General features: G+C 42.4%; 14 protein-coding genes across 21 annotated transcripts; 10 read left to right on the top strand and 4 right to left on the bottom strand.

The window, feature by feature from the left end:
- Positions 1–3,136: 3,136 nt before the first annotated feature.
- Positions 3,137–12,816, top strand: nradd (neurotrophin receptor associated death domain). Its single transcript, XM_084357413.1, has 6 exons — positions 3,137–3,578; positions 8,177–8,309; positions 8,486–8,839; positions 10,309–10,510; positions 10,640–10,782; positions 10,937–12,816. Exons 1-6 carry the CDS (start codon positions 3,540–3,542, stop codon positions 11,248–11,250), a joined length of 1,185 nt encoding a protein of 394 aa, XP_084213539.1. The 5' UTR covers positions 3,137–3,539; the 3' UTR covers positions 11,251–12,816.
- A 1,769-nt stretch (positions 12,817–14,585) lies between these two features.
- Positions 14,586–34,666, bottom strand: setd2 (SET domain containing 2, histone lysine methyltransferase). Of its 3 annotated transcripts, none has more exons than XM_084357044.1 (22): positions 34,235–34,666; positions 32,677–32,798; positions 30,088–30,109; positions 25,858–29,918; positions 25,623–25,754; positions 25,372–25,500; positions 24,963–25,086; positions 24,783–24,860; positions 24,592–24,689; positions 24,278–24,410; positions 23,867–24,001; positions 23,646–23,774; positions 22,463–23,521; positions 22,281–22,329; positions 21,861–22,206; positions 21,036–21,768; positions 20,196–20,321; positions 19,054–19,190; positions 18,617–18,728; positions 17,277–17,351; positions 17,031–17,132; positions 14,586–16,398 (listed from the first exon to the last, which is right to left on the bottom strand). In XM_084357044.1, the coding sequence occupies exons 2-22, from the start codon at positions 32,703–32,705 to the stop codon at positions 16,237–16,239; spliced, it is 7,971 nt and encodes a 2,656-aa protein (XP_084213170.1). In that variant the 5' UTR covers positions 32,706–32,798; positions 34,235–34,666; the 3' UTR covers positions 14,586–16,236. The 3 variants fall into 3 exon arrangements, with proteins under 3 accessions (XP_084213170.1, XP_084213171.1, XP_084213169.1); XM_084357045.1 differs by lacking the exon at positions 32,677–32,798 and having other exon boundaries at positions 21,036–21,383; positions 21,492–21,768; XM_084357043.1 differs by lacking the exon at positions 32,677–32,798.
- Positions 33,743–41,128, top strand: rbm12bb (RNA binding motif protein 12Bb). 2 transcript variants are annotated; one of them, XM_084357047.1, is made up of 2 exons: positions 33,743–33,805; positions 38,785–41,128. In XM_084357047.1, exon 2 carries the CDS (start codon positions 38,807–38,809, stop codon positions 40,730–40,732), a length of 1,926 nt encoding a protein of 641 aa, XP_084213173.1. In that variant the 5' UTR covers positions 33,743–33,805; positions 38,785–38,806; the 3' UTR covers positions 40,733–41,128. The 2 variants fall into 2 exon arrangements, with proteins under 2 accessions (XP_084213173.1, XP_084213172.1); XM_084357046.1 differs by lacking the exon at positions 33,743–33,805 and adding an exon at positions 35,314–35,413 and having other exon boundaries at positions 38,785–41,127.
- A 730-nt stretch (positions 41,129–41,858) lies between these two features.
- On the top strand, positions 41,859–45,123 carry gra (granulito). Of its 3 annotated transcripts, none has more exons than XM_084356700.1 (7): positions 41,859–41,967; positions 42,949–43,031; positions 43,151–43,209; positions 44,015–44,072; positions 44,157–44,263; positions 44,375–44,417; positions 44,621–45,123. In XM_084356700.1, coding segments are annotated over exons 2-7 (351 nt in total). In that variant the 5' UTR covers positions 41,859–41,967; position 42,949; the 3' UTR covers positions 44,623–45,123. The 3 variants fall into 3 exon arrangements, with proteins under 3 accessions (XP_084212826.1, XP_084212825.1, XP_084212824.1); XM_084356699.1 differs by lacking the exon at positions 41,859–41,967 and adding an exon at positions 42,025–42,101; XM_084356698.1 differs by lacking the exon at positions 41,859–41,967 and adding an exon at positions 42,246–42,400.
- Positions 45,124–45,875: 752 nt separating this feature from the next.
- On the top strand, positions 45,876–50,375 carry LOC311259494 (uridine phosphorylase 1-like). The gene is made up of 8 exons (XM_084356697.1): positions 45,876–46,351; positions 46,519–46,590; positions 47,905–48,016; positions 48,116–48,274; positions 48,414–48,528; positions 49,130–49,339; positions 49,423–49,569; positions 49,658–50,375. The coding sequence occupies exons 2-8, from the start codon at positions 46,550–46,552 to the stop codon at positions 49,807–49,809; spliced, it is 936 nt and encodes a 311-aa protein (XP_084212823.1). The 5' UTR covers positions 45,876–46,351; positions 46,519–46,549; the 3' UTR covers positions 49,810–50,375.
- Positions 50,376–53,096: 2,721 nt separating this feature from the next.
- LOC311259721 (uridine phosphorylase 1-like) lies at positions 53,097–55,906 on the top strand. Its single transcript, XM_084357010.1, has 7 exons — positions 53,097–53,166; positions 53,484–53,595; positions 53,695–53,853; positions 53,992–54,106; positions 54,855–55,064; positions 55,149–55,295; positions 55,383–55,906. Exons 2-7 carry the CDS (start codon positions 53,518–53,520, stop codon positions 55,532–55,534), a joined length of 861 nt encoding a protein of 286 aa, XP_084213136.1. The 5' UTR covers positions 53,097–53,166; positions 53,484–53,517; the 3' UTR covers positions 55,535–55,906.
- A 1,402-nt stretch (positions 55,907–57,308) lies between these two features.
- stmn2a (stathmin 2a) lies at positions 57,309–62,414 on the top strand. Its single transcript, XM_084358062.1, has 5 exons — positions 57,309–57,448; positions 59,875–59,970; positions 60,142–60,314; positions 60,732–60,923; positions 61,033–62,414. Exons 1-5 carry the CDS (start codon positions 57,430–57,432, stop codon positions 61,090–61,092), a joined length of 540 nt encoding a protein of 179 aa, XP_084214188.1. The 5' UTR covers positions 57,309–57,429; the 3' UTR covers positions 61,093–62,414.
- A 1,572-nt stretch (positions 62,415–63,986) lies between these two features.
- On the bottom strand, positions 63,987–66,164 carry LOC311259513 (hairy/enhancer-of-split related with YRPW motif protein 1-like). Its single transcript, XM_084356733.1, has 5 exons — positions 65,994–66,164; positions 65,736–65,808; positions 65,556–65,639; positions 65,342–65,423; positions 63,987–65,170 (listed from the first exon to the last, which is right to left on the bottom strand). Exons 1-5 carry the CDS (start codon positions 66,077–66,079, stop codon positions 64,563–64,565), a joined length of 933 nt encoding a protein of 310 aa, XP_084212859.1. The 5' UTR covers positions 66,080–66,164; the 3' UTR covers positions 63,987–64,562.
- A 13,173-nt stretch (positions 66,165–79,337) lies between these two features.
- On the top strand, positions 79,338–80,244 carry fabp4b (fatty acid binding protein 4b). The gene is made up of 4 exons (XM_084357007.1): positions 79,338–79,508; positions 79,636–79,811; positions 79,888–79,989; positions 80,083–80,244. Exons 1-4 carry the CDS (start codon positions 79,436–79,438, stop codon positions 80,134–80,136), a joined length of 405 nt encoding a protein of 134 aa, XP_084213133.1. The 5' UTR covers positions 79,338–79,435; the 3' UTR covers positions 80,137–80,244.
- Positions 80,245–81,907: 1,663 nt separating this feature from the next.
- On the top strand, positions 81,908–87,177 carry LOC311259271 (protein FAM8A1-like). Its single transcript, XM_084356311.1, has 5 exons — positions 81,908–82,400; positions 85,157–85,277; positions 85,638–85,761; positions 85,912–86,051; positions 86,159–87,177. The coding sequence occupies exons 1-5, from the start codon at positions 81,935–81,937 to the stop codon at positions 86,301–86,303; spliced, it is 996 nt and encodes a 331-aa protein (XP_084212437.1). The 5' UTR covers positions 81,908–81,934; the 3' UTR covers positions 86,304–87,177.
- Positions 87,178–96,434: 9,257 nt separating this feature from the next.
- Positions 96,435–112,183, top strand: LOC311260184 (ataxin-1-like). Of its 3 annotated transcripts, XM_084357727.1 has the most exons (4): positions 96,435–96,451; positions 99,908–100,043; positions 104,865–106,931; positions 108,422–112,183. In XM_084357727.1, the coding sequence occupies exons 3-4, from the start codon at positions 105,129–105,131 to the stop codon at positions 109,097–109,099; spliced, it is 2,481 nt and encodes an 826-aa protein (XP_084213853.1). In that variant the 5' UTR covers positions 96,435–96,451; positions 99,908–100,043; positions 104,865–105,128; the 3' UTR covers positions 109,100–112,183. The 3 variants fall into 3 exon arrangements, with proteins under 3 accessions (XP_084213853.1, XP_084213852.1, XP_084213854.1); XM_084357726.1 differs by lacking the exons at positions 96,435–96,451; positions 99,908–100,043 and adding an exon at positions 100,726–101,100; XM_084357728.1 differs by lacking the exons at positions 96,435–96,451; positions 99,908–100,043 and adding an exon at positions 101,881–102,214.
- Positions 112,184–116,970: 4,787 nt separating this feature from the next.
- itga8 (integrin, alpha 8) lies at positions 116,971–158,416 on the bottom strand. Its single transcript, XM_084357761.1, has 30 exons — positions 158,032–158,416; positions 157,607–157,737; positions 154,197–154,297; positions 153,923–154,046; positions 151,850–151,911; positions 151,380–151,425; positions 149,435–149,560; positions 149,244–149,288; positions 147,851–147,894; positions 145,866–145,922; positions 145,620–145,672; positions 145,329–145,534; positions 142,182–142,379; positions 137,624–137,669; positions 137,382–137,489; positions 132,444–132,499; positions 131,850–132,007; positions 131,618–131,749; positions 130,207–130,274; positions 129,562–129,709; positions 128,833–128,919; positions 125,424–125,503; positions 124,846–124,926; positions 122,333–122,438; positions 121,073–121,231; positions 119,350–119,466; positions 119,139–119,252; positions 118,672–118,773; positions 118,433–118,555; positions 116,971–118,332 (listed from the first exon to the last, which is right to left on the bottom strand). The coding sequence occupies exons 1-30, from the start codon at positions 158,211–158,213 to the stop codon at positions 118,243–118,245; spliced, it is 3,150 nt and encodes a 1,049-aa protein (XP_084213887.1). The 5' UTR covers positions 158,214–158,416; the 3' UTR covers positions 116,971–118,242.
- A 3,604-nt stretch (positions 158,417–162,020) lies between these two features.
- On the bottom strand, positions 162,021–184,320 carry mindy3 (MINDY lysine 48 deubiquitinase 3). The gene is made up of 16 exons (XM_084356471.1): positions 184,218–184,320; positions 183,449–183,783; positions 182,993–183,072; positions 182,499–182,559; positions 181,578–181,790; positions 181,232–181,283; positions 180,344–180,458; positions 179,993–180,066; positions 179,748–179,827; positions 179,460–179,530; positions 178,472–178,552; positions 169,503–169,575; positions 167,036–167,108; positions 164,892–164,979; positions 163,993–164,064; positions 162,021–162,944 (listed from the first exon to the last, which is right to left on the bottom strand). Exons 2-16 carry the CDS (start codon positions 183,540–183,542, stop codon positions 162,795–162,797), a joined length of 1,377 nt encoding a protein of 458 aa, XP_084212597.1. The 5' UTR covers positions 183,543–183,783; positions 184,218–184,320; the 3' UTR covers positions 162,021–162,794.
- A 90-nt stretch (positions 184,321–184,410) lies between these two features.
- On the top strand, positions 184,411–210,510 carry LOC311259359 (uncharacterized protein). The gene is made up of 11 exons (XM_084356472.1): positions 184,411–184,906; positions 185,059–185,168; positions 185,299–185,445; positions 185,571–185,723; positions 187,616–187,725; positions 187,854–187,977; positions 189,141–189,233; positions 189,897–189,965; positions 196,552–196,605; positions 201,657–201,809; positions 210,152–210,510. The coding sequence occupies exons 1-11, from the start codon at positions 184,840–184,842 to the stop codon at positions 210,323–210,325; spliced, it is 1,254 nt and encodes a 417-aa protein (XP_084212598.1). The 5' UTR covers positions 184,411–184,839; the 3' UTR covers positions 210,326–210,510.
- Positions 210,511–217,423: the final 6,913 nt, after the last annotated feature.

Genomic DNA, 217,423 nt, shown 5'->3' with positions numbered 1-217,423 from the left:
TGGGCCGAACATCCTGTCAGCCTCCCCGTAAACACCTCCGGGGGTACAATTCAAGAAGGGGTGGGGAGGGGTGAGGCGGGTGATAAAACCGACCTGTAGACCCCTCAGTCAAATACAAACCACAAAACAGTGAATAAGGGAAGTGGGGAAGGAGGGTGAGGAGTGATGCAGTCGCTCTGATGTGGGCTCATTGACAATGGTGGGAGGGGTTGACACCTTGGCAGTATCTCCCGCTGACCTCTCCAGACCTGAGGGGATGGATGTCGTGAAATGCTGCAATTTTTGGTGTTGTTGAAGTTGTTCCTGCCAAGAACCGCAACAACCCTCGAACAGGCCAATGACCTCAGCCCTCCCCCCTCCACTCCCTCTTCTCCTCCCCCTCTGGTTAGTTTCTCCTCAGGCTTGTGGACAAAATCATGTCTTTTTTTAATTTTTTTTATAGCTCCCTTATCGTTCCCACCCATGTATGACCACAGAGGGACTCAGCCCACTGATAAAGAGTCTGTGCCCCTGCAGCAAGACAAGTAGACAAGTAAAGAGTGAAAGAAGTGACGGAGGACTGTTTATTTTTCTGATTACTGATAAGCCTGGGTTTATTTTATTACTTATTTGATGTTTGCTTCAATGCGCTGTAAAAAGTCTTCTTCTTAATGAGTAGTTTTTGTTCTAGAAACCGTTTTTTTTTCTTTAAACAAGCAATAACAACCAATTAAAGTCCACTTGGTGTAAATATTTTCTAAAGATCTCAAAGCAAGACAGAATGAAGCAAATAGCTGCACTGGAAATAATGAAAATAACACTTGATTCTGATAAAAAAAAACAAGCTGGTTTGTGTTGGAAACATGCTGATAGAAGCCATTTAAAGACCCAATAACTCAAAAACTACTTGGCCAGATGAATATTTTTACAGTTTGCTGGAGCAGACATCAAATAAATAATAAAATAAACAATACAATCTCCATGAAATAAAACAAATTGTTATTCTCTCACAGCCAGAGTTTTTCTTCCACTTGGTTTAAAGAACAAAAAAAAAGCCTTTTACAACTCAACGCTGAACAAAAATCACTTGGTGAGTTTGAGAGTTGTTGCACTCATTTTTAAATCAAAATCAAGAAGCCTTTATTTTATCCGTCTGTGTGGATGAATGAGAGAAAGGAGAAGACTGAAGTGCAGCCTGAAGTTTAATCAGAGCAGGAACATCCCCTCCGTCTCCTCTCGTCCCTCGGCAGGCTTTGAAGTGCAAGTAGTATTGTGTCTGAGAGATCTCTCCATTTGTTTTCCTCTGAAGTCTCCGGGCCCCCCTGCGATGCATTCACTAGAATTTACAAGGTGTGTAATTTACCCTGCGTTGGTTTTCTAATCTTTTGAATAGCTGAGATCAAACATGTGCTGCAGCTTCAGAGCATCTTGTTTGATTCACGTGCTCTCTTTTGTTTCTGATAACAACTGATCACAGCTCTACGTAAGTGGCCCTGTAGGGTTGTAAAATGGTGTCATGTCGCAGACCTCCAGAGGGTTTTTATCCTGGGAAACAAATCTGTGGTTTTTTTAATCACAATTTATTTGTTGGTTATATTTTGTTTTAATAATCTGAATCTGCAATGTAACTAAAGCATCAAAATAAATGCATTGGAGAGTAAAACATATGATATTTGCCTCTGAAACGTAGTGGAGTAAAAGTATAAAGGTGAATAAAACAGAATAACTGAAGTAAAGTCTAAGTACTTTGCACTTAAGCACAGTACTTGAGTAAATGAACTTACTTAAATGTTACCAGTGGGGGAAGGAGTACTGTATCTGTACTCAAGTACAAGTACAGATAGATTAGATTACTACTGGTATTAAAATAATACTTAAGTAAAAGTATTCCTCTGAAACACTACTCAGAATATCAGTTACTTTTTACCAGTTGATGTTTACTCAGTGCTCAATTATAATTTTAAAGATAACCAAGTAGATTACATAGTGAAAGTAAAATTACAGACTTGAAAAAGTACTCTAGAAGTACAAGAACCCCTGAAAGATGACTTAATTACAACAATTTCAGTAACTGTAATTAGTTACTTCAACCCTTGCCTTGAATGTTACTGCCAGCACCCATTATTCCATATTGTCTGGGATCCAATGTGTTAAGTATTAAATAGATAGATAAATAAGACATACTGAAACAAATAATCCCATGAATGAGAGACAAAATATTATTGTGAAAAGAAAGGGTTTGAAATAGCATTTTATAATTAAAAATATACAGGCTACGTCACTATTTTATGGTTCTTTTATATATTTTGCCGCGCTGGAGTAAAAGTCCTTAAGTAAAAGTAGGAAAAAAATCCTCTCATATTGAAAAGTTTGTTTAAGTAAAGGTACATAAAGTATCAGGAGCAAAATGTAGAGCAGCAATTCAGTAAAATGGCCAGTGTGAGTGTTATTCAGTTATATGTTATATAACTGAATTATTATCACTGATGTATTAATGTGTAAGTAATATTTTAACTATTATATATAAAAAAAACTGTAATGATGCAACATACTTGTGTAAATCAGGGCTCCAGGTTGCGCCTGATGTTCACCAGGTCAGATTAAAACAAAATTAGCCAATCAAAATATTTTTAACAAACACCGGCTGGGTGTGTAGACAGTTTGACCTTCGAACAAATATATTCCTGTTTACAATCATTTACATAATTTGCTAAGAAATGAGATTAAAAGTGCAAGTACTTGTCATTAGTGACTAATTACAATTTCATGTCAGTAAAGTAACTCGATCTAGCACTAAGTTATATCACACCACTGGTATTTGGTCTGTATTCATTCATGTAGGCTACTTTTAATTTCATGTTCATCCATTTAATCAATATTGGACACTTTGGGCTTCCATACATTAGTGCTTGGTAATACATTAAATCTGTCAGCTTGTGTTTTGTGAGCACACGTGTGATGATTTCTGCAGGTATGAGGGTCTATCAATCATTATCACGCACATACAAGTGACCCTTCGCCTTTTATTACACTCTTGTTTCCAGCCCCGCGTCGCAGGGATGCAGCCAATCAGGAGGCCGCTTTGAAAGCTGAGGAGATGGGAGGAGAAAAGGCCCAGGAGAGCTCGCCGGAGCGTTTTTTTTCGCCCTGCCTCATCTGTTGCAAAGCTGCAGGAGAGAAGTGGCCAGTCTACGCATCCTGCCGGCCGAAACAGAAGAAACTTTGTGCGAAGTCAAGACAGAAGCAGCGGGGAATGCGTTGAGAGAGGGAAATGCGTCCGCCGAGCTGCTCCTGGGACAGTCTATGGATTACACAGGCTGCGTTTTAAAGTCGCTTTCTCATGCGTAAAAAACAAAAAACCCATCTGATTACCGGACTGTGCCGAACTTTTCCTGCCAAGGAAGTTTGTCTTTTTTTAAGCAGGCTCGTGTAGATTTAGAAGAACTGAGAGTTTTGAAGGTACATTTTCATGCAGATTGAAAACGAACCCAAAGTTCTGACTCTGATTTTTGAGACGCACCAATCCGTCCGCTCGGGGGATTTCTTGGAGACTTGGAGACATGAGACTGTTTGTCATCTGCGCGCTTCTGCTGTTCAAAGTAAGCAACGCTTAATTACTGCTTTACTCACACAGAGGCACCATGTTTCCGCTTCTCAGACGCCTCCATAATGTGCTGCTGTGTTCCTCCACACTCTTTATCACCATAACATCACAAAAGTGGCCATTTTAAACTCAAGCCACCGAGTTCACTTTTACACCATTGTTCCCAGAGGGGATCTGATTTTACACCACAGAGTCATATTTCATTAAGGCTGTGTCACATGGCCCCTGTTGGTGAATATGGTTGTCAGGCTGTAGCTGGTGAGTAACAGTGGAATAAGTGTGGGGGAGACTTCTGATTAAGTCTTCTTTTACAGCCTCTCATGACAAAAGTGGAGTCTTAACTACTTACTTTGCCATAAAACTGTTTTTTTCCCCTCTCAAGCCTGACTTACTGTACACCTACACACACACACACACACACACACACACACTCATGGTTGCAGAACATCCTGGAAATATGTGGAGAAACATCACAGTTTCACCAAGATTATCCCACCTCACGCGTGATAAATGATGTCTTTTATGAACAAATGATAGCTTCAGTGGGGTTTGATAGCATGTTATTACAACAGGATCAGCGTGAAAAGAAGGGAAAGCCTCCACAGTTGCAGACAATAATTTGACACTCATCTCCCTCAAGAAGCCCATGGGGCTTGTAGTCCTGTCTGGACACGCTCGTCTGAGTCAGAAGAACTTGTGTTAGATCAAAGCGTTCAGATAAAGCGTCAGCTCTTAAAAAGATGAGTATCTCTTCCCTATTATGAAGGGTGCAAGATCTCCTTTTGAAATCTGTTAGTGTTTTCTCTCCTGCTTCTGCTTTTAAGGGGCTCTGTGTGTCTTTGGAGGAGAATTGTAATATTAAGAATATTAAAGAGGTAATAATACAAACTCGGACATATTTATTGTTTCCATAACTGAATAAACAAGCTGTTCTCAGAGGAAAATAAGGTCCCCTGAACACTATTTGAAGCTAGAAAGGTGGCAGGGTCCACCACATATAAACAAAGTAAAGTCCTTTAAGGTCAGTTTGTTTATTGAGTTTGTTAAGTTAATAAATACCTTTCTCTTTCGCTCCGTTTTCTTGGACTCATGTTGCCTGTAGTTTACTGTACTCTGCCGTATTTGTTGCAGTTACTGGTGAAAATGTGGCGTAGCTTTCCGTGTTGCTGAGTCTGGATATCCGGAGCAAAGCAATTATCATTATTTTCTCCCAGTTTGTGGTGTGTGTGTGTGTGTGTGTGTGCGTGAGTGAGGTGAGTGGGGGTGGGGGGATGGTTTAGTTTGTTACCACAGTCATCTGAATTTCCATCGTGTAGTTAAGCAGATTTCGTTAGAGGGCAGACCTCAGGATCATTTAGAAACTCGAACCACTTCTCAACGCTTTGGGGAGAGTTGAGAATCTGCAGATTAATAGTTGACGGATCAGTGTGAGCTGTCTCGTTTGATTTAGGATCATAGTTTTGGGGGGAGCTCGACGCTGGAAAAAAGAGAAACCCGCGTCCTTTAATTTGTCCCTGATGCTCCCTGTATACTGATGACAGTAATCAGTGGAGATGGGATGTGCAGCTCCACGGCAACTTTCCCTCAGCTGGGGCTGTCTCTGCTGAAAGACTGGTGTCTGTTGCTGTCACAGCCAGGCTGTGAAGGCTCATGGGTCATTGTCTTCACGGGGAGAGCGAGAGGGAGCATCCTTTTGTGTGTTTATTTTCACGCAGATTAGATTAACTGTGGAAACTCCAGCCAACGAGCTTCAAAAGTGCTCTCACTTCAAAGGGGCACAGAAAATGTTTCATGGCTGAAATGTGTGTGAGTGTGTGTGTGCAAGTGTGTATGTGTGTGTGTGATCCGCGTTGACTGAGTGACTCCGGCAGCCGTGGAGTTGAGAGCCCCATTGAAAGCACTTCTCCTCGGTGGTCCGTCTGTTCTCACTGGGGAATCCCTTCAGATTGCAGCTTCTTACCTAAATGGAAAAAGCAACTGCAGTCCCCGTCCCTTCAGACTTTCTGCCCCCGAGGCTACAGATAAGAGACTGAATGCTCTCTGGTGCATGCACGCTGAATTTAGTCATTGAAAGTATGATATTGTAGGAACACCAGGAAATACAGTAAGATGGTAAAAGGTTTCACCATGATCGATCGTGGCTGACAATTAAATTAATAGATTGAAAGGGGCACTATGTAGTTTTGGAGAAGAAATTCAAACTCTAATTTTTTCCATAACTGAATGAACAAGCTGTTTTCAGAGGAAAATAAGGTCCCCAGAACATTGTTTGAAGCTAGAAAGGTGGCAGGGTCCGCCACGTATAAACAAAGTAAAACAGTATGAAATTGTGTTGTCCTTTAAGGTCAGTTTGTTTATTCACTTTATTCCATCATGAATACAAAGAGAGTTTGTTTATTTAGTTTGTTCAGGCGTAAAAAATCAGTCAATGTAGACCTTTCTCTTCAGAGTCAAGTAAAAGAAAGTCGATTTTATATGGCAATAAATTACAACTAACGATATGATGAACAACTACTGAGGCATAAACACTTTTTTTAATAAGGAGATTACGCTTGGGGCGTAACATAAATACTACCAGGATTACATTTTTAAAATAAAGAATGATATACTAGTCTGTAACTATGCAAACGCGTACACGTGACGTACACTTCACGAGTCTCACACAACTTAATCTTAACACAGTCTTATTGATATTTCTTTTCTCTTGTCTTTATTTGCATGTTTGGCATTGAGGTAATCCAAAAGTAATCAAGTTACATGACTTTAATATTGTGATTGGATTACAATGCTGACAGCATTTTTTTTTACAGGTTATTATTGGAAAACATTTTTAAAGTACCCCTCCCAACCCTGCTAATTTTCTCAAATTATGATTTTAATTTGAAATCACACAGTGTAAACATGAATTCTTTACAGTATTAAGTGTCATAAATATGAATTGTATCCTGCAATATTTTCTCAGACCAATAAACCAATAAGGTGGTATCCATATATAGTCCTATTTCATGCTGTATATACAGTAGATAATGATTTACTCATTCCTCCACTGAGTAGATCACTGTTCCCTCTCGTCTCCAGTGGGCATGGGCTAAATATTTTATTGTACACTGGGCACTAGTGAGTGAAGTGCCAAGCCTTTTGGCAGTTCCTGCTCTGAGCCGAGTCAGCCCTCCAGGAAGACTTACAGGCCAGACTCACACTGTGAAATGGCAGAAATCAAAAAAAAGAAAAAAAGAAAGCACTGTCACCAAATATTTACCAAAGTTGAGAGGTTAGCAGAGGAGCTCCATGCATCACATGGAGGGCCGGCCAGAGTGTTACCAGGAAGCCTTTGTGCTATAAGCTATTACAGTCCAGGCTCGGTCACAGTCTGCCAACTCCAAACATCCTACTGGTTCCTGCATGCTGGATCCTACCACCCCGTTACCCTAATACCTCTGATCTGGGCTCTGCGGCTGGTGCTCAGATATCATCAGGCTCCTCTGTGAGCGCCGCAGTTAAACTGGCTGTTGTTTTTGGAACGAGGCGAGCCCTGATTCAAAGCTGTTCCTCCCGCAGTATCAGCATGGAACATTTCAGTGTTCTGCGACTGGGGGCATGGATTGGTGTGTGTGTGTGTGTGTGTGTGTGTGTGTTTGCAGTGAGCCTTTCAGTGGAGGCTCTACAGGTTCACACACGTCGCATGTGTTTCTTGGCAGACTTCAGAGACAAAGAGAGACATCAGTGGGTTGTTTAGCTGTTACTTTTCTCCTTTGCAGGAGGTTAGTTGTTAGACATCTGTTTAGTCTTGTCAGCCCTCGGGCGGAGGAGGCCAATCACCATTAAATGTGCGCATGTTTAAGATGCCGTCGTTCAGAGCCTGGAGAAGGGGAGTCAGTGAAATACTGACCTTCACAGACACACCTGCAGGGCTTGGCGACTTCAAAGGGCCCCACTCACCCAAACAGACACTTGCATGCTGGGCAGCCTTGGTCAACTGACACCCTTGCCCGGGGCTGGAGCTGTCTCCTTTATATACCTCCCCCGCTTTTTCCGATGTCAAGAAATACACCCACACACAGGCTGTATCCACACGCACTGATACACATTGTCATTCACACCCATTTTGGAGCGAGTGGGAGTGCAGAAGCTCGTTTTACCTCTTCCTTCCTACTTTTCGGAGTGTTTTCCTTCACCCCTTTGTGTCTTATTCTTTCTACCGGTCTAAAGCCATATGATTAAAGCCAGCCCCTCCTGTCAGGCACCAACCCCGCTGCACAAGCCGTCAGGAATGTCCGATCTATCCCTCATGTCATAACTCAAGCTGGGCTCTCCATTACCCACTTGCAGATAAGGACTCAGAGCACTTTAAGGGCGAAAACTGAGGCAGATAGAAAGATAAAAGGGCCATTTTCAGTTCAGCCAGTTCCTCGCTTCTTTAATCACACAGGGGTGGGATGTGTGTGATTTCCTTCCCACATGTGGTGTAATGCAGAAAGCTCTTTGGACAAAGAAAAACCTCATCTTTCGTTTTCTTGACGGTTGATTTGAAACGGCCTTTATGGAAAGTATTTGTTTGGTAATCTTTTTTCCTGTGTCATTTATTTACTGTAGGTCACTCTTGGAGATGCCTGTGCCAGCGGCCAGTTCACTGAATCGGGGCAATGTTGCAGTCTGTGTCCTGCGGGCTATGGAGTGGAGGTTGAGTGTGGGAAAGAGGATACCAAGTGCACACCATGCCCACAGGGTGAGTAATTATAATCTACTGTTACTCCACTGAAGTAGAATACGTTCTACCTGCCTTATCATTAACTCTGTCATCTGCGGAGGAGGCTGGAAGATTTAAAATGCCACTGCATCTCATCTTTGCCACTGATATTTGTGAGAGAAGCTCCAGACTGACACTGATTTTTGATTTCCCAGGAAAATTTTCCTCATCCGAAGACCTCAGCGCTTGTCTCCCCTGTGGCAAGTGCCCACACAGTGTCCCTATGTTGAACTCTTGCTCCGCCACTCAAGACACACAGTGTGAATGCGACAATGGCTACTACTTTTTTAGCATCCACGGCCTGTGTGCGCCTTGCTCCAAATGTAATCATGGCCACGGTGCTATCCGGGATTGTGGCATACAGGGAGACACACTGTGCCAGAGGTGTGGCCCGGGGACATTTTCTGAGGAGCTGAGGACTACCAAACCCTGCCAGACCTGCACCCAGTGCTCTGACAGTGAGGTGGAGATCCGAGCCTGCATGCCGAACTCTGACACGCTCTGCATGGGTGAGTAGTAAGGAAGAGAAAATACGTTGGACTTTTAAAGGTGCAATGTGTACGATATGGCCAGTGAAACAGTGATGACGGCATGTCATATTGTCTTGCAGAGATAGCTAGCCCCGGCCTGTACTGTCTCGTAATACCCCTTTGTACCTGAAGAGGCGATGCTATGCTTCACAAGCTCTCTAAGCATTTTCAGCCTAATAAGTAAAATAAGATCTCAAAATGTCAAGGAAGGAAATATTCTTGTACCTATTTTCCTTATTAAATAGAAAACAAGAGAAAAGTTTCTCTCTTTTATTGAACGAAGACCATCTGAATTGTCATGTTAACTTGTTTTAAAACACACTTAAAATAAAACTCACCAGACATCTCTACACGTGCTGCAGTGTTTGCTCCCGACCCGGCTGTGTTTGCTGTGAGGTTGTTGAGCCCGGTTCTGTTGCCCATGGCGTAAACACCAACTCTCCCTGGTGCCAGTCCAGGCAGACTGTGGCAGCTCACAGGGCCACAAGCTGCATGGCTAACTGAGCTATCTAGCCAGCGGCAGCTAGTAGCTACAGCCCATTACACCTTTGAAGGACAAGTCTAGGGATATTCTTGTATTTGTCTTATTGTTATCAAAGCCCAGAAAATAACAACTATAAATTAGGAACATTGTCGAACTGTCGTGCTGCAGAAATGCCCTGACCTACAAATCTTGTTCTCTGGATGTAAGAAAACATGTTTGTTTGGTACAGACCCCAACAAATGTCACATCGTCATGATTTACGTAGTTTTTTCAGTGAAAATGAAAATGTTTTTTTTCCTACCACATCCTTCGGCCAGCCTTTTTATATTAAAGCTCTAACACAGGGAAAGGCAGCAACAGTAAAAGATGAAAGAACGAGCTTAAGGCGGGAGGTCAGGCAGTGGGAGGGTCCCTGAGACTACAGCGACATGTGGTCAACACCTGCATCCACACCTCATCTGAACACTCTGTAACACTCTGAGCTGGGAAACATGAGTAGTGAAAAAAGAGCCCACTGAAGTGCTGTAATCCAATTGGTGTAAGTTTGACAGGTCTTCAGGTTAACTGCCCACAAGAACCTTAAAGGCCAAGAGAGGTTGCTGACCCTGACAACAAGTCTGCTTGCTCCCAAATGACTTCATTCTCTCTCCAGGAGTAAGGTCATCTGTACATACTCTGGTTCCATGTGTCATGACCCGTTGACCCCAGAGAGGTCAGCGTAGTACCTTGTAGTGTTTGATCCTAAAATAGGCAGACCACAGGAGGGAGAACATGGCTGGAAACAGGGGCAATGAGAGGTTTTCAAACCCCAGGGGAGCTGGATGACTGAGGGTATCATTACATCAGGCGTGCAGGCTTCTGTGGAGTGATTTCTTTATGCAGCCCAAATGTGTTTCTGATGTACGTATGTGCAGAAGCGTCGATACTGCCCCTGAAACATCCCTCCCCCTCTCATTCTCAATAGATAAGCAGCTGCACATTTTATCTCGTCCCGCTGTGGATGGACCTGGAGGTGTTGAGGAGGTGACGAAGGCAGACGAGTCCAGTCCTCCCCCCGGAACGAAGTTTACCCCACAGGATGAGGGTGGCAACAACAATATTCTGGTCTACGTGTCAGTTCTGGCTGCCGTGGTGCTGGGTCTGCTTCTTTATGTGGCTTATAAGTGGTGAGTTTTCACTCGGGATGCGTCCTAGTCCTTAAATGGATGTAATAATGATTATAACATTTGCCCTGGGATGAAAAATAGCTTAGTGTGGGTAGCTTAACTGACATTGTTTTCCTCTGCTGTGCTCAGCTGGCGATCATGTAAACAGAAGAGGGCTCTGTCGAAAGCCCGTGCGGCTGAGTTGGGAACATCTCCAGAGGGAGAAAAGCTCCAAAGCGACAGCGGTGTTTTTCTGGACTCTCACAGCCTTCAGGACAACCAGCCCAGCAAAGGTGTGGTAGACAAAGACTCTTTGTAACTAAATGAAAGTTTCAGAAGCTTGAAGATATCTCTTCAACACAATACAAGTGCATAGACGTCATGATGTAAACTGTTTTTGGTAGAAATAGCGAAACAGTGAGCTAATTTTGTCCGTGTCTTTTAAAGGTACCAAGAGGGACAGCAAGCAGGACAATCGCCTGTACGTCAACCTACCCCCCCACAGACAGGAAGAAGTGGAGCGCCTCCTGCAGGAAGGAGGGGGCCGGGGGTGGAGGCAGCTGGGCGCAGCACTGGGCTATGAGCCCGAACAGCTGGACCTGTTTGGGCGTGGAGAGGCCCCCGCTCACACGCTCCTCTCTAACTGGGCCCAGAAAGAAGGCTCCACTCTGGGACTGCTGTGTTCTGCACTGGCTCGCATCGAGAGGCCCGACGTGGTGACAGCTCTTAACTGCCCCGCGCAGGGTGTCTCTGTGGTCTGACGGCAACTTAAACACACGTATGACACTAAAAGACTCAAGTGAAGAACTCTGATTTGAATGACAAGGGAGGCACTCTGATATCAACACCTCTGTCACTGTCGGAGGCTGCCACTGATGGTTCTGATTGATTTGTTGGACACTTCAGTTTTTACTAAGAGAACAAATTATTCTTATAAGATTTTATGTCACCATTTGATTTTACATGGATCAAGCTGCATGAAAGTCTCCTGCGATGTGTCTGTTATTGCGACAGAACGACTCACCAGGTACCAGCGGAAACTAACAGACTCACCTTACAGTATGTCACAACCTCTCACTGCCACTTCTGAGGGAACGTTTTTCAATTCTTGCAAAGCTTCAGTGCTTTGCTCAGTGGACACTTGCGGAAACCTGGTCAGATTGGATTAGACCTAAAATGACTTCCAACATACCAATAGGTACATTTACAATGTTGTTTACATGCACACAAATCCTGGCTAGGGTGAGTATTTGATTAGTGGCAGGAGACAGAATTATGTGTTTACACGTGTTGCACAAGTGTGATTATCCTAAAACCACTGTTTACATGTTATTTGGACAGTAATCAGATTTATCCCAAACCCCCTCTATAAAGCGTCAGCCTTCCACTTACTATTGTAAACAAATATGGACGGCTTAGATCATCAAGTTTGTAGTCTGGCTAGCCTTGTTTTATGATTCGCAGCTTCCGCAACCGCTTTGGTATGGCAGTTGATTTTTGCCAAAAGGAGACGGTTTCTTCCAACAACACTGCTGTTTCCAACATGAAGCGACTTTCCCGAAAAAGAAAACTCCATCCAATAATTTTCAAAGACAAATGATCAGAAATCGAGAGTTAAATCTCGCCAATGATGCTTGCTTGCTATTTTCTTTCTAAGAACACTCAATCTAATGTGAAGATTGGATCTGCTCACTAGATTGTTTTTAAAATGAGTTGTTTTGTTCTGTTGTCCCCCCCCCCCCAATCTTCTTTTCCTGCTGCAGTCACTAAGTAGCCTTGGTATTTATTTACACTGAGGATATATTATGCACCAGTGATGTTTCATATCTTATCAGAAGACACAAAAATGAAGCATTCTGCGAAATATAAAAACACCTTTTCTTAGCTCTTCCTAATAATCATCTATGATTGTAAATACCTTAAATATTGCTTTGTTTTAATGAGATCATGGCTTGAAGTGAGATCATTTATGAACTGTGAAGTATGAAGAAACACAGCTCCATTTTTGTCATCTCGATTTCTCATATTAGACACAGAAAAAAAAAATATCCATAGACACTTTTACCATCAACACTCGTGTCCCAATTTGCCATCTTGCCTTTGTATTTATTTCATCACCCTTTTCAAGTCTATACCTAAATAAAATCTATGAGAACCATGGGCATCTGCGGTGTGCTAGTGACACATACTGTATGTGATGGCCTGTGATGGTTTGATATTTTTTTAACGCCAGCCATGTATGGCTTTGTGTATATATTTCCAAATGGTATGCCTTAATGTGTTTTTGTAAGAGTTTTATTCATTTAATAAATAACTTTGATAAGTCAGCGCTCTTTTATTGTAACAGGACTCTAAATCTGCATCATAAGTACATCGTCATACATATCTTAATACTCACTAAGATCACTATTTTGAAACTCGAAGCCCACCTTCAGGTACAGAGGTTTCTTGTTGGGTACGTTCCAGGAGTTGTTCAATCAATATATGTATATATAACATAATTTAATAACACCAAGTGCCTGAAACTGATGAGCTGAGACAGCTAAAGGATTGAAATGGACAGCTAGGTTAACAATAATAGCTAGCTGATGATAGCTAATGGTGAGATAGCTAAAAGTAATGGATAAACCGTTAACAGTTAAGTTAATAGTTACCTTAAAGTAATGGTTGAAGTTAGTTTCAACTAATGTATGGCAAAGTTGCTATCTAAAAGTAAGGCTAATGGCTAAATAAATAAGAAAATAAGTTAAAATAATAACCTCAGAGTTAACTAAACATATAGGAAGAATGGTGAAATAAGTTAGCAAAAGTAGCCCAGTTAAATAGTTGGCTTATACTAATGGATTGTGACTCACATTAATGGATAAATGTGATATATAAAGGTAATGCTAATGGCTAACAGTTAAAATAGTTACTTTGAAAAGGTAGCAAAAAGTAGGCTAATGAGTTAGCTGTGAACTAATGGGCGGTAAACTAACTCATACTTGGATAAATTGGATTAATAGCTTAAGATGTTAGTTAAAAGTACTGAATGGTGTAAAAAGTAGTGCATAGCTAGATAGCTGAATTAGCTAAATGGAATGAATGGCATAATAATTTTAAAATATAGGTAAAACATTCAACATGCCTCAGTAGTTTGATGCATATTTTCAGGTGTCATACTTGCCATACACCCTAAACAATTAGCAACTTAGCATGAAATCTGGCATTGCTTATGTAATTTGGATGCTATACGCCTTTGTATTGTATTGTATGTATATATTATACATAACCAGTTTATATTTCACCTGATGAATTTTTTTTCCTCAAACATGGAAAAAGTAGACCTGTCTGTCACTTACAGTAAAATATAAAACCCACTTGACGGATTACATAGTGAGGAAGTTTGGACATATTTGGAATATGCTATGCCTTATCAAGGGATTTAGTGTATAAGAACATTTCCTATCCAAAACCCTGAGGGAAATCAGTTAAGAGGTATTTAATAATTTGAGGGTGAAATGAAAATAATACCTCCATCCAAAATATTCTGGAGCAAAGTTTCCTCTTTCTCTCTGAGGCACAATCTCCTGCTCCCCCTCTGCTCCGCACTGAACTCAAATCTGTTAATGATCTCTTTGCATTCAGTTCTAAGTGGGAGCAGGCATCTTGCATGGCCTAGGGCAGTGTTACATGCCGTCACACACTCCAGACGGGACTGCTTAACTGCGGTCTGGAGCACACAGGCATGGGGCTGCGGAATGTGCATACACTGGGAGGGGGGTTGGGACAGAGGAGAGAGGGGAAGCACAGCAGCGCCTCTCTCCACTCATCATGGCTCTCCATATTTAGAGCACACAGAACGTCTCTAATGAAGGCAGTCGATCACTTTGATTCCCTTCACTGGGGCCAAACATCTGGCTTGACGCTGTGCGTCTGCTCTAGTGGCATTCATGCCATGTGCACCACTTATTAAGGGAGGGAGCCAATCTAAAATGGGACTGGGTGTGCACTCAGCAGTTAATCATGTAACGGAGGTCACTCACATTTGCTTGGATCTGTTCGAGTCTGTTTAACTGACACCCAAGTGAGCCCAATTCAATTGCACAGCAGTATATAATTTTACAAAAAAGTTTATTATCTTTTAAAATGTTTGTACACTCGGTATGACAATGTGCTTACACAATACTTACAGTAGAGTAGGGTGGAACTTACTTTGTACATAAAAAAATAAAAAACAATCAAAAAAAAAGAGAAAGAAAACGCATGAAAATCTCCCCGGCCACTGAAATAAAATAGAGGGTTGTGAGTCAGCGGGGTCCTAAGTTTGACAGACTGATGTGGGAACTGCATCAGGAGAGCTGAGCTGGTGAGGATGGGTGGGCTCACTGTGCTCCCCGACCCTACTCTCCTGCATACAGCTTAGGTAATTTTACACATTATTTACACTTTCAAACGTGAAATGATAGTCCTTTTACAAAGTGTCTGTTTATTTAAACATTCCCAAAACTATTATTCAATATATTCACATATAAAGCAATGTACATATGTGGATCTTTGTTTAATGCAATTTAATAGGCTTCAACAAACTATGCTAATGAACCTACCATGACAACTGTAAAAATCTTGGAAATGAATGAGCAACAGTTTGTGGAACAAGGCCAACCGAAGTGTCTCGAACGTCTCACTAAGACATATTAATGATAAAAAGAACCAGAACACACAAGATGTTTAGAAACGGTTAAAACTGCAATGCTACGACCTTCATGTTCAGCATTACTCAGGTTAGACGAAGAAACAGGGCAGGAGAAATTGCTGGACAGGAAATGAGGAAAAATTGATACACATCTAAACAGCACATCAAACATAGCATTCAAACCCTGCTCCCGGTTATTATACATAAATTGATAAAAGACACGGAAATATTCATCACTAACCCAATGGCCAACCTGCTGGTTATAGGCTGATCCCTAAGTGTATTGTGAGTAAAAAGCTCATCCGGTGAGGGCACATTACTTGAAGGAGACATGGAAAATGTAGGAATTTCCATAAGGATGCCACGCTGACCTCAGCCTACTTCATGCATTCATAAAACAACAGAGGCTCCAAAGTCTTGTGGTTGAGAAGGCAGGGTTTGAGGAGTGGAAGCTTGGACCTCCACAGCTCAGTTAAAAGCAGCACCAGATACAGAGTCAGTGGCAGGGGGGGTGGGGGGGTTGAAGCGTGCACAAGAAAAAGAAAGTGTGGGAGAAAAAAGGACTGTTTAGTCGTTTAGTCATTGATCCATTTTTAACAGTGGAAAGTAACAAACAAACTTTGATAAACATGATACCAAAAGTTGATTCCGTAGAGTAATCCTCATTCAGGGCTAGAAGAGTTTAAAAAGTGGAATTGAGGTGATCATCTCGGGAACATTTAAGAGCAACAAATGGAAAAAAAACAAAACAAAAATGCTTAAAATCAAACAGTCAGTGAAAACATTAGTCTCTGTAGCACCCCTCAGTGTCATCCATCGTGAACACTGCACCCACTTGCACCTGGAGTTTCGGGTCGTTCAGCGACACTCGAGTCTCCGACAGTCACTAGAACGGGGCTCCTCAGCGATCCCTGGGGCCTGGAGACCTTCTTGGGCAGCAGTGCAATTTTTAGTCATAAATACGCGTCATAAACTACTTCACGGTTCAGGCTGGCCAGTACGTACATGAAGGAGTGAATGGAAAGGCAGATCTGTGCTTCTCCTGTGTCAGCGCACAGTGTGGCCTCTGAGGCTAGTACACCTCTGTGTCCTCCTTGGGCCTGTACACGGAGCCAAACCTCTGCATGTACTTCTTGATGTACTCCTTTGTCTTGTGCTTCACGTTCTCGTTACACTCGAGGTCCTCGGGATTGGTGCAAGCTTTCAACTCCTTATTCATGACTCCGTGAGTTAGCTAGAAAGAGATGAGAAAAGAGTTAGACTTATTTCTTGTCACCACACAACAGTAAATTATATAATTACAATGTATACCTAAGCTGTGGTCAAGTGGTTGGATGGTTAATTCTCTTTTAGTGACTTTGCGCTTTATAATTTTAGACAATAAAACGCAATCTCTAAATGAGTGAAGCCAGACTCGTCTTTCTGCTTATTGTGCCCATGTCCTCAGAGTCCTGGTATGTCCAAGTTGCGCTGAGTGCAAACCACTCCCTATATATACAATCCATGGACCTACCAGGAAACATGGAAAAACAGAATGCTGCCCTTTGAAGAAACGCTGGTTGAAAAGAGCTTTTGGAAAGGAATGAGTAAAACAAAAGGGAGGGAGATAATAGTTTACATGTACAATGTGTTCTTAGTCTCGTCCAGAGGCACAATACAAAAACATTTGGCTCGAGAAATCGTGGGAGCTCAACTATTTAGCTCTGGTTTGAGGGAAACTTTGAAAACGTTTCCTTTCAAGTGAAAAGCTGACCAATGCTTTCTTTGTGCTCTGACCACACCGAGGCCAAGGAAAGGTTTAAAGCTTCTCAGCATTAATGGAAGTTCTAACTGCTCGTGTCAAACATCTTCTTTGTTTAATCTTACCTTTCGAGCCAGGTGTTTGAAGTCTTCTGTGTTGCTGATGCGTCCAAGTTTGCAGTCTGGCTTCCGATAAGGATTTAGACATTGCACTATGAACTGGGACATCTGAGTAGTACACACAGACAAAGACTTGTTAGAATATTGTTGTAGAATAAGTTAAAACAAACCCAAATTTGGAGGAATAGCTAGCTCCACATAGATGACGGCAAATTGAATCATGCAACAGTGTTTAGAGAGACTCTGACTCACCTCTTTGCGAAATGTCTCTTTACTCTTTTTAGCCAATTCACTGGAAGTGTCAGCTTCAGCGGTCTTTGTGGAGAACTTTAACGTCATAAAAGAGATGGATGTTACCATTAAAATGCATGTTTGCAAACAAATACAATTAGTTTCACATGAAACACTTGGCTTTTCAAGTAGAACTTGTCACGAACTGACTTCCTTCCAATTCTACTTCTTTCATCTGCTTGTCAGACTTTTTCTCAGCTGTAATAGAAGACAGGTCGTCCATGTGTAACTTTTGAAGTCAGGCAGAGAGAAAAAAATCTACCTTAAATCTAAAGTGAGACCCACCTGTGCTTCAGTTCAATCAAACATGGCAACTGCCTGCAAAACAGTAGCTATCAAGGTCAGTGGGGCATCAAACAGCACCTGCTCACTAGCTACTTGACACAAAGCAGGGATATCCTGCCAGGATGCTGCCTGTTCGGCCTCGGCCTTCAACAACAAAGGCAAGCAGGCAGCAGCTGATTGCCTATACCCACAACAAACTGGTGAGCATCAAAAGCGAGCACGAAGGATTCACACACACACACACGTAGTGCCAGGGTATGGAATCCAGAGACGGTGAAATCTGACTCTTTACAAGTGCAGAGCATGTGCCGTTGTTTCAAGCGCTGGATGCGGACACCACCACTGTCTAAACACATACTGGGAAATGGTCCATGACCCTGTCGCTGTTCTTGGCGGGAAAAGCTGCATGAAAAACTTAGATCTCTCCACCTTTTTTCAACTCCGATACATCTTTTTAAAAAGAGACAAAAGGGACACTGGCGTAGTTGGACTATAATACAAGAAACCGCAAATAAATGAATGCCGGGTCAACCAGATGGTTCCTATTATCCTCAAAGTCGGGATAAAAATGAAGAGGGAAAACAAACGAGGCAGAGGAAGAAGAGATGAGCAGAGCCACCCCTCCCCTCATGGCCTTGAGGCTAAGGGACAGACAGCTGAGCAGGGGGTGGGCTGAGTGGATTGTCTCTCCATATCTTTGCGTCCGTGTAGATTCTGATGAAGCCATTTTACGGGGAGGAGTCACAAGACTCAATGAATGCGGTGTCTTGCTGAGCTTTTTTTTTTTTCCTCTTGAGACACAGCTGAAAGCAATCACTCGTGCAGCATCTTCAATTACCTCAAGGAACAAACACTGTAATCACGCTTTGCATCCAAGCACAAACTTTCTGGGAACCAAAATGAAAAAGTGAAGAGGACACTTCCTCATTGTCAAATTAAGAAACCTCCAAAAAAACACAACTCTAACGCACACCTACATAACACACTTTGAAAATGGTCGCTGCTAAAAATCTCACCTTGGAAGGATTCTCATCATAGGTGGGTGTTCCCAGGTCCATCTCTGATTCATGGTCCACACTAGTGTTGTCACTACTTCCTTCCCAGGTTGGAGGATCCCACTGTGTTTGCCTAATGCAAAGACGGAAGCAATGTCAGATACATGCAGGGGGTTTGTAGATGCACATACACACACAGTTCACATGAAATTGGAGAAAGAGTTTTCCCAATGTCCAGATTTAAAAGTGATGTCCCTATTTGAAAAAGGCAACTGGCACTACTTTTTGTTCAAGATACAATGGTCAGCACACCTTTTTGACAGGTTAAATGCCATCTCAACAGAGTTATACAATTTGCACCTGAGCAGTAGAAGACGCTAAAACGGTGTCTCATGGTTCAACTCATCATTTCTTGCTGTTAATGTAAGTGAAGAATGATAACACACAGCAGTACCAACCTTGTGGCAATATGGTAGTAGTAGATCTTGCCTTCAGGGTCCCGGGCCACTTTCCAGTTGGGAGGTAGGACAATAGTTTTGGGTTTGGGGGGAGAGGGAGGAGGCAGGTCTATCACATTGTTGGGTACAATCATTTCCTGAAGAGGAGATTAAATAGAAAGTAAGTGGAAGTTGTAAATCACGAGGCTTCACTTTAAAGTACCTAGCATTTCCTGGAGTGGGGAAAGAATCTTCTGATTCACTTAAGCTACATTTTGATGGCAACTGCAGTTATAAGTCATACATGATTACATTTAGAGTCTCATTTACAAATGGAGCCCATGGAGCCATTTCCTTTATTTGTGCTAACATTAGTCACATCTTAAAAGGCACTTCATCATGATGTGAGACAGATCTTGGACCCACATAACTGCAGCGCTCAAGAGTTGCATCATTTAGATGTATACTACCCCCTTGTGGCCACACTGAGACAGAGGGTTATCTCATAATCACAAAGAGTAATAGCATAATTAAGATTTCTTAGAGTCTCAAAGATCCCATAAAGTGGAGACTCAAACTGCCCAATAAACTGTTGACGACAATGAATGCTGTTCAAGAATATAACTCCTGCCAGTGACATGATTACAAATGCATACCTGTAAAAAGGAGGGAGATTTTCTGGGACACAAGCAAAAACAAGTGGAGTGAAAGTGTTTATCTTCTTCTTGGGACCTGTTTCATCCACGTTAAGCAGCAAATGGAGCGGTACGAGGGCTTAAGCGAGTGCAGGGATGAGTGACTCGTGCCAGGCAGGGTCGTATGTGCACGCTCACCTCTGCCTCTGGGATGGGTTGCTAGGTATGACAGGGCAAACTCCCCATTTGATTAGATTCATGAGGGAAAATTTTACCAATTCAGAGCACAGCAGGAGAAAGGGTGACTCCCGAGTGTTGGCAGGTATGCAAATATTAAAGTAATCCTAATCCTCCTTTTAGACATAACTTATCTGTCAATGTGTTTTGTCTTGCCCCATCATCCTGTTTCAATTTAAGACATCCTTTTATGAAAAGCTTTAAGCTCTGTTATTTATTTTCCGGGGATTATGTGCAGTCGTCTCTCTACTCCACATGGTTTAGGAACTAAAGTAATTGTGCATGCATTACCTGTTGGACAGTTTGAGATGTGACAATGGTAGTGACTGTGCCTCCCTGCTGCACCACCACTCCCTGCTGATGACCAGGATACACTGGCTGGCCATGCAGGTAGCTGGCTGAGGGTTCAGTGTATGCCTTCAGACACACAGAGTACAATCAGATCAGACATTTACTCCAGATGTCAGAAATGGATTACCACTCTTTTAGTATGTGCTGTATAATGTCGTAGTGTTCAATAATGAGTTAATACACATGATGGATAAAAATTTGTAGTCGCTGTGTAGTACTTATTTGTAGTGCTTTTTATCCATCTAGATTGTCTTCCTGAGTGTTGCCAAGTTTTCGAGTTATCGGCCTCAGAGATGTCTGCCTTCTCTTATGTATAATGAAACTAGATGGCACTCCATTTGTGGTGCTCAAAGTGCAAAAAACTACATGTAAAGAACTCAAGATCAATGCCTGACAATAAATCGTGACCTGGTTACTCAAGATAATCTACAGACCTTAATGTGATCAGTTTCATGTAGAAGCTATTTTTCTTCTAGCAAATACCCGTCAACCATATCACTACGTAGAAGGATGAAAGGCTAGCTAATATTACGGCTCAGCCTAGGAGGACGCCATTAATCAATTAATTAACATCCCTGGCGATCTTGAGCACGAGCCTCTTATCTGTGAGTAGACACAGTTTACTTTTTTTAAATTTTGGGGTAACCTGGCCCTTTAACGTCAAAGTTTATTCCACATTAATGGCAAAAATGTATTAATTTATGTTCTAGAGAGCAATTAGAAAATCTAAGCACAATAACATCACCAGAGGATATCAAAAGCAAGGCAATAGCATCCTACCTGTATAACTGGAGTGTTGGCCTGAGGGTAGGCGGTGGGGATGCTGTAGATGGTTTGGCATGGCTGGCCCTGGTAATAGATAGCCGTCTGTGTCTGAGCCTGTGCTGGGGCTGTGGCGTACTGCTGTGCAGGCTGCGTCTGCACAGTCACTGCCTGCTGAGTAGTGGGATCCCAGAGAGTGGTGTAGCTCTGCTGGCCCTGTACCTGAGGGGCGGTTTGGGCCGGCACAGAGAGGACAGCTACTCCTGCATCCTGGGTGGCTACGGTTGGCTGCGCATACTGCTGAGGGTTGCCAGTGGTGAGGTTGGTGGTGGTGATGTGCTGAGAGAGATTAGAGACTGGAGTGGCCTGAGAAGTGGAGGATGGAGAGGTCAGTCCCATGTCTGAGATAAGACGCTGGGGAGGAGTCTGTTCATAGGCCAGGGTGGGCTCAACCGAAGGGGTGGGTAGCAGTACCTTGCCAGCATTGGGGTTGGAGGGATCCACAAAGGTCTGGATGGGATATCCAGGAGGGTAGGTGATGAAGCCAGGGCTGGAGGCATAAGCCAGAGCCGGGTCATAAGCCATAGTTTGAAGCTGCTGCTGCTGCTGCTGTTGAAGCTGTTGTTGTTTCTGGGCTTCCCGCTGAGCGACCTCCTGCTCGAACAGCTTTCTCCGCTCCTCTGTGGACAGCTTGTTGCGCTCCTTGGTGCCACCTCCCCTTGGAGTCTTGTTGGTGTTCGATGAGTCAAACCTTGAAAAGCCAGAAAACAAGACATAGACATAGATTACACTGTGCTTGGAGGATACTCCATAATGATGCTCCAATCACAAGACTTTGCTTACCGTTCCTCGGTGCGTCGTGTGCTCCTCTCGTAGGATGAGGGTGGCGAAGAGGAGCGTCTCCTCCGTCTCTCTGTGCTGCGTGGAGTTTTGTCAGAGACTCGGTCCCGGTCCCGGTCCCGGTCTCGGTCACGGTCTCTCTCTCTTTCTCTTTCTCTATCTCTTTCTCTGTCTCTATCCCTGTCTCTGTCTCTGTCCCTGTCCCAGTCTCGATCCCTGTCTCGTTCCCTGTCTCTGTCATAATCTCTGTCTCTGTCGCGTTCCCTCTCTTTTTCTCGCTCCCTTTCACGTTCTCGGCTACCAGAGGGGGTGCGTGGCGTCAAGGCTGTGTCTCGATCTCGGCTGCGATCTATGAGAAAATCTTATTAGCCAAAATCATACAGGAACATTCTCTGCTAATAATCAGTATTGGACTAAACTTACCATTGGCTTCCTTTTCCACCTGACTCTTCTTTGGTATTCTGTACACCTCCTAAAAGGACAAACACAACTTTGACTTCCAACCTCGGAAAACAACAGCATGCAAACAGATTACAAACAGAAACAGGACATTACTTGACAGTTTTTATGCATATGCCTTTAAAAATGACTCTCTTTGAGCTTACCTTCAGATCCTTCCAACTTTCCAGAAGCCTGGCGGCCATGCCACTTATATCCAAAGCACTGAGTTGGGGCTCCTGACTCCTCTCACTCTCCACATCTGAGACACCTTCCTCTTCATCCTGAGATGGAGTTCCTATCACTGATGGGTCCACAGGGGTCGCTATGACCTCAGAGGGCATACTGGCCTCTGGGGTCTCAGAGCTGGGGGCATCATCAGCAGTAGATTCACCAGGCTGAGCCTCACTGACAGGAGGTTTCTCAGCCTCTTGTGTCTCTGCCTGGACTTCCATATTCTCTGAAGGCTGCTCAGATGAAAGATCAGCATCATCTGTTTGGATGGACTGACTCTCTGCCTCAAGAACATTCACAGTAGGCTGGTTTCCTTCAAGTTCAGCCGTTTCTGTCGCTGCCTGACTGCTCTGCTCCTCCCCACTCTCCTGTTCTTCACTGGACTCTTTTGGCCCCTCAGGTTCATCTGTCTGACCCTCACTCGTGTGCTCTTGCATCTCGATATCCTGCTCCAATTTCGGTTCTGTTTCTTCTTTTACCTCCTCAGTTTGAGGCTGGAGTTGACTGCTTGAATTCAACTCAATCTCTTCCTGTTTCTCCTCCTTCACCGACTCTTCCGTTGTTACTTTCGTTGGATCTGCTTCTTCAGACACTGGGTCGGCCTTCAACGGTTTGCCATCAGGAAGTCCGGCTTGTGAGGATTCCTCTTCCTCCTCATCATCGTCCTCCTCCTCTTCCTCTTTCCCATCTGATGCTTTGCTGGCGTCAGAGAGTGCGCTGTCCAGACTGTTTTCACTGATGATCTTAAGGCGGCGGTACACAGCAGGTTTGGATGTGTCACCATCCAATTCTGGTCCCATTTTGGTGGAGGAACCATCAGGAGTGTTGAGGGGTGTTTGAGCACGAGAGGTGTTCTCACTGGAGTAGCCATCCATCTCAGCAGGCTGAGGGAGAAGTTTTGTCTGGGCCCATCGCTGAATGAAGGTTAGCACTCTGCTCTCCTCCAACATGTTTTTAGTAGAGATAGGCAGCACAGCTAAGGTCTTCATAATCTGTAAACGGAATAATAGATCATAAGCGATCAAATAGCAAATGGCAGTGTATATGACTGCAGGCTCTAGTTAATTCAATTGAATGTTATGAATGTTTTAAGGCAAAGTCAGTAACATAAGTCACCTCTAACTGCAGTTTGGTGTTATTGGCACTGTTGCCTTTAGCTTCAGAAAGCTCCACCATGAAGATCCACAGCAAAGACAATCCATGATGGTCTAGGAACTGCTTCAGGCAGGATGGATTTTGAGTATCCTGGGCAACACAAAAATATCATGTTACATATTGCAAATGATAATGTGCAAATGTCAAGAACATAAACAAGGCATCAACCGCTCAGGTCATACTTGTATGAGTTTGAGGCAGATGAGTTTTTGCTCCATGGTTTCCACTCGGACCATCAGTCTGCAGAGAGACACCACCTGTTTCTCATCATACAGGCCTTCTCCATTCTCCAGTAATGCCTCCAGCTCCTCATCAACCTGAGGAAGGACAAAAGGATTTCATCATCAAATATAACACATCTGTTTTGGAGATATTGGCACAGAGACATTTTAGCCTGCTGCATATAATCCAGAGCTGACGTCACTATGGCAAAAAAAAACCAAACAATGGTTGTAGCTTGCGAATTTAAGCTGATCCATTAAGTTATTGTGGTTGTGGCCCTCTTGTAGAAGTGTAACCACATCAACATTACTGCCAGCCAGGTGTAAAAACAATATAAAGGCACACTTTTAAATATGACTGAAGTAACTGACCGTGGTGAGAGCACTCTTTCGACTGCGGTCTTTCTTCATCTTCCCTCCAGCTGCCCGAACACTAACTCTGTTCTCCCCACCCAAGAAGCCTCTGCAGCTGGGTGCTCCACAGAAGCACTTCTGTGCTTCTTTGCTGTAGAAAAAGATCAGACAAAGGTGAAATCACCAAGGGTAAACCATCAGTTGGGTTGCAGTTTTTGACAAACTGAGAATGAGACTCAAAAATCAACCATCTTACTTTGGAATGACATGCAACAAAAGCATAAACACCACAAAATACAAGTGTGGGAAAAAAATAACTTGAGAAACAGTACCCATATCTCTGGAACTGGTAATCAAAGGTCAGTTCTGTTCCTGCAGTGACAGCCTTGGTGGTGAAGAACCCAACTCTAAGCTGGCCATTTACAGTCCACTAGATTTGGATAAAAATCATCATCAGGTAAGACAGCTTTCAGTAAGTAAATCTGAAAGAGTTTCAGTAGAGTGCTTTCTATAGCCACTTTACCTTCTGGGTCTCACAGTTGGGCTCGCAGCTATGGTTCATAAACCGAGAGCAATTACCCTTCAGCGTTGCATCGATGATCTGAGGAGACATAATGCAGTGTAATTCTGCTACTTTATCTGAATCGTTAAACCAGATGATTAAATATTAACATTAATTGCGATGTGTCATATTATCACTTACCTCATTATTCTTTAGAGACATGAAGTAGTAGTGGATGTTCTTATTGCGAGCATATTCTTTCACCCTTGTTTTGAACTCTTTGTGGTCCAATACCTCCCCGCAGTACTCCAGTACAAAGGTGTTTCTGAGATTGCAATAAAAAGAAACATTGACAATCATCATCTCTCTTTCCAAACTTAATATTTAAGAACATTAGTTAATAGCCACAAATGGCACATATTTTGTTTTGGAATGGAATTACTTTTTCAAAAACAACAACAAATGGACACCTTTACTATGCAGCCTAATGCAATCCAGTAGAGGAGGTAGCATGCACCACAACATCAACTACTAACTTTGCAAATCTTTGAATGTTAAATGCTAGAAAAACATCTGAAAGTGTTGTATTGAAAGCTTTTAAGAGGCTTACGAAGCCAAGTCTTTAGCTGCCCGTAGCCCCCAGCCCTTGTCTTCTGTGAGGATAACATCGAAGTCTGCATGTTGTTTCATTTGAAAGCGTCGATTGGAGCAGTAGACTCCATTCAGGCACCGTGAAGAGCTGAAAGGAAAAATTCAAAACGTTTTTTTTTATATTCCCGGGTTTTCCTAAGAAAAATGTGTAATTTCAAAATGTTGATTTCTTATACGTTGTCACAGCTATATCTGTATTAATTGACTTACCACTCAATCATCAGCAGCCGGTTTAAACAGTCTTCCCCGCATGCTAACACTCCCCTTGACCGCTCCTCTCTGGGCAGCACTGGGCACTCGCATTGCATTCTCTTGATATCTCGGTGAGATTTGCTCTTCTTTCTGAAAAACAAAACAAAACAAAAAACAATTGAAAACCGTTTAAGATCAATCTTTGTACAATCTTAATATTTAGTTTTGGTAATCCGGCTAGACAACACCTTACCTCTCGGTCAGATAGTGGTTCTCCTCAATCAAGTCAAAGTATGGGGGCATCTTCTTAGCCTTGGAGAACTCTTTCCATTTATTGGAGTCGTGGAAGTCTTGCAGTGTGAGTGATGGACGGTGCACCTCAGCTTTGACATGACTTTCTTTAGGGACATCGGGATCTGCTTGTCGCTCTCTCTTGCCTGCAGGCCCGGCTTCTGCCTCATTGTCGGAATCTGACTCAATCTCCGGACGCCTTTTCTTTGGAGGGCCCCGGCCTCTGTGGGGTCTAAAATGGTCTTCTTTAGGGGGGTCGGGCACAACGGAGCCTCTGCTGTTGCTGCTTATTTCATAACCTTGTACAAAGCTTGATGACCCAGGAGTGATAGGTCCGATGCATTCAACAGCTGTTTTACTGAGATTAGATGATTTATCCCCACTGTAGTCCTCATGGTCATTGGTTAGGGAGTCAGGATGGATTTCACCTGCAGGATCCTGATAATGCTCATGCACGTGGAGGTAGGTTTTTCTGCTAGTCTGCATGTTAGGGGATTGGTGGTTCCAGGAGGCACTACCCTGCATGTGCTCTTGTTCCTGGGGAGAGGTTCCTGTCAGTTTAGTGTTCAGTAACTGTGGCCCGTGACTGCTATCAGGCTGCTGGTATGTACTACTGGGCAGTTCCGCTTGTGAAAAATCCCAACCCAGGCTGAAAACATTCTTGTCATTGATATTGTCAGCACCGGAGAAATCCCCATGTTGGTAATGAGAAAATATCCTTTCACCTCTGCTGTTTACACTATGCTGCTTCTGCCCTTGCTCACACTGTCTGGAGTTATCAAGGCTGTGGGCAGGATCTGTGGCACTTCCATGGGCACTGATATGACCAGCCATGTAAGGCTGGGCACTGATGGAGCTGGAGCTCTCTGAGTGACTGGTGCTATCGATCATATTACTCTGGGACTGACACAACATACTTGATGAATCATTCACACCACCACATGGACCGCTGGTCTCCAGAGTGGAAGAACTCCCCTGCCTTTGTTTTGGGACTTCACTGATATTAACGTCAGCTGCTAAATTAGCATTCTGCAGTTCAGAACTATTAATTGGAGTGCATGACGAAGCTCCCGTGTCCCGTGGATCCATTGTTAGGGAAGAATTCTTTGGCACCACCACCACAGAGTGCAGTCGTTTTATAGCCTCGCCACAATCGGAGTCATACTCCGAGTTGTCACTATCACTAGCCTCACTCTGACCTCCAAATGCATCCTGATTTAGTGCACTTCTCTTACTTAATTTGCTCTTATGAACATTGTCCTTGGATTTTTCTTCATGATCATCGCCATTCCAGCTCTGCATTTTTGCAGATTTGTCGACCTGTGATGTATCATTTATGTGCAGAGGCTCATCTGTGTTTGTTTTTTGAGAAACACTCAGTTTTAAGTCACAATGGTTAATGCTGGTGCTTTCACGTAAAGGCTCACTTTGGTCTTTGTGTCTGTCGGTCATAGATGTGCTGGCTGAGCCGACTTCCTGCTTAGAGATCTCAATCTGCTTCACCAGTCTGGAATGTGTTTCAGCCTCCTGCTGAATAGTATCTTTAACGTCGGAGTCTTGTAGGCAATTTTCTATAGAAAACTCAATTTTTTTGACAGAGATCACTTTTTTAACAGTAGGTTTACTCTCTGCACAAAGTGTCCTTTGTGAATTATCACTCTCTGAGGTGTCCTGCCCAACAATGTCCCACCTGGACTTTCTGGTAGAACTGCAGTTCTTTTTAACAGCATCCACATTTTGCTGTTCAAGTGTTAGCTGACTCTCAGATTCAAGACATGATAGATCAGATTTGAGCGGCACAAGTGTGCCGCACTGCGTGTCGACTGGCCAAACCACATTCGGCTCAACAATCTCTGGTTTAGTGTTCTGCTGGACATCATATGTAACAGGTTTCTCTGTTGTATCAAGTAAGGACGTTGGCTCTGGTGAGCAGTCAACAACTTTCTTGTCCGGGCTGCACATTATACTATCGTTACTACTGCATGAATTTAAGACAGCTGCATCTGAGTTCACATGTGGTCGGTTATTAGAAGAAAGGCTATCCTTCTCATTGGTCAAGTTTTCCAGGGTGGCATTTACATGCTCTAGGCTTTCACTTGAGGTTAAAGCTGAGGCATTTTCATTCTCAGTTTCAAGACCTGAATTTGTTTCTTTTCTCTTGCATGAAGATTCTTGCAAACTCTCATCAGTGTACGAGACCATCTCCTTAAAAGCCTGATTACCATGTTCGTTTCCACCTTGATGGGAATCGGGTTTTTCTTTTTCACTCTGAGAACAAAATTCCGTGGTGTTTGCAGATGGTGGTGCTTTGCCAGGGCTGTGAAATATGTCATTTGATTGTCTATCATGTCCGCTGGTTTTCACAGAAGATTTAGGAGGGGTCATCTGCTTTGTGTCCGACCCACTGGTTTTCTTTTGAGAGTTTTTACAGTTCTCCTCAGAGCCAGAGCTTTTGTCAGAGGCCTGGGATTTCCCTTTATGATCAGCCTCAGAGTCACTAGAGCTGCTTTTTGGGCGTTTTTCGTTTGTCTGAGAGTGGGTATGTGTACTGGAAGAAGAGGATTTGCTATTGGTCTCTGACTTGTGATGGGAGCTAGATTTACGGTAACTGGAGTCCAGATCAGGAGAGCACTTGCGCTGGGAATCAGAGTCTGATAATCGCTTTGAAGTCCTTTCAGACTTTGATGACTGTGTTCTTTTATCCAACTCTGAGGAGTGGGGCGAATCCGCAGATTTGGAGGAGGCTTTCTCAGATTTTGAATAGGAAGATGATTTTGACTCTTTATATAAGCTTGAATGAGCAGACGATCTGCTAGAGTCACTTGTCCTTGTCCTCGTCTTCCTGTGGTCGTCCTCAGAGTCAGAACTGTCCCGAGTTCTGTCAGTGCGAGAACGAGAACGTCTTCTTTCTCTGCGTGGAGAACTCCTGTGTGATCTCCGATCAGATTCATGATAGTAAGACCTTTCGGAGCGTGATCCTCTGTCACCTCGGGATCTCTCTGATCTGGAGTGAGATGAACTTGTTCGAGACCCTCTTGATCTAGACCTTGATCTAGACCTGGTCCTTCTGCGATCTTTGTCTGATCGAGATGAGCGTGATGATGTGTGTCTACAATCACGGTCCGTTTTGGAGTAACTAGAAGACCTTTCATGATTCTCTGACCGCTTAGAGGAACCTTTTTCCTTTTCCTCAACATGTGAACCAGAGGAAGACTTTTTTACTTCTTTACTTCTGATGTCAGTGTTTGTTTTACTTTTGGAGTCAACTGATTTGCGACTGGAAGACATCTGGACTGAATCACCATCAGATTCTGACCCAAGGGGAGCACTATTAGATTGAGACCTGGTTTTCCTTTTGTATACCGTACTGTCCTGCTCAGCGCTGCTGGAACTCTCTCCATCCTTTCCTGAGGAAGCAGCGGGCTTCTTGAGGCTAGGGGTTACCCTCGTTTCAGAGGCTTCGCTTTGAGCATTCTCAGAGGGGCTTACACTGACGGCATTCTGAGGCTGGGGTGTTGGGAATTCAGTTACACACTTACTTGCTGATGTCTGCAGAACCTGCGATTCAGGGGAGTGCGGCTCCTCTGGTACAACAGATGTTGGTGTCTCTTCAGTCACAGAGACACTGAGAATTTGCTTCTTGAAATGCATCTTTGCTAAGTCCATTTTCTGTTTAGTAGCTGAGGTGACAGGTGTTTGAGGATGTGCCTCTGCTTTTGATGTTGGCACGGGTGTCTGCTTTTGCTCAGTTTTGCCATCCGTATTCTGTCCTCCTTTGTCTGGGGTCGACGGTGACAAGGGTGAGGGAGGTTCAGCGACAGACTTGTCGGGGTTGGAGGGGATGAAGAACGGGCTCTGCAGTGGCTTCTTGGTCGGTGCGAAGCTGAAGGACACTTTCTGACGACCCTGATCCTCAAGGTTGACCTTCATCTTGGTACCTTTAGGCAGGAGATGGTTGGATAGCATGACTCTGGGAGACAGGCTCTTGATTAGGGCTGCCTTGGAAAGGCCCTCTACCTTTACCTACATTAAGAGACCAGAAATAAAGCTTTAACCTGGGTTTCTTAAAAATTGTGAAAACAGACATAGGGGTTGTTTCATAACAACAGCTAGTAAAATGCTCAGAAATAACATGGATGGCAACAAAAAGCAAATGTTTACACTCTTGTAACTTTGTTAAGGTGATACTTACCGAGGCACCACTTCCCTCCTCTCTGTGGTTACATAAGAGCATCACAGGAACATAGAAAAAGAGAATAAAGACAGAAATAAATGTACACAGTTCATGCAGCATTACATGCAACATATTTAGGATCATCAGTACAAGAAAGTAAAATTCTCAGGGTGAATTTTCAGGATGTGAACATGTCGGTGACCATATTGTGTATGAGCCTATAACTGTTAATGATATTGAAGCATCTGTGACCCAATCTACAACAGTGTTAGGCATACTCTTTCCACTGCCAGCTCCCTGCAACTCTGTTTTCCCTAACCGTCCTAGAGGGTGTTATACTATTAAAGAGCATGCTTGAGATTTGTCTCCAAGTTTTTGAATTTTATCTGAATCACATCATCTTTACAATTTTTGTTATTTACAAATAGTGGAGAGTGACAGGAAATGAGGGGAATGACTAAGATGTGAAATAACTCCTATGATAGATTCCAACTCAGGGCAGCCATATTATATTATGTCTCAATGCTACATGCTCAACTTGGGGCTGTGACAAACAGTGAGAGGGAATAATAGATTTGATAGAAAGGTCAATGAAAGGAAGTACTCCTGGGGCTGTTTATTTGCCAATTGACTGTACATTTACAGGATTTCCTGAAACCTGTAACGGAGGACTAACCATGAGAATAGCTGAAGGAAGACAGTGGGTGGTCATAGTAACTTACAAACATAAAAATGTGTTATTTATCTAAACAGCACTTTAGTAAGGTTGTGAAAATAAATCTGTATTTTCCAACTAAATGTATCAACATTATGGTGTTTCTTGCTTTAAAAAAAACAGTACATTAATATCCAGCATGATATAATTGTCTTGAAAAGTCTTTTTCTTCACTTGAAGGTAAATGCTTCACTGCTTTTTTCTCGGAGACATGGCAGCAAAACAAAAGAGGAAGTGCACTCAATGTTTGCATATTTATGTAATACCAACACAAAACAAAGTTGACCAAATGACAAAACATTTTGATTTTTCTCTTTCAAACAATTTCTGAAGACTAAAGCAACTAACATGGACACTGGTTTGGGTAGAAGCACTTTTTCATAGCTCAGTTTAAAATAAAGTAACTCATCAGAAGACATACTGAATATCTTAAAAACTTGTATTAAATTTAACCTAAGCTGGATGTTTGGATGTTGACTCCAGTGGAGAAATGTCCCCTCTTCAACCATTTTGAAGCTGGATTATCATTCTTTAATGAACCAACTCAAGCTCTCAGTGCCTTGCTCAACAGCAACAGCAGGAGCATGACTTTGATGTAGAAAAAAACTGGGGCACCCATATGCATCCCATGAAAACGTGAAAAGGGCATGCAAACTAAACACAAGATGGACAGGATGGTTGTTCAACTCTGTGACCTGTCTCTTATTGTCAGAGTCACCATGCAGAGAAAGACAATTTTGTGATTTTGTGATAAACATTATTTAATCAATTTCATTCAATATTTTTCCTTACACTTAACTTAAGTAAGCAGATCTTAAGTCGAGCCAAGCAAGAACAAAACCCCAAAAATCAAACTGTTAATAAAATCTGGAGTTTATTTATACGATCTGTGAAGGTCCCTTAAACAAGGGTGGAAATATCTCGACCAACTAATAACCTAACCGACTCAGATTATATGGCTTGATTGTCGACATTGCTGGGACTAGCAACTGGTGATGCAACGTTAAAAAAACCAGCTGATGCAACAAATCAGAAAAGAGAAGCACAGAGGTGTTGGCATTAAACATGTAGAAAGTGAGTATCGGGCTTTTGTTCCTCCCTTTTGTCCTATTAAAGCGTGTGTGTGTGTGTGTGTGTGTGCGTGTGTTCTCCTTAGGATAGGCTCAATATGGGTGCAGGGCAACAATTGGGTCATTTAATCCTGCTGGATTTCATTTTTTCCTTTTTCTCTGTGACCTTCAAAATGAGACACTTCTGCAGTGACATTGTTACATAGAAAGGGTTATACCAAGCTGCTTGCAATACCATGATTAATGGACTGGACCTCCTAGACCAAGAACTTCAACTTGACTAGACAAGAATATTTTACACCAAATGCAGGAATGTTATACCGTCTGTATGGACAAGCGTTTCATGTTTAAAGCTAATAAATAGAAACCATCTGCAAGCGTAACTGAATTGTTCCTATATGGTGACACATAAATAACTGGTACCTGACATTATCTCTCCCTATCTTCTTTCCCATTTATGATGATCGGTCTGTTTATGCAAGTAACTGAAACCATGCACCTTCACTTTGCAAAACACAACCTGTCCATACACTGGCCAGTCACAAATGACAACATAAATAGATAACAAAGACAACATGTTATCAGTTTTTTTTTTTTAAAAAAAAGAGCCCAAGACTTTTTGCAGAGAGGAGAGTCTTGAATTTTGAATTGTCAATTAAACTATAAATAGGCTGACGATGACCTTGATGTGAAAATGTTTACACACTCTGCATCCAAAAGAAAATATAACTTGGCAACCACATAAAAATCACTTCCAAAATTTGTATCAAACTATGCTAAGCAAGACACACACTGTGAGCTGCATTTTGTGCTGTCTAATACCTTATCTCTGACTTGAGAAGAGTGTCCATTGAGAAACTCGTCTAGGATTAGAAGGCCTGAAGAGGCTGCTGGCCAAGAATAATCCGAATCAGAGAAATGAGCCCTCCAAAGTGACGCCACACCTGACAAAAAGAAAAATAAGGTTGCAATAAATGGAGTCTTGTTTTGTCCACAACAGCTTGCAGCTACTCTGTCAGGAACTTTTATCATTTCGATATCACATAGCGAAGATGCGGGGGGGGGAAAAAAACTGTTTTGCAAACTTAAAAGTGTTTGTGTTGTTTATATGTACACCCTGTCAGAAAGTAGTGGTGTCACATGCTTTTAACAGTTGTAGTATTAACGGCTTCTGCAGGCGTCCCTTCCTGTGAATCCTGTTATCTGTCTCTGCAATGTGGTGAAGAATCCAGCTGCACGTCTTCATATTTATGTCCCTTTTTCTCAACTTGGTGAACAGTTCATCTCCCCTGCTGGCATCACAGCAGCAACAAAAATAAAGATTGCTCTCACCTGTGGTCTATTTATAGTGCTATCATGGTCGCAGATAGATGAAAAACATGGATGCAGGGCGAGAGGAGAGCATACATCTCATTATAAGACATGTACAACGCAAGCGAATGGCCTACAGGAAAACAAAGGGTGTCTGTAAGTGTGAGGATAAATGTGAAAGGAGACATCTACGCTCTCATGAAAACAAACAGTGACTGCTTCCAAGCAAATGAGGAAACTAACTACAGCATGGCCTGAGCGGGAGGACTGGATGCAGCCAAAACATGGCCTTTAAAAGGATGATTGTGCCCACTGTGAAAACGAGTAGAGGATGTGTTGCAAACCTCAGTTTAGCTACATATGCTATCAAAATTCCCTAACTAGTCGTACTACACCCAACATGTAAAGTAGTAAGCAGACAGGCGAGGCGGCAATAACTTAGCTATCTGACTGCGATGCTGGTTTACAAAAAATATCAGAACCAGCTAAGCTAACTTGGGTAGGCTAACGTTAACAGAGAGCTGCCGTGGGCCATCTTTAAAGATAGCGTGTTGTGCTATATATAAATGAATGTTAATGTGGACTAGCCGGCAACGCTGTGTTTGGAAATACTAAGTGTGGCGCCTGACTTGCTTATCTGGTACGCAGACGAGGCTTTCATTTCTATACACGAAGACGGCTGGGCAATGAACTCTGCTAGCATCGGCAGCTAACGCTAGCTGTTAGCTAGTTCTCGCACTGTAACTAGCAGCCTGGAGGGCTAACGATACTGTTGTTAACTAACGTTAGTGTTTCACCTGTCGATATTTGATATGTAAAGTCATAGTAATTAAGGTGTTCTTGACTAATTGGAGAGTTCGTCACTTTTCTAATTGAATACACAAACAGAGAGGGTTAGATATAACGTTACGTTTCCGTTTTAGGACATAATGGAGCCGTGTTGGAAAGTCTCTGCACCCGGCTTTGCTAGCATGCCAGCTAATGTTTTGTCTTACTTGTGTGTACTCCGATGGCTAAACCACAATTAACGTAACGTTGAGTGAAAGGCAGCGGTTCACTGGGTACTCACTTTACGAAGTGCTTAAGGTCACAAGGATCCCCCATCTTCGAAATCACCTGCGATCGGCCCTTTGTGAAACATCAAGCAACAATGTATGCCGACGTCAAATCCATACGGGGCTGTCGGAAATGATCGTCGGCTCAGAGGCTCCGCTGCTGCTGCTGCTGCTGCTGCGCTGCGCCCCAGCTTCAGCCTCGGTCAGTGTTGATACTATCGAGCTAGCATGAGCTCACATTGTTAGCCAAGAGTTACAGGAGAGATCGAGAACACTTACAAAAACACAAGCCAAGCCCCTCAAAGAGTCCTAATTTTGTCCACCTGTAAGTGACTATAAGAGTGACAACCTGAGCCGCTTGAAGGATGATGAACATGTCTTTGGGGATACCTTTTTATTCCACACACTGGACCGCACAGTGTCTCTCTTGCTGTGGCTGCTGCGCTCAACAACATCACATGATGTGGGAACATAGCTGGCGCGAACCCTGGAGCGCACTGCAACCATGCGTCTTACTGAATAAAATATATACACACAACACTACTACAGTCCTGGATACCTGTGAGAAAACAAGCAGGGGGGTAGTGAGGGAGATACGTGACAGCACAGAAGCAAAGCTAAAATGAATGACACTGTGTTTTATTTAGTTGTCATTGGGACAATTGAATAAAAAAGAAAAATCACTATTTACAGATAACATGGAGCAATAGTCCCTGCTATCTCGTCTATTAAAACAAAACGAGAAATCGTGACTTATAGATTGTAATAGTCGTGTCATTCTCTGAAGATCTCAACTATGCAATATATTCTGATCTGTGTTAATATAAAGAGAAGCTATAAGCGACTCAATAAAGACTGAATGTCATGTTTGTAGAAATGGGAAAGGAATTTATCATCAAAGGTCTGTTGGACAATTAAAAGTAGCAAGTGCTGTATTTTAATATTTACATGACAGCCAGAGTCTCTCTGTAAGGGCATGGTGCTATACTCCCCTGTACAGTAGGCGGCGGCATGCAGCTCTCACGTTGGTTTACACCTCGCCGTTAGACTTAACAGCGAAGAAGAAGAAGACTAAGAAGAAGAAAAAGACGAAGAAGAATCGAAAATTCGAGACGAGAGACGCGTGACTGAACTTGATCTGAATCTATTCGCTATTCTTGATTGTGGCACGACAATCAGTGCTTGTCAATTGTGTAAGTTTTAGAAAAGCCACATCGAGGTGTTATAAATGAGGAATGCATCGTCATTGACGTAGGCTAGTCTTACCCGTTAATGGAGCTAACGCTGAAGCTAGAGGCCTGGCTGGCTACATAGCTAACGTTAGCAATGCTCGACATCCTGCTGAGCTGTGTTCAGACAGGATGTTTGCTTTGCTACCTTCATAGCTGTCAAACTACGTCAGCCAAACAACGTTACAAGTAGTTTGCGAGTAAGCATGTTTTGAAGATAACGCCAATAAACTTTGCGGTTGGCGATAAAATGCCGGCGCTATGAATGGTGACAGATGGCGGTGTGTTTTTGGGTAGTTGCGCTGATGCTACGCTGCCACTGTTCCGGGTTGTCACGCACTTCCTCTGTAAACAGGCCATTGCTCGGTTTTTCTCAGTGACTAGCGTTAAACTTGAATCATGTGACTGATATTTATAATTTGGCTTTGAGTGCCATGGTTTGTGAAAACCCCACGCCAGCTGCTCTGATGTTGTGGTGCTAGTGGTGAAGAGCGTTGTGTGACAAAGGTCGTATTGTGTTTACAGCCCAACACGAGGGGCTGAAGTTAAAAACAGAACCGGCTTTATAGGTCAAGTATGTGTCTGCAAGGAATTTGACTTTGTTTTTGACTTTTGCTAACTTTGTGGTGCACAACTGTGTACTATGTGGTGGCTATGTACAGCCATATTGTAGCCAATTTGGCTAAATTGCCATTTGCTTTCACTCCATTTATTGTGGGCTTTGGTTCAGAGGTCTGGGAGAAAGCAGCAAGCCATGTCACAATGATTACCAAGCAGCAATTAACTTTAAAAAGCCTTAAAAGTAACTTTTAACCATTGACCCAATAAATCATGTTCTTACAACCTACGAAAAAGGTTAAGTACAGAACTACAATTCAGCCCACACACAGCCATAATTACATTATCCAATATATTGGTCAGGCTCTAGCTATGATGTCTGAAAACTCAATTTAAAAAAATGCAAATAATTATAAAACACAAATGTTGTATGAACTTGTTATAAATTTGAAAGTTTTGTTTGATGCTATATGAAAATTATTAGGCTCACTTTGGAGTGAAAGACTGTTTTGGCATCATATTCCAATTTGTATTACAGTTCAGTGATCAAGACTGAAACACCTGTATTATAGTTGGTGAACACAAAGTTAGCAAAGTTCTGATTCTTTGGCAAGAAAATCTCTGTTGGAAAATAATGGGAGGAGCGTGAGAAGACTATTGGCCTGGGTGAATGTGACTGGGTCACGCAGAGGGTAACAGGAAAAGGGCAGACGGCCGCTGTTGGATTAACCAGAACACCAGCCTCTGGAATAAACGGACTACAGCAGCGGAGTAGAATAACCAACTGTGCGATCCACAACCAGTCTTTTTTCTGACATTAATGGAATATTTTGGAACTGCTGTTAGAGGAGTTGGAGCAAAGCAGCGATGCAGTGGATGAATCTTGACAAGTGACGAGACATTCTGATTTCAGTGCTTCCCTGCCAGTGCGAGGTTGTGCGTCCCTCGTAGCTATCATGTATGCCCTTAACTACGCTATGATAGTATGAAGTTTTAAAGGCACAAACAAGGGGCGAGCAATTTATAACAGACATACACACTGTCTTGGCATTTGAATTATTTCTTTTAGAGATCAGTGTTTCTTTTGGTGCTTTATTGCTTGTGGTTCCTGAGCAACAGATTTGGGAGTGCTTTGGTCGGATCGTAGCTGTTAATGATGTAGCAAATACAAATGCCATGTAGATATTATGCCATGATAAGCGTTATTGTCTTTGCTGTGCATTAGCTGTCTCCATGTTGAAAAACTGCCTTCTTTCAAGTCTGCATTTCAACACCAAATTTGTGATGGATCAACAAGGCTGTCCTTTGCTGAAGGTCCCTCTAAGTGCATTGGAAAAATACTTGTTCACAGTTCAACCCTGCGGTTATTGATTACTTTGTTGGCGGAATAATTTGAAATGGTTGGTAGGCTTTGGCCAAGATTAGAAACTAGCAAATATTTTTATTGACTGTTTGCCGTCATATGCAATATTTTTTATGATATTGAACAGCTATTACAGTATCTTCGGGCTTTGATTTTGGCAATGGTGGCAGGACACTTGCTGATATATGACAAGGTATTGCCAGTTATTGTGATATGCTGCCAGTGTGGCAGTATTTCGGGTTTAAAGTGGGAGAAAATGGCGGGCAAAGGGATTTGAAAGAGGCTACATGTCGTCTTTGCTGTAATATGTCTATTGCGATATTATGGCGGGACAATATCGTGATATAAAATTTGGGAGATCACCGAAGCCTAATGGGTGGTGTTAAACTTGGAACATTTCTCACCTACCATTGTGATGCACAACACCTGGATGCAGCATTAATGTTTGCAGAGAGTCCAAATTGTGAAATGATGGCTACGTTGGATAATGATAGAAATTGTGTTGCTTGTGTTGTCTAACATTTTATAGTGTATGGTGATTGCTGTTTCAACTATGTTTTGAATATTTGAATATAATATAATCTGAATATACAGTAAATTAAGATTTTGGTTGGAATTGTGATGAAAAGTGGTTTGTAATACCTTTTATCAAGGAGATTTTCACCATCCATTTGTTGTTTGGTTTGTGAGCAGGATAAGACAAAAACTACTGAATGGATTTCCATGAAACCTGGATGGAGGATGGGTTTCAGCTCAGAGTAGACCCCATTGTCTTTTCGTGCAGATCTGGATAAAGGGATGGATCCAGGGATTTTTTCTCACTTGCTTTAACATTGCAAGATGGGATGTTTTTTTGGCATTTATATTAATTTTTCAGGGAATATTTGCATGGATCTTGAAGAAGAAAATGATTAGGTAGCTGGTATCTATGAGTGAGTACATTTTGATGAGGATTTTAATTAGAATTATTCTTCTACAACACAATGGATATTATAATTCCAGCTGCATTGTTTTGTTGTTCTCGTAGCTGTTGCAGATCTAGTGAGCTTAAATGAAATTGATTGGATTAAAGGGGACTGTTGGGCCTTGGCGGAGCTCTGCTAAGTGCCATTTCGGTTTTAATTACTCTAGCTGCCACTTTCATTATGGCAAAATGTGTTGGTTGATATCGTGTGTTGGGAGTGCAAGCTGCAGTATTTGTTGAATTGTTGTTGACTTCCCCAATTGGAATTTGCCCGTTTTTAAAATTTTGCTGTTGTGGGCATTGATCGTAATGGTGTCCTTTGTCTCTGACATCCTTTATCTAACATTGCTATTCCAGTTCAGTGGTGTGATATTGGAATGCCAGGAAATTGACGCTGAGCTAGAGAGGCTCTGTTGGGAATAATCCTATTCTATACCCTTCTGTCTACAGGTGCTGTTGTTTGTGCTACAGCATGGCAGTCGTCATCCGTTTACAGGGACTGAGAATCACAGCGGGCTCTGAGGATATTCGCAAGTTCTTCACTGGCCTCAAAATTCCGGATGGAGGGGTGCATATAATTGGTGGGGAGCGAGAGGAGGCTTTCATTATCTTTGCTTCAGATGAAGACGCGAGAAGAGCCATGATTCGCTCCGGCGGATACATCCGTGGTTCAGCTGTGACATTGTTGCTAAGTAGTAAAACAGAGATGCAGAGCATCCTCGAAAGAAGTACAAAAAGTGCGGAGCTAGATCAGAAGAGGAGACTTGAGGAGAATGCAAGACGTGATAGAAGATCTGTCGACCCTGACATGGGCAGGAGGTCGGGTAGCAGATCTGGTCATACCCCTCCCCCCCAGCACCAGAGGGCTTCAAACGCTGATGAATTCCTGCACGTGTTTCTCAGAGGAATGCCCTTCTCCGTGACGGAAGCAGAAGTCCGTGACTTTTTCAGTGGTTTACTTGTTGAGGATGTAGTCTTGTTGATAAATGCAAATGGTTTAAAGAATGGGAAAGGTCTTGTCAAATTTGCAACAGGAGAGGATGCGTATGAAGCCCTGAAGAGGGATAGGAGATACATTGGGTCCAGGTATGTGGAGGTCTCCCCAACAACAGAGGATGAATGGCGCCAGGTTTCTGCTAAAGTGTCAATGGATGTAAAAACAGGCAACAACTTTGAAAGGGAGAGATCACCTATTCGCAATCAGAGGAATCCACAACATCATGCAAGGTCAAGGTCACCTTTTGCCCAGAGGTCCATTGCTCCTACTGATGATGAGTACTGTGTTCTGTTAGAAAATATGTCCTATGCAGCAGAAAAAGAACACATAAAAGACCTTTTCCGTAACGCAAAGCTCGAGGATGACCAGATCTTACACCTAATGGACGGAGATGGGAAAAGAACCAGAGCCACCTTTGTGCTCTTCAAGAGTCTGCGTGACTATTGTGATGCCTTATCTCATGAAAAAAGGCTGTTTCTCAACAGATGGGTTTCTACACGCCCAATCTCAAGAGAGAAAATGATCTCTCTTCTGGAATCTCAAAACACTGGTGACAAACGTCCTGGGGACTCCGAAAGGTTTCAGGAGAGGCCTCCATCTTACCCCAGTGATGCTTATGACTCCGAGAAAATGTGTCTGTTTGTGCGAAACCTGCCATTTGATGTTCGGAAAGTTGAGATCATGGACTTCTTCATTGGGTTTAATGTCACAGAAGACAAGGTGTTCATGCTGCGTGACCATAAAGGTGCTGGGGTTGGAAAGGCTTTGATTCTCTTCCAGTCCGAGGCAGAGGCCATGGCTGCACTTTCTCTCAATGGACGAAGATTTCTTGGGTCGGAAGTCATACTGAAATGCATTTCACGTTCACAGATGCAGCAGTTGGGTGTTGAGCCACCAGTGGTGCAAGAGTCAATTGTGCAGCAGCCACGGCCAAGAGAAGAGCTGTTCTCGGGCAGGAGCAGCGAGGCACTCTATCAGCCTGGTGACACTGATTACCCTGACTTCAGGGTTCCTTCTGATGGTAACTTACCAATGACTAATGTACAGGGTCATAACCAAGGAGGCTGGGATTATGAGCCCTATTCAGGAGGCCCTTACACTCCACAAGACAGGGGTAATGGCGTCCGTGGTGGCTTTGGTCCCTCTGAGCAGCATTTTGATGGTCCCACCTGTGTGCAGCTAGCTAACTTGCCTTTTCAAATCAGAAATGAAGAAATCTATGACTTCTGCTACGGATATCGCATTATCCCCGGATCTGTCTCACTGCAGTATGACCCAACTGGAAAACCTAAAGGATCTGCAACTGCATTGTTTGAGTCCCGTCAGGAGGCATTAACCGCAATTCAGGAACTGAGTGGAAGACCAATAGGTCCAAGAAAAATACAGTTACTGCTTGTGTGATGGTGACATTGCTTTACATGGCACCTAACATGTCGTGCAGTGTGGTTTAGACATACACACAATGTTGATTGACGCAAAGTTGATTTCGGAGAAGCATTTGCCTTTTCTTTAAATTTGGCATGGCTTTATGTGATTGTGAACACACTGACTTTAGCTATATAGTTTGTTTGTTTTTTCCCTAACTGAATTTTAAGAAATGTGATTAGACATTATAGTCTGAAAAAAAAGTTTTGTATGCAATGTTCATCTCAGAAATACTGAGGTTTTTGTTTTCATAAATACTTTTTGTTTAATTCAAATGGTGACACAATGGGAAAATATATGTACATTTTGTTTTATCATCTGGTTTTTGTGAAAAGTTATAAAAATAACAAACAAACCCTTGAATTGTCTTTTTTTTCTTCAGACATCTGTCATAACTGAACTAACACATTTTGCTCGCTGACATGAATCTTATTTATATGAAGTGCTAGTTAATCACAATTTTTTTTTAAAATGTTGCTGGTAACTTAACTAGCTGAGATCAATGAGTGTTTTTTTTTTGTCATCATTGAATATTAAATTGGGATATACAGTATTTGATATTTGTAAAATCCAGCAGCCCACAAGGAAGACCTGTAAAATTAATCACTAGAAATAGAGAGTCACCACTATGAGGGATAATAATGTGTATTTGTTGTAAGACAGCAACAGCTGTAGTGCTTTAACCATCAGTGAGACAAAGTTTGAAAGCGGAAGCTGCAATGATATCTGAATATAAATTATTTTTATTAAGGTGTTTAGCAGAGAGTGAAAAAAGAAATCAAGTCAATTTAACACGAGGATGCTGAAAAATTCTCCACTATACTGCATTGTTAAAGGTTCAGTTTAAGCAGTTTGAGAAATCTTGGTTGTTGGACTGACACAAGGTGCAAAACTCATTCAACAGCAGGGACCTCAGGACCCTCTAAAATTGTCTGTCTTCTATATAAATGAACGTATATATTAATTCATTATTATACAACAATACACGTAGTGTATTAAATAAAAAAGTAAATATCATATTTGAGCCAGGAGTGCCCTGTGTGCTTATTTGCTGACATGGTTATGGCATCTCATACTCGCTAATAAGGTAATTAAAAAATGTTTTATTTTGAAAGTTCTTCGACGGAAGTAAGTGTTTTGCTTTGACTAGCATGTCACCGGCGGAGCGAGCAGGCAGAAAACCACGCTGAGGGGATTTTGTAAAAGTGCAGGTGAATAATTAAACATGACCTATTTATAAATAATACAACTAAATTACATCGAGAGTTCGTTACTTTCCCCGACGAATTAGCTGTTGTCATGCTAATGTTACTAGCTTGAATCATGGTAATATCTAGATGGAGGGGTGCGTATGAGTTCAAACTTTTGCATCATTGTAAAGTTGCTTTTGACACTATTTAAGGTTGACAGTTTTTGGGTTAATAATAATAATAATTACAGTCGTATTTCTTCGTGTTGATGTTTAAATGTGTTACACGGTTCCGGCCGTTAGAGATGCGGTGATTCGTAAACGTTAAACAGCCGCTAATGGTAGCCGCTCGCCGTTATCATGCAGTCCACACAGATGTCTGCCATGAAACACTGTCTAGTGGGCAACAATTTTCCACCTGTTTCCCAAAGCTGCTTCTTTAACGCCCAGCTGAGGTACAGATAGAGCTATAAACAGTTTTCTGCAGCTAACGTTAGTGTTGACAGATCATTAATGTTTGTTAAATAAGCTTACAGTTAATCTACTTAAGCTAATACGGCCAATTTAAATCGTCTGAGTTGAATTGTTCACGTTAGCTGGCAGGCTACACTCAACCTGGCTAGTGGCTGCTAAATGTTTTTTCTAGTATATACTATTTCCTCTTTGAGAGACTAAACGTGATTGACGATTGAACTATATATGATACTAATGATCTAGTTAATAAATACTTTGAGTACTATTTTATATCACACATCTGTCTACTATATCAGTTGAAAGCATCTACACAGTAACCCATATACATTTTAGAGATTTATTGCTGATATGCAGCATGTGGCTTTGACCCACTACAGGACCCCTAACAGTCTGCAAACCTCCCTTTATGAAGCAAATTACAAAAAAAAGTATCAAAAAGTTACACTAGTAGAACACTACTGAGTATAAATTTGATGGGGAAGCCTTGTATAGTAGGGTTTAAAACATGTCTAAACCTCACTGACACCAGAATGGAGGTATCAAGGAGAAGAGTCCTCCAGAAACATCTGGAGCCAGCCAGACCCCTGCGCCGCTGCCTCCATGTTGTTATTGGTAAGCAGTCTGTACCATATTGGTTTAATTTATGGGAAGGGGTCAAAGGTGTTGGTTTGAAATGTACCATGTTCATATTTCATGTCATGCTCTTATGAGAATTGTATCACTTCATTTAGAGCCCAACGTAAATGCTGCCACATGTGCACAGGCACTGATGGAGGAAGAGCATCAAGAGGTAAGAAATCCCTTGGAAGATAGTACAGGGTTACATTATAGATCAAGTCTGAACAGAGGCTGAACTTATGGCACGACATAAGGTTCAGTTTGTCTCGCCAGATGTTTTTAAGCAAAAATAAAATAAAAATCTGATGTTAATGCTGTTTAATGTTTTGTGAGGTAAAAACATGTAGGATCCCTAATTATTAATGATATTTCATAATATGAACACAGCATGCAGTGTGACACTTCAATCGTGGGAACTTTGGATCCTGGTACCAATTTGCATCTTAATAATACAACACTATACAATACAGTAGGTGCTCACTTCTGGCCCACAGCCCACCATTAAGTTTAAGCTGTGGCCCTCCAGAGGAAAAGTTTGGGCACCCGTTTTATGGATTATTCTGTTGCTTATTTTCAATTAATCTGTAACATGAAACAACAACAACAAAAAAGACAACTGCATGTCATAATTTCCACTTACATATTGCAACTTGTTTTGCCTGAACAACAGTGCAAAACCCAGATATATCCAGTTTCCAACAATACAAAACAGAAAAGCACTAAATTATCACATTAGAGAACTTGAAACCATAAAATGTTTGGCATTTTTGATTGATAAATTATGTAAACAATTATATTGAGTTGTTGCCAAATATTTATTTTGCAAAGTATTTATTGGCCGGTTCAGCTCATCAGTGTTTTAGTGTCACTGATTCACCCGTTGTATCCATTACAATGACTTCAAATAAACTGAAAATAACATTGCATTTGTTAAGCAGCCGATTCAGACAACAATTTCCTAATTTTGTGCTTGATAGACAAATGTTGGGATAGAGCAGTTCTACAAGATTGTCAACATGCACAAACAGAAAGAAGGTAAGACATTTTTAATGACCATATAAATTAATGACTATATAAATATATAATCTTTATTTTAGTATGTATGTTTTTATGTTGTAGGCAGAATATCTTACACAAGAGATGTTTTAATTGCTCTGGCAAACTGTCCCGAGGCCAGGAAGAAGCCGGAATTCTTGCCCGAGCACCCCATAGTCTTAACTGAAGCAGTAAGTCGTGTGTTGGTATTCTATTTTATTGTGGTATCCTCACTACATGGTCAACATAATGATAGCTCTGCTCCTCTTGATTGAATAATGTTTTTATTCCGTCTATAACAGAGAGATGTTGGAGACCTAAAGTGGAATGAGGAAAAGATGAAATGTGAGCTGACTCTATCGCACCTTTTTGATAGTCTTGCAAATTAGATGGTTGAGATTATGATTTGAATGAGTGCAAATTAATACAATGAACTACAGCTTTTATGTATATTAACCCTGACTCACTACTTGTTGTTCTTACTAATTCTAACCCTCCAACTTCGTTGCATTCAGCATGGTATATTAATTAATGTTTTCTGTTTTTAGGATGGCAGAAAGGCTTCACTCACCTTAAGAGATTTGCACAGGTGTTGGCTACCCAAAGAGTGCTTGTGTTGTCTTTTTTTTTTCTTATCTTATTGCTTTTCTTGGTGAATTGAACTTATAACATTATTTTGATAAGAGTTTGACGTGAAGTTGCACAAATTCCTAATACTAAAAAAACACTTTATTTGCTTGAGTAGTGTGTTTTTCTTACATTTTCTGCTGTGTATGGTTTTGGTTGTAGTGAAATATATTTATATTTTGTAACAATGTTCTAAAAATATTAATGGCTGCTTTTGAGCTGTGGTGACAATGTTTCGTTTAAAGAAACAGATGGAGAAAAAAAAAAAGCATCATCTCACACCATACTAGAGTCATGAAAAATAAACCCTACCTGAAGTGATGTTTGTCATCTTCTGTATCACCTGGGGTTGCATAAGAATTGTGATTCAACGTGTGTTACTAAACATGTTAACTTCTCTTATAAAGGACAGTCTGGCTCAACAGTTTGGTGTGTGAACATTTTCTTTCTGGAGTGTCATGAAAACTTAAAGCTGCAACAATGAATCTTGTTATATTAGATATATCGCTTGCAGTGATAAACATACAGAGAAAGGTCACCCAACTGTGCAGTACCCCTCAGCGCTTTGGAGTATTTCAGCTAATTGTCTTTGGTTTTGTGGGCCACAACTCTGCTCTTATCATCCTCATTTCCGGCATCAGCTATCAGCTATTTTTATTGAAAACACCTCCGATAAACCCACTGAATGCTACCCACCCAGAAGCAAACAGCAGACCAAAGAGTTCAAGTAACTGCTGAACATAGTGGAGCACTCGGCGGCTGAAGAGCCGAATTTCTCCTCGGGTGTTGTTGGAGACCAAACAGAACTTGTGAATATTGGACTGGATAATGACTTGAATTCAAATGAGTCATAATGTTGCTACATGTCTGTTGGATGTATAAATGGACCATTGTTTCCTCACATATTTCCAGTGGGTGGACTATAACTAAAGACATTTACTTCAGTACTGTACTTAATAGTAGAACTTTGAGGTACTTTACCTGAGTATTTCCATTTCCTGCTACGTCATACTTTCACTACACTACATTTTGGAGGAGAATTTTGTACTTTTACTCCTCTACACTTACTATAACTTACTTAGTTACTAGTGACCTTTTCGGTTGATTGCTACATCAGAGCCAAAGTTAAGTGTTTAAAGTAATTTATTTTATTAGTCTTAAAAAACAACTCTAAATCTGATTATCAGAATAATCCTGAATATCTGATCCGATCATCTGTGAGGGTCTTTGCCCTTGCCTTATCGTAGTCCTTCTTTTTCATTTTTTGTTCTCCTGACCTTCTCCTCTTTGGCTGTTTGTCATCTCTCCATCTTCATTTCATTCAGAAAACCCACCGTTTTACGTCTACTTGTCAATGTGTTTACAGGGCAAGACCTGCCACATCCAATATGGCGGACTCGCTAACGTACCGCAGCAACGGGCCAACACCGTCATTGCGCCTGTTGTGCCCATGGTGACGACGCTTGTTACGTGCTGGACGGCACGTCTCTGTGGGCTGGACCCTTACGTGACGGTTTCGACGTCAGATGTTCAGAGAGCGAAATTAATTAGTCAGAAACGGAGGAAACGGCGGTCAAACAGTACTTTCCAGAGGTACAATCTGTCCGGTGCTTCTCTGGTCGCTTTTTCGGCTTTATTATCTCATCTTGAAGGTAAATATGAATTAATTATCTGTGTTTGTCTCCCCGCGGTTAGCCACTGAGTGTTGTGTGCTACGATGTATGATGGGAATCTATGCTGGGGGTGCTCTCAATTTGAAAACTGACCACACCACATGTTAGGTTCAGAGTACAGCCCAGTGTGTAATTGTAACCTTCAGGTGCTGGTAGAGGTTGGTTGACTTCAGGAAGATGGACCCAAAGGACGACAAGCGAACCGCGTCATGCAGCAGGTGAGAAGTTCGTGTTCAGTGTCCAACCTAATGTATTTGTATTATTTCTTTTAAAAACGCGTGTCTTTGTTTAAGGCATTTGTAACGTTAGTAATGAGGAAACTGATGGGTGGGGCAGGATATGGCAAATAACATTTGGCATAAAACCAAACCTGAACTTGAAAAAGGAAACATGGCACTTGTATTGTTAAAGTTGGATTGGCATTGAAACAAGCAGACTAAAAAAAAGTTCACCTTAAAAAATGAAAAAGATGACACATTTTGTTTCACTTAATTTTGTATTCCTGTTTTTTTTCCAGTGACATATTTGTATGCAAGCAGCTTTGTTTTCCCGTGTCACTGGGTTTCAGTTTCATTTTTGTCACTTGTGGCTTGGAGAGGAGAGGCTTACTATACTACATGAGATAAGAAAAAACTTTATTGATCCCTCAGTGGGGAAATTCACTCTCAGTAACACTATCTGGTTAGCTACAAAGCATACAGAAAATGTTGGCTCTGTATAATGGATTGACTTAGTGAGCCATTAGTGTGCATGTAGCCTTAAAAGTTTCTACTCAATACGAACTTAACTAATAAGCATCCAAGCAGATACTGCCTCTCTTTAAAGGGCCATTTAATCTAAATCACACATTGAAACCCCACATTATCTGACTTAATACATCTTCATTTTCTGATAAATGTGTAGTATATACATCTCTACTCAGGTGCCAGCTTGTTAGGTACACCTAGTTTTACCAGGTCTGGGTGAAAAAACGATTCTGAATGGTTGCAGGGTGCCTTGCCAAAAGGCTCTATGAGTTTAGCAGATGAGTTTGTCTCCTGTTGCTAAGTCCTATCTAAGGTTTTTCCTATTTACTGGGCTAGTTAACAGTGTTTCCATTGCATAAGGACCTTATAGGATTGTAATGATTGTTCAAGCTATTAGTCAAACCCGCAGGTGTTACCAGTTAAAGTTATTGCGTGAAAATGTTGCATTTTGATTGTAAAAGGCATAAAATATAAATTGCTGGAATGGACCGTGGCCTGGTCTTCATGGTGTGTTAATTCCTGATAATGGACATATTGTCGTGCATTATCCCTTGCTTAAAGCTCAGTCTCGTACAACATTCCTGATATAAATCCTACCTTTGTGAAAGCTATAATGTTCATTTTTTTGTTGAAATTGCTTTAGTGACGTGTTGATTGACCACTCCATTTATATCAGTGTGGGTACGCTAAACAACAAATCTGCCCACCTCTCAGATCTGTTTTCCACTTAATGAGTGGAACAAAATGGAAATGTGGGCTTAATGTCTGTTTCCCTCTCTCCTCAAGCCCTGTTTGTGTGAACAACCCACACCTGGATGCGATGAAAGATGACATCCTCTACCACTTCAGTTTAGGAACCAGAACCCACGACCTGCCAGCTATGTTTGGTGATGTCAAAGTAAAGATTTTTATAACATTCACATGTTGAAAGAAATCAACACTTCAATTATCTTCATTTAGGAGTTAATGCTCTAATTCTGTGTGTGTTTTCTTCCAGTTTGTGTGTGTCGGGGGCAGTCCCTGGAGAATGAAATCATTCATCGAGTACATCGCTGCTGAGCTCCGTATGGAGGACCCCAAAGCAGAGTATCCAAATATCTGTGCTGGAACGGATCGCTATGCTATGTACAAAATTGGCCCTGTACTCTCTGTCAGTGTATGTAGGAACAAAGTTCTATCACAATATTTTTGTGTTTTGTAAACAAATGCTAACCTACTCATTTGTGTGCTTATCTTCCTCCAAACCAGACAGAAGTGAAAGTTGTGTTTTAACATGTCTGTGCTTCATCTTGCAGCATGGGATGGGCATCCCCTCTATTGCCATAATGTTGCATGAGCTGATAAAGCTCCTCCATCATGCACGTTGCACAGATGTTACAATTATACGCATTGGGACATCAGGTGGAATAGGTAAGTTGTTTGACTAGTATTTTGGCTGATAACACATGTAATTATTCATCTGTTGTGAGATGATGTAAGAGGAAATTATGTGACTGGACAGAGACTTGCTGTGTGTTCAAATTAAGTGAGTACTCGGTGTCCTCAAAGATGCCTTTCCTTAATGTCACCACAAGAGGGAGCCCAAACTCCATAGATTTTTTAGCAGTGTCATTTAATATGGCTTTTTGTGTATAGTAGCTATGCGATAATGATTTTTCCAGTTTTCCAAATAAGAGTTTTTAATATATTGAAATGAGTTATTGAGATTATTTCTTATACCAACTCTTGTTATTCTAAATGTGGTATAAATCGATGGGTGTTGTTGCATATCTTTGAATATACAGTTTACATATATGAAAACTAGGACTACATTGTAGTAGATTGAACCACTGAATTACAAAATGAACTTAAAATATATGTTACTTGCAATAATTTGAAATAGAAGGTTAAAGAACTTCTTTGGGTGTTTTTATTTTTTTCTGTCATTTCACATATAAAAAACGCCTTTTAAATCAAAGCTTTCTCCACTTCCGGACGATTGTTTCTCTCATTTGCCACTTTTGTTTTTCAGGGCTTGAGCCTGGCACCATTGTTATCACCAAGCAGTCTGTGGATGCCACCTTCTTGCCCAAGTTTGAGCAGGTGATCCTGGGGAAGACAGTGGTGCGTAATACCGATCTGGACCTAAGCCTGGCTGAGGAGCTGTTGCAGTGCAGCAAAGAGCTGAACCAGTTTGAGACAGTGATAGGCAACACCATGTGCACACTGGATTTCTATGAAGGTTTGTGTTCTAATGGATTGATGCATTAATCATATTGCACATTCAGTTGTAATATGCATCTTTTGCCATCTTTCTGTCTTCAGGGCAGGCCCGTTTGGATGGTGCTTTCTGCTCCTACACTGAGAAGGATAAACAGGACTACCTCAATAAAGCCAATGACGCAGGAGTCTGCAATATTGAAATGGAGTCATCAGTTTTTGCTGCCATGTGCAAGCTGAGTGGTCTGCGAGGTAAGAAAATACCACAATACTCACAAAATGTTTGACATCACAAAACACAGATGTTGAGATTGTAACATTAATTTCTTGTTGTGTAAAGCGGCCGTGGTCTGTGTGACATTACTGGATCGGCTGAAGGGGGATCAGCTGAGCAGCTCTCATGAAGTCCTTCAAAATTACCAACAACGTCCTCAGATACTGGTCGGCTCCTACATTAAGAAGCAGCTGAGGGCCAGAGCAGGACGCAGCTAAGTGCAGCAGTTATTACGCTGAAAATCTGGGAATCGTATAAAACAATGACAATGTGTTGCAATGCAATAACTCAGCTTTAAACATTTTTTTGTATACATTCATTTTGCTCTACAGTAGCCATACATTATGTCCAGAATAATCACTGAATTTTTTAAATCATGCACTGCCTTCTATTTATTTCACCGTCACATTAAACCGGCATGCACTATTTCTCTTATGCTTCCTCTTGAGTCTTATATGTTGTGTAGCAGCCTACAGCCATCAAATATGTCTTACTTAAGGCTGCCACTGTTGTATACATCATGTTAAGTTCCTTATCTATAAAACTTGAACCTTTTCATAACTTTTGGTTACTTACAAAGGTGCTGTAAGAAAATCAACTCAACTGTCACTGAAATGTTCCTTGTTTCACGAAAACCAAAAATTGGCACTGTTATTGATGAATGTGTGTCCTTCATTGTTGAGATATAATATGTATCACCTGGAGTATTTTTATACAGAATGTATGTTGGACCTAAAACCTGCAACAAAATCACTATCACTAATAAAGCCTCATGAAATCTGAAGATGTTTGTTGTATGATACATTTTGACTCATTAGAGTTGCTCAAGTTATTTTTTGGTGCAAGAAGCAACACAAGGTTTGTTGCAGTGTGAGCTATTGTTATTTGCAGCTCTGAAGAGTCAAGACATCCTGACCACTGCTGACCGCTCATTCAAAAAACGAGTGTTTGGTCTTTAGATCAAGCAGCTAACGTTTAGCTGGTTGACCAGTCAGGTTAGTTGTTTTGTGAAATGTTGTGTTTGGACCCTCAGGGCCACCGTATATCTGCATCGTGTTGGATGTGAACCATTTTGTCAGAGGCTTCAGTTGTGAACACAAGTTAAAAGACTGATTTTTTTGTTCTGTTCAAATGCTAAAGATGACCTACATTTACATTTACCTGACAAGCTCCTTTAGCTGCTGTGTTAATTATAAGTGGGTGTTTTATGAAGGATGATGGTATATAATGTTTTATATGTTGCATTTTATTATGTTGTGACTTTGGCCAGGCCTCTCTTGTAAAGGAGAGCTTGACCTAAATGGGACTTCCTGGTAAAATAAAAGTGAAATTAAGAAAAAAAAAAGAGGCAGGAGGACACCTGCATTGTTGGCCTGAGCAGACCAAGTTGGACTGTATTTGCTCCAGTCTGGGTGAGTTGGCTTTTGACAATCAGGAAGGGAAAATAATGTGTTTTCTTGTTATTTAGAGGCTTTTCTATCTGTTTTGCACACCAGTCCTGCTCCCATCTCTCAGTGACCTGTCGTCCACTGGTGTAGTCAGTGATGATGATGATGATGAGGGGGACATGATAATAAGATGGACAATAATTCAATAAGATAGTATTATCAAATTGCAATCCATTAAATGACCTTGCAATTGATATGAGAGAATAAAGAAGTTTTGCTTGGCTATTGCAGGAAACCTTTGCAAAACGAATTAGCTAAACTCACTAGCATAAAATGTAGGCTGTTTACCTGTTTTCCACCAGGAAAGAGTGCCTGTGACAGGATGAGGCTCATTACTCAACACAAAGACAAAGAAACGTGAAGCAAGTTTGTAATTATAATCTTAAGGGGTTGTTACAGGTCCGGTTTGTCCTCCGACACTGACTCATGACACATTTGTGAACAGGAAGATGGATCCAAAGGACGCCACGCAAAGCGCATCATGCAGGTGAGAAGTTAATGTCAGGACGTTTTTGTTAACAGGCTTTTTGTAGAAAAATGTCCGTTAGTTACACACGTACACGTCACGTTTATCGCGGTTGACTGTAGGTGCTGTCAGTGTGAGGTTGGGATGAGCAGGGTGTGTCAGCATATCCGTGCCATCGACAATGAAACCTAAACTAAAAAAGGAAACATTGAGCATTGAAACAATTATATTGCCACTGAAAAACACCGACATTACATATTTTGGAAATTATTGTTATTATTATTATTATTATTATTATTATTATTATTATTATTGTTATCATTTTGCATTCTCATTTTTTTTTCCATCAAGATATTTTTCTTCACCTCTTGTCTTTTTTAAATTATTTTCAGTGTCACTGGTTTTCACTCACAATGTTCTGTCAACATTTTGTTCTGGAGACTTTAAAGGTGCTATATGTAAGAGTTTTAGTATAAAACATTCAAAAATGATCCAAAAATACCAACAGAATGTGAAGAAAGAATAGTTAAAGTTACTTTCAAAATACAATATATTACATATTGCTAGTTACCTTCATTTTAAGGTAATATATTATGTTAGAATATAGTAGAGTAATAAACTACTTATTATACCATATCCAGTTCAACCTGACCTGCCAGATTGTTTGGATGTTTCAGTGTAGCCTGTGCCTGTCTTCATGTAAAGCTGGTACACCCAGCATACTCACAAGAAATATGAGTTACTGCAGCTGCAAATAAAAAAAAACAAGCTTAATATTATTTCTTATTATTCCTTACATTGAAGTTAATTTGGAAAAACCGACATAAAGATTTCACGTCACTTGAAATGAGGGCGCGGTGTCTTTGGCTCACCTGCCTCCTTTACACAGTTTAATTGGTGGTCAGTGACAGATTTCCCCTGTTAGATCCATGAGTGCCAAGCTAGATATTTAATTAAACATTTAAAAAATACAAAGCTCTCTCTTAAGAGCGTAGATCACTTATGAAGCTCACATTACTCATTTATAGTTTGCTGTTAGTCATACTAATGGGCTTTTTGTTTCAGTTGTGCTTTTTGATGGGACCTGCTTGTGAGTCCTATTGTGTTCCTGGCTGACTGACTGTGAATGTGAATGATATATAGTTTATAAATCAAGCTGAACAAGTGTTAATCTCACACCTAGATATATGAAGACTGATTTGTTAATGGGAGTGGCACACTGTCAGTCTGTTTGTCTTTATCATGTGCTGGCATGCTGCAGATGGCTCATGGGCTTAGCCTAAATACTTAGAAAATCTGATGTAATGTAGCTGCATGTCCAGTGCTGCAGATGTTAAGTGAGCAGACCATTGCAGTTGCCGCACCTCAAGGTTTGTTCAACGGTTCTGCTCTAATCTTATTAGGCAAGTTATTGCAGCAGTAAATGAAGAAATAAAGTTGCAGCTCACCTCCGCCTCCTTATTTCTTCACATGTTGCCAAGCAACAGCAAACACACCCTGCTATCTATGTAATGTATAAAACTCACAGTAGGCAAATACTCTAAATAATGTTTTAATGAGATCTTGCTTTGGTTCAAGCCCACCTAAATTATTATTTCTGGCTACACGACTGTTACACAGAACCACCCGAGACGTTGTCCTTGGAAACTCTTTGGAAAAGGGTAGGCACTTTAAAAAATACTTAGCAGGTGATTGGATGAGCCATCTGTCTATTACCATCTATCCTAGGCTAACTTCAACCAATCAGATCATTGGACCATATGACATAGTACAAGAGCCGAAGCCAGACAGGGAGAAAAGTGTAAATCACGAAAGATGGAAGAAACCTCAGGAAGAGACACAGAGGAGGGATCTCTCTCCCAGGACGAACAGACATGCAATAGATGTCGCATGTACAGAGCAGAACAACAAACTCACATCTACATTAACTTCATCATGACCGCCTGACTCTTTAAAATCTGTTTCCCTCTCCCTCAAGCACTGTTTGTGTGAACAACCCACACCTGGATGCGATGAAAGATGACATCCTCTACCACTTCAGTTTAGGAACCAGAACCCACGACCTGCCAAATATGTTTGGTGATGTCAAGGTAACGACTTTTATGATAATCATTTGTGTACAAAAATTACCTCCATAATCGTCTTTATTCAGCAGCTATTTCTGTTGATATGTTCGTGTTTTCCTCCAGTTTGTGTGTGTCGGGGGCAGTCCGAGGAGAATGAAATCATTCAATGAGTACATCGCTGCTGAGCTCAATATGGAGGACCCCAAATCAGAGTACCCAAATATCTGTGCTGGAACGGATCGCTTTGCTATGTATAAAACTGGCCCTGTACTCTCCGTCAGTGTATGTAGGAACAAAGTTATATCACAATATTGTTGAATTTGTACACAAGTGCTAACTAACAAATAGTATTAATCATTATAATCTGTGTGCTTAGGGTCCTTAGGGTCGCGTTTGACAAGTCTGTGCTTTATTTTGCAGCACGGGATGGGCGTCCCATCTATTGCCATAATGTTGCATGAGCTGATAAAGCTCCTCCATCATGCTCGGTGCACAGATGTTACAATTATACGCATTGGGACATCAGGTGGAATAGGTAAGATACAACACCTCATTCCAACGTTTCGTATCGTTTTGGTCTACAAGATTTTCCTCAGGCAAGTGTCAAAGAGAAAACAGGCATTTCTTGAAGAGAGTTGATTACTGCCTCTACAAGAACGGCCTGTTTTCTCTTTGACACACAGAAATAACAATTTACAACAATTTGAGAACCTTTTTCACAACAGCAGATGGCAAGCACCAACGTCAAAGCAGTCACATCAACTTCAATCATCAACAGAAAGGAAATGGAGAGAAATTCACCAGACTCCTTTATGAAATTGCTCAATTTTGATAGCTGTTGAGTTGCAAGAAACTATATTAACTTTGTGAAATGATGTCTATGGCAAATTCTCAATTATTTGGGCCTTCTTGTAAATTCGGCATACGTTATACAACTAATTTCTATCTTTGTGTAAAAGAATATTGTGTTTGTTTGTCCAGGTGATTAATTTATTTGACCAAAATAACCAGACGCATACAGATTATGCCAGGAATAAAAGGCCTCATAGTTTAGAATAATACAGCAGAATGAGGATACAGACATTTCAAAGAGGAGACGAGTGAATATAACGCAGATCTGCCGGTTTGTCACTGTCCACAGAGACTCCAGTCTGCAGTATAGTTCCTGCACAGAATTGCAGAGCAAATTTGGCTTCATGATCAAAGAACGTTTTTATAGCTTGTAGACACTTCTGTTCATTTTCTCACGATTGTTTCTCTCATTTGCCACTTTTGTTTTTCAGGGCTTGAGCCTGGCACCGTTGTTATCACCAAGCAGTCTGTGGATGCCACCTTCCTGCCCAAGTTTGAGCAGGTGATCCTGGGGAAGACTGTGGTGCATAATACCGATCTGGACCAAAGCCTGGCTGAGGAGCTGTTGCAGTGCAGCAAAGAGCTGAACCAGTTTGAGACAGTGATAGGCAACACCATGTGCACACTGGATTTCTATGAAGGTTTGAGTTCTAATGGATTGATGCATTAGTCATATTGCACATTCAGTTGTAATATGCATCTTTTGCTATTTTCCTGTCTCTCAGGACAAGGCCGGCTGGATGGTGCTTTCTGCTCCTACACTGAGAAGGATAAACAGGACTACCTCAATAAAGCCAATGACGCAGGAGTCTGCAATATTGAAATGGAGTCAGCTGTTCTTGCTGCCATGTGCAAGCTGAGTGGTCTGCGAGGTAAGATGCTGATCACAGCTGACACATTTTTCTCTGTCTCAAAACACAGATGTTGAGATTGTAACATTCATTTCTTGTTGTGTAAAGCGGCCGTGGTTTGTGTGACATTACTGGATCGGCTGAAGGGGGATCAGCTGAGCAGCTCTCATGAAGTCCTTCAAAATTACCAACAACGTCCTCAGATACTGGTCGGCTCCTACATTAAGAAGCAGCTGAGGGCCAGAGCAGGACGCAGCTAAGCGCTACAAACAGTTCGTGCTAATATGTCAGTGTACATGAAAGATCTCCGAGCCTCATTATCTGCTGTTTTTTTGTTCTTATTGTTTTTAATTTTTTCCTTGTTCTGTTGTTTCTGTGAATGTTTTTCTTGTTCTCATGTCTCTCTTGAAAAAGAGATCTTAATCTTACCGACTACCTGTTTAAATGAAGCCATTCCTTTAAATACTGTTTAACTGAGTGATAAACATTATGCAACAGTCTCTTGCAATCAAATATGTGTTATTTAAGGTGGGGTTTTTTTTTGTTTGTTCAGAATGTATGTTGTGTCTCTTTTAGGATTTGGCTTCTGAAATGATTCATTAAGAACCTAAAATCTGCAACAAATGTCACTCACAAATCTCACTGGTTGACATATCAGTAATAAAGCCTCGTGCAGTCTGAAGTTGTTTTATTTATGTTGTGTTCTGACTCATTAGAGTTACACAAGTTCACAACATACCAGTTTTTTAGGGCAAGTAGCATATGTGTGAAGCAAGAGGATTGTGGCAGTGTGAGGCCAGACCGACATCCTGACCACTGCTGACTACTCATTAAAAATAAGAGTAAAGTTTGCTCTTTAGATTAATGGGCCAAGGCTAATTTATTATACAGAAATTGGCATGTGTGCGATTTGGCACCCCCCACAGTTTGTGAGTGCAACACCACTGTCATAAGACAAATCCCCGGTCTGTAATAATTTGTATTTGCTAACTACAGAAAAACCCATTACATCATCACCATAATATGTCTTGAAAACTTGCATCTTGAAGTAAACATATGCAAAGCTTTGATTCTACCCTCTTACTCAGTGGTGGACTCTTGGGGGGATGTAGAGGTGCCCCCATGTTCGGAAAAACGTGGTGAAGAGCCCTCTCTCCACTATAAATATATCACGACTTTCTGCAAGCTGGCCCCTTTTTATTTCTGTCGCCCCTGGCCCTCAAACATCCTGAGTCCACCACTGCTCTCACTGAAGTCACATTGTGCAGAAACAAGCGATGGGGGTGCGGAGTGGCTGAGACAGACACACCATTCACCCTATTACAAGACACTGTGTCATCAGCATGATGTTGAAGCTGTTATTGTAAGGTAGAAAAGTTACATAATGTTGCTTTAATGGATTTCGATGATGGCACTGAGTTCATCTTGAATTCCCACATATATCTGTTGAGATGACCGACTTATTGAACAGCCTGTGTGCACTCCACACTGACGTTAGATGACGCATCCAAATGTTACGATCAAACTGGACAGTGTGACTAATAGCAGGCGTCATTTCTTCTATTTTGACCAGTGGCCAAAATAGTCACAGATCACAGCAGATTGGCTTCTCTGTGTTCTTGTTAGCATTTATTTATTTATTTATTTATTTGTGTTAATTAAATCATCGTTTAATCCGTAATCCTGAAATGACCTAAAATGGGTTATTCTACCTGGCAAGTCGACTACATCTTCTGATCAGGATTTTCAGGAAAATCCGCACTGGCTCTGGCTCTGCTGGATTGGACTGGAATGCTGTTTATTTATTTCATTTTTTATTTATGTTTTTTAAAAAACATATATACATTTGGATCCAAACACAAACCACCTTCAATCTGGCGAACACATTTCTCAATGTTCTCGTGCGCCTGTGCTTCAATATTCAGCTTTAAGGAGGCTTTGTGGTCAAAAGTGTGGATGCTGGATGCGGCTCCGCGCGTCGGAGGAGAGAGGGGAGGGTCCGCCTGCGCGCTCCCGTGCATGCGTGCCCCCCCCCCTCCTCCTCCTGTCTGCCATCCGCTCCTACCCCGGTCTATTCGCTGACTCAGTGCCTTAAGCAGCATCACCGTTCACCTGAACAGAGCTACAGCATCCTCTGCGGAGAAATACATCAGCCATGGCTAAAATAGCAACCGGTAAGCGTGTTCAAGTACTGATCGTGTTAAATCTGATGCATGCGTGGATTCATGGGTGGATGGATTCATCCTTTCCTCTCACGTCGGCCCGGTATTGTCTGCCGGCTGGTGGTCGTGTTTCTGTAATGGCTCCGCTTAGAAATGCTCTCTCTTGAATGATTAAAGTCAAGAGAAATGAGATATTTCTCTTTAAAGTGTGGGGGCCCTTTGTCTCCGCTGAGAGGCCTTTAATGACAGCAGGAATCTGAGCTTACAAGCCGAGCATCCTCCCTCAAAATGTCTCCTTCATTTCTCCTTTATTCGTGCATTTTGTTAGTGCTCATTTGCTTTGATTCGATGCTGTGTAACATTTGATAATCAGACATCGAGGATTGGCCCTGGACAGCTTTATTTACAACGCCGCACCTGCGCTTCATGCTACAGCGGCCCCAACATGCAGCATAATGCAGACGGACCCCACCCAAGATGCTGGGCTGCCGACAGTGAGAGCTTCATCAGCCTCACTTCGCTATAATCAAACCTTCCCAGCTGTCACTTGTTATTTGAAAACCTGTTTCTGTACCTTAAACGCCTCACGAAGGTGATAGTTTGATCAGGTTTGCTCTTTTTTATTCACGCCTGTAGCTTTTCTGATTTCTTCCTCGCCAAGGATGCATCGCCAGCTGTGACAGATGTGCTGCCATTTGATTCCAAGAAAACATCCTCAGATCAAATGAAAAGACTCCATTTGCCTGAATATTGTATTAACCGAACAGATTGATTGTAGCCTGCATTAGTCATCTCCTCTGATGGACAGCTATTGTTGTGGCATCTTTGTTTTCATGGGTTTGTTTAGTCTCTGTACATATGTGAAACATTAATGTTGCCTGGACATAAGCAACCTATTTAAACCTTCTGAAATCTGTGACTGTGCCTCACTGTGATGGTGGAGTGTAGCAGAGGAGACAGGTGCATGGCAGGGTGGGAGGCAGGCCAGCCCTGCAGCAAGGGGCCACTTCACACGCTGGCCTTTGCAGCAGAAGGCTCAGCAGCACCGACGATCTGTAGTCCTCTCTGAGCACCCAGGTGGGCACTTTGTCACAGACGGGAGGAGAGTGGAAAAAAAGTGACAGGATTTTGTAGACGAGATTAAAAATAGTCGGTAAGGAGCTAGTGAAAAACACGCCTCAGATGTAGTAAAGAAGTCAAGATCGTTAATCAGCCATGACAGCGACACTCAGCAATGAGGTGGGCGAAGTCACAGATGCAAATAAGTGATGTTAATATTGTGAACAAACAGTTGAGAGTTCAACAGGAAATTGAAAAAACTTGACACACAGGCCTGTCTACTCTATCACTCATCTCATGCAGATTGCAAAGGGATATCAGAGAGAGGAAGGCACTCAATTGAAACGAGTCACAGCTTTCTACAACATCCTACGGAGGAATCTTAGTTTCACCACCCTTACAGAATACTTTAACCCAATGAATTATTAAGCGACTGGGCACTTATGTACTTTGTGTCGACCTTTAATGAGCCGGTTAGAGCTGCAAAGGATTGATTAGTTGAAAACTACTATTGATTAATTGCCAACTATTTTGATCATCAAAAGTCAAGATTCTCTTAGTCCAACTTCTTAAAGTTTACCTCCACCAATCGTAAACATTAAAGTGTATTTAGAAGTCTTGAAAAAGTAGAATAAAGCTGTTTGTAGCTGCAGAGGAAGCTGCATGTAATCTGATGAATTGCCTCCAGTGACGTCACTGGTCCACTGGTCTATTGCACTAAAAATCGATACAGCAGAAGCAAAGATACCGTCTTTTCTTTTATTTCACATTATTTTTTCCTTTACAAAACCTGATGCCTACGCTACCCACAATGCAACCACTGAGTGACATCAGTGGAGGCAGTTTATCAGATTACATGCAGCCGTCTCTGTAGCCACAAAAGGCTTTAAACTACTTTTTTCACATATACACTAGAACTCCCCAAGACCTGTAAACACACTTTAATGTGTATAATTGGTGGAGCAACCCTTTAAATGTTAATATTTTCTGCTTCCCTTACTTCTCTATGACTGTGAATTGAATATCTTTGGGTTGTGGACAAAACAAGGACATCATCTTGGGCTTTGGGAAACAGTGATAGACATTTTTCACTGCTTTCTGACATTTTATTGGCCAAACAACTGATTGATAATCAAGAAAATAATCGACAGATGAATCAACAACAAAATAATCATTCGTTGCAGCCCTAGCGTCCTCTGATGCTGTTTTATTGAGCATTTTGTCCTGTCCTAGCTCACGTATTAATGAATTTGTGACAGTGTCTGTACAGTGTTAATTATTTGTGAGTAAACCTTACCTGAGCATTAATTTCCCTGCTTTGATATTTTCATGAATAACATAGAGAGACTCATCAGGACGCTTTGTTTGTGTTCCCACAGCGTACAAAGAGAAGATGAAGGAGCTGTCTGTCCTCTCCCTCATCTGCTCCTGCTTCTACTCTGAGCCACGCAACAAGCTCAAGCAAGAGTTTGAAGGTACGGATCAGCTCAAACATTGATTATCTTTTGGGATCATACAAATTGCCCCCCTGTGGATGTTTTGTCTGCCCTGTAAATACAATCATCAGTAATTATTATTGGACTGATGCATTGTGTTATAGGACATTGATTTTGCTGGTGTTCTTATCGTAATTGTCTGATTTACAGACATGCAGGTGAAACCGATAAACAAGCGGGCCTCAGGCCAGGCATTCGAGGTGATTCTCAAGCCTCCGTCTCCAGTGTCAGACTTAACCCACAACTTCCCCTCACCTCCCAAGAGGGACATCTCCTTGGACGACATTGAGAAGAAACTGGAGGCTGCTGAAGATCGAAGGAGGGTGAGTATTTTAAAGGTGCACTATGTAGTTTTTTGGAAGAAATTTCAATCAGAAGAGAAGAGACTTTTTATGCCTAAACAAACTAAATAAACAAACTCTCTTAGTTTTCATGACTGAATAAACAAACCGACCTGAAGGACAACATATTACTGTATGTTTATATTTGGCGGACCCTGCCACCTTTCTAGCTTCAAACACAGTACTGGGGACCTTATTTTCCTCTGAGAACAGCTTGATTATTCTATTTTTGAAAAATAAATATTTATGAGTTCTATTATTGCCTCATTAAAATTGTAAATTCTTCTCCAAAACTGCACATTGCCCCTTTAATGAAAAGAAAAGAAAACATAATAACACACAATTTGGATTTCAAACCATTCAGTATTAATCGGTTGGTTTATTGTTTTTGGTTTTTAGTATCAGGAAGCCCAGGTGCTGAGGGCTTTGGCAGAGAAGCGGGAGCACGAGAGGGATGTTTTGCTAAAGGCCATGGAGGAGAACAGCAACTTCAGCAAGATGGCCGAGGAGAAGCTCCAGATGAAGATGGAGCAGATCAAGGAGAATCGTGACGCCCATCTGGCAGCCATGCTTGAGCGTCTACAGGAGAAGGTGAGAAATACAGAAATCTCGGTTTTTGCAAAGACAGCACAATATAGTCCAAGTGTCCACCTTTCCAAATTTGGACGCTTATCCTGACGACTGATAATTCTCTTTTCAGGAGAAACACGCAGCTTTGGTGCGCAAGAACAAAGAGCTGAGGGAAGAGCTGACAGCATGAGCCTCACCCAAGTTCTGACTTCCATGGTCCATCAACATCCCTCCATCCAGTCCCACCCCCTTCATCGCCCCGCCCTCACCCTCCTCAGATCGGACACCCAACCCTGGAGGCCGAGAGGTTCGAGGACCTCACCACCACATCACACCACTCCACACCACCAGTACTCACCACTATCAGTATTATCAGTGGATACAAAAGTCAATAACACTCATCTTGAGAATGGATTTGTTGATTTTAGGGAAAATGTGAGAATATGGCTTTTATTTTGTAAATACTTTTTTCTTAAAGTCTATCTATCTATCTATCTATCTATCTATCTATCTATCTATCTATGGTGGGTGAAGTACATACAATCTGCTGTACTGTGCTTCACTGTACGATTTCAAACATTTTGTTTGTGATTAATTCATGTTTCAGTTCTTTGAATTCTTGACTCTGCAACCATTTTTTCTTGTGAAAGCCGTCGGTGTTGTGAGTTTGGCTGTAGACTGACCTTTGCGGTGTTTCCTGATGATGTCATAATGATGATGATGATGATGATAATGTTTCTGTGTCTTTGTGAAGAATGACGGTTGGTGTACCTAGGCTACAGACTCCCTCAAGATATCCCATCTGTATCTTTCTCACGCACACCTACTCATTCTCAACGCGCACGCTTGGAACTTAATATGCCAAAACCCACAGATCCATAAAAGCGTCCACTTCCTCTGAAATGAGCTTGATAATGAACTCGATAGGTGCTTTATTGTTATTGAGAATGTCTTTGCCCGATGAGAGCAACTGTTTCTACACTTGCAGATTCCCACTTATCCTGACAGCTTTACTTCTCAATGAATCCATCTTCGGCCGAATCAATAGCTAAACAGTATTTGGGGATTAATCTCTTGAATGTGATGACAACTTACTGGTACCATGCATATTGTCTTGGACAGTGGAATGTGCTGTTTTTCCCCCCACCTTGATATTGACGGTGAACATAACATATGTCTGCGTGGGTGTGTGTGAATGCGAATTTACCACAAAGCATCACCTAGACTCTGCTCTCTTTAGGGAACTAGATGGAGAATGGATGCAGGGTGCTTTACGTTCAGCACACCGAACCGAACGAGTCTCTTTTTAATATCCAGTCCCACCGATATCTGCCTGCATCCTCTGCTGCTTGTGTTTCTCCCTTCATATATTTCTCTGTGAAAGCTTTGCTGAATAAAGGTTTGGGGTTCTGTGAACATGGCATGCACCATCTAATACTTTTCTGTGCTAAAAAGAGGAGGGAAAATGTAAACTGCCAAATAAAAGAACCAGTTATCTACACATCCTGAGAATCACAGTCTTCAGCCGGTTGAGTTTTCATTCATGTTTCAGTCTTAATGTTCATTCATTTGGGTTCTTGTATCCAGTTTTTTACATAATTCCAACTAATATATAATTAGTGATGGGATGTAACAAACATACATATTACATAACATATTAACAAACATGTTTATACATGTATAATTTACTATTACTTGTACTTTTGATACTTAGGTACATTTAATAGCTCATACTTTAAAGGTGCACTCTGTAGTTTTGGGGAAGAAATTTTAATCAGAAGACAAAGATCTTTAATGATCAATCTAAATAAACAAACTCGCCCCGTTTTCATGATCGAATAAACAAACTGACCATAAAGGACAACGCAATTTCATACTGTTTTACTTTGTCTAAATTTGGCGGACCCTGCCACCTTTCTAGCTTCAAACTGTGTTCTGGGGGCCTTATTTTCCTCTGAGAACAGCTTGTTTATCCAGTTATGGAAAACATAATTATTCTGAGTTTGTATTATTACCTCATTTTAATTGTAAATATTAAAATTCAGATTTTGAATTTCTTTTCCAAAACTACATAGTGCCCCTTTAAGACTTTCACTTTCACTTTCACTGGCTTCTGGGCACCTTTTCCGACACTTCTTACACATGATAAACATATAAGATGAATCAGGATCATCCATCAGGCAGGCATGAGACAAAGCTCCTCCACTAGATGGCAGTGTCAGATTTTTTTTACGCTGAAGAAAACCAAGCTGGAGCCCAAACCGATCCCAAAAGTAGGGCAAACGTTCACAATATGCTGAATGAAAATATAGAGGAAATATAAAAACGAAAACACTGATAGAATCTAGATAATTGATGGTTAATATTTTTATATAATCACAAGGATTTGGGATTTAAATAACAGCCTCATCTGAAGGTTTGCGTCCAAGCACATCAAATGCAGACACTTTTGTATATTGTGCTCTAAATTGACTGATTTAATTTCTCAAAGGAAGACAATACACCTAATTTATTATTAATACCATGTGGCTTAAAGCCCTCAAGGAACAAATCACATACTGCCCCTTGTGGCAGCCTCAGGTGCTGCAGGGCAGCAGGATAAAACTGAGTAAAGTCCTGAATAACTGTGTCACTCAGATCGAAGCAGAAACAACACTGAGTCAGAACAGTGATTTATTACTCCAGCTGTCTGTGTGTTGTTGTTAACTTTTTAACCGCTTTTCCTCCAATGTCCCCATCCTGTTCACACTATTGTCTCCGTTTCAGACCAGCCCAGCCTGGTGAGGTCAGGGCAACATTGTAAAGGATTTCCTCAGGCTCTTAATGATTTCCTGGGTATTCATAAGGGCAACAATGCGCTCAGATTTAGTTACTTACCTGGCACACAGTGAAGGAATTGCCTTTCAGTCAATAACCGGGACCTTATTAGCTTATGATTAACTTCTTGGAACAAAAATGCACCTGCATATTATATGTCATCTGGGAAGATATGGTCTTACACACTTGGAGGGAAGTTAATCTGACTCTGATGCATGATTGTGGAGTACCTATTACATGAAAACAAAGGAGCAAATGCAACAGAAACAGAAACAAATACTTTGGTTTAAATTTGATACTTTTAACTCAATTTATTGGTACAAAAATATTACAAATAGATACAAGAATGCAAGTTTCTGATTCTCCAGTGGTTAGTTTTCCAACAACGGCACATATAATATGCATTTCCACAAGTTCTGATGCCACTAAAGAAGCAGATCAAATTAAGTGACCCTACATTATGTTAAATACAGACATCCATGCTGGACAAATGTAGAAGTTTCACTATGTGGCCTACATAATATTACCTCTACATCTGCACTTACAGTAAATCTATTCATGGCCCGTATATCACTCTGGAGACAGTGCATGTAAACTAAATTAGTCATCATTTTCAACGGATAACATAAAGTCATTTAGACTTCTTTCTTTATGAGAGTAATGACATACTGAGTGGAAACCCTTTGACAACCTCTCCCACTCATTCTTTATACTTAATAAAATAAAATCAGTTTGCTTTGTTCCCCTGTGTTTATTGCTATAAAAACAGATGAGGCAGGTCGTCCTGCCCCGTCTGTGGTGGTGGGCACAGCTCAGCTGTTGCCTTCAGTCCAGTTGTTAGCTTCAGAAGGCCCCAATCTCCGTGCCCCAAGGCCTGTAAGGCTTTGACAGGGTGGAGGAGGGGCTCACTGTGCTGAGGGCCGACGGGGACACCAGAGGGAAGGCACCGAAGGAGAGGGGGAAGGCCGACAATGAGGAGAGGGATGAAAGGAGCGGTGGCGATAGCTTGGATGTTGGCAGAGGCAGACTGAGGGGCAGCGAGCTGTTGGGAGGCACCCTGAGGGACTCTGTGGGTGGCATGACACTGAGTCTGGATGTCCCAGATGCCTCAGTGGAGGAAGAGGAAGACGTGGAGGAAGAAGAGGAGGAGGAGGGTGGGCTACTGTTGCTTCTGGATGCAGGTGTCCTGCCCTGGGGGTGCTGCAGGAGGAGGGGGTGGGCGAGATGGGCAGGCGCCGTCCCGTAGGCAGAGCCCCAGGCTAAGTGTTCCAGTCCGGTGTGCACCTCCCTCTGGGAGGCGTAGTTGCTGAGGTGGGACACCAAACGTATACGGAGGGGGTCTGTGCTCTCCCGACCCTCTACGATGCTCAGGAAGCGAGCTGTCTCTGCCAGGCACTCTCTGAATCCCAGGCTGCGGTAATCCTTAGCAAGAGCATGAGCCTCAAAGTAACCTGTCAGGGAGGGGAGCAGAGTCAGGAGGTCAGAAATCCATGATTTGTCATTCAGAATAAAATAATTACAGCATGAATTATTCATGTATTAATCACTTCTCTCTCTCTCTCTCTCTCTCTTTCTTTCTTTCTTTCTCTCTGTCTGTCAAAGCCAAAGAAAGGGTCTGTTACCTTTGCCACCAGAGGCATGAAGCATCTTCAAATGGTCCACAGTCATTTGCAAAATTTCTGCTTTTTCCAATTTAGCTGATCCCTGTAAATAAATAAATAATCATTTAAAAAAAAAAAACACTGTCACTTTCGTGATATTGATACTTCATTATATGTGCATGTATGGACAAATGTGTCTGCCCATAAGGAAGAGAGGGCAGAATGACCAACTTACCTGTTTCTCAAAAGCACTTGGCACCAATCTTCTCAACTCTGACAGACTATTATTGATTCGGTCACGTCTCCGTTTCTCAATTATCTGCAAATGGGTAAAAAGAAACAGTGTGATTTAGGTCACAGGTGGTAACGAAGCTGTTGGATCAGTCAAACCGCCGTAGATAATGAGTTCACTTACCCCTCTGCGCCTTTTTCTGGCTTGAACTTGGGTGGTTGTGGAGGGTGACATCGAGCCGTGGGAATCAAGTTGACTGAAGGTAAAACAGCAATGAATTAATCTTTATGAAAATAACACATGTAGGTCTGAGTTTATTGGCAAAGGCAAGCCAAATAATAATAAAAAAACGATAAAAAGATAAAGTTGCACTCAGTGAATTAAAACAAGCAGTTCTGCCCTATAACATGGTAAAATGATCATATAAAAAAACGGACTTACCCATTTTCGTCTCCGCTATCCTTCTCCACCTCGACATTGTCATCAAGGTCGCTCTCCGATGAGCTGTAATTGTGGCTTCGCTTCATGTTTCCTCCACAGTGATGCACAGTCTCGTCCTGACCACAGAGGGATCTGCTGCTGCACTGACAGCAGACCTGCTCTGCTCTGCTGACTTTCACACCGCGGAGAGGGGGGCGGGGTCCCCGGACTGATGTGGGCGGGGCTTGAAACAGACTTGAGCCTGTTAAAATCGAGCTGACATTTGAGTGACATGTGCTTTAAAAAAAAAAACATCAATGAACAAGCTCTGAGGAAAGCTTTAATGAATGTGTTTGAACTCATCTCTGCAATGATTTCAGTCAAGACTGAAGTTTAATATTAATAGAGAGCTGAAGCCACGCCCCTTCCGGTGGAAAAGTATACAAGGTGGAGACAAATCTTTTTTGGATCCTGTTTGAATTGTGACGTTAAAACATTTGGTGTTTGTCGATTTAAAAGATATTTTTTCAACTTGAGAAAGTCGCAGTGTCATAAAACTAATTAAATATAAGAACGTGAAAATACGTAATTAGAAAATATGTTGTCTGTCACCAGTACCCATAATATAAACATTGTAGAGCTGGTCCTGTATATTATTACACAAAACTAGATAATATTTTAGTATCACAACAACAAACGGCGACTTTAGTCTTATCAAACATCATATGTGTGAGTCACTGCATAACTCAAACTGGATCAAAAATGTATTTGTCTCTCCCCACTGACTGCTGCACAGTTTTTTTTTTTTTTTTTTTTTTTTTCGAAATAAGGTCCCATGAGGTCCACCAACTGGCATGACTTGGGCACTCTATGGAGAACTGAACTCTTCCTGTGGACCACCATGGGACAGTGGTGTGGGGATGTCAACCCGGAAGTTAGCATCGCCCTGTGTCCATGCCCCCAGGAAGAGCGGCAGGCTTTTGTAGTGGCCAAACCATGTAATTACAACATCACGTGATGCACTGGGGCCCATAACTAATTTTTCCAGAAGCTAACTGTAAAAGACTATCAGAATTTGAGCTATTTGGTCCAATTTTTAAAGTCTAGAAAAGCGGAGTTGCTGAACAAATCTCACAGAGAGTATTAAGTCCTTTTTCCTGTGCTTGACAGCTCAGGCTGACCGCTAAACTCCTGGCCTCAGCTCCCCCTGTTACCCTGCTGAGACCCCAGTTCATGAGCAACAGGCCCCATTATAGCGGGAGCCCTCTTCTTCTTTGGTGTTGTGGAGGACACACGGCCTATTAGCAGAGTGTGTTGTTCATTGTCTGCTGTCAGCTGTGTGGTTCCACAACAACATTGATCAGCCGGGAGGCCCAACATTAGTCAGTCAGCGTTGCCAGGTTCTCCTAGGAAACACCCCCCTCCTCCCCCTCCTCCACCTCCTCCCCAGTCACTGCAAACAGGTCAACTGACTGGCGCAGAGAGACCTTCCCAGGGAATCAATCCTCCACTGTGCATGGGCAAAAACAGTGAGGCAGAAAAGCAAAAATGTGCTAAGAAGCTCAAGCTACGTGCAAAAAAAAAGAATGTTTAACATACAAACATACTTCGGTATAAGCAGCACAACACACGTGCCTCGCTCTGGGTGGAGAGCAGGGGTGGTCTGCTGGATGTGTGAAAGTTTTGACCTCACTAATGCGTTTGGGTCAGAGGACAAACTATATAAAACACAGGAGCTGTCCATGTTTATGTTCCACTGTGTAACAGATCCCCTCTGGCTGTTTTTCTTGTATTTAAGGAGAAAGAGATCCAAATATGTCTGCCTACATTTACATATATTTGTATAAATACAAGGTAAATGTTCATGTTATGTTGTATGCATACTAATGCCATCATCCTACAGTGGTTGGAAGTAACATTAGTACATTTACTTACAATTTAGAGGTTCTAGTCTGGTCATTGTTGCTGGACTGTGGATTTCTTTGTGAAAGACTCAGGTTGGATTTTCTGCGACAGGATGTGACTTGTGCTGCATTTTCTCTCTCCGCTCGACCTGCTTCCACCACAACACAAAGTTCCACAGACCCCGTTTAACTTCGTTTTTCCATTTTATGCCCCTTTTTACTCCACTGCATTTATGTAACTGAGAATGTTTGGCAATTAGACACTGGTGGACGAAAGTGCCCTCTTGGATTCATCTATGGTAACTAAAACGTGATAAAGTGCCCTCTAGGGTGCCCTTTCCGTGCCCTGGTGCCCCACCGCATGCAGTTGGTGCCCTTTTAAATTTTTTTCGCCCCTGCCCCTCAAACATCCTGAGACTGCCACTGCGATGAGGTGATGTATCTATTTGTGGCTGTGTAAGATTAATAACTGTAATGTGTCAATGGTAAAACAAAGACACCCTTTGCGTTAGTGCTGTACAACCAGACTACAGAGCAGCTTCTTTCCTCAGGCTGGGAGTCTCCTCAATTCATCTTCAGAATGTTTAATTTCATGACTTATCCGTCTCAATCCAACCCAGTGACATGCATTAAGAATAACTCAAATAGATATATAGAAATATAGAGTTAAATTAAGACCAGTTAAAAACTACTTGCACTACGTTTAAGTAAATTATCACAGCAATCATGTAAGTAGAGATAAAACACACAACACTGTTAAAATAAAAGCAGCAGTCAAATGTCAGTTTTGGCTTGAAGGTCTGGGAAACGGCAGCACCCGAGCCTGGTACAACTAATGCATCGAGACGTGTCTGGGAAGGCCATCAGTGGGAGCGTGCCCCCCCCTCCTCCCGCTGTCTTCCATTCCAGTACCTTGTAGAGCAGCAGCTGTTTCTCTGCTCGGTCCATCAGGTCAGTTGTTAACTCAGTGCGTTGGGAGCTAGACAAGTGCGGATGAGAGCTTGATTCCAGGGAGCAACTGCGGGCCAACACGCTGTTCCCAGAATGTCAGAGGGGTTTTCGGTGGTGACAGATACAATGTGCGAGCTTCAGTCATTCTTGTTGATGCAGTGAGTGTGGATGAGCCCTCACACTATCCCTGACACGCACGCACCTCCTCCCCCTCGCCGTCAGCACACACTTTCACTAAAAATCATGCGTACTTTCGCCCATTTCACGCATTTCCACACTCCCGTACTTGCGTTTGGTCGATTTATTGCCCTGAACATATGCATTGCCTGCATACTCCCTTTCTCTGGACAGTGTTTCTCATGTAAGCATCTAAATCGCTCTCCATTGCAGAAAGTACTTGTCGTGGGACAGATTTGTATCCACAGCCAGGTCAGGACAAGGCTAAGCCATACATGGCCTTTCCATGACTCTCCCCTGATGGGCAGCTTGAGTATATTTGGGATCACTTCACTATTGTTTATGATGCTATTATGGTAATCGGGCTCTACAGTGACACCAGCTCCAGGACAGGCGGGTTCATGTGGTCTCCATTAAGCAGACACAAACCACCCTCCTCACACCTGACTGTCAAGGTCCTTCACATTAGCTCTCACATTCCTGTCGTCCATTAAACATAATTATGATTTTTCCTTGACTTTTCACCTGTGGCTTCATTTCTCAGCCTCCACTCCAGTCCACTTGTAATGGTTTTGGATGTGAGTTCTGTGAAGTTTCCCATCCATTTTGAGTGTGTTTGGTTTGAACTCATTGCCATGTTTCTCTAAATGATCTTTACATTTAATAACCCGGAGAGCATGCCAGTCTGCCTGTCGACCGTGGGCCTAACTCGGCACCCATTTGAAGGAACTTACTGTCAAACCGGTGCCAGGAAGCAAAGAGGTATAAGCAAGCATTTGTTTGAAACTGGCGTGTGCCCAGCTGCCTTCCTCAATCTTCCCTCAGGTTTCCCTTGGTGACTCTTTGTGTGCGAGAGTGCGGCCCGAGTGTGTGCCGGTGTGTCTGCATGTGTTTATGTGTGTGTGACTGAGAGTGTGCGAGTGTGTTTAGGAGGTGCTGTTTCCCACAGCCCTGATCTAATTCCGTGGTAACTCAATCTCCGTGTGAGCGCTTCCCGGCGAGTGTTCTCCCACCCGTCGACAGTCTCTCTCTGGCTGGCTGAGTGGCTGAGTGTGTCTGACAGAGGCCGGCTCAGTCCCATTGGACCCCCCCCTTCCCTGCCCTCCTCCTCCTCCTCCTCATCCCCCTCAGCCTCCGTCCTACCCACCCTCCCATCAGGATTGATTTACTATGTCAACCGTTGGGGCTGTCGGCAGCAGCGACGTTCGCAGCCGTGCCTGCATCCTGTGTGCACACCATCCTGACATCTTATACCTGTCATTCAACAACTGCTACAGTGGGGTTTGTGTGTGTGTGTGTGTGTGTAGAGTAGGAGGGGGCATTTCTGTGTATGTGTGTGTGTGTGTGAGAGAGAGATCATGCCTTGTCCATGCTTTATTCAAACAGAGTGGAAGTGCATGTAAAAAGGCAACTTTGCTGCATTTATGCATGAGCTATGACACATTATGTAAGACAGAGAAAATGCCACCCATGCTGCCCTTAAATAGCTCGTCTGACTGAGGGAAATGTCTCCCAGACTGCTTCCATACAACAATGTTATCCTATGGGCCACAGCTTCCTGCCTGTCCCCCCTGGTTCCAGCACCCAGGCGCTATATTGGGCAGGGACCAGACTGAGCCTGAGACTCATTCCCACTGTTTGACCATAGTCCATCCGCCTTCTCATTCTTAACTTTCCTGCCTTTGTTGGCATCCATTCTCCTTGTGCTTTTTGGATAGGTAGGATATGTTGACTTCCCTGTTTCTTTGTTTAGCGGGAGCTTTTTTTTTTTCTGAAGACAGCTCCTCAGGTTATAACTGACACCAGGATCTCTGCACCGGCTGCCAATTACAGGGCTTAGAGTCAATTACAGGCCATGAACGGAACGATTCGAGAGATACTTTGAACTCTTGACGTGGACTACCTTGAGAAAAATATGGATGAGTCATAAAGATCTATTTCATTAGCTTTTCATTAGCACACTCCTTCACAATGGCCCCTGACGATAACATTGTTCATATAGTTTACCAGTGTGCTGCCCATTACCAGTTAACTTGTGTGAGTCCACAATAGAGGGAAGGCAGATCACAAGACTGGTTTCCAAATAAGCGCAACAGGGGACGGCACGTGATGTCCACACAGAGAAAGGAGGACCACGCAGCGAGCCACTTTTAAGGCCACACATTGTGTTGCCACAGGAAAAACATTGTTTGCATATCAATGGTGTGTGTGTGTGTGTGTGTGTGTGTGTGTGTGTGTGTGTGTGTGTGTGAGGTAAGGTGGGAGGTGTTTGGGGCTCTAATTGAAATGTATCTCCTGGTTTACATCACGCAAAGGGAACCTCACAGGCACTGGCCATATGAATAATTAGTCGAGTCAAGCTGCAGGAAATTATAATTAATTCTCCCTGCTGTCTGTGTGTGTGTGTGTGCGTGTGTGTGCAGGCACATGATTGGTCACAGCCAGGGGAAATCTATGTTTTAGAGTAGTCTGTCTCTGAAGGTCAACCATGTTATAAGTGAGTCACCTCAAACACTCGGGCCAAGGTTGTTTTTTTTTTTTTGAGGGGTGAAGCTTGTGTGAACTTTTACATTTGCTTGATTCAATTTGGAATAAAATCTGATTAACAGTGAGTATGGCAACTTATATTTTAACACGGAACAGAGAAACAAAAAGAAAAAGTAAATTTATAGTGTGTCACAAGTTTATCAAAAAGAAATGCTGCTTTTTTTCCTTTTTTTTTGCGAGCCGGCTCCTTTCCCAGTGGATGCTCTGTGCCAGCTGTCTGCGCTGCAGTAAAGTACTGCTTTCCCAAGCTCCGACCTGTGGGAAAATCTGTTGTGGCCAGTAATTGATTCCGCCCTGCCAGCCCCATTACTCTCCACTGCAGTCAAACTGCCAGTGATCTGCAGAAAGCCTGTTAGCACAGCCCCTTTACTCTTTCTTCCTCTCTCTCTCCCACCCGCACAAACATGCATCAGAATCCCACCAAGTCCTACTGTTAATTCCATCCTTACTTCTGTCTGTCTCTATACATTATTTTTACTCTACAACCCACATGCCTTGTACAATTTTTAACCCTTTTTTCACTTCTCCTTTTTCCATATCAAGTTATTGCAACCTGGTGATAGATTTCATTAAAATCTTGTGCTGACAACAACAAAAGTTGTTCTTTGTCTCAAATTCACTGACATTTATTTTGAATTATTGTCCAGATCTGAAGGATACCAAAGAACAATGCTGAATGATAGATACATTTGTACAAATGATGCAAAAATATCTATAATTTCTAATTTCATGTAAAACTGAAACCTTAAACAAACAAAAATGTTTTACTTAAATCTTTGAGGAACTATAGATATGATATGTCACACTTTAGTATCTGCAGCATTTCAGAATGATCTGCTGATGAAAAATGCAACAAGATGCTGTATGAGTCCAGCTTGCGGATGGCGTACCCCACCACTTACGATGAATACTACTACTCTACAGTACAGTATAAACATCTAAAGTTATCTCTGTGCTTTTTTATATTTTGTAATATTTACCGTTCACTTTTGTACATCATTCTTTTTAGCATCTTTGATCACCTCACAGGTGTTTTTAACTAGTGAGATTAGCTTGTCAGTTAGCCTAGCTGGCTTCTTAAAAAGCTCTGCACATACACATGATAGTGGAACCAGCCACCTTCTTTCTGACCTGTGATTTCAATCCCTTATCCAGCAATAAAGTCGGAGCTTTACTGCTCGCTTTTAACATTTTTGGCAGCTCTCCCATGCACCGATTGGGAAAAACGTATCCGTATCGTCGTTAGCGTGTGGTTAGTTAACATTGCTAACAGTTATCTGTCTACAGTATATGTCTATAGTTACCTTGGGGCTTTCATCCATAACTTAGTTAAAATACTTTTCACAGTTTGCTTTGTATATATTGTTAATAGTTAACCATTAATTTTTGTATATGACCTATAGGGTTTTAATCTGACAAGTCATAGATGCCTTTGTCTAAAAGTTAAACACTTATTCCATGTATCTGCTACTATCTGTCAGTCATATGTCCTTGTGAGTTAAAGATGATTTGAACTGACAGGAAAGGTTAGAGAGCACTTGCCAGTTTACCTGGGAGATGTCACAGATATTGATGATCTCTGTCATCGTCTTGAAAGGGATGGATGTGTTGGATATTTGCCTGCACAGCCGCACGGCAGAACCCCCTCTGAACCCCCTCCCTCAAAGTTCGTCATGAAATATTAAGTGCAGTCATCTGCTGAGACGGTCGACTTAATTGTCACAGCCTAACACTTGCCACATGTCTAAATAAAGGTAAGTGCTCTCCCCCTTCCAATTAATCTTCAATTAGGGGTTCTGCTCTGTGCCTCTGCTTTTGTGTCCTGCAGTCTCGGCTCAGCAGGTGGGGTGTATCTGGACTGTGTGCGTGTTTGTGTGTAAAGGGTTATATGGGGATTATCAGGCCAGCGATAACAGGATGCTTTCTGACACATATTCACATGATGAATGTCATGGTGTCTTGCGACTATCACTTCCTATCACATTGATTACATGGCAACACTTTGAACACAGCCAATATAAAAGATTTTGAAGAAAGGAGCATATTATGTCGACCCTTAGAAAGTAATCGTTCCATGTTAGATGCAGAGGGACATGGGAGGCCTCAAGCCGAGTGATTTATCAGGGATTCTCGTGACTCTGGCAGGCTTTATATAACTACCAGCTGAGGGATGCACTTTCCCATGTTGTAAGGGGTCAGGAGGCCACCCTCTAAGCACTGTGGCAGTTGCTTTTCACACAAGAATTCCAGCCCACTGTTGGGGGATCTAAGAGAGCATAAAAGAGGAACGGAGAATCATACAGTACGCATCGCTTTAGCTCCTGGTGAACCCTCCGCCCACTGCCCTCTGCGCCCGGTGGCTGTGCCCCCATGGGCCGCTCTCCCCGCACCTCTCCCTGTATTGACAGAACAAGCAGTGTCTCTGTGAGAGGCAGTCACCCCCCGCCCTCTCTCATCCCTCTCCAGCCCCACCGTCGGTGTGCTGCAAACCAGAAGCCTGAGGCGCAGGGAGCGTGTGGGATGAAGGGATGAGAGAGAAGATCAAAGCAGGAAGCATGAAAAAGCTCAAAGCACACAAGCAAGAGGCACCTCTCTGACCTCCGCCACACACACACACACACACACACACACACACACACACACACACACACACACACACACACACACACACACTCTTCCTCCTGGCTAGGCAGAACGATTGGCGCCCACTCTGGCCCCTGGTTCCCCCTCATCCAGCAGCCGTGCAAAAAGGCAAAGAGGAGAGGGCACATCGCTCAGGTCGTGTGAGCCTCTCAGCAGATGGTTGGGACCTGCTGGGAACCAGACCTGAAGTGACGCCTGGCACACACACACAATTCAAGTTGATCTTTCTTACAACAAACTTGAACATATCTCCCTGACATTCTTTTTTATTTTACAATTTTACAAGGTTTTAAGTTTACTTTGGGATGTTAAGGTTTTTAAAGGGCCATTGTGTGAAATTTAGGGGCAGAAATTGAATAAAATGTTCATAATTATGCTTTCATTAGTGTATAAGTACCTGAAACTAAGAATTGTTCTGTTTTTGCTATCTTAAAATGAGCCTTTCATATCGACAGAGAAAACAAGTCCTCTTCTACAGAGCCCACCATTTTGCCCTGCCGTGTTTCTACAGTAGCCCAGAGTGGACAAACAAAACACAGGTTTTTGAGGACCTTTCAGATTTTTTTGTTTTTAGCCGGAGGGTGAGACGAGGGGTGTTCAGTTGGTTGCAATCAGCAACCTCACCACTAGATGCCACTAAATCCTACACACTGGACCTTAGACTGCATGACTTTTTATTGGTATTCAGAAAGCACTTTTTTATTGTAAAAATCTGATGTAATCCAAGAGATGGCATTAAAAAAACACTTCAATTGAAGAAGAGTGTTTCACAAGAAAAATCATGACTCAAATGCATCAGTGTGAACACATTTTTAGGTTCCTGGACAAGCCAGCAAGCAGTTTCCTGAAATTGAATACATCATCTCTGGGGTTTGGTTAAGAAATGTAACAGTTTATAGACATGTCTCAGCTACAGCACATGAAAGCACCACTGAATGGATATGTTAGGATTACACAGAATAGAAAAGAAAGCTTAAGCTTAGAAAAAGGGAATACAATGAAATATATTCAAACAAGACCTGAGAGTAGGTGTGATTAAATGTGTAGTCCCCTTTTTATTTTGTGTTAATTGTGAGGCAACAAATCATCTGCCAGATTCTCACCGGCTGCAGAGGGTTGCAGCAAAGTTCCACTGTGGATACTTGACCGCAGTTTTACCTGCCGCCACATAAAGATGTAGTTTAGGCTCATAACGAGCCCAGTCAGACTTGCGAACTCCCCCTTGGCCCTGAGGATCCTCTCTCCATTATTCATGAGTCCTCAGGTTGGACCCTGGGAACAAGCTGAGCGAGGCCCTGTGTCAATACGAAACACTGGCCGCCACAATGGGCTCTGCCTCCAACTACACTGTTGACAGACACCAACACAAAGGAGCTGAAAGGGGTCCCCCTCCGTTCTCACACAAGCTGAAGAATGAGTCAGTGTGCTGCCGCTCAGAGCTGTGTTTGTACAGTATATACAGCTTTTGTCCATGGCCACTGTTCTCCCATCAATGGGGTCTGAAGTGTTGATGAAAACCAGGAGGGAAGGACTTCTCTGTGGCTGCCAGTGAGAGTTCATGTTCATTAGATGGGCTCTGCGCCTGCTGGACGGCACCTGTATGTACGCAGAGCAACCCCGGGTGACAGAACAACAAGTAATCGGCTTATTGGATGGGTAAACAACATTCCATGATATATCACAGCCCACCCCTCCTTCTGTGTCTAGCACATCATTACCGGCTGTCATTGGAGCAAATGAATAATTAATGCGTTTTGCACCATGAAATCAAATATTGCAGCCATGTGACAGTCTCATTAAGGCCTTTCTGCATGACATACATTGATTCCAGTTTCATATTGACGGCTGATTTTGCATAATACATCAAGTGCACATCTGCCCTGATAAAAGGGTGAATCCACCTCAAAAGGGTTAAAGTTATACCCACGCTCTTATAAAAACGAGCAGGTCCCTTGAAACGCTAGAAACACTGCGACTAAATGTATGATGGCATGCAGAACCTGGTGCCAAACAAAATGTTTTCTTGTGCATTGTAGAGTGGATTAAAAAAGGGGACATTTCACTGCACCCATATTCACTGTCAGCAGCTCCATTATTTGTTAATTTATTATATAACTGAAAGAGGTTTGCTATTTTTGTCTGAACTATTTTCAGCTTATGATGGCATAAATAAGTTGTAACAAGGAGCTAAACGCCATCATCTACAACTCAAATGCTTTATTATGGCAGTGTTTCATCTCAGAACAGAGCTGCATGCTCACACGAGGCTCCTGTCCTGTGCATATCATTTATTGACTACATTAAGCTAGAGAATGTACAGTTTAAGAAAAAAAACAGTCTTGCACCGTTATACCATGAAACCTGACTACTTTCTCTTGTTTGAAGGCTTTCACCAACCATTTCACAACTCCCAGGCAGTGATAAATCACTTTCAAGTGATTTTATAGAACAACACTTTGATCCCAAACACCGTCTGACAGACTTTCTAGCCTCAGATGTGACAGAATTGTGCGGTTTGAGGCAATCAGAGGAAGATGTAACAACTCACTCCATTTCCACCCACTGAGGAGATACAGTATGTCACAGGGCACTCATCTGATCTAAATCTGATTTGCTCTGAGCATCTCCAATCATTTCTGTCTGAAGACTCTCTTCCACTTTGATCTCTTTGAGACATTCAACGGCAGCATCCGGAAGCTCTTATATCAACTCAACAGACAAGCCACATGACAAAAACCACAAGATTTATGGCTGTTTTTTTTTCTTTTAATAGTTTGATGAACAAACTAGTATCACTATCTGCATTTTGTACTGTGCTGGGTTTTGGAGAGTGTGTGAAATAAATGAAATCTCATCTATAATAAAGTGGTGAGTCTGTACTTGTTGACCTCTTGTTGTCTAATTATACAAAAAAAAAACCCCTACTAGATCAAGGGAGCAACTTAAGAAGCAGAGCAAGATGATAAACTTTTCGTGTTTGAATTTTTGGTCACATGCAACTTTAAGAAGCTTTTGTCTCAAAAAGCCAAACGTAAGGCCTAGTGCAATGTATTAATAAGACCATTGGAAGGGTTAGACATTTGGACACAAATCCACCGATATCTGAGTGTTATAATATTTGTCTACACTGCAAATCTAAAAATATTTCAACGTTTTACTTTTTGCAATTCTGATTAAATGTCAAGCAATTCAATTCTGAATGCAGTGGACACACTCTCAGAAAGTTGAGAAATATACATGTGGAATAAATATAAATACAATGATGAATGTTTAACTTAGGAGATTTGCTTCAGCACTTTCTTTTTTTTTTACAAACTGCTTAGAAAAAACTCTGAACTAGTGATCAACAGAACCTCTAAGAACTATTTTATTTGCTCTTCACAGGCGACATCTACTGGTCAAAACCAATATTACATTCACTGAGAAGAGGAGGGATGCTGTTTGGTGGCACATGGTGAAGAGAAATGTAAAGTTTGAGCAAGTTTTAGACAGATAGCTACAGAAGAATTCATTTCCAATTAGGGTTTGCATTCTGTTGTAAATGGGAAAGACATTAGAGCTACATTTGAATGTAATAATAACTCTGTATGTCTTCTTCTTTTGTTCTACTATCCACTATGTCATCCTAGATAAAGCATTTTCCTTGTCTGCAGAATGTCCTGATTTGTTTTCTATGTCGGATGAATGTAAACTTCAGTCCCTGAGGAAATGTTTCATTTAGCCCAGTTTGTGGTGAAGGAGACGTTCACCCAAAAATGAAAATTCAGTCATTAGCTACTCACCGTGCCTGCTAAACAACTGAAGTAGATGGGGACTTGTTTTAAAACGTAAAAATACATATGGCTCGGTGTGCAGTACTGCTTTTGGTTAAGCAGCTATAGTGACAATTTTGGCTTTAAAAAGGATGTAAATAATATCTTTTCAAATCAATTTGGGATCTTGGGCCTTCCAGAGACAATTGAAACAGAATTGTTTTGTGGACTACGAAATTTCACATGACTTTCCATCTGCGTGATGCTGAGTAGATAATGACTGAACTTTAAGTTTTATACAAACTTATAGTTTAAATGCTTACCATCTCCGTAGGAAGAGGAAGGAAGCTTGATGGGATGAAGACACAGTCTATGCTTCAGGTGTGCCTAAACAGTAATGTAAGGAGCCGGACTATGCTCATATTTGGTTTGACATTGTTTGACATGTATGGAGGTGTACTATATCTGTTCTTTAACCTTCATTATATTATTACATTATTGCTCTTTGTTATGTGTGGTGTCTTGCAAGCCTATGCAGGGTGTGCACCTTTTGTTGTACTTATGTGAGGGTTTGTTGGTGGTGACTGGAATACTCTTTATAGAAAGAGACAGCAGTATGGAGACGGATAACTTCTCGAGCAGTGCAATTAACTCAAACCTATAAATTTAGGTTAATTCACGTACTTGTGTAAAATTTGATGTCTCTTAATCATGATGTTTTCTTTTTTTACTGCTAATTATCCTGTGTGGCCTGACCTCTTCCAGGTCACCACTGTGTGGAGGTTGTGTGACTCGGGCACCGCTTGGCGATGCCTCGGTCTGCTCAGTCGTCCCTCTGGATCCACACACTTCACATATATTATATAATTACTTGTATTAGATATTCTGTCAATGCAATTTGTAAGCTGTGATTTTGTTGTTCTGTTCTGTACATGCGACATCTATTGCATGTCTGTTCATCCTGGGAGAGGGATCCCTCCTCTGTGTCTCTTCCTGAGGTTTCATCCATCTTTTTTCCCTGTTAAAAGTTGTTTTTTTTTCTGATTTGCACAACAAAGCATAATGAATCTGGCTGCTCAAGATGTCTGATAATGTTACAATTAAGGGAATTAAACATGAAATATGTCTGAATATGTCTGAATCTTTCCCTCTGCAGGAGCGACATGCAGCCACACACTAAATCCCATCACAGCAAATGACTGCAGAGCTCCTTCCTCCTCCACACTGAACGCTGAGGTCAGCAGACTGCAGCTATCAAACATATAATCAAAAATCTGATTTAAAGACACGCCCCCTCTAATCTGCTCGTTTCCGTGGCAACGCCAACACCGGCTCCTGATTGGCGGCGCCGCATCAAGCACGTGTCTTGAGCAGCCTTCAAATATGTAGTGTGGTCCGAGCGTCGGTCCCACCGCGCTTCACTCAGCGAGACAAGAAAGCCCGAGACATCTTGTGTTTGTGCTGCAGACCGAGCTTCATCTTCTCCATCATGGCTGAGCAGTTTGTTGGAAACTGGACTCTGACTTCCAGCGACAACTTTGATGAATACATGAAGGCAATCGGTAAAATTATGTTTATTTATTATTATTAGGCTACAGGTTTGATTGATTTAAAGGTCGGCCCTTCAGGATAAGATCAGAAATCATGCAGAAACGCCATCCTACTTCAATCTCCTCCTTTGTGTTGCAGGTGTGGGCTTCGCCACTCGGCAAATGGGCAACATGGCCAAGCCTAACCTGGTGATCAGCGTGGACGATGCTGGGCTCATCTCCATGAAGTCTGAGACTACGTTCAAGACCACCGAGATCACGTTCAAGCTGAACGAAGAGTTCGAGGAGACCACTGCAGATGGCCGAAAAACCAAAGTAGGCTCATCTTGTGTTGTGCTTTTTATAAACACTTGTTTTTCTGCAGTGCTTCTGATGTTTTTTTTCTTTTTAGACCCTCATCACTCTGGACAATGGCAAACTCGTGCAGCTGCAGACGTGGGATGGAAAGAAGACAACACTAGAGCGAGAGATCCAGGATGGGAAACTATCAGCTGTGAGTAATTGAGTCGTTTTTGGATGATTTTCTTTTAAATGTTTGCATTGAAGAAAAGCGAGGATTTCTAACATTTGAACCTTGTCTCAACAGAAATGTATCATGGATGACGTTGTGGCAGTGAGGACCTATGAGAAGGCAGCTTAATACCCTTTTGTTAAAAGTTGTTCAGCGTGGACCTCCTGTTCCATTAAAACACTAAATGCACTGATCTATTGCCAAACTTGCAAATAAAGTTTGAACTGTGATACTAAACTGTTACTTTGCATGAGTTTAATTTAAGGTGCACATTGTGTTGTCTGACTTAACCTTTCTTGAATGAACCCCTTTTAATTCATGGGAAAGACTGAAATGCTTGTACACGTGGCAGCAGATGGGAAGCTTTGCTAAAACAAAACTTAATTCAAAAATTGAGTATTCAATGCTAAACACTTTAAAAGCCAAACTAATCGCCTGAAATGGACAAGAACTTTATTTCAGCCATAATTGTGCTCAATCTGCCACAACGCCTCTTAGCATGCATGCTAAGGTCGCAACATTTAAATGCAATGGCAAGAAGCCAGTATACAAAGCTAAGCAAGTCAGTCTTCTGATCTTTAATCTGTTCGACATGTGGCTTTACAGAAGCCTTTTGTTCCAAGAGAAAGCAACATGTCCTGGTATCAGAGCAGCGCTCTTGTGACAGGGATGTGGTTGAATGGGAGGTGGAAAGGCCAAATCCCTGCTTGGGGTCAGAGCAGTGACCCCTGATTTGTGCCAGGCCTCTTGTCTTGGATGCACAGACGTGGAGATCAAACAAGTGCACATAATTTGTTTTAATTAGGGTTCTTTGGGGCAGTAGGTTGAGGCCCAAATTCTCTGAAAGATTTCCTGGCTTTATTGAGTGATTGTGACCCCGGGTGGTGCTCAGGCAACAATGAGTGCTGACTAATGAAAAGCTGATTCGTTGTCTTGAGTGCCGCTTTGTATAAGGCCATGCCACGTGAACACACAAACATTGTTTTAGACACTATACATATGTCATGAGAACATATTATTTTTGTTAATGAAAAGTAAGTCTCCTGAGAGGACCTTGGAGGACCTTCAGCTCCACCAAACTCATTTTAGGTTACTGAATAACCTATTGTTAAGGATTAAGCTTACTTGGGGTGGTGTGAGTGCAGGCTTTAAGAAGCAGACGTCCTTTGAAATGGCTTTACCCCATTCAACACAAGCACACCATGAGCTTGTGAGTTCTGAGAAATCATTCTGGTAAGTATTAGCTGCTTTGTTGGAAGGACCCAGTGGCCCCAACAAAGATTTATTTCAGTTTTCTTGTGATTGAAAAAAAACATGTATCTATTGATCCTTATTAATAATCACCTATAACAATTTTAAAAAGCTGCATCAAAAGTTACAAGGACCTAGAGTGATGTCTCAAACTGGTTGAGTCTGACTGGTAGCCAACAACGTGAAGCTGCAATCAATTCTTCTTCTTTTTTTTTTCCTTTCAAAAACTAGGCTACAATAATTTTCAAATCATTGGCTAATATTTTTGTAATCATAGTTGGAGCTGGCTTCGTCCAAACAAGTCCATTCTGGAGCCTTTTGCTGTGTGAATTATTACATAATGTGAACTTGAAGACCCCTAATGTATATCTCACTGCAGCTTATATCTCGCAGAAACACTACCCCCTCGCGGCTGAATGTTGTAACAACAGGCACTGCTTGGACAGTACCACTGTATCCTAAAATAGGGGTGCTGCAGTCATATTTTGTCGTGGACAGCGGCTTGGTGAGAATTTGTCTGTCTTTTGAAAAAAAAGTTTTTTACTTATCTTAAACTAGAAATACTTCCCAACACTATTTCTGGATCAAAATGTTCGCCCTACATGTATCTTTACTACGATTACCAGATGAAACCATCCGGAACGACGTCGTACGTGACGCGACGCCATCATCAAACATGGCTGACAAAGAAAACACAAACATGGAAGTCGATCAGGAAAAGAATAAACCCTTTGCTAACAAAGTTGAGTCACTCGTTGACGAGGTGACCCAAAGAATAGGCAACCAAAACGATGTCGAAGGCAAGAAGAGCGCCGGTGAAAGCCGCGCCACGACGGAGTACTGCGAGCAGCTGCAGGCGTGGATGTGGCAGTACTACACTGGATATGTGAACTGGCAGAGCTGGATGGCAGCGTCAGCCATGCCCTGCCCTTATTACTTACACCCAGCTGGGAGCACGTCGACTGTTCCTCTTGATATTAACTCCCACAACTGGTATAACGGCCCGTTTGGTCCTCCGCTGTCGTCGTATCTACCTGCCGTCACCTCCACAAGCAGCCGTGCAGGTGAAGCGGCTGGCGGGGCTGCAGTGACCGCTCAGCCGCAGCAGCTGCCGCAGGAGAATGGGAACGCACAGAGACCAGGTGAAGGCTGCTGGATTTACGATGACCTTTTATTCTCCAGGTTGTTCAGATGTCATGTTGTGGACAAGCAATAGATTTTTTTTTAACGTGTATGAATCACAGGGAGGGGTGCCTGAAGGTCTGACAGTAATTCCTAATAGGGCTGGGCCACATATCGACATATTATAACCTTATAACCTTAATATATACTTTATAAGGTTATCGTTGTAAGAGACTGTATCGTGATATGGTGCAATTGTTGTCTTTTCCTGGTTTTAAAGGCTTCAATTTCAGTAAAGTGACCCACTTAGTCCTTATATCCACATTACTGATCATTATATATCAAAACAATTCCTTGTGTTGATATTTTGTTTAAGTACAGATAATATTGACACTGAGGTATGTTGTCAAAAATATTATGATATCTGACTCCCTGTCTTCGCATTCATTATGATTTTTGAAGAGGTTTGAAAATATCGAGGTATAGTTCATCACGACACATCCTAAAAATATTCCAATATTGATTTAATTCAGTATCGCCCATCCCCTATTCCATATCTTAACAAGTTGACTGCAATGAGCTCCGATTTCTCTATGTAGGCTACAGGACACAATATCCACTGTCGTGTGTCAGCAAATAGGTTACAGGTAAATATTTGTGTAGTATAAACTATACTAAACAAAATGTAAGATACAGGCTGATGATTTCACCTCAAACTTAGGGAAAACAGTAATAGACTTTATAAGAAGTACCGAGTGGCAACTAGTGCTGCACGACATTGGAGAAAACCGACATTGTGATATTTTCTGCAGTATATATCATATGAAAAAAAATACAGGATTTTACCAGACAAATGAAATAGCTCAATAGAGGCAATGTACGTGATGTCACAGTAGGTTGAAGTCACTATGGTTATAACCACTGAGTGGCAGAAAGGCTACTGACTGAACGTGGAAAGTGGAAATGGAATTTTAGACATTTTTGCAAAATGTATTAAAAAGGAAAAACTGAAAATATCACATTGACAGAAGTATTCAGTCCCTTTATTTAGTTCAAGCACCTTTGGCAGCGATTACAGCATCATGTCTTCTTGGGTATTATGCGACAAGCTTTGCAACCTGGATTAGGGGATATTCTGCCATTCTTCTCTGCAGATCCTCTCAAGCTCTGTCAGGTTGGATGGGGACTGTTGGAGGACAGCCATTTTCAGGTCTCTCCAGAGATGTTCAGTTGGGTTCAAGTCAGGGCTCTGGCTGGGTCACTCAAGGACATTCACAGAGTTGTCCCTAAGCCACTCCTGCGTCTTCTTCGCTGTGTGCTTAGGGTCATTGTCCTGTTGGAAAGTGAACCTTCGACCCAGTCTGAGGTCCTGAGCGCTCTGGACCAGGTTTTCAATAAGGATATCTTTGTGCTTTGCTCCATTCAGCTTTCCCTCAACCCTGACTGGTCGCCCAGTCCCTGCCGCTGAAAAAACACCACCAAAGCATGATACTGCCACCACAATGCTTCACCGTTGGGATGGTATTGGGCAGATGATGAGTGGTGCCTGGTTTCCACCAGACATGATGCTTAGAATTGAGGCCAAACAGTTCAACCTCGGTTTCATCAGACCAGACCATAGTTTTGTTTCTTACAGTCAGAGTGTACTTTAGGTGCTTTTTTTCAAACTTTCACTGATGAGGCTTCTGTATTGCCACTCTGCCATAAAGGCCAGACCGGTGGAGTGTTGCAATGTTGGTTGTCCTTCTGGAAGTGTGTCCCATCTCCACACAGGAGCTCTGGAGCTCAACCAGAGTGACTATCGGGTTTTTGGTCACCTCTCTTACCAAGGCCCTTCTCCCCCGATTGCTCAGTTTGGCTGGGTGGCCAGCACTACTTAGAGTCCTGGTTGTTCCAAACTTCTTCCATTTAAGAATTATGGAGGTCACTGTGCTCTTGGGGACCTTCAATGCAGCAGAAATTTGTTTGTAGCCTTCCCCAGATCTGTGCCACGACACAATCCTGTCTCTGAGCTCTGCAGGCAGTTCCTTCGACCTCATGGCTTGGTTTTTGCTCTGATATACATTGTCAGCTGTGAGACCTTTTATATCATCAAATCATGTCCAATCCATTGAATTTACCACAGGTGGACTCCAGCCAAGGTGGAGAAACTTCTCAAAGATGATCAAGAGAAATGGGAGGCACCTGAGCTAAGTTTCAAGTGTCATAGCAAAGGGTCTGAATACTTATGTCAAAGTGATATTTCAGTTTTTCCTTTTTATTGAATTTGAAAAAAAAAACTTTGTCATTATGGTGTATTGAGCCTAGATTGATGAGGGGAAAAAATAATTTAAACCATTTTACCATACAGCTACAACAACAAAATGTGACAAAAAGTGAAGGGTACTGAACACTCTCTGAATGCACTGTGTTGTGCCGCCATAGTGGCAACCATGGCTGTCTCACAATTTTCCAGCAGATATGTGATAGGATCATTAGGAGCAGACCCAGGGTAATTTTTTCAGTTATAGATAATTGACATGGATAGCGTCCATTTGATGCTGACAGTTATTGATAGGAAGAATGCCATTTTGGATATCTGCAATATATATCCAGTATAGCTATTAAATGTTAAAATGGCCTACTATATGCAGCCCGGTTCCAATATCTAAGCCTCCCTAGAAGCATAAATTCTTATCGATTATGAACAACATGTTCATCAGTCACACGTGGCTGTAATGTTGGGTAGTTTGGCATTTAATGTACTTACTATTGCTTTTTTGCTATTTTTCACCAGGTCGGGAGTATAGTATTCCTTCACCTCTCCAAAGACTCATGGCTGAGATGGTGGATTTCTTCATATTGTTTTTCATCAAAGCAACCATAATCATCAGTATTATGCACCTGAGTGGAATCAAGTGAGTTTATTTAATTTCTGTTGATGAAGTTTATCAGTCATCCAGGTCATGGTAATTCCATGACCTCTCATCCAGGAGCTCTCTTCTCTTCAAGACACTGAAACAAGTCCATTTGCCTACAATATAGCACTTCGAAATATTTCATTTCTGTATGTAGTGGTGGTGAAGTTCTGTTTTTTTGCCATCTCTTAAGAAAACCAAACTCTAATTGAAGAAACACAGAGACACTGGAAAAAAACATGTAGACACTCTTTGGAGAAACAAATGCTCATCTTTTTAGATACATAGAGACACTTTTTTGAGAAACACAGAGACGCGCTTTGGATTAATATCACAGAAATAATTTCCTTTGCTTTTCAGGGATGTTTCCAAGTTCGCCATGCATTTCATAGTGGAGGAAATAGATGAGGACACATCGATGGAGGAGCTACAGAAAATGATGCTTGTTGCACTTGTGTACCGGATATTAGTGTGTTTTTATGAGGTGAGTTTTCTGCATACACTATCCAGATTATAATACAGGTAACATAATACAAAACAGTGGTCTCTTCCTTAACTGTCAGCTGGTTCTCTGTAAAGGTTGAAAATGCATCCATGCAGTGAAGTTACAGCTCCTATATCATTCTCCCTACAGATTGTGTGCATTTGGGGAGCAGGAGGAGCCACTCCAGGGAAGTTTCTCATTGGACTCAGAGTTGTAACATGTGACTCATCGGTTCTGGTTCAGCCTAACAGGGTTCTTGTCGTGCCAGCAACTAATGTCTCTCTGTCTGCGTGAGTAGTTAAATTTAAAGGTTATCTCTCAACAGTTTCATAACGAATGCAACCCAGCTTGTCTCTGCTATTCCTGTTGTAATCGCTCTCTCTGTCCCCCTTTACAGATCAACTGTGCGAGCCTTGAACAAGAACTTTTCCATTGCCTTCTTTTTCCCGGCTTTCATCACACTTCTGTTCTTCCAGCACAACAGGACTGTGTATGACATGGTAGCTGGTACAATCGTTGTCAAGCGCTCCAGAGTCAGATGACGTAGAAGAGCCCAGAAGAGAATCTAACTGTAATGCTCAGCAGGCACCGCGTGATGTTTTTTGTAAAAAATGGCTGCAGAACTCGGACATGGTCCTTTCCAGGTATCGTCAGAACACGCAGGAGCGTTTAGATGTTTGCAGAGTTTGATACGCATCAGTATGAACTGTTTCAGTTCCCTACTACTTGTGTTTGGTTTGTCTCAGACACGTACTGTATTTCTGCATGTATGTCTACATGCTGCTTTCAGAATCTGTCCCTGTGCCAAATTGATGTCTCCTTCTGAAGACAGGAAAAATGACGGTACATGCTACCTTTTCAGTAATACTCAGATCAAGGGCAAATGTCTTGTATCACTCAGTATTTAAGTCGCTAATCATGCATTTATGAGATTATACCTTTAGTATCTCTTTGTATTAAAAACATGTCTTAAGAGTTGTATGCTCAGACTTTTCATTTTGGGGTTGTTGACCTTAGTCTCTGCAGCAGTGATGCACCACGCTCAGCCCTCTAAGCTGCTGAAGTACTTTGGTTTTAAGGCACATTTTAATGTATTGAAGGGAAATGTAAACCTGACCACAATTGCTCTTCCTTTACTCTGAACTCAGCATGTGTGTGACGGAGAAGTTAATGTATGACACCTTTTATGTGATTAACTGTTTTTTGCATTGAAGGAGATTAAATGAAACCACTAATTCCCCTGCATGTTTGAGATGTCTGTCTTTTAGCAGTTTGTATGCTGTTTGATCATTTCCACAGCAGTTTGATACTAACTGTGAACTTCAGCATTAACTAATTAATGTTCCATTATATTTACCTCATGTAATGGGTGCATATATCAGTTTATGTTGTAACTAGTAAAATTTATGTTGTATATCACGGCTTAATTAGGACAAAATTCACATACCGCAAAAGTATACTAGACAGAGACACAGATGGGTGACGAAGGACAAACCTGAATAAATGCAGCTTCCACAGTGGGCATGTGGGGTCACTAATGACTTAAAAAAGAAGATGTCAATCATAATCTGTTGCCTTCAGTCACTAATTCTCAACCAAAGGCGAGCTCTGTTATTTGTTTTAAATCAATCAAAAACGCACTTTTTCAGTATTACGTTCTCTTGAATTTACTAATTCATACCTCGCTTGTCATTATCACTCCATCAGTTTTACTTTAAGTTATCACCATCTGTAATTTTTCTTATTTTAATGTCTTTGTTAAGCACTTTGTAACCTGTTTTTAAGAAGTGCTATCTAATAAAGTTTTTATTGTTATTTTGAGTATTATTATTATTACTGAAGCAAAATATAATAGATCATGTAGAATTTATACAAAGGTGCATTAAAGCTGCTCTGGAAGCTTGTGGTGACTATGATGGTTTTTCCATGTTATCACCCATTTGTATGTTTGCCTTGTACTATGTCCAGCACTCAGTGACTACATTGTGAGACAGTAAGTTAAAGATTTTGGCGGAATTGCTCTCCTAATTGGTTATATTTATTATGCACTATTCATTGAATTGACATCTCAATCTTTAACCACCAAGTATGAGAGATCATAGATGTGATTGCGACAAAAGAAAAAAATTAGTAATTCCCACTGGGTAATGTCCTTAACTTCCACAGCAAAGACTTATATATTCTACTCTGATTTCTTTATTGATGGGTTTTTCCCCAGATAAATACAGTATAATAATATTCATAATATAATCAATTGACCCTATAATATTATCATTGCAGTCCGTAACTTCAGTAATTTCCAATATATTATTCTCTCTGTTCTCGTGTCCTTGAAATCCTTTAAAGTGTGAAAGATTTAAGGAAAAAAATCATAAAAAGTGAAAACTGACAACTAGAGATGGGTGATTAAGTGATTGAATTAATATATTTCTTGGAAAAATAGAAATGAAAGTTCTGTTGATATATATATTTTTTTACTTACGGTTACTAAATAGGCTGAACTCTGCTGTCTGCATGTGTCTCCCACACATTCAAGCCTCTCTCTCTTTTTACTTGTCGTCTGTAAGCTTCTTTAAAGCGTGCCACTGCTCACTCTAGAAATTCTTATTGTTATAACACTAATTAACCAGGATTTATGTCTCAAACTGTGGCTCATCCTTGAATTTGAGGGAATCCTGCTAGGAAAGTCCTTGAAAAGTCCTTGAATTTGATGGAGAAGAAGGTGTGGGAACCCTGCATAGACAGATTACTAACCACACAGTGATCACATTCTTAGTTACAGGAGTTTGGCTCCATCTAGTGTGTGCCTGTCGGTCAGACATCACATTGCCTGAGCTAATGCATCATGGAGAATAAACCCACAGCACTGTTACCCGCATACAACCTTTCTTGAACAAAAAATCTGTCTGTGTGTGATCCTCGTTTATCATCACAGAAAGATAACGTCTGCCCAGAAATTGAAACACTCTGTACTAAACCGAGGGGGACGTCTTGAATCAACTTCACAACATTTCTTCCATTCTTTAAGGTTTCCAGGCATGTCACATGTGCTTTGAGGTCGCTGTTGAAGCCCCAATTGTTGGCAAGTGTTGACGTGGTGATTGTGTTAGGCCCACTAAGTGGCATCTTCAGCTGACAGCCACAGATGGTACTCCCAGATTACAGAGCAACCCCTCCACCCCGCCCCCCCCCTACATGCTGCTGCCATGCACCATGCCATTACTGTAGGCATTGGAATAATATAACTCTTAGTCGTGAAGGGTTGTATGAGGACCAGAAAAGTGTGGGCAGACACTACCCACTACCATTACTGCCCCATAAACTGATGAGTGAGTGTAGCTGTATTTGGAGTAGAGGCATGTTTGTAATCTATTTTTGTATCGACAGGCTCTGGCTCGTATCCACAGAGAACGTGCAGGAGGAAGATTTTAGGAGAGCTCAAGGGAGCACTTATTACTATAATTTATGAGGGACGATTGTGTGAAGCCAATGCATGTTGCAGAAAACCTCACAGCGTTTGCAGTAAAATGGCAATCAGTTATTATAAAAACACAAATAATTTATGTAAATGACAGTAATGATCATCCTTGTGTCTATAAATAGGAATGTGGTGCTCATGGTGGCAGCAGTAGAATTTATTCCCTCTATTGCCACTGACTGCAAAATAAAGGCACATTTTTTTCTACGAGCTAAACATCAAATGCTTACTTAAATTATATATTACCTTAGAGTAAGAGGGGAACTCAGATGTAAAGGAGTGAGAAGGACTGAACTGATAGTGCACCATCTTTCCCTGTTTTCTACTCCTGTTGTTTGATGCCATGCTTGACAAATCTGGTTCCTTTCGGCCACATGGCATGCCATACGGTGTCGAGTTGGTGAGGTGTCCAGTCTGAGTTCCTGCCACCCTCTCTGGCTCTTTTAACAGGGAGTCATCTACAGGCAGCATGGAGGGCTCGCAGCTTTCTCTGACAGCCATGTGTCCGTGTGTGGACAGAGCCATGTACAGGCCAGAGGGATGAGGTAAACAGTCTGGGCTCAACTGGATTAAAAATACTCTGAATGACACACTTCATGTCCTTAAAGTCTTTATTTCTGCATTAGTTCTAGAAATGGACAATTAGTTCCAAAATGGCAACTGGCACACACACACACACACACACACACACACACACACACACACACACACACACACACACACACACACAGCAGCAGGCTCCAGGTGTTTGGAAGTCGTGAAAAGGTGCCGTGAACTGAAATGCTGCTAAGTGTTGTTGTTGTGTGTCTGTGCCTGTTGGTATTCCTCTCAAGTGGAGTCAGTAATTACAGGCTGGCTGGGTTCTGCCAGAGTGGAGAGGGCTGTTGATGAGGAGGAGACCTGTTGACTGGGGAGGGATACAAACGCCTGCTCTAACACGAGAGATGTCATGGGGGATGAAGGTAACACAGGCTCACATATAAATGCATACAATTTTTGGGATTCTCTTTTACTTAGACCCATGTTGAATATTGAATCATGTGGGGTACATTTTTATTTATAAGGGGCTGTATGAAAATTATAATTAGGGATAATGGGATAAAAAAGGAAGGGAGGGTTGTGTATTTTTTTCTTTTTGATGAAAGGAGCATAGTCTGAAATATTTGCAAGAGCAGGGGAAGGTCTTTTAACCTTTTTGCTCACCGGAGATTTATATTTATACCCTTACCTGAGCTGTACATATTTGCCAGCTGTACCCGGCTCATTTAGTCACTTCAGACAACAGTAATAACTGTCCAGAACGGTGGCCCTGAAAGCTCAACCTACTGCAGATATTGTTTACACAATTTTTGTTTGTGTTAAGTTGCTAAGCTAAAAGCATTAGCACACACCACGTCTGAAGTGGGTGCTCAAGCTAAACAGTGCATCAAGGATGTAAATAAATGTCTTTTGAAATCAGTTTGGATTTTCTGTTTTTTTTATGTTTCAAAAGAAGTCCCCAAGCAACTTCAGTTGTTTAGGAGAATGCTGCAATGCTGTTTTGCTTTGAAACTCCAGAAATTATTTGTGGACTACAAAACCTCGCCCAACTTTCCATCCCTGTGGGGATGAGTAGACAGAGACTGAATGTACCTTTTTGGGTGAACTTATCCTTTAAGAAAACACATGAAAATGGACAAAACATAAGTAACCTGAGTGAACATTTAGAAAAATGCTGTTAGGGGTGGCAACACAACCAAATACAGAAACACTCTGCAGTTACACATAAAACAAGCGGGTATGAAAACTCTGCAAATAGCACTGATGACAAGAGAAATAGTTTCCAGGGAACACTAAAAAGTGATGCACACAGGCTAGACATGCTTGTTGTTGCCATGGTCTGTGACTCATGAAGTTATTGAAGTCAGCTATGTGGAAGTGTTGTTGGAAAATTAGCTAAAGTTTTTTGTGTGTGGCAACAAGCGTCCCAGCCGTGTGCATCACTATATATTGTCCCCTGGAAACAGCTTCCATTGTCGTCTGTGCTACTTGCAGCATTTCTCCATTTGTTACTGCTTTTTTTTTTTTTGTCTCAGGATAGATGAAATGATACACTATTATATATGTGCCATCATTTCTAATATACAATCAGGTGGATGTTGTGAAAATGATTCTTGAAATTATTATTACATTGAGATATTAGTGAGTAGGATGTTGTAGCTTTGATCTATGTCAAGGGGAGGATCCATTTAAATGTTTTGATTTTCACACAGTCCCTAAGCTTATTTAAGCTGAATGTGGGCATCATATCGACAGTGCATCATTTGGGGGTACTGCCATTTACAAAGCCAATAAATTATGAATGATCTCATTTATTGGAAAGAGAAAAAGCAAGAGTGAGTATGATATGAATAAACTCATTTTCCAGAATAGTACGCTGCCTGTGCTGGAGTTCATTTTCCTGCTATAAAAATAGACGTGAATAAGAGCCGAGTACAAACTCAGGATGAGTGATGTGGAATCATAAAGAGAGACAGTGAGTGTGTATGTGTGTTGAGGGGGAGCAGCACAGCATTCATACCAGTTTCTATGACATAACATTAGGTTTCTGCATGTTTGTGTTTTTCAAATACTGTTGTCAAGACAACCATGGAGGCTGCATTGGCTACTGCGGAGAAATTCAGCTTTTTCCATCTTTCTTAGAAAATGTTGCTTCAGGGCAACACGATGTCTGATGTACATTTGCTGCATATATATGTTTAAAGAGAAACCAAATGGTAGAAATTAGCTTGAAATGTTTCTGCCTCCCGGTATCATCTCAAAAGCGACTTGTCCACTTTCAACTTAGCCCCTGCAGTCTCTCTAATGTCATGAGAGAGTATGTCGTGTTTCCACTTCACCACTGATTCCGACTAAGGAGGTGCTGAACACATTTGCCTGGCAACAGCTGCATTATTTACAAAATAATCCACACAACACACTCAGTAGCCTACCTTTGCAGAAGACAGCGAAACAGGCAAAGAGACAGCAAAGGAATGAAAGAGATATTTGTCTCAGCCCTGCCTGATATAGTGATGTAAAAAAGATGCCTTGATCACTCACACTCAGACTGCAGGCTACTGCCCCACAAAGTCAAAACACAGCAGGGCTAAATATTTGGTCAAATTAGTGTTAAAACCAAAAAGTTTACTGTTGTTATATGTTAATGTTTGGTATACTATATGAAAAATACTATGGCAAATAAAATAACACATTTTGGGGGAAAAGCAGCATGTTACATTTTCAAGAATATATATATAAAAAAACAAAAAAAAAAACTACAAACTATTTTCTGTTATTTAAATGTATTGTGATGCTATAACACCTAGGTAATTGAGTTTACCAGATTAATCGATGAGTTGTTTGGCCTATCAAATGTCAGAAAATAAATGGTCAAAAATGTCTATTAGTGTTTCAAAAAGCCCAACATGACGTCCTCAAATTTCTTGTTTTGTCTGGAAAGCAGAAAATATTAACATTTAAAGGGTTGCGCCACCAATTTTACACATTAAAGTGTGTTTATAGGTTTTGGGGAGTACTACTGTATATGTGAGAACAGTAGTATGAAGCCTTTTGTGGTTCCAGAGGAAGCTGCATGCAATCTGATAAATTGCCTCCAATGATGTCACTCAGTGGCTATGTTGCATTGTGGGTAATGTAGGCACCTGGTTTTGAAAAGCAGCCCATTGTAACATTGCACCTTTAACCCTGTTGAACTCAATATGGAAATTTTTAAAAACAAATGATCAAAATCAATACAGCAGTAACAGAGATATCACCTTTTTATTCCAGGCATTCTTTTTCCCTTTCAAAACCTGGTGCCTACATTACCCACAATGCATCTTAGGTACTGAGTGACATCACTGGAGGGAATTCATCAGATTACTTGCAGGTTCCTCTGGAGGTTTTATACTACTGTTTCCCAACTCTTCAGAAGACTAGTACTCCCAAGACTTGTAAACACACTTCATTGTGTAAAATTGTCATTGAATAGAGATTTTATAACTTACATATTTGTTGTACAGTTGGCTAAGAGCATTCAAACTCCACACTACTTCAGCTTCACAGTTTCTCACTGCTGTCTGCCTCTCTCTAAGGCAGTGTTGGCAGGCACAGTGTTTTGACTCTTTGGTTGTTTGTAAGTCTAAGAGCCTAGTTTTTACTATAATACTGTATAAATGAATTACTGTGTTGCAGCAACAAAATACTTAATTTCCAAACTGCTTTCAACGTCACATTTAGTGATATATTGCCTATGTTTGTCTGAATTTCTTTTAATATTTTACATTTACTCACCTTGGGACTGGTTGGAAGGGATAAGGCGTGGTGCAGCATATGAAGATGAGATGTTTGTTTGAATATTGTAATATGACGCAGAATCCTAGCTGGACAACATTGATGACCACATTTGTTATGTCTCTTTTTATCTCTGTATGTCATTATGTTGTGATATCTTACAGCATAAAGATGATTTGGAAGATTGGGTTGGAAATAAAGCATGAAATGTAAAAAAGAAAAAAAAAAAGAGAAAAAGAAATATAAAATACTAACATACTTGTTCTCATCAGCAAGTATTAATTTCCTTTCATAATCAACATGATGTTGAGATAAGCACAGTAAGGATCAATGTACAGCATCAGAGAAGTCTGTATAGTGCCCTCTGTTGTGTGAATGTGGTGTTGCACCTACTGCACAGTGGGAGGAGTGGGAAGGCTTTCACTGAGGTCACTGAGGTTATTTCAATGATGGTCAGGTTCCTCGCTTGAATAATCAAATCAGGCACTTAGAAAGGGAACAGTATGGATCCATGGTGATCGCTTGTAACTTGAACTCTATAATGACATACAGCATGTTATTAAGGGTGACAGATATTAATAAGGGAGTTTTCTTGGCTTAATTGTTAAGCCTGTTGAAACGCCCAAAAAGTCTCCAGCAGACATTTCTGGAAAATAAGATAAAAAAACAGTAACTCTTCTTTATGACTACACATTGCGCTCAATTATGTATACATTATTTGATGTGTTTTTGATTCATCCGGTTCATGTGTTTGAACAAACTCTACTGACTTCCTTCAGTGGCTGTACTCCTCCTCCACAAATCACCCCCACCCAAGCCTTTAGTTGCCTAAACTATGTTCTGGAGATGTGCGTAAGCAGTGGCTTGCTATTTTCAGCTGAATGAAAAGAGTCTTGGCACTTGGACTCAGGATGAAATCTGTTTTGTTCTGCTGAATTTGGCTTACACCGCATGCACAGTATCTACATGTAACAGAGCACAGGACTGCAGTTTAATGATGTCCTGCAGTAAAACCACGACCATTTGACTCAGAGGAGTGAAGTTTGAATGATCTGTTTGCGGTCATGTGAGAAGAATATTATCCTCAGTAACAAATTTAAGAGAAAGCCCTCTGAGGACAGAAAATATGCAATTTTTTTGGATAATAGAGCACATTTGTTTGTAAGATATTCATTAAAAGTGGTAATAGTGATCATTTTTTGATGTAACAGGTTGATTAGGGTTCGATGCACTCCCTCACATTGTGCAGCCTCTGCCTCATCTATGAATCACGCTGCATTTGTTTTGTACAGGAAAAAAAAAATCCAACCCTGAATAAACAAAACATTTCCAAACTTGGTCTTTCTGATGTCAAATGACAGACACACAGTCAAACAGTTGAAAGAAACAGGTTACATCACAGCCCATTTTTCTGGACCCTTGGAACGAAGGACATTAAAATGAATAAGAAACTGTCCTCCTAAGCTCGTTCCTAAAAGTCCCAGGACAACATTTGTTGGTTTTGCCTCATTCATTTCATCTTCAGACATTTTATCCAAGGACTCAGTTCAAGGTCACTTTCAACTCTGGCCAGCACTCAACAACCGCTCTATTGTAATTAAAGCTGGAATTCAAATAAAAGTCTCTCACAGATTTTAAGCCCATGGTGTAGTATACATGCTGATCAAAATAGCGAAACTGAGTAGATGTAATATTAACACACCTTTTCACGACTGCATGCACCCAAATAGAGAGGTAGGGTCAGTATCACCTGCCTGGTGGATTTGCTGTCCCTTTGCTCTTTTCATTAACTGCTGAATTCACTGGCTTTCAATAGGCTCTTTCAGCGTGTCATGCTACACCACCATTGAGCTACAGCCACGTTGCCACCCATCTTTCTTAATGGGGACTGGAGACTGTGGAGCTGCCTTGTTGCCATGGCAGCAAGCGTTTTCACATTCTCCCCACATAGCGTGCAGTGTGCATGTCCCCCCCCCCCCCCCCCCCCCCCCCAACAAACTGGAGCGCGCCACAGCAGAGACAGGTCTGCTCTCAGACAGGACCGAGCCAGGGTTATTTACCTCCCGCTCTGATACCAGATGCCCTCTTAATCCAACCACCCACACTCCACTTTCCATTCTCTTTATTACTAATGCATAGTGTTTCCCATTGGCTGCTCTCACAACCTGAACTTTGCTCCAAACTAGCTTCTTTCTATTTCTTCAAACTATATGTTGATGAAGGTTCTCAATCATCCAGTGTTGTGTTGTAGGCAACTGGACTCGTTTCAGTTCCTTGAAGACGTTTAGCCAATCATCCAAGAGGCTTCTTCAGTTCTAACTAACTAGTGGGGGAGTTGCAGGCTTTTAAACTCTGTGTGGGAGTGTCCTGAAAGAGTCGTTAAGGACGTGTGAGCTCTGAGTTTCAGAGTCCTTAGGGCCAGTTGTAGGTCACAGACTTAACCGGCCTTCATGTGGATTGCTAGGGCTAGGTGACTCCAGGTGTGAATGGTTGTCAAGCTGTCCCCAGACAGATGAGAGGTGAGAGGTGAAAGCCCTTCAAGGAAACTGAAACAGGTCCAGTTCCCTACAATACAGCACTCAGAAGTCTTCAACCTAGTGAGGGAGACGGTGGAACGGCCAAAGGCAACTACCTTGGGTAGGGCCCTCAAATTGCCTGAAATTAAAAGTGTTTTTTTCCCTGCCATTTTGAAATTGTACGTGATTAACATTATACACTATCTATCTTCTGTTGGCTGACTAAATAGTTTATCAGAATATTTCAAGTTTATAAATATTAGAGCCAAATAATTAGAGCCCCCCCCCCCATAACGTGCACATGGTTTAGTCCACCCTGTACATCCAATAGTCCGTCATTAAACGTCCCTCAGCGAAATTGCACGTTAGCTGAGGATTTCAGGTGAGCTTTGAAATAATTATGTTATTTAATAAAGTAAATAAGGCTAACAAAAAGTTTAAAGAGAGAAAGAAAGAAAACAATCAGAAGGCGAGCATTAGCACAGCTTTCTAGCAGTGTTTCTCAATGGTTTAATTTTGGTAAGTAACATGGCTAGCAAAGAAATATTAAGCTAGCTAGCTGATGAATTAAGCAAAATTAGCTCTACAGCCTCAGAGTGGATCAGTTTTGATCAGCATTCACGACAAGCATTATTTTTGTTACTGATTAATATGTGGATTATTTGTTATTAATTAATTAATTGATTAATTTAGTGTGTAATGTAGCTCATTAAATTATGAAAAAATGGCCCATGCCATTATAGGGACCAGAGTAAAATGTATTTCCAGTTTGGGTCTACATCTTTATACTCATTATACATTGAAGAGATAAACATTGTACACTACACTGTTCCATCTATTTAACGGTTTTATTTTACCTACAAAATATATGATCAACTTTTAAAGTATGCTGCATTATTGCAGATTTAATACACTGCATGCTCAGACATATGTGTGCAGCTATTATGTAATGAATCACTTTCATCACTTAATTTTGATTATACTACTACTGAACTTTTAGTCAAGTAGAATTCTGAATGTAGGACTTTCACTTGTTATAGTGGAGTGTTTTTACTGTGTGGCAGTGTTTCCTTTAGAGAATCACCGTTTCTAAAGTCTGACCAAAACTGTGTGACATTTTTGCTAATTGCTTTGAACAGGAGTTCCCTGAAATGTTTTGCCACATTATGAATGAGCTCATTAATGCAAACAACATCACCCTACGGTAAACGGCTGCTATTTCCCATGTGTGACTGTTTGCATCATACATGCTTCCCTGTCCTGTGTGTGTGAGGATCAGTGTTACATGTCTGGACATGTCTGATGCATGAGGGAAGGCTCACTTAGTCACAGTGAGTGTATGGTGAGGATGCAGAGCAGAGTGTGGGTAATGATGCTTGGATAATTATTCTCCGGACATTGAAAATGTTCAAGGTAATATGATTCATCTGTTCAGATTTGTGAGGAGGCTGTGGTTGACAAAGTTCCCCCAGAACTTAAATTGAAACTTGTGTTTTGCTTTGCAGTAAAGGTCATGCAATGTTGGAACCTGCAGCAATTGGAGCCCACTTGAGTTTTCATTGTGTTTTCTGCTGAAGGCTACTGTATGAGTAAGACAGACCACTGAGAGGCTGTGTGAGAGTCATCTGTTTGTTTGAAAAAGGAGGAATGTAAGCATAATGCAATGGTGATTTGGTAGTGAGGGAGAGTCCATGACTATTATTACTTTATGAATATTACGCCCATTTATGCTACTAATAGTCTTGCTCAGAGGATCATCAGCTTTCAATAGTTAATGCTTGAAAAATGACATATAACATGTTATGGTTTGGGCCACTCCCTCTCATTATGGGTGCACCACACTGAGGAATGTTACACTTGTAGCATAGCCTGTAGTTGTGTGTTCTCAAAGTAAAAGAGCACAGGCAAACTAGGCCGGCAAAATCCCTCTGTCAGATTGAACCACAATAATAAGCATCTAGTAGTTTTCAATAACATCTGACTAACTGTAACTATCAACAAAGATGCAAGTATTCCTAATCTGTGTTTAAGACTCTACGTGAATGCTTTAGATAACAGCCTGCAATGTACAGTGTAATTCCTCCAAATTTACAGTTCAGTTTTTTGTGCTGTGTAGAAGTAGAGCAAGTACTGGCCAATTCACAAGGGAACAAGATTTGAGGTTAGGGAACAAGGAGCCAACAATCACGGAAGATAGTAAGAAAATGAGGAGAAGCAAACTACATAGATCACAGAGGTCCAGCAAAAAAAGTATTATCAGGAACATACCTTAGGCCTACAGTACAGCCTACATGTTCTGCTGTAAGTGTTGTCCTACTTATGGGGTACAACATTGTACTTAAAGGGGTTTACAGCAGTTTGAGGTGGTACAAGCTTATGTGGACTGTTACACAGGTTGCAGTCCGTTGTTGTTAAGGAGTACAGTAATAATGAGGTTTGTAAGTAAAGAGAGCAGAAATGAAAGCAGGAGTGTTCATCTAACAGCCAAGGCAGGTGTAGAAGATGATTGATTTTATCTGCTGTCACAGTCACATGAATAGAGAAGTTCTTATATACCGGTACTTATATAGCGCTAGAGAAAGCGGTTACCAGACTGGCAAGCAGACATCCGCTTTTGGTTGTGGAATGTGGTCTCTTTTTAATTTGAGTAATTAAAATACTATGCAGTTACACATCAGCTTAATAAAATAAATGTGTGAAACTAATGTTTGAAAGCTTTATTACAAAATTCTTTGAAGTTTGTGTTTCATCCCATACTTTACACAATCTGACATGTCACCTGAAGTGGTATCAGTTGCCCAGTAATCCAGTCGTGCAGCTGTTGTCATTTCCTTCACAGATCCTTCGAATCCAGCAAGTCACTGGTTGCTTTGCTATCGTCTCTTAAACCAAACCCTGTGCACATGCAAGATATAAAAAAAAACCCTTTATTATGGGTTGCATGTTACCTCTTTGGTGTCCCTATTTTCCATATGTTGAAGCTGCCATTGATGGCAACCAAAAGCTTAAAAATTGGTTGCCAGTTTCTCTGTTACTGTTGAGACCTGTCAAAGATTGTCATAGTTACATGAACATGAAACCCTGGTTGTTAAAAGTACTCAAAGTGTTAAATCTCTTTAAATGCCTCCCCAAACACCAGATTGTTGCTGAGAAGGTCACCTTGTAATATTAGAATAAAGTTCCCAGATGCAGGAGATGTCTTTGATCAAGCAACAGATTTGACAGTTGTGTCCTGATGCTTTCTCACTCTTGATCTACTCAGTACAGGGAACATTTGCTCCACACAGCTACAGCTGGATTTGTGAATTCTCACAGGGGAGCTTATTTCAGCTCACTTGGCTGACATTAATTCTGACCTTCAATGTACAGTGAGCCATTTTGAGGAAAGAAAACCACAATCTCTTGTAGATGCCTGTAGTGCTTCACGATGGGGTCCTGTCAGCTTTCTTTCCATTACGTCGCTGTGGGGAATGTGTGGATCCTGAGGTTTACATTGGTGTGGCAGCTTCTTTGATGGAATTTGAGTCACAGTTGGAAGATGAGGCTGGAGCTCCCTGGCAAAGTAGAAATACAGCTCATGTTTTTTTTTCTTGTCAGGCTCAACAGCTGGGGAAACATGTTATTACATCAGTGGTTCAACATGCGTGTCATAATACTTTATTGAGGTGTTTGAGTGTTGATGATGAAAAGAACAATTGACAACAACATTTCTTACACCTCTTGTCGTAGGATGCAGCCTTGAGAAACTTTAGGAACATTTCTAAGTTTAATACCATTCACTAGGCTCTTTGTATTAGCAGAAATCCATAATTTGTTGCATTTTCTGTGTTTTCCCCAGTCTGCAGTCCAGGTGGAGGGGACCCCCTGCTAGTCCTGCCTGCAGAGAAGCAGATAGCTGGCCTGGTGGCGACGTGCTTGTCTTCAGCATGGCTCTCTCTGCTGTATGCTGCACAGGATAAGGAGGAGGCCCTCGGGTGAGGAGGGCTCTGGTGCCAAGTGGCTGGGCGGCGGGGTGTTTATCAGCGCTGCCTGCCTGCACTGAGGGAAATATCTCTGGGGAAGAGATGGGGGAGGCCTGGGGAGACCTTGTGGGGTGGCAGGTTACTCTGAGTCACTTTGCAGCTGAATAGAGACTCTTATTGTAGGGCAGCTCAACAGGGCAGATTAGGAAGAGATTTGTCTCTACAGTGAAAATGCATATGAAAATGAACGAGAACGAAGCAGTGCATTAAAACAGCTTTGACGTGCTGCTAGCACACCGAACAATATAATCCTCTGTCAGTTTGTGTTTGTGCATATGTGTTAGTGTCTCTGCATGCATGTGCCAATGTGAATATCCCACAGTTATTCACATTCATGCAGTATGTCTGTCTGAGCAAAGCCTTTCTGAATCTCCAGCTCTCTCTCTCTCTCTCTCTCTCTCTCTCTCTCTCTCTCTCTCTCCCTCCCTCACCCTCCGTCTGTTGCTCCCTCCCCCTCCTTCCCACTCTGTGTGAGCGTAGTCTGGGCGCTAAGCCAAGTAGAGTGTGTTTTTTTGAATGAATACCTGATGCGGCTGATGAGGCTGGCTGGGGGGAGGAGCTGTGTCAGTGGAGTACTGAGAGAGAAAGAGAAAGAGGAGGGAGGTAGAGAGGGAAAGGGAGAGAGGCAGAAACAGAGAGAGGGAGAGAGAGAGGGAGAAGCAGCCAGGCAGAGAGGGAGCTGGCGGTCTGGTGGCCTTGCATAACACACGTTGGAGCAGCCTTGAACGCAGGACTTGGTGTTAGCTTCAGCAGTGGGGAACTTCCTTCACCGTCAGCCCGTTGCAGGGGGAGCGTAGCCTCCAAACCGGAGAGTCCAGAGGGGAAGGGCAGAGCTGGAGCAGCCACAGCACAGGCTCCATGAGAGGAGAGCGGCACAAAGGAGAGATTCAGGAAGAGGAGTCCTAGGAAACACGTCTCCAACACACATACATACACACATACACACACACACTGAGAGGCAGGAAGAATCCTTGGACATGCTGTGCAAGCAGTGGCTGTGGAGAGACTGGTGAGCTATTCTTAGTACTCTAACCAGCGGAGGGGAGGAGGAGGAGGAGGAGGAGATGGGGGGGTTGTCTCTTTTCTTCTTGATTTGTGGCACAGTAGTATTTTCTGCCCTGTTACTACACTCATGCGCTCTCACTGTCATTCTAAAGCCCCCAGAGGCGACAGTCACAGCGTTTGTCCAGAGCGGTACGATTCAACAGCATTGACCCTGTTTGGTGGGAGAGGTGCTCGCTGAGAGGGACGCCTGCCTGCGTACACATCTCGGCTCGTATTCTGTGTGATCGGTGTGTGTCGAGTAGTGATGCAGAACTCTGGAGTCATTGTGAAGACAAACAGCCTGAACCCACTGCCTGTTCTTACTGTCTGCTTTAGTCTGCCACACGGTAGGTCCGCCTCTTAAAGGCACAGGGCGCCACTGTTGTACGGAGAAGGGGCAGTAAAATGGCTCTTTTTGGTATTAGGAAAAAGCAGTACACTGTATTGATCTGCTCTGTGGTTAAAGCAGCTGTGTAAAGGGGTAGATGGGAGGTCCTGTTTATATGCAGCGAATCACACATACACGCACGTACATATTGTCCTCCACAGTACCTCCCCCTCTGTTTCATGCCAGAGCTCAGATTGATAATGATGTTTTTGTTTTCTATATATAGCCGTTTGCTGTACAGGGTTTTCACTGTGTATCTATGACTGGTCTAGCAGGTGAAACATGATGTATAGCAGTATTGACAACAGGTTTATCCCCCATGGGTCATTGCATTAGCTTTTTGCATGATTTTTTTGCACAGAAGCCACATCTCAGGACACTGTCACTTATTCATTTTGTTGCCTTTCTATCGCCTCCCTGCATCACCCTGCTGCAGAGAAATGTTATTGCTATGAAGCCGTGGATCGATGCGAGGAGTAAATAGTGGGTCTGGGAGCAAGAGAGAGAAGAATCAGGGCTCAGGCGGAAGGAGTGGAGGAGCTGGCGACTGCTGCGTAAGAGAGGGGATGTAACTCCGCTGGGGGGCCTCTCACCTGGAGACAACAGAGGAGGAGGCTGAATGAAAACATCTCATCTGGGCGCACAGTACAGTGACGGCAGAATCACACCGCTACACAAACCTACTGCTCTGGTTTGTGCAGCTTTTTTACGTGGGAGTATGAAAGAGGATCACATGCAAGGCTGGCTCTATCACTCTGTCTGAGCTGAAAAGCATCAGTGTGATGAGCGGGAACAGAGAGTGGCCTGTCCCCCCCTCTCCCTCTGTTGTCATCCCTGTATACAAGTCTCAGAGGTGACAGTCCTGGACGAGGGCACTGACTCAGGGCTGTCTGGCTCGGCGTGACAGTCTTGAAAGCTCGTCTTTGTTTTCCATAGTATCACATACGCCGTATGTTTGTTGGTGTCAGTGTTCTAATAATAGGCTGACGCTGGAAAATCTAGAGAGCTGCTGAGCTGTGTGTGTGTGTGACCATGTGCAGAGAGCATTGTATACAGGTCATGTGAGGAGACGAAAAACACCTTTAAGAGCATCCTGTCGTATGTGTGGTATGGTGTGTTTGTGTGCCATTTTTGCATGCTGGCTTTGTCTTGCAATGCGTACTATAGTCACAGGAGGTACTTGTGCTTCAGATGTGATGTCATTACAGTGTTGACACGGTGTTGCTGAGGTGGGGTTGTTGCCACTGAGCGATGCTGCACAGTGTAGCTCAGGCTGTAGCGGCGGCTGTGTTGCTGATCGGGGATCTCTCAGCGAGGCGGGGGCTATGGCGCTCTGATGCTGCAGGCGCTGCTCAATGTGGGTCAGGAGAGGCAGCACTCTGTCTTCTCCCCATTCTCTCTCTTCCTCTCTCTCATTCCTAATCTTCTTTCTTCTCTCACTTCCCCCCTCTTACTCCCTTTCTTCCTTCTGCACAGTTCTATCTGTCATTTTACATTGCCTTTCTCCCTCTCCTCCCCCCCCACGCTCCTCTTTCTGCTTCTGTTTCTCTCCAGCTCTACTGCTCTCCTCCTTTGTTACGTCTGGTGGATCTACCAGGCTGTATGCTTAAATGGATTGCACGGAGGTTTTCGCTGCTTTTGGATGCAGTGACCTTGTCAGAGCCTGCGTTAGAGGTAGATGCATCTGAATAGGAACTGACCAAGGTCGCCTTCTTTTTTTTTACCCCCTTCTGTCTTTATGTAACATGTCTGTAGCTGCCTGCTGTAGTGAACCCCCTCTGTGTAATATGAAAATACAATTTTGCACTGTCAAATCGCCCAGCTCCTCTGAATGGAATGCAGGGAGAGAAAAATGAATGGATGGATGTGTGAGTGTGTGTCATACACTCCATCTCTGTGGTGCCTCTGGCTAATGAACAACCCAGAGTCCTGTGCGTTGACCCACAGATAAGCCTGCAGGAAAGAACAGTCAATCTGACAAAGAAACTGTGAAAAAAATGAGCTTGTGCTGCATGTCAATGTTGTTAAATTAATGGATTCACTCCATATTGTTTGCGTGTGCATGTTTGAGCTATGTGAGCATGCAAACATGTGAATCTAAAGCATACAAGACTGTATGTTGGGGTAGTCCTGCAGACAAACATCAATAGTGTGTAGCTGTTGCTGTGGCTTGTTGACATAGTTAGGTACCTTCCATATACATCATAACTTCCAGTAACCTCCCTTGCTTCAGTACTCATTTAACCCAGCCTTCACTCTAAGAGGGCCCACTCATTCATTCATTGTTCGCTGTCCACTTTGTTTTCCCTTGAACTTTGAAACACCACTCAAACAGCGGAAGGCCATTGTTAAAATATTTTGAAGCACTTCAGTGATAGCAACAAAGGCCCGTTTAGGTTTCTTGCAGAATGTTCCATAATCAAGTTTCAAGCCGTATTGTTTTCACTTCATTTGTTTTTTCTGATGTGCCCACTGACCCAGAGTTCCTGTCTGGAGGTGGATGTTATATTTACAGTAGCCCCATTGACTCAACACAAGGGCCAGGGAGTGTTAAAACAAAGACAAAAGCATACACTCCTCTGAGGCTGTTACTCTGTGCTGCTGTTATCCTTTCACTCTGCTCGTCTTTCTTGCCCGAGAGTCTGGAGTAAGATAACAGCCAACAGCATTGCATATACGTACATTCACCCTGGCCTGTACACATGAGCGCTCACACATACACCCCCAGACACACAAACACAGCAGTTCAGGAAACTCCTGCCCGGTGTCAGAAACATGAAAGAGCCTTTCTCATGTTATGTAAATGATGAAACACAACATTGCACTGCACTTTCCTGCATGTCACGCGTCAGTACTCATGGAAAGGCTGGTTGAGTTTTGACAGATTGGTCCATGTAGATACTCAAGGGGCATCTTCAGAGGCTGATCTTGGAGAAACACAGAATGGCCTACATGTTGTGTTTAAGTGCATTAGACAAACACAAATCAGAAAGTACCAGGTACCACCTTGTGGTAAAGACGAAGAACAGCACTTTCACAGACATGAAAGCAGTGACATTTTCAAGAGTGAGGTATTTTTGTGTTTGCTGTTTTGCATTTGCAACCCTGCAGGGACATTTTTTGAATATGGGTAGAATCACAGGCTGTGCTTACTGAGGTAGTTCTGCAATTAGTATGCTGAGATTGAATTGTATTTCAAGTCAAGTAAAGTCAAGTTCATTGATGTAGGTTAAATTCAGAGGCTATCTTAGAGGGATTCAAAATCTGTTTTTGAATTTAATTTATTTGAATTTAATTTTATAGTACTTGAGTACCTGATTTGAGTTTCTCTCTTCCATCAGATTCTTGCCGACATCGTGGACGAGGTGGATCGGTCAGAGATGATTCCTCATGAAGTCTATGGAGCTCATTTTGTGGGCTGGAGTGACTCCATCTTCTCTGGTCTGAGATCTGGAGGTGTCTACCAGTGAACACAAAGAGAACCAGAGCCACACAGCACACAGAGAGGACAGTCCTGCATATAACCATTGGATGAGAGAGAGAGAAAGACAGGCCCAAAAGAACTCAGAAGTACTACACAGGAGTATTAAAACCACGCTTGCACAATGAAATCCAACCAGGAGAGGAGTAATGGATGCCTGCCTCCTAAGAAGCGTGAGATCCTGGCTCTGGAGCAGAGGCCAGTGGCAGTAGCTGCGGCAACACCTCCAGCTGCAGTGGTTACAGACAGTCCCCACACAGAGAACCTAGCATGGCTGGCGAGTGTGGCCAGTGAACGCTGCAAATCCAGGGACGCAGAGAGCCCGAGATGTCCCATCTCCTCCACTTCTTCTCCTCCTTCCTCCACCTCTATCCCTTCCTCGACCACTCCTCTGTCTGCGGTGCCCCTGGCCTCTTTGCCTGCAGTTTACCCTGCAGCCCTTCCCCAGCAGGCCGGGACTATCCAGTTTGCTCAGCTTGGACCCAACGTTCAGTTTATCAGCTCTGGGCCCTATGCTGGCTACATCTCCTCTCACATCATCTCCACTAATGCTAGCTCTGTACCTAACAGCTCTACTATAGGACAGCGTTCCCACCTGGAGGGTTACACCACCGCCCTCATCTCCCCCAACACTAAAGGGGATCAGCAGTTTCAAATCGGCCTCTCACCCACAGAACTAACACCCGTGTCGCTTCCGAGCTCCCCCCATGTCACCAGCCAGTACATTCATCTGGACAGCAGAACACCTTTGACTGTCAGCGGAAACCCCGTTGCTTCATCCACAGCGCACCTGCAGCTCCACCCTCACACAGCCGTCCTCCCTCAAACGCTTACCCTGGCTCCATCCCAGCTGGTGGTTCAGTATGCAGATGGTCCAGCTGGAAAGAAACCAGAGGGGCATGCTAAGGGTGTGCTGAATGGGGAATTGGAGGTTGTTAAACAGACAAAAGCTCCCAGTCAGCCAATGAACCATCAGCAGGTCCAGAGTTATGAGGCCAGACATATCCTCCTGCCTGCAGATTACGGCCAGAACCCTGCAGGACTTCAGACCTCCTTTATGCTGGTGGCCCAGCCCAATCATGGAGCTGAACGTGAAGCTGTCTCAAATAAGATCTCCTTAGTCCAGACTGAGAAAGGAGGCATCTGTTTGGGGAAACCAGTGTCCAGATCATCCTCTTTCACCTCTCTCTCCTCCTCAGAAGTGGTGAAGTCTGTTGCTCCCCATGCGGTCATTCAGACAACTCTGCCCTCAGAGGAGCTCCCAGCCAGTCTCTATTCCTCCACACAGCCTCCCATCATTGGATATATCACCAGTGGAAATCAGCATGCTCTCAGCTACCATGCAGCACTGCCTCAGCACCTGGTCATTCCGAGTGGCCAGTCCCTCCTCATCCCAGTCAGTGGCACCAATAACGGCACAGAAATCGAGGTTACTCGTACTGTGAACACCCTGACGGCCACCACTACCCCTCAAATTTCGACCGCCATGCCACATGCCTATCTCGCCACAGCCCTGTCCAAGTGTGAGGCGCTTGGGCCAGATGGAAACCAACCACCCCCTGCTGTTGCACAGGCACCAGCTCTGCCGGTCCTGCCCTCAAACCCGCCTCCCGCAGTGGCGGCAGCTCCCTCCCCAACTCCCGCTCCTGTCCCCTCTCCCGCCCCTGTTTCCATCCAAGCCTCCCCCTCCATGTCCTCTTCCTCTTCCCCTGTGGCGCTTCCTCCATTCTTCATGCGAGGCTCCATCATCCAGCTGGCCGATGGGGAGCTGAAGCGTGTGGAGGACCTCAAGACGGAGGACTTCATCCAGAGCGCTGAGATTAGCAGCGAGCTGAAGATTGACTCCAGTACTGTTGAGCGTATTGACAGTGGGCAAAGTCCTAATGCTGTGGTCATACAGTTTTCTGTGGGAGAGCTCAAGGCTCAGGTCAGTTACTCCTCGCTCATCATTCTTATATTATTAATCATGAGTTTCATTTTTAAATCCACTGTGTATCGAATTTGAAACCTCAAGTCTTTGACCCATAATAACAACAATTACTGTTACACCCATGCATACTTACATAAACAGTCACCAGATTTCTGTATGCTATCTAAAGGTAATGAAATAGATTTTTAAGGGATGCACTAGTGATGAGCACTGTGAAGCTACCCTCATACTCATTATGGCCATCAATTAAACCCACAGCTGCAAAGTAAGGCTATGAAATCCATCTTTGATGCAGATACCTAACTGACCCTTGTTCTCTGTTTTACTGTTCTCTAGCAGTACCAACACACTGCTCCTTTTGGTGTACCAGAGGATGAAATAACATTTAATTATGCAACCATGGCTCTTTAAGGGACCAAAAACCATTACTTTCACAGATAAATGAATCCAGCAGTTTTACAGACCCCATGTCTGCAAACAGCTACGTAGCCCAAGTGAAACTGATAGTATCTTAAGGAAGCTGATACTCACATTGATATTTTAAGTTTTTATTTAATATGAATACATAACAGAAGTAAGTACATTTAAAAAAAAAAAAAATACACAATGAAATTATGTCAAAGTGACATAACATATGTTTGGCATTTCTGCCCTACTATTTCCTTTTTTAAAAAAATGTTATTGACATATACACTGATATAGATATATATGTGATAAGTCAAAATTGTATTAGCTGTGCCAATATATTGGTTGAGCTATAAAATAGACTGCACCAATAGACAGCAGACATTTTAAATAGGTGTTAATAAAGGTGTTAATAACATTAACAATAGCTACAAGTGTCCCAGTAAGCCATGAGAGTGTGACAATGAGATATAATGCACAGTACTAGGACCTGTAAACTGAAGCGTCATTGATTTTATTGTGACATGTCAAAATATCTTTCTGTAAAAAGGCAGAAGGCTTTTTTTTTTTTTTATATCTATAAACGAATTCTTATGCCAACAGCAGGACTGCAAATAACTATTATTTTCACTGATTAGTCTGCTGATTAGTCTAGTCAAAAATGTGAAAAATGCTCATCACATTTTCCCAGAGCCCAAAGTGACATGTTCAAATTGCTTCCTTTGTTTGATCAGCAGTCTAAAACTGAAAGACTCTCCATTTACCACCATAAATGACAAAGAAAAGCAGCAATTTCTTACTTTTAAGAAGCTGGAACCAGCATTTTTCTTTACATTTCTGCTTGAAAAATGTCTGAAACAAAACAGAATAGTTAGAAAAGAATTCCCTTTCAGTCGACTGCCGATTGTCTATTCTACTATTCGCTGCAGCTCGAGCAAACAAAGTAATTTCCAAGATGCACAATCCCATACAAATTTGCACTAATTTGTGGCTTTAAATGGTTTTGTTTCTTTTATAAATCCTCTGCACATATTTCTGTCTGCATCTCGCTAAAAGCTAACTGTTTGTGTGCTCATCTCCAGGTGTGTGTGGAGGTGCTGGTGGAGTATCCCTTCTTTGTGTTTGGCCAGGGCTGGTCGTCCTGCTGCCCGGACCGGACCACCCAGCTGTTCGAGCTGTCCTGTGCTAAGCTGTGTGTGGGCGACGTATGCGTGTCGCTGACCCTCCGCGGCTTGAGGAACGGTTCAGTAACAGACAGTCAGCCTTTGGGCACCAAGCTGAAGACGGGTCACCTCTCTGACTCCTGTCACAATGTGGACGTCAGAAACAATACAAGTCCAAACGCTGCACACAGTAACATTGGCCTCCTCATGAAGGCTTCCAGTGCAGACAGGCTAGAGAGGGAGAAGGTAAGCAGACCAGGACCGGGACTGGAGCCACCACCAGGATTGGGACTGGTTCCAGGACAAGGGGAGCGGATCTACGGAGCTGGAAGTATGCTGGCAGGAGAAGTAAGACAGGAAACGGTGAAAACGGACATGCCTGCTCTTACCAAAGTACAATGTGGTGATCCAGAGAGACCCACAGCCCGCAAGAGACGCTGGTCAGCTCCAGAGCGAGACCAGACTGAGAGAGCAGAGGAGGAGCCTCCATTGACTCTGCCCAAGCCCTCCTTCATCCCTCAGGAGGTTAAAATCAGCATAGAGGGCCACTCCAGTGCTGGGAGTGAAAGATGCTTGAACAAAAGAGTAGACTGTTGAGAGAACTTTAAGGAATTTTTGATTACCTGTGGTTTGCTTTGTGTTTATCCCCTCTTTTTTCTCTCCACCCAAACTACTGTAATATAGGCTGAGTTTACACCGTATTTACATGTTTTCTTTATTTTCTTTCACACGAGTCTGATATCTACGATGAAGTACAGTCAAGCACCTTCATAAGTGGTATCACACACGAGATCAGTGCAATCAATGCTGAAAGCAAAAATGAATGCAGCGTGAATGTTGAGTATGAATGGCAGTCAGACACTCGAGCGTGTCACATATCATAAGCTGGATCTCCTTTGTCACGTGGCTCAGACCTGTTGGATGCAGATGAGTCAACCATTCCTCTTATCACACGAACAAGCACAGACCCCGATGTCAGCGTGTACAAAGCGGGTGACCATATTTTGACTTTCATTATGTTTATTTGGTTTATGAGTGTTTGGTGTTTCAATCATTGTGGCTGTGGTCTCTGCTGCCTTGTGTATCTGATGAGGTTTTGAGTTTTATTTCATTACTTTTGATTTTCATAGCATTAGAGATGGTGTATGCTCTCGCAGGTGTAAGTGCTTATGTGTGTGTGTTTTCTGTGTGGCTGTCAGACGGAGCACAGGATTAAGCTGTGTTTGTGTGGCTGTAGCTGTGAGCTTAGTTGTCAGTACATCCTGCAAATATCAAGACTGAAAAGGCCTGAATGTAAATCACTGAATTTGTCCTCAATAATGACTCATGGAGTCATCCATGTGCTGTTTGCTACACTGACCATCGCTTTATGTGAGTGACAGCATCCCTCTAATGAAGTTCCTCAGACAAATGTATCTTTACAGTTAATTTGCAGAGTCTCACAATTCCTTTCAAACACAGTGTCACTAGTTAATGTTTGTCTTAAACCCCGGCTACCATGTGCAGCATTTCAAATTCATACAAAAGGGAAAGAACAAGTTATTTCTTTCGGATAGCTGTGAATTACTTTTGAGCCGAAAAAAGCAAACAATTGCATAATTACACAGCAGACATTGTGTAACATTAATTTGCAGTCATGTTTCTGTAAGTGTAAGTCCAGGGGCCTCATTTATAAAAAGGACTTACAATCTGTTTCTATCTTAAGTATGACTTAAGTAGAAAACCACATATAAATAGTTATTTATAAAAACTTTATTTTTCGTAGAGATGATCTTATCTCTAAGCAAAGTCTAGACTTGACTTAAGTGATTTTCCCGCTGGTGTTTGGGACAGACCAGACCAAGTCTGTGGTGAACTTTGCACAAGTATTTTGAACAATGTGCAGCAGCGACACACTCCCAAGATGCCTGTTTGGCTTTGTTTGTTCACCCAATATTTAGTTCACTGAGTAATATGTGTTGCCTGACTTCAATCTCTTCTACCATCGCTGTGATCTCGTCTTTCAAAAAGTTTGACTTTCTCTTTTTGTCCATTGACGTTCTTGACTAAACCCTCATTCGTGTTTGTATTGTGTAAGGGGAGATCACAAGGCAGGTGCTATCATTTTAAGCTGAATTGAGATTTATAGATCACAGGTATGTAGGTTACAAATAGGATTCTTAGAACCTGCTTAATATCTTTTATGGAATAAACTCAAGCACACGGTCAGAAATGATGTAAAGAAAAAGTTCAAGTACAAATCTAAGAACATTGCTATAAATGAAGCCCCGTTTCTTTAGCTCCACTTCTGTCTCTCCTATCTCCTGAGGGAAACATTCGGCCCTTTAGTTACTAAATTCTCCATCATGTTTACCAGGTAGTTGCTAACTTTGTCCGTCTGTTGTTTGGTGCTGGGCAGGTAGTCTATAATGGCTTAATGAGAGCTTTTTCTTCGCCTGAAGTCGACCCTCAATGAGGGCGGAAAGTTACAGATGATAAAACCAAAACAATGAGCTGAAGAGTTGTGTAATAATTTGCTGCCTTTCACATTAAACATAAACCTCTGATCCATTGCCAATATAAAAATATTGATTATAGCAACTTAAAATGCAAAGTAACCATAAGTTACAAAATTAGCCTAATATTTATCTATCAAGGGAGAAAATGGTGCCATCCTATTCCACAGACCTTTCCCATTACTTTCCGTTACAGAGACTATGGCCTTAGATCTACACGTAATTCACAGCAGCACATCGTTTTTTAGAGTTTTACCATTTAAAACCTGATTTCCTCAAAGATGGTTTAAAACATTAAACCATTTAATTTCTTAACTAGCCAAAATAACTATCCTACAGTTCATACTCAGGAACAGTGTGTATCTGTATGAGCGTGTGTGTGTGTGTGTGTGTGTGTGTGTGTGTGTGTGGGCCTGAGACAGTATGTGCATGTCCACAGTCACATGTGTATGTGTGCGTTCTGAGCAGCAGCACTTTGATGAAGCATCCAGTGGCAGTGTGTTGGTTGTGGCGTCCCTGTTCCTCAGCTGTTAGACATAATGAGAATAATTAACTGACTGTTTTTTTCATTGCTTCATGTCCTCAAGGCTTATCATTGAGAGTACGCGTTATTTACTGGAGCAGGGAATGTAAACACACATTGGGCAAACTTTATTTTTGATGACAGATAGAGCTACTATACAGAGAGAGAGAGAGAGAGTTGTAGAGCTAACTAGCCAGCTAGTGTTGATCATGTACAGTAAATTGTATCCTAGAGAGTGTACAGTGTGTGTATAGATATTTTAATCCTTATGTAGCCTATGTACTGTATGTGCCACAGCGCCTCCTTCTTCAATCATTCCATCAGCTCACCAATATCAAGTGGTCCTGCTATCGTTCTTGTCAGTTCAGGTATTGATCTCATGTTCATGAATGTGCTACTTTGGGAACATCTACATAATTTGGCCTCAAAAATTTTCATTTGACTTGCACACTGTAACATGCAGTATGTGTGGGTATGAACTGCAGTTGATCATAATAGCCATGAACCTTTTATAACTCCTGAAAGGCGTTTATTGTAAACCCAGACTGTTCTCTTTTCTGTTTGTGTTTGACTGCTCAGGCTAAACACTGCCCAGTGACTGTTCTTCTCCAAAATGATGTGGTCTTATTTTTCTCGCTGTTACAAAGTGGAGGTACTCTTTCATCAGTTTGTCTTTGTAGCCATTTTTCTCTCAGTGAGCTTGGCCTGCATTTGTATTTTTTTATTTTATTTTTTTTTCAAATGGAGACCTGAAATTACATCGCAACACAGACAAATCTATAAATTGTAGGATTGATGCTTAAAGGAATATTTTGACATTTTGGGCAATATTCTCATTTGCTTTCTTGCTGAGAGTTAGGTGAGAAGATTGATATTGTACTGTAGGGTGAAAATGAGGCTACAGCTAGCATAAAGAGTGGAAACAGGGGAACAGCTAGACTGGCTCTGTCCAAAGATAACAACAGCCACCTACCAACACCTCTGAAGATCACTAATTAAGAGGGCTGCACGATATGGTAAAATAAAGTCATGTTGGGTTTATTTTGACAGATATTACAACTGCAATGTGATTCACAATTAGTGGGGGGATGATCATTTTTGCATCCCAATTTTTTCATTTTCACTGAAAAAGCTATTTAAATCCTTATGAAGTGACTTTTTGGGGGTCTGTGCCAAACAAACGTGTTGTCTTACACCTGCAGGGCAAGATTTGTAGGTCAGTTCATCTCTGCAGCTCTACAGTACTTCACTAAAATGCTGTTTATCACATGTTTTACCTTTTATATAAAAAAATGTAGCTCCTATGGTTTGGATATTGTACGTGGCCATATTGCAGTTTTGATAATATTTCCATGAACTGTGCACCCCTATTAATTAACTTGGTGGTTTCACTAAGGGGGTTAAAGGACTTGGGCAATTTCTTGGCCAGATGCAGTAACTTCTCTGAAGTCTTTGTTTTCATTGCGAGTTTGTCAGGTAACCAGTGGCGACTCAAGGAAATAGTCTAGGACATTTCACTTTGTAAAACCACATTGTATTGTTACTACATTTCAGTTTTTGAGCAGATTTAGAAAACTAGATATTTACTGTACAGACATGAGTGGTATCAATCTTCTCATCAACCTTTCAGCAAGTGAATAAGCGCATTACCCAAAGTGTTGAAATATTCCTTTAAAGGCCCTGCACACCCACGCAGTTATTCTGGCTAATTAGACTCAACCCAATCATCGGAAAAAAATGTTGGCAGCGTACATTTCTGCAAACCAGAAATGGTTTAGTCCCAAAATCCACATGGTCAGGAAATTTGTCTTAAAATACCTGTTTTGAGTGCCATGAACTGAAGATGTCCCGATTCTCTGTCAAAAATATCCAGCTTTTGTCGCCATAAACACAACTGACAGTTGCCCCGAGGTCTGCTTAAAAATATCCAATGATGTCGGGGCCTACAAATGTTGAAACGCAGTCTCAAACTGCGGTCACCTCGAACTCCGCTATCACCTTCACCTCCAGATATGAAAGTCAGTTCCTAAACAAGTAACACGATGTGATAAGAAATGTCGTAAAAATGTCAATATGGTACGTAACCTATGACGCATCAAAATGTGAATGTATCAGTGGTTTGCAGGAACTTGTGCTGCCAACATTTTATCTGGGCGTCTGTGCTGTTTGACTTCAGGTCAGGTTAAAGCTGAGAGGAGCTACAAATCCTCCCAGTCCTGAGAAGAGGTCTAGGTGGTGCAGGAACCTGTGAGGGTGGACCACAGGTGTGCAGGGGCTTTATATTCAAAGGTGCAGTAGTAATATTCCCGTGTTTGCTCACAAATAAGCTTGAGCTGGGCCCCTTAAAATGTTTCATTTTCAGAGCCTTTCTAAATAATGTTGAATATGGTGTATGAGCACCGCCTTGTGGTGATCTATGGAATTGCACTTTGTCATATGGGGGTGGGGGGGTGTTTTAGTCTAACTAATGTATAGCATGTCTGAGAGAACTTGTACGATAACAGTACAGCATCTCAGCGATTTGTAAATAGCCAAAGTCTTCCATTATAATGTTGGTATGACCGTGTCGCCAGTGGAAAGGATGAACACTGATCCCCATGTACAGACCTTTGAAGTGAAGTTTAATTTTCCAAAAAACATCATCATTTATTTGAGAGAAATACAGGATATCGCTTCACCTAAGATGTTTTATTTTGCACCAGCTAAACAAAAAAAACAAAAAAACAAAAAAAAACACCCAGGAAATTACAGGAGTAAAAGACTTTTAAAAAAATGATTTTGTAATTTGGGTCTGTTTGTTGAATAAATCTCAGCTAAGATACAGTATGTCCTACGTACAGTATGTAGTATGTATCAATAATGTTCCCTTATTTTGATGGTGTTGAGGTTTGCTAGTCAGAAACTGTTAAATCTTTACTTCAAATGTTTGATTTTACATTTGATCAAATATATTCAAAGAAATAAAGAGTCTAAAGAAAAAAACACAGCGTGGCTCTTTCTGTGAGAATGACAGAGACAGAGAAAGTGTGTTTTGGCAGTTCTTTGTATGTGAATATTTACTTTGTCAGCTGTGATAAAAGTTTCCGCTTGAGATATGCCTGATGGTATCTTCACCTCCGCTCTCCTGCTTTTATATTTCCCACAAGAAACTTTCATATTCTGAATACAAGCAATGACGAGATTGAAACGGGAGGAAGTGTTGCAGAAGTTCTTACGTTAAAATAACCAGTGCTGATTTGGCTTTTGCTATCTAGAAAATATCCTTTTCAGTGGTTACTCCTGAAGCATTGTCTTCAGAGAGTCTTGCACCCTGAATCATTTTTATTTTTGAATGTTCCCTGTATTGTTTTTAAGAAATAGTCTCCTTATTTCTCCTCCTTCCTCCTTATATTCTGATCTATAAACAAGATATCTCCTTCAATAACACCTACAGAACGAGAAACAGTTAACAGTTCAGTGTTTAGTCATCAGGCATCAGTAAACATTTCCTATGAGCAGCATCATTTCACATATTGCTGAACTGCTTTAGCTGCAGTATTTTTTGTCAGATAAAAGGTCAGGGTCTGCATGTGTTTAGTATGGCTGCCCATTCTGCTTCAGATTACGTTGACAATCGGCCCACAGGCCTTCAGTTGAAGGGTAGGATAGGTTACGCGTGCATGTAAATCACTTGCTTTGGGTTCCAAAATGATCGGTTTCTCCAGCCGCACTGTGAAGACAATGAAGTATAACACAATTTGCGGTTTAATAACTCATAAATGACAAATGGTGTTTGTATTCATGCAATTATGGAAATATTAAAGACTTATCTAATATCTGCAACAGTCTGATTGTTCAAGCCCCAAGAAAGCTCCATGTTGCCATGTGCTGCACCATTTCACCCTCTGCTACCGTCCATACACATTTGTATACACATTGTTAATGTGGAATTGATTACGTATGATGCACTGGAAGTTTGTGGAGGTGCATGTATCTACAGACACCCACCCTCTGCCTGTATTTTCTTATTTTTTTAACTGGTTTTCTCTCTCTGGCTCTTGCGACCACCACAGCGACGTGCATATTACACCTTTAAGGAACATTCAGATTAGAAGTGCAGTGTGGATTATTTAGTCTCACTCTCAGGCTGATTCCTGTGGGTTATTTGTATGATCTGTACCGGTACAACAAATATTCGAGAAAACATGATCATCTCTATCTCCCAAAAACCAAGAACTTAAGATTTTGTCTCGTATGTGGTGTAAAGTTTGAGGCTGCTACAGAGATAATTAATTTGAAAAGATTATGTCAAAACACCACCAGAAAACACATCTGATAAAACATGTGGCTGCATAATATCAGTCTCTCCTAATTCATGACAGGCTTGCCACAAATATTACTACAAGCTTGTTTATCAGTTGACCTGACCATCATGTTGTGTTTTCTCATAAAGCAGGGGAATGATATTGAATCTGTAGCTGTACATGTGACTGATCAGAGAAATAGTTGGAGCATATTTTCACAGATGACCTTTTAGTGTTACATCACATACAACATACAACAGATCTACGTTTTATGACTTCTGATGATATCTGCCTTCAGAAAATGAAAGAACAAACTTCAGATTAGGTTAACGACTGACACAGGGCAGGTCCAGCAGAATATCACTGCTTAGACTGCAATTACACTGTAAACAAGAGCCTTTCCCAAATTAAATCAAGGGATGAACGACATGTCGATAAAATAATCAGTCGTTAACCTGCTCTCTGAAGTGTGCTCTTTCATTTTCTGGAGGCATTTCTCCCTCGGGAAGTCAGACGATGTAGATATGTTGGGTTTATTGTGTTTCTCCCTGCATCTCCCATAGACTTCAATACAGCTGACACCACAGTCTGGCACCAAAGCAAGATTCAGTGACGTAATCACCCCTCCTTCTCTTTTAGGATCCATGGTCTCAATGTTGACAGATCGCCATAGTTTTTGTTCAAGTCATCACCACAAGAGGTCACTGTCCTGCCTCACACGTCTACTTCAGGCTCCTCCAGATTAAAGTCATCCATGTGTATTTCTACAGTGAACCACCTGGGGGAGCAAGAGTCCTTCCTCTGAGGTGCAGGCGTCAGTCTTGAGCACTGAGACAGAACTGACTGAAAAGACCTTGGAAAGGTGGAAATATTACAACAATATGTGAGTCTATCTGTTTGTCTTGTATTGTACTTTGATTGAAACACTCTGAACACTTTGGTGTGTGAAATCCTATGACTTTGTGGTATTGGTATTAAGAAAATATCACTAAAGACAGTCGGGTTTGTGGGTTGATAATTGAGATTATTGATCTTAGTGGACTACGAGGTGTGGGCACACTGCTCCTGTAAGTAAGAAAATCTGCAGCACAGATGTGATCAGTACTACTTTAACACATTTCTTTAACATTTTTTCTATAAAACGGGACAATGAAAAGTGACCGAATATACAGAGAAGGAACAACACTTTATTGTGACAAAACTTCACACTTGATACAAAAACCAAATATGACTCAAACATGACACATGAACGGTTAATCTCAGGGTAAGACTGCTTTGTTGTGCCTGCATGTGCACGATACACTGATATCAGATAAACAAAAGACAATATTTTGGTAAATGCCATAGAGTGCATGCTGTAAAGTACACAGTCTACAGACTGTCTACAGTGTGTTTTTGACATGGACTGTTTATCTTTGCAGCAAGTTTTTTGAAGTCTTATCAACTCAGAATGTGAGATAAAAAAATCAAAACAACGGACACACGCGAACCTTGAACTAGCACGGCCTCAGCTGTTTCTTCAAAGCTAAAATCCTGAAGTCCTTCTATCAAGACAGCAATAAGTTAGTTATTTGGTGTTGGTCTACTCACTCTGCTCCATTTTCAGACTTTGGTTGTGGGGCTTCACTGTAAATCAGCTCAAACAATTGCTTTTGTTGTTCACAACAGTAATATCTAATACACTATTTAAATCATTTATATACATAAACAATGGAAACTTTAAGCTCTAATAAAATAATGCCAGTGTAAACAAGCTTCAGTATCTCGCAACGCTCAAATATTGCACATACATTCATAAATATACACATCTTCTTTGTGCCCTTGTGTTTATGCATATGGCTGCATCTGTAGGTGTGTGATAAATCTGTGTGGAGCTGAAAGAAAACGAGGATAAATTAAATCCGGCGGGGACAGAATCTCAGAACTGAAAGAACGGATGGCACCAGAGCCACCTGAGAAACACACACACATATGTACAGTACCCACACACACACGCACACACACACTCTCACACACTCATGAAAGCACTTGTGCGTAGATCTCAAGTCTCTTTGTGCCTCACTTACACAGACACACAAAAAAAGTTCAGCAACAGAAACCTTTAAAGCATTGTCTTCACAACAGAGTCCGCTCTGTCTTCAGTTCTGGTGCTTCATCACAATGGATAAACAATGGACATGTGTGTGTGATTGAGCCTTTTAAGTGTGTTTTGGTCCCGCACAGTCTGGTCTGAACCTCGTTCTTCGGGCCCAGTCTGTGTGGCGCTGCAGTCTTCAGTCTGTCCTTTGAGTCAGTTTCATTAGCAAACAGGTAGAAGACCTCCAGCCAAGGAATGCAGGGTCCGACAAATACAGATCTCAGATCTGGTTTAAGTTACTCAGAAGGTGCAACACCCCTCCCAAACCACAATCCTCCCATAAGGAGCTGCCGCGGGTTGTCTTAGGCGTCTCCTGTGTGATCAGACGTCAGCTGCTCCTGGTCGGAGACATTGTCGTCAGCTGGTGGCCGCGCCCGGTCGAAGAAACCACACTGAGGGAATCATATTAACCCATTAGTGGACTATTGGATAATTAAACTACCATAAGGAATGCTGTGTATGGTGGATGAACGTGTGTTTGTGTGTGTGTACCTTCCACATGGCTAATGTCAGCATGGCCAGCACCAGAAGCCCCAGCAGTATGGCCAGGATGATGACCCAGAGTGGGACAGCGAACGAGACATCAGGTGTCCCCCATAACACCAGGGTCCCCATCTGCAGGACAAGGAGAAACACCGTTCAGTGTTTGTTAGTGCTGATACGTGTCCTTTCTCTCTTGTAAACGTCATCTGACACACACTAACACACTTCTGTTATTGCCTGGATCTTACCGAGGTTGTTTGTTGAGGCAGGGCGGTGGGTTGGAGGCGGTAAGGCATGGCTGTGACCATGAAGGACACAGTAGAGTTGAGAATGTAGGGGTCGTTATGCCGCTGTAAGACAAATATAACATTATTATTTCAATGTTATGTTGGTTTGAAAGTTAACACGTTCAGACCAAGTTTGAATCTTGAACCGTGGCCAAACTCTAACTGCTAATGAAGATCATGTGATACGATTCAAAGCTCCCAAACTGCTACGGAAATTAACTTTAACCCTTCGGTTAGTTTGCTTTACATGTAAAAAGAGTCTCTTTGGATTAAAATGAGAATCAAGCATCTAGTTTCACAGCGAAAAGGGCAAGAAAAACATTTGAACACCCTGAAAGGTAATAAACTTGGGAAGGAAGTAAATCATCAAGTAAAGCATTGACCGAAAGATCATGAAAAATGTCGAGATGACAGGTGAAGACACTGACCTGCAGGAAAGTGCGCGCCCACAGTCTCGAGCGGACCTTGACCACCGCGCTCTGCCCGCGATCCAAGCGGCCAACCACACACAGGATCCTCAGGCAGGAGATATTGGTGCAGTTCTGCAGAGAAACGAGAGATGTGGAGTAGAAACAGACATTACACACCTGCAAATCATGTTTGTTTTCTCGAGTGCATGCACAAATATGCGGGGCTCACCAGGGTTTTATCTTTGTAACTCTGAGCGGCAGTGGCGGCTCGTTTGTGGCGCTGATGAGGAGCGCTGGTGTTTCTCAAGAAACCCAATAACTCAGGTGTGTCCTGGAGAGAGGAAATCTGAGGCAGACAAGGAGAGACAGTTGTCAACATTATGTCTATTTGACTTTTTGTTCTTTTTCTCTGTTTTAGTTCTCAGTTTTATCTTTCGACGTTCTTTCCACAGCGTGTGTTTGGGTCTGATTATCACATATTGATGCTTTAGAGTGGTCTGTATTGCACATGGGCTGTGATTCAGCCCAGACAGCCAATGCAAAAGAAGATGGTGAAATTGAAGACAGACACGAAGAATGCTCGTAAAATGAGATTTTAAAGAGACGTAATGAAATAACACAAAATCACCAGCTGTGAAAACAATTGTGACATTTGGCGATCTGATCCAAAGGTGATTTTATTTCCTCATCGCAGCTCACACAGTCAACTAACGAGACTGAATAACCTGAACTCCCTCAAGTCACCACTCACAGGTAACAAAAAGACAATACCTAGATAATTGAATTGTTTCTCCTCTGGGGAACAGCTTGATGGACTTAAAGGAGTAAAAAAAAATAGTCCAACCAGATGTGTAGCACATGACATCCACTTCCTCTCAACTAATTTTGGAAGTGCAGGGAGGAGAAGTGACAGATGTGCAGAAACAGGCCACAGACTACAATAATGGTATCAGCCAGTGGTTTGAGGTGTGTAAATGTTATTACTTCCTACAAGGAAGGTGTAGGGTCTTCTCCCCCTTCCGTTTACTCTTTTAACCAACCAGATCATGCCGTGATCTTCTTAAACCAACCCCACCGATGCTGCCAAACTTTAAATCTGTTCTCCTCTCTGCTGCTTCCAGTCGTCATTTCAGCTCGAAGCACCACAACCCTACTCTGCCCACTCCTTTTCACATCCATTCAGATCTCATCCATTCTCTTCATCACCACCACCACCACCACCACCACCAGTATCTAGACTCCATCAGGGGAGTATCAAATACCAGGCATGGCTTCATTACAGCCATAAAATACGGTGACATCACAATGGGGTCTAATTGCCAAAAAGACTATTCACATTTCTCATCTTTATCCTGCACGTGTCAATAAATACTTGTTCATTTTCTCCTAATTGAAATAACAGTGTCAGTGTGCGTCAGTCAGTCTGGAGAAATGACCAAATCAGGAAGAAAATGCGAAAAGACTTTTAAACACAAACTCTGTGTGTCCAACTCGTTCTGTTTTCATATATGATTACAGCTCGCAGCGTCTCACTTTCTGACATAATTATGTACTTTTTTGAAATAACTTCATGTTTTCTTTTTGAATTACTCCACAGATGATATCATAGATACAGGAAACTAGTTCAGCTGTAATTTCTGCTAATCAGCGTAATCCCCCTCGTTTTCGAGCCAACTGGCAGAGAACAACGGGCACAATTATGTTTGAAATAAGCGGGTATAAATGACAGAGAGGTGGACGGATGAATAAGCCGCACGCAATATTATAAATAGGTCTGAAATTGCAGTCGGGCCGCTGGTTGTATGGTAGTACGCAAGAAAGGTAAATTGGTAGTTGGAATTACTATCAATCATATTGATTTCCACTATTACCACGTCCATAATTATATATTCGAGTCTTGAAATGAATATGAGTCTGCGTGCATATGTTTATACAGTGTATTGTCGTGGTACCTGAAGGCCAAGTGGGTTGAGGCTGGTGTTCGTCCTGCAGCTAATTGGTCCGTCAGTTTGAATCTCCATGGCATACAGCAGGTTCTCGTCACGGAAACGGGCAGGCCAGCCGACCTGGAGCTCCGCCTGCTGAATGCTGCTTGGACCAGAGTTATGGAGCTGGAGACAAAGAGAGGGAACAGAGAAAAAAAAAAAAAAGCGGCAGAAAGTTGTCAGTTGTGTGCTCTCTTCTGTCTTTTTAGTAGGTCTCATGTGTCTGAGGCTATAATCAGGTTATCATAACTGTGGGATGATGACACAGACCACCTGTGTGTCAGTGAAGATAACAGCGAGACTGGCTTCAGTCACCGGGGACTGAAATACAAGACAAGTCAAACCTACAGCATCACCTGGCTCATCAGGATAAATGAATTATGAGCTTAAATGAACCATCAATTCAATAAATCCTTTTTTTTTTTTTTTTTTACCCTGACCTGTATTCTCTCACTCTTTCTCTCACACACATTCATTAACACTGAGGCGAGTCATCCAAACAGGACATGATCCTGGTGCTGCAGGGCAGGAATTCTGCAAGAGCAAAAAAAAAAACAAAAAAACTCCGTCCTCTCTAACTAGAAGCAGCTGCCAACTGGGAAAAGTACGGCAAATGAAAATCATTATCAGCTGCAGGACAGGCCAGACACTGCTGCACTCCGGTTCAATGAAGCGGTCGTCCCTTTAAAACAAAAAGAAATCACATGTGCGGCGCACGGACGCACACACACGCGCATACACCCCTATTGTAAACTGTCGCCAGTCTGTCTGCCATCCTCCCTCCTTCTATCTATTTGTCTCTACCTCTGTTTGACCTTGTTTTTCCTCACAATGATTATAACTCATTACACTGCGTCCAGACCTGAGAACAATCCCTCTTCCCTCCCTCCCTTCCATCCTTATCCCTCTTTGCCTTGCTCCCTTCTCCCTTCTCCGTCCCCCCTTCCTCTCTTTTTCCCGCCTTCACAGCAGTAATTACTCCTGAGCCCCAGACCTTTGATCAGCAAGAACCCGATTCTTTATAGAGCTACTGTTTTTACTGTGTGTGTGTTACTGTTTACTCCACTTTGCTGTCGCCTAATTTACAACTTCCCACACCTATTTTTCTGTTCTTTTCATCTTAAGAGACCGAAACTAGAGCAACAACAAAAACAAAACAAACCAGACTTTTTCATCTCGTCCTCTCTGAGCGCACCTTCTGTATTTCGTTTTAGGTCGTGCATTTACCTCGTAGATGTGTGTTACTTGTGGCCCCACGTCGTCCTCTTTGACAGGCTTCTCTTTGGGTTCCCAGCGTGGGAATGGCAGCACCACCTGAGAGGGATGGGACACCCTGAAGAGAGGAGAAACAGCTCGGTGATGCTGACGCATGTACACTTTAATAGGTTCAGAGGTCCATCTAATTGTAATACCCACTGACCACATGCATGTTGACTTTCGGACACTGTGATCATTCACTAAAGTGTTTTATTCGACCCTACTGTACACCATCAATACTCGACAATCAAGCACACGTCGCAAATTTTGCTCTAAAAGTACAATAACTTAGGAACATTCCTATTTTATTTGGGTAACTCAACGCCTTTTTCCACCAACATGGAATTGGTTCCATTCTGGTTCCTCGCACTTTGTTTTGAACCACTCACAGCATTTTTATATTAACAAAAAGCTTGAACCAAAAATTGCAGGTTTCCTTGACCTGAGGCAGCCTTTTTCAGTCCTGTTCCTGGGGCCCTGCATGTTTTGGATGTTTCCCTGCTCCAACACACCTGATTCATATGAATGGGTTGTTATCAGGCTCCAGCAGAGCTTGATGGGTGGTGGTGCGTTGGGGCCCCCAGGAACAGGATTGAAAAATACTGCGCTTAGGTGTGTACCAAAGTGGGCATATCATATTCTACAGATGGTTATGCATTATATAATGCCCTCCGTTGATGGCGCGTCCTTATTCACAGTGCTTCCACTCAAAACCGGTGGATACGCGGTCTGATTTGTTAGATGCCAAGTTTTCAATTATCTTGATTGGAGGTGCTCCAAGAACCAGAGCTAATTTGGTGGAAGGGATAAAAAATGACTAAAGCCTCATATTAGAGGGTCTGCAATGGTATGTCAGCAACATATACACTCAGTAGACACTTTATTAGGTACACCTGTACAATCTGTAGTAATTTAGTACAGCAGCTCTGCCTACCTTTACAAAGTTTATCATTTTAAGATTTTGTTGACATTTATGGAAATGTGTTAATTTAATTGCATGTTTATTTCTGTTACAGGTGTTGTTGTACTCAACTTCATATACTGAGAGCTGTTTCTAATAAATCGTCCTGTATATTTACATACGTGAGACGGTCAGAATATTGGAAACACCTTCTGGATATAATCCAGTCCAGTAACTATGACCTCATTGCTAAAACATATAATTGAATCAACACCTCTATGAGAGTGCCAACCAAAACTTGGATTGCATTGGTTTGTACAGGTGTATCTAATTTAATAAAGGGACCACTGAGTTTAAGCGCGTCTTTAGCAGACGACGGTCGAATCTTAAAGGCTGATATGATAAAGATAGTTAGGAGGAGTAATTTGCCAATATTAACCCCAACCCAGCTCCTCCCCACATTAATTTTTTTCAACACTGTCGGAAATGAATTAACAATCTTTGACTTCATTAAATATTGGATAAAATTAATGAATAAATAAATAAACGTGGATCACTGAACATCAAACGCAAAGTATCAAATACCAAAATAACACAAATGGCACTCAGTAGAGCGCATACCACAAACCCCTTTTAATTCAGTCAAGCCTTTTCCAATATCGAACTTGATAGGCCTATATCACTCTAAATTTTGAACTACCCATAAATGCTCAACCATGATTTTTTCATTAAGGTCCAGGCATTATTCCCTGAAAAATTAACAAAAATGTTGGAAAACGCTCTGTCTCGCAATGTTAAAGAAAGTTAAAGTTAATGGGGTCTATCCATCCTCCATTCAAGTTTCTTGGAAATTCGTTCAGTAGTTTTTGTGTAATGCTGCTGACAAACCAACCAACAAACAAACGGACGCAGGTGAAAACGTATCCTCCTTGGCAGAGGTACATAGATCAGTGATGTCATTACGCATCCTATCTGCGCTGATTAAAGGCTGAACCGATTATTTGTCACCCTCCACAAAAAACATTTGGAACATTTGGAATTTCCCTGGTTTGGAAACTGCTGCATTTGATGACACCATTGTGAAGACTTGATTGTAGTCTGACATACGTGGGCAAAACTGTTTATGCCCCCATTCAAAATGCCGGATGGGCACAGCTGAGTCAGGAGACCTTCACAGGAACTCGTCTGTCTCATCCCCGGTCTTCGTCTGTTTGTATGTCCGAATGACCACACCCAAACAACGTCATTCAGGGACCCGAGCTTTGAAGTGTGTGCGTGTGTTTGTGTGGGTATCAGTGGGCATCCATGAACATGTCAAAGGCTCACAAGTCTCCCATGTGCTCATGATTAGCTCAAATTTATTTCTCGAACTGTGTTTTCGTGCTGTTTTCCATCTGTATGTAAACAGGCTCCACAAATTTAAACATCTCAAAAGGGGGCTGCAATATCCTGCAAACACCCAAAAACCTTGGCTAAAACCAGATCAATTGCGCCTTTGTGAATCCGACCGGGCAGCAAAGACTTTTATCACTGTTTCTCAGAGAGGACGCCGCACTCTCACATGCTAAGATGCTCGACTCACCCGCGCAAATTGAGTTGAGCCACGGCAACGATGGACAGATTCAGGCTGACTGGGTTGCTGTCGGAGTTATCTTTGTTGGAGCTGTGGAGAGATTCACAATGTGTTTAGATTAAATCTAGAGGCATAAAATGAAACACACATTGCACTGACTGCACTCTATGTTCTGTATCTGTGTGGAAACAGTTCACAGGAGGCTCTGAACGCCCAGGCTCATAACAAAACTATTTCTATGTTCAGCTGACTCCGAGAAGAATTTCTCTGGCAGACGGCTTGGCCACCGTTTTACTGTCTGTGTCTAGCGATGTGTCGTATCGAAAGCAGTACAATGAAGCAAACAGTGAACATGTTGTGTAGCGCTCGTCTCCTCTCTGGAGTCCCTCTGGGCCATCTGTCTTCTCCTTGCCTCTGCGGTTAGTTTCATCAAACCACAGGCAGCGACGTGATCAGGACAGACACGGTACTTATTTACATGGCTCAGAAGAAAGACAAACAGCTCTTTGTGCGTATGTGTTTGAGTGTGTGTGGACGTGGGAGGGAGGGACGGGGGGGGTATGCGTGAGAGCTGGTGGGTGTGTCACCTGTGGATCTGGAGGTCGAAGCTGATCTTTGGTCCGGCGTCTTCCAGCCTTTGGACAGAAAACCTCAAACCAACAGACAGCTGGGCAAAACACAAAAAAGAGAGAGAGAGATAATGTGTCAAAAACACGTGGCGGTAGAAAGAGGAGGACAGAATTAGATGCACATGACATCAAAGGGGACATCGTGTTTAAAGTGTCTGGTAATAGCAGTCAAATCCCTGCTAACTAGAGCCTCTTCTGTTACATGTAGGCAGATGATCAGGTCTCTGTGTGTGTGTGTGTGTGTGTGTGTGTGTGTTGCAGAAATCTTAAATCAGAGAAAATCCAGACTACACACTTAAAAGCCACAGTTACAGCTCTTGTCTCTCCCCAGTTTAAATCCCATGTCCTCCGGGCTAACTCAAAACATGTGAAGGATTTAGTTCATCATCCACTGTATGACAACAGCGTGTGTGTGTGTGTGTGCTCGTGACTGTACGCGCATGTGCAACTCTACTGAACAACAGGTCAAACACATGGTCCAGAGAGGGACGTGACAGCATGCAGACTCGCACTTCACGAGGCAGGCCTGCGGGGGGGTTGCGGGCGGGGTGAGGAACTACAAAGTCGAGCCATCTTTACGGGACACATTAGAGAGATGGCTGGAGAAGAGCCAGAGAGATCTGAAGAGACAGACACCAAATGAGTACGAGTCGCTCAGAGGGAAGACGTCACTATCAGCTATGATACTCCCTGTCACAGACGAGGAGAAGGAGAGCCCGGCAGACGTCTGAAGAGCTCAACTGTGTCTCTTAAAACCTGTCTTTTTGAGCATCACGCCTCAGCTTGAAAGGTGGCTGTTAAACGTTTGTAGTTTTGTCCTTTGGAGAGACCAGCAGCTGTGGTCAGCTTGAATTTATGTTGGTTACAGAGGATTGTACATTTTCACGGTGGAGAAAATAAACAAAACATTCACAGAAACTTTCTCAAAGCGATGCTGGCCGATTCTCCTCTGTCCATCCGTACGCTTAGTTTATTCCAAATAATTATCATTTCGCCACATTATGGCTAAATTCGCTGCTTCTGTGTTGGGTTACTGTCGTCCTTGAAGCTGCAAAGCTTTGCCACAAGCGGCGTATTTAGCCACATTTTGGCAAAACAGTGATTCTTTGGAACAATGCTGAGAGACGTGGTTTACGCTGAAGCGGTGGTTTGAGAAGTTTCTGAATGGATTATAAGACTTATTTGTCAGCCATACAAAGTTGTCACCATCGAACAAACAAGAAATCAGCTGACAGCTGAGGCTGTGTTTAAATGGGGAATGAAACTACAAACTTTTGACAGCCACATACAAGCCTACAGGGGCAGTTTGATCCCCAAAACAGTTTCATATAGCAGAGTTTTTTTCTAATATTTTAATAAAATTGGTCAACTGTCTCCCACACATACATTTCACTTGGGCAGGCCACCCAAATATATTAATGCCCGCCCAAGTATATTTGGCGACCCATTAAGCATTTTTTTACTGTAGCTTTTTACCCATCCAAGAGAACGCTGCTGAGGCCAATTCTTACATATTTTAAGTAATCACCTTTAACTTGAGTAAAATTACAGATTTTTCTGGGTTTGAACACAAAAAACATAATGACGGTCTCATCATTTTTAGACATTTGAATGCGGAAATATTGCACATTATATCTTTAAACACTAACATTTTGTGAAACGGCAACACACTATGCTCATACCATCACAGAAGGTTTCCACTGAAAGTCGACAGGTGATTATTTGAGTTGTTACCCAGCCTTACCGTAATATTATCAATCATTATTCATTGCAACCAAAGCTTTGTCAAAATATGCTTAATTTTGGTTAATGCCACCCAGGCTTACTGAACTAAAATGAGGTCAAAAAGAAAAAGAAAAAAACACTGAAAGACATCCAGACAGGCCAAAAGCAGCTTTCCTTCAGGCATGTACCTCCTACACTGATCACCCTGCTCAGTGAGGCACTGCAGCTGTGTCATGTGGCACAAGGAATGAACTCCAGTGATGAGAACTCTTTAGTTGCACAATATAACCAGAGTCAGTATGGGGGTATGTGGAGCTATGTTCTGCATAAGCTCATGGATTCCTGGACGTCCAACGGGGCAAGGGGAGAGTTAAATATGGGAAACATCTGGATGGCTGGGGAGCACACACAAACACACACACACACACACACACACACACACACACACACACACACGCACACACACACATGCTCTGTCCCTTCCACATGCCTTGTTTTGCGCTCCTCCCCCAACAGTGAAACATGACCACATAATTGATTTATCAGAACGCTGTGTGTCACCTCCAGAGCTCAAACGCACCTCTGCGTCGGCCTTGACACCTTTGGAAAAACCCCACACTTGCAGTAACACACACACTTGATCACATCCATGCACTGAAGCACATGTGACATGCTTCGTGGCGCACATAGCCCGTTCACCGGCACGGTCGGATTTCATGTAGGAAGAGACCACTCTTTACTTTACAAAGCCTTGGCTTCCTGCATGTGTCAGCCATCCGAGAGCTAAATGGATTATTATCACACACTGCATACACACTTATGCGCGCACACACATACGCACTGTGTGTGAAACAGAGTCGGGGGAGTCAAAGTGTGGGGAATGAGGGTCAAGGTGATGATCAGTAATCATTGGAAACCATCAATCAGAGTGAATTAAACCTGAGGAGTGACAGTCGCACCTTCTTCGCGTGCACATTTGAGAGATGTTTCAATGAAAAGTGTGTGTGTATGTCTGTTTTAGGGCTGCAACTAAAGATTATTTTCATTGTCGATTAATCTGTTGATTATATTCTCAATGAATCAATTAGTTGTTCGGTCAGAATAATGTTGATTAGTGTTTCCCCAAGCCTTAGACGTTGATGTCCTCAAATCTTGTTTTGTCCACAACCCAATGATATTCAGTTTACTGTCACAGAGGAGGAAATAAACTAGAAAATAATCACGTTTAAGAAACTGGAATCAGGGCATTTAGTTTTAGTTTCTTTTTTCTGTAAAATAATACTTACAACCAATTAATTGATTATCAAAATAGTTGTTTAATTTAAAAGAGACATATAATGCTCATTTTTGGGATCATAACTTTATTTTGGGTCACTGCTAGAACAGGTTTACATGCTTTAACGCCCCTCTGTCTGAAACGCTCTGTTTTAGCTTTTGTCTCCTTAAAGCTCCCCTCCTTCCCGACAGTCTCCACTGATTGGTCAACTCACACACGCCTGAACCAGCACTGCTAACAACAACCATGGAGGTGTGCTAAATCAATTCTTACGTTTTCAATTCTTAGGTCTCCTATATAGTTGATAACTCATCAATTAATCCTCGCAGCTCTAGTGTGTTTGTGCTTTTGTGTGTAACATCTCACCTCTGTCCCGGCCACCATCGGGTTCCCGAGGTCACACACCACCATCCTGGACTCATTGACCATCTTGTACTCGCAGTTTAGCTGAGACTAGAGAGGAGAGGCGAAAGAAAAAAGAGAAAAACACCAGTACAGTAAATGAGATGATGAGGCAAAAAGTGGATGAAAGTGACAAATGTGGGGCGTTGAGAGTCAAGAAGGCGAAGACAAGAACAACGGAGGGAAGTTGAACAGCATCAAAGGGTGACGAGGGCGAGGGAGTGAGAATGAGAGGGAGGGAGGGAGGCCGGAGAGGAGGAGTGATGAATGCTCTGACAGTAACAACCTCATCAATCAAACAGCCCCATTACACACTCATTAGTGCACACACACACACGCACGCACACACACACACACACACACACACACACACACACACACACACACACACACACACACACACACACAGATTGACCCTATCCATTTCCGTGGTCACTAATGCAGCTTGTAAATCATAATAGGGGCTTTTGGGCGGTTGCCAGTAAAGCATAGCCTGCTGATAGCCACGCTTTAATCACTCCAAACAAACACAAGACACAACAGGATGTGATGTCGTACTGTAACTGCAGCCTCAAATAGCTCGCTTCCTCATTTCGAATGGCCTCAATACTGTATGTCAATTGTCAGTGTCCATCCGACTGACCCTTAACATCAGACAAATTGATCTTTAGAGAAATATGTGTGTGTGTTTACCTCCAGGCTGCGCTTCACTCCAATATAGTCGGCCTCTGGTGGGATCAGTGTGTGGAGCTCAGTCTCGTAGGCTCCCTCTCCTCGGTTAGCCGCAGTGATGGTCAGCAAGACCAGATTGTCGTCTCCAATCACCAGCTCTGAGCGATCCCTGTGTGTGTGTGTGTTTTATTTAAAAAAGAGAGCAGAGAAAATAAATCATTCTGTCATGTAGAGGACACAGGAAATAAAGCACTTTGCTGCCGTTGCCGACAAGAGAAATTCAGTTTATAATTTTTAGGATTGGTTCATGTGCTCTGCTGCATGGAATGCAACACCCCCCACCCCGACAATAACCCCAAAAATGTGTGTCCAAGTGTGTGTCAGCCAGTTGAGGGTGACAGGATGTTTGTACAACGCTGCCATGGAGATATCGTACAGCTGGAAACACTATCGAGAGTAGGCTAATTCACACACACACACCACATGGTGAATGGAACTAAATTGTGAGCAGCTCAAGTAAACTTTGCTCATTGTGTGAGGACTTACAGACACACTCTCTTTGGTCTAGCTGCGTGTGCATTTGTGTGCATGTGTGTCTGTGTTTGGCGTGAGAAGTGGCGACTGTTTACAGGTTGAGGTCAGAGGGCGTGGCCGTGTCAGTCTTACATGGTGGCAGAGAGCTGGAGGTCGGGGATGCAAATGTTGTCGTCACCGCAGTCCAGGAGAATGTAGGCCTGGGAGGAAGAGGGGTACACAGACAGGGGGGGTTGTCATGAGGAGAGTTTTCAGGTACACTGGATATCATCATGAAACCGAGAATAGAAGTAAACACACCAGGGACACACCAGGATGCAGGTGTTGTACACACACAGACACATAACATGCACACTAGAGTTCTGCTCCAGTTCAGCAGAATCAGTTTGGGGTTTTGTTGCAGCAGGCTTCAGGCTGAGGTTGGTTTTGGTTTTTACCTCCGCCAAGATGGCTGTTTTTTTTTGTGTTTGTAGGCAGGATTCCACAAAAACTACTGACAGGATAGCCACAAAACTGATTGAGTGGATGGAGGATGGATCTCAGCCCAGAATAGACGCCGTTAACTTTTGGGTGCAGATTTGGATAAAGGGATGGATCAGACAATTTATTTTTTCACTTTCTTTGCAAGATAGGGTGTTTTTTTTTTTTTCTTCACTTTTGTTCATCAGGAAATAATGCATGGATCTTGCTCGAAAAAAGATCAGGCGTTTAAAATTTATAGGGATACAGGGCTATCAAGATTGATATTTGATTAGGCTTGATTGAATTAAAGGGGGACTAAACCCTAAAAATGTGGGCTTCTTCAATGAGGTCAAATGATCTTGTATTCAAGAGGGACAGCTCTCCTTTTTTTCTTTATTTTTTTTTAACACTTTCAGCAAGTGGAGGAAGTGTTTCACATATTCTTCCTCATGCTTGCTTGACAAATCATTCAATCACTTTCAGTTGGTCTAAAGCTAAGTTTTTGTGTGCAGTTCCTTCAATGACTGACCAGCACCCGCCTGAATTATACTCCTGTGTGTGAGATTTTCTTAATGTTAAGATCTTGGTTCTACTTGTTTGAGCAGCCACATTTTCCTGATCTATCCAGAGGGAAGACAAAAGTGAGTTTGGTAGGTATGACGAGGTAATGCAGATGATTTCTTTTTTACTTGTGATACAGCCTCTATGTGTCTCAGGCAAGCATATCCATCAAATAATGAGTGAAATATAACATCAGGTTTGATTTATGGCTCAAGTTTGGCAGTATGTGCTTAGAGTTTGGCTTAGTCAAGTTGAGTCAAGTCAGCTTTATTTATATAGCCCAATAAATCTCTTTCCACAAGTGGTTTAAGAAACTCCAGCTATGACACCACCTAAACTTAGGCCCTCTTTGGATGAAGACAAACTCCTCAAAAAAAACAACAAAAAAACCCTTAAACAGGGAAGAAAACAGGAGAAACTGCAGGAAAAGCAACAGAGGAGGGATTCCAGTCCCAGGACGGACAAACATGCACTAGATGTACAGTGTTATGCTTATTGTATACACAATTCATTTACTCACACGCTCTTGAAGGAAGGTGCTGCTGTAACGGTTGAGGACAGGTGGGAGGTCGTGGCCATGAGAGGGTGGAGCCAAGCTGTAGTTCAGTGCCAGTGAGATAGGGGTCAATTTATCCCTGAACTCGTCATCCTCCTGATAGAGTAACAGAAAGTTTAAATAGTAGATGTTGATGGATTACAAAACATTAGGCAAAGCTCTTGAATTTATGTTTGTATGTGTGTGATTTGCTCACTTTCAGGTAGATGGTGTAGCTCCGGCATGCACGTGGGCGGTTGTGACCCAGTGCCAGAAGCCCTGTGCGCTGAGGCTGCTGGGTGTCCAGGAACGAAACCCTCTTAACTCCGCCTCTGGTGCCTTTCAACCAATCCAGATGCAGCTCCGCTCTGAGGTCTGGACAGGAGGGACGAGGCAGAGGTGGAGATGGTTGGAGAGGTGAGAGGAAAACATGACAATGAGAGTGAGGCATTTCAGTCAATCGGCCACTCCCTCACTGCTGAATCCACACGGTCCAGTCAATTTATGAGTGCGACTGTCCATTATTTATGGAGTAAGGAGACATTTGTAGGCGTTTTACTCCACAGAGCATCATTAGACAGTGGAAACAATGTACTTGACACCTCCACTGTCTGTCTGCCTGCCCTATTCTTGTTTCCACCCTCCCTCCCTCGTTTGTTCTCTATTCTGTTCGGAGTTGCAGAGCCGCAGTTTCACAGCAGGAAACTCTAATGAGATGTACAACGGAGCTGGCTCTGACTACTGTCCCACCCTCTGTACTTTTCTATTTGCCTTCGTTCCTAATTCGACCACATTGTGAACAGCTGCTTACCTACAGAGTTGGGGATCCCCACTCCACTCACTGCTGCACACACGGCCACCTTCAGACTGGAGGGGGAAAATATTGGGCAGATAAAGAGATAGACAAGAGAGAAGATAGGGATAACTTTTAGCATATTTTGCTGATCAACACATTAAATGTCTGTTCACACACATTCACACTGACAAAGTGAACAAATAACATGGGTGCTAAAATATGTATCCAATTGTAAGACCATAAGGTCCTTTCTCCATTACGAATTTACCAATAAATCACACAGAATATATGCCATGAAATTTAAGGATGGCTATGTGAACAAAGTGTGGTCTTATATTAATCGCGTCTTGTAAACATCTGCAGGTCATATTTACATAAATAAGTTATGTGGTAAATTTACAACAAATAATAATTGCTGGTCGAAGCGGCGACTTATTGGATGACATCATGACCGCACACGCTCTAATAATATTATTATTTCATTCATTCCACACAGGTGTTTCGACAACACTCTTGCGTCATGTTTGTACGCACGCTAGAATCACAAAACACAAACTATACAGTATAACTAATAAACTGCCCATACGAGAGCCACGTTTTCCTTCCTGCACTCCAGGGGGGAGTGGGAAACACCACCGAGGGCCCCGTGAGCCCCTCAATTAGACACACAGACATGGGAGACTGGTAAGCATTTCTGCATTTCCTCTGTTTATGTATGTATGAGTGTATGTGTGAGTGAATGTGTGTGTGTGTGTTATCACGTCTTTAATCAGGAACAGGAAAGTGACTCCCACACAGGGAGCTCTGCACTGTTAATATCCACTAATCGTAGAGAGCTTACAGACGTAACGCTCCTGATTCTCCACTGAAGACTCAGCAGTTTGAGCAATGAGGCAAACGACTTCATGGGATTATTGTTTGTTTGGTTTCAGCTCACAAAACCCAACATACAAAAAGCAGATGTTGTGGATGCGTGTGTTTGTTAATAATTAGGATCCCTATTAGATGACACAATGATGATGAGCTAGTTTTCCCCGCGCTCTGCGTGTGTGTGATGCAGATGTGAGTTTATGTGTGTGTGATAAATACAGGTTTCTATTTTAAAAATTGCCCCCTTAAGTCATGTAGACCTCTCCAGGTGGTTGCACGCGTGTTTAATACGTGTTGCATGTAAGCATGTGTGTGTTTGGTGTGTTTGAGTGGGTTTGCACAAGTGTGACTTTAATAAGCACTGTATGTCAAACTTAAGTGTATGTAGCGCGGAAATGACCCCCATTTTACTGACAACAGCTCTGGCCCTTGGTTAGTCATTACTGTATGTAATTTCCCCCAAAATGCATCTGTGCCCCACCACCCTTCACACGGCTGGTCGACCCTCCCTGCACACATGCACACATAAATCCCTTCCCCTACAACCCCCGGGTCCGCTTAATTAGTGAGAATGGTAAATTCAAGGCTGGTCATTAAGTAGTTGTCCCTCCTTCTCCACGACTCCTTCATCCTTCCATCTAGCCCCAGTTTGTGCCGCTCATGTATCACCATTACATTAGAGTCACAAAGCTAAACGTTGCAGAAAACTTACTCCCTAGCAATCTCTGAAAAACCCATCAGGGCATTTAAACCCACAGTAACTGATTTTTTGGCCACTTGGGGGCAGCATAAACAAGCTATGACTACAATCTGACATATCATCATCTGATATGTTGAACATATTTGCAAACCGTTATAATAATTCATCTTGGAAAGGTACATAAATATGTACGATACTACTGTGCTAGTGAATGTAACTTTGATGGTCGCAGTTGCCCCAAAGGATTACATTGCAGCCACTGTAGCCGTCCAGCTGAGGAGATCTACTGGACTCATTCCAAAACTTTTGGTAAGTATGAATCATTTACACACCCAGACATGTCAATATAAGGCCCAGGTACAAAAAATACCAGAAATACCATTTCTTAAAATGAAAAAATGGGCAGCGAACAGAATATTTTTCAGAAGAGTAAAATCAGATGCTTAACCCCCCGACTCAAATGTAATGTTAATACATCAGAGGCCCAGTCTGGGCCTACCTCCCATCAAGTGTCTCTCCAGCTCTCACCGCAGGGAAATAACTAAAATGTCCAAAAATGTTCACCCCTCTTAAACACAAGAGCCTCAGACATCCTTTAATTCAACAGGCTGCTGTGTGACTCTCTGCACGTGTGTCCTATATGTCCTATCTGATCCCATACCTCTGACCAGATCTTTATGGCGGTTTATTTAAATAAGCCAAGTTTTGTTTTGACAGAATTCCACAGTTTAGGGCTCTCTGTCAATCCGACCCAAATCCTGTTCCCTTTTCACTCACTGCCAACACTCACACACCACTAAAGCGCACGCACAGACGCCATGGTGGCAACTAGCCTAGCACACTTCTCCCGTCCAAATAGTCCTACAGCGGTTCCAGCCCCAATAAGTTAAGACCAACAATAGACTGTGGTGAAACAGCAGGAGCCTTGAGACTCTCCTCCTTCAGTCCCCCTTGACTAAACTCACCCCAATACTGTTCAAAGCCAGCCCGCTACCCGCAGGAACAATAACATAATCAAAATAGAATCATGCAGTATCATATTAATTGCAGAGTCCCATAAATCTGACTTGCCAGGTTATACGAGTATGCCTTTTCAGTGTGCTTCGAAATGATTGCATTAGACACACAGACAAACAGACCTCGGCTGATGGCAGACGTCGAGAGCACAGGGGTGAAATACTTGTCACATCTGTCAGTGTGTGTGTGATTTGTGAGAGTGTATACTTTATACTGCATACCATTTCATGATACAGTATACAGCAGTGAGATTTCTGGCGCAGCTCTGGGGTTCAGTGCCGCAGCGGGCCTCATTAGTCTCCTGTTTGTTTAGGACTTTGATCCCTTTCACTTTAATTCACCTGCACACACACAAGGTTTGACTCCAAACTCTACTGCAAATGAGTTATAAGAAGTATCTGGAGTGTTGATGCTGGAAAGGTTTCTAAAGTGAGTATACTGTACTTAAAGATTTCACTTTTCATTTTTAGATTGACTTTTAGTGTGGTATTGATGGGCACTATTGTCCCACAATGCAATGCCAAACAGAAGTGGAGGCGCGATACACAGCTGGTAAAAATTACAACCAATTGTGGACTGTGGTCAGGAGCTAGAGGAACATTTTAGTAAACAAAAGAAAAATCAAATAAATTCTTTTGGAAAGCATTTTGCTTGTTTAATTGTCAGTGGTGCATTTGTCGGTATTTCTCTTACACCAAGTTTTTATTTGTTAGCTTACTTTGATTTCATTTAAACTGACCGCAGGAAAGTTTTTGCCTGAACGTATCATTATTAAGTTAATGCTGAATTCACAGTGTAACGGCTATAAAATACTGACACCATTCGCATTTAGATTGGTTCCCTATAAACTCTTTTACTACGCTATTCTGTCTGCCACTGGACACGAAAGATCACGGGAAAATTTGCTTTCACATCTCCATTACAGACTGAATAAACTCATATTTTGTCCTGTGTTGTTGGTAGTTGCAAATCCGAGAAAAATGAAAAGCGATCCGGTTGTCTGTGCGGCAGTGGTGCCAACAATAACATCGCTTGGAAACACTAAGGAAGGGAAAAATTGTTCACTTCAATCTTGTAAAGCCTTGTTGAGTGTTAAATCTCTTTTTCAAGAGAGATCTGGTTAAGAGGGCAGCATTAAAACATTGTTACAACAATAAATATCCAAAGCAATTTGTATCAACAGGCTGAAGCAACTATTCAGTTAAAATGCACGAACAGGTTTCCAAAGCTAAAGACTAACATAAGGGAAAAGCAGTGAAGAGCTATTTTCCAGATCCTTTAAAGGAGACATATTATGTTCGTTTTCAGGTTCATAATTTTATTTACAGTTACTAGAATAGGTTTACATGCTTTAATGCCCCAAAAAAACATCAGTTCTCTCATACAGTCCAGTGCTGCAGCAGTCTGAAATACTGTCACACACTCTGTCTGTCTCTTTAAGGCCCTCCCTTCCCGAAGACCCAGTCTGCTCTGATTGGTCAGCTCACACATGCTTGAGCCAGCACCACTAACAACAACAGAGCAGCTGTGCTATATCTATTCTTACGTTTTAAAGAAGCTGCTTGGCATTAAATAATGAACATGTGTGACTTGGTGACGTAGTGTGATGTCACAAAGTCACTGAATTAAAGTCGGGAATACTGACGAGGCATTTTAGGAGCAGTGTTTTCTGTGGGAGAGAGTAGCTGCTGTTGGTGTGGACTTTGAACTTTGTAACTATCAAGACCTTTTACGTACACAAGAACTGATATATAGTGAAACACTAAATGAAAGGATAAAACTGAAAAAGCATAATAAGACACAGGTGAGGAGGAACCAGCCAAAGGAGAGATTTACATATGAAAGTAAAGCAGTAGGAATGTATGGTATAAATAGAACAGTGTAAGTGCTAATATTTAGCATCACATTTGGATAAGGACTATCTGGCTAATCTTACATGGTATGATAAATAGAGGGTAACCACCCACACCACCTGCTTTGTCTCTTTTGTGATGCAGAGAATCAAATCCCCCATAAAATCCAATTCAAAATGTTTCCTTTGTAGTGGTCATCTCAAAACGTGTTTTGGTTTATATAGAGTATGCTGCATGTTTTGTATATTTATACATGGATGAATTCAAAGTTGAAGGACTCCATGCAGCATTTATATACTCGGACTTGGGCTACGTCTTATGTAATGCTCCTTTTTGGTGATATGAAAGGGACTGTGGATATTGTATGGTTTGAAAGCTGTGGATGCGTGTGATCATGGACACATCTCAAACACAGCTGTGGACCATCATGCAGTTATGGGCTGTTCTTGAGAATGCAGAGGTGGTAAGTGTGAGAGGGAATTTACTAGTTTCTTTGGAATTAGATATTCTTACCAGGTGACCATAATATCTGTTTGAGGCAGGTGACACTGACGGTCATCGGGGTTCAGGATTCTGGGAGTCAAGATCATTTCAGCTTCCACAGACACTACAGCTCGAGACCTACACGCAAGAGGGCACACGCATGACACAGTCTGACATGACGAAACTGAAAAAGTGCCAAGGAATTTCAGGAAAAGCGCAAAGGTGAGGAACAAGCAAAATAATTTTTGAAATGAGACAGAACACATTCTTACCTGTACACCGACACCTCGCCTGAGCCGAACGCCCCCACGATCAGGTCTGCAGAGAGAGAGAGAGAGAGAGAGAGAGAGAGAGAGAGAGAGAGAGAGAGAGAGTGAGAGAGGAGACGGGAAATAGAGAGCTTCAAAGAATGCCACAGATGGGACTGATTTCAAGGTCTCCAGCAATCTTCATCAAACGCAGACTTCTCACTTTAATACACACACACACACACACACACACACACACACACACACACACACACACACACACACTGTGACATTACATTGACTTTTTCTGATATCTCTTTCTTATCCTTTCACACATGACCCACTTCAGACTAAATTCATAAACACAACATGAGTTAATGTGCGTGCGTGTATATGCGTGTGTGTTCACATGTTTGTGTGTTTGCTGCGAGACGTTGGGGGGACCCCACGCTGCATTCCAGCGCCATCAGAAAGTCCACATCGCTGCAATCACATTCCGATAAACAACATTTCCCAACTGCCTTCGTAGGAACGGCTCCTAATTGTAAGCAGCAGCAGATCTCATCTATATTAGAATTTTTTATTTGTTTTCATGGGTTTTGTGATGAACACACACTTTTAATTGGCTCACGGAGTTTAAAATAGAGCACAAATTTAATGGTTGTGGTAAAGGGACACATACCAATGAAAGCCGCACACACACAAGCACAGACACACACACATACACACACACGAGCGCTGATTAAAACAATGTGAAACTGAAGAGAGGCACTTAATGGATACAAACCACCACTGCCAGATGCAGCGAGACTGTGTGATCCTGAGAAACACAGAATAACCTCATGCTGCTCAGAGAGAAGCTAATGATTCTTTTCATGATCAATCAATCTATTATTATTCTTTATGATTAATTGATTAAGTGTTTGGCCTGTTAAACAATAGAATAGTAAAGAATGCCAATTTACCCGACTCCACAATCTAGTTGGGTTGGATGACATAAACCTAAAAAACACCCAAAACTCACATTTAAGAATAGAAAAAAGGGAATGTTTGATTTTTTTTGACTTGATTATCAAACTCTTTTCCCTGTTAAATGACTCTGTTTTCGCTCTAGAAACAACTGTCAGTGAAACCTGCTGCAGGGAATATTGGTCTGGAAGGTGGAAGTGTAATCTTGTAGACTTTGCTTGTCATTTGCTGTGTCTTTCCTCTCCTACGCACTTAAGAAGAAAGGGACTAATTGAATCTGAGAGAGGCACATCTGTTTCTGCCTTCGGCTGCAGTCACTGAGTCCCCCTGAAACCACAACATTAAACATTTAGGCCCTGTCCCTGTTCCCCTGGGGTGTGCTATGTCGCTATGCGAGTGTGTGGCTGTGTGTGTGCGTGTGTGTGTGCGTACTGTATCGAAAAGCCTGCAGTGAGAAAGGACCTCAAGATGTGGGTTTTGTGGGGCAGTTGGAGAGGTACGGAAAAGGGGGGAAAAAGAGCGCAGGAGAGGGAGGAGGACGGAGGAATGATAGAAAGGAAAGGAGGGCAGAGGATAGAGCACTTGGCCTTTAAACCGCAATCTGTGAAAGCCATCAGAAGCAAGGTGTGTTTCCAGAGACCGCCTCGCTCCCAGTCCAAATTCCTATGTCCATCCCGAAATCCAACTCCCGCCATAGGTGTGTGTTTTCAACACAGTGGTTGTCTGTATCCCTCAGCCTGACTTCTTTGTTTGCTCTCAAAACCGCCGCATGACATAAGACTGATTTGAGGACCGGGCATCTCTGGGGTTAAGTGTGTGTGAGAGTGTGAGTGCGCGCATGGCTGCGCCCAGGGCTAAATCAAATAACAGTCCACTTTCCTTTTCATGTCAATCCCATTTCCTTACACACAGGAACGCTTGCCTGCCACTGTTGATTTGAGGTTAGTGCGTGCGCGTGTGTCTATAGAGACACACCGAACCCTACCCACACGCTGGTGCATACACTCCACTCATTGATAGGTGCAGGTTTGGTTTTGGTAACTGAGCTGCTTTAGCCGATGGTGTCTGTCCTGGGCTGTGAAAACACAACCTCCATCCAGAGTTTAGACAGACTGTCAAGCTGTCACTGGCGGCCTGTTTGGCTGCAGGAGACTGGCCTCGATGACGAAATGCCAAAGGTCAATGGCACTCAGTGGAGAAGGAGGCAGTTTTGGGAGAGAAAAGGAGGATTTCTTTCTTTTTGGATGCATGTGTGGGATTTTTCACGCTGTTCGGTTACTTGCCAGCTATGATACATATTTTGAATTCTATGCTAACACTACCTTTTTGTACCGAAAAGTACATTTTTCACAGTGCAGACGGGAGGAATCGGCTGTTCCGGATTGGAAGGATTTTTTCAGGATCGGATAACATGGCAGGTTTTGTTTAAAGGTACATTTAGGGTATAAAACTTTAATACTGAGGGATGAAATAACTTGCAAGAAAAAGGTTCAAATTGCGTCACCTTTTACTGATTTTAACCTGAAAGTACATCCAGAATGAGCTGAAAATAAAGATGGTCACTAAATCTAAGAGTAGACCAGTAATACATTTTACACCTACTTACCAACCTAATGACCAACCTAATGACCCCTCACCACCACACACATCCAAATCACCGACCCTGACGTGTCTCCCTGTCTTTAACTCTCTCAGCTAGTCGCTCTGATTGACAGGTAAAACATTGTCAGTTTTTGACCTCTGACCCCTTGGGTGAACCTGAAATGCACCCGAGGCAATTTGACCCCCTTCTGATACGCAGCTGACCCTAACCTTAACTCCAGCCTTTAGCCTGAGCCACACTCCGCTTCTTGGCCTCCACTGAGCCAGTGAAACATCAACTCAGTGCTGCTTCCACTTCAAGCTCACGACCAAAGAGGCCTGCTTTTGAATTACGTCGTGTTAAATTGTAGAAGCCAATCATCTGCTTCATCACAGCCAAGCTGGGAAACGTATATCAGGGTTGCCTGGTCGGCTGCTGTGTGGCGACTTACTTTAAAGAACTTTGTAGACTTTAAACGTCAGTGTCTTCTTTGTTCCTGTACTGCCTTCTTTGTCTCATTTTGTCTTTTCCACCTTTCATTTAGTTTTCCGCTGTAAGCTATCGAGTGAAAACACACATGTACGACGTAATCCTTGAGAAAAAAAAGTCCATTAAAGCTAAAATTGGCTCTTAATCATCATCCTTCCCTCTCTCTGCGCTCCTGCAGTAGACTAATGACATTTAACGTCAATGGCAGCATATGGCGGCTCGAGCAGGCCTCCCAGACGCCTGCTCGGTCCTCTCATAATGCTGATCAAACGTCTCCGGCTCCTTTGAACAGTGTGACTTTACTACTGTGCTAACGACACTCCATGTGTGTGTGCGTGCTTCACTTCCGCCAGCCAGCTCCCGTAATGACAGACGACGCAAGCGCTGCACCGTTTGTGTGTGTGCCTGTTTATACAGTGTGTGTGTGTGTTGGCTGAAAGCTCTGCCACCCGTGAGTTTCTACTCCACTTCCTCCTCCCGAAAGGGCCTCCACCAACCTGTAACCCCTGTGTGTGTATTTACTGTGCGATGTTTTGAATCCGGGATCTCTGATTTGCAGCGGGTCTAGCTTTGACCTGGAGCCTGGCACACGCTCAAGAAATACTCTCCGGCCGCCAATGAAACTGATCACAAGCCACACATGTGAGGTGTGTGTACTCCTGTGTGTGTATTTCCCTTGATATCCTGTTTGTGGAATGAAGGAATATGTTATTATAGCCGAATGAGAAGGAAAAAGGGGGGAAGGGAGTGGGGGCAAAGAAAAGAAAAGAAAAGAAAAGAGAAGAGAAGAAAAGAACAGAAAAGAAAAGGTAAAACTAAACAAATTCTCCTTTTCAGCCTAATCTGTGGAAGCACAGAGCCAGAGCAATGCGGAGGAGAGTGGCTCTAAATTAGGGAGAAAATGAGGTAGTAAAACAGTTGCTTCCAACGGGCTTTGCTTCTGAACTGAAAACTCATGTATATAAACAGCCTCACACTAAAAAAAAAATCCCCTCCTTTTCAGGCCTCGTGTGATTGAAGTGAGGTTTCTAATGTGCTTTGTAAAGTCAGAAGGTGGAGGTGTCTGGTAAAGTTAGTAGGTGGGAGCTGCTTGGATGTAATTTGATTGAATGCTGCTTTGTCTGCTCACGGTTTCAGGGATTTGGGCTGAGGGTTGAATGTCATGTGGATAATGTAGTATTATACTTCTTTCTCTCTCTCAATCTTAAATTTTCTCTCCTTCTTGAGCACTGTAAATCCCCAAAGAATGGATGCAGCAGCAGTTCACTGGCATTCATCCCTATACCCCCTTCCTCTGACTGATGACTTTACCAGAGAAGAGGAGGAAAGCAGTACAGGAGAACATGAGGATGGTAGCGGAGGAGTGAATGCATGGGGGGAACCATGAAATGTGGAGGTCAGGAACGAAGAGGAGGGAGGCTGTAATGAGAGGAGCTGGAAGGAAAGTGGAGAAGAGAAGGAATGCAAGTTGGAGAAAGAATTTTGATTATAACGTGGGGAGCTGAGTAGAGAGGGATTGACTTGTTGAGTGCGAGTGTTTACCAGGATACTGATTGTTGTCCAGGTCCTGGCCTCCTCGCAGAGTGAATCCAAATCCAGACAGGCCGCCTCTGGGGGTCCCGGCTGCTCTCAGCTCTTGGCTCAGCGTCAGGCCTTGCGTGGAAACGTCTCTGTTACCATTAAAGATCAATACTCTGCCTCCACGCTCCTCGCCTCCGAACGGACAGCCCACTGCCACGTCTAAGGGATGACACACGCAGGCATGGTTTAGACATCAGCAGGGTTAAGGTCCCTCTGAGACCGGAAAACATGCAGGTAGAAGGAAAAGAGCTTGACTTTCATTTACCTGCACTCGGGGACCATGACAGCATGGTCCTTCACCTCTTTTCTTTAATTTCCATTCGCTTAAATTATCTTTAAATCTTTCCTTTTATGCTCGGTGTTACTGTTAAGGTCATTGCTGTGATTTTTTGCTACTTTATATTGCTCCGCAGGGGAAACATTTGGTTAAATATCACCTAATTATAAGTGCGAAATTGATAGGTTGGCTCGTCTGTTTTGGTCATAGACATTTCAGGAAATAGTTATCTGCTTTCTTACAGAGAGTTAGAAGAGGAGCTAGATACCAGTCTCATGTTTGTCCATTAAATATGAAGCTGTAGACTGGCTAGCAGCCCGTTAGCTTAGTATAAAGACTGGAACCAGGGGGAAACAGCTAGCCTAGTCTGAAGGAAGAGAAAATATCTGCTTACCAACACCTCTAAACGTCACTAATGTGCACTTTATTTCTTAATTGTATGATCCATACATAAATACAAGTGTAACAATACGTGTCTACAGCCAAGCTGCTTGTAGGCAGATTTTTTATCTTAAGTTTGGACAACCTCGGGCTCGCTAAAGCTAAGCTAACTGAGCTCAAGCTCTATTGCCTTGCCTACCGGACAGATGGAGGTGGTAGCCTATCTATCTTCTCATGTAATTCCTGACAGGGGAGTGAACAATGTGCATGTATTCTCAAGGATGTTAAAGCCCCTGAAAGTAGGCTATTAGGAAAAGTTAAACACTGAAAAACTGAGCTAATCTGGAATGTGCGTCCAGCGGATGTGCTAGACAACGGTCTGGAAAAACAAGCAAAGACATCCCCTTTACTTTCATCAGATCTCATCAAATTCTCATCAGGTTGAATGTCTCCCTCATGGGTGTACGGAAATATCGCAGTATCACTTTTTCTTCCAACTTAGATCTCTTGTTAAATGACTCTAATCTTTTCTAACTTTCATTTGAACCCAAGATTGCTGTTTTTGTGTAGGACGCAGTTGTTCATACCAAGACAATGTTGGAGAAAGTAGGTTATCACGGATTTAAGAGCTCCTTCAGACATGATGGAGGCATGTAGTTAGACAACAGAGCACCCAACAACACAGACATGAAAACAGAGATATAACAACTGACACATTGCGAGCACCTGTCCTGATATGAAAAGTAATAGATTATTTCACCATGCCAAACTCTTTAACCTTTTAATGTCCACACATTGCACTGTCCTGCAGACAAGTATCCCTCAGTACTGTAACTGTCCGAACACCTCTAGACATCCTGTTTGTCTCCGGACCCCCTCTCACTCAGCCTAAACAAGTAGTTCCACATGAAGCAGATTGTGGGGTAGAGAAGATAAATGCAACCATGTGTGTATGCAAGTGTATACATGTGCTTGTCTGTGCGCATGTGCGTCTGCGAGCCTGTATGTCTATGCGTGGGTATGTGTACATAACCGAATGGCTGTGTAAAAAAAAAAAGGAGCAACATTCTTAAAAAAATCTTCAAATAATGTGAAAGTCACTCCTGGGCATTGCTCGACAGCATCCCACACAATGCAGACATCCACAGCGAAAAATGCGGAACACCCACTGTGATCAGTGAGACCAGCGCTATAGGGGATCGATGCTCGCAGACAGAGAGAGGCTGACACACTGTGAGCGATGGTGACAGAGAGCCAGTGTTGGTTGGTAAATATTAATAACAAAAAGAGCCACATGGCAAATTGAATCAAGCCAAATCATGTGGTTTTAGCTGACACTTAACAGAGCCGTGAAGATGAGAGGAAATTGGCAAAATTTTGCAAAAAAAGGGGAGTGATGAGATCTCTGCAGACAGAAAAGGGATCTGCCAGTGATGAAATCACACCGGGGCACAGGTATACTTGAACACAGACATCTGACATTAGCAAAAAAGAAGCTGCTGAAACCTCTGATCACAGTATTTCCATGGTGACGCCATTGCGTAATGACAGATAATGAAATTATGCACAGTCATGGAGCGGTCTGGCAGAGAGGCTCCATGTCCTCTCAGGTCACGTCACCACCTCTCAGAGACCGTCACATCCTGACAGACGATCCTGATTTATGTCTCTGCTCAGGGAAAGCTTCAGTATTGATCCAATGATTATTGATCTGATGGTTAAAGGGTTTAAAGGGGTGGGACACACATTAACACATGCAGTCCATGAATAAATAAAACTCAAAACAGTGCGCTTGATGTCATACGAGCTCCATATGTGCTTCAGTTCATTCATTTTTAAGGGCAGCAGGCCTGTGCTTTATGTAGCATTTGTGCTGCAGGCTGCATGCTTTGTGTGTGTGTGTGTGTGTGTGTGTGCGTGCGTGTGTGTGTGTGTGTGTGTGTATCCAATCAATGTGAGGATAAAACAAACACACTGAAGAGGAATGAACCCAGGGCTGCAGGACAGAAACTCCCAGATGATTTTATCTCAGTGCACATCTGGAGAGTTAAAAATAACTCCAACACACACTTACGCACACATGGCCTTAACCCTTATCAACACAGGAGGGAACAAGTTCACACAGACAACCTTTCATCGCCGCACTTCCTGATTGGCTGAAGAGCTTTGAGTCTTCTCAAAGTAGCGGCATCCGATAGGATTTCCTCAAGTCTGAGACAAAACAGTCCAAGAGGCACGGGAAACACAGAAAAAGATATGTCTGTCAACGGGTTCACCTGGAAACACAAGCTCCATACGGGCAGACAAGGGTTCTGTTAAATTTTCCTCATCTCCTCTCTCTTTGTTTCCTCTCACATCTTGTATATTTGTGTTTCTCAGATGAATTTCATCTGGCTCAATTTCCTTTTTATCTCATCTTTCTCCTTTTTTCTTTCATTCTCCAAGCATACCGTTGTATCCATCCTGGTTGATGTCTCCCAGGGGTGCTATAGCCGTGCCGAAGCGCCCGAAGACGTGCGTCCCGGTGAGGGCGACAGGTTTGGAGAAAGTGAGCGAGGCCGTCTGCAGGTACAGGTACACCCTCCCCACCTCTCTTGGTTTGCTCTCCATCTCTCTCTCCATGTAGAGGGGCGCTCCGACCAGCACGTCGTCGGTCCTGGGGAGACAAGTTTCAGTTCTCGGAGGAAGAAAGATGTGGAGAGAGTGTATGTTTCTGTAGCAACATGGGAGTTTGGACTCACCCATCTCCATTCAGGTCAGTGACAGCCACCGAGTAGCCAAAATAGGAGGCCATCTGAAGGACAGACAAAGGAGCATGAGTATTTTCAACCATAAACTCAATATGGTATGATTTTCCTCTAATTTCATTTTCATCCCCATGAGGGTGGATTCCTTCGAAAATAGAAGTAAATCCATATCAGCTGGTGCCCAAGGTGCATGAGTTTATGTAACCCTGCAGTCTGATTAGGATGTGTTGATGCTCCTACCTGCTCCCCTGTAAAGTTCTGGATGAAGGTCAGATTGGTGGAGTTGATCATCGCCACCTAAAACAAGCACACAGACTGTCAGATGCAATCCAACATGACGACTCAAACAAAAGGCTTTGTCCTTGTAGCACTCCAGGATCAAACATGGCCAAGCAGTCTGACAAACAGGCACATGAAGAATGCAGGAAAAAAAAAAGAAGCATAAACCGCATAAAAAGCTTTTATTCTACAGAACCCTCTTTCTTTCCCCTGCCCTCCCCCAACCGTCATCGTCTGTGTGCCTTTACCATTTCCCCCCTCATCTTTCTCTCCTTCCCCCCATCCTAACCCCGGTCGTGGGGAGCGACGGAGGAGGGTGGGGGGGCTGAGAATTCCTTCATAAGACCTAAAATAACAACCACATGGAGACAGCCGGGGGCTACGCGTACACACACACGCACACGCTCACACACACATGCAAGATTCAAGTTGACCCTGTCGCAGATGTCTCAAAGACACACAAAACGGGGATAGACTTACGAACACAGACAGATGAGGATGTGTAAACACAAATATTGAATCAGAGTGCTCCGAGTTGTCACAGATTGGTCACAGAAGAAACCTGATCACGGGTGACAGCGTCTAACGTGGCCTACGTGCATCCCTCGTAAGACGCCTCCTGCTGCGAGCTACGAGCCCCCCTCCTCCGTGACACTCACAGTGCACTGTCTGTACAGGAAGGAGCATTCTCGCACCAGCTACAACGTCCAGACAGAAACTGCTGCAGTGTGTGTGTGTGAGTGTGATGAGTCTCGCGGTTGCACTGCGGGTTAGGGTTAGGGGTCAGGCGTGTGTGGAGAAGGGTTAGTGGGGTTAGGTGGGGTCACTGCCCTCCACATGCAGCGGAAGCCGTGTGTCATTAGGGAGGATTGACACAGTCAGCCCTGGGGACATGTTCCCATAAGAGAACACGAGACACACCACAGTTCACACACAGATGCACACACTGTATTTGCGTGCATGGTGAAAGCTGCATATGAAACAGTAAAGGCAGACAAGTCTAGAGGAGTTTACTTCTGATCCCTCCTGCACTTCTTATCTCACATAGACTGCCACACATAAGTACATCTTGAAATGTCAGGTTCACAGCGTGCAGATGTGCTTTTTGCCGTGCTGTTGAACACATCACCCATAGGTGTGAAGAGTTTGCAAAGGCCGTGACATACGATTATCATTTTCAGACCACTGTGACCATTTGATTCTCTACATTCGTTATGCTTGAAAAGAAAAGTCCTTTTCTGCTAACCTCGCACCAAAATCTCTCCTGTGAGCCTTTTTGTTGAATTTTTCTTCAAAACTTTCAAATCTTACCAGGAGTTTTTGTCTAATTTCGAGTAAAAATATCTAAATACCCTTAATGAAAGACACAAGAACCTAAAATGTAACATTTTAACAGTGATGGGATGTAACTAAGTACATTAACTCAATTTTGAGATACGTAAGTATTTCGGTTCTCTGTTACTTTATAATTCCACTCCACTGAATTTCAAGGCAAATATTGTACTTTTACTCCACTGCATTTATTTTATATCTATAGTTGCTAGTTATTTTTGAAGACTGAATGCTGCATCAGAGACAAAGTAGTGCATTTTTTAGTTTTTCGATTCCAGTTACACGAAAAATACTGAATATCGGATCCAATAATTTGCCAGACCCATAGTATACAGAATATACATACATGTAGATAAATATGTATGATTTACTATGATTTTACTTGTACTTTTGGTACTTCAGTGCATTCAATATCAGACACTTTAAGACTTTTACTAAAGCACTTTTTGTGTGGGTGACTTTCACTTTTACCAAAGTAAAATTTAAACACTCATATCATATCTTGACTTTTACTCAAGTATGAGTAAAATAAGATGTGAAATCCTCACAAGTGAATTTTCACTTGTTCTACCGGCACATTTTTTACTTATTGTAAGTTTCCACTGTATACTCACATATCCAAAGTTCTGTGCTCCTCTTGGGACTCCAGCTATCAGCTCTGGGAAACGTAAAAATAATGAAAGACTTAAATTAGCATGTGTCAATGTGTGAGAAAAGTGGCTCGACGGTGGTTTTTCTCAAAGGCTTTAACCCTAAAATCCCCTCCCCAGCCCACCCTGTCAGAAGGGCCAAGTGTCGCTGAGGACACACTGAGTGATCAGGTGCTCAAGCTCTGGTCGTGTATTGATTGATGAGTGCGGCGCTGTGAACTTTTAGGGACGATCTGAAGGACCCACCCAGAGAGAGAAGACAGACAGAGTCTCCCCCTTCCTCCCCTCCGGCTCTACCCAAAAGACTCAACCACGATCCCATAAACCAGCACTTCCCAGCTCCATCTTCACTCAGAATTCCCAGTTACGACCAGTTCTCGGGTCTGAAGAGGGTTTTGGGGGAACAAGACCACAACAAGCTTAGTACCACAACACAACACAACAGCGGGCATGTGTAACCTCTTATGGCTCGCTTTAAGACTCTCTGACATGTGTTGTGCCGGAGGCGGCTCAGGGCCCTTTGCGGGGTTGGTATGGGGGTATGTAAACTTAAAGATCCCACTAAATGGTGATTAGCAAAGGGGCTCTGATAGACAGGAAATTATGAATGGGAAGCTGGAGTGGCTTTGAGGAGGCATGCAGGGTCTCATGCTTGTGTTTGAAGGGAAAGTAATAAAACAATAGTTTAGAAAATGTTGTAGTATGACTGCGGTGGGACAGATTTCCTTTAATAAAAGAGCTGTGCTTTTATGTTGCTTGTGTGCTTCATCTACTGGCAAAACTGATGGCGTGGGAATGAACATCAGCAGCACCTGAATCAAAATGCTGCGCCACTGGCAAGACACCAAAAATATAAAAATAAAATGATTTCTATGAATTTATTTTGGCCTCTCAAGGTTCAACAGAGATGAACTCAGAGGCACTTTCCCCCACCTGCACGTCTTTAATAAAATGATGGAGTGTGGCGTGCATGCCTCTCTTTCCACCTAATATTTCAAGTCCACGAGAGACTCCGGACCCACTCTAGATCTGAAGGGGTCTGCCACTAATCATTCTAATCAGTCAGAATGAAGGAGAGGAAATCCCTTTATCAGTGGTTCCTGAAGTCCTGTCCCCTCAGGGTCGCGACCCAGACATGCAGAGACAGTTCTCATTACTGCCTCGGAGTTCAGACCGAGGCGCTGTCACACAGCTGTCCACTCCTTATCCCTCACCCCGCACCACCCGTCACAGTGCTCCTCCTGGCATCCAGCTGGGGAGAGTGTTGTGCGGCTGCGACTGTGTTGCCGATGTTGGCAGCGAGCGATTTCTCTGGTGCAACATGTGGTTAGTTGTAATGAATTGTGGGCTTTCTCACCTTGTTCAGAGTCTCCTGTAAACTCTCCCACCGCCACAGAGTAACCTAGAGAGAGAAATGGGTCGCACATGAAGATAATTAAGTCTTCGTAAACTGTAAGTGACTCGTGTGATGTCATTTCTGATCGTTATTTAGATCAACACGGTTGTCGCAGTGTGTGTGCGCGTGTTTGTTTTGTAAATGCATGTTACCAAGGTAGCTGTCGTCGTGTGTGTCCTCAGCAGCTCTGGTGTGTTTCTCTCCTGGAACACGTCTCAGCACCGCCTTCAAAGAGTAGCCGTTCAGTATCTCAGCTATCCCCGCTGTCATTACCTGACCTGCACTCACGCGCACACACACACACACATATGCACACACACACACACACAGGGATAAATAGATAGAGAAAAACAAACAACTCAGGGTGAGAGAGTCACATCTGTTCAGCTCAGACCCCATGAAGGGAGCACCGCTGCCCTCTGCGATAGAAACCTGCTGGACCGCCTGCACACAGAGCTAACTACACAAAGAAGTCTTCTCTGAGGAAAGCTAGAACACATCGCTGGCAGAGGACTAGCTGTTCCTTTTAAAACCTTAAAGAAAGAAAACGCCTGTCCTCTCCGCAGCGTGGATTGTGAATTATAGGTGAGCGCGCACAAACAACACCCTTCCTCTGGTGTTGAACAAGAGGTCAAGCAAACAAATGATTTTATCTACGGCCGCCCTCAACCTCCCATAAATCCTCCTTAATGTGTGTGTGTGTGTCGTGGCAGGGAGAGAAATGTGCCCTCTCAAACCCTCTCCTCTCTCTATGAGTTTATCTCCCAGAATAACATATCACCGCCTCAACTCATCATTAAACGTCTATCTGATTAATGAGACACTGCTCATAAGTCACAGCTGCTAATTTGAAACGTCCTTTACACCCAGAGATAACAAGACTGTATATAAAAGTGCTTTTTTCCCCCCCCTTTTAAACGATGACTCAGGCTGAAGGCTGTGGATAATCGTTGTATATTAGAGGCCATAAAATCCAGGCTGAGTGCTTTTATAAACATTCGGAGGAAGTGTTTTAACTGGAGGCAGCCAGCCTTGCCACGCTGAGGGCACAGAGCGGGAGCAGTCCATTAGGCTGTCTGTGATGGCTGTCTAGTGCGGTCTTGTACGCTGGGACATTCATTCTTCAACCATATGTAATAACAGCAGGGATGCCAAAGCAATAACCCCGAAATCACATAAATTTGCGCAACAGTTATGAAATATCCATCACAGAGCCACTTTCTGAAAACACGCACTCTCTCTCGCTAACTCTTTCGTTTCCTGGACAAATGAAGTGCGGTGGAGCGACAGACAATGATGGGAAAGAGAAATTAGCTTGTGCAGCTGATTAGTGACCGTCTCCAGCTGCAGAACTCTAAATTTGGATGTTCTCACACACCTGGTGCCGGGGGAGTATCGCTCCACTCCAACAGCTGAACTCTGACACACTCTAGCTGTGTCTACACCTATTAAGACACTTCATCCCTCTGCTTAGACTCGGCCCTCACATCCAGCGAGCGAGCTGACCTCAGCGCTGCTTTTATCAAGCAGAAGATCCATCTTTCTTCTTCTCTCGCCGTGTCTGACTCACTCCCTCACTTCTCAACTTTCTCTGCAACGTGTTTCTGTCATCTCCTTAACAATCCTCCATCACTCCCGCTGTCCTCCCTGCTCCCGCCGTTTAAACGCTCCCCACCTTTCCTCTGTCCTTCTCAACTGTGTGGCGTCTCCTCAAAGCTTTTTCCAAGCCCCTCTGCACTTTATCAGGGGGCAGAGGGGCAGTTCCTCCACACTCCATTACGCCCCGATCAGCTCATTACAGAGCCCAAACACCCACTTCCTGCTCCCTGACGGAGAGTGTTATGAAGTAAAGGAGCGCGGGAGGGGAAAAAGTCAAGGAAAGCGGCAAAGACAGAGAAAGAGACACATTTCTTTCCACTTTCACCTTCGTAAGACTCCTGTAATGAAATTGCAGATTTGGCAAGCGCGTCTGTGTGCGTGTGTGCGTATGTGGGCTGATCTGACTGTTAAACTCATCTCTCATTTGAACACCTTCCCATCTATGAAATCACTGCAGAGAAGAGACAAAACAAAGGTTTACACTGTTGTTGGGGTTACCTTGCCAGTAAAAGCTTCCAGGTCCTCCTACTACCAGCATTCCTTCCTGGAACAAACACAATTAGTTAAGGTTAGTCATGTGACAGATGTGTCAGTGTGAGCGCGTGTTTGTGTGAGACTACAGGGGTATATAGCATATGAGTGCACATATGATTCCTGCTGTCACGCCTGTTGACATCCCGTGGAGAATGACAGCTTCCTGTACAGGAGGCTAGAGTTGGACTATGAGACAGAGATCAAAGTTCACATTGACTATACAGTGAAAGAATGTCTATGTGTGTATGCGTGTTTGGTCTATTGTGTTCAGAGGCGATGGGTCACATCAGGAGTGCAGGCTCCTCGAGGGACGCGTGCGCTCTCATCTTCCCCGTGTCCATAAATCTCTGAGGGGAGTGTTTGAAGAAAACTCTCTGTTTGCACTTTGAGAGGGGACGAGAAGTGTGCAAGGGGGTCATTGCTGCAGTCACTACCTTGGTGAAGTCCACGCTGAAGCCGGCCTGGCAGAACCCCTGTCCCTCTGGGTCCGGATCGCCTGAAAAACACAACAGTGAAACACGTAATTCAAACACGAGAACCAGCACCTTAATTGTTAAAAAACATTTTCTGGAACAAAGCACTCAACTAACATTGCAGAGAGCATTACCTCTATCAGATGAAACAATTACACAACCCGCAACATGAAGAGAAGCATTCAAATGTAGAACCGCTGAGGTGTGTTTCTGTTTAAATCGCTGCATCAAACTGCGCACGAACACGCAAAACGTATGTGCTCATAATAAATTGTTCTCCGTTTCAGAGGCACCCTGAGGTGAAACTTAATGATGCGTGACTCCACACGTGCGCACATAAACAAAGTGCGAGTTATAGAAGGAGTCTGAGTGTCGTAGATTGATGTCGAGATGAACAAATATTTCCTCTGCAGCGTTATTCGCCTCTTGAGAACAATTGAGTTTGCAAGGTGATTATTCCAGTCTTGATTGGTCAGAACTGACATAAACAACAAAATAGAGATCCTTAACAACTTTTAGCAGCGGGGGTGTGAGTAAGAACGTGTGTGTGTGTACGTGAGGGGGATTTTTATGCAGAGCGGATGATGGAGTCGGATGATAAGAGCTGTGTTTGATCCGCTGTTTATGATGTGCCACCTGATAGCCTCCATTTCTCCTTATCGTACTCTGCTGGTGCCTTTTTATCACAGTACAGGGTGAGAGGGGTCGCAGGAAGAAAGTAGGAGAGAAAGAAGAAAAAAAACTGGAGATTAAGTTGGGAGGGTCGGGGGGCAGGGAGCCAGAAAATCCCATGAATCCCATTAATAGAACTGATGACAGGAAGAAGAGGACCAGAGAGAGAAACAGATACAGCGAGAGAGACAGGATATCAGGTTGCTGTGGCAACTTGTAAAACATTAGTTGAGGTAATATATTAGAAAAGCTGCTTGAGTCATGTAAAGAAATACACATCTCCCCACAGGAGATAGTCTTGGTTTTCTTTGGCCGGGTTTTGAGACATCTAGCTTTGAGATTTCTGCCAAATAAAATAGAAGAGAATGACATTTTGTTTGTGGAAAGCACAAATGACTTAAAAACATGCTATTCAGAGTTTTCAGTGGGACTATTTCTGTCACGGTCTGGGTTTTTTTTTTCGGTTTGTTGACTTCCTGTTTGGTTTGTAGTTATATCCTTTTGTGTCTTGTTGTCACTTTCTACTTCCTGCTCACCTGTGTTCCTGTGCTCCCCCCACCCCACCTGTCTCACGTCAGCCTTGTTAGAACTGCTAATTGTTCCAAGTGTCTCTCCACCGGCTCCTCATCCCCTCGTTAGTTTAGTTTGTATTTAAGCCTGTGTTGGTTCCTCGCTCTTTGTTTGTTCGTCTGCTTGCGTCCACGTATCTCCTGTGCTCTTCTTGCCTGTTCCCCCAGTCTTTGTGTGTTCCCTGCGTTCCTGATTTGTTCCTTGTGGTTCTCTCTTTTGTCTTCAGTTTTTGTATTGCTTTGGTATTTTCCTTTGCCGGCCTTTTTGTTGCCAGTTTTTGTCGACTGCCATTTTCTTGTTTACACATTTGGATTTTGGATTTTTGCAGGGTTTTTTTTGCATTGACTTTTAGCTTAAATTGTGACAATTTTCTCAGTAGATAATAGTTTTAAATGAAAATAGTCCACTCTGTGAATTATTCTGAGTAATAGGCTGAGTGAATTCTTTAGATATACTACTACAATACCACAAAACAACTGGACAACTAAAATTATCGCATCGCTAGATACTATCAGAGGCAAGCGAGAAAAGTGTTTTATTGTGTGTAATCTAGACCCTTTAAACTTTTAAACTTGACCCTTTAATAAGCTTAGACATGATTTTTTATTGTCTGACATAAAAATCAGCGCACTGTATTTAAACATTATGACATATTATGACATATTACCCTGATGAAAGATACAGTACATTAAAATAAAGGAAGACTCTGAATACAGTAAATTTATGGCCAGTGACAGGCTAAGATTTGGACGGCAGTAAAAAAGCTGGAGACGGGGCTGCGGGGTGACTCACTGGTCCTGCAGGGTGAGTACTCTGCGTAGGCGCTGAAGTTCTGGACGGCCACATAGCAGGTCCCCACGGGGTCCTTCTCCCCGCTCAGCTTCACCGTCCGCCAGTGGTAGAGGGGAGCACACGCCTAAAAAACAGACAACACCCTGATTATCAAGATTTAAAGAAATACTGACCTAAATGGCAACTAAAAGTTGTTTGTAAGTTATAACTTTCAAGCATGTAAGATAACACCGATGATACATATCTGATATTATCAGACATCGTGTCTACTCACCACCACTTTTCCTTTGTGCGTCCTAACAGATGCTCCAAACCACTGGTGCGACTTAAACTCCAGAGGCTCTCTGGTGCCGTTTACCTTTATCATTCTGTTATCTGGAGGGAGACAGAGAGAGAGAGAGACGGGAAGTGGAAAAGACATAAAAAAAGCGAATGAAAGAGACATTTCATAGTGGTGCCAGTAAAAGCTGATATTGCCTGTGGTAATGTGGATCCAGGCCTGTAGCTCCGCCTGTGTGAATGGAAAGCATTTGTCCTTGATAAGCAAAGAACAAACAGCAACATCTTAAACAGGCCTGTAACGAGCATCAAAACACCATTTGCCCCCCAGAAACAGACATTTGTCACGATGCTTCTTCTCTCAGTCAAAGCCTTTCCCATAAAATGTAACAACACTTAAGATACTTACACACATACACAGACCCAGACACACATTATGAGCATTTCCCAGCCCACTCACAATAAAGTGTCAGATTTGGTGTGCATGTGTGTCTCTACTCTGTTGTGGATATTTTCCAGCGTTATTAAAGACCAGCTGGTGCTCTTTAGGGCCGTGCAGACCCCTCACTATTAAACACCTTCCTTCAGCACATGCTCACACACTAAAATAGGCACTTAGAGGCAGACAATAAACGCAAAAAGGCAGGTGTACAGTGGATTTTCTTCTGCCTTTTTAAAGGAGACATGTTATGTTCATTTTCAGGTTCATAATTTTATTTTTGTCACTGCTAGGATAGGTTGACATGCTTAAATGCTCCAAAAACACCAGTTTTCTCATACTGTCACAAAGTCACGGAATTAAAGGCGGGACTACTGACGAGGCGTTTCAGGAGCAGCGTTTTCTGTCGGATCTTTTTAACTTTCAATATCTTTAACATGCACAAGAACATATATAAACACTGAAGGAGAGGAAAACAATATATAATAGATCTCCTCTGAGGGAGTTTGTTATAGAGTTTATTTGACTCTAAACCTCTTTCTTGTCACCATCATTTACAGGATGTATGGTAGGCCTAACCTCCTTCAACTTGTGTGTTTGCATGCTTTAGTATAAATTAATCCAATATCTAATAAAAAAAACACGACTTTATAGAATAATAAAGCCCATCACTCTAATCTAAAGCAGCACCAGGGACCTAAAGGTTAAAGAAACAGGCTCATAAGTTGAAGAAAGTTCTTCTTAAGTGTCTAAACTGTGGTTGAAGGTAGTGAATGAAGAAACTCTAACAGACACACCCAACTGTGTTCGCTCTGGCTCTGAGGCCACAGCCAAGGACTGAGAAAAGAGCAAGATTGCAATAAGTTTCTTTGAAAGAGCTATAGATATTTTGTTTCTCTAAATATCTGTATCATTTGTGCATTTTTTACTTTCTGGCACAGTAAAAAGCAAGTAGAAACCCGACACATGTTTTTAAAAAAAAAAATCTTATCATGGACATGCAATCACTAATGTGCACCTATCACCATATCAATCCCTATCTCAACCCCCACTGCTACAGCGGCATTGACACATCTGCATAACGTCACTGAAGCCACACACACACACACACCCACACACACACACATAATAAGGCACATGTGAAGCTGATGTAAGGATATTAGACAACACAGTACACACAGATGGTCACCACTTGTGCTGACATATTGTACAGTGTGTGTGTGTGTGTGTGTGTGTGTGTGTGTGTGTGTGTGTCTTTGTCTGGTTCATACCTGTAATAAAGCATCTGCTGTAACTCTAGAAATATCCACCGTGGCCACTGTCATCAATCACCTCACGCATACCCACTCATTCCAGTGAATAGGTACACACACACGACTGTGCACACATTTCTTCCTCTATGTTTATTCTTATTTCCTCCAAACCTGAAATTTCTCCTAAAACACTTGACACTAAAACTCAGCCCTCTGTGAAAAGGAACCTGTGATTAACTTGAGGGAGAGCAAAGAAAATGGTCCTCACGTTGGTGGTTTACTCTCATCTGCATGAAGCTCGCTTTAGTTCAGACAGAGAAATGTGCTTATGTGCTCGCATCAGCTGATCGGCTATCAGCTGTTTCCTTCATGCTTCCTCATTAGCAGGAGAGTGTGTGTGACATGCCGGTATCACTTGCTGCTGCAGCTCCATCCACAAGGGACACGTTTTAAGTGGAGGTCGTCAATAAGGAGGATTCTGGTGATTTTTTATCCATCATTTTGTGCCTTTTCTGTATATCTTCATAGTGGACATGTCTTTATTTATGTTACGGTAAACACTTAATTCAGTTTCATATTACTAATCAACATAAAATACTAGTAAAATAATCATCTTTCACGATATTTGGGTGAAACAACATCATGATATAAACTTTTGGATATGGCCCAAGCCTAATGTTCATCCACAACCAAATCTTTCTCCATATGTGTTGAGCTTTTGATATCATTAACTCTGCTTCGATCTTATCCTCATCTATGTTTACAACTCTCTCTGATTTCCCTGTCAGATAAATTAGTTCTCCTGACAGAATCGCTTTAATTTGTTTCAGAATAAAACCTCAAAGAGCGGAACCGCTTCCACCAAAGTTAACTGTGTGATAAAAGGTCAGTTCCTGCTCCATCTCTCTTTTGACGATGATAGAAACCCTCACAAAGAGTGAGAGAGAGAGAGAGAGAGGGAAGGAGACAGGGATACATTTTCAAGATCTAATAAAAAGCAGACCTCACCCAATCCCCCTTTCTTCGGAAGGGGAACTAAATTCCCATGTGCATACACTTTACCCCCTCCCCTCCTCTCCCACCACCTCTCTCTCTCTCTCTCTCTCTCTCATTCTCCCACTTGTTCTCTCTCTCTACCAACTCAGATGGAAAAGTGTGCATCAGCGACATTGGACGCACAAACACGGGCTGATTGGACACGTACCCCTTGATGATAATATATTGAAAACCATGAACAACATGACGTAGGCTTGCACCAGCCACCTCTTCTGTCGGGTGAAGCTGATGAGGCCCACATGTCCTCTTATCTCTCTTTTTCATGCAGCAACATGTGTGCCAACTCATACACACACATACCAGACGCGCAGGTTATGAAACTCCAGTGGGTCCAAATGGTGGAACATCTGGGGCCACCTTTGATTTTAAAAGGAACCACTTGGACTTCAGCGCAATGAACGCTTGTTAAATTTCATTTCTGTTATTCGCTGAAATTACTCCTCATAAAACAGGGACATTGTTGAACATATGTCTCACAGTCGGTCCAGATATAATAGAAAAATTATTCATGTCCATGTCCTGTGAAATCCTTTAAAACAGGAGCCTGTAAGGAGCATATTTACACCCAGTGGGGCCCCCAGGAGGGCTGTCTTGAATTCATTTTGAACCATGACATGCAAAAACTGAAAGGAAAAAAAAAAAAGTCAGGTTACTTACTGGAATTGTCAAAAGGAATCTGTCTGCAGCTGTCAGGGAGTCCGGGCCAGGGGCAGTAGTAGACGGCCCCAGCCTCCATGATGCCCGGCTGGGAGGTGTTCGCCTTGGGAGCCCCCACCAGCACACTGATCCTGGAGGGGAGAAAGAGGTGCAGGAGAGTGTGAAGTCAGTGGCTCACTCATACAGCTCAGTTTCTTTAAGCTTTCATTATTCTGCTTTGCCTCCTCTGTCTTGTGCAGCTACAGAGATGATGAAGCCTCATTTCTTTTCATTGAAATGTTTGTTTTTTTCTCACATCACATCATTTGGATCCAATTCTCTTCCATTGAGTCTCTTGTAGAGAACTTATGGCAGGTCTAACTACATGTACATAACTCCTGCAAGACCCCTAATGGGACAACTTCAGTCCTGATGTTGCCACTCACGTGTTGCTGTCGCTGGTAGCCTGGTAGAAGTCCACAGAATAACCGAAATAACTCCCATCGGGTCCCCTGTAAACCGTAGGATGCCCTGCGTAAATGTTGAAACTCCAAACTCCATTCAGCGCCGAGAGCAGCCCGAGAATAAACATCCCAGCGGAGGAAACGCGGTCCCACACACGCTCCATCCTCAAAGAACAGCCGGCTGCGCACTTTTCCCCCCAAAAATGAGAGGGAACTGGGACAGAGAGAGAGAAAGAGAGAGAGTTTCCTCCGTGCAGGTGAGGTAGGCTTGTCCCGGGTTAAGTCCGCCAACTGGATGTCACTGGATCACTGCGCTCTGCTCTGCTCTGCTGCGCTTCCCCCCCAAAAAAGTACTGCCTCCTGACACCCTGAAACCACCAGGTCTGTCCAGAGTCTCAGCTACAGGACTACACAGCCGCGCCCCCGCTTTACCCCCTACACACACACTTACTCACACACAAACACACACACACACTTACTCACACACACACATTAAGGCACAGACCACATCTGAGCGCGCTACGGGACTGGCGCGTCACAGCTCCCTCTCTGGCACAGGCACATCTTGGAGACTTCACCCTGAAACAATAAATAATATTAAAGTCAGATTTAAAACCACCTTCTCTCAAATCAATTCAGAGAAGCGCGCGCACACACACACACACACACAAACACGCACAGACTAATTGGCGCGCACGCACATGTAAGATTAATAGATCATAAATAGAAACCGCTCCATACTTTATGTTGGCCACTTCGTCCAACCATACCGTTTAAAGACTACTTCATTTCCTTCCGTTGAGAATAATCTCTTGTAATTATGTCAGTAATTATTATGGCAGAAATCTCTTGAGCTGTACAAGTTTGGGTAGTTTGGCCCCGCTCGTTGTTTCACTCAACACTGGCCGATTTCCCCCCCTAAACCTCAGAGGTAACATACTTCGTTCCTGCTGAAAATAATATCCTGTAATGTAAAAACTGTTTCAAGGAGGTGACAGGCCAGACCGAGCTGTTATTTAGCGCAGCACGCTTGCGTAAACTCATTCTCTGTGCGTGTATGGCGCAGAGAGGAAGAGAGACGAATGTGGCACCAACCTACAGGGAAATCTGGGGAAGTTGGTTTGAATTAAAGGATAAGTTCACACAAAAAATGGAAATTCGGACATGAGCTACTCGCCCTCATGCTGATGGAAAGTTGTGAAGGCTAATCAATATCTCTGGAGCTTCACAGCAAGACAGTGTTGAGCGGTCTCCTAAACAACTGAAGTAGATGGGGACTTGTTGTAAAACGTTAAAAAAAACAACCAAAACAAAACGTTTAATGGCTCCATACAGCCAAACGGGCACTGTTCAAATCTACAGAAGCCCCACGATCCAAAATTGGTTTAAAAAGATGTTATTTACACCCTCCCTCGTGGTTGAGCCCGCTTCAGAAGGGGTGCTTTTAGCTTAGCTTCTACAGGCTGATTTCAGCTTTAAAGGTGCACTATGTACTTTTGGGGAAGGCATTTTAATCAGAGGAGAAAGATCTTCACTGACTGATTTTCTATACCTAAACAAACTAAATAAACAAGCTCTCTCCAACAAACTGACCTTAAAGACAACACAGTTTCATACTGTTTTACTTTGTTTATATGTGGCGGACCCTGCCACCTTTCTTGCTTCAAGGATAGATTCTGGGGACTTTCTTTTCCTCTGAGAACAGCTTGTTTTTTCAGTTATGGAAAAATATATGTTGTATTAACTCATTAATATTGTGAATACTAAAATACTGAGTTTGAATTTTTTCTCCCAAATCACATAGTGCACCTTTAAATGGGTATAAATACAATGTCTTTAAAATCCATGTGGGATCTCAGTGCTTCCAGAGACCATTTTATGACCATTTTCAGTTGTTTGCAGCGTCACTGCTTGGCTGTGAAGCTCCTTGTGAACTACAAAACTTCACCCGACTTTCCAAGCTTTATAGGCATGTTGGTGATGAATGAAACTCCATAAGCAGTCTTGTGGTGTATTAAAACTGCAGTGGGGCAGCACTACGTTCAGTGTGTGTTTTCTGTCAGCAGACTTGATAAGAACCAGGTGAGAAGGTGAGGTAAAGAGTGTATGAGAAGAACCCAAACCTTGACCTGCCAGATGGAGATGTTTCTGGCCTCCATGCCCTCTACCTGCCCTGCTCTCCACCTTCAGCACGTTTCCTTCCATCCATCCATCAATTCATCAATTCATCTATCCTGTTTCCTTTATTGTTTTACTTAATCAGTGCAAAGTTTCTTCACCTTGACACATGTGATGCTTGTCCTGCAGCAGTGAAGTGTGTGTGTGTGTGTGAGCGAGAGAGGGGGAAGAGAGTGAGGGAGAGGGCCTGTTCTTCCTCAGCTGTTTCTATGTAAATCTAAGATGAACAGAGGAAAAGTCTACAAAACATGAGCGCACAGGAGACAGATGTGTTCCTGTACTTTCACTGATGAAGAAGAAAGAGGTGGTGATGGTGACGGAGTGGGGAGGCAGCAGGAGAACGTATTTCTGTTCTTCTGCCCCATTTGGCTTTACTGCGGCTGTGTTATGACGCCAGGTAACTAGCATCTTAATGCGGTTTCAGCGTGTCTGTAATCATTTCCTCCACGGTCTTAGATCCAGTAATTCTCACAGATATCTCATTTCCAGGAATACACACGTTTGCGCACATGTTGCTCGGGTTAAGTTCTGTCAGTCAGCCAAAGCGTTCTGATCGCAGATTTACTGCAGATCATTCTGGATTGATTGTTTCACAGTAGTGCTTTATATTCTACACTCTGTGCCCACGTTCCTCTTCTCTCTTTGCAAACTTATAAAGAGAGTTAAGCAGATTGTTGTGTCAGATTAGGCCCACATCCTTTCTCCATTAGACAAATCCATTAGACACACACGCAGCCAATATTGGAGCACTCCTGTGAACAGATGCACACGGGAGCAGGGATATCTATACAAACACAGAGTCAAATGCATTAACACGGAGTTAAGAACTCTTGTCCTGAGCCAGAACGGGGTACTTAAAGGCCAGTTCACCCCGACGAAAAAAAATACATATTTTCCCTCTTAGCTCCTTTTGAGACTGTTTTAGTGTGAGTCGAAGAGTTTTGAAGATATTGGCTGCAGAGATGTCTGCCTTCTCTATGGTCGAATGGCAACACTCGCTGTTCTCGTGCGATCTGGAACACAGCGGTACCACAGTTGAGTGTCCCACCCCGAGTGTGATGTCAGAGGAAAATGGTCGCCATGTGAATGGGCTCAATACCCTCAACCGTATCACCGCAAACAACTAACGTTACCGCCTAGCCGAGGAGGTCGCCATTGAGGATTACTTCCCACAGTCAGGACAATGAAACTGTTTACAATGTCTGTGGATAATCTTGAGTAACCAGGCCATGATTTCTGAAAAGAGACATTATTGTTGAGTGTGCTGAGAGCAACGCAAGCTAAGTGTCATCTAGTTTCATAATATTCAAGGTAAGGCTTAGCTCTACGGCCAATATCTCCAAAATCTGAAAACTCACACCAAAACCACCTAGATGGATTAATAGCACTAGGGTTAAGAGGAAAAATAAGTGTTTTTTAATTTTGGGGTGAACTGTCCCTTTAAAGTGCTGTTCTTCCAACACTTGCTATGCCCTTACGACCTGATGCTTTTATAATGCCTTATAACATTTTAGTTTTCTTCTTCAGATTCATATTTTCTGTTGTCAGAGAGGTATTTAAGTCACCATCAGTGTCCTGGAGATTTAGTGAATCACTGATTTAGAGTCTCCAGGGAGACGACACACAAGTTAGTGTGTGATTTAGTGAGGAGAGGATCCAGACAGTCCTTGGACATCCTGAAACCTGAGGTTGTCTTGCTTCGGGGTCGGGAGGACGTGATATTTATGAGAAAAAAACAACTCACACAGAGGAGAGAGAGGACATCTTCGAATTTAAAGCTATTGAGCCACATGATATTTGAACAAAAAAGTGTTTATTCCAGAGCCTTTGAGTGTGGTAATAAATACATGAGCAGTTGGCCGACCATCCTAGTGTGGTGCACGAAGCACACACACATACATACAAACAGAAAAAGCACCTAAACCAGATCCATCTTCATCAAAACACTAAGGAAACCTCCTGCTCCGATCTCCAGCTCTCTGTGTCCGCGTTGGTCCCTTTACACTGTAAACGTTGTAAAGTGAGTTTGTGTGTGTGTGTATGAGTGAGTCTGTTTGTGTTCTCATATGTGGAAGGCTTTGGTAGGTTTTCCCTCAAACAGTCCTATAGCTGGATTAACAGTAGTGTTTCACAGTCGACTGGCTGTACATGTGGTTCGGACCAAACCACTTTTGCTCTCTAAACATTTTCTATCTGTCTACTGCTAAAACTGTAGCAGAGGTGTCGGCACAGAGCAGAGCTGTAAAAATAAACAGTCATTCATTTTTTTTTTTTTTAAATAATCACAACATCCTGTGTGTCAATTACAAGCCATGGTGAACAGACAATAGCATGAATTGTAAAAGGTGAGTTTGCATTTTTGTGGAATGTGTGAGTGAGGATGACGGGATGGATCTCAGGCATGTTTTTGTTTAGTCCACGAACGTGTTTGTCTCAGTCTCTCGTGTGCATTTGTGTTTCTTCTCATTCGTTGTCGTCGTTGTGTCAGTCGCTGTAATCTGCTGGCTTTTCAGGGTCAGCGTGCGGAGGGGAAGCCGGAGAGGCGTGACACACAGAATGTGTCGGTGCTAGTTCAGCGACGGGGAGCGGTCGGTGGTCCACAGCAGCTCGATGTAGGACCACTTGGTCTGTAGGCAACGCTTGACTGGAGTGTCGTCCGTCCGAACCATAGGGTCCTCAAAACCTAGTACCAAAGCTGTCCCTTCCACATACTCCACCTAAGAACACACAAGTTGAGTAAACACACAAATTGAAACACTTCATGCAAACTTTGACAGGCTTTATGCAGAAATTGGCATTTTGTGCAATTTGGAGTGCAACACCACTGTCGTAAATACAAATCCCAGGTCTGTAACAATTTGTCAGACGTGTAGGTGCTGACTACAAACAAAATTCATTACATCACAACAATGTTATGTGTTGAAAACTTGTACATTGAAGAATCAAGTGATGGGGCCTGAGTGGCTGTGACAGAGACACCATTCACCCTATTACGAAGACACTGTACTTAAGACACTGTACCAACAACACGATTTTGAAGCTGTTATTTTAACGTAAAAAAGTTACATTCTGTTGTTTTAACTCTATTGATCTCTCTTCCTCTGAAGGGGTCAGAGGTGAGATGCAAGGCATGGATGCAAGGATACAACACACACATGCACCAGCTGCAGGGGAGCGCTGTCAGCAGGTCTGTTTTTCCCATCTGGAGCTATGGGAATGGAATTGCCATCACAACCTTATAGGCGCCTTGCTGCCCTGTGCATGTGTGTGTGTGTGTGTGTAGGCGTGTGCTTTACTCTGGGCACACATGTGGTGCCCCTCCTCGATTTTCAGGTGGCTGTACGGAAAAAAGCTGCTTTACAGACTAGACAAAGTTGACGGATGAAGAAAGTGATATCCCTGAGTAACAGGTTTCTGCACAGCCACCAACTACATCCACTGACAGTCATCCATCAAACTAAGCCTGCTTAATAGGCCTGTGTTTGACCATTTATCTCAGCGAGGCTGCTGACAGTGGCCTCCATGCTGAAATGACTTGGAGAAATAGGAGGCTAAGCCAGGGGTTTTTGGATGGATGGACATGCTATTAAGCTCGCAATAGCTACTGTTTATTCTGGAGTGGCCAGCCGCCTCCAACTGCGTGTGTATGTGTGTGTGAATGATGACAGGAAAAGAAGAAGTAACAGGCGGAGAGACGGAGAGAATATGAAAAGGAACCACCACCATCAGCTGCTATGAATAACCCAAATGTGAAGAGTGTCTTACCCTCTCGTTGTGGTTGGACTGTTTAAGTCCGTTGTAGTGGTAGACGGGAAACGAGTCTGGGATTCCTGAGTCCTGAAACACAGTCGGGGGAGCGGAGTGAAAAACATGCAATGTTGTTGGAGAGTCTTTGGGCAAACTGTTCTCACAGAGATGGAGACCCACAGAGGCAGAACTTTTTTGGACCCGAAAGTCACACAGACACATCTCTGCCTGCAACCAAAGCTTAACATCAAATCCCACGTGTTAAATCTAAATGTGAGTGTTTGTGCGCTGAAGCAAAACCAAACTCCAATTACCAGAAAGCAGACAAAACTAGAAAAACGTCTCAACAATGACATTGAGCCAAAACACCTCCCGTGGACTTTGGCTTAAAGGTGCAGAATGCTAATAGGGTGTGTTGTCTGAGAGCGTGTCCAGCTTCTCGTGTTTATATGCCTATATGTGAAACCCAAACCCTCACCCCAATCCCACGTGTGTCTGAGTGTGTGTGTCCACTTGGCTAATGGTAGTATAATTTCTTTGCGGCTTGGGGGCCATTGCTCCGGCGAGTCCCTAAAGCCCTGATCACTTTAACACAGCTCCCCTCTATCTCTCCCTCTCTTGTCCTCCTCATAAAAAGGCGTCTTTAGCGCTCGCTCTAAGCCTCTCGTGAACACACGCGCATAGATTTCACATGAGACACCACAGGAATGTTTTTGGCGTAAAAACCTTTGATTTGCTCAAACAGCACACCACATATTCTTGGGAAATAAGACATTAGCGTCACACGGACAGCATGTGTGTGTATATGACTATTTTGTCCATGTGTTTTAATTGTGTTATGGCGGTTATGGTTGGGAGGTATTTGCCACATTGTGTGTATGTTTGAGGTGGAAGTTCACCTCTGCACACACACATACCTGATCAGGGAAAAACTCCAACAGGAACGGGCCCAGAAGAATTATGCCCAAACTTTCCGGATCCAGTTTACCCTTCACCAGACTGACACTGAGAAGGAACAGAGACAGAAAGCAAAGGAAATGCCGGTAAATAAAAAGTGAGCAGAGGAAAACAGATCCAGAAATCCACAGAGAGAAAACAGAACAGAACATGCCGGTCAAAAAAAACAGAGAGGGGCTGGAAGGAGCCAGAAGATCAGTGAAAGAATAACAGTCTGTGACGTTTTCTGCATGAAAATCCAAATTTAAGATCACCTCATCACTCAAGTGGTGAGTTATGATGCATGTTTTGGAGAGTGCGTGCATGTTTCATGAATACTGTGGTACAACTAAATATACCTCTCTCCAGACATTCCTACGTGTTAGATCAGTGTTATCATTATTCCTCCATGATAACAAAAATCTGGTCAGATTGCCCTTTTAAGGTATTGGGGAGAGAAGCAAGGTTTAAACCGAGACACAGAGGGAAGGCAATGATTCTTCCTCCATCTATTGATTTTTACAAACAGCACATGCAGCAGGAGGCATACAGAGCAGACAGTGACCCTGCTGAAGTGTCACTGAGCAACACTTTAAATCCCTAAAAAGATCTATCAGATGAGCTGCTCTATAACCAGCCTTGTGCTCCCTTTGCAGGGGAAGTGAGAACATCTTCTCGGGGATCAATGAAAGATCTCATTCTTATCAACAAGTGGTTGTGTGTTGATGGTCATTAGGGGAATTAGCTGTTTATGGTGGATTTGCACGACATCCACTGCATGACTGTGTATGACTTCATCATTTAAAATTGGTTTAGACATAAGATGATGGTGCACGCCTACACTGAGCATGCCCAGTTACTGGCTGTGCCCAATCCATTCTCCTGTTTGTGTTAAAGTGCAATCAGCTGATGTCACAGTTTGGACCAACTCCAGAGAAGGTCCACGGATTTGTTCAACTTGGCGCAGTAAAGCTTGTAATGGAAATGCAAATGGCTGCGGCCAGAAGTGCCAGTGGAAAAGCCCCATTTGTGGACTGTAATGATACCGACACGTCTTTGTATTTTTGTCAAACTGAAATTACTTTTATTGATTAATTCAGGTTTTTGATGCTATCAGGTGTGGCTGTCCAGTTTCCAAAATAATAGAGAGATTATCCAACTGTTTAATCAAATGGTCTAAAATAGTTTCAAACTGCAGGGAAAGCATCATGAATTCACATTTTTTAAACCATATGTTTTTTAGATCACAAGTATGATTAACTATCTGAAACATTACAAAACCAATGTAGTCAAATCAAATCAAAAGACCATAATTCCTTGAGGCCCATCCTGACATATGCTGAGAACAGTAGGTGTCCACAAAGTTGGTTTACCACAAATGATAGCAGCTGATGGTCATAGGTCATATGATATGTAGGAATACTCACTGGCAACTTGAAAACAGTTGGAAGATGAGTAATAGTCTTTACTTTATTTCTTCTACATAATCCTATTAATCATTTCTTTACAAACCACTAAAAATGTTGATTTTTTTCACACGGTGGAATCCCTGCAATAAGTCTCTCGCTGTGTGGTAAGGAATGAAACTTGTCTGTTTGTACTGGGAGTCTCCTCCCAGTTTGCTGTGTTGTGTTGTGATGTATCGCCCATCTGGGGGTCTGCTGAGCAGATTAGTGGTCCATTGACTTGGCTGGGCCCACGGCTGTGGCGTTAGGGCTTACTGTTCCTCAGATGAGAACGTGCTTCTGTTTGAAGCGGCACTTTAAAGCGTTTCCTCCCTCTCTCAGTCTTTCTTCCTGCTGTTAATGATCTCCCTCTCGGCCTCTGCTTCGGACTTTATTTCTTTCTTTCTCCCTTAGCTTTTATAGTGGGCCCTCTCTGGTCTAATGTTATAGTAGCCTGGTAGTGAAACATGAGCACGGGGCTGCTGACCTGGCCTGGCTGTGACTTAGGAGGTAGAACTTTAGAGGCTCTACAGGTGCCACACACACACACACACACACAAACACACACACACACACACATACATACATACACACACACATACACACATACACACACAGGCTGAAATACACACACACACACACACACACAAACAGAACGCCTTGAACATGCAAGCACTTACTACTCGGGCTCTGAGACAAGGTCAAGGGCTTTCATCACGTCCTCCAGCAGAGACTCCGGGATGAAGCCATTATCTGGAGAGAGAGAGGGAGGGAGGGAGAGAGACATAAAGAGAGACTGATGCACTGGCTGACCCCGAGAAAACATAAAATACAGGCTTCAGTTGAAAACTAGGGGAAACCTTCACCCACACACATATGGCACAAGCAGTATTTACATCACTGGCCTTGGGGAATGAACTCATCGGACATAACTAAACACACACACACACACACACACACACACACACACACACACACCTTGTCCTTTCTCTCTGACCTACATTCCATGGCTGTGATGATTGCTTTACCTGCGAGGAGAGGCTTTAAACGCTAACATGTGTTTTTGCCCGAAAGAGCATTTGTGTGTGTGTGTGTCCGGGCACTTGTCTCATTTAAACATGCGAGCCTGCGTGGCCTCTTGTTTAGACACATGCATAATCCCCAGGCGTGTGGTGAGGAAGATTAACAGATGAGCTTGTCCGCTTTCGAACAACTCAATCTTGCCTCTTCAACGCCAGATGTCGTTCTCTCAGCGTGACAACTGACAGTTTGACAGCCAGGGCACACACACACCCACGCTCTACACAGGGACAACGACAAACACGAAAATATTAGAGACCAAGCTGAGAGCGTGGGTAGCTCAGTGTGTATGTCTGGTGAGTCACTGTAGTGCGTGTGAATGCGTCTGGCGCCCGTTTTCCACAACACAGGGAGCTGTGCTGACTCTACACATGACACAGACAGATTTATGGCCCTTTTACGCAGCACTCAACTGGCTACGGCATATGTGTATACATTGTAGTGTGTGTCATGTATAATACATCCTCCTCGCATGTGTCCATTATACGTGTGCATTTATGTCTGTCGATGAACCTACTGTGAGCCACTGCGTGTGTTTTTGCACAACCGTATGTGTGAAAAAAGACCATATGGGTTGCAGAATGTCGTGGCAGATGAGAGCAGATTTGAGAATGTGCAAAGCGGTATTTTGTGCAACAGGACAAGACGGATGAGGAACAAGGAAAAAAACAAAGACAGTCAGTGGAGTAGACGTGCTTGTTGTCGGAGTTGTTGGAGCAGACGAGACCACATTGCACCACACACACTCACACGGATCACTACAAATCAACATGTTGTTCCTACAAGCTGGATAGTGAGTTACGTAGCTTATGGCGACAGAGAGGAGCATACTTCATTTCACCATAAAAACACATGAATATGTAGGTATGTGATACAATGGGTGATTTAGTCAGGTCCTCAGTTGCTAGTTGATAGCTCTAAGTGTGTCATGTTAACATGCTCATGTCTTGAGTGGGATCTCCCTCCTCCTCTTGTCTCCACAGCAGAAGAAAACATTCCACAGCAGATGTAAGCACTAAATGTTTAATTTCTACTCGCATCCTTGTCTCTTGAGTGCTCATGAATGCACACAAACATCCCACACTATAATCTCGAGGCTGCATAAATGAATGCTCCAGACTTTCAGTCCATCTGACATGAGAATCTGTCTTCTCTTCAATTTTCTATTGTCACTGTGTTGCTCTCCAGCCCTGTTCACATTTGGCATTGTCATCCGAGTGATCCCGATCGAAAATGAACAGCTCTATGTACAGGTGTGAACACCCGAGACGCATTTGAGATCCAATCGTTCTTTGTGGAGAAAGTCACCAGACTCCCTTAAAAAAAGACAACAAAAAAAAACACTAAACTTTGAGCATTGTTGCATAAAAACTTTGCGAGATGCTGTCTACAGTTGGACCACGTAGTCAGTCTTAACTACTTGGTCCTACTTGTGAATTCGGCATACATTACACATAAGTAATTTCATAAGTAATTTTGTTTAAATGGCTTGCAGCTGTCCACTTGTGATCGGATCACTCAGGATGGATGGTCAAACCAAATGTGAACAGCCTCTCTGTGTCCTTCCCCTCGCCTTTTACCCCAGTCACCTCAAAGTGACAAGAAATTGGGTTAAGGAGAGGGAGGTGGAGGAGAAGGAAGGAGCGGGATGGTTGACTCAGCTGTAAGAGGAGCTGAGCTCACCAACCTCAACAACAACAGTGGAGATGAGAGGAGGGAAACAGCCCCTCGTCCTGCCTGCAGAGGAAAATAACGGAGACAAGAAAAAAGACAGAAGAGGCGAGGAGGGCAGTGGAGGTTATAAACGCATCTGCTCAACCAGGAAGACGAGGAGAGAAAGACAACATGGCCAGGATATTGTTCGCTCAGTGCGTGTAGCTGTGTTAGAGTGAAAGTTTGGATTAATTACAGTACATCTGTGTGCCAGGTATTTCATAAAGCTGGTGTACTAATGAGCAAATAAAGTATGACTATGTCTATAAAAACAAGTGTGCAGGGGGTGAAGGGCGGGAGATGTGAATCACTGGCAACATCATGTGCACAATATATATAAAACAGACACATTACCTTCAGGATCAAATGACTGGAAGACCCTCCTTGCCTGCTCTGATGGAGACTCTGGACCTACCAGGGACATCTCCTATAGAGAGGCCAGGAAGGAGAAGCAGAAAGAAGGAAGAGAAAGAGAGGTTTAACCTAAAAGTGACCATATAGAGATCTGTGACTAAAGTAAGGACACAGGGTGTTGCAATAAGACAGCGAACAGAAGAGCAGTGAGGGGAGAAAGAATTTGTTCACATTATGGTAAAAATGTGGCTTAGTCTGTTGAAACATTAGAACATCGCGAAGCAGCAAAACATCTCGATCTTCTAACAACTACCAGACTTTGATTGTTCTTGACAAGATTTTGCAGCAGTAATGTGCAACACACTACAGTGAAGAAACATGCAGTACCACCCACTGCAGCAGTGTGTGATGCCCTGCTATTTTAAATTGTACACATATGTGAGTGTGTGTGACTATGTGTAATCTAAAAGGACCAGCGCAATCATCGGAGTTCATTGGGTTATTAACTGATCTGATGATAAAGTTAGACGGCTTGTTTTCACTACAAACACACAATCAGGAAATCGAGTCTTACATATACTGCCCGTGATTAATGGCGAGCTCTACAGTGTTTGTTTGTGGGTGAGGTTTCCAAAGAGCCATGTTGGCAGGGAGTATAGAAATGGGGGGGCGTGCATTAGCATGTACAAGAGGCGATGCCCCTTTCGCCTAGCCTACAATGTACATGTTGATTAATGGCTCTGTATCACTAAGGGCATCGCTTTTCAAACAAAGTGCTTGTCAGATCATCTATGAGTATATGACAATTTTGTTCTCCTTTTTCCATTTTTCACACGATTACTTCTATGTATAAGAATGTTGAGGAATGAGGTCAACCTCATTTATAAGAATTTAATTGCAGATCAACTCAGCAACAGAAGGAAGATATGACGGCAGGCTTTTCAACATGAATTTTGCTTTTAGACGCGGTTGGACGACACGTTGAACTACCAAGTTTGTTTTCAACACAGATCCGAGACTGATCTCATGGGATAGAAACGTCTTCTCATGTCCGCTCTTATCTAATATTTTGAAGCATTATCAGATCTTGAGCGGAGCTCACAGCAAGTTAAACAGCTGGATAATCATCAGTTTCTGATAAGCAACAAAGCAAGCAAACAATGATAAGGAGAATGAATGAAGAAGAATCCTATTTCCTTGAAAATATTTTGCATGAATAACAACAAGAATTTAAGCTCAGGGAAGATACACAGGATAGTTTTCTTAGAGAGAATGAAATGAGATACTTCTTAAAAAGATGGCTTTGTAGCCTTAGCTGTCATGAACACATGCAAAGTGTGTAGGCGAGAGTCAGAGGGTTCTCACTGTTCTTCCATTAGAGAGAGGGGAGGGAGTGTATTTATGACAACAAAGCGCTGGACAAACACACAATGTTTTTGGAGAGCAAATGAACCCTGCTCATCTCCTTTAGGCTGGCCTTTATTAAAGCTTGAGCCTCGGATCCACGCAGGCTGCTAGGGTTTCATGGTCTACTTATTACTGTATTCAGGGTTTACTCAGGCAGAGAGAAAGAGGGAGAGAAGGAGGCAGGGAGAGAGGAGAGAGGAGAGAGGGGTTCAGGGGGACACATCGAGAAGCGATGACTCCCAGCTGCCGGGTCTTCAGATGCAAAGAAAAACAGGCTCACACGCGCTCACACACTGTTCTGTCACACAAAGTGACGTGATGTGTTAACATTACAGGCTCCATAAATCTGATGGAACATTTATCATGAGATAGATATGTCTGTTTCACTTACAGGGGTGGACAAGGGTCATTTTGCTGTCTCAGGAGGACTAAAGTGCTAAAAATGGTTACTTAGCGGGCGACTGCAGTCTAAAGACAAACTCACTAAATGTAGGATTAACAGTGAGGTATGCGTCATGTAACATGAACTGTTTTGAGAAGCTGTAACTTAAACTTATATGACACTAAAAGAACAGTATACCTGGACAAAGTAAACATATCTTTTCCTAAAGTGATGGGAAGCTTAATCGATCTTGGTCTGCCATATACAATCGTGCAGCTGTAAGTCCAGCGTGCCTTGTGAACCACAGCTCGGTGAACTCAGTTTATTGTCTTCCAGAGCAGGATGGACACAGTCTGTGTAAATCACCTGGTAATACCACAGTTACAAGATGTCAACACTTTTCCGGAAGACAAACGCTTGGAAGTGGAAGTAAAACAAAAACATACTATTATTGCCAGTCTACACGCGCTAACATAAGGCTAACGAGCGGTGGAAAAGAATAGAAAAGACAATGATTCACATGAGCATAAGATCATGTACACAGAAATTACATGACTGTGTGCATGTGTGATGACAGGTCTGCCTGGCTGTCTTTGATCTGTGTTTTATTAGAGGCCTGAGGAAGATGCTGCTGAGTTGGAAAACATGTCATGGAGCTAACACACTCCGCAGGGAAGGTGTGTGTGAGTTTGTTTTTGTGCCTCATCGTTTCTTTCCTCTCAATCCCACTGTGTAGCAGTATGTGTGTGTGTGTGTGTGTGTGTGTAAGAGAGAATCTGTGCAATAATTAGGCCTATCCCCTGCTAAAATGTGTTTGCTTATATGGAAAACAAGCTGGTATTAAATTCCCTCAATCTGCGCAAATATTCATGTGCATGTAGATACAGCACAATGACACTGAGCGCCCTGATGCCAGGTCCTTTGTAAGTGTGCGTTTTGATTTAAAGGAGCACATTCCAATCCCCACAGTCCGACCTTAACGGAGCAACAGCAAGCTACCCTACATAGGAACAAAGCAAGAACAACACACACACACGCTCCACCCCGAGGACTTAAATACACAAAGTGATGCAGAACATTTGCTCTGAGTAAAACCAGAATACATTGAGAAAAAAAACATGCCTTCTTCAAGAGCCAACAATTCCAAGTGACTGAAAGGGCTTTGGGGTGAGCAGGAGCGTTTGTGTATGACAGTACTAAAGACACATCCATCTGGCTCTCCTGAATGTATTATACAGTACGTGTGTGAGCTTCTATTTTTTAAAAGAAGTTCTGAATATCAGTCGTCTTTCTTATGATGTTGTTACCCTAAAGAAAATGTTTAAAGTCCTCAATTTGAATAAACTGATTAATCGGATTAAATGGAGTGCTGAGCAATGCGAATGCAAAATATGACAAAAAGGGGGCAACGTGTCATCAGAGTAAGTGCTAACTACTGCTAACTTTAGCTGGGGTTAGCACAGACGTCTTCGATATAATGTCAAAGCTGTTATTTCTTCATATTCTGTTAATAATTTCAGTTCATTTTCATTGTTTGAGAACTAAAATTCTTACATATTGCACCTTAAAGTAAAAACAAGTGTTGAGACTTTTGATTGTTAAGGCTCATTCCCAGCTCGTCACATACCAAGACTTTGTGGGTTGATGGCTTGGTCCAAGCCAGCGTCAGTATTTGACAACCTGGGGCTGAAACTTACACAATCAACAATCTTTCTCCATAATCGCCGACTCAGTGCATTTGTGCGGCAAGTGGTAGGGCAAACATTTATATTTTGCCTGCACTGAAAATGTTATTTTTGAAACACTAAACGCCAACAAATATAAATTGAAGCAGACTTTTTCTTCAGACAAAAACATGCTTTAAGTTTGGATCATAAGAGTGGAAAACAATCCTGTGCAGACACCACTGGGGTCTGATTTTAAAAATAGATTTGCCAAAAAAGGAAGTTAAATTAGAGTTAAAATAGAGTCCAAGCTCGGCTGATATCCATGTAACCTCTTCACATTTTTTTTGGGAAACTCTTCTGACCACTGCCTCAACCTTCACCTCTGGCAATCTGCACTTGAGTTTCTCTCTCCTCACTAGACTTTGTGGCTCTCTTGGGTTGACAACTCATCCCTTGTGGGCCTTTTTCCTCTCTTGCCCTTTCTCCTGCCCAGTCTTCTCCCCCCTTTTTTTTACCTGCCTTTTCCTGTGCTAAGTAGGTACTCCAGTTTTGGAGTATTTCCTGCCCTTCCAACCCTGACATTTTCTTCCATTCTTCCATCCCCCCTTTCATCCTTTATCTCATCATGCAGGTAGGCACTTCAGGATAGACAGGTAAGCATAGTACTTTTCTAGAGTTACTCTTTCTTTCCCTCCGGTCCAGCCAAAGGGCTATTGTGTGTGCTGAGAGGCTCTGAGTGGCCATAGAGTGCGTCTGAAGGGATCGGTTTTCGAGACAACAAAGCAGAGGTCTCGGACAGTGTCTCCTGCCTTGTTCCTAGCAGGCAGCGACAGCCTCACTACATGACGTGCTGAGGAGGGAACTGAGGAGGGAGTCTGTGTGGGAGGGCTTGTTATGTAGAGTATATGTGTGCTTGTATGTGTGTGTGTTTTGTTCACCTTAACTAGCCTGCGTCCCATGTGATTACGGGTACAGAAAACAATGGTAAACCAATCTCTTTCACTACATAAGGAGTGCAAGCAGTATCTGCTGTATGTTTCCATCTGAGTGTGTGTTTCAGGTGTGACAGACGGGACAAAGTAATGATTTATGGTGCTGTCTTGGATGAGAAAGACGGTGTCTCACCAGAAAAGAGAAGAGACACTGGAGGATATTACATAGCGTAATGATGGGTCCTATAACAGCAAACTACACACAGGGGAGAAGGAAGCACAATGCAGCACACACACACTGTCACAGACTGCTTTTCATCACATTACAATGGCCCTTGGTCTGACCTGACACAGATTATTAATGACTGTTAATGTACGCCGCTTTGTTATTTAGTGTTTTTCTGTGGCCCGCACCCTCTGATCACACTAAGAACAGAAAGTAATCCTCTTAAACAGAAAGCACAAAAGTCTTATGTTCTGTTACATGAGTCAGAAAACCAGTCGGTATCTGGTGTGACCACAATTTTCCTCATATAGTGCGACACATCTCCTTCGCATGGATTTGAACATGTTGTTGATTATTGCCTGAGGAATGTTGGTCCAATCCTCTTCTGTGGCTGTACAAAGTTGCTGGATATTGGCAGGAAGTTGCTGTTGAACATGTGGATCCAGAGCATCCCAAACATGCTGAGAGGCTGAATGCAGTCCATGCAAGAACTGGGGTATTTTCAGCTTCCAGGAATCTGGAAATCCAGATCCTTGCGACATGAGGCTGTTCATCACAATACTGCGACATGAGGTGATGGTGGCAGATGAATGGCATGGCAATGGGCCTCAAGATCTCATCAAGGTATCTGTGCATTCAAGTTGCCATCAATGAAATGCACATGTTCATTAACCATAGCTTGTGCCTGCCTATAACATGACCCAAACACTTCTCCAAAGTGCCAGATGCCACCAAAGGTGAGCATTTGCCCACTCTAGTCAGTGATGCCAACAAACTGCAGTTAGGTCAAGACCCCTGGTGAGGACAATGAGTACCGAGATGAGATTCCCTGAGACGCTCTCTAATTGATTCTGCAAAACAACTATTGCATCAGTGGTTCAGGTGGCTGGTCTCACACAATCTTGCAGGTGAAGAGGCCGGGTGTGGAGTTCCTGGGTTGACGTGGTCACACGTGGTCTGCTGTGCCGGTCAGATGTACTGCCAAAATCTCAGAAACTACACTGAAGGTGGCTTGGGGTAATCAAATGAACATTCAGTTCACTGGTAACAGCTCTGGTGGACATTCCTGCAGTCAGCATGGCATTACAGAAATATTGATTGCTTGAAAATATGTTTTTCAGAATTATAGCCTGACCATATTGGCACTGTCTTCAATTTACTGTGGTTATGCCAATAAACCCTCACTGAAGGAAGCTGACCTACATTAACTGTGTCTGCACACTTTAAATTCTCCCTGCTCCCTACCAGTCCTTGAAGGACATCTTGCATGTGTGTGCAGACAGAAGCAGGAGTCTTAAGGGACACTGAGCGCCGCAGCGGCTGCTCTCCCTCCTAGTAAATCACTGACCCCGAACGCGACTACTGTACACATACACGCACAAAAACACACATGTAACTCCCTGGAGAAGCACAGACACAGCCTGTGAACCTCATCACTCAGCAAGGAGAGTAAAGAGCGATGAGAAATGTCACCAGAGGATCGCCACCCCCCTCCCGCTTTCCTGAGTGACCACTGCCCCACTCTTTAAAGTGCATCCTTCCTTTCTACTTCCTTTCTTCCTCTTTCCTTCCCATGAGGGACCAATAATCTGAAGAGGTTGGCTGAGGAACGCTGGGGAATCCTTTTCTTGGGCAACTGAGCTACTGTACACTGGAGTGGATAGTTACTTCAAAGAGAAAAGGGGGAAAAGGAAGGAAGAAAGAATCCTTTTTTAAACATATTGCATGATACGTCTCATCAATCATCCCATCCCTCTTCTCCCTCACTCTCTGTCTGTCTGTCTTTCTTCCTTTCTCTCCTTCCTCTGGCGTCTCAGAAACTCTTGTCCAAAAACAGATCCCATTACATGCCATTATATACACTCAGCCACTTTCTCACATGCACACACACATTAATACAACGGAGGACAGAGAAGAGAGTGTGGGGGGTGTTGTGGGTAGGGATCAGAGATGGTGGAATGGCCTTTGTGTAGGCAGATTAGATAAAAACACTAATGCTATTAAGCTGATGGTCTGAAAGCTACAGTCACACACTGACAGCGACTCGGGGGAATACACACCCGTCCCCAATGGCAGACAGAAGGAGCCGCTGAAACATCAGAGGCAGGGATCAGATTTGCTGCTTTTGTGAGGATGGCTCTATATCGGACCTAAAAGCCACATAACCAGGTAGCGTGTATTTTTGTATCACGATGCCTGGGAAATCTCAGTGTGCTTCAAATTAGCTCTAAACATAGACCCCTATTCAAGGAGGGCTTCAGTCAGGTCCACCAGCAGAGTACCCTCGCCTCACGTCTTACCCCTTCAGCTCTGGCTCAAAGGTTTGGAGCCGGCATGCTGTAGCGTCAGCCATATACGTCAGTCCATATGCGTGTGTGTTTAAGTATGTTCCAAACCTCCAGTGGGACAAATGGATCCAGATGGGAACTCTGGAATCACATTCCCTCCAGGAAGCCATCCACCTGAAGCCCCACACACACACACACACAGCACCAATGCTAATCAGGATAAAGTTCCCTGTGCTCTGGAATGTGTGTGAATGTGCGTATATGTGAACATGTCACCAGTGCCGGGGGAGTTGTAGCAATCGGTAAGTCATCAGCGCTTGGATGACGACTTTGAGTCATCACTGAGCCAACACATGACCCACTTGCCTAGCAGGCTTGAGCTGAATGCATGTAACTGAGCTTTTAATCAATGGTATATTAAGGGTGTGGCCTCATGATGGAGATGATTGCTGGGGATTTTTTCTGCATCTCTGGTGCAGTTTTCACAACAGCAAGGAGAATCGATTTGCTACAACCAAACCTGCAAGCTTTAGTTTACGGGCTAAAGCAATGTATTATGTTACCTGATCACTGATGGAGATAATAAACATGTTTGTTTGAGTACAAAACTGGGTGAGTGTGTGCCCACATGTGCACACATCCACACTAGCATGAAAATCTGATGATTCATACTTCTACAAGCTTCTCTCATTGTTACAACCACATCGTTGACCCCAATTAGGCAGTGCATTCGACACATATACGTGCATGCATATATGAACAGTGTAGATCTGAGCTGCTGATGTCGGAGCAGAAGGTCTTGGCCCTTTTTCCAGGAACAGAGGAAGTTACAATGTTTCTACCTGCATTTTCACCACATGAACCTGGTTCCAGTTTTGTTTCCTGGAACACAATTCCTTTTGCCCAAAAGCTATCTACTCTGATGTATTACTTTCTGGTGGCTCAGGGGTGGATTTTCTGCAGCACAAAATGTAACAGATTTGTCAAACACAAGCCAACCAGCAGCCATTCATTGCACTGCACTTTAGCCCTGGGTATTACTATAACATAAGTGTGGATGGAATTTTTGTTTATTGATACTGACATGTAAACAACAGCCACATTTCCAACAACTAACAAACCAGACACTGGGCAAGTGATCAAACCAACAAACTGCTGTCCATGTGGTTAAGTACTAAAACAGGGGAACAACCCAGACAAACATTAAGGAGATCGAATCCTCGCTCCTGTCGAGACAGGTGTCTTTCCTCTTTCTCGTTTTTGATTTTTCCTCTTAGCTCTTATCATCTATATTTAGATTCAAATATCCAATAATCCAATATTTATCAAAATTTCAGTCAATCAACGGTTTGTTGTCTAGTTCCTTGTTATATATATATCTATTTTAATCTAACTGACCTGTCCTTAACATTTCTTCAGATACAATGGAAACTCAACCACGATGAGGCTAAAGGAGCCGTTTGTGATTTAGTTCCTGGGTGTTGTTTCTGGGACTCCTTAGTTTCTGGGACAACTTTGTACAACAAACTACAAGTGCCAGGACAGAAAAATGTGTGATCCATATTGTTGAAATTAGCCCGACAGTGAAGGTAGACAGAAGTATGCTGGAAATGGAGGCTCTCATTGGAGTCCAAATTCGGCAGTTTACATCATGGTCATATATCATGAACCCCACTTTGTTTAGTTGATCACAGATGGTTGAGAAACTAAAACCGTGTTTCTGTGTGCGTGAGAGTGAGAAAAAGAAGGCATGAAGATGACTGCGTGTGTGTGTCTGCACTTGTTCCTCTTTGGAAGCTGAGGTTTTTTTCTCTCAATGTTGGATAGGTGAAAAGCCAAGAAACAGCACTGGCCATATATGACTATCTCATTTTTCCCTCCCCTCCCCTTCTCCTTCTCTTTTTCCCCCACATTGATATCTGACCTGCACTATATTAAATCTTTTAAGCGCTGTCCATATTTTGGTTTTTCTAACCTGCTGTGTGGACTGGCTTATGTTACAAGCTGTGTGTCTTGTGTGAGTGAAATATGTGTTTGGTCGCATATGGATGAGTGAGTTGAACTTGCCTTGGTGAAAAACACAGAGAGGTGAGTTTCGCTGCCAAGGATCCAAATAGGGAACTTTGGAGACTTGAGGAATGCCCCGACCTGAAACACAGACACACAGACACAGACACACACACACACACACACACACAAGGAATGCGTAAAAAATGAGTGTCCATTTTTAACTGTTTAAAGTTCAATGAACGCCTTTTTCACAAAGTACATTAATATTTAAAAAGGGATTACATTACACAGTACAGGACGAGCATATTACTTCTCTGGATCCTCAACAAAGGGTAAATTAAATGCCTGTTATCAATGATAATATTCCACTCTTATTCACAAGAACAATTAAGTATGTGTATATACGAGAAGACATCTCCTTATTCAATATGAGTTGCTCTCTCAAATCACTCTTTACAGCCCTCTGGTTACTTTGGCAACCATCTACTTGCCATTACCTTATTATGACTGCTTACTTTGCCTATTTACAGAGTTCATATCTCAGCTCTAGCTTTTTTGGGCTTGCTTATGTTGGCAATGATAAATAAATAAAAAGCCAAGATCCATGTTTTCCACGATGACTAAAATATGTCACGTCATACATATTTTTAAAATTCTTTTGTGGTCTATTTTTAGTAAATGTGTGTTTCTGTACATGTGTGCCAGAGAATTAAAGCGTAAAGAGAGAGAGTAGGGAGTTCACAGTTAGTCTGTTGGGACTGTTCCTTCCAAACATATTTTCACACGGGAGCTCCAACTGTGGCTTGTGTTCACATATTAGATATGTCTCACATCTCAAATGCAGAAGTAACAGAGAGCATCTATATGTGCATTTGTATTCCTCGCACTCTCTGATCTAACAGTATAAAATGGGTGGGTGTCCATCTATGTTCATAGAATGTCTTGATTAGACAGAAAAACAAAAACAAAAAATAAATCCTGTGTGTATTTTCCATGACCACTCATCAGACGGTTTGCTTGTGTGAGAACCTGCATGTCTCTGTACCTTGCAGTAGCGTAGTGACTCCATAAGCGTGAGGAAACCAACGGATGCTTGTTTATGAATACCATGCAGTTCTAAAAAGCAGGGAGAAAAAAAGAACATTAAAATGAGAATATGTTAAATTACATCACACTGGCACTAATTCTTGCCCTTTGTACAATGCTGTGGGATATAAGAATTATTGCCCTCTGGTGGATATGGTTTTAATCTGGGGCCACAAAATTAAGCTCTGTGAGTGTGGTATGTGTGTTAATGTGTCTGTTGTGTGAATATGGCGTGTTTGTGTCTTACTCATGCCAGAGCACTCCCTGTCTCCATCCCAGACATTCGAGACAGCGTGGCCAGTTACAAGGAGGTTCACCAGGCTCTGACTGAAAAGACAGATAAGAAAGGAGACATCAGTAGTTTCTGAGACAACAGAAGATATGCTGTACCCCTTTTATCGCACAAAAAAGGACCTTGCAGTACTGTGTCATTTTCTTTGTCAGCCTAAGTGATGAGAGCATGAGACAATATGATGAGAAGTGTTTTTATACCTGCCATGGCCATGCACAGGGTCTATGAGAGGCTCCATTGTGTCCTGGATCTCATTTCTAATATTCTCTATGCCCTGCACAGAGAGGACAGGAAAAGACAAGCCTACATTTAATTTTTGTGGGTTTAAAGATCGATGTAACACACAGGAAAAAATAACCTTAAATGATGAGACACAATGATTAAGACTATTAAAAAAATAATAATAGTTTGTGTTTTAGGTTTATAAAAGAGTTTTATTTTATTATCACTTTGTTTAAGTTAAATATAAATATGAGACATCAACATACTCATCATTCCCAATCAGTATTTAATATCTTCCTCCATATCTCCACCCAGCTATTTTCCTTTACCTTGGTGAGGATGACGGAGTACAGGAAAAGCAAGACTCCACAGCACCCCCTCCAGGTGTGGTAGAGAGACAGCACCTCCTCTTTGAGACCAGACACTGACATTACAGTCCGCTTACTGCAGGAGGGGAACAAACATCAGGTTGATTAATGACACAATCTAAAGACTTAAAAGGTTTGGGGGGGTTTAGGCTCAAAGAGACTGATGGATTAACTGTATCTGTCATTTCAGGTGAAAAAGGATGACTTTCGCAATAGGCCGGAAATCAATCAAATGCATTTAAGGACAAATAAAAAACTGATCTGGAGCCTCTATTTGGAGCCACACCCCTGTCTTGCTCCACCTTGGAGAGCTTGCTAGTTAATTTGTCTGTCTTAGTTCAGTGTGCACTTCTTCACTGTGAGTCAGCACTGTTTTTTGCTGACTCTGTTCTCAGCTGCCAGTACGCTTGTGTGATGAAATTTCAATATTCCTCTGGCAAACGCAGCCTTGCATTCATTTAGTTTGTGCGTGTGTGACAGACAGTTTGTGTGCGAGAAAGGTAGTGAGAGGTAGGTTTTTTTTATTAGGCAATCAGTGAAAGTGCTGAGTCAGCAACTTGTGAGCAGAGTGAAAAAGCTAATTCAATGTGAAAGCCAATTCTCGCAGACTAGATGAATCAAACATCACCCCTCCCCTCCCTCCCGCTGATACTATCTTCAGAGAAATATGGAGTTCTCTATCGCAGTACTGCATACTGGCTATTGTAAAGCAAGGATTTGTGAGGTCCTAATCTCTCCAGAGACTCACAGTATTATTTATGGCAAGATTATCTTCATTGAGGAAGAGACAGTCATGAGTATTAGCTGCAAGGTGTTAGCTGTGGTGAGAATATTAAAATTGTCACTTACTGAAGAACACTGTGAAATCTCTCAAAGCCAAGTTCCTCAGCAGCCAAAGCAGCTAGGCACAAGGAAACACACACACACACACACACACACACACACACACACACACACACACACACACACACACACACACACACACACACACACACACACACACACACACACACACACTGAGGTATCACTGCATGTCAAAAACTCCACAATGTCAAACAGTTAGTCATTAAAAGTTACTATTATTGTCATCAATGGTAAAGACTAGGCTTGCGTGAATGAGCAAGCATTCATACGTTTGTGCATTGTTATTCCGAATGTGCGTTTGACGTTGGAATATGACAGATGCAGGACTCACTGGGTTGCTGCTCCTGTGGTGGCTGGCTGCTCTCCGGCTCTGGCATGTCCTGTGTTTGCGACTGTGACTGAGTCTGCGTGTTGGTATGTGTGCTTGGATGTGGGCTCTGTCCCTTGGCCCAGGTCACCAGGCAGAACCCTGTGGAGGGGCTGGCACAGGCGGACTCCAAGATTTCACTCAGAGTGGAACACAGTGCTGTTTTCTGTTCCTCCTCTAACAGACACAAGCATAAAACATGCATGATTTAACAAGCCATTAGGGATGGCCGGATGATACAGAGGCTCTAAAGCTGGTCTAACTTCTGTGAAGCGGGCTGTTTGGAAACACCGCGCCGGAGCTTGTGTTGAATAGAGAATTTCACAGAACTGCGCTTCATTCAGTTTGACAGCTTTTGAAAGTTTTAAACTACTGCATGTGGTTGACACATAGAAAGAGGGGAGAATAATTGAGGGATTATCACTCTCCAGTCACATCATATTGTGGCTCAAGAGATACCAGATAAATATCAACAGCGAAGTTGAACATGGTGGCATATAGACCTTTTGGACAGCGCATGATAATTTTATTGCAACACACTGCACAATAACATCTATATTTACTGTAATGCAGGACTTCCAAACACAGGTATTCAGATTTGATAACACAGCGGCTGCTAGGACATTTATTACACACATGAGCCTAAACTATGAGTGTCAGCAAGGTGTGGTGGTGCCTCAGCCACAGTCTTAAAGTGCTGCCATAAGTTTTACAAGCCACCAGATGTCACTGTGTTTGTTGAGTTTGAAGCCCCTAAGCTTCAAATCTTTTCATGGCACAAATAGAAAGAAAGCCCCAAAGCTTTATAAGGCTTCATCCACTCTTAAATACAGGGCATACAACTATATAAAACAATGGTTTGATGTTTTTCTTGGGACAATCTACCTGACGTCTGTCTCCAGTTGGAACTTTCTCTGCTGAAGAGGATGTTCTTTAAGAGGAAAGCCTGCAAAGAAAAACAAACTCAGTTTCAAAATTTGCCATAAAATATTCCAAGGTCCAATATGCTACACTTGCTACACATTATGTGTCCATAGTCCACCCTCACAGTGAAGACTTTGGTCTTTTGAATATATAATTGACCATTTTGTTTAGTCAGTTAAGCATAGCCAACAATTCATATACCTGCAAGACTCATTAACGATGATGCATATATAAGTCAGGTATAAAAGAAGCCTCACTCTAAAATCCCCAAGTGAACTTGTAAAAGGTGCACGTTGTAGAATGATGCAGACTAAATTGCGCCATTCTTTGACATACGATTTTAAGTACTTCCACCTAATGCGAATGTAGGAGGTCTGTGAGGGCTCAGTACTTAGGGAATATGCCGCAAATTGAGACTTTGCACTTACAGCAAGGAGTTTTAAATTCAACCATACCTGGACAGGTGCAATGACAGCACATGGGCCTCCTTCAAACTGCTCCAGTGCTGTGTGCTCATTCTCACTGAAAACAAATCCTGTAATGAGGATAAAGTGAAATCTTGGGTCAACAGAGCAATCTTAACAATTTTCACAGTGATGACAAGTACGTTAATTAAAAATTAGGCAACCACAAGTGCATGCATTGGTCATTTCCAAGGTCAGAGTGAATCAAGGATAAATCAATATGTACAGTATTCACACCAACCACATGTACAACAGAAGGGTATTTAACGGCTTATCTGACCTTTAGTTAGAGAGGAGGACGAGCAAAAAAAAAAAAGACTGTTGTACCTCTCTGGGTAAAATCTGAATACACTTGGCTCTCCACTACACATAGGTCACCATCTCTGTAACATCTATTATGTCTTTTCTGTTCATTCACATCATCATACTGAGACAAAGCACCATTACCTTGGGTCCATCTACGGAAGATGGAGGCAGACACTCCTCCACTGGAGGGTCTCCCCCAAACCAAATCCACCACCTCTTTATTTAACTCCGACATGACAACTTTTTCTGTCGGTGGGTCCACGGCCACTCCTTCTACAGTCCAACAGCCACGAGGGGACAGGACAGCTCCGTTGAGGCTAACTTGCCAGCTCTTTCCGCGGTTTATAGTCCACTTCTGTGGGCAGGTCGAGCCTGTGGCATTGGCCACAAGCTACCTGTGTGGCACGATACAGTCTGACTCTACTGGCTGGCAGCAAACTGGCGGGTAGGAATGACATTAACGTTGTCACAACAGCCTGCAAAGTAAAGGGACAGAAACATCAGCTAATGTTATTCTCCACAAGAGAGCACGACTTTTCATGTACGGCGACAATGGCGCGATATAGCTGGTTTATATACCAGGGTTATGCGAAATACTAGCTCGTATAAAGCTAGCCGTTAACGTCAAATAGTTACAACGTTTTACTGCAGTAAAAGTACTGACAGCAGGATAATGGTTAGCTATGTTTGTTGCGGCGTTGATACCTTGTTGTCAAATAACTGTGGCAAAGGTAGGTGTAAAGAGCTGAGTTGGCTTGGTAATGTCAGCAGTTAGCATTAGCTTTACTACTAGCAGCTAATCTTTCATTGCTTTGTCATTCAATTACTTCTCACACCACAGCGATGTCGATAGCTGCTGTATGAATTCATACTCTTTGTCACGGGTTAGTTAACATACAAGCTTACTCACCTTAATAGACAGTCGAGTAATTGGATTCCGTGTTGATTTAATATTTTGGTAGCAATTTCACTATCACCAGCGTCTCTGTCATTCGTTTATTTACAAGAGAATTGTGAAAAAAAAAAAAAAAAATGCCGTACATTTGACGTGTGCGCCCATTGGTTGAAATCCAGAGAGTTCCAGATACGTCAAGGGGTACAGCTTTAACGCGTTATCTGAATGGTCCGCAGGCCTGTCAATCAACAGGGGCACCCGCCCACAAGCAGAACCGTTTAATTCATTTAAAGCCCGCCTTAAGTAATCAGCGCCTTGTAGAAATAAATTATAAACCGTGGAGCTTTACAGTTACTTTAGCGTTAAGCATACATTTAAAACGCAATGGATAACAAAGTTGGACCGTTTAAATGTAAATTTTTCGGTGTTTTATCGGGAAAAAAAGGTTTTTTTAGAACCGTTAATGTTTTGTCCACTACCGCTTTCCGTAGCAGCCACTCAGTCATTGCTTTGAGCATGCGCAGTACATCCTTTCAGCTCAACTACACTTGCTTCCACGCGTGTGTAACATTCACACTTTGGGAAAAGTCTGTTTTGAAGAACGAAATTGGAGTTATAAGACGTATATTTCAGCACTATGGGAGGACAGGCAAAGGGCAAAAAGAAAAACAAGCCGAAGAGGAAAGACAACTGTCCAAACAGAGGTAATTTTCTCCAGTGGCTCAACATTTTGCTAGTTATTTACAGTATGTAACGTCAGCCTCTTAGACAACAGTTAGTCATAACTCTGTTATGCGTTGCTTTCAACTGACTAGACAAAACTAACCCTGACTCTCCATTAATCCGATCACATAAGATTCAGGTATTGTTGGATTGACACCCCAGGAAAGAATGAAAGTAAGAATGCACGAGAAAGCCAAGAAGAAGACATCTGAGAAGTACTCTGTGCAACAACTACTAGAAAAGGTAACATTGGCCAGAGATATCCATAACAAAGATCATGATCCAGAAATGTCATGCATGTGAAATTATTATATTTTTTAATTCTGATCATCTACTGCGTGTTTGTTGTATCATATGATCTTCTGCTGCACAGACAGAGGAATGCATGGACACTTTTGACTTTGAGATGGCTGGCCTTTTCTGCCAACGAGCTCTGGATGTGGAGTCTGATAACCTGCAAGCTCTGGACATGCTGGGACACATCTGCTCTGAACTAGGAAACACACAGAAAGCCAAGGAAATATCCTTTATTCAGCCCCCCTTTTCTTGTTTTGTATCTCTCAGTAACTCAATTCATTTCATTTAAACACTTTGATATTTCCATGCTGTTTAAAGGTTGTTGCCTCCTTGACCAATTCTCTCTAAGCTTTTCTGCGTGCAGTCGCACTGAGCCCAGATGAAGGCCACAGTAAATACATGTACCTGGGACAAATCCACACAGGGCAGGAGGCCGTGGACTACTACACAAAAGGAATACAAGTCCTGCTTTCTGCACTGGACAAACAAGCACAGACCACAGTGAGTGCACTCCCACACACACACATTCAGTTTATGGTTAGTTAGTTATACACTCTACATCAACTTGGAGAAATTCAATTGCGCCTGGGTGTTAATGAAAGTGTAATCTTCTGCATCTTCACAAGAGGGGGCTGTCGGACTATCTATCTATCTATCTATCTATCTATCTATCTATCTATCTATCTATCTATCTGTCTATCTATCTATCTATCTATCTATCTATCAGGAATAGTAATGGACGCTCACGGTGTGATCTCAATCTTACACAAATTATGACTATTCTTTTAATCCATGCAAATGTAACTAATCACATATAAAGGACAGGTTATTAGAAAACACCTCGTTACATGCCTGTCACAACCCATATTTTAAGCTAAGAATGTACACGAGTAGTCATGTGGCAATTCTCTGAACTTTTACTTTCAAATGTTTTTATTCTGAAGCCCCATCATGATTGTCACATATAACAATCTAATCGAATACGTCTTTAAAAAAGTTAGTAAAAGAAACCCGTAAGCCTCTCCTCCCCTCCCTCTCTCTCTCAATGCTGTTTAAGTCTTTTAATCTACACAACCTAACTCTGCAATCCGCTGCCAGATTTTTTCTGATTCTTTAAGCCTGTCCTTGAGGACTGAGCTGATCCGCTCCAAAGTATCTCTTAATGCGGTCAGCTAATGTTTGAATTACAATGTTTCCTTGTTTTTGCTGAACATCAGCATAAAAGTTTCCTTGCCTTAAGTATGGCATAGGACAGGAGTTGTTGCAGGGTTGTCTGGAGTTTAGCAAATATTTTAGCACACAGAGCACATCATTGTGACGTTACATGTACGAAAAGTGTCTAAGAAAATTAGACAAGAGTTAAAATCTAATTTAGAATTAAAATCTAATTTGGCAAAAAGCATGGCAAATGAGAAAATATAATGGGATACATTGTAACAATGGCTGAGCTTTAAGGTGTTAAATTATTTCTCTGATTGAATTCACTAGTTGTCTGACCTATATTATTGTTGTCAAGTTAAATAACTCGTGTACAGTATTTAGAAGAACCAGGATCCAAATATTTACCCAACAGCCTCCTTATTTTTCGAGCAGATGTTATATGTAACAAGGAATAGGCATGAGTTATTCTTTGTAATTTAAATCTTCATAGACATTTTTCACAGCAGACATTTTTACTTGTCGTCGTAGGAAAAGCAGGTGTGACTAATAACATTAACAATGGCTCCAGTCTAGTAAGAGTCCCAGTCAGCCATGGCAGTGTAAGAATGAGCCAGGAATTTAGCCATCATTAATTTTTATTATTTTCACCTGTGCTTTTCAGACTGTAACATGTCAAAAAGTCTGCTGTGAAAAGGGCCAAATCAGATGCAGTTTCTTTGGGAATATATAACGTGTAGTAAGTTATGTGTTTGTATAATAATTTAATATAACACGTGTTTTCCTTCTTTGGATAACTTACTTGTAGGGATGCAAGATACGGTCAGAAATATCATATTGCAGTTATTTTGACAGAAATTGCAATTGCATTGTGACTCACGTTTAGTGGAGATGATACATTTTGTTTTACTGAAAAAAACTATAAAAATCACAGTGATGTGATATTTGATGGGGTTTTGTTTTCTTACATCTAGAGAACAAGTTTTTTTTTTTGCGCCATGGCATCTCTGCAGCACTGCAGAACTTCAGTATAGTGCTGTTTTGTCTCATTGTACCTTGTTAAATTGCACCTTCTGCCAATTGGATTTTACACTTAGCCATATTGTGATTCTGATTAGAATGTTATTAATTGTGCAGCCCTACTTAATTGTTAATAAAAACAATCTGGATGCCATGCTTAATGTATTATGATTGATAGCACCTTTCAGGACATCTGCCCTCTGCTTTTTAAGCAGGCTGAGGCTGGAGCTGCTGCCCCACCGGATAAGGACCCTGAGCTCCCCACAGCGAAGGATGTTTGCATAGCCTACTGCTCCATCGCTGAGATCTACCTTGCAGACCTCTGGTACTGGAGCACACAGAGTTATGCTCTTGACACTTATAACCCCATGTTCATGTCAGTGTTTTGGTAATGAATTGAGCTTTGTCTTTCTGTGTGTGTGTGTGTCTGTGTGTGTGTGTCTGTACATGTAGCATGGAAGAGGGAGCTGCAGACAAGTGCAGAGAGTTCATTGAGAGAGCATTACAGCATCACTATGACAACCCTGAGGCTCTACAGCTCATGGCCAGCTACCTGTTCAGCACAGAGAAAAACGAGGTCAGTCCACACACACACACACACACACACACGTGCACACACACGCACACACACTAAGGATGAATTATCACCACATTAAAGCGGGAATCTGCTGAGTTAATTATTCTGGGCAAATTGAATTGTATGCCATTAATCAGCAGATGGACACATACATTAACACGCACACACACCGACAGGTCATGCCGATAGGAATGTTAATTACTGGGCTGATCATTGAGGTCATATAGTCATCTGATAAAGAGAGAGGTGAGCAGCGTATTGGACTCAATTTGGAAAAGAAGCCACAAGAACTTTGCTATATGAAGCTTCTGACAATGAGTTTAGAAAAATGGCTGAATATTTTCACCATTTTAATTTTTTTAGCCAAGACATATTACAAATATTGCTTCTTTACCAACTGATAGGCAGACAACATTCAAGGCAAAACCTTCTTTCTCACCTTCTGTGAGAAGCTTATGTGGTGCATGCTTAAAAATACATACAACTAGTACCATTTTGTTTTCCTAAGAAATGCAAAAGTGGTAAAATTCTACAAACTGTGAGTTATTCAGGTCACTAAAGGATCTTTGAGGTGAATAAAAGATTTTCCAATGATTATATTGTAGAACAAAATGTGGTACTAATGTAGCAGTAAAGCCCAGTACAAGTAATGATGTCAACCTGGCAATTTTTTGTTTAATAACATTCTTCTTTTCGTTTTCAAGGGAACAATTGTATACAGATGGTATTGGCAAGATGTCAGCACAACCTGAGCGAATAAACACAACTTAAGAAATTATTAAATAATTCTTTGTGGTCTTAACACTGAAGAAAAACAAAAGATCCTGTTAACTTAAAGTGGATCTGTACTACCAGCTGCAAGCTGTAGGGGTCAGGCTGGCTCCAGTCACACTTAACAGCATCCCACATCCAGCAACAGCCTCTTTGGGAATACTCCTGTAATAACTTTGAAAAACAAAACAAAAATTGACCTCAAATTAATCCACAGGTCAGGGTAATACTATAAAGATTTCAAAATCTGACCTGTGAAAGCTAAACTCATGATTTAAACACAACAAATGCCAGCATCTTTACTCAATGTCTTCATCTGTGTGTTTGTGTTTAGTTCCACAGTCATACACACATCTGTGAATTTACACATGTATGCATTTTGCTGTCTTCAGGAAGGCAAAGAATACCTGTTGAAGAGTGTAGGATTGTGGCTACCTGCCCAGAAACAGAGTGCAGCCTCCTCCAGCACAGAGGAAGACGTGCAGGTGAGTAGGAGCTGTGCTTGGTATTTCTCTGACAGCAACCAGCCCTCATAAGATCCCGGTTTATTTATAAAGCACTTTCAACTAACGGGATTGTCACAGTGTGCTTTGCAGTGAGCACAAACATAAGGACACCAGTAGAGATAAAAAGTCAGAGATAATGAAAGGAAGGATAATAAAAAATAAAAGATGGAACAAATACTTCACAAACCTGTGTGCTTGTGTGTGTATGTTAAGAGAGAGCAGTTATGAAAGAGCAAAGCAACACCAGGAGAGTCTATGAAGGATAAGTAAGCCAATTACTACAGGGAATTTCACAAAGAGAAAGGGATGGTTGTAATGTCGAAGTCAAGATGCGTTCTAAATGACTCCAAATAAATGGTACCTGAGTTTGCATTCATATAAGGAGGAAATGTGATATCAGAGGGTGCTGATTTGAGACAAAAGTCCCAGTGGCACCACTGTTATGACTCTTATCTCCAGGAGCAGGTTGATCTGAACTCAGCCTGCAGACACTTTCGCTGTGATTAACAGCCATGTAGTCGCAGAATGTTTTGTACCTTGAAATTGGATCGCGTTATTATCAGACAAAAGGAAGAAATATGTTTGTGGATGCTTGTGTAAACACTCACTGTAGAGGTGGCGGTGTTGTCCCCTTTTCTCCAGAACGAGGTCCCTCCGTACGAGTCCCGCATCACCACGGCCAAACTGCTCCTTGAGTGCGAGGAATACGAGGTAAACTGTTGTGTGTCGTGCCTCGCGTGTGCGTATGTTTCATTGCGAGGGGGCTGCCTGCCATTCGTATGTGTGTGTGTGTGTGTGTGTGCATGTGTGCTTTCCGTTCCGGTGAATAGCGCTGAAGGTGAGAAGGCCATGGCTAGTCTTTATCCCCTCTAGAGTTCTGTGTCAATAATTGAAGAGTGGTATTTACAGAGAGGGACAGGGGTAAAGGGGGGCGCACAGGGGTGGAGGTAAGTGAAGAAGGAAATAAAAGGAAGTAGGTTCTAGTCTGATAAATTGCCGCCATATCTGTGAGACTGCACACGTCTAAATCAATCATCAATTTCCAGTATTAATGGCCGTGATTTCACTGGTGCTAAAACCCCGAACAGTCATTAACGCTTGAAGTAATTTTCTGTGATTACTGCCACACCAACAGCGGTTAAGCTATTTTCTGTTGTGATGCAGTGATTAATTTGTAGTCACTCTTGTTGAGTGGTTTATGGCTATCACTGACAGGAAATGAGAACAGTGTCCTCCCCTCCCCCCTCAGCTGCAGTTATATCTTTGTGTGCGTGTGTATGTGTTGGTTGTGGGATGGGCTGTCAGGTGTATCAGTAAAATGACAACGTCTCGGTCCACAGTTTCTGACATGTCATTTGTCTTCATCCTCCTGTTGGTGTCATCATGCCCCAAACACAAACTGCACACATTCAGAGTGCATCATAACGGGAATATTTTGCTGTGTGCGCATGTACGCATGTACACACCCATGCACGAGTTTGGTCATATTTGCTTTTAGCCATCAGCTATGTGCAAGTTTCTGACGGAAATTGAGCTTAAGGGTGACAGTAGAGTAGAAGCAAGTTATTTTCTGTCCGTCTCTCCCAGACTGGGACTTAGCCGGATTTGATAAGAACATCCTCTCTCTTCTCTTTCCTTCCTCTACTCCTCTGTCACACACACACATTTTTTGTGCTCACTATCTATTCTCTCCCCGTGGACTATAAATCTATTCACAACTCTAAACTCTGTGTAAAGTTGTGTGCTTCCAGTCTGTAAACTCATCAGTTTGAAGGCTACCTCCTCAGCAGGGTGCCAGAATGAGACCGTTTGTCTGTTTTTTTTTCCCCCACTGAATGTTTTGTTTTGGCCAAACTGAGCCAAGGCTTTGAAAATTCATTTCATATATTTGCCAAAGAAACATATAAATTTTTCGTGTTTTCTAAAGCTGCATAGAGTATTCAACTATTTCGGGTTTATAAGGTTATAAATAATAAAAGTAGTGGAAGACAGAGAATGTGCCAAAAAGCACTTGTCTGTCTCTGTTGGAGATTAAGCTCTTTGTCTGATGAGTGCAGTTGGGCATTGCACATTCACATTATCATGTGGTTTGAGTTTGAATTGGAGTAAACTGGGCATTTGCCAAAAATAAAAATGTCATGCTGTTATCACTTTGGCTAAATTATCTAAGTGTATGATATTATTGCACAAGTTACTGGGGAAAAAAAATCCCCTGTAGGGCACGGTGAGGACAGGTGGAGTCACAAACTAGAAAGGCACACAGTCAAGTTCATACCTCCGTCACGTTTGTCTACATCAAATCGTATTCATGGACACCCACTACCTAAATGTGCATTTACCTTTTTTCATCAAGATCCACGCATTAGTCCCCGAGAAATTAACAAAAGTGTTGAAAAACGCTATGTCTCGCAATGTGAACGAAAGTGAGAAGAAAAAAAATCATGGATCCGCCCTTTTATTCGCATTAAAAGTTAATTGGGTCTATTCTGGACTGAGACCCATCCTCCATCCAAGTTTTGTGGAAATCGGTTCAGTGGTTTTTGTGTAATCCTGCTGACAAACCAACAGACGGATGGAGGTGAAAACATAACTTCCTTCGCAGAGGTAAAAATGGCAATTAGGTCGTTTCCCCTGTTAATGGTAAATAGACGGCGTCTCATCGTTTATAATCACTTAATTAGGTGACAGTCTAAACAAGAACATCACACATTAAACATATGACCTTTGCTTGTCTGAAATAGCACCTCTGCTCCTTTTTCCTTGAAGGTTTCTTAGGGTTTATTCAATTAAGGCAAATTATCATCATCTCATGACATTAATGGAGGTGGTCACTAATTCAGAGCCAGTGGGCAGCTTCTGCAATGGAAATGATAAACCTAAAGTAGGAAAGTGTGCCATGACTTTGCAAACCTTTTTAAAAGAGAGCTCCCCTTTCGCTTCTTTAGCCTGAGTGCACGTGAAAAGCCCCTCATGGCTGAGAAAGTGGCTATTTTATGATACTTGGGTCAAGGACATCAACTGATGATTAAAGCAAATTAATTGTCTCATGCTCTTTGTTGGCAAAATAATTTGGACTGCAAAAACTGTTGGCTAATTAGTTCTTGAAAACATCGGTTTCACGGCTGCTGTTCTTCCTCTCAGTCTTCTGTTTCAGCGAGACGCGGATCAGTTAATTTGGAAGGAAAAACCCTTTTGATTGTTTTTGAGGGAGACACTTGAATCCATGCCAAATGTGTTTGTGATTTCTGTCGCTGTAATGGAAATATGTAGAAAGCATATGAGGCCTGTGAAGTAATGATTGTCCAGCAGCCTGATTCTGAGCCAGTTTCTCTAGCACTGAAACGACTTGTTAATTCAAAGATTGGTTGATGGAGGGAAGATTAATGGACGGCGGCTTTCATAATTGATTAATTGTTTTTAGCTATTTATATATTTATATATTTGCTCTAATATCGAAGAATTTGCTGCTTTTCTTAGTTTTATGTCATTGTTAATCAAATATTGTTTTGTGTAATGGAGTGTTGGTTGGATAAAAGAAGCAATTTGACAATATAATTGTGGGTAAATTGCAACTTTTTTCTTATATTTTATAGACTTTACCTGTGCTGAAATGATTTTGGTTTCAGGTGATTAATCAATAAGTTTGTCAACTGTTCGTCCTGAGTAATTTATTAAGCAAAACACCAGAGCTACAATGATTAATTGAATAGTTATCAACAGCTAAATGTATTACCTAGATTAATCAGTTTGAGTCATTTTTTAAGAAAAATGTAAAAATTCTCTGAATCAAGCTTCATAAATATGAATATTTTCCGATTTCTTATCCGCTGTGATAATAAACTGAACTGGATATCTATGGGTTGTGAACAAAACAAGACATTTGAGGAAATCAGGGGGGGTTTTGCTGTTGTTTCATAGACCAAACAACTAATCGATTGATCGAAAAAAAATTGTGAATAATGGAAATAATCTCATCTGCAGCTCTTAAAGACATCAACTGTTCCCTGTTTCCATCTTATCCAATGTGAGGACTTGCTCCTTTTCTTTTCTTTATGCAATTGTAAATAGAGTATCTTTGGATTTTGGACTAAACATTATATTTGAAGACATTTTTCAATACCTTCTGTCATTTTATAGACTAAGCAATGACTCAGCTAGTCGAGAAAGTAAAAGACAGTATTTAATAAAGAAATGATTTACAGTTGTAGTCCTAAATTCAGTCTTTATTGCTTGTTTATACTGACTTGTTACTTCATGTTTTCATGAAAAACAGATGTGCTTCCTGATAACAATGCGGCCCTCTGACAGTACCCTGTTTTTCTCACTGTCACACACAAACACACAAACACACAAACACACAGACGCATGTATCACCATCATCATCATCATCGCCCATCATCACCACTAATTCACTTGCCATGTAGCAGACAGACAGCCAGACAGGCACCCTCCCCTGACAGCCATTAAGGTGTCTGTTTGGCGTAGTTGTCACAGCGGCTGATGGTTAGTTACTCATTGTTGTCACTCTTGTTTGCTTTCATGTTATTCATTGAACATTTTCTGTTCTTAAATTTAGTTCAGGATGGAGCGCAGCGTGTACTTTCCAATGTTGCAGCTTGCAAGTACAGTTAGCACTGACATCCTCAGGATTTATCTACTGAAGTGTAGACGTCCCTGTTTTGTACGTGTGCCTGTGTGTGTGCGTGTGTGTGTTTGTGTGTGTCTGTCTGCATGGCTTTCTGTGTGTTAGAGATACGGCTTGCCCTCGCTTGTAAAGTGATTTGTCTTTCTCCTGTCTCTGCTGTGCGCTTCGGTAAAATGATTCTGTTAAACAAAATTGCCTGAAGATTACACACATACACACACAGACACACACACACACACACACACACACACACGCACACACACACACACACAAAAACTGCACATGCACACAAACTGCACGCACACACAATGGCCATTATAAATGAGTTCCTCCCCAGTGTGCTGCTTTTTTTTTCTTTAACAGGTCCTGAAATAAAGAGGACAGTGTGTACATTGCGTCTTTGGTGTGTGTGTTTGTGTGTGTGTCTTTGCGGTGCACTATGGACCAGTTTTGCATTGTTTATTAAGATACTTTTTTGCACACTTCCTTCCAATTTTCTCACTTTTTCCTTCGTAGTACCCCCTCTCTTCCCCTTATCTTCACGGGAATATTAATCTTGTTGTTGTTTAGAGCGTGAAGCGGCTTAGGAATCTCTGAATCTTTAATCACTCGCCCCTGGGTTGACCAGTGTAGTTAGGAAGGAGTACAGTTGGAGACGATATAATGGTTCGTTGCGCATTTATCCTGGCTCCCAGATATCTCTTGTTCTATTTTTGTTGCTCCAAAACTGCCTGTTCTATCAGTTGTTTAATACCCAGACAGATCTTCACTCCTATCTCTTATATCTAGTGCTTGGCTCGAATTACTGTTTGTGTGCATGTGTGTGTCTGTCACATTGGTGTGATACAGTGAAAGTCAAGTAGATAATTCAGAGGCTGGGCATGAATCCAGTCATCATCAGTTGGGATTAGGTATTTTTGTTTGTGTATTTTTAATCAGTCATTAATTAATTAAGGACAGTGGGTTTTCAGCTGATAATTGGTCTAGCAATCAATCAACTGACACCCTGGCATGCACATCTGCACACCGCTAACAAGATTCTCTAAATTAACCCGACTCTCCCTCAGTCTACTCAAGCACCTGACCTCTTTATCGCCACCGGAAGCCGTAGTCTTAAAGAAAAGCAAAGAAGAGCAGGAGGGGAAAAAATTGAGAAGCGCTGCAGCTAATAAGACTGCCTTAACAAGAAACAAGTGCTGCTTGTTGTGCTCACTGTGGGTGTAGCTTTGTTAGATTGTGTGACTGCGCAGCTGTGTGTGTGTGTGCACGGGTATGTGCATGTCTTTTATTCTTGCCCTTCACCATGGGTGATTGGCTAACAGTCGCCTCCAACCTGAAGTTGACAAAAATCAATATATCATCACCTGGGGCCTCTCTCAAACACAACACAACACACACACACACACACACACACACACACACACACACACACACACACACACACACACACACACACACACACAGAATCCGCAAGGAGAGAAGCAGAGCAATACAAACATACAGCCTACTTTAGTCAAGGTCTGTTTTCTGTAATAGAAACTTCCCACAGAAACTGACCCCAGACTGTGACGCACTATGGCATAGGTCACGTAACATTTAACTCCTTTGAGAGCTCAAACTCAAAACTATGGCTGGATATTTACAGGTAAACAATAAACTTTATTGTCTAAAAACTTTTCTTGAAATGTGATAATTATAAATCACCCCAAGCGCCATTTTCTACACCGTGTTCTTTAAAACCGTAAGTTTACATTTTTACCGATACACCTGTGATGGGCCAATATTGGCTAACTGATTTATCGGCTCTAATCTTTGAAAACTCCCCAAAAGCACTTCGTAAATGTTACGACTGGGCAACTCCAAATACCTCAATATTAATATCGTAGAGGTGAATATTGCTACTTTCACCAAGTATTAGCAGAATGTGGTTTTTGATAAATAATCATCAGTAATGTGGGTATAATGACTAAGAGGGTAAAGGCAAGTAGAATAGTCTGTTGAGTTCAGAAAATAACATAATTTTACAGTAACGCAGCCTTTAAAACCAAGAAAAGACAACTCTTATGCCATATCATGATATAATGCTATCCAAAATCTAAGACAACATAGATGTGTTGCCCAGCCTTACCTCAAAAAAGTAACTCTTTTGTGATTTCAATGAATCAAAATGTACATTTACGGCACAGTAAATCACAGTAAATCACATCAAATCATCAACAACTGGAAAAGTTGTGGAGCGGAGTGCCGTGGGCACTGTGAATATAATGACTGTTAATGTCAGTAAATGGATTAAAAGGGCTATCGAGCAGAGAAACTAATGTCATTATTGATTGTGCGATAAGCAGTGGTGAGTGTGTCTATCGACGGCCATGTCTGTTGTCTTGTTGGTATCGACGGTGGTGTATAAGGGAGGCTGGCCTCGTGGGCGCTTATCAGACCCTCTGATCACTCTGATTGATCGTGCTGCCTAGGAGATGAACAACACTGTGCCCGTGTCTGTTTCTTTGTCCACTGGGTCGAAGCTGTGTCAGAGATGAGACGATGAGTGTGTACTGATGAATTTGTTAAACCTAAAAAGTAATTGTCTGGTGTGATGATTTCAAGTCATATTTCAGGCTTTTAACCCTCCATTTCTCTCACTCTCTGCGTTAGATGGCGGTCGATGTGTTGGAGGATCTTCTGGAGGAGGATGATGAAGTCGTCCAGGTAAGCAGTGAAGTGAAGGCAGTGAAGTGAAGGCCCGGCTGTTTTCGCTTTGTGAAAAATGTGGTGGTCAGCTTTCTTCCCCGTTCTTATTTTGTATGTTTTAATTTGCAGGTGTCAAAATGCAGAGCAGTTTTGTGCCTCTGAGAGTAGGATATAAATCAGAATTTCATTAGTTTATAATCCATGAAAAATAGCAACAGTAAAATGGTGTGTGGGTGAAAGTGTGTATGAGGTCGATGCAGCTGTAAGTCGTCTTTTATAGAAATAACAACTCCTAAATCTGCATATTTCTTCAATTGCCTTGAAACAGCTCTTTGCTACCACTAGCTTCAGCAGTTTGCCAGAGCAAAAGAAACCAAAATATTACAACCGATATGAAATCGGTTGACTTGAACAATGTCAGACTGAATGAACAAAATCTAAAATGGCAGTTCAGCCTGATTATCAGTATAGTCCGTCCCGACTAACTGACGATTCTTGAACAAACTGTTCTGTGGGATGTGTGCCTACGTGTGCTACTTGTCAGTGCTCAGGATTAAGTGATATCTTTTCATGTGTCCCCTTGCAGGCAGTCTTGTTTTTGTGATACAGTAGCCCATGCTGGATCAGACCAACATGTAGGTAGATCTCTCATCACCCAGAGGTGGCAAAAGTAGAAGTACAGATACTTGTGTATAATGAGACTGTGGTAAAAGTAGAAGTACTGATATAACTTCTTTACTCAAGTTAAAGTAACATGCAAGCAACAAATTAAAGACTCTGAAATGGTCTCAAAGTATAAAAGTAAAAAGTATCCCTCTGAAGGACATTTCTACCCGCCAGTCTGTGCAAAGCTAACTGAACCTCATGTCATGTTAATATAATTCAAAGCCGATTAAAGACGAATATCGACAATTCCCCTTAAATGCGTTAAAAATTCAATTAACGAGCCTGTTTTGAAAATGTAAGCAGTAGAAAGTTCAGATATTTGTGTTAAAATGTAGGAAATAAAGTAAAAACTTGCTGAATAATCGTAAAAAGGAATTTATACTTTGCTACTTCCCACTTCTGTCATAACTCCAGTGGGAAAGACAAAGCCTCAACAGGAGCACTTAGCTCCTTCTGCTGAGCCACTGTTTATGCGTGTGCACAAAGAAGTGCCAACACACCCACACCTTTGCATTACTTGCTCACACACGGAGTACAACTGAGAAGTTGAATACCTATTAGAGAGTGGCGTAAATGGCAGTATTTTCTGTGCTTTAGTCGAAACTATGTGCTGTCAGCTTGCTCCAAATCCCTACTGTTAGTGGCGGAGGAAGTGAAGGTGTGCCACTGAGTGTCAGATAGAAGAGCACAGCAGCGTTTCTCTCTCTCTCTCTCTCTCTCTCTCTCTCCCCCACTCCCCCTCAGGCTCAGCCTCCCACACACACCCCTCAGCTGACAGATTGAGAGCAGTCATCAGGGGGCTGAACTTTTAAACTCGCTCCAGAGACGCACAGCTGTGACACTTGATTTGAGCAGGCCTACAGCCAATCACACATGCATACAGTCACCAGTTGTAATGGTCAGAAAGTGTTTTGTCGGATCATATCACACTTATGCAGCTAGAGTCATAATAGTGATGTCAGAAGTGTATGACAGACACGTTACTCTCCCTCTCTCCCCCCTTCTTTGTCTTGCTCTCTTTCTTATTTCCTCTCTTAAGTGCAGTAGATAAGTTGTTAGCTCTCGCCTCCCTCTCCTTGCTCTTGCGTATCTCAAAGTTGGAACCTTACTTATAAAATGTTAAGTCTGCGCAAACAACTGAGCTCGTTCCTTGCAAATCTTGTTTCAAAGGTATTCCGTTCATTCATGATGCTTTTGTTCTTCCTTCAGCAGCACCATATGGGAACTAAGATGTGCCTCCACTTTGAAATGACAATAGTCCCAGTGATTTGATTGACAGACGCAGCATTTATTTTATTATGTGTGCTTCTGTCTGGGGTTGTGGAAGGGTAGAGTGGATTTTCTGAAGTTCTTAATTAGCTAACTTTCTCATGTTTTAATTTTGAGTGCAGATGCACAAGCCATCTCTACCACATGCACAAATTATTTCACAGTGGACCATCTGTAGAGAATTTTTCCAGCCTTGTTCTCGCTGTTTTTGAAGATATTCTCATTTGTAGAGAAGTTAAGAATTAAAGCGACCTGATTTCACTCTCTCTCCCCCTGAATATACACATATTTACATCAGGACACATCTTTTTCTAGGTTCTGCATTCACAGAAACTGTTTCAGTGATAAAAATGTCACACCGCTGGTTCTGCAACATTACTACATTTATCCAGTGCTGCTGTTGTTCTGATAAGTATGGCTGCAGGGGGTAGCCTCCCACTCAGCATGCTGAGCGGCAATTCTGAATTCAGTGTGGCATGCATTGATGTGTTTGTTAGCTAAATGGTTGATTTGGCAGAGGTGGAGGCCTCTACTGCCTCTGCCCTCACTGAATAATGAATAGAGCTAATATTTGTATTTTGGTGCTTGAAGAACAGTGGGAGGATGATCTTTGGCCTGAGATGAGAGGCACATGCACACCTCCAAGTTCGCTGGGAGTTGAATGTGATTGTGTTGTGGAAGAGCAAGCATAGTACAGTGTATGTGATTATGTAGGAGACAGAATGTGCGATTATGGGAAAAAAAAGGAGGACGAGCTGATTTTGGTGTCTTTCTGCATAATAACTCGTAGTTAAACATATGCCTCCACTTGTTGTTTGAACTCTGGAGCAACTGGAGTATTTCAAAATGTTCAAGCACATACTGTTGTTTTCTTTTAACATATTCAGATGCCAAGTTAAGATCTGTGAGCCAGTTGAGAGGCCCTAAACACAAATCTCTACATGGTGCTCTCTTGAATTGAACGATGCTCACGCATCTGGTGTCAGAACCTTGCTAAGTGTGGTACTATTGCAACAGAAGAGGCTAAATTATTGCCAAATAGTCGCGAATACATCGAGCCACTGTTACGCATGAAATTTGAACAGTTTTAGCGAACACACACTACTACGTTTAATAAAAGACAGCTAACCCACTGGAGCGACACAAGATAATGATCTGGCTATTCTCTGTTGGCCCAATCTGATGCAGCCGTTCATACATAATGTAGTATGAATGAGGCAGGAGTTTTGAAAAAAAGCCAGTTACACGCTACACTGATGGATCTAAAGCTGTGTATTTAAAATAATAATGATGGTACTATCAGTGTCCTTATGAAAATGTGGCAGTTGAACCTCAACGATGCTTAAAGAACATCCTTCATCAAAAGCTTGATAGTGTAAATGAGCGTTGGACAGACTGAAGTGTGTGTTTGCCTTTCCTGTTGCCATTATAGCTGCAATATATGCTAAATATGATATAGCCTGCCATTAAGGCACAGTATTCACACTTGTCTCTAGTACAGTATTGTGTTGTCACCTGGAAAATGCAAGCAGTTCATATTCATATTGTGTCTCTCATGTCCCATTAAGTAGCAGCTGCATAATGAACAAAACATGCATATGCATCAATATGCAACAGTCAAACAATCAAACTAACCGTTAGTATTTATAGATGTCCTTCTGTGGTTATTATGCCTGGATACACTGCCGACATTCACATCTCATTATCAAGTGCTTGTGCCATTGCTAAACGTGCACTTCTTACAACCTCCTTATTCACACCTTTCAGCTTGACTTGCTTTTTGCATTACTTTGTCTTTTAAAATATTGTTTTCTTAATAACATTGTTTTTGTATTGAAAAGTTATCAAAACATGGAAATTTGCAGAGAGTTAATTTCTGAGGAGGCAGCTGGTTTAAGTCGTGAACATAACTCGTTCTAGAGCAGGTACGGTGCGAAGCTGAAGCTACAAGGATGATTTAGAGCATCACTGACAAACAGGCCACCAGTATGGAACCAGAAACTCAGAGTCTAGGCTCGAATTGACTTGTAAACACAAGGGCTAAACCCAAATATTTGACTGTACGGATATTCGTTTGTTGGGTAGATATTCGTTTTCAATTTTGGGATTTGAATATTTTTTATTTTTTTTATTTATTGATTTATTTTTTGCTAAATCAATAAAGGCAAACTGCAAAATTGCTGTTATGTCACAAAAAGTGCGTACTGGTAGATTTAACCAAACCTGTCTGTATCACAAACATGCATTACACACACCCAAAACTTTTGGTTCGTCTTTTTAGTCAAAAACAAATAACAATACAAACAACAACAGAATTCTAAAAAATAATCGCCTTTTAAACCGAAAGACACGTTGCAGCATCTTTGTCGTCCATCCCAGCTGAGCTCCCACCCCCCGACTGAAGCTTTGATTATTCGCTGTTGATTACTACCAAAGCTCCGGAGCTCAAAATATTGTATTCGGGACAAGTTAGTACTAATCCTGCTTTTTGAGACAGGACCCATGAATGTGGTTCTTCTGTTCCTCCACGATTTCTGTTGAGGTAGAAAGACACAGAGAGTATTGAACTAATATTCCCTATTCTAATTTAATTGCAAAGCTAACATTGTTCACAGCACAACCTGTGAGTATGATATTATTTGAAATGCAAAGAAGATGTTTGCCTCAGGGTATTTTTTCCCATTTAATTAAATAATGCTTTGGTATATGTTTCAATAAAGTAATTGCATCTTTTGCTGTAGAAAGATTTAAAACAAATTGTTAGTGACAGATGGTCAAGTCACAGTGTTGAATTCACTGTAAAGCTACAGTATGTGCACACGTGCATTTACATTCATGCAGGATTTGTAAATGAGGACAGTATACTGTGTGTCAGGACCGGATCAGGATGACAGTTATTATGTGAGTGATAGATTGCTCGTGTGTGTGTTTGTGTGTGTGTTTCCATGTTATATGTGTGGAACCTGTTTGTCAAAGACAGACGTGGGATTTCATGCAGACATGCTCTGTGAGGGTTACAAATCTGTTTCCCCTGTCACAGCTCACTTACTGCAACAAAGAACATTTTCTCTCTGTCTGAATCTCTGTGCCTCACGCCCCCACCTAACCCGCCTCTCTTTCTCTGTGCCTCCCAGGTGTGGTATCTCTCTGGCTGGGTGTGCTACCTACAGTTGCAGAAGGCGAAAGAGCAGCAAGAAAGAGAGGGAAGAGAGGTGACTGAGGAGGAGAAGGAGGAGTGGAAGGCATTGAAGGAGGCGGCCAGAACGTACCTGACCAACGCAAAGAAGGTAAATCAGGTCACGAATTCTGCCCACATACAGGGTGGTTGTGTTTCAACTCATATGTGAAATTTTGTCCTTTTTACTCCACTACATTTATTTGAAAGCCTAGTTAGCCAATTAACAACTACTTGTTTGATTTTCTCTCATGATCAATTGCCAAACATTTAATGGTTTCACCTTCATGTGATGATTTGTCTTAAATGATAAGAAACTGAATAATTTTTAGGTTTGACAGAATGAGAAGATGCCGCTTTTAGCTCCAAGAGGTTGTGAAGCGCATTTCTCACTATTATTACTAACAAAACTATGAATGGAACAAGAAAACAAATCATCGATGATGAAAACCATTAATTGCAGCCAAGTATAAAATGGTGAGAAACTAATTAGCCTCAACCAAAAAAAAATAATGCTTCGGAAATAATAATCTAATGATATAACACATAACAGTGTCACAGTCACAGGGGCTATTTCTCTGTTTTAAGTACTCTTACTTTTTGACTTTTGATTTTTACTCAAATGCAGGAATTTAACTTGTTATGGATTATTTTTAAAGTGTGGTGTTGGTACTTTTACTTAAAGAAGTATTTCACTGCTGGAAAAAAGCACAACACTATGCAGTAAAAAGACACACATATTTTTGAAATTGGCGCTACATGACCAGAGAAAACAGAGATGAAGGGCTTTAGTAGTCCTTTTTGCTTAAAAGTTAGAAAACCTACTACAACCAGAATGCACTGCGCTGCACTGGTCCCATAAACCATTCACTGAGGGGTGACGTGAAAAAATGTTTTTGAAAGCATATTAGATGAGAAATGAAAGTGTAGTAACATAATCTTGGTTTATAGTTTATCAGCACTGCCTAGTTTAGACAGTTCGATTGGAGTTTGATGAGACGCCCCTCACTCATGACGATACTCTTTGTGTCCATGGATGAAACAGCTGCAGTTGATACAATGCACAGCGTCCTGTATAATACAGCCGACATTGCAGTGATACAGTGCTGGTTGAAAATCTGTAAAGTTCATGTTTACGCACAGGATTTGAATATTTCTTATGCTGCTGTGCACAGTGACCGTGGGTACAGATAGTTACAGGCAGTACACTGTCAAAATAGACAGGACTGATAAGAACCAGTTCTTGTCAGAGAAGGAGTACTTGCAGCTCTGTGAACATGAGAGGATCCAAACTAAGCTCCATTGTTGCCACAGAAATGTCTTTTTGTAAGATCTCAAAGAGGTTTAAATATACCCCTGTCTTTCTCCTATTCCCCCTTTCACACACACACACGCACACACACACACTTGGAGTGATGTGTCTCATTCATTCTGTCAGGGAGCTATGCCTCTATGCAGCAATGATTCATGTTAGTCTAAAATCCAATAGGCTTGTAAATCAGACAGCACAGACTGAGGGATGGCAGTCCCCACCTACGATTTTTTTCCCTCTCTTTACTTTCTTCTCCTTTTCACCTCCCCACACAACTACCCCCACCCCCTTCCTCCCCTCGCCGCTTCGTCGTGTCCTTCTGCAGATGAGGAGGGGCAGCAGAGTGGCGATATATTGATGTCTGTCTCTCTGGCCAGCAGTGTAGTGACAGGCCTGTCTAACCAGCTTCCACTGGGGATGTCCACACCTGAGACAGGAGTGGGGTGGGCTTTGAGCTGCCAAGAGGGAGAATGGAAGAACCGTGGGATGGAAAATAAAAGCAACAGGGCACATATAGTTTTAACTGCCAGCTTTATGGCAAGTGGAAAAATAAATAAAAACAAATCGAAAAAAAAAGGAATCGAGAAACGGAGAGAATTGAGTACTTAGCTGTTTTTGTAAAGAGGGAAAGACTGCATAGGAATAAAAAGGTGAAGGACTGGTAAAAGAATTGGGCGAGGCGTCAGAGCGTGACAAGTAAACAACAGAGCTGTTTCTTTGTAGAGTGAGCGAAGCAACAGGTCCAGAATAATGTGAAAGGTAAATGAAGACCTTGAAAAGGTGAGGTGGAATGCGGAGAGAAAACAGCCCCCCTCTTGATGCACTTAATTCCTCAGCTCGGCACTTTTGCCCATAAGTGTGTGTGTGTGCATTACACACACATATCTACACTCAGAAGTAAAGATTCTCCCTTGTTTATATCAGAGCTTTGTTTCTGAGCGTCACTGTGAGTGTTAATTATTAACGATGAGTCAGTCTGCTAGTTAAAATGGGCTCCAACATGGAAATGAGGCCTCAAAGCCCAACGGCTTGTTTTGGCGCCAGTCCACTTCTCTGCATACTTTATGACTTTGCTAAGTGTGTGTGTGTGTGTGTGTTCGCGTGTTGTGTGTGTGTGCGTACGTGTGTGTGCGCGTGTGTGTGTGTGTGTGTGTGTGCGTGAGACAGTGAGAGAAAGCATGTGGCTATGCGTAGGTGCACCTTATGTGGATGCACATATTTAATTATGCTTGTGTGCGCCAAGTTGCATATCTAATTATTTGTTAAGATATGTCTTCATTATTCATCTCTTCTGTGATCGATACACATGCACGCTCGCGCGCACACACACCCGCTGCATTCAGCTGAGATGCTCTAAAAAGGAGTGATAGGGAAGAATGGATGGGTTGAGAGGACAAGAAAGAGGTATAGGAGAGGAGCAGGAGTGGGAGAATGAAAAGGGAGGCGAGGAAGGGAACAGATTGGATGTGGGGTGTGTGTTTGTGTGTGTGTGTGTAGTTGTGTGGGTGCAGGGGGTGTAGCTGGTGAATAGTGGCGAGGGTAAAATCAATAGTAAACCGGACGTGAAATGGAATTTGAGTCTCAGCCAGATAGGGTGCGATTGAGGAAGGATCTGCAGTGTATGCACAGAGGACAATGTTATATATGTGTGTGCATGTGTCTATATGTGTGTGTGTGAGTGTGCACAAAGGCAGCTAGGGCAAACGGAGGTCAAAAGCTTTACTATTTGATGTGGCTGAAAGGGTATCCCATGAGCAGGGATTGTGGGTAGAGTTGGACCGAGGTGTGCTTGTCATGTAATTTTAATGCCTTTCCTTACCAAGGATGTGACTGGAGGACTGAAGTGTTAAGTTGTGTGTGTGTGTGTGTCTTTGCGCGTGAGTTTGCGGTCAGCCCTCTGGAGACCTCCATCGACATGCCCTGTTCACACTCAGGAAGGTCTAATCTCAGCCAGTGTCACACCCTTGCCAGTGAAGAAAAAATGTGTATGTTTGTTTGACAGAGTGAGACAAAGAAGTTAAGATGAAGGAAATATATTGATTATAAACCAGGTCACGGTGCTGTTTTCAGAAACTGTACCTTTAAACAAGCCGTCAGGACTTCTGTTAGGTTATGATCTCACAGTTAAACTGCCAGCAACCTTAGCCATCGACCTGGACTCTGATCTGGATGTGATCTGATGTCGTCCGACTGCTCTGCCTGAACTCTCTATGATTTATGTTATTTCCTGGTGTTGCAAAGTAACTGCCATCTGCCGCTAACTGTAGCAGCTGCTGGCTAGTTAGCTCAGTTAGCCATGCAGTTAGTGGTCCCAGCTGACTCTCCCCGATGAAAACCTCCTCCTCCTGGCAGTCCAAAGCTCCTGTAGTAGATGTGTAAACATCCACAATTCCCCTGTTCTTTGGGCTCCCACTCCAAGCAGAGTGAGCTGATCGGACTGCTAGCTGCATGGCTAACTGAGCTAACTAGCTAAAAGCAGCTACTTTAGCAACGAGTAAAGCCATATGTCCATCAGAAAATATCAGTCGATATCAACAACATATACACCGATACCGATCTGTGTTCTCTGTGTTCACTTTTTTCTCCTACTGTCTTTCTGTGTGTGCGTGTGTGTCTGACTCCAGCCAATACACAGATTTGATAGGCTGAGTAGTGTCACATGAGTGATTAACAATGCGTACAATTGGTAGTTTCCTGGCTAAAGGCTAGAAAAGCTGCACGTGTTAAAATAAAAACATCCTGTCAAAATGTAATAATTCTTAATAATTCCTCAGATTCGGGTTCAGACAGGATGTCATCTGGTATTTTGGTCATTTTCGCTAACAAGGAGGGGATGGCCTCCCCCCTCATCCCCCTCAAACCGCCTACTGCTTTTTACTAATTACTGCTCTCTTAGTAATGAAGAGATGTACCGCAGGGAGTGGATCGTTTGGTCTACAGAAGGAATGGGGAGAGCAGGAGAGGTACTTGAGAGGAGGGCAAGATTTTGGCACTATTCTGCCAAAATAGCACGTGTGTGTGCTTGCAAGCAGAAGTACAACTATGAAGAGGTATTTATCTCCTTGACAGGAAGGTCATTTGGTGAGACCGCAGCAAAAGAAAGCCAAAGACGGAGTGTGGGAGAGTAAAACGGTCAGGAGACAAGCCCGGAGAATGAAGGCATTAGGAATTGAAATGAAAGAAGAGGTGAAATGAAAAGGGAAGTTAAGCATAGAAGTGAACAGAAGGTGAACAATGATGGAATGATTATGCTTTTACCACATAATCAGCCCGTCTTTATACTGCATATGAGTTGGAGAAAGGGCTTCCTACCAAGAAATGAGGGGAAAAGAATCAATTTTGGTATGAAGGGTACATTAGTGCTTATTATTACCCTTTTGTCCGCAGCATACTGGACCGACAATGAGCTCTTACAGTTAATCTATGCTGGTGCATACTATAGACATATACAAAGAAATCTACTAAGTGTAGAGAAAGACATGAATGAAAGCTGTACTTCTGATTTTTTTTTTATGTCGGTACGTATATATATTTATTTATATATACCTTTTGTTGCAGATTTTTATTTTCACTATTATGTCTGTACTGCAGGCTGCAGTGTAATGACCATAAACAGAGTAAGGCCTCATTCAGCTCCAGATATCCTTCTGCTCCCATGTTCACCTGAAGTGAACATAATTCTGCTTTGTATTAAATTCCCTAGGCTTTTTCAATTCTGTTACCACGGATTGCAGTCGTTACTGTAGTTTTCATGAAGTCCTCCTTGCCAACTCTTCTCTGTAGAAGCTTCTTCACTATGAATGCTGCTATGTTGATCTATGCAACATTTCGTACTTGCACCTCAAAAGTTTCGAATTTGTTTCCCCATTCAGAGGTTTCCCAGGTGAAAATATAATGGCAAAGAGCAGTGATTTTAAGAATGTGCTTAGCAAACAGTAGAGAAACGGAGATTATTTTATTTCATATAAATTACATTTGACCCTGTTTACATCCATTTTACTAACGTGACTCGCCGGTCATCGGTAGTGTCCAGTATGAGGAACAGTATCGACTTCAAATGAACATGCTTTATCATTCCAACAACACGTGATCATAAGAAAGAAGAAGAGTCTGCAGCAGACCGTCGGCCAAAAGCAGCCCTTAAACAGCCTCATTCTGGCCCTTTGACCTTTTTATTAGGCTAATTGGCCCATTCATTAGTTACGTCTGTTGCCAAGCACAGAAATACTCTTATTTCGTTAAAAAGTTTTGGTGCAGGCTGTTTAAGCAGGGGAATCAACAACTTCTAAGATTAAAAAGGTGCATTGTTTTTTCTTTTGTATACAAAATATTTCTTTTTGTAAAAACTAATTAACAAGGCGGAGAGAAAATTTAAATTGCATTTTTTTAAACACATTAAATTCCAAGCTTTAAATGTCAGACATAGGGAATGTAAATGTCTGGCCCCTTGGCACTTCTGATTTTTTCATTCTGGCTCTTCTAAAGATGTGGTTGAATAGACCTGGGCTACAGCCATGCTAGTGGCTCTGTGAGGCTGAGTTCCATTTACCTTGGAAGCCAGAACTGGTAATGACTTCACACCCGTGTTCCAGTACAACAATTCAGAAAACCAAGATAGGCGCCTCCAGGAAAGCCTTTGTTGTGCTTGCCATTGTTAGCAATGCCAGAATGCCAGTTGATAACAACGCATTAGGTGGCATTTTGCTCATACGGACACCGTAGCAACGTGTCCGCAGATAAGAGTTGGATAGTGCTGTGTGTACCACTGGATTAATGAGACGCAAATAAGACAGAAATGCTAATAAACAGTAGATTCCACAGTTTTCATTTACAGATGATAAGCAGAGCAGCCATCTTGGTTTGGTTTCAGCCATCGAGGTTGTTGAGCTCCTTTTGTTGTGTTCCAGTTTAAATTTCTGTCAGAGTACTTAGAAATTCCGACTCATGTGCTGTCAGAATTATCGGATGTCTTTCCAATGCTTTTCCAACTTGGAAATTCACACGCATGCCCTCTGAAGTCGGAACAACAACTTGGAAAGCCGGAGAAAATTTTGGTACACATCAGAGTCATTCTATTGTTTTCCAACCGTCCCCAGAGCTGTTGCTAGCATGGCTGGAGAAAAAAAAAAAACAATAGCGAGTAGACCATGAGGACAGATGTGTCCACGCATCCCTGCATGTGTAAGTGTATTTTATGTTGTGTATGTTTTGTGAGTTGTTATGGCGGTGGTCAAGTGTGCTGTGGGCTGTGACACGGGGCTTGAAAGTAGAGCAAAGTGGACCATGAAAAAGTTATACGATTACATGCACTCAGACACACACACACACACACACTCTCACACTCTCCCTCCCTCTCTAGGCAGCTCTCTGGGCCGTGAAAGTGAGAAGAGAAAACATAGGCTGTTGCAAATGAGAAATGCCTGTGTTTTTTTGCGACGGCGGTGCTGATCTCAGCAGCGTTCGGCGCAGAATGGGTAAAGAATAGCTCCTGTTTGTTTAGCTAGCTGAAAGCATCACAATGAATAATCACAGACTATCTCGCAGACACACCATGCTATTGATTTGAAGGAAATATCACTCGTACAAAAATGGTTTCCAAATAACATTCCATATGTTCACTGTATTTATTATATTATTTCTCTTATGCAACTCATATGAAATACCCCCTCTCCCTCTCACCTAAGGCTGTGATGTGCAATTATTCTGTATATATGGTATATTGTAACGTGAACCCAACTTTTATTCAGTGTTTGTTGTGGATAAACATCTCCAGGCATTTCTCAGTGACATTGGCAGAATGAAAATCAGTGTTTTTTTTCCCCTCTACGTGTGTGTGTGGGTGTGTGTGTGTGTGTGTGGTGCTTGATGGAGGCTGAGAGGGTCAGCTCTCCCCCGGTATCAGACCCTGTGCCTGGACCTGGTGTCACGCTCCACCTCCCTGGAGCCCCAACCTGCAGAGACAGCATCCACTTAAATATATACACACACACATACACACACACACGCACACACGCACACACTGAACATTCTTACACTCTAAATGAGTTCCCATGGGACTGCGTGTCTCCTGTCAGGACCTGCTGTTGCTTAGAGACTGGTCCTGGGGCAAAGCAGTCACACACACTCTTCTTCACTCTCCTGGCCTCGTTACACTTTTAGTGGGAATGATGGCACTCAGCTGCTTATTGTCCATGAGCTCGATTGAGAGTGTGTGTGTTTGATAGACGAAATAGAATAATATTCCTAGATCATATAAACCCTCTCCCCCTCTTTTTCTATCTAGCCTTGTTTCTGGAAAGAAAAACATAAATATGAATCGCTGTATCAGTCCCCCTCGCTCTGTACATGCACACACAGAAACGCAGTGTTTATGCTTGCTGTCCTTAGCAGTTTTATCACCCAGCCCCACTTTGAGTTCAGTAATTACACACAAGCAGTGTATTTTACAGAGATAAATCTGCTGCCTGCTTTGAGAACAGGACTTTTTATCTTGCTCTTTCACGGCATATTTCACCGAGATAACAGCTCTGATTGTATGAGTGTGTATGTGTATGTGTGTGTATGTGCACGCACATGTACGCAGCATAACCATACGTGCTTCAGGATACGTTTCTCTACGTATATGTGTGTGTGTGCGCACGCATGTTGCAACGGCAAAGAGGAAGATAAATGGTCTTTTTTGTCTCCTGTGCGGCTGAACGGTGTATCAAATGTGCTGATTTGCCAAATGAAAGACAAAAACTGTTTACCAGCGTTTTGCGAGCCGTGACTGTCTCGCTGACAGAATGCAGCTGCTGTTGGATATTTCAGGCGGCCTAACCAGCACTTAGAGACTTAAAACCTCCGGGCTGCTCGCTTGCCTCAACTCCAAGCTGCTGCTTACTGATGCCATAGTGATGCACCGTTATCTTCAGCGACACAACGGAAGAGCCTCGGTCGAGAGCTTTTCACTCACCATATCTCATTTTCTTGCATTGCCTCCGCAGTATAATTTTGCACTTCATGTTAAGTCCCAGCGTTTCTGCTGTATAACCTACTTTCTATTTCAGATTTCCATATTTCCAGTCTGCCTGCTAGCCCATTACACAGTTGCATCATCCTTTTTTTTTGTCTTCTTCTTTTTTTCTCTGCCTCTTCCCCAGCTGTACAGTAAGCTGCGATGTGATGACCAGCCGATGTTGGAGCACGTGGAGCAGCTGCTCGGCGAGCTGGGAGGGGAGATGGAGGCAGAGGAGGGAGACCCAGCCTTGGATGACGATTATGAACCCTGCAGTGATGAGGAGGAGGACGATGCGGACGCACCCATGGAACACTGACCACAGCCCCTCGCTCGTACTCTCTGTGATTTAATTTTTCCCCATTATGCTTCCCTCTAGCTTAAATGTTCTGGTGCCCTGTCTAAAGTGCCTTTTTACTGGTTATCCTTTCACACCCGTTTATCAAAGATGAAATTTGAATTGGGAAAAAAAAAGAGTGGCATTAAAAGCTGCAGTGTACTCAATCTCTCTCAGTCAGTTGTTTAATGCTTTTGGTGAAATAAGTGCATACTTGAGTAATGCTTCCCTTAATCTCCTTGACAGACGTTGATGAGAGAAATTAGTTTTAGAGCTTTACTTCTTACCAGCAGCAAAAGCAAAACACCTTTGAATGCTTTCACCTTCTTACATACACCCACGCATCGGTTTCTACAAGCAGACATACACAACACATGCATTCACACGCAAACAAAAGCTCCACGTCAATTACTTGAGCTGTTCATCAGTGCAAGCACAGCAGCAGCAGCAGCGTTTCTCACTCCGACTGCAGCAAAGTAAAATATCTCATCAGGGTCTGAGCGTTATTTGGAAACTGACTGCCAACAAACAGTTAATGCTAGCTTTACATTACCGGTTCTAATAATACAAGTTCATGTGCAATTCTTAAATTTTTTTGCTATTCTGTTTATTCTCCCGCTTTTGAGTTTTTGGCTTTTTTGTTAACTCATTTGATTCAACAAGACGAGACACAATAGAGAGAATTTGACATTAACTTATGCAGCATGCGTTTCTCTCTCTGCTAGACTGTTCAAAGTGTCTGGCACAAAGCCTTTCAGAAAAGAGAAGCGGGCAACTCTGACTTCCTTTTTTTCTTTCTTTTTTCCACTAGTTTTCACATTGCAGCCTTTTAAACCTCTCAGACAGGGTTATGTAGCATAATGGCATGGGTTAGGGTAAGGGCATGGTACAATAATGGACCGATGCTTTTTACTTTTTGTTTTTTTACAATAGAGTGCAGCAATAGGCAGAGTTTTTACATCTACGTTGTGGACAGCTTAACATGCAGCTCCTCTCTGTGGACTAGCATTTGAACATATTTTTTTGTAATCAGCAGCAAAAAATTCAAAATGGTAAAAGATACGCAGCCTGACAAACTACTCGTTCAGGCCAGAGATGCCAGACTGAAAAATAAATAATCTTCCAGAAATAAATATCCCTTCCGGACATATTTTAGAATAGGATAAGTTAATTTCAAAATGAAAATTCAGTCAGTATGTACTGACCCTCGTGCCGATGGAAAGTTGGGTTCTGTAGTCCATTAAACATTTCTGGAGCGTCACAGTGAAACAGTGTTGCAGCATTCTCCTAAACAACTCAAGTAGATGGGGACTTGTTTTAAAATGTAAAAAATACAGAATGTTTGAAGAAAACAACATTGTGACCGTATTGGATACACTTACCCAATATCTTAAAATCTTTCTCCTACAAACACACATAATGTCTATTGATGTGTCCCTTGCATTTGCTTCTTGATTTTTGCCTCGAGCATAATTTTAAACTCACTCAAATGTACCTACAAAATATATTGGACACGTTCAACTTTTCTCAAGCCCTGATATATATTTTTTCATAAACTGACATTTCTCTCAGATACCTTTTTTATAGGCATGCTGTTGTATGTGATGCACAGGCCTTAACAAACATCCACCACGGAGTATCCGCAGGCATTCACAGCTCCGCGGCCCCTTTGAAGAATTTTCGTAACCGGTAAATGGGAACGTTATCTGCGATCCTGCTCCTGATAGCGATCCAGCTGCATGCTGAGAGACCTGTTCGGGAACACGGGGGTTCAGATAGCATGATCTGATTGTGTGTGTTTGTGTTTAAAGAGCGTAAAATAAAGCTCAAGAGAAAAGTTACCGATAATATACTGCGCGTGTGTGTGTGTGTGTATATAAGCTGCACATATTGATAGCTTAATGTGATGTGATGTGTTGTTATTTGTGGACGGCGCACTGCTCAAAAATAGTCATGTCTGTGATGTTCAGTGTATGATAATGCACCAGGAGTGCAGGCCCTGGAGGACTGACTACCTGGAGCGATGCTGTCATCTAGTATTTGGCTTTATAATTAAAATGGCGTCGAGTGTGTGTGTATATGTGTGTTTCTACATTTGTGTGTGTGTTACCACGTATGTCCGTGTGGCACGTCTGCACTGCTGTGTGATTAATGACTCCAGGGGCAAGTGAACATCGGCGGTCGGCCCTGTCTGGTTATTCTGAGCTGACCTAGTGTGAGCGGCCAGAGTGGACACAAAGCCTCAGGTGATCTCAAAATCCTTGGCTATTCTCTCACCTGTACATCAGCGTCAGCACTGCAGGATTATTTTCGCTCGCTGAGAGAGGGGAGTGCAGTTTCTACACAAGGACACACATTCAATCACCGGGAAAGGACACTGACTGTTTACTCTCATTCTTTCCCACTCTATGCTGAAAATCGCTCTCTGAAAGGCCAAAATGGCTCACTGAGAGGCCAAAGCACAGAAATAATCAGACTGGTTTTTAATATATTGCCACGCCACAGATCTCCAAGGTATGATCTTTCACATATTCCTGTTTTTATGAATTAACAAACATATACAGAAACAAAAAACATCATTAAACTATATGCATAGTAAATGCCTGAGGTGGATTCATTTTTATTTGTTTTTACCTGCATGTCAAGCTGTCTTCGGATACCCTAGCAGCATGTGTTTAGTCTCCAGGGAAACCAACCCATAATTAGTGTGTGTGCGTGTGTGTGTGTATGTGTTTTTTTTAATAATCGACGGTAATGAGATGAGCGGAGGGGAGAATAATCCTGGATTAACAGCTTAAAAATGCATGTGTCGTCATAACAACATCCTGATTGGGACTTAATCATTGAAATACAGACACACAAACAACCCATGCTCACACACACACACACACACACACACACACACACACACTTCAACACAGCCAGCCACCAATTGTCCGTGCATCAGATAGCTGAATGCTACAAGCTGTGTGTGCATGGGCTGTTTATACTGGGTTGGTATATGTGTGTATCGTTGACTTAATTAGAGAGTTAAGCGGGGTGCTCCTCTGAAGGGATTATGGGGGAAATTATCAGAATCTGGAGACTTAAAGCTGAAACCAGTTAAACGGAAACAGGAGGGGGGAGATCAGGGCTCAGAGGAGAAAGGAGTGTGAGAGGCAGCTCGGCTGTTTGTACACACATCCGCATGTTTATTTGTGTAAATTGTCCTCTTGAAGTCGCGCTTAAAGCCCTCAAATTTTGCTTCAAGGTGTACAAGCAATTCTTTCAACCTCTCAAAGCCACCGTTGGGATGTTTTTGAATCATGGACACTGGTTTTGGTGCGGGAGAGGTTTTATTGATATTCTATGATACTACTGTGGGTGACAGAAATTCACAAGACAAGCAGGACAAAGGAAGACCAAGGACAAAATCGACTCCCCTGACGGATGGGAACTGCGTGTCACTCATCTGCATCACTTTCTTTATGCTGTGGCCGCACATTCAAACTGTGAATTAATGACATAATGAGAGCGATGGTTATCTGACCCAAGGGTTTTCCTGACATCCACCGTGAGAGGCCATGAATCAACTGACCTTTATCCTCCGCAGTAAAGCCGCTTCCTGTGTAGGATGGATTTCCTAGGTAATGGATGCAGTGGTAAAGAACCGCAGCTGATGGATTGACGCAAAGGGTTAATACTCCCCGCTTTGTGGGTTTTAATATGATCATTAAAAGGTACTATGGTTTGTCTTCGAGTGGTCTTACTGGAAAAATTTGTTCTTTTTCTCTAATCAATATGGCAAGAGGTCAGCGGCCACTGCGTGATTCATTTCATTGTTTTAAATGACATATATGCTGAGGAAAAGATTCTGTGAGAGCTGTTGTTTTTCTCTTTATTGTATTGTGCAGAAACTCATTACATCTCATAATTAACTCTCAGAAAAGTCATCTCATTGATCTGAGTTTTTGGTCAATAAGGCTATTTTAGACCGTCCCACTGCTTCTATTGTCTGAGGATTGAATGCATTCATGCATCTCTGCACGCACACAGTTTATGTGTGTTGTTTTTGTTTTGTGTGCACGCATAGTAATCTTTGGTGGCAACATCTGTCTCTCAGAGATAACATAACCAGGGAATTAGCCATGCTGTCTTACAACAGAGCATCACATCTCACTATTACAGCCTCCTAAATTATACCCTATTACACCTCTATGTGTGTGTGTGTATGTGTGTGTGCGCGCACACAGAGGAGCGTAAGCAATGTGCTGACAGTGTCATGTCCTTGGGCGACTGTGCCAAGTTTAAGAGTATCACCGAGCCCACTACCTCCTCTAAGCCTTAAATCCATCGTAGAACAGAATTCACATAGTTATTTCTACATAATACAGGTCCCAGATAAACAAGTCACCTCCTCAATAAGGGAGCCAAGCATACAGTAAGTGAGTAGAATAAAACAGAAAATAGACTAATGTTTCATAGGATTAAAAGGCTTTTTTGCTTCAGAGTTAAGCGCGGTAATATATATTTTTTTATGTGAAAGCTCCAAACAGCCTGAAGCCACTTAGTTTTCCATCTATTGCACTTTCAGCAACAACAGCATCTCTTGACACAAAAGTGGTGACAGGTTGCTCTTTCAACTGTACCTTTACAGGAGTTCAAAGGCTCACAAAAGTTATCCCAAAATCAAAAATACATATTTTTCCTCTTACCTGTAGTGCTATTTATCCATCCAGATTGTTTTGTTGGGAGTTGCTGGGTTTTTAGAGAAATCCGATGTAGAGATGTCTGCCATCTCTAGAATATAATTGAGGTAGATGGCGCTCCAAAGGCTAAAACATGGACATTTGAAAAACTCAACAGCAAAATCTCTGTCCAGAAAAATCAGTGTAATGATTTCATTAAGAGACACATTTTCAAATGTAATTTTTTGCAGCTTTGAGCAACACAAGTCGAGTGCCATCTAGTTCCATCATACTTGAGAGGCAGGCATCATGCTAAGTTGCTTTGTCTTTAATGTAGGCACCAGATAAGAAAAGCAGTCCACCAGTCTAACATTGCAACACTGTTGGACTCACTATGGACTGTCATATGGATATCATTGTTTTTATTCGACGCATTCTTCTTCCTTTTCAAATCCTGGTGACTACATTACCAAAAATGCACCTTAGCCACTGAGTGACATCACTGGGGCCGATTTATCAGCTTACGGATATTTATTTATTTATTTAGGGAGGAACTCCCAAGACCTGTAAACACACTTAAATGCGTAAAATTGGTGGTGTTACCCTTTAACAAAGTAACCTATCAAACAATACCATTGAATGATGTGACTAAGAGGACACCTGACAATCAAACTAATGGAAACTAGAATTTGTACTGAGTGTTCTGTGGGGTCTAATCTTGAGCAGCTCCGTCTTTGTTAACTTTATTTTGACTTGTAACTTTTGTGGTTCAAAAGTTAAATATTATCCTTGCTGTTTGTATAACTAGTGCTCTGAAGAGGCGCAGAGATTCAGCCGAAAGATGTAAAGTGGAGTGGAACAACTTGGTACTGTATGTCACACTCTGCCACGACTCAAGAAAACTTTTAATGAATGTCACTGCGAGAGGTATGGCAAGAACTCTCTCCGTGTTATAATTCTGCAAAGCACATTGTGCAGTGAAAAGTCTGCGCTGTACAACAGCATTCAAACATGTGAAAGCTGTAGACTCGAAATGAGGGGGGAAATCTGAGAGGACGGAGTGTAATGGTGCCTTTTCTTCTGCACAGTCGGAGAACAGCCGGGGGAGCTGAACGCAGCCCCACTGACCTGGTTGAATCAAAGGGAAGGGTAGGAGGCGAGACCACAAAAAAAAAGGAAAGAAAGGGAGCGAGCGGGAGATGGGAAGTGCCTCATTTATACAGCGTTACAATTTGGGTCGATGGATCGCTTCAGTAGCCGTGAGGGGCTCCTTCTTTGTGCTCAACGCAATCTATACCCACAATCTAACAATCAAATGTGGTGCCAATAGAGGTGATCTTGCCCCAGCAGTGAGCTCTCTGTGACTGCTGCTGTATTTGACTGAGTGCCAGCTTTAGTTTTTATACCTCATTAATTCACAGGAGCGATTGACTGAGGAAACCGCTTCCTCTCCATCATAAATCAACTCACAGTCCTGCGCGCGCACACAAACACACACACACACGAGAGCAAAACACAACCACACCAGGGGGAGAATCTCAGGGCGTAGGTAATGATTTAATCAGTCACTGACAGAAAGTACAGTGATATTGTGATTACTAATTTCAACATGACCCCTGTGTGGATAACTTTATGTGCGTGTGAGTGTGTGACTTACAATGTTGCATTGTAATAAAGTCCCAAACACTCCATATTCATGGGTAAATTTGCTTTTAAATTAGCGTTCTTTTTTCTACCGAGATCTGTAATTGCTTTTAAGCCCTGTCGTTTGTGTGTGTGACTGTTCTCACACATTCCCCCTTTAGGCTGTGCGAGTGATTTTAATGCTTATGAACCGGCATGACGTCAGAGGAAAAACTGGAGTGGGTTGATTTTGTATCGTCGGCCCCGTTTATCAGTATTGGAGGACTGAGAAGTTGCAGCACATTTGAGTATCTCTAAATTAAACTCTGGGATAAGAACAGAGCAGTAGTGTGTGTGTGTGTGTGTGTGTGTGTGTCAGAGAAGGAGAGGTAGAGATAGAGAGGTTTGATGCTGTAACAGCTGCTAATTATTGCTGCTCTATATTTCACACAGTCTGTTTGATCTCCCGTCCTGTGGAGAGAGATAGGGATTCTCTGTCTCTGTTTCTCACAAACTTACACACTTAAACAAGCGCGCACACACACACACACACACAAGCTCAGGGGTCAGAAGGAGGAGAAAGAGGAATTGTGCTCTAATTACTGAATCTCTGCAGGGGTTGTTGACTTATATTTCTAGCCAACGCCTCACTCTGGTAACGTACAGTTTGTATCCTGTTTTTTTGTCTGTATTTATGTCACCCTTTGCTGTAGCCTCCCCCCTGTGTGCAGGCCTGTGTTCACTGATATCATGGAGAGCAAATCAATCCAATCTCTCAAAGCACTCTGGG

Source organism: Pagrus pagrus, assembly GCF_965226575.1.
Source record: "Pagrus pagrus genome assembly, chromosome: 7".
Lineage (NCBI taxonomy): Eukaryota > Metazoa > Chordata > Actinopteri > Spariformes > Sparidae > Pagrus > Pagrus pagrus.
This window is presented reverse-complemented; position numbering and strand designations above follow the sequence as displayed.

Excerpts from the sequence above, each read along its gene's own strand:
- nradd (XM_084357413.1), top strand. The coding sequence starts at position 3,540 with ATGAGACTGTTTGTCATCTGCGCGCTTCTGCTGTTCAAA. Across the intron at positions 10,511-10,639 it reads CTTTATGTGGCTTATAAGTG|CTGGCGATCATGTAAACAGA; the intron begins GTGAGTTTTCAC and ends TGCTGTGCTCAG. Across the intron at positions 10,783-10,936 it reads GGACAACCAGCCCAGCAAAG|GTACCAAGAGGGACAGCAAG; the intron begins GTGTGGTAGACA and ends TGTCTTTTAAAG.
- setd2 (XM_084357043.1), bottom strand. The coding sequence starts at position 34,269 with ATGGGGGATCCTTGTGACCTTAAGCACTTCGTAAA. Across the intron at positions 25,087-25,371 it reads GCAGCTAAAGACTTGGCTTC|AAACACCTTTGTACTGGAGT; the intron begins GTAAGCCTCTTA and ends TTGCAATCTCAG. Across the intron at positions 17,352-18,616 it reads ATGATGAGAATCCTTCCAAG|TTCTCCACAAAGACCGCTGA; the intron begins GTGAGATTTTTA and ends ATGACGTTAAAG.
- rbm12bb (XM_084357047.1), top strand. The coding sequence starts at position 38,807 with ATGGCAGTCGTCATCCGTTTACAGGGACTGAGAATCACAGCGGGCTCT.
- gra (XM_084356698.1), top strand. The coding sequence starts at position 42,306 with ATGCAGTCCACACAGATGTCTGCCATGAAACACTGTCTAGTGGGCAAC. Across the intron at positions 42,401-42,948 it reads TTCTTTAACGCCCAGCTGAG|AATGGAGGTATCAAGGAGAA; the intron begins GTACAGATAGAG and ends CACTGACACCAG. Across the intron at positions 44,073-44,156 it reads CATGCACAAACAGAAAGAAG|GCAGAATATCTTACACAAGA; the intron begins GTAAGACATTTT and ends TTTATGTTGTAG.
- LOC311259494 (XM_084356697.1), top strand. The coding sequence starts at position 46,550 with ATGGACCCAAAGGACGACAAGCGAACCGCGTCATGCAGCAG. Across the intron at positions 46,591-47,904 it reads CGAACCGCGTCATGCAGCAG|CCCTGTTTGTGTGAACAACC; the intron begins GTGAGAAGTTCG and ends TCTCTCCTCAAG. Across the intron at positions 49,570-49,657 it reads CAAGCTGAGTGGTCTGCGAG|CGGCCGTGGTCTGTGTGACA; the intron begins GTAAGAAAATAC and ends TGTTGTGTAAAG.
- LOC311259721 (XM_084357010.1), top strand. The coding sequence starts at position 53,518 with ATGAAAGATGACATCCTCTACCACTTCAGTTTAGGAACCAGAACCCAC. Across the intron at positions 54,107-54,854 it reads TGGGACATCAGGTGGAATAG|GGCTTGAGCCTGGCACCGTT; the intron begins GTAAGATACAAC and ends TTTGTTTTTCAG. Across the intron at positions 55,065-55,148 it reads CACACTGGATTTCTATGAAG|GACAAGGCCGGCTGGATGGT; the intron begins GTTTGAGTTCTA and ends CCTGTCTCTCAG.
- stmn2a (XM_084358062.1), top strand. Across the intron at positions 59,971-60,141 it reads GCTCAAGCAAGAGTTTGAAG|ACATGCAGGTGAAACCGATA; the intron begins GTACGGATCAGC and ends TCTGATTTACAG. Across the intron at positions 60,315-60,731 it reads CTGCTGAAGATCGAAGGAGG|TATCAGGAAGCCCAGGTGCT; the intron begins GTGAGTATTTTA and ends TTTGGTTTTTAG.
- LOC311259513 (XM_084356733.1), bottom strand. The coding sequence starts at position 66,079 with ATGAAGCGAAGCCACAATTACAGCTCATCGGAGAGCGACCTTGATGAC. Across the intron at positions 65,640-65,735 it reads CCAGAAAAAGGCGCAGAGGG|ATAATTGAGAAACGGAGACG; the intron begins GTAAGTGAACTC and ends ACCCATTTGCAG. Across the intron at positions 65,171-65,341 it reads TCATGCCTCTGGTGGCAAAG|GTTACTTTGAGGCTCATGCT; the intron begins GTAACAGACCCT and ends CCTCCCTGACAG.
- fabp4b (XM_084357007.1), top strand. The coding sequence starts at position 79,436 with ATGGCTGAGCAGTTTGTTGGAAACTGGACTCTGACTTCCAGCGACAAC. Across the intron at positions 79,812-79,887 it reads CAGATGGCCGAAAAACCAAA|ACCCTCATCACTCTGGACAA; the intron begins GTAGGCTCATCT and ends TTTTCTTTTTAG. Across the intron at positions 79,990-80,082 it reads AGGATGGGAAACTATCAGCT|AAATGTATCATGGATGACGT; the intron begins GTGAGTAATTGA and ends TTGTCTCAACAG.
- LOC311259271 (XM_084356311.1), top strand. The coding sequence starts at position 81,935 with ATGGCTGACAAAGAAAACACAAACATGGAAGTCGATCAGGAAAAGAAT. Across the intron at positions 85,278-85,637 it reads ATGCACCTGAGTGGAATCAA|GGATGTTTCCAAGTTCGCCA; the intron begins GTGAGTTTATTT and ends TTTGCTTTTCAG. Across the intron at positions 85,762-85,911 it reads TATTAGTGTGTTTTTATGAG|ATTGTGTGCATTTGGGGAGC; the intron begins GTGAGTTTTCTG and ends TTCTCCCTACAG.
- LOC311260184 (XM_084357727.1), top strand. The coding sequence starts at position 105,129 with ATGAAATCCAACCAGGAGAGGAGTAATGGATGCCTGCCTCCTAAGAAG. Across the intron at positions 106,932-108,421 it reads TGGGAGAGCTCAAGGCTCAG|GTGTGTGTGGAGGTGCTGGT; the intron begins GTCAGTTACTCC and ends GCTCATCTCCAG.
- itga8 (XM_084357761.1), bottom strand. The coding sequence starts at position 158,213 with ATGGAGCGTGTGTGGGACCGCGTTTCCTCCGCTGGGATGTTTATTCTC. Across the intron at positions 132,500-137,381 it reads ACAGATATTATGGTCACCTG|TCTGAAGGTGGCCGTGTGTG; the intron begins GTAAGAATATCT and ends TTCCCCCTCCAG. Across the intron at positions 119,467-121,072 it reads TCAACCCACTTGGCCTTCAG|ATTTCCTCTCTCCAGGACAC; the intron begins GTACCACGACAA and ends TGTCTGCCTCAG.
- mindy3 (XM_084356471.1), bottom strand. The coding sequence starts at position 183,542 with ATGTCGGAGTTAAATAAAGAGGTGGTGGATTTGGTTTGGGGGAGACCC. Across the intron at positions 169,576-178,471 it reads TCTCTGTGTTTTTCACCAAG|GAGATGTCCCTGGTAGGTCC; the intron begins GCAAGTTCAACT and ends GCCTCTCTATAG. Across the intron at positions 164,980-167,035 it reads CTTGTCTCAGAGCCCGAGTA|TGTCAGTCTGGTGAAGGGTA; the intron begins GTAAGTGCTTGC and ends GTTCCTTCTCAG.
- LOC311259359 (XM_084356472.1), top strand. The coding sequence starts at position 184,840 with ATGGGAGGACAGGCAAAGGGCAAAAAGAAAAACAAGCCGAAGAGGAAA. Across the intron at positions 185,724-187,615 it reads ACAAACAAGCACAGACCACA|GCTGAGGCTGGAGCTGCTGC; the intron begins GTGAGTGCACTC and ends CTTTTTAAGCAG. Across the intron at positions 201,810-210,151 it reads ACCTGACCAACGCAAAGAAG|CTGTACAGTAAGCTGCGATG; the intron begins GTAAATCAGGTC and ends CCTCTTCCCCAG.